Genomic DNA, 274,771 nt, shown 5'->3' with positions numbered 1-274,771 from the left:
AGCTGCAGGGGGACCGCAAGGGGTCCCTGGACGGGAGTAAGTGGGGAAGGGGAGGACGCGGGACTGGAAAGTCTGGGGGAAGAAGGAGCAGCCTGGCCAGAGGCTGAAACCTGGGGAGCCCAGGACACATCCGGGAATCCAGGCGAGCACTTGGGCGGGAAGCGTGTCCCCGAGACCGGGGACGGGCACACGAGCCCCGACGCCTGAGCCCTGCAGGCCGCGGCTGGCTCGGCCTCCCTCAGGTGGCACCGACCACTGACCCTCCCCCCTCGCTTGCTGGAAACCTCCCGGGACACACAAGGACTGAAGGATGAGGCAGGGGTGAGGTACCCAAGGGGGCTGCCTGGACCAGCAGGGGTGAGGGGTGCAGAGGAGCAGGAGAGAGACACCGAAAGGCACAAGCAAGCGGGACGTGCCTGCCAGCCTCCTGGACGGGTGACGGTGGCAGGAGGTGACCTAAACATGGGGGACAGAGCCCGGAACCCTCACCCAGGGGGACCTGAGCTCCGGGAGTCCCCTCCCCTCTGACAGGATGCACTCACCGTGGGCACAGACTTCCCCAAGGTCCCGGGTGGCAGTTTTCCGGTCCCCCGGGTTGCTGACCACACAGGTGATGCTGGGGCTGGGCTGGCTCAGGGGCAGCTTCAGAGCCAGGGTCCAGGGGTTGGGGGCCGGTCCTGGGACCCCTCTCTGCTCCAGCTCCCTGGGGAGGACCTTGCTCTCCCAGGACACATTCACGTCCTCTCTGGTTCCCGGGGCATGGCACTCCAGGGTGACATTGCACCAGTCTGGTGTGATGGATGGAGTCTCGGCCAGGATCTGGGGGCGGGGCATGGGCTCTGGGGAGGAGGGACAAGAGGACACAGGGTCACGTGAGTGGGGAGCATCGCGCCTCATGCTCTCTTGGGCGGAATCTCACTGTCGCCCTGGCATCCTCCCCCAAGGATGGTGAATCCACTTTACAGATAAGACAGACTTGACCCAAATACACAGCGAGTGGCTGTGAGGACGGGAGCCATTGGGTGAAGCCTCAGGCGTGATCTCGGCTCTGCCTCGACTTGTGGTGAACACACTGCGTCCAGTTTCAAGGGAGAAGCCAGAGCCTCAGGTCTGGGGTCTGGAAGGGGTCCTGCGAGGGGGGCCAGGGACACTCCCAGGGACAAAAGAAGTGGGTAAGTATGTATTGGGGGAGGAGCCACCACCTACCGTAGACAGTGAGGTGGAAATACCGGTTCGTTTCTCTTCCTCCAGTTAAGGAGACTCGAGCCCAGTACTGCCCACTGTCCTCAAGGGTCAGGTTGTCAATCCTCAGGGTCGTGGTGTTGACCACATGGACCCTCTTCTCGAGCTTGTCCTGGAAGTTGACCCATTTTGGAACATCTTCCCCAGAAGACACTTGCAGGAGAAGTAGGTAGTCGGACTTGTTTTTAATGGCCCAAGAAATCGTCTCCAGCTTGAGTCCTGGAAGTGATTCTGGACTTCGGGTCACATGAAACGACACAGAACTTCCTTGAGTTCCCTTCACAGAAACCACGTTTCCAGAATCGTCCACTTGAGATCCATGGGTTCCAGAACCGTTGACCACAGTGCTGAAGGCGCCTAGGGCATTGGAAACAGACACGGTGAGTGTTTTGTCATTGAGAATAAGGAGAAAACCCTAGAACCCATGGCGCTCATGAAATCCGCCCAGTAGACTCCCTTGACTCCGGGAGGTGGGACAGAGCAAGAATTTGGAGTCATGCTGGAATCGGGTCCTGGTCCTAGTGGGACGTCCCCTTGAACCCGGTCCTGATCTGCTGTCTCCCAGTGTCCTCGCCGCCTAACTCTGAGAGTCTGGACGTGACGACATCACGGATCAAGAGCCCCGAGCACATCTGGGCCGATGCCAAGTGCCCAGCCTAGGAGGCAGCTTCCACCGTGGCTGCCCACACGCTGTGGGAGCCCTGGCCCTGGACTGGGGGCCGCGCCCTGTGACTTGCTCTGGAGCGGAGTGGCCCGAGGTCAGGCTCAGGGAGGCTGTGCTACGGGAACCCGCACTCCAGTCGCTCAGGGGCCGAGACAAGGGGAGATTCTGAGACTAAGAGGGGTCCTGTCACACAAGGTAGAGGCATCACACCCTGGTGGCTGCACCCCTCGGGGCCACAGCAGGGAAGGCACACAGGGTTATCGCCCGTGGGGGTTTCTCTCCCTCCAGAAGCGGCATGATCTCTGCTCATGGGTTTGGCCACCTAGTCGCAGGGCCCTGCCTACCTACCCAGAACTAAAAAATGTGGGAGAAGATAATGGTAGGTGAGCTCTGCTGTGCCTGCCATGAAGACCACGCTTCCCCAGCCGGTCCCCGACACACCCTCAATGTCCTTCCTCAGTCACCTCTTGCAGAGCCGTGACCAGAAGGCAAGGGCCTCCGGGCCGCCCCTCCAGACCCCAAAATGCCCCATGCGGCACAGCCCAGGGGACCTGATACCCTGGGTCCTTCTGGAGACCGGGATAGGAAAGAAGGGGACGGGCAAAGAGCGACCTTGTCCTGAAAGGAAGACCCATGTGTCCCCTGCAGCAGGGCAGGACCGCCTGGGGGACCGCTGCCTGCCAGGGCCCCAGACCCCTCTCCAGGTCCGTGAGCTGTCCTCACGCGGGGCCTGCCTCCTGGCTGTGCTCACATGGTTCCTGGCTCTCCCAGGAAGCAGAGAACCCAGAGAAGGGCTCAGGCCAGTAGTGCTTGTAGAAGATTCCAGATCCTTCTACGCAATGATGTCCTCACTAACTCCCTCATTCCGACAGCAGGCGGCTGCATCCCGCCTGAGGCTGCCCGGCCCGGACGGCCGGTCCCTGTCCCCACGTGCCAGCTGCTGCGTCCCATTGCGGTTTGGATCTGTTTGTGCCCTTGGCTTGTTGTGTCCCATTAGTTTGTAGGAGCCGCCGCACCTGTCATAAGAGAATCAGCCTGTTTTCTAACACACATAACGTAACTCTTCTCCAACGTGCACATCACCTCTGTCTGTGGACTCTGGCCCTGCTCTCAGCCTCAAGAAGCTGGATGTACCTGTTACTTGTAAGGCTTATTGGTTTTACGTCTTGCAGAAAAACATCGGCCCCCCCCAGCAAAAGTGTGCTTTGAACTCGGTCTGGATGCCTCCTAGAACTTTTGCGATTGCAGTGTTGGTGTGTGAATGTGACCGGAAGGGACTGTGCTTGGGTCTCAGACCAGGAGGTCCCTTGCAGCAGGGTGGTGGGGACCGGGGGAGGGTCCGGGAGGCGGGAGTCCTCCGCTCTCTGCAGCCTGTGGCCTCGGGCAGTCATGTAAGCTCCCTGCCTTCTCCTTGAGTCTCTGACTCAGAGACAATGACCGCGCTCCCCTCAGGGAACCGATGCCAGGGTGTCAGAAGGCGAGAGCTTTCCCTTAGGCGTGAGCTGTTCCCATCACCACGATGCTTACTCCTGGCAAGCACAACTGGGGTCCGCCCCGTCCCAGATGGAGCCCTGTGCTCCCCACCAGCTGCCCTCTCGGGGTCTCCTCCCGGGATCAGGGACGGGCTCCCGGGAGACAGACACCCATGGTGCCGCCCACAGGCGGCCACGGGAGCCAAAGTCCCCTCGGGCCTTCCGCTCAGAGCCATGAAGCTCCCGGCTGTGTCCACGGCAGCTGGTTTCCATGGTCCCTGTCAAGTCCACGCAGCAGGAAACTGAGCACACCTGTGCAGGGGGGGCAGCGTCCTAGAGACGAGGGAGGGCCGGATACTGTGGCTCCACATGGTGTGGGCATCTCCCCATTTCTCTCCACTGGGCTGCTGCCCATGGAGCCGGCTTCCCTCTCCCCCAGCCCAGGGCTTCCCCTGCAGGGAGCTGCCTGCACCTCTCCCCCTGCCCTCCCCTGCCCGGCGCAGGGGCTCACTCTCAGCGGCTCCCAGCAGTCCTGGGCTCTCACGCCCCAGCTATTCTCCCGGCAAAGGGCACCCAGGTGCCTGTCCGCCTGTGGCAGGGCAAGACCTCGGGCACCTGCTGGGAAGGAGGGAACCAGGGAGGGAGGAGGCTTAGCCCTCAGGCTGCAGGGGAGGGCCTGCCCCCCAGGCTGGATGGTGAGCCTGGGCTTCAGGAGGCCGGAAGCCGACTCAAGCTGGGAGGAAGGCAGTGAGACCTCTCAGATCAGCAGAAGGTGCTAATCCCAGAGAGGAAGGACAGAAGGACAGAAAGACAGACGGCCAGGGACACAGGTGGCTGTGATCCAGAGAGCCAGGTATTATTTAAGAAGATAACATTTATTTTATTTTTTTGTTTTTTGGTTTTTTTACATTGATTTAGTTTCAAGAGACAGAGACAGAGTGAGAGCGGGGGAGGGGCAGACAGAGAGGGAGGCACAGAATCCCAAGGAGGCTCCAGGCTCCCAGCTGTCAGCACAGAGACCCAATGGGGCTCAAGCCCACCAACCGTGACATCATGACTGAGCTGAAGTCCCAAGCTTAACCGACTGAGCCACCCAGGAGGCCCTGAAGAAGATAAAATTTAATATTCAGCAATGAACATAAATTTTTACTTTCCCCCCCTTCCTTTCGTTCTCCTTCTTTCTTCCATTTTTCTTTCCTTCTTTCCCTCATAATCTTCCAACCCAGATGTTGACGGAGAAAACTCTACGTAATCTCACATATTTTTCCAGTTAATTAAAATTAAAAGAAAGGGAAAGCCTACATTTTGTTGTGGCCAAAATACTGAGATCAGAGAGATGTCAACGCCTTACAAAGCTCATTTTCTTTTCTTTTTTTAAATAAATTTTAAATGTATTGATTTATTTTGAGAGAGAGAGACAGCATGAGTGCAGTGGGGACAGAGACGGGAGGAGAGACAAGTCCAGGCTGACAAAGCACAGAGCCCGACAGGGGGCTCTAACCCGTGAACCTTGAGATCATGACCTGAGCCGAAATCAAGAGTCGGACGCTCAACTCAGCCCCCAGGTCCCCACAAACCTCATGTCTGATGAGAGACGCCCTGCTTACAGATGCCCCAGGTTCGAGAATTTCCTAGAACCCCTGCATCCCCCTCCCCCAGAGAGGCCAGGACACTCAAGCAAAACATGGCAGGAAATGAAATTCCCAGGAATCCACGGCTCTCGAGACCTCCGTCTTGTCCTTTGTTTTAATTTCGTCTGTTTCTCGAAGGCGGATGGTCTCCGGGGAAGTGCTAACGGGAGTATCTGGGTTTCCTCAAGACAGTCTTTCTTTCAGTTCCCTTTTGGGACCTGCTACTTCCCTTCCCGTCACGCCGTTCACCCTGAGCCGGGGCCCTGATTATCAGCGCCCTCTGTTCCATCCACACCCTTCCAGCAAGTGGGCACAGACACCCTCAAATTCCGGAGGCCGCCCTCCCTTCCTGGTTCCTTGTGTCCGTGCCCTCCTCTCGTCCCAGAAGTGGGACCAGCTCCGACGGGGACCCTGGGTCGGCCCCCTGCTCCCCTCATAGCTGCAGAGGCAGCCTCTCCCCTGTGCCAGGCGGGTCCCGGCTCAGAGCCAGATGCCCCCCTCGTGCTCCCTGACAGAGTTGGTATTTCGGGCTGTTCCCCACAGACATCAGACACACGGGACCCCCGCCTCCCTGCCCCGCACACCGGCCTCCCACCCGGGGAGTCCGGGCCACTCACTGAGGACGAGGCTGCTGAACCCCAGGAGCCGGGAGGCCCAGCACAGGTGGGGGTCTTCTGAGTGGGCTCCCATCACAGGCTGCCTCCTTCAGGCTTGGTCTGGGCCCAGTTGGCTGTGGAGGAAACATCCAGGAGGCAGAGGCAAGAGAAGAGGCGAGCTTCTGCTCAGAACACTCTTAGGCACTTCCCACCCCAAGGGCGGAGCTAACTGTCTAGGACAAGCTGGCTGGTTAGATAAGCCATTCAGATGCTTCCTCTTCTCTCTGGCACTGCAGTGACCCTCGGGGAACGATGGTGGAATAAACATAGGAACCCCCCCTGGGTGAGACGCTGTGTGGGAGACGCCCCGTCCTGTGGGCACGACCAGCCTGGTGATCTCAGCTCCCCAGCCGGCACTGCTGGGACCCCTTACCTGTTTCCCTGGGTTCACACTCCACCCAGGCAGCCCTGCTCCCCAGGGCCAGCCGATAGCCAGGCCCAAAATCGCACAAACCACTGTACCAGGGACACAGTGACCCCCCTGCTTTGGGCCTGTCCTCTGTCTTAACACCATTGAACGAGTCAAATCTCCTTTCTGATTTTCTCTGCACTTAACTGTCAGGTGTCTAAGGAAGACGCTCTGAGCACAAGAACAAAGCGCTTTGTGGGAAGGGCCCACCCCACACCCCAGTGCAAACACGGGCATTTCCCTTTTGCAGGCACCCCAGGCCCTCCGGGTACCCAGACCCGCCCTGCCCCCACACACAGGGCAAACCCCCCCAACAGAGCAGCACCCCACCAGTGCGTCCCCCTAAGGCTCTGCCAGCCCTGGGCCCGCTCTCACACACAGGCAGGGGGCAGGGACGGGCTCCTCCGTCCACAGACTCGGCTGCCTCAGACTCACGGCCACTTGCTGAGGGTCAGGCCTCTTCTCCCCAGACGGGGCCCCACGACCTCTGAGAACCTTGTCTCCCGTGGACCCTGGGGGAGCAGCCCCATAACTCCCCCCCGGCCGTGCCCTTTCCCCGCCCACGGAGGCTCCCCCCAGCTGCTCAGAGCCTCGGATCCTAAGGCTGGACCCCAGGATGGCCGGGGACACGAACTGAAGGTAGTCAGCCTATGGGCTGGGAAGTCCCTTCTGGGGATGTGGAAGCCCATCCTAAGGCTTTGGACGACCATCGCTGGTCACTCAGCAGGGCGGAGCAGGGACTGGACTCCTAACCGTGATCTCTGAGACCCAACATCCCAGCCCCCGTCCCTTCCCACCGTTGTGGCCTCCAAGAGTCACCCCGTCCACTCTGGGCTCCCCGACCTGCTCTGCGCTCCTCGGACAAGAGAGCATCAACACCGCCTTCTTCCCCCGCTCCTGTCCCGTAACGGGGACGGTCCTTCAGAAGGCTCAGTCCCTGGCCTCGCGGTTAGAAACTCCTCGGACGGAGGCCCCACCCGGGCAGCTCACCACTGGTCACTTCGGCGTGATGGGGAGCAAGTCGGCAATGCCCCTGTCCCTGTCCCTGCACCCCCGGGGAGCGCCTCGGGGGAAGAATGTCTGCTCACCAAAACCACTGTGTGGGGGACAGGGCCCAGGGCCCCGGAGGGAACCCCCAGCAGCTGCAGGTCAGGGACACGGGAGGGGCCGCCAACACACGTGCCACGCCGGCACCCCACCAGGGACATTTCGACCCCACATACTGATCTCTGTCACTCGCCGCCATCCTGGGCAGCAAGAGCTAACGTCACCCGTGCACAGCGTGTCTGGTTTCTGCGGTTCCCAGGCTCGGTCCCTGCGAGAGGCGGCAGATATCAAGATTAGCGTCCATTTTACAGATGAGTAACATCGGGGCCCATTTAGGTTATTTGATGAGCCCACGGTCTGGAAGCCGGGACATGGCGGGGCCAGGCCCACATCTCAGGCTCATAGGCCACTGGTCTGTCCAGACCTCAGTCCCTCCTGACCTTGAGAAGCCCCACTGGAGGGGAAGGGGGAGGGCGGCCAGGCCTGCCCCCGGACAGCCTCTCTCCTTTTTCACACCCCCAGACAGAGGAAACAGGCCCTGTGGTTGCCACTCTGCAGGCTCTGAGGTTCACAGAGGCCCCTGCTGACCACAGCCTCCCCCCACCATGCCTCAGTCACACACCTGCCAGCCCCTCCAGCCCTGCTCACCGTGGGGCTTGCTTCTCCCACGTTCGGCCACGTCCCGAAACTTTGGAAGCAGACTGGGAGCAGGTAACATACATCATGACCCTCAGCCCAAGGACTCAGAACCCTGCCCGCATTCCTCTCTACAGGGGAGGGGAGGGGACACGCTTTCCAGAAACAGAGCACAGAGGGAGCCAAGGTGCAGGGTGGGTGTAGGGACAGGTGCTCGGGCTCACGAAGGAAGTCTTCCCTGAGCCTGGACACGTGCCTGCTGCTGGGGACGGGGTCTGGGGGCCGTGATGGAAGCGGTCGGGGCCTCGACAGGGACCAGAGCACCTGCCCCTCCAGACACGGGTGACAACCAGAAACAGTGTGCCAGCAGCAACCGCCCGATGGAGAACGAGCACACAACCGCCTGTCTTCCCAGAGGGGCTTGGGGCTCAGCAGTCGCACCAACGGAGCTCCAGACAACTCGCCAACGTTCTTCAGACAAGCCACCCACGTGTTTCAGTGGGGCGATCACGTGTCCTCCAGAAAGCCTGCGGCTTCTCATGTAGCAACCTACGTGTTGGCTTGACTCTGGGACCTGGTCTTTCCTGGAGCTGCTCTGCCTCCCATAAGTATAGAAAACAGACTTGGGTTCCTTTACTTTAGACTAGTTTGTTCTAAATTGCCCTCGGCAGCTTGGAAGGTATGCATGCTATTGTGTTGGTACAAGGGTTTGGTCTTACTCTGTGTCCCAATAAGCAGGAAGACGGGGTCCACCCGGGCAGATGAGTGTTAACAGCCTAGCTGCTATCAGTCCACAAAATTCCTTTTTTCTTTTTTTTTTTTTAATTTTTTTTTCAACGTTTATTTTTATTTATTTTTGGGACAGAGAGAGACAGAGCATGAATGGGGGAGGGGCAGAGAGAGAGGGAGACACAGAATCGGAAACAGGCTACAGGCTCTGAGCCATCAGCCCAGAGCCCGACGCAGGGCTCGAACTCCCGGACCGCGAGATCGTGACCTGAGCTGAAGTCGGACGCTTAACCGACTGCACCACCCAGGCGCCCCAAAATTACTTTTTTCTATTGACTTCTGATTCCAAAAGAAACTGAGCCCAACACCCACTCATGATGATAAACTCACAGGAAACTAGGAACAGAGGAGAATTTCTTCAACTTGATAAAGATCATCTCCACAAAAACCACAGCTACCATCATACCTAGTGCCTACAGGCGGGAAATGCTTCCTCTAAGGCCAGGAACCAGGAAGGATGGCTCCTATCCACACCCTCTCTCAGGGTTGTACATGAAGTCCTAGCTGACACAATAAGACAACAAAATGCAATAAAAGGTACACTGACTGTGGAGAATGAAATAAAACCATCATTGCACACATGTGACGTGGGTTTCCATGTACAACGTCCAAAAGAATCGACACAACAAGAAGTACTCTGCATCTGATGACGGATGATAGCACGGTTACAGGAAACACAAGGTTTCTACTCGACGTTCAAAGACTCACTTACACACCAGGAACGAAGAAATGGAATTTTAAACGGAATGCACGGTACCGTTTACACTGACAACGCAAAAGTGAACTGTTGAGGCATAAATATCACAAAATATGCAAGGAACTTTATGAGGAAAACTACAAGACTCTCATCAACAAAATCAGAGAACAAGTAAGTACATGGGGAGACAGACCATGTTCATGGATAAGAAGGCTCAATATTGTCTAGATATCCAAATTCCCAACTTGATCTATACATTCAGTCAACCACAATCTGCAGCCCAGCACGTTATGTTGTAGACATCGGTCACGTGATTCCGCAGTTTGCATGGAGAGAAAATGACCCAGAGGAGGCCACACTATGTTGCAGAAGAGCCAGTTGGAAGACTGACACCCCCTCCTTCAAGACCTCCTACACACTTACAGCCATCAAGACACCACGGATTTGGTGAGAAGAACCAAACAGATCGTGCAACAGGATAGAGAGCTCAGAAATAGACCCACGTATAGACGGTGAACTGATCTTTGACACGGAGCAAAGGCAATACCATGGACGAAAGACAGTCTCTTCAACAAATGGTGCTGGAACTACCAGACGTCCACGTGCTAAAAAAAAAGAACTGAGACACACGGCTCACACCCTTCCCAAAAACTAACTCAGCGGATCAGGACCTCTATATGAACGAAGAATTGGGAAGCTCCGACAGGACAACATAGGAAAATCTAGATGTTCTTGGGACCGGTGAACACGTTTCAGAAAGACACAAAAGGCACGATTCGTGAAAGAAAGATGACGTAAACAGGAATTCAGTGAAATGAAACAGTTCTGCTCTGCAAAGGCAATCCCGGGAAGGAAAAGACAAGCCACAGACAGGGAGAAAATATCTGCAGAAGACACAGCTGATAAAGAAGTATTAGCCAACATATATAAAGAACTCTCCAGACTCAACATTAACAAAACAAACAACCCAATGAAAAGAGGCCCAAGGCACTAACAGACACCTCACCAGAGAAGACACGCTGATGGCAAAAAGCACAGGAGAGATGCCCCACATCATATGTCATCAGCGAAATGGAATCAAAGCAGTGAGATACCACTGCACCTGTGGGAATGACCGCAGTCTGCACACCGTCTACACCCGGTGCCGCAGGGAGGTGCAGCACCAGGAGCCCTCGCTCGCTGCTGCTGGGAAAGCGAAATGGTGCAGCCGCCTTGGAACACGGCTTGGTGCTTTCTTACAAACCCAGAATGTTCCTACCATACGACCCAGCCGCCTCACCCTGGGTAATTGCCCACAGGAGGTAAAAACTTAGTTCAGACTGAAACCTCCATCTAGATGCTTTTAGCAACTTGGTCATCATTGCCAAGATCTGGAAGCACCAAGAGGTCTGGCGCTAGATGAATAAATAAATAAATCCAGACAGCTAAATCCAGACAATGGGACGTCACCCAGCACTAAAAAGAACAAGACTTGTGGGGAACGTAAATGCCTGTTACCACATGCAAGACGCCAATCTGAAGAGATTACACACTGTATGATTCCAGCTACATGAGGTTCTGGAAAAGGCAAGTCAATTTTTCAAGTCTATTTAAATATTTTCAGAGACAGAGAGCACCCAGCAGAGAGACAGAGGGAGATGGAGAGAGAGACAGAGACACAGAGACACAGAGAGAGAGAAGCCCAAGCAGCCTCCAGGCTCTCATCACAGAGTCCAATGCGGGGCTCCGACCCCTGATCTGTGAGATCATGGCCTGAGCGGAAATCAAGTGTCGGAAACGTAACCAACTGAAACACCCAGGGGCCCCAAAGGCGAACTTATGGAAAGAGTAGGATTTTTAATCATATGTGTAAAACGTGATCTTTGTCATCGGGAGCCACCTTCCGGAGACAACACAGAACAATTGATTTCCTGTGTCATTCATTTTGTTTAATTGAACCTAACAAACCTTAGACTACTTTTTTTTGTAGGCTCTGCTCCCAACGTGGGGCTCGATCTCACCACCCTCAGATGAAGAGTCTCGCCCTCCACACACTGTGCCAGACAGGCACCCCTAGACTTTCCCTTTGAATTATTTAAATGTATATTTAGTTTTTTGAGACAGAGAGTGGGCCAGCAGGGGAAAGAAGAGAGAGAGAGGGAGACACAGAATCCGAGGCAGGCTCCAGGCTCTGAGCTCTCAGCGACTCCTCTTCCAGGGAGCAAACCTTCTCTCAGGACCAGGTATCACCCCCATGACCTGCGACCTCAGGGATCCCCTGCGTCCCATCTCCCTCCCCCGGGATCGGCCCTCACCTCTCAGGGTCTGTCTCAGGGGATGGGGCAGGCACCCCACTCTGCCCTCCAGCCTGTTTCACCCCAGAAACCTAGATCAGGACCTCGGACCTCAGACCCAGGATACTCCAGGGATCCCCCTTTCCCAGCGGTCACCCACCCCCTCCTAGCCCCAGATACCCCTCCCACCTCCCCTCCGCAATCAGTCACCGCCCTCAGATCCTCGCCCTCCCCCTTACCCTCCCCCCCCCCCACGCAGCCCTCCTACCTCGCGACCTTGCCCCCCACCGCTCACCTGGGCTCCTACCTTCCAGCTTTGGCTCCTGATCCCTGACTCCTGGCTGCACATTTATGTCTACACTGCCCCCCTGCCACCTGCCCCCCCTCCCAGTATGTCTGGCGCTCATCTCCCCCTTCTGCCCTGTGCTGGGTCTGGGCTCCAAGGGACAAGTTCCGCCGCCCCGCCCCCCTCAGCACCACCTGCCCTGCCCCCCCCCCCCCCCCCCCCCCCCCCCCCCCCCCCCCCCCCCGGTCGCTCTGAGCAGCCTCCCTCCAGGCCCTGAGCGCCGGCCACCACCGCCACCTGGCGGCCGAGGACCGAACTGCCTCTGGAGACTTCCTGCCAAGAAGCCTTCACCATGGGTTGGCCTGCACACACAGGTCATGAGCGCCTACTGTGTGCAGCACAGGGGCAGGGAGAGACAGGGAGCTGAGTCCTCGTCCCAGAGGAGCTCCCAGGCTGGTGGAAGCAGTTCAGGCCTCGGGAAGCAGGTCAGTCCCGCGGACGGAGCAGACAGAGTGGGGGCATCTCGTCTCACCGGAGAGCCCGGCCATCGTCATGGAGGGTGGGGGATGCGGGGCACAGGCCTCGAGCGTCCCCCACGTGCAGGGCCCTGTGCAGGGGGCTCCGCGCCTTCTCCGGGACCCCCTGTGGCTCCGCGATTCTCTCCTCCCCACCTGCTCTACAGAGGTGCCGGCACCCGCACCAGGACTCGCGGGAAGAAGGTCGGGATCGAGTGGGAGGGGCCGCAGATGACAGACCACAGGCTCTGTGACCGGCCTTGTGTGCACCCCCAGAACAGGCCAACTCGGCCATCCCGTTCCTGCTGCCTAGGGAGGTGGTCCAACTGGAGAGAGGCGGGCAAGGGCTCACGTCTGGGGACGGGGACATTGGAGTTTATAAGGACATAGGGAGACTCCTGGGGGCCGGATGCAGGGTGCGCAGTCAGCTTGTCCCCCGCGCTCCCTGGGGCTGGCCCTTGTCTGTCCCTCTTGTGTTTGCCGCTGCGGGTCCCCGGGGGCTCATTGGGAGCCAGGGAACAGGGGGTGGGTGCTGGGGGTGAGGGCAGAGTAGAGAGCAGGGAAGAGTGGGGTGACAGGCGGCCCTTAACCTGCCAGAACCGCTGGGAAAGGTGCCATGGCCCCACCCCCACTCACAAGTTGTCCCTCTCCAAGGGCCATAGCCCAGGAAGGGGAAACTGAGGCACCAGAGGACAGGGCCGGCTGCAGGTGCGCTCCTCTCCTGCCCCTCATTCCTGGGTGTCCTGGATGAGAGTCGCGTGGAGGACGCCCCCCTCCGGCCCTGCTCCGTGGACACACTGGGTTTCCGGGGCGGGGGGGGGGGGGTGGTTGCTGCTGCCACACCCCCCTGATCAAGGCTGTTGGTCCGGGCCACACCCGCCTGCACACACCTGCTGGGAGAGCAGAGGCGGCCCACACCTCGTCCACCTCACTGCTGGACAGCTGACGACAGGGACGGGCAGGACAGGGCGATGCAGGTGGAGGTCGGCACCGAGTCTCTCCCACCCGTGAGCCCAGCGCCTCCTCTCTCTCCTGCCCCCACCCGGCCTGGCTCTCTGGGCCTTGAGGCCTCCCCTGCAGATCTGAAGTTTGGTGTGTCTTCCTAGCTGGCCCGAGGCGAAGAATAAAGCATCTCTCAGGCTGACTGTGCCCTGTGTGCAGAACAACCAGTGTCCCTGGGCCCGAGGTCCCAGAGCTGGGGGTGGGGTGCCCTCAGGGTCCTCAGTCTTTCCTCTTCAGATTCTTCCTTCCTCTGCCTGGATTCTGCTGCTAGGTCAGCCCCCAGGCCCCCCGATGCTGGGAAGGGGGCGCCCACGGGCCGGCCCCACAGGTAGGTCCCGGGGACGAGGCGGTACCGGGTTCTGGTCCGCGTTCTGGACCTGCAGGAAACTGGGGCCGAGCGCCAGAGTAGGACGCGGGCACTCAGCGAGGACCTCGTGCAGAGACCAGGGCACATACGGGGACACACGGGCTGCCGGTGGTGCGAACGAGGGAGCAGAGGGGACCTCCAGGTGTTGCTGAAGCCAGTGGGCGGACGGTGGACCCGAGGGAGCTGGAAAGGTCACCAGAGCCCATGGAGGAGCCGGGGAGGGGGAGGGTCCCCGTGAGACAGGAATCGGGTTTCCCACAGGTGACTGTGCCTCCGAGAGCCCTTGTTCATCAGGCGGCCGCGTGAGGGTGTCGGCTCAGGACTGGAGACGCGGGCTCAGCACAGCCAGGCTCCGGCGTCAGACTTAGCCGGAGTCACCGGGGGAGAGGTGGTGGCAGGGGAGAGACGAGGGCTCCGGGGGGACCAGCAGAGGATGGGGGGGTGGGGGCAGTAAGAGAAGGAGAGGGAGGGGCCGGGGGTCCTGCTGTGAGCGGAGTCACAAGGGTCAGAGTGAAAACAAACTTTTTCAAATTAAACCTGAAATTACAAAGCTATAATAGGTCTGAGACAAATTTCATCTGTTTTTTTTTTTTAAAGTGGTTATTTGCACATATATTTGGGGAGAGAGACAGAAGGAAAATGCACATAGTGACAATTGGCTGGTGGTGAACCGGTCGAGGCTGGAAGTTGAGACTTCATGTCGATGGGTCCCAGAGGCCGAGGGTCCGGACAGGACGACGGACGGGGCACACACGTGGGGAGAGTGGGCTCCGTTTACAGTTGCCAAAGGGGCTGAGGCTGAGCGGAACCGGACCATAGCTTTGGACTCGTTTAACGACGAAGGTCCCCTCGATCAGCCGCGATGTGTGTCTTCTGCTCAACTTGTGCACGACGGGTCCGCATAGAGATTCACGGAGGTTGGATGAATCCGGTCCCTGCTGAGAGCAGTCAGAGGGGGAGGGGGCAGGACCAGGGCCTCAGGCATCACGCGCACTACAGAGGTGTCGGGGGGAGGCTGGATTCCCTGCTTCTTCCAGTTAAATCACCCTCAAGCCCTGGCCTGGGTGGCGGACCTCACTGTTGACTCGTGAGCGGTGTCTCCTGTTCGAGATGTGGTTCCCCCGAACCCTGGAACGCAGACAGAGGGTTCCTGCCACAGCTGAGGGACACAGAGGCCCCAGAGGGACCCACACAGATGCGATGCCGCTCACGTGACCTCCCCCCGAAGCGCCCAGCACTGGATGGACCCCGTGTTAACTCCACACTGTCTGGAGAGGGATACAGAGGCAACGAGGCCAGAACCTGCTGATTCCTGGGTTTGACAAACTCACACCCAGGCACAGGGACGCGGGAGAACCCAAGCCTCACCTGCTTCCTGTGGTCTTGGGACATCTTCCCCGCACGGTGGACGCGAACAAAACGGTCCCTGTGCTCTTCCTGCAACCCTGCACCAGAGTCCCACGCATGGAGCTTGAATCTGAGCCTTGGAAACCTGTACCCTCCCCCACCATGCCCCCCTCGGTCACACCCACACCCACCAGCCTTCTGCAGGGACATCCCTGAGCAGCAAGACGCAGGGGGAAGGGAGCTGAGGGTCAGTGGGAGGCGGGGGGAGGTACGCGGGCACGGGAAGGACAAGTGCACCTGCCTCTCCCAGGCTCCAAGCTCTGCTTCCTCCCCCGTGAGCACCGAAGGTACAGTCCGGCTCCAAGGATCAGGAACGTGATGCCAAGAGCCCCCAGGATGTCTCTCAAGAAACCAACACCGGCCTGTCCATGTGGACCTGTTTGCCTCCCACACAGACAGTGAAGAAGGATGAGACAAGAGACAACGTCACATGCCCGTTGCCAGGCACGTGGAGACGCGTGAACGGACCCGGTCTCGGCTGGAGAGGGGGGAACACGGCAGGTCCTGTCGCTCAACCAGCACCGGGCCCCTGCTTGGGGCCGGGGTGCTGAGAGGGACAGGACAGGGTCCAGGCACTTCAGCGGCTCAGCCGTGGGGGGAGGGCTGGGAAAAGGCCTAAGGCAGCCAGCCAGGGCCATGGCGGTGCACTAGAGGTTCACAGCCGGGACACGGGTCTCCAGGGAGGGCTTCCCGGAGGGGAGGGCCGAACTGAGTTGAGGGAGGAGCCGGAGGGAGGAGGGTGAGCGGGAGGCAGGAGGCTCCTCCAGAGGGTTAGGGGTCACTGAGGGACGAGCTTCCCTGGGGACTCAGGGATGCTGAGGCAGCAGGGGACGATGGGGTGGAGGGACGAGGCGGCACACAGGGAAGCCGGTCGCTGCTCACTCGGGGACACGGTGACGGTGAGCAAGTCAGGTGGGGAGGCCGAGGTGGGACAGGAAGGCAAACAGAAGCAGCCGCGGCTCCCCCCTCCGGTGCCCTTGGCCACAGCATCAGCTCTCGGGGGGGGGGGGGGGGGGGGGGGGGGGGGGGGGGGGGGGCCGTGTGCTCCCGAGAGGAGGCGAGGGGTGAGGGCGGCTCAGGGGGGGCTCCTGCAGGGCCCTGAGCAAACGAAGTGAGGAGCCCCGCTCGAGGTCAGTGCCTGCTGGACGGGACACCAGCGTGGGCTCCTGTGGGCCGGCAGGGGTCACACACGGTGGGGCAGCTGTAGGCAAGGGGGTCCCTGGAAAGGAGTAAGTGGGGAAGGGGAGGACGCGGGACTGGAAGGTCCGGGGAAGAAGGAGCAGCCTGGCCAGAGGCTGAAACCTGGGGAGCCCAGGACACATCCGGGAATCCAGACGAGCACGTGGGCGGGAAGCGTGTCCCCGAGACCGGAGACGGGCACACGAGCCCCGACGCCTGAGCCCTGCAGGCCGCGGCTGGCTCGGCCTCCCTCAGGTGGCACCGACCACTGACCCTCCCCCCTCGCTTGCTGGAAACCTCCCGGGACACACAAGGACTGAAGGATGAGGCAGGGGTGAGGTACCCGAGGGGGCTGCCTGGACCAGCAGGGGTGAGGGGTGCAGAGGAGCAGGAGAGAGACACTGAAAGGCACAAGCAAGCGGGATGTGCCTGCCAGCCTCCTGGACGGGTGACGGTGGCAGGAGGTGACCTAAACATAGGGGACAGAGACCAGAACCCTCACCCAGGGGGACCTGAGCCCCGGGAGTCCCCTCCCCTCTGACAGGATGCACTCACCGTGGACACACACTTCCCCAAGGTCCCGGGTGGCAGTTTTCCGGTCCCCCGGGTTGCTGACCACACAGGTGATGCTGGGGCTGGGCTGGCTCAGGGGCAGCTTCAGAGCCAGGGTCCAGGGGTTGGGGGCCGGTCCTGGGACCCCTCTCTGCTCCAGCTCCCTGAGGAGGACCTTGCTCTCCCAGGACACATTCACGTCCTCTCTGGTTCCCGGGGCATGGCACTCCAGGGTGACATTGCACCAGTCTGGTGTGACGGATGGAGTCTCGCCCAGGATCTGGGGGCGGGGCACGGGCTCTGGGGCCCGAGGGACAAGAGGACACGGGGTCAGGTGAGTGGGAAGCACCACGCCCCATGCTCTCTTGGGTGGAATCTCACTCTCGCCCTGGCATCCTCCCCCAAGGATGGTGAATCCACTTTACAGATAAGACAGACTTGACCCAAATACACAGCGAGTGGCTATGAGGACGGGAGCCACTGGCTGAAGCCTCAGGCGTGATCTCGGCTCTGCCTCGACTTGTGGTGAACACACTGCGTCCAGTTTCAAGGGAGAAGCCAGAGCCTCAGGTCTGGGGTCTGGAAGGGGTCCTGCGAGGGGGGCCAGGGACACTCCCAGGGACAAAAGAAAGGGGTAAGTATGTATTGGGGGAGGAGCCACCACCTACCGTAGACAGTGAGGTGGAAATACCGGTTCGTTTCTCTTCCTTCAGTTAAGTAGACTCGAGCCCAGTACTGCCCACTGTCCTCAAGGGTCAGGTTGTCAATCCTCAGGGTCGTGGTGTTGACCACATGGACCCTCTTCTCGAGCTTGTCCTGGAAGTTGACCCATTTTGGAACATCTTCCCCAGGAGACACGTGCAGGATGACCTTGTCGTGTGGCTGAGATTTAATGCCCCAAGAAATCTTCTCCAGCTTGACTCCTGGAAGTGATTCTGGACTTCGGGTCACATGAAACGACACAGAACTTCCTTGAGTTCCCTTCACAGAAACCACGTTTCCAGAATCCTCCAATTGAGATCCATGGGTTCCAGAACCGTTGACCTCAGTGCTGAAGGCGCCTAGGGCATTGGAAACAGACACGGTGAGTGTTTTGTCATTGAGAATAAGGAGAAAACCCTAGAACCCATGGCGCTCATGAAATCCGCCCAGTAGACTCCCTTGACTCAGGGAGGCGGGACAGAGCAAGAATTTGGTGCCATGCTGGAATCAGGTCTTGGTCCTAGTGGGGTGTCCCCTTGAACCCGGTCCTGACCTGCTGTCCCCCAGTGTCCTCGCCGCCTAACTCTGAGAGTCTGGACGTGACGACATCACTGATCGAGAGCCCCGAGCACATCTGGGCCGATGCCAAGTGCCCGGCTTAGGAGGCAGCTTCCACCTGGCTGCCCACACGCTGTGGGAGCCCCGGCCCTGGACTGGGGGCCGTGCCCTGTGACTTGCTCTGGAGTGGAGTGGCCCAAGGTCAGGCTCAGGGAGGCTGTGCTACGGGAACCCGCACTCCAGTCGCTCAGGGGCTGAGACAAGGGGAGATTCTGAGACTGAGAGGGGTCCTGTCACACAATGTAGAGGCATCACGCCCTGGTGGCTGCACCCCTCGGGGCCACAGCAGGGAAGGCACACAGGGGAATCGCCCGTGGGGGTTTCTCTCCCCTCCAGATGCGGCGTGATCTCTGCTCATGGGTTTGGCCACCTAGTCGCAGGGCCCTGGCTACCTACCCAGAACTAAAAAATGTGGGAGAAGATATGATGGGTAGGTGAGCTCTGCTGTGCCTGCCACGAAGACCACGCTTCCCCAGCCGGTCCCCGACACACCCTCAATGTCCTTCCTCAGTCACCTCTTGCAGAGCCGTGACCAGAAGGCAAGGGCCTCCGGGCCGCCCCTCCAGACCCCAAAATGCCCCATGCGGCACAGCCCAGGGGACCTGATACCCTGGGTCCTTCTGGAGACCGGGATAGGAAAGAAGGGGACGGGCAAAGAACGACCTTGTCCTGAAAGGAAGACCCATGTGTCCCCTGCAGCAGGGCAGGGCCGCCTGGGGGACCGCTGCCTGCCAGGGCCCCAGACCCCTCTCCAGGTCCGTGAGCTGTCCTCACGCGGGGCCTGCCTCCTGGCTGTGCTCACATCGTTCCTGGCTCTCCCAGGAAGCAGAGAACCCAGAGAAGGGCTCAGGCCAGTAGTGCTTGTAGAAGATTCCACATCCTTCTACGCAATGATGTCCTCACTAACTCCCTCATTCCGACAGCAGGCGGCTGCATCCCGCCTGACGCTGCCCGGCCCGGACGGCCGGTCCCTGTCCCCACGTGCCAGCTGCTGCGTCCCATTGCGGTTTGGATCTGCTTGTGTCCTTGGCTTGTTGTGTCCCATTACTTCAGAGGAGCTGCCGCACCTGTCGTAAGAGAATCAGCCTGTTTTCTAACACACATAACGTAACTCTTCTCCAACGTGCACCTCTGTGGACTCTGGTCCTGCTCTCAGCCTCAAGAAACTGGATGTATCCGTTACTTGTAAGGCTTATTGGTTTTACGTCTTGCAGAAAAACATCGGCCCCCCAGCAAATGGCAAATGTGTGCTTTGAACTCGGTCTGGATGCCTCCTAGAACTTTTGCGATTGCAGTGTTGGTGTGTGAATGTGACCGGAAGGGACTGTGCTTGGGTCTCAGACCAGGAGGTCCCTTGCAGCAGGGCGGTGGGGACCGGGGCAGGGTCCGGGAGGCGGGAGTCCTCCGCTCTCTGCAGCCTGTGGCCTCGGGCAGTCATGTAAGCTCCCTGCCTTCTCCTTGAGTCTCTGACTCAGAGACAATGACCGCGCTCCCCTCAGGGAACCGATGCCAGGGTGTCAGAAGGCGAGAGCTTTCCCTTAGGTGTGAGCTGTTCCCATCACCACGATGCTTGCTCCTGGCAAGCACAGCTGGGGTCCGCCCCGAACTTCCCACGTCCCGGATGGAGCCCTGTGCTCCCCACCAGCTGCCCTCTCGGGGTCTCCTCCCGGGATCAGGGACGGGCTCCCGGGAGACAGACACCCATGGTGCCGCCCACAGGCGGCCACGGGAGACAAAGTCCCCCTCGGGCCTTCCGCTCAGAGCCATGAAGCTCCCGGCTGTGTCCACGGCAGCTGGTTTCCATGGTCCCTGTCAAGTCCACGCAGCAGGAAACTGAGCACACCTGTGCAGGGGGGGCAGCGTCCTAGAGTCGAGGGAGGGCCGGATACTGTGGCTCCACATGGTGTGGGCATCTCCCCATTTCTCTCCACTGGCCTCTGCCCATGGAGCCGGCTTCCCTCTCCCCCAGCCCAGGGCTTCCCCTGCAGGGAGCTGCCTGCACCTCTCCCCCTGCCCTCCCCTGCCCTGCGAAGGGGCTCACTCTCAGCGGCTCCCAGCAGTCCTGGGCTCTCACGCCCCAGCTATTCTCCTGGCAAAGGGCACCCAGGTGCCTGTCCGCCTGTGGCAGGGCAAGACCTCGGGCACCTGCTGGGAAGGAGGGAACCAGGGAGGGAGGAGGCTTAGCCCTCAGGCTGCAGGGGAGGGCCTGCCCCCCAGGCTGGATGGTGAGCCTGGGCTTCAGGAGGCCGGAAGCCGACTCAAGCTGGGAGGAAGGCAGTGAGACCTCTCAGATCAGCAGAAGGTGCTAATCCCAGAGAGGAAGGACAGAAGGACAGAAAGACAGACGGCCAGGGACACAGGTGGCTGTGATCCAGAGAGCAGGATTTATTTAAGAAGATAACATTTATTTTTTTTTTTGTTTTTTGGTTTTTTTACATTGATTTAGTCTCAAGAGACAGAGACAGAGTGAGAGCGGGGGAGGGGCAGACAGAGAGGGAGGCACAGAATCCCAAGGAGGCTCCAGGCTCCCAGCTGTCAGCACAGAGACCCACTGGGGGCTCAAGCCCACCAACCGTGACATCATGACTGAGCTGAAGTCCCAAGCTTAACCGACTGAGCCACCCAGGAGGCCCTGAAGAAGATAAAATTTAATATTCAGCAATGAACATAAATTTTTACTTCCCCCCTTCCTTCCTTTCTCCTTCTTTCTTCCATTTTTCTTTCCTTCTTTCCCTCATAATCTTCCAACCCAGTGTTGACGGAGAAAACTCTTCGTAATCTCACATATTTTTCCAGTTAATTAAAATTAAAACAAAGGGAAAGCCTACATTTTGTTGTGGCCAAAATACTGAGATCAGAGAGATGTCAACGCCTTACAAAGCTCATTTTCTTTTCTTTTTTTAAATAAATGTTTAAATGTATTGATTTATTTTGAGAGAGAGAGACAGCATGAGTGCAGTGGGGACAGAGACGGGAGGAGAGACAATTCCAGGCTGACAAAGCACAGAGCCCGACAGGGGGCTCTAACCCGTGAACCGTGAGATCATGACCTGAGCCGAAATCAAGAGTCGAACGCTCAACTCAGCCCCCAGGTCCCCACAAACCTCATGTCTGATGAGAGACGCCCTGCTTACAGATGCCCCAGGTTCGAGAATTTCCTAGAACCCCTGCATCCCCCTCCCCCAGAGAGGCCAGGGCACTCAAGCAAAACATGGCAGGAAATGAAATTCCCAGGAATCCACAGCTCTCGAGACCTCCGTCTTGTCCTTTGTTCTTATTTCGTCTGTTTCTCGAAGGCGGATGGTCTCGGGGGAATTGCTAACGGGAGTATCTGGGTTTCCTCAGGACAGTCTTTCTTTCAGTTCCCTTTTGGGGACCTGCTACTTCCCTTCCCGTCACCCCATTCACCCTGAGCCGGGGCCCTGATGATCAGGGCCCTGATTATCAGCACCCTCTGTCATCCACACCCTTCCAGCAAGTGGGCGCAGACACCCTCAAATTCCGGAGGCCGCCCTCCCTTCCTGGTTCCTTGTGTCCGTGCCCTCCTCTCGCCCCAGAAGCGGGACCAGCTCCGATGAGGACCCTGGGTCGGCCCCCTGCTCCCCTCACAGCTGCAGAGGCAGCCTCTCCCCTGTGCCAGGCGGGTCCAGGCTCAGAGCCAGATGCCCCCCTCGTGCTCCCTGACAGAGTTGGTATTTCGGGCTGTTCCCCACAGACATCAGACACACGGGACCCCCGCCTCCCTGCCCCGCACACCGGCCTCCCACCCGGGGAGTCCGGGCCACTCACTGAGGACGAGGCTGCTGAACCCCAGGAGCCGGGAGGCCCAGCACAGGTGGGGGTCTTCTGAGTGGGCTCCCATCACAGGCTGCCTCCTTCAGGCTTGGTCTGGGCCCAGATGGCCGTGGAGGAAACATCCAGGAGGCAGAGGCAAGAGAAGAGGCGAGCTTCTGCTCAGAACACTCTTAGGCACTTCCCACCCCAAGGGCGGAGCCAACTGTCTAGAATAAGCTGGCTGGTCTAGATAAGCCATTCAGATGCTTCCTCTTCTCTCTGGGACCTGCAGTGACCCTCGGGGAAGGATGGTGGAATAAACATAGGAACCCCCCCTGGGTGAGGCGCTGTGTGGGAGATGCCCTGTCCTGTGGGCACGACCAGCCTGGTGATCTCATCTCCCCAGCCGGCACTGCTGGGACCCCTTACCTGTTTCCCTGGGTTCACTCTCCACCCAGGCAGCCCTGCTCCCCAGGGCCAGCCGATGGCCAGGCCCAAAGTCGCACAAACCACTGTACCAGGGACACAGTGACCCCCCTGCTTTGGGCCTGTCCTCTGTCTTAACACCATTGAACGAGTCAAATCTCCTTTCTGATTTTCTCTGCACTTAACTGTCGGGTGTCTAAGGAAGACGCTCTGAGCACAAGAACAAAGCGCTTTGTGGGAAGGGCCCACCCCCACACCCCAGTGCAAACACGGGCATTTCCCTTTTGCCAGCAGCCCAGGCTCTCCGGGCACCCAGACCCACCCTGCCCCCACACACAGGGCAAACCCCCCCAACAGGGCAGCACCCCACCAGCGCGTCCCCCTAAGGCTCTGCCAGCCCTGGGCCCCCTCTCACACACAGGCAGGGGGCAGGGACGGGCTCCTCCGTCCACAGACTCGGCTGCCTCAGACTCACGGCCACTTGCTGAGGGTCAGGCCTCTTCTCCCCAGACGGGGCCCCACGACCTCTGAGAACCTTGTCTCCCATGGACCCTGGGGGAGCAGCCTCATAACTCCCCGCCGGCCGTGCCCTTTCCCCGCCCACGGAGGCTCCCCCCAGCTGCTCAGAGCCTCGGATCCTAAGGCTGGACCCCAGGATGGCCGGGGACACAAAAAGGGCGGGCCTACGCCGCCTGCTCCATCTTGTTCTGTGTCCTTCACCTAGACCACGCCTCCTCCCTTTGAGTGACCTCCCACTCACCCATTCAAGCTAGACCACGCCTCCTCCCTTTGAGTGACCTCCCGCTCACCCATTCAAGCTTCCTGATCAAAACACGCCCAGCGACCTGCGTGGCAGGACTCTGACCCTTCCCCAGCCAATCGGCGAGGCCACGCCCCTTCCCCAGCCAATCGGCTGCCCCTAGACCCCTGTAAAACCTTTGTTTTTGAAAGGTGCTTTTGAAACTCTCTCTCTCTCCCTGGTATCTCACCCCTGCGTCAGTGCAGGTAGGGGACTGAGCTCGAGCTAGCTCAAATAATGGCTCTTTTGCTTTTGCATCGGACTCGGCTCCCTGGTGGTCTTTGGGGATCACGAATTCTGGGCATAACATTTGGGGGCTCGTCCGGGATCCCCAAGACCCCCGAGGGACCCCCGACCCAGAGAGCCTGACTGGCCACGGTTAGTGTCTGTCCGTTTGTTCTGTCTTTTCTGTGTGAGCTCATTTCTGGAGATCTGGTAGTGCCCGACGCGGTCTAAGTGGACGCACTGGAGGACCACGGGCCGGGAGTTTCGGAAGACGTTCCGATTCTCCCTTCTGGAGGGACGTGGAATCCCCTCAAAGGTCTGAGACGAGGCGGGTTGCTCCCTCTGGTCGGCGTGAGGCCGTCGTCTCTGGAGGGACGTGGAATCCCCTCATCGGTTTCGGAGGGACGTGGAATCCCCTCAAAGGTATAAGCTAGCTTGCAGTTTTGCTTCCATGGAATTGGAAGACTTTCTAGGGGCCCTCTGGTTGTCTGTTTTTGTGTTTCTCTGTTTTGTTCTGTGGACTTACTGGACGGACGTCATGGGACAGACTCAGACTACTCCTCTAAGTATTATGATTGATCACTTTAAGGATGCGAGGGGAAGAGCTAACAACCGCAGTGTGGAAGTCCGAAAGGGTCGGTTGCAGTTTTTTTGTTCTAGCGAGTGGCCAACTTTCAATGTTGGATGGCCACCAGAGGGGACCTTCGACCTCCCTGCCATCCACCGAGTCAGGAGTATCATCTCTCGGCCTACTACGGGTCATCTTGATCAACTCCCTTACATTATCACTTGGCAGGACCTTGTAGAAGACCCACCCTCTTGGCTTAAGCCCTTCCTAGCCCCGCTCCCTCCAGAGCCAAAACCCATTCTTGCTTTGCAGGGGACAAAGAAGAAGAAAAGTCTTATCCAGCCTTCAGCACCCCTCTACCCTGTCTTACAGGGGGGTACTGAAGAATTAATTTTTCCTCCCCCGTATAACCCCTCTAGGATGCCGGAAGAACACCATCCTCCCCCTCCGAGGGAGGCAGACGCTGTTCTGAGAGCGGGAGGCGGAAACGCTCCAGTGGGAAGCCCGCCCTTTACCAGACAAAGGGCTCAGAGGGAGCAATCCGCCTCCACCGCCGACTCCACTCTTCTGGCCCTGCGAGCCACCGGACCCCCAGACGCGGAGGGGAATCAGCCCCATCACTATTGGCCTTTCGCCACTAGTGACCTCTACAATTGGAAAGCTCAGAATCCTAAGTTTTCCAAGAAACTGGCAGGGCTTATTGATTTATTAGACTCTGTTCTTTTTACCCATCAGCCCACGTGGGATGATTGCCAGCAGCTTTTGCAGGTCCTGTTCACGACTGAAGAAAGAGAAAGAATCCTCAATGAGGCCCGAAAACTAGTTCCGGGCGCAGACGGGAATCCAACCATCAACCAGGCTCAGATAGATGCCTTCTTCCCCTTAACTCGGCCCCAGTGGGATTTCAACACGGCAGAAGGTAAGGAGAGGCTCCGGGTCTACCGCCAGACTCTAATGGGGGTTCTCCGAATGGCTGCTAGAAAGCCAACCAATTTGGCCAAGGTAGGAAATGTACAACAGGGAAAAGATGAATCTCCGGCTGCCTTTTCAGAACGGATCATGGAGGCATTCGGTACCTATACCCCCATGGATCCAGAGGCTCCAGAAAGCAAGGCAGCTGTTATCATGGCCTTTGTAAACCAATCGGCCATAGACATTAGGAGAAAATTACAGAAAATAGATAGACTAGGAGAAAAAAGTCTGCAGGACTTACTGGTGGTAGCCGAAAAGGTATATAATAACCGGGAGCCTCCTGAGGACAAGCAGGCTCGCGCCACGGCGGCTGCCAGCAGTAAGCAGACTCGAGACCTGGCCAGAATACTACTAGCTGCCACTGCTGACTTCCCCGAGGAACGAGACCGCCGTCTCCGGCAGCTGGCAGACGACACAAGAAAAGGTAAAGGAACTACCAAGGGGGGGAAGCAGAGGCTGCAGAAGGATCAGTGTGCATACTGCAAGGAGATAGGGCATTGGGCCCAAGATTGTCCAAAAAGGGCCGGCGGGAAGGGAAGCAAGACTGATCGAGTAAAAGTCCTAGAGCTAGATGAACTAAGTGATTAGGGGAGTCGGGGTTCGGACCCTCTCCCCGAACCCAGGGTAACTCTTAAAGTGGAGGGGACCCCTATTGGCTTCCTTGTCGACACCGGAGCACAACATTCGGTCCTCTGCACCCCCCAAGGAAAACTAGCCAGCAAGAAGTCCTGGGTACAAGGGGCAACTGGTATGAGCCAGTATTCATGGACTACCCGAAGAACAGTAGATTTGGGAACGAGCCGGGTATCCCACTCCTTTATGGTAATACCAGAATGCCCCTACCCGCTGTTAGGATGGGACTTACTGACCAAGATTGGAGCTCAGATAACTTTCAGACAAGGGGGGCCTCAGGTCACCGATGGCAAGGGCCACCCCATCCGGGTACTGACCGTGAAACTGGAGGATGAATACCTCCTCCACCAGGAGGCGCTCCCGAGAGAGGATAATATAGACAGATGGCTACAAGAATTCCCCTCGGTTTGGGCAGAGACGGGGGGATGGGACTAGCCACTCACAGGACCCCAGTCCTGGTAGAGCTCAAGCCAGGAGAGAGTCCGGTAAGGATCAAACAATACCCCATGTCTCAGGAGGCCCGGAAGGGGATCCAGCCACACATCCGGAGACTACGAAGCCTAGGGGTACTAGTTCCTTGCCAGTCTGCCTGGAACACCCCCCTACTGCCGGTCAAAAAGCCTCACACAAACGACTATCGACCGGTACAAGACCTCCGGGAAGTAAATAAGAGGGTCGCGGACATACACCCAACTGTCCCCAACCCATATACTCTCTTGAGCTCCTTGGCGCCCTCCAGGGTCTGGTATACTGTACTAGATTTAAAGGATGCCTTCTTCAGTCTGCCGCTGGCACCCCAGAGCCAACCCTTGTTCGCCTTCGAGTGGCATGATCCGGAGGAGGGCTACAGTGGGCAACTCACCTGGACACGGCTACCTCAGGGATTCAAAAATTCACCCACCATCTTCGACGAGACACTACACGAGGACCTGGGTGAGTACAGAAGGGAGCACCGTGGCCTCACCCTCCTGCAGTATGTAGATGACATCCTGATTGCTGCCGACACAGCCAAAGACTGTGAGCGAGGACCTGCTGGCTACCCTGGGGGCCTTGGGGTACCGGGCATCCGCGAAGAAGGCTCAGATATGCAGGGAGAGGGTGAGTTACCTGGGATATATCCTGGAGGGCGGACAGCGGCGGTTATCAGATGCCAGAAAAGAAACTGTCCTAAAGATCCCTACTTCCACCTCCCGAAGAGAAGTGAGGGAATTCCTAGGATCAGCAGGCTACTGCCGCCTCTGGGTTCCAGGGTTTGCTGAGATCACCAGGCCCCTATATGAAGCTACCAAAGAGGGGAAAACATTTAAATGGGCTGAAAAAGAAGAAACTGCCTTTAATCGGTTAAAAAAGGCCCTCTTAAGTGCCCCAGCCCTGGGCCTACCAGACACTATGAAGCCCTTCCACCTCTTTGCAGACGAACATAAGGGAATAGCAAAAGGGTTTCTAACTCAAGGCTTAGGCCCCTGGAACCGCCCAGTGGCTTACCTGTCTAAGAAACTAGACCCAGTGGCTGCCGGCTGGCCGCCATGCCTAAGAATTATTGCGGCGACAGCACTCCTAGTCAAGGATGCAGACAAACTGACCCTAGGACAGGAGATCTGGATCACGACCCCACACGCCATTGAAGGGGTCCTGAAACAGCCTCCGGATAGATGGATGAGCAACACACGTGTGACTCATTACCAGAGCCTCCTACTCAACCCTCCACGGGTGCGGTTCCACCCCAGTGTGGCCCTCAATCCTGCAACCCTGCTGCCTGACCCTGACCTAGGTGTTCCACTACATGACTGTGCGGGAATCCTGGAACAAGTACATGGATTCCGGACGGACCTGACCGACCGGCCCCTCCCCGATGCCGAGGCTACTTGGTTCACTGATGGCAGCAGCTTTGTGCGGGACGGACACAGGTATGCGGGTGCAGCGGTGGTCACTGAAATGGACACTGTATGGGCGGAGGCTCTACCCTCCGGAACGTCAGCCCAGCGAGCAGAGCTCATAGCCCTCACCAAGGCGCTGATGCTGGGAGCTGGAAAACGGCTTAACATCTACACAGACAGCCGTTATGCATTTGCCACAGCTCATATTCATGGGGCAATTTATCAGGAGAGGGGGTTACTGACAGCAGAAGGACGGACTATAAAAAATAAGCAGGAGATGGGGCGCCTGGGTGGCGCAGTCGGTTAAGTGTCCGACTTCAGCCAGGTCACGATCTCGCGGTCCGTGAGTTCGAGCCCCGCGTCGGGCTCTGGGCTGATGGCTCGGAGCCTGGAGCCTGTTTCCGATTCTGTGTCTCCCTCTCTCTCTGCCCCTCCCCCGTTCATGCTCTGTCTCTCTCTGTCCCAAAAATAAATAAACGTTGAAAAAATAAATTAATTAAAAAAATTAAAAAAAATTAAAAAAAAATAAGCAGGAGATACTTAACCTGCTTACAGCCTTATGGCTTCCTGCCAAGCTAGCCATTATCCACTGCCAAGGGCACTAGAAAACTGATAACCCGGTAGCTAGAGGTAATCAAAAGGCTGACCAGGCAGCCAAGGCAGTAGCCCTTACTCCAGTCCCCACCATGACCATACAACTACCAGACCCGGGAGACCCAGTTTTACCAGACCAGCCCAAGTACTCCCAGGAGGAGTTACAGCGGATCAAGAAACTCCCCATGGCCCAGGAGATAAAGGGATGGTGGTATACACCTAACAAGGAGCTCGTGCTGCCAGACCGGCTCGGAGTCTCAGTATTAGAGCATATGCATTGGTCTACTCCCATGGGGGCCCGAAAATTAAAAGACTTAATCCGACATGCCAGAATCAAGATTCACCAACAGGACACCAAAATAGAGCAAGTTGTATCTTCCTGCAAGACCTGCCAACTCACCAATGCGAGAGCCACATCAAATGAAAAAGGAACCAGGCTCAGAGGCACCAGACTGGGAGCCCAATGGGAAGTCGACTTCACTGAAGTCAAACCAGGAAAGTATGGTTTTAAATATCTTTTAGTATTTACAGACACCTTCTCTGGCTGGGTGGAGGCATACCCAACCAAGCATGAAACGGCTCAGACGGTGGCTAAGAAGCTACTAGAAGACATCTTACCCAGGTATGGTTTTCCTGCCATGGTAGGATCAGACAATGGACCAGCTTTTATCTCCCAAGTAACACAGGCAGTAGCCAAGGCGGTGGGGGCGAACTGGAAATTACCTTGTGCTTATAGGCCCCAGAGCTCAGGACAGGTAGAAAGAATGAATAGAACCCTAAAAGAGACCCTTACCAAATTAACCATGGAGACTGGTGGGGACCGGGTGACTCTCCTACCGTACGCCCTTTACCGGGTTAGAAACACTCCTTACACTCTGGGTTTTACTCCCTACGAGATCATGTTTGGCAGGCCACCCCCTGTTATTCCCAGCCTTCGAGCTGAACTTACTGCTGAGTTTAAAGATCAAGAACTTTTTCTTTCCTTGAGAGGGCTCCAGAGGGCGCATGAGGACATTTGGCCGCGCCTCCGTGCCATCTACGAGGCTGGCCCGACCCCGACACCTCATCAGTACAGGCCGGGAGACTGGGTCTACGTCAAGAGGCACCACCGAGAGACCCTCGAGCCGCGCTGGAAGGGACCCTACATCGTGGTGCTGACAACCCCCACTGCTCTCAAAGTAGACGGCATCGCGACCTGGGTCCATCACACCCACGTTCGGCCAGCGGACCCCTCCTCGATCCGGAAGGACTTCGTCACGCGATGGGCCATCAGTCGGGACCAACACAAGCCGCTCCAGCTCAAGCTACAGCGCATTCGACCCACATAATATTGGTAACTCTGTCAACTCTGCTTGTCATTGCTCATGCTGCCGGGAGTCCCCACGCCCCCCAGAACATCGCCTGGCAGATCATAGACACCAGCTCGGGGACAATACTTAATCAGACCTCCCAGAGCCACCCCAGGGACACATGCTTCCCAGAACGTAGCATAAGACCTCCAAACTCTGTTCCCCTTGTCACCATAAATGCAGCCGGTCCCATGATTGGGTCCCTAAGCTACGTGACAAGGGGGGAATGAAAGGGCGGGCCTACGCCAGCGGCTCCATCTTGTTCTGTGTCCTTCACCTAGACCACGCCTCCTCCCTTTGAGTGACCTCCCGCTCACCCATTCAAGCTTCCTGATCAAAACACGCCCAGCGACCTGCGTGGCGGGACTCTGACCCTTCCCCAGCCAATCGGCCGAGGCCACGCCCCTTCCCCAGCCAATCGGCTGCCCCTAGACCCCTATAAAACCTTTGTGCTTTTGAAACTCTCTCTCTATCCCTGGTATCTCACCGCTGCCTCGGTGCAGGTAGGGGACTGAGCTCGAGCTAGCTCAAATAAAGGCTCTTTTGCTTTTGCATCCGACTCGGCTCCCTGGTGGTCTTTGGGGATCACGAATTCTGGGCATAACAAAGGTAGTCAGCCTATGGCTGGGAAGTCCTTTCTGGGGATGGGGAAGCCCATCCTAAGGCTTTGGACGACCATCGCAGGTCACTCAGCAGGGAGGAGCAGGGACTGGACTCCTAACCGTGATCTCTGAGACCCAACATCCCAGCCCCCGTCCCTTCCCACCGTTGTGGCCTCCAAGAGTCACCCCGTCCACTCTGGGCTCCCCGACCTGCTCTGCGCTCCTCGGACAAGAGAGCATCAACACCGTCTTCTTCCCCCGCTCCTGTCCCGTAACGGGGACGGTCCTTCAGAAGGCTCAGTCCCCGGCCTCGCGGTTAGAAACTCCTCGGACAGAGGCCCCACCCGGGCAGCTCACCACTGGTCACTTTGGCGTGATGGGGAGCAAGTCGGCAATGCCCCTGTCCCTGTCCCTGCACCCCCGGGGAGCGCCTCGGGGGAAGAATGTCTGCTCACCAAAACCACTGTGTGGGGGACAGGGCCCAGGGCCCCGGAGGGAACCCCCAGCAGCTGCAGGTCAGGGACACGGGAGGGGCCGCCAACACACGTGCCACGCCGGCACCCCACCACGGACATTTCGACCCCACATACTGATCTCTGTCACTCGCCGCCGTCCTGGGCAGCAAGAGCTAACGTCACCCGTGCACAGCGTGTCTGGTTTCTGCGGTTCCCAGGCTCGGTCCCTGCGAGAGGCGGCGGATATCGAGATTAGCATCCATTTTACAGATGAGTAACGTCGGGGCCCATTTAGGGTATTTGATGAGCCCACGGTCTGGAAGCCGGGACATGGCGGGGCCAGGCCCACATCTCAGGCTCATAGGCCACTGGTCTGTCCAGACCTCAGTCCCTCCTGACCTTGAGAAGCCCCACTGGAGGGGAAGGGGGAGGGAGGCCAGGCCTGCCCCCGGACAGCCTCTCTCCTTTTTCACACCCCCAGGCAGAGGAAACAGGCCCTGTGGTTGCCACTCTGCAGGCTCTGAGGTTCACAGAGGCCCCTGCTGACCACAGCCACCCCCCTACACTGCCTGTGTCACACGTGGGCCAGCGCCTCCAGCCCTGCTCACCGTGGGGCTTGCTTCTCCCACGTTCGGCCACGTCCCGAAATTTTGGAAGCAGACTGGGAGCAGCTAACATACATCATGTGCCTCAGCCCAAGGACTCAGAACCCTGCCCGCATTCCTCTCTACGGGGGAGGGGAGGGAACACGCTTTCCAGAAACAGGGCACAGAGGGAGCCAAGGTGCAGGGTGGGTGTAGGGACAGGTGCTCGGGCTCACGAAGGAAGTCTTCCCTGAGCCTGGACACGTGCCTGCTGCTGGGGACGGGGTCTGGGGGCCGTGATGGAAGCGGTCGGGGCCTCGACAGGGACCAGAGCACCTGCCCCTCCAGACACGGGTGACAACCAGAAACAGTGTGCCAGCAGCAACCGCCTGATGGAGAACGAGCACACAACCGCCTGTCTTCCCAGAGGGGCTTGGGGCTCAGCAGTCGCACCAACGGAGCTCCAGACAACTCGCCAACGTTCTTCAGACAAGCCACCCACGTGTTTCAGTGGGGCGATCGTGTGTCCTCCAGAAACCCTGCGGCTTCTCATGTAGCAACCTACGTGTTGGCTTGACTCTGGGACCTGGTCTTTCCTGGAGCTGCTCTGCCTCCCATAAGTATAGAAAACAGACTTGGGTTCCTTTACTTTAGACTACTTTGTTCTAAATTGCCCTCAGCAGCTTGGAAGGTATGCATGCTATTGTGTCGGTACAAGGGTTTGGTCTTTACTCTGTGTCCCAGTAAGCAGGAAGACGGGGTCCACCTGGGCAGATGAGTGTTAACGGCCTAGCTGCTATCAGTCCACAAAATTCCTTTTTTCCATTGACTTCTGATTCCAAAAGAAACTGAGCCCAACACCCACTCATGATGATAAACTCACAGGAAACTAGGAACAGAGGAGAATTTCTTCAACTTGATAAAGATCATCTCCACAAATACCACAGCTACCATCATACCTAGTGCCTACAGGCAGGAAATGCTTCCTCTAAGGCCAGGAACCAGGAAGGATGGCTCCTATCCACACCCTCTCTCAGGGTTGTACATGAAGTCCTAGCTGACACAATAAGACAACAAAATGCAATAAAAGGTACACTGACTGGAGAATGAAATAAAACCATCATTGCACACATGTGACGTGGGTTTCCATGTACAACGTCCAAAAGAATCGACACAACAAGAAGTACTCTGCATCTGATGACGGATGATAGCACGGTTACAGGAAACACAAGGTTTCTACTCGACGTTCAAAGACTCACTTACACACCAGGAACGAAGAAATGGAATTTTAAACTGAATGCACGGTACCGTTTACACTGACAACGCAAAAGTGAACTGTTGAGGCATAAATATTACAAAATATGCAAGGAACTTTATGAGGAAAACTACAAGTCTCTCATAAACAAAATCAGAGAACAACTAGGTACATGGGGAGATAGACCATGTTCATGGATAAGAAGGCTCAATATTGTCTAGATATCCAAATTCCCAACTTGATCTATACATTCAGTCAACCACAATCTGCAGCCCAGCACGTTATGTTGTAGACATCGGTCACGTGATTCCGCAGTTTGCATGGAGAGAAAATGACCCAGAGGAGGCCACACTATGTTGCAGAAGAGCCAGTTGGAAGACTGACACCCCCTCCTTCAAGACCTCCTACACACTTACAGCCATCAAGACACCACGGATTTGGTGAGAAGAACCAAACAGATCGTGCAACAGGATAGAGAGCTCAGAAATAGACCCACGTATAGACGGTGAACTGATCTTTGACACGGAGCAAAGGCAATACCATGGACGAAAGACAGTCTCTTCAACAAATGGTGCTGGAACTACCAGACGTCCACGTGCTAAAAAAAAAGAACTGAGACACACGGCTCACACCCTTCCCAAAAACTAACTCAGCGGATCAGGACCTCTATATGAACGAAGAATTGGGAAGCTCCGACAGGACAACATAGGAAAATCTAGATGTTCTTGGGACCGGTGAACACGTTTCAGAAAGACACAAAAGGCACGATTCGTGAAAGAAAGATGACGTAAACAGGAATTCAGTGAAATGAAACAGTTCTGCTCTGCAAAGGCAATCCCGGGAAGGAAAAGACAAGCCACAGACAGGGAGAAAATATCTGCAGAAGACACAGCTGATAAAGAAGTATTAGCCAACATATATAAAGAACTCTCCAGACTCAACATTAACAAAACAAACAACCCAATGAAAAGAGGCCCAAGGCACTAACAGACACCTCACCAGAGAAGACACGCTGATGGCAAAAAGCACAGGAGAGATGCCCCTCATCATATGTCATCAGGGAATAAACAGCTAAATCCCAGACAATGGGTCGTCACCCAGCACTAAAAAGAAATGAGCTATCAAACCACAACAAGACTTGCGGGGAACGTAAATGCCTGTTACCACATGCAAGACGCCAATCTGAAGAGATTACACACTGTATGATTCCAGCTACATGAGGTTCTGGAAAAGGCAAGTCAATTTTTCAAGTCTATTTAAATATTTTCAGAGACAGAGAGCACCCAGCAGAGAGACAGAGGGAGATGGAGAGAGAGACAGAGACACAGAGACACAGAGAGAGAGAAGCCCAAGCAGCCTCCAGGCTCTCATCACAGAGTCCAATGCGGGGCTCCGACCCCTGATCTGTGAGATCATGGCCTGAGCGGAAATCAAGTGTCGGAAACGTAACCAACTGAAACACCCAGGGGCCCCAAAGGCGAACTTATGGAAAGAGTAGGATTTTTAATCATATGTGTAAAACGTGATCTTTGTCATCGGGAGCCACCTTCCGGAGAGAACACAGAACAATTGATTTCCCGTGTCATTCATTTTGTTTAATTGAACCTAACAAACCTTAGACTACTTTTTTTTGTAGGCTCTGCTCCCAACGTGGGGCTCGATCTCACCACCCTCAGATGAAGAGTCTCGCCCTCCACACACTGTGCCAGACAGGCACCCCTAGACTTTCCCTTTGAATTATTTAAATGTATATTTAGTTTTTTGAGACAGAGAGTGGGCCAGCAGGGGAAAGAAGAGAGAGAGAGGGAGACACAGAATCCGAGGCAGGCTCCAGGCTCTGAGCTCTCAGCGACTCCTCTTCCAGGGAGCAAACCTTCTCTCAGGACCAGGTATCACCCCCATGACCTGCGACCTCAGGGATCCCCTGCGTCCCATCTCCCTCCCCCGGGATCGGCCCTCACCTCTCAGGGTCTGTCTCAGGGGATGGGGCAGGCACCCCACTCTGCCCTCCAGCCTGTTTCACCCCAGAAACCTGGATCAGGACCTCGGACCTCAGACCCAGGATACTCCAGGGATCCCCCTTTCCCAGCGGTCACCCACCCCCTCCTAGCCCCAGATACCCCTCCCACCTCCCCTTCGCAATCAGTCAACAGCCTCAGATCCTCGCCCTCCCCCCTTACCCTCCCCCCCCCACGCACCCCTCCTACCTCGCGACCTCGCCCCCCACCGCTCACCTGGGCTCCTACCTTCCAGCTTTGGCTCCTGATCCCTGACTCCTGGCTGCACATTTATGTCTACACTGCCCCCCTGCCACCTGCCCCCCCTCCCAGTGTGTCTGGCGCTCATCTCCCCCTTCTGCCCTGTGCTGGGTCTGGGCTCCAAGGGACAAGTTCCGCCGCCCCGCCCCCCTCAGCACCACCTGCCCTGCCCCCACCCCCCCAGTCGCTCTGAGCAGCCTCCCTCCAGGCCCTGAGCGCCGGCCACCACCGCCACCTGGCGGCCGAGGACCGAACTGCCTCTGGAGAGTTCCTGCCAAGAAGCCTTCACCATGGGTTGGCCTGCACACACAGGTCATGAGCGCCTACTGTGTGCAGCACAGGGGCAGGGAGAGACAGGGAGCTGAGTCCTCGTCTCAGAGGAGCTCCCAGGCTGGCGGAAGCAGTTCAGGCCTCGGGAAGCAGGTCAGTCCCGCGGACGGAGCAGAGTGGGGACATCTCGCCTCACCGGGGAGCCCGGCCATCGTCATGGAGGGTGGGGGGTGCGGGGCACAGGCCTCGAGCGTCCCCCGCGTGCAGGGCCCTGTGCAGGGGGCTCCGCGCCTTCTCCGGGACCCCCTGTGGCTCCGCGGTTCTCTCCTCCCCACCTGCTCTACAGAGGTGCCGGCACCCGCACCAGGACTCGCGGGAAGAAGGTCGGGATCGAGTGGGAGGGGCCGCAGATGACAGACCACAGGCTCTGTGACCGGCCTTGTGTGCACCCCCAGAACAGGCCAACTCGGCCATCCCGTTCCTGCTGCCTAGGGAGGTGGTCCAACTGGAGAGAGGCGGGCAAGGGCTCACGTCTGGGGACGGGGACATTGGAGTTTATAAGGACATAGGGAGACTCCTGGGGGCCGGATGCAGGGTGCGCAGTCAGCTTGTCCCCCGCGCTCCCTGGGGCTGGCCCTTGTCTGTCCCTCTTGTGTTTGCCGCTGCGGGTCCCCGGGGGCTCATTGGGAGCCAGGGAACAGGGGGTGGGTGCTGGGGGTGAGGGCAGAGAGCAGGGAAGAGTGGGGTGACAGGCGGCCCTTAACCTGCCAGAACCGCTGGGAAAGGTGCCATGGCCCCACCCCCACTCACAAGTTGTCCCTCTCCAAGGGCCATAGCCCAGGAAGGGGAAACTGAGGCACCAGAGAACAGGGCCGGCTGCCAGGTGCCCCCCTCTCCTGCCCCTCATTCCTGGGTGTCCTGGATGAGAGTCGCGTGGAGGACGCCCCCCTCCGGCCCTGCTCCGTGGACACACTGGGTTTCCGGGGCGGAGAGGGGGGGTTGCTGCTGCCACACCCCCTGATCAAGGCTGTAGGTCCGGGCCACACCCGCCTGCACACACCTGCTGGGAGAGCAGAGGCGGCCCACACCTCGTCCACCTCAATGCCGGACAGCTGACAACAGGGACGGGCAGGACAGGGCGATGCAGGTGGAGGTCGGCACCGAGTCTCTCCCACCCGTGAGCCCAGCGCCTCCTCTCTCTCCTGCCCCCACCCGGCCTGGCTCTCTGGGCCTTGACCCTCCCCTGCAGATCTGAAGTTTGGTGTGTCTTACTAGCTGGCCCGAGGCGAAGAATAAAGCATCTCTCAGGCTGACTGTGCCCTGTGTGCAGAACAACCAGTGTCCCTGGGCCTGAGATCCCAGAGCTGGGGGTGGGGTGCCCTCAGGGTCCTCAGTCTTTCCTCTTTAGATTCTTCCTTCCTCTGCCTGGATTCTGCTGCTAGGTCAGCCCCCCAGGCCCCCCGATGCTGGGAAGGGGGCGCCCACGGGCCGGCCCCACAGGTAGGTCCCGGGGACGAGGCGGTACCGGGTTCTGGTCCGCGTTCTGGACCTGCAGGAAACTGGGGCCGAGCGCCAGAGTAGGAGCGAGGACCTCGTGCAGAGACCAGGGCACATACGGGGACACACGGGCTGCCGGTGGTGTGGACGCCAGGGGGGAGTGAAGAGGGAGCAGAGGGGACCTCCAGGGGTTGCTGAAGCCAGTGGGCGGACGGTGGACCCGAGGGAGCTGGAAAGGTCACCAGAGCCCATGGAGGAGCCGGGGAGGGGGAGGGTCCCCGTGTGGCAGGAATCGGGTTTCCCACAGGTGACTGTGCCTCCGAGAGCCCGTGTTCATCAGGCGGCCGCGTGAGGGTGTCGGCTCAGGACTGGAGACGCGGGCTCAGCACAGCCAGGCTCCGGCCTCAGACTTAGCCGGAGTCACCGGGGGGAGAGGTGGTGGCAGGGGAGAGACGAGGGCTCCGGGGGGACCAGCAGAGGATGGGGGGGTGGGGGCAGTAAGAGAAGGAGAGGGAGGGGCCGGGGGTCCTGCTGTGAGCGGAGTCACAAGGGTCAGAGTGAAAACAAACTTTTTCAAATTAAACCTGAAATTACAAAGCCATAATAGGTCTGAGACAAATTTCATCTGTTTTTTTTTTTTTTAAAGTGGTTATTTGCACATATATTGGGGGAGAGAGACAGAAGGAAAATGCACATAGTGACAATTGGCTGGTGGTGAACCGGTCGAGGCTGGAAGTGGAGACTTCATGTCGATGGGTCCCAGAGGCCGAGGGTCCGGACAGGACGACGGACGGGGCACACACGTGGGGAGAGTGGGCTCCGTTTACAGTTGCCAAAGGGGCTGAGGCTGAGCGGAACCGGACCACAGCTTTGGACTCGATTAACGACGAAGGTCCCCCTCGATCTGCCGCGATGTGTGTCTTCTGCTCAACTTGTGCACGACGTGTCCGCATAGAGATTCACGGAGGTTGGATGAATCCGGTCCCTGCTGAGAGCAGTCAGAGGGGGAGGGGGCAGGACCAGGGCCTCAGGCATCACGCGCACTACAGAGGTGTCGGGGGGAGGCTGGATTCCCTGCTTCTTCCAGTTAAATCACCCTCAAGACCTGGCCTGGGTGGCGGACCTCACTGTAGACTCGTGAGCGGTGTCTCCTGTTCGAGATGTGGTTCCCCCGAACCCTGGAACGCAGACAGAGGGTTCCTGCCACAGCTGAGGGACACAGAGGCCCCAGAGGGACCCACACAGATGCGATGCCGCTCACGTGACCTCCCCCCGAAGCGCCCAGCACTGCACGGAACCCGTGTTAACTCCGCACTGTCTGGAGAGGGATACAGAGGCAATGAGGCCAGAGACTGCTGATCCCTGGGTTTGACAAATTCACACCCAGGCACCGGGATGCAGGAGAACCCAGGCTGACCTCCTCTCCTGGACTCACCTCATCTCTGCCGTCTCCTGTCTCGTGTTCTCTTTCATTGACGCTAACAACAGAGTCTAAACCTTTCTGTTCTGATCCTGCCCCTGAGACACACACAGGTCGAACTTGCATCTGAACGTCAGAAACGTGTACCCTCCCCACCACCATGACCCCCAAGATCATGCCCACACCCACCCGCCTTCTGCAGTGATGTTCCCTGAGTAGGAAAATGCAGGAGAAAGGGAGACGAGGGTCCCAGGGGAAGGGAGGTATGTGTGCACAGGAAGGCAAAATGCACCTGCCTCTCCCAGGCCTACCTGTCACACATCAGCCATATGCGCGCCGTAACCCCGATGACCAGAAGCAAGACCACTAAAGCTCCCACGATCAATCCCACGTTGACACCAACAGTCGCCAAGATGTCTGGCAGCCGGGCAGACCCGTCCAGCCCAGGTGGACCTGTTTGCCTCCCACACAGACAGTGAAGAAGGATGAGACAAGAGACAACGTCACATGCCCGTTGCCAGGTCGTGGAGACGTGTGAAGGGACCCGGTCTCGGCTGGAGAGGGGGGAACACGGCAGGTCCCGTTGCTCAACCAGCACCGGGCCCCTGCTTGGGGCCGGGGTGCTGAGAGGGACAGGACAGGGTCCAGGCGCTTCAGCGGCTCAGCCGTGGGGGGAGGGCTGGGAAAAGGCCGAAGGCAGCCAGCCAGGGCCATGACGGTGCACTAGAGGTTCACAGCCGGGACACGGGTCTCCAGGGAGGGCTTCCCGGAGGGGAGGGCCGAACTGAGTTGAGGGAGGAGCCGGAGGGAGGAGGGTGAGCGGGAGGCAGGAGGCTCCTCCAGAGGGTTAGGGGTCACTGAGGGACGAGCTTCCCCGGGGACTCAGGGATGCTGAGGCAGCAGGGGGACGATGCGGTGGAGGGACGAGGCGGCACACAGGGAAGCCGGTCGCTGCTCACTCGGGGACACGCTGACGGTGAGCAAGTCAGGTGGGGAGGCCGAGGTGGGACAGGAAGGCAAACAGAAGCAGCCACGGCCCCCCCCTCCGGTGCCCTTGGCCACAGCATCAGCTCTCGGTGGGGGGGGGGGGGGGGGCCCTGTGCTCCCGAGTGGAGGCGAGGGGTGAGGGCGGCTCAGGGGGGGCTCCTGCAGGGCCCTGAGCAAACGAGGTGAGGAGCCCCGCTCGAGGTCAGTGCCTGCTGGACGGGTCCCCAGTGTGGGCTCCTGTGGGCCGGCAGGGGTCACACATGGTGGGGCAGCTGCAGGGAGACCGCAAGGGGTCCCTGGACGGGAGTAAGTGGGGAAGGGGAGGACTCCGGCCTGGAAGGTCCGGGGAAGAAGGAGCAGCCTGGCCAGAGGCTGAAACCTGGGGAGCCCAGGACACATCCGGGAATCCAGGCGAGCACGTGGGCGGGAAGCGTGTCCCCGAGACCGGAGACGGGCACACGAGCCCCGACGCCTGAGCCCTGCAGGCCGCGGCTGGCTCGGCCTCCCTCAGGTGGCACCGACCACTGACCCTCCCCCCTCGCTTGCTGGAAACCTCCCGGGACACACAAGGACTGAAGGATGAGGCAGGGGTGAGGTACCCGAGGGGGCTGCCTGGACCAGCAGGGGTGAGGGGTGCAGAGGAGCAGGAGAGAGACACCGAAAGGCACAAGCAAGCGGGATGTGCCTGCCAGCCTCCTGGACGGGTGACGGTGGCAGGAGGTGGCCTAAACATGGGGGACAGAGCCCGGAACCCTCACCCAGGGGGACCTGAGCTCCGGGAGTCCCCTCCCCTCTGACAGGATGCACTCACCGTGGGCACAGACTTCCCCAAGGTCCCGGGTGGCAGTTTTCCGGTCCCCCGGGTTGCTGACCACACAGGTGATGCTGGGGCTGGGCTGGCTCAGGGGCAGCTTCAGAGCCAGGGTCCAGGGGTTGGGGGCTGGTCGTGGGACCCCTCTCTGCTCCAGCTCCCTGAGGAGGACCTTGCTCTCCCAGGACACATTCACGTCCTCTCTGGTTCCCGGGGCATGGCACTCCAGGGTGACATTGCACCAGTCTGGTGTGACGGATGGAGTCTCGCCCAGGATCTGGGGGCGGGGCACGGGCTCTGGGGCCCGAGGGACAAGAGGACACGGGGTCAGGTGAGTGGGAACCATCATGCTTCATGCTTTCTCGGGCGGAATCTCACTGTCGCCCTGGCATCCTCCCCCAAGGATGGTGAATCCACTTTACAGATAAGACAGACTTGACCCAAATACACAGCGAGTGGCTATGAGGACAGGAGCCATTGCGTGAAGCCTCAGGCGTGATCTCGGCTCTGCCTCGACTTGTGGTGAACACACTGCGTCCAGTTTCAAGGGAGAAGCCAGAGCCTCAAGTCTGGGGTCTGGAAGGGGTCCTGCGAGGGGGGCCAGGGACACTCCCAGGGACAAAAGAAAGGGGGTAAGTATGTATTGGGGGAGGAGCCACCACCTACCGTAGACAGTGAGGTGGAAATACCGGTTCGTTTCTCTTCCTCCAGTTAAGGAGACTCGAGCCCAGTACTGCCCACTGTCCTGAAGGGTCAGGTTGTCAATCCTCAGGGTCGTGGTGTTGACCACATGGACCCTCTTCTCGAGCTTGTCCTGGAAGTTGACCCATGTTGGAACATCTTCCCCAGGAGACACGTGCAGCATGATCGTGTAGTTTCTTCCAGATTTAATGGCCCAAGAAATCTTCTCCAGCTTGACTCCTGGAGCTAATTCTGGACGTCTGGTCACATGAAATGGCACAGAACCACCTTGAGTTCCCTTCAGAGAAACTATGTTTCCAGAATCCTCCACTTGAGATCCAAGTGTTCCAGAACCGTTGACCACAGTGCTGAAGGCGCCTAGGGCATTGGAAACAGACACGGTGAGTGTTTTGTCATTGAGAATAAGGAGAAAACCCTAGAACCCATGGCGCTCATGAGTAGACTCCCAGTAGACTCCCTTGACTCTGGGAGGCGGGACAGAGCAAGAATTTGGTGCCATGCTGGAATCAGGTCTTGGTCCTAGTGGGGCGTCCCCTTGAACCCGGTCCTGACCTGCCGTCCCACAGTGTCCTCGCCGCCTAACTCTGAGAGTCTGGACGTGACGACATCACGGATCGAGAGCCCCGAGCACATCTGGGCCGATGCCAAGTGCCCAGCGTAGGAGGCACCTTCCACCGTGGCTGCCCACACGCTGTGGGAGCCCGGGCCCTGGAGTGGGTGCCGCGCCCTGTGACTTGCTCTGGAGCGGAGCTCAGCTAAAGTGATGGCCGTCCCTCAGTGACAGCAGGTCTCACAGGAGTGAGACGTCCGTCTGGCTCACACCCTGTCTCTCGCTGCTGTGACGACCCCAGTGCCGTGTTGGGGGCTGCGCTGTGGAGACGGCCATTGGCAGGGACTGAGGGCCGCCTCGGGCCAGCCGTGTGAAAAGTCCATACACACGGAAGGATCTCATTTAACGTTGCACACGTCCCCTTGTGGACTGGAGCTCTCTCCACGTGTGATGGGCAGTTCGTTTTTCTTGTCTCTACAAACGCTGTCGCGTTGAGTGGCCTTGGATTGGAGACTGTGCACAAGTGGAGGCACATACCCCATCCTCTATGCACACCCACCTGTGCACACCCACCGTACACGGGGGTATATACATCACGCACACACATACACCACACATAGGCGTGCATGCGCTGGGAGAACCCAGTGGGTAAGTCCAGTGCACGAAAGGCAGGTTCGTGTCCTGGGGACAGGCCTGCCTCAGTGCCGTCCTGAGAGCGACCGACACGTAACAACCAAACTTTTTGCCTTCTGCGGAATAGATGAGGGAAAATCCGCTCACGTGATATTTTAACGAGCGTCTCTCCTGCAAAAGACCCTGGTCACAATGTCACATGACTGTTTGATCTGCTTTTCTGTCAGCTGTCAGCCATCCGCTTACAGCCTTTCCCCGTGTTGGCGTTTCCTGTTAGTTTACAGGAGCGAGACCCGTAGGCTCAGAGCCAGATGCCCCCCTCGTGCTCCCTGACAGTTGGTATTTCGGGCTGTTCCCCACAGACATCAGACACACCGGACCCCCGCCTCCCTGCCCCGCACACCGGCCTCCCACCCGGGGAGCCCGGGCCACTCACTGAGGACGAGGCTGCTGAACCCCAGGAGCCGGGAGGCCCAGCACAGGTGGGGGTCTTCTGAGTGGGCTCCCATCACAGGCTGCCTCCTTCAGGCTTGGTCTGGGCCCAGTTGGCCGTGGAGGAAACATCCAGGAGGCAGAGGCAAGAGAAGAGGCGAGCTTCTGCTCAGAACACTCTTAGGCACTTCCCACCCCAAGGGCGGAGCTAACTGTCTAGGACAAGCTGGCTGGTCTAGATAAGCCATTCAGATGCTTCCTCTTCTCTCTGGCACCTGCAGTGACCCTCGGGGAACGATGGTGGAATAAACATAGGAACCCCCCCTGGGTGAGGCACTGTGTGGGAGACGCCCCGTCCTGTGGGCACGACCAGCCTGGTGATCTCAGCTCCCCAGCCGGCACTGCTGGGACCCCTTACCTGTTTCCCTGGGTTCACACTCCACCCAGGCAGCCCTGCTCCCCAGGGCCAGCCGATGGCCAGGCCCAAAATCGCTCAAACCACTGTACCAGGGACACAGTGACCCCCCTGCTTTGGGCCTGTCCTCTGTCTTAACACCATTGAACGAGTCAAATCTCCTTTCTGATTTTCTCTGCACTTAACTGTCGGGTGTCTAAGGAAGACGCTCTGAGCACAAGAACAAAGCGCTTTGTGGGAAGGGCCCACCCCACACCCCAGTGCAAACACGGGCATTTCCCTTTTGCCGGCACCCCAGGCCCTCCGGGTACCCAGACCCGCCCTGCCCCCACACACAAGGCAAACCCCCCTAACAGGACAGCACCCCACCAGCGCGTCCCCCTAAGGCTCTGCCAGCCCTGGGCCCGCTCTCACACACAGGCAGGGGGCAGGGACGGGCTCCTCCGTCCACAGACTCGGCTGCCTCAGACTCACGGCCACCTGCTGAGGGTCAGGCCTCTTCTCCCCAGACGGGGCCCCACGACCTCTGAGAACCTTGTCTCCCGTGGACCCTGGGGGAGCAGCCCCATAACTCCCCGCCGGCCGTGCCCTTTCCCCGCCCACGGAGGCTCCCCCCAGCTGCTCAGAGCCTCGGATCCTAAGGCTGGACCCCAGGATGGCCGGGGACACGAACTGAAGGTAGTCAGCCTATGGGCTGGGAAGTCCCTTCTGGGGATGTGGAAGCCCATCCTAAGGCTTTGGACGACCATCGCTGGTCACTCAGCAGGGCGGAGCAGGGACTGGACTCCTAACCGTGATCTCTGAGACCCAACATCCCAGCCCCCGTCCCTTCCCACCGTGTGGCCTCCAAGAGTCACCCCGTCCACTCTGGGCTCCCCGACCTGCTCTGCGCTCCTCGGACAAGAGAGCATCAACACTACCTTCTTCCCCCGCTCCCGTCCCGTAACGGGGACAGCCTGCCAAAAGGCTGTCCCCAGTATGGTACTGGCACAAAAACACACACATAGATCAATGGAACAGAATGGAAAACCCAGAAATGGACCCACAAATATATGGTTAACTCATCCTCAATAGACCAGGAAAGAATATCCAATGAAAAAATGACAGTCTCTTCAACTAATGGTGCTGGGAAAACTAGACAGCGACATGCAGAAGAATGAACCTGAACCACTTTCTTCGATCACTCACAAAAGTAAATTCAAAATGGATGAAAAACTTAAACTGAAACAGGAGACCATCAAAATCCTAGAGGAAAACATAGGCAGCAACCTCTTTGACCTCGGCCAGAGCAACTTCTTACTAGACACGTTGCCGAAGGCAAGGGAAACAAAAGCAAAAATGAACTATTGGGACCCCATCAACGTAAAAACCTTCTGCACAGCAAAGAAAATCAACAAATCAAAAAGGCAGCCTATTGGGACATCTGGGTAGCTCAGTCGGTTAAGCATCCACCTCCTGATATGAGCTCCGTCATGATTTCAGGGTTCATGAGATCGAGCCCTGAATCGGGTTCTGTGCTAACAGCAGGGAGCCTCCTTGGGATTCTCTCTCCCTCTCTCCCTCCCCCTCTCCCCCTCCCTGCTGCCAGGCTTGTGCTCGCTCTCTCGCTCTCTCTCTCTCTAAATAAATAAATAAACTTTAAAAAATTAAAATGAATAAACTAGTTTGTTCTAAATTATTTTTGGTGGCTTGGAAGGTATATATGCTATTTGTCCTAGTGGAATAGAGTCTCCGCTTTACTCTGTGTCTCAGTAAGCAGGGAAGACAGGGTCTACCTGGGCAGATAAGTATTAGTATTAACTCCCTAGGTGGTGTTCCTCTACAAAATTAAGTTTCTTTATTGTTTTCTTTGACTCCAAATGTGACTGAGCCCAACACTCACTCATGATAATACACTTACAGTAAACTAGGAATTGGAGGGAACTTCTTTAACTTGATAAAGATCATCTCCAAAAACACCACAGCTGGGCGCCTGGGTGGCTCAGTTGGTTAAGTGTCCGACTTCAGCTCAGGTCACAATCTCACAGTCTATGAGTTCGAGCCCCGCGTCGGGCTCTGTGCTGACGGCTCAGAGCCTGGAGCCTGCTTCAGATTCTGTGTCTCCCTGTCTCTCTGCCCCTTCCCCGCTCATGCTCTGTCTCTCTCTGTCTCAAAAATAAATAAAAACATTAAAAAAATTAAATCAAAAACACCACAGCTAACATCATAGGTAACCACGAGAGACTGGAAGTGCTCCTTCTAAGACCAGAAACGAGGCAAGGATGGCCTTATCACCGCCCTTTTTTAGGGTTGTACCTGAAGTCTAGGCTCATACAATAAGACAAAAGCATTCAATAAGAGGTATACTGACAGGGTAGGAAGAAATAAAACTAACTTGATGAACAAGTGATATGGATTTCTATGTATGAAATCCAAAAAAATCTACACAACACGAGAATAAGAAGCACTCTTAGATCTGACAAGGGATGATAGCACGGTTGCAGGAAACACAAGCTTCCTACATGACACTCAATTACTCACTTACACACCAGCAACAAAGAAATGGAATTTGATTCTGAAAACACAGTACCGTTTACACTGACAATGCAAAAGTGAACTATTTAGGTACAAATCTAATAAAATATGCACAAGATCTTTGTGAGGAAAACTACAAGACCTGATAAACAAAATCAGAGAAGACTAAATACATGCAGAGATAGACCATGTTCATGGATAAGAATGCTCAATATTGTCTAGATGTCCATTCTTCCTAACTTGATCTATACATTTGGTCAACTGCAATCTACATCCTAGCAAGTTATGTTGTAGATATTGATCACGTTATTGTACAGTTTGCGTAGAGAGAAAATGACCCAGAGGAGCCCACACCAGGTTACAGAAGAGCAAAGGTGGACAACCGACACCCCCTCCTTCAAGACCTCCTATAAAGTTACAGTCATCGCTGGAGGGGCCAACATGGCAGAGAAGTAGGGGGATCCATACTTCCCACATCTCTCAAACAAAGAAGGGCTGAAGCCAAAGGACTTTGAACCCCAAGAGTCTGGGAGGAAAAGAGACTGAGTCTACCAGGGAGAAACTGGGACAACCCGATGGACAACAGGTGGGTGATTGCGAACTAGGGGAGGTAAAACGGGCCGTGTAGGTACAGAGGGGAGGGATGCCCTTTTGTGGAGAGACAAAGGGAAGAGAAAGAGTGGCTGGGGAAGCGTAGAACTGTATCTGGAAAAGGGAATAAAATCTCAGACGAGGACGGAGAGGGATCCCACCTCTAACTGCAGATTAGAAGATCTCTAATTGCAGATCCCATCTTCAGACTGGGGCCGGCTGCCCTGTTCACACACCTGGGGAGGAGGCGAGCCACCTCTGGGTTCGGTGATAGATCAGGGGCGCAGTCCACAGCAGGAGAAACTGGTCCCCTCCCCTGAAGTGCCGCGGCACAGGACAAAACCAGCCAAGACCTCACCCCGGGAGGCACTTCCCCAGTACCAGGGCACACAGAGCAGGAGTTTAATTCCCAGCCAAGCACCAGGGCAAAAGAGGTGTGGGAGTGAGACAGACAGCCTTGTCTGCACCCGCAGCACAGTGACGATGGCTCCTAAGGAGTGATTTGGGACACCGGGTCATGGAGAAAAGGCGGGGGGGGGGGGGGGGTTGGGGGGTGGGAATCACCATTTTTCTCCCCACCACTACCAAGGCGGGGCCTCAGGGATTAGTTCTCAGGGCCCACAGTGGAGGCGGGACCACAACCCTCCGTGCTGGATAACTGCGTATCTACCGGACCAGGATAGATGGTGTGGAACCAGATGGCCCCCTCCTCCAGGCCAGGGCTACAGCGGTGCCTGGATTAATTCTAGGACAATTCTTGTTACATAGATATATTCTCCCCCCCCCCCCCCCCCATTTCTCCTCTTTATCTCTTCCTTCCTCTAGGCTAGTTACTCTGGTTATTGGTTTGTCTAAACAGACCTATTTAATCCATTCTCTAGGTACATGTTGTACACCTCCTTCTTTACGCTCCTTTCTCTCTCTCTGGAGAGACCCCCCCCCCTCCCCGGCTCCTTCCTTATTCTCCTTTATCTCTCTCTGAATCAAGCTTTTTAGTCTCTCTGCCTGGCCAATGTTTATCTCCTCCTTTTTCCTCTGCCCCCGTCATTTCTCTCGTTGCATGTGCTCTTCCATCAGCACCGCCCCCGCCCTCTTCTTTACTTGTAGCTGGTGTTTCTGTTTTTTTGCTTTTGGATTGTTTTTAGTTTTCTGGTTTTGTTGGTTTGTTTGTTTTATTTGTTTGTGAATTTGCTTGTTTTTGTTTCCTGTTTGTCTGTCTGTTTGTGTTCCTTTCCAGGGCTACTTCAAGGAAAAAAATCAAAGCACACCTGCTAGAAGGTCCAAAACATCACTACGAGCAGGGAAATAAAATAGCCAAAGTCACGACAAGAGAGAGCAAGTCACCCTCTCCGAAAAACACCTCCGGAAGGGTCAGGCCCTGGACAGTGTATGACCCACCCCTTTAATATAGCACATAACAAACTTTTAAATCTCATAAGGGACAGAAAACTAGCCAAAATGATGAAGCACAAGAATTCTCTTCAAGAGAAATTCCGGGAAGTGACAGGCCAACTCAACCATCCCGTTCGTGCTCCTATGGAGGTGGTCCAACTGGAGAGAGGCGGGCAAGGGCTTATGTCTGGGGACGGGGACTTTGGGATTCTTGAGGACACAGGGAGACTCCTGGGTGGCCGGGGCATCCCTGTCCTGTTACCAAGATTTTTGTCTTCCTCCTTTTGCGATTTACTCATAGATGTGAGTGACGAGGAACATGCTGGGAACAATTCACACTTCTCCCTACTGATTTTCTCATCCTTGAGAAACTCATCCTTGAACATGATCCACTGGAAAATCCCGTCATATTTGGGTGGCGAGACCACTACATTTTGCGGAGAGAGGGTCCCTGAGGGAGAAACTACTAAGGACTCAGGGGGGCCTGGGGGAACCGGAGGGGCCACGGCCCCCTTCTTCCAGAGCCTGTGAGGACCTGCTGTCCCTGCGGACGAGGAGCCGTGCACGTCCTTCCGTTTGGGGCCACTCGTCCTGCTCCACAGCAGCAGCTCCTGTGCCACCGGGACCCGGAGCCAGGCCCTCCCTACCCCCCCACCCCGGGGCAGGAGCAGGTGCACGGGGTGGGGGTGGGGGGCAACGGAGCAAAGACGCACCTCACGCAGGGGGAGTAAGCAGAGGGACGGGGGAGACAGCACACAGGCAGGGGTGCAGAAAGGGGGTGAGAGCTGAGTTTGGCTCCAGGGGTGGGAGGGATGGAAAGGTCCAGGGACTCACAGAGAATCCCCGGGAAGGAGAAGCATCGCCATGGGGGGGGGGGGGGGGGGGGGGGCTAGATTGGAGAGACGGGAAGGGACCCCGAAGGCCTGGTGTCCGGCTCAGCGCGGAGCTTTGTCCTGAAAGTGGCGTCTCCCAGGCAGGCGACGAGCGGACGCTGGCGTAGCAGGAGCCCATAGCACCTCTGCTCCAAAAGACAGGAGTGAGAATTCCGCGCCCCTCGTGCCGGGAAACCCGGAGGAGAGCATCGCCGCCGTTCCCGCTGGAGTCGGACCCCGAACAGGTCAGCAGGGACCCGTCTGCTGCGTCTCCCCCATTTCTCTGACCTCGTGCCCCGCCCCCACTCTGAGGAGCCTCCCGCAGAACTCACCCTCCCCGCTCGCACCCGGAGTCCCCGATGCAGGTAAACCGGGTGCCGGCGTGTGGACACGCGGAGCGACAGCGGCCTGGCCGGGCCGGGCCGGGCTCTCCCTCCAGCCCCTTCTCTCTGTCCCCACAGGGGAGCTCCTGGACGCACCCCCCCCCCCCCCCCGCTCCTGTCTGGTGACCCCTGTTTGGTCTCAGCGGCAGGACCACGTGCAGGCACCGACCGCGAGCTGTTCAGGGTGCACCGTCTGCCCCCAACCGGACCCTCCCACGGTGGACTCGTTCCTTCCACGCCTGCGCCTGCGCCTGCTCCTGAGCTCCTACTGGGTGCACAGACCCCTGCAGGAAGCACCCAGCCCGGGCTCCGCCCCCCTCACTGTACTGGGAGGAGAAAGGCAGTGGGCGGTGCCCACAACACAGAGGGGGAGGGGCTCTGGAGAAAAGAGCAGGTGGGGGGAGGCTCAGGGCCTGGGAGTGTGGTTTCGAGGTCACACCAGGAGGTCGGAGCGGCCTCCCCACGACGCCTCTGAGAGGAGACCAGAGGAGGTGAGGAGTGACCGTGGACATCTGGGGAGCTGCTCTCCGGGCAGAGGTGACAGCCCGTGTCATGGCCTCAGGCGGGACCTGGGCTGTTGTGTTCCAGGAGCCAGAGGTCAGGTGCCCAGAGCATACGTGAGCCCAGACAGGACAGTTGGGAGATTGGGATCAGACAGGTATCAGGGAGCCAGATCGGGTCCATCCTGACCTAGAATCCTGGGATCCCAGGGCCAGAAGGGCCTCGGAGCTGCCCCATAACCCACCACCCGCTGGACGGCTGAGGAAGCGGGGAACAGGAGGGACGCACGCCCCGAGGCACCCGGAGAGAACTTGTCCCCTGAACGCCTTTCTCAGACCCGGGTCTGGCCGGAGCTCACCTGGCCTGGCCCGGTGCAGGGCTGTGCCGTCCACCTTCAGGGTCCAGGAGAGACCTGCTCCCTGGGCCCTGCAGGCGGGGCTGGGAGACCCGGCCGCGGGCGGCCGCCGCTGCAGCTCCTTCCGCCAGGGGGCGCTGCCGGCACAGCTTTGCCCGCAGGCCCTGCACCTGCTGAGGCTGAGACTCAGGGGCGCCCCTGGCCCGCGCCCTGACCCTGACCCTGACCGCAGCCCAGCCCGTGCGCAGGGCCCTTCCCAGCCTCGCTGCCCGGGTCTCCTTGTCTGCCTCCGGTTGGGCCCCGGGAAGAGGCCTGAGGGCAGCCAGCCTGGTTTGCAGGGCGGAGGGGGGGCAGGGGGATGAGGAAGGGCGGCCCCAGGGAGGCCTGGGCAGGTGCAGGGTGCACAGTCAGCTTGTCCCCCGCGCTCCCTGGGGCTGGCCCTTGTCGGTTCCTCTTGTGTTTGCCGCTGCGGGTTCCCCGGGGGCTCATTGGGAGCCAGGGAACAGGGCAGGGGGTAGGAGCGAGGGCAGCAGAGTAGAGAGCAGGGAAGAGTGGGGTGACAGGCGGCCCTTAACCTGCCAGAACCACTGGGAAAGGTGCCATGGCCCCACCCCCACTCACAGGGCTTGTCCCTCTCAAAGACAACAGCCCAGGAAGGGGAAACTGAGGCACCAGAGGACAGGGCCGGCTGCCAGATGCCCTCCTCTCCTGCCCCTCATTCCTGGGTGTCCTGGATGAGAGTCGTGTGGAGGACGCCCCCCTCCGGCCCTGCTCCGTGGACACACTGGGTTTCCGGGGCGGAGAGGGGGGGTTGCTGCTGCCACACCCCCCTGATCAAGGCTGTAGGTCCGGGCCACACCCGCCTGCACACACCTGCTGGGAGAGCAGAGGCGGCCCACACCTCGTCCACCTCACTGCCGGACAGCTGACGACAGGGACGGGCAGGACAGGGCGATGCAGGCAGAGGTCAGCACGGAGTCTCTCCCACCCATGAGCCCAGCGCCTCCTCTCTCTCCTGCCCCCACCCTATCTTGCCCTCTGAGCCTTGAGGCCTCACCTCCAGACCTAAAGAGGAGGGGTCAGTGGGAGTTCCCTGCTGAGCAGGGAAACAGGCTCTTGGCCTGAACTTTGGTCTGGCTTCGTAGTTGGCCTGAGGCCAAGAGTAAGGTTTCCCTTTCCATGCAGACTTCCTGCTGGCCCAGGCTGGGGAAATCCCAGAAGCTGAACTGCCCTTATCCCCCAGGGACTCACAGCTGGCCTAGGCCAGGGGCAGGGAGCTGCTGTGTGTCCCTGACAGCACAGTCACGGGTTTGGGGCAGAGGGTGGTGCTGAGGCCAAGTTGGGGGTGGGGGGGGAGTGGCAGGAGGGCGAAGGGCCTGGGAGATACCCAGGTACGGACCAGGGCCAGCAGCCCAAGAGGGACAGAGAGGTGGCCTCTTCCAGGCCTTTACTTCATGGACATGGGGCTGATATGGCTCTCAGCGAACCAGGGAGAGAGTCAGAGCTGGGGAGGGGGAGACGGTGGGACGCCCATCTTGGCAGCCACGGAGGAGGGGATCGGAGGAAGGGACCGTGATGGGCTGAGGTGAGGGCACAAACAGCTGGTAAGGCCAGCCATCCCGCACACTGGGAGCCAGGTGGAGAGGTGGGGAGTAGAGAGAAGTGGGGGGGGAGGCAGAGGGAGTGCGGGTGTCCTCCAGTCTGAAAGCAAAGCCCCCACAGGGAGCGAAGGCAGCCAAGCTGAGCTGGAACGGTGCATTACAATGGTTATTCTTGTCCCTGTTGCCCTAGAGATCTCCTTGGGGCCCCCTCACGACAGCTGTGATGGGCTCCTCCTCCAGCAATGCCCCCCCCCCCAGGATGGATGGGCCTGGGGACCATGCCCAGAGTCCCAGCCACAGGCAGGAAGCTCCATCCTCCCTCCAAAAGCATCTCCCCCTGATTCTCTCCTCCTTCGCAGTTGCCTCCAGGCCAAAACTGAGCCCTGCCTTCCTCCCCCTCCTCTTCCGCCTGTCCCTCCTCCTCCGGGAAGTTCTTCTAGACCAGCCCTTCCCCACCCCCTATGCACAGCTCCTCGTCCTCTCCTCGGAGTGACCAACTCCCTTTCCTTTCCTGGGCGCTGGCAGGAGGCTGTGCAAGTGTTCTAGACTCTGTGGTTTCCTGGATGCGTCTCAGGCTCTCCTGTAGGCACGGACCTTGAGGCCAGGTCACACGCCGGTCCTCAGGGAGGGGGTGGGCAGCTGCCAGTGGACTTTCATAGCCCAGAATCCTAAGCGAATGGCCCTGGTCTCTCCATCACCACCTGTCTCAACCTGACCTTTGTGTCTCCCTTTCCTCACTTTCCTCTCTGACCCAAGCCATCAGCTTCTCCCAACTTCTGGTTCTGTGCCAACAGCTCCGCCCTTGTCCTCCCGACCTGGACTCGGTCCCTGGGAGTCGCCTTTGACTCTTTCCTCTGACACCCCAGATACACATGAGGCCCTTTCCGCTCCGGGGCTCCAACCCCGGGCACCTCCTTTCTTTTCAAGTCAACGGCACCTTCGGGGGGCCGGCTGACATCAGGTGCCGGTTCACAAAGGATGAGCAAGACACAGGCAGTCACCCTGGAGGGAGTCACCGCGTTGCGGGTCAGACTGTACTGAGCATCACCTGGGCAGCACGGATCGCTGCTTCCATCTGGGGCAGGAGGAAGGCAGTGTGGACCGTTTCTGTCTTCTCGTCCTAGAAGGGATGAAGCTGCCTGGGTCCCCTTGGACAAGCACTTAACCTCCGAACCTTCGTTTCCTCCTCGACAACTGGAGCCTCGCCGTGCGGCTGGGATGAACCATCACGAGAGCTGACATTTCTTGGTCACCAGGAACCAGGCGCCCTCCTAAGTGTTTCTTTGTGACGTAGAGTTCTACACTTACTCCCCCAACAAGACGGGCACGCTCTCAACTCTGGCTTTAGATGAAGAAACAGGCTCAGAGGTTAAGTAGATTATGCACATGAGCCCAGCTGACGGGGATCGGAGCAAGGATTTGATGCAGGGCACCGTTCCATAACCTGACCCTACTCACTGTGTCTTCAAAATAATTGTCATCGCAGCCAACCTGTTGGGTTTTTTTTTTCCCCAGCTCTGTGCCAGGCTCTATGTTGATTGTCCAATCCTTAGAACACCCTTGAACAGCAGATATTACCATCTTAGGAGAAAGTCAAGGCTCGCAGAGGTGCCATGATGCTGAAGCCATGCACCTGGTTCCCAGAAGTCTGTGCCTCCTGGGAGCTTTCTCTTTTGCCTGGTACCCTCCCCGCCTGTCTGGTCACCTGCAGGGCTCACGCGGCTGTCCCTTCCCGAGCTGTGAATGCTCCCGCACGCTTCCCACGCCAGCTCTGAGCGGCCCCGGCCACTTTTTGGAGTCCTTCCGGGCCACACTGCTCAGGAAGCCCTCTCGCCGATTCGTCAGAGCCACCTGGCTTGTCCTCTACAGACGAGCTCAGCAAGTAACCCTGGTGGCCCGTACTCTGGGGCTTTGTCGTATTTAACTGACGGCGTAATTACATGTTATTTGGCATCGTCTTCTAATCATTTAATGTTTAGAACCCTTATATCCACGATCAGAGAGCAAACATCCTTTGAGGCCAGGAACGCTGACTGTCCCTTCCCTTGGGTCTCTGCCTCCTGGCCTCCTTACTGAGCGCAGGGCTAGACGCACCGCAAGGGCCCCTTAAATGGAGAGGGGCTCACAGAAGTGCCCAGATGCTCTCCCGCGTTCGTGTCCCGGGCACGCACGCACCCACACACAGCGTGAGACTCCTGCTGGGTGCACCGCCAGCCTCACCGGGGGGCAGCCCCCCCCCCGCCGCGTTTCCAGGAGCTACAGGTCCTCTGAGGACGGCCTGCCAGACGACGGCCTTGCCCTCGGCTCCCATCTGGTAGCACCCGTTCCCTGCCCGCCGCCCGCCCTCCCTGAAGGAGGGCGCTGAGCGATCTCCCAAGCACAGCGTTGAGTAACCGCTAACCCAGGTCTGGCCCTCCTTCGTCTCCACAGCGACCCTCCGCTGCGTTCCAGGGCCGCAATCCAGACGGTGGCGCTGGGTCCCTCACTCAGGAGGACCGGGACTCGCCGTCTCCATCCTGAAGTGATGTTTGAGCCCCGGGCCCCACGAATGAGGCAGCCCGCCCTAGGCAGGCCATCCCTCGCATGCCAAAGGGGCCACGGCAGCCTGGGCCCCTTCCCCGCCCTGCCCCTGCCACCGTGAACAAGGAGGGCTCCGCATGGCAGGGTGCCAAGCCTGTGTCACCCTATCTCCCAGCGCTGTCGTGCTCCGGCCTCCTGCGGACCAAGCGCAGACTCCCCTCGGTCACAGGAGAAGTGCGCACGGGGCTTCAGGCAGGGCCCGGCTCTGGGCTCTCGGCAAATGCTTCGGGATTAGCGGGATTAGCGGGAGGCCTAAAGCCGCAGAGGGAAGTCGGGGGCGTGGATGGAGGTTTGGCCTTGGGACCAGATGCCTCATACCTGGGGCCCCCAGATCAGAGGACGGGCTCCTCAGAGTCCAGACCTCCCGCCGTGTCTCTGCTTCCTCAGCCTGTGCTCTGTCTCGGGCGATTTTCTTATCAGGCCTCGCACATGAGCGTGCTTGTCTCTGCTTCTGCAACTTTGCACAAAACGTTTGCTCCTAGATACCCGCTGTCACTCCTCCTTCCCGATCCGTGCCTGTCACCTCCTCCGAGAGGCCTCCTGCGACCAGCACGTCTGCCCTCCTTCCCTGCCCGGTTCCAGGAGCGACACTACACTCTAATTGCTTAGACCTGCTTACTCACGGCTCCCTGCCTCCCCCCACCCACTCGGAGGAAGCAGATGCCATATCCCAGGACTGGACTGACCCCTTCGAAATTCTCCCCACGGCACCCAGCCGCCTCTTGCTGAGCTCTGAGCTCCGTGCAAGCCCACTGCCTGTCAAAGACGGCGAACCAAGGACCAACGCCCGCCCCACCTACCTCCTCAGAGTGACGGAAGGTAACGCTTAGAAAAGAGGGCTGACCCTCTGGGAATCAGGGTTCTAGAAAATTGCCGGATGATTATTACTGAAGTGTGCTCCTGTGCTCACCAACGGGAGTGAAGGAAGCATCACGGTGCCTAGAAAATCCCCCTGGAAGAGAGCCCAGGAGAGCCAGGACCCCACGTCCAGCTCTCCCACCGACGTGCTGGGTGACCCGAGCACAGAACTTCTCCGTGACTCAGCCGTCCGCGATTTGGGGTTCTGAGTGCGGGGACGGAGTGGTCTCCACCAATCCCAGGCTGTGCCTACGGCTGGCCCTCCGAGGGCTGAGTTTGTATTTGTCCACTTAGGACTGAAGGAAAACAGAGCTGGCGAGTTCTGGAAACTGAGTCCGGTCCTTTTTGCCCAGATGCCTTCCACCCTCTTCCCATATTCAGTGGGAGGCGAGGGGCAGGTCTCCTCTCCCAAATATGCCCTGATTCTCTCCCAAATTCTGCCGTCTACACATGAGATCATTTGAGTAGCAGGCATGAGACGAATCCATCATCGGCTTTCTCTGGTCAGTGAGCTTCAGTCCATGATTAGCAACAATGATGGGGTTGACAGCCTGCCATATGCTAATCGTTATCCCTGGGAATACTTTGATGGAGACACCATGAGGAGTCCTTCTGATCCCTGAAACTCCTTGTTCCCGTTCAAAATATTGCAAATAAGCCTTATTTTCGTTGGTTCTGTTTTCTCTTGCTGCGTAGGAAACCACCCCAAAATTTAGCCGCCTAAGACAAGAGCTGTTTTACCATATTGGATGATTTTGCGGGTCAGGAGTTTGGACAGGACCCGGCGGGGCAATTCTTGTGCTTCCTGTTGCTCAGACTGGAGTTACCCGGTGGTTTCAGCCGGTGGCTCAGCTAGGCTGGGGGGTCCAAGATGACTTCCCTCATGTGTGTGGTGTCTTGCCTGAGATGGGGGAAAGGCTGGTGCCTGTCCCTGTCCGTGCAGTCTGGGGTCTCTGTGTGTGCTTTCTCTGGCGGGCGGTGGCTCCGGGCCACGAGAGAAAAAGGTAGAAGCTGCAAAGCCTCTTGAAGGCTCAGCCAGGACTCACTCCGAGTCGCTACGGCTGTCCTTTGTCGGTCAGAGCAGCCGAAGACCAGCCGGGATTCAGGAGCGGCGGAAATAGCTCCCACCTCTGCAGAGAGGAGCGTGGGAGAAGGCTTGGCCGTCTGCAATCGGGCACACAGGGCAACCTGATGGGGACCAGGCAGAAAAGATGGGGGGGAGGACACCCAGGATGCAAAAGGCCACAGAGAGCTCCTTGATACAAAGCGAAACCTTCAGACTTGGCCATGGTCCCCAAACACCTCAGCCTCCCGGATGTTTCTTCTCTGCACCCTGAACCCAACCTGCCCAGATCCCAGGCATTACCTCACTGGATGATTCGAAATCCAGACTGTGGTCTCGAGCCCGCCCGACACAGACACCGAGCCCTCTTCTCTGAACACCCCTCCCTGTGTCCTAACAGCTCCCGTGCTCCCCTTCTGTCCTAAGGAGCTCAGACTCTGTGCCCCTCAGCCTCACTGTCTCCCAGGACTAGTTTCTCAGACCAGCATCACCCCCTTCTGTTTCGTGGGCAGACTTCACACCAGGGTCTGTGCCTTGGGCTTTAGAAGCTTCATGACGGTGGCTCCTTGCAACGAGGCGTTGGCTGTGCACTCCAGGTAAGAAAACTGAGACTCAGATGATGCAAACACACCTAAGCCACGTGCACCAGGCGTTGAACACTCTCCATACACCGACTCACTGAATTCTCTATTTCAACAGACCACCCACGTCCCGTGCCTGGGCCTTACGTCCCAAGTTCCCTGTCAGTGGGAGAGGCTGCAAGCCCCTCAACGTGCTGATCAAGGACCCCTTAGACGGCAAAGGCGGAAAGGAGGGAACTCGGGGACCCTAAATCCTTCAAGAAGGAAATCCAAGGAGCAGCTGCAGCCATGGTTTGGGACCAGTTCCGCGTCAGGGCGGTCCCAGCACCCCGGAGGCCCGGCCCCAGCGAGCTCGGTTCTGCGGAACGCAGCAGCCAATCCAGACGTGGACAAGGCCTTGAGGCCCCCAAAATAGCTGACACAAAGCTCTTGAACCCAAGCCAGGTGCTCAGGCCTCCACACAGAGCCTTACTTACTGAGCCACGCCGGACAAAGTATTCAGAGGCTGGCCTCTGATTTCCCAGCCCGTGGTCCGGGGAGGTCAAGGTGGGGCGTGGGCAAAAGGCCTTCTAGCGAGGCGAGGGTCTGGTCGGGCAAGAGAAAGCCAACAACCCAACAGCAAAAGACAGTGGGAGTCGAGGGCGGACGCAGCGTTGTGTCATAGGCCGCTTGGCTCCAGAGAAAGGGTCACAATGCCTCCGAAGACGGTGTCTGGTGGCTGGCCCAGCCCTTCCACATGGATTCTCTGAGTCTATGCCCACAGCAAGCCTGTGAAGTAGGTGGCCAAGGAGAAGAGAAGTCGAGAGGCGAAGTGACCTTTTCACTGACCACACGGGTTAGCGAGCGTGGGGCTGGGAGTAAAGGCAGATCTTACAATGGCTAGCACACCCTTCTCCTGTGCCGTGACGCCTCTCTTCCCTAGTGACGGCCATGAGTCAGCAAGAAAAGGCTACTTGAAATCTAGCCAACTCTGTTGAAAAAAGACAGGGAAGTACGTGGTCCTTTTTTAGATTTTTCATAAAAAGTGACACAAAGGGACAACGTTTGGCATTTGGGATACAGTTCAACTTCCTGCTGTCAGTTTTCCCTCCCCCTCTCTATTCCACCTGAATTCTGCTCCCTCCTCTCTCCTGAGCTCTCCTGAAACTCCTGATTGGGATCCCTGCCTCTGCCTTTGGCATTCTGGCCAAGGCCACAGAAGGAACAGCAAACTCTCCCGGAAGGAACAGTCAGGCTCTCCCAGAGGGAAGGCACACCCTTCATAGGGGGTCAAGGCCTCACTCCTCAACCCAAGCCCTGCCCACCCCCTCCTACGACACCAAAGACTCATAGCTACCTCATGTCTCTCACAAAGCTGGTGGCTTCTGCTCTTGGGGTGACCCTGCGTTTCTGAAACGCCCTTTGTCCAGCCTCTCACTTGATGACTTTCTGCGTATCTTTACTTTTTTGGTTTTTGTAATCAAGCTTATTTATTTTGGGAGAGACAGAGCCAGCATGAGTGGGGGAAGGGCAGAGAGAGGGAGGGAGGGAGAGAATCCCAGGCGGGTTCCATCCATGCTGCCAGTGCAGAGCCCGACGTGAGGCTCGAACCCGCGAAGCCGTGAGATCATGACTCGAGCCGAAACCAAGAGTCAGGTGCTTAACTGACTGAGCCACCCAGGCACCCGCTACGTATCTTTAAAAACCCAGGCTGGGGCGCCTGGGTGGCACAGTCGGTTAAGCGTCCGACTTCAGCCAGGTCACGATCTCGCGGTCCGTGAGTTCAAGCCCCGCGTCGGGCTCTGGGCTGATGGCTCAGAGCCTGGAGCCTGTTTCCGATTCTGTGTCTCCCTCTCTCTCTGCCCCCCCCCCCCCGGTTCATGCTCTGTCTCTCTCTGTCCCAAAAAAATAAATAAACGTTGAAAAAAAAAATTTTTTTTTTAATTTTAAAAACCCAGGCTGAGTTGCCACTGGACACTTCTTCGGGGTGTCCCTGCCATACCCACCTCCATATGACACGGCCTCCGTCCTTGCATCATCAGTCAGGATGCTCGTGGTTCAGGACTCCCACATCTAACGCAGCTTAGACACCAGGGGCTTTGCTGTCTCTTCACGACAAACGCGACAGTGGATGGTTCCAGAGTTGATCCAGTGATGCCAAGGTTCTGAGTTAGCGTGTCTGCAAGTCTCTTGGCCCTAAAGGCCTCATTGTAATTTACTTCCCTCTGTAGACACCCTATCTCCAACTACAGTCATGGTCACGTTCTGAGGTTCTGGGAGTTATGACTTCCACATAAGGAGGGGGGGAGAGGGGGGACAATTCAGTCCTAACAGTGGGAGATGCAGGGTCGGAAATCCCTCTCTGGGAATCTCTCTCTTCAAGGGAAAATCTTTGCCAGAATCCTTCCAGTAAATTTACAGGGCAGGATTTGGTAACATGCCCTTTACCTAGTTACAAGGGAAGCTAGGAAAGCATTTGCACTTTGTAACGGGAAGAGAGCTCTGCCAGCCGGAAGGAAAGTGTCGGGAAGCACCGTGTGGGGCAGGCCGCCGGGCTCTGGCACCTTGTGCCATACCGCTTCGAGCCGCCTGCTTACGCGTCCACCTCTCCCGTTGGGTTCTCAGCCCTTTGACACAGAAACTGGGGTTACGATCATCTGTGCGCCCTTAATGCCTAGCACAGTGCCTGGTTCACAACAGGTGCCCAGCCAATATCTATTGAAGCAATGAACACGTAGAATTTAATGAACCAGATGAGCCTGTTTATGTGACGCTCGATTAGGATATTAAACTCTGTCCCTACGCTTGCCTTACATAGCCTGTGGTTCACACCTTTGAAAAACTGTAGGGAGGGAGTATTGCTAACGGAACTGTTTCTGCAGTCAGAGGAAACCAAGCTCGGTGAGCCGCGTCCCTCCCGAGTCTGGCAGAGTGTGTGTGCTGGCACCTGAAGCAGGACTTGTTGTGGAACGAATAATGGATACATGAAAATTAAAGTACAAAAGCCGGGGCACCCAGCTGGCTCAATTGGTAGAGCGTGAGACGCTCAGTCTCGGGGTCGTGAGTTCAAGACCCACATTGTGCGTAGAGATTACCAAAAAAAAAAAAAAAATGCTTTGGAAAGGGGCATCCGGGTGACTCAGTCGGTTAAGCGACCAACTCTTGATTTCGGCTCACGGTTTGTGGGTTCAAGCCCCCACGTCGTGCTCTGTGCCGACGACACAGAGGCTGCTTGGGATTCTCTCTCTCCCTCTCTCTCTTGCCCTCCCCCGCGCACGCTCTGTCTCTCTTAAAATAAATACATTTTAAAAACTCTTTGGAAAAATATTGTCATACAAATTTAAAGAGTTACCATATTTTCTGGACAAAACCAGGCATGCATTCTGCTCTGTCAGCACTTGTAAAGGGGCTATCGCGTCAGACATTTATAGCACCTATTTTTTTTAATGTTTATTTATTTTTGAGAGAGAGAGAGAGAGACAGACTGTATACAGGGGAGGGGCAGAGAGAGGGAGACACAGAATCCGAAGCAGGCTCCGGGCTCCGAGCTGTCAGCACAGAGCCCGACGCGGGGCTCGAACCCGTGAACGGTGAGATCACGACCTGAGCCGAAGTCGGAGGCTTAATGGACTGAGCCACCCAGGCGTCCCTATATCACCTATTTTTATTCCACTGGTAAAGAACAGTCCTCGCGATCTCGGCCAACAGGCCCACGATGTCAGAGCTATTTCATCCGAGAGGCGAGGCTACGCCAGCAACCTGAGCAGCTGAGCTGTTGTGAGTGGCTCGGACTCTGGCTCGGCGCGGTCCCGGGAGGCATACCACCGGGCTGCACAAAGCGTGCTGGCCGCCGGGATGCCAGTTCTGTTCCACAGAACAGACTGCTCCACTGTTCCACGTGTCTGACCTTTCGTGTTCCGCAGAATAGGGAAGAACCGAGCACCTAACTAATGAACGGCATCATCAGCTGTGGGGGTACGTGGCTGATCGGGTGGAGGTTCCCCAAATTCTGGCCTCCCCAACAGTAGAGAGCCTCTCGTGACTCCCATGTAATTGCTACTTCCCTCCCTGCATCCAGGTGAAGGCCTCCGTTGGCCAAGGCGTGAAGTACGTGAAATAAATGAGGACCAGGGACGCAGAAAGTTGCCACAAGCAACCGGGCTCCCAGAGGCGGGGCGTGTCGCGCCCAGAGGCCACCGAGTCGCCCAGAGCTGTCCCCTCCCACCCTTTGCAGACCCGGGGGACCCACACCTCCTTCACGGGGCTCAAGTAATGAGGTTCAATTAAAACGTTCGGGCTCAATTAGCGTCTCAGGGCAAAATATTTTCCACGAGGAACTTGAGAGAAAGTAACCCGGTTCGGGACCAGCTCGGCATGTAGGGGCAGGAGAGGGCTCGGTCTGCACAGCGTCGAAGCCGGACAAGACGGCACTTGCGCGTGTGTGTTTGCGCGTCTCCAGCGCCCTTCTCTGCGCCCGGGGTGTTTTCCCAACAGCCAGGAGGAGGACGTGCCCGCCAGGGTGTTTTCCCTCCGCGTTTCGAGTTTTTCTTCTCTCCTTCAAATATTAGCAGCCCAGACTTCTGCTGCTAAATCAAGACTTGTTTTTATAATGATGGTGCTTCGTTTTGGTTTGTTTAATTGTGCCAGGGAACGTGGTCTTGAGGCATTCTTGCAAGCGCATTAACCCAGCCCATTGCAAGAATCTATTGTTCAGACAAAAATGTCCTGGCGGCACATGCATCGAGAAGTTCCGCCTTCTTAATTGATGCCAAAATATGATAGATTTCCAGTTCCTTACGGTGTCCAACTACTTGACACGAACCCCCACTCCCCTCTCCCTGCGGCCAGCATAACGAGTACTTTTCCTTTGATGTTCTTCCTTTCCACAGCGGCTTTAACTCTCTACCAGAGTCCCCCGCACTAGGCACTCTGCTATTTGGAATCCCATCACCTCCAACCCCACTAACTGGCATCCTGCCGATCAAAGGTACGATAATTGAGGACACACTACGGGATCCTGCAGTGACTTCTGAACCCGTCAGAAAATATTTGATTGTGTTTGGAGTAGGTTCACGTCGACGTTTTAATGTATTCTGCAGAAGTCTGTTTCATGCTTGCTCTAAGTAGAGTCTCTCTACCAGGACATCATACAATAACATATTCCAATAAATCCAGATGATATAGACAGGAGGCTGGAATGAATAACAGATCAAAACCAACCATATAAAGTTGACAAGAAGTAATGTAATTAATGTAAACTCTGGCATTTAGACTTCGAGACGACTTAACAGAAGACTTGGACAGTTCTCGTAAGAAAGCCATAGAGATTTTGACTATCTACTCAGCAGTACGCTATGGCCTCTGAAACAGTCCATCTTATCCAAGGCCATTTTAAGGTGGGGGGTGGAGGGAGAGGGAGAGAGGGAGAGAGGAGGGAGAGAGAGAAAGGGAGAAAGGAGAGGGAATGAGAGTGTCCAAACAAAGAGAGAACAGCCCCACTCCATACTTTGCTAATCAGAGGAGGGCTGTGTTTAGTTACTGAAGCCACATTTGAAGAGGAAAGGAAATAAGGATGTTTCTTCCAGTTAATTCCTTACAAAAGGCATAATACTTGCCTTCAAAGAGCTGGTGGGTTGTCACATGGAAGAAACATTCCACTTAATCTGCACAGCCCCGGTGCCCAGAGCTAGGAGTCATGGGTAGTCACGTCAGGGCAACACATTTCAGCTCCATATAAGGAAGAGCCTTCCACAGTTAGGGTGATCTAAACGCTGAACGTGGATGAAAACGGGAGAAGCAAAGAAAATCCCAGGGTGTGGTAGCTTCTTTCCCTGCGTGGTAGGTACTTAAGCACCTTTGTTTTATTATGGTTTTTCAACGGACACGTAGATCTCCATATACTCTTCTGCAGGTCTGATGTGTTTTACAATAAGAAAACTACGTTGACCAGGTGCTAGGCAAAGTGGTGAGCTGCAAAGTAGTAAGGGTCCAGGCAGAGGCTGGTAGTGAGGGGACAGGGTAATGACCTCGACATTCAGTCCATCGCTAAGATTCTACACATCCGAAAATACGTGGGCAATTATTAAAGGGAAGCTTTTCAGAAGTATTTTTAAGATGATTGCCTTTTAATTAACGTTGAGTCGAGGCCTCGTTCCATTGTTTGCCGCAATTGGTACGGGCGTCTGCTAGACTACGATCCCAAGTCTCTGTTACAGCGATTATCATGTTTATTGCCATTGTGTAATGAGAATTAGATAGACACAGTGTCTGCCCTCTTAGGACAACAAATGATGTAAAGAGTATACAGTAAGAGCCGGACACGAACAGTGAACAAATACAAAAGATAGCGAAAAGGTTCACGTAGCAAACAGGGCGAGGTTTCAGGCTTACAGGAGAGGGGACTAGGTACGCAAGGACCTTGGGAAGTGTGCCCTGGGTGGGTCAAGATCAGGAGCGAGCCCTCTGCTCCAGTTAACTTCAGTGGGCTTCCTGGGTGAAGCGAACTTTCAGAACGATCTAGATTCTGGCAATCATACGTTTGGTTAGGGGAACCTTTGTCCCGGGCTGCCAGGAAAAAGAAAAAGAAAAAAGTCAAGATAGCCTGAGTGGCTGGTTCCTCACGTCAGTCCTGTTCTCCTGTTCTGTTCCTTCGTGATCTCTCACTACCGTCTCCCCCGTGCTGATCTGAGATGGGGGAACCAAGACCTGAAAAGGGGAAATGAGAGGAAGGGGTATTTGTGGACTGTGAAAGATGTGGAGTCGGGGAGAGTCCTTGAGTCCCCGAGTCACTGCTAAACAAACACACAGCCTTTGCCCCTCCTGGCTGAGCTGTGACTCTGGGCCAAGTTACTTCTCCTTTGGGCTCACTTAACCTTTAATCTGGGGATCCCCACTCATGTTACTGACATTAACTCCTCTATCTTTACAACGACCCTAGGTTGATGGGAAAAATAAACCAAAACACGAAAATCTTATGATCTGCTTGAGTCCAATGTGGTAAAATACAAATAATCCATGGCCGAAGTTTATTCTTTCATAATCACTTGTCTTCACTTTACTGAAAGGGAACCCGAGTCACAAAGAGAGGAAGTAAGTTTATTCCACGTACACAATAGAGCTTTGGGCTCTATTGATATAAATAACGTTCTAACAGTACAGTATTTTCCTTTCTGAAACTTCTTGTCGTGGTCATTTTACGGGTGGGGATACTGATACTGAGGCTCAGAGTGACTGAAATGGACTGTCCCAAGGCAAGCTTAACAAAAAATATCGTGCCTGGATGAGAAACTCAAGAACCCAAATTCTCAAAGCAAAATTCTTTTCCGTTAGATTGCCACCCAGGTCTGAAGCATTAAGTTCACTTGAGGTTTGTGAAACGAGGTGATTATGGCTGTCTAGTTCAAGTTCTGGATACCAAGAACAGTGCGGGGTCTGGGGCTGGTAGCAAGAGGCATCACGGTCCATGACCTTCGTAAAGAGTTTAGAGTGTACGGGGGCGCCTGGGGGGCTCAGTCGGTTGAGCGTCCGACTTCAGCTCAGGTCGTGATCTCGCGATTCGTGAGTTCGAGCCCCGCGTCGGGCTCTGTGGCGACAGCTCGGAGCCTGGAGCCTGCTTCGGATTGTGCGTCTCCTTCTCTCTCTGCCCCGCCCCGACTTGTGCTCTCTGTCTCTCAAAAAATAAATAAATGTAAAAACGAGTTTACAGCGTGCGAATGTGCAGCTGCCATCACACTCTGTCCTCATCAAGGACATCAACGTCCCTTTTACAGACGAGGAGGCCAGGACTCGTTTAGCGGCTTGTCAGAGGACCCGGTTAGCAAAGGGCAGAACTGGGACTGAAACTCAGGCCTTCTGTATCCAAGTTCAGCGAGAACACCCTTTGGGGGGAAAGAGGCCTTCTAGTTTTTACTGGGAGACCTAGAGGAGATTAAGGGAAGGTGGGAAGAAGCTAGTCCCGGCGGCACCCCAGCCCGTGTGTTGGCAAAGATTACCGTCACCAGGCATTTCAAGTGATGACACAGAACTGCTCTGGGCACCGTGACGTCTACCGCAGCTCTGGCTTCGGAAGGCCTGCAATCTAACACCAACACACCGAGAAGAACAAACATGCTCACGACACATAGATGGCATCTACTGCAGTGACAGATCTGCCGTGTTAATCCCCTACAAGAGTAGAGAGGAAAGCATCTGTAGCATACACACGGCCAGATCAGTTTGGGATGTAGAGAATTTAAGGGCACAAATAAAAACGGGAACGATAAAAGAGAGCAAGCCGGGCAAAGAAGAAACACACGTACACAAGCAAATGCACACACCAATCTGGGAAGGGTTTCTCGGAAGGAAAAATAAACCTGAGGAGTTCCTTTTCTCTTCTTTGAAAGGGAAGAAACAACGGTGTGGCGGTGTCATGGCAAGAGCAGAGGGGAGAGCGCGGGATTTAGAACAGAACTTGTCCCAGGCCTATGGAACAGCTACAGAGACGGGGAAGCAGGGAGGCGGGGCAGTGGACAAAGAGGGCCTTGAGCAAGCGGAAATTCAAGAGAGGTCACAACCTGCCTTGACTCCTCAGACTATGCCCAAGTGTCTCCACCCCCACGCTTTCAGAAAGCTCGTGCTCTGTGTGTCTCAGAAACAAGGACCCCCACCTTGTGGAAGCCTGTCTGGAGAAGAAGGCCGGGTGCCACGGTGAAGGCGTAGAGGACGGGGACCTTGAGGGTGCTGGGCAAGGGGTCTCAAACCGTCCCCATCTCCCCAGCTTCTACCACCCAAGGAGGTTGCCAATGCAAAACTTATTCATCTGGACCCAGTAATTGTTAGAGACTTCCCAGTTTGTTTTTTATCAAACCCAAATCTTCCTGTTTGAGTTTGAGGCCAGTGAGGAGATTCTTCACGTCAAGACTGTTGAGGTCTGCTGGGACATAAACATTAGTCAATGGATCAGTTCAAACTGCAGCCAGGTAGAGACACCTGTTCCTCTCCGTTAACTGTGTTTACTGACTCGTCATCCTTTGTAACCCTAAGTAGTCAGAGAAGCAGTGGGCAGAGAACCACTAGGAGACCAGGGTGAATAATATGCAAAAAGAGCGCCTATCCTCTAGTTGCCGGCCCCTTGCAGAAAGGGTCCTGGGAGATAAGGTGCTGGCTCAAACCGTGACAATTTGAGAGCTGAGCCAAAAGTTAACAATTTCAGACTTTCAGAGGAAGCTGCTCATTCCCAATCATGCTGGTTTCTGAGCTGACACAACCAATAAAATTTGCAAGGGTGGTGTGAGAATTTGAGGATTTTTATGATAATGATTCTTATGATTATTTTTGCCAATATTTGTTCACCTGCCGTGTTTACAATGTGCTCTTTTTAACCCCCCCCCCACATGTCTTCACGCATTTAATACAACCACATGAGCCGATACTATAGGAACTGACACAGAGAAGTTAAATAACTTAATGGGGGGGGGTCACACAGCTAGTACATGAAGGCACTAGGGTCCAACTACAATTTACATCATTCCGCTAAAATGATTTTAAATTTTTTTTTTCAACGTTTATTTATTTTGGGGACAGAGAGAGACAGAGCATGAACGGGGGAGGGGCAGAGAGAGAGGGAGACACAGAATCAGAAACAGGCTCCAGGCTCTGAGCCATCAGCCCAGAGCCCGACGCGGGGCTCGAACTCACGGACCGCGAGATCGTGACCTGGCTGAAGTCGGACGCTTAACCGACTGCGCCACCCAGGCGCCCCCCCGCTAAAATGATTTTAAAAAGAACGTTCAACCAAACATCTGATACTTACATGTAAGACATTGTTCTAGGTACTACGTAGAAGATACAAAAGATTGTAGACAGTTCCTTACAACGAGCTCAGGGTATAGCTGCAGGTATTGGTAATCTTGGTAATCGTCTCTAGGGCACTAAAATTGTGCTCATTTTATTCACCTACATCGTAGCCTTTTCTAACTAGAAAAGACCTTACATCCTCAATGCTATTGTCCTTTTGTGGTTTTTGTTTTTGGGGGGGGGGGGGGGTGTTTGTTTTTGAGAGAGAGAGAGACAGACAGAATGGGGGAACAGGGTAGAGGGAGAGAAAGACTCTTCAGCAGCCTCCACGCCGCGCACGGAGCGGGACCCGGGGCTGACCTGAGCTGAAATCAAGAGTCAGAAGCTCAACCCACTGAGCCACCCAGGTGCCCCATCCTTTCTTTTTTAAACAAAAAAGGCAACCTGAGGTCCAGTCAATCGATCAACAGCTAGAGAATGGCTAGTGGCAAATTCACAAGTGGAAGCCACCTTTTCCAACACCGGATGCTGACGTCCCCACGTGTCTGTGGCCTGGGTATGTCAAGGCACCAGGGGAACACCAGGACAACACGAAGTGCCCTCTTCTGACCCCACACGCCGGTCAACTCCCCTTCAGTCCCGGGTCCCTCCTCCCGGGCTGCCGCTCTTATCCGCCCACTCCCCTCCCCTCCCTCCCCCCCCCCCCCGCCCGGTGACACAGGCCCGCACCCGCGCGCGGCTGGGGGAGGCGGGGTCCACCTGCCCGAAGCCCCGCACGGCGAACTATCCCTGCGACAAGAACGACCTAGGGAGGAGGCGAGCCAGCGGGCTCCGGACAGCAGGACCGGACGCGGCCCGCCCCTAAGGTCCCCGCGGCGACCCTCCCCCGGGCTCGGAGAGGCCCCTCGGCGGGCAGGGCGCCCCGACTCTCGCGGGGGATCTGCCGCACGACCCCCCACCCCCGACGGCCCAGCCCGGCCCGCCCCCTCGCACTGCTCCCCCGGCCCGCCCGCGCCACCCCGCCCCCCCGCCAGCGTGCGTGACGTGTCCCCGCGGCGTGACGCGGCGCGGCGCCCGAGACGGGGAGCGCGCGGGGGCGGGGCGACGGCCGCGGCGGAAGTCGGCGTCTGCGGAGACGAGAAGGACGGGGGCGCGGCCCAGGCGGGGAGCCCGGCCGGACGGCACCGCCCCGTTTCCCGCCCCCTGCCCTGAGCGGAAGTGACGACAGCGGCCGCCGAGGTCACTTCCTGCTGGGGTGGATGAGGAGGAGCCGGAGACGCCGCGGAGGAGACCGGAGCGAAGACGGGCCGCGCCGGGGAGAGGTGAGCCCCGGCCTCGTCGCCGGGCCTTGGCGGGACGACCCGGAGCCTCGCGGGCGGCATCCCCGGGGTCGGGCCGCCCAGCGGGCCACGCACAGGCCCGGCCGGGCCGCCGGCAGCGCGGGGGCGGCAGGGCCCCGGGGTGTGAGGGGAGCCGGAGCGCGTTCGTGTGGTGGCTCCGCGGGGCCCCGGGGCGAGGCCGGCTTGGCCGGAGGCAGGAGGGAGACAGGCTCCGGGGGCCGGGACCCCGCAGCCGTGGAGCCGCAGCGCCGGCCTCGGCGCGCCTCGCCCTCCCGGGCGGGCCGCGAGCTGTGGAAGGGCGAGGGCCCGGGGAGGTTGCAGACGTGCGACGAGCGGCCTCGCGGGGACTCTGTGGGCGGCAGGGAGAGGCGTCTCCGGGCTCCTGCGAGGGGGCGATCGGGGAGCCGGGGGGTCGGGAGGAAGGTTCCTGGTCAGGTCCTTGCCGCGGCGGGGTTTGCACCCCCGAGTCTTGCGGTTGGAGGGCATTCCTGCGGCAGAATGGGGGCCCCGCGTTCCGACGGAGCGATCCGGGGCTCGGAGTCCGGGGCAGCTTCCTGGAGCGGCGGCGAGCAGTGTTTTTCCTCTGTCGCGGTCGCTGAGATGGGAGCAGCCCGGAGAGGAAGCGCTGGCCTCTGAGCTCTGAGGCCTTGTTATTGTGTATCTTGTGTGTGGGACTGCGTGTCTGTGTTTGTGTCTGTTTTCTCCTTCCTTTGGGGTGTTTCTGTCGCCCTCGTTCCCTGGTCGTTTTATAGACTGAAACTTACTGATTATCCTAACGTATATGGTGAGAAAAAGAGCTCAAAGGATCTAGAGGAATTCTGGTTAGATGAAATTTCCAAGATCAGGAACTCGCCCCCACCCCACCCCACCCTGAGGCCATTGAGGCACCTACATTCCGGCCTTGAGCTCTCTTGTTGATGTGGGTGCTGCGGCCCTGTCATCCACCCTGGGGAACCGAGAGTGTGGCCCTGCCCCCTCCTGCCCGCATCTCCCTGAGGCAGCTTCACCCCTCCCTCCTTTTTGCTAAAGGGTTGACCGACACAAAGCTGCTTGCTGCCAGGAACAGGAAACTTATCGAGGAGCTGTAAGTCTGGGTGGAATGAGTTCAGATCAGCCAGACTCCTCCACCTCCCCAACAGAAGCTTCTCAGAAATGCCCGCCTTCTCCCCTCCCGGTTGAAGGGAGAAGATGTAAAAATACTTCTCCAAGTAACGTAACTGTACATGTGGTGTGTTTACTTCCTGTATCCCACGGTGTTTTTCAAGAAGGAGGGGGCAGTCTCCGACTGGGAGGAGTTTCCTTCTCCCGTCTCATATAATTCGAAATAAATCAAAATCAGATGTTTTCTTGAGTGGCACAGGGACTTGGAGTTTTTCACCCTTTTAAACTGGTACATCTGAGTGAACTCAGGCATGTGTGTCTTGGCATCTGGGCCTGTCTGGTAATCGAAGAGAACGGTTTGGCTTGTTTTGGCTGCCTCTCTGGACCCATTTCACGGCACTCTTCCTTTTTTTTTTTTTTTTTTTTTTTATATCTGAAGGGCCGGTCTGGGGGAAGAAAGCAAATACTAAAGACGGTGTTTGCACTTTGTGGTTTGAAGTCAGGTGAGAGGTAATTATGGCCTTTGAAGCCGATGACCCGAGGACCATCATTCGATGACTTGGGGATTAGCAGTTTGGAGGTGACCTATTCGAAAGAAAGCGGGTTACATAAGGAGGGAAGCCAGGGAAGGAAGGTGGGGAAAAGGCTGTGCCGGAAAACGTTGGGAGGATAATAAACAAATAGCACCTTAAAGTAATTGATGTGGCTTGTGTCTCTCAGCAGGAGGGTGAAAATGAAAGCAGGCTGTAGCATCGTGGAAAAGCCAGAAGGAGGTGGAGGTGAGCCGAAGTTAATCATCTCTGATGTACCTGGAATGTTCCTCCCGGGGTTCCTTTTCTCTCCACTGGGGCTCTGTTCACAGATGTCAGGCTGTGACCAGACCGTCTGACTGGGTGGATGCCGCCAGCACAGTTGTGGGCTTGTTTCTTAGGAAAGTATATTTAACGTGTCTGGTCACCACACCTTTATCCCGGGCTTGAGTCTCCTGCCTGTTGGAGACACAGCTCCACCCTGGGGGAGGGGGCAGGGTAAGGGGTCTTTCAGCTCTATTTTCCTAAAACGTTCGTTTGTCTTTCCCGTTTGTTTCTGTTGGAACTCTCATGCCCTCGTGGAAAGTAGGTGTGAGATTTAGTAGCGTAGGAAAGGGCGACAGGTTGGGACACCTTGGTGCTGCCGTCCGGCTCTAGCAGATCAGATGATTGCCCCAGGGAAGGTGACGCGCCTTTGCTCTCCCCTCCCCTGTTGTGTCAGCCCCAGCTGACCGAGGGGGTGTTTATGGCATGTTTGCACAGCACTCCTGAGATTCTGAGCGTCGGGGTGCGAGGTCGGGGATGCTGATAGGTGTGTGCCCAACTCCTGACTACCTTGATCTTGCCCTTTTCACATTAAAGGGTATCAGTTTCCCGACTGGGCCTACAAAACCGAGTCGTCCCAGGCTCCCGGCAGATCCAGCTGTGGCACTTCATCCTGGAGCTGCTGCAGAAGGAAGAGTTCCGCCACGTCATCGCCTGGCAGCAGGGGGAGTACGGCGAGTTTGTCATCAAGGACCCGGACGAGGTGGCCCGCCTCTGGGGCCGCAGGAAGTGCAAACCACAGATGAATTACGACAAGCTGAGCCGGGCCCTCAGGTGAGGGAAAGGATTCCCAGGTCCGCGGTTGTAAGAGATTGGAAGGAGACGAAGCAGTTGGGTGGATGTTGGATAGAAAGGGTATCAGGTGGTGAGAGACCGCTCTGTCGAAGCGAACAGCAACGTGTGGCTTTCAAGTGGGAGCATAAGAGCTTCCGGATCTGAGTAGCACAGGCACAGGAGGGAAAGGCGTATCTTTGGTCATATGTAGGAGGGATTCCAGCGTGGTTGGCATCGGATCCTGACAGACAACCGAGTCCGCTCTGCAGTGGGCGAGGGTGTGTGGTGAAGCATGGATTGGAGCTCGCTTGGAATGCAAAGGATGAGTTTAGACTTCCCTGTTAGAGGTTGGTTAGACTTTCTCTCTTGAGGCTTTCCTAGAAGAAACAGAAAAGTGAGGCAAGCACACGGGAGGAGGGTTCGCTGAATGGCAGTGACCTCACCTTTCAGCAGCCATATCTGGGAGCTCCCTTGTCAGTCCAGAGGTCGCTCCAGCGGGTCTAAAGATTGACCACTTCAAGGTTTCTCGGGTTCTTTTTTTCTCCCCTTGTCAGTTTTTACACTTCATAACCCGTTAGCCCTCAAGGGGCCAGAAGGTAGGTTATAACCCGTGCTGCTGAATAGATGCGATGCCAGAGGCTCCGGGTCCGTTGAAGCCCCTGCCTCTCTTCCTTCTTAGCGACCTTGAGCGTCAAATCTGCGGCAGCTGTGCTGGAGCCGCTCTCATCCTCGTGAAAGTGAGGCAGGCCAGGCCCACAGCTGTTTCCCAGATCAGGGTACACGACTGTTTGACCTGCCACCATCAAACGGTTCTGCGTTTCTGTGTCTGCGCTTTGCGCTCAGGTCTCCAGACTAGCCTTATCAGGTCTCCCAAGAGACTAGTCTGCCCCCACCTGGGCAAGGCAGCGACATGCAGTGGGATAGGAAGGAAACAGAGAATGGAACTGAAAGTGTAGAGCGATGGACGACAAAAAGGTGGCTGGGGCTGGGATAGGTGTTCAGGATCTGAGAGTGCGATTGTCTTTGTAAAGCCCTAGCCAGGCACTAGAACCTAGTTTGAAAATGGCATGGGAAATGGAAGCTCTTAGGTCTCCCGGCCCTAACCTGAAGGCCAGGCTGCGGAAGGATAGCGATGTTTTCATGTAATTCAGAGCAAGAACCGTTTGTCTCGGTGGTTACCTAAGTGTATCGAGAACTGTGGTAGCTAGAAGGTAAATTGACACATATTCCTATTTTTACAGATACTATTATAACAAGAGGATCCTTCATAAAACAAAAGGGAAAAGATTTACTTATAAATTTAACTTCAACAAGCTGGTGATGCCTAACTACCCATTCATCAACATCCGGTCAAGTGGTAAGAAGCAGACTGTTCGGGGGGGGGGGGGGGGGGGGAGATGAATTTTGAATTGAGAAAGGATTTTAAAAGCCCAAGTCTAAGACCTGGCATGTTGAAGGATTTTTAGAAATGCTGAAGTCAGGTGGATTGCCTCCAGGGTCTTGTTCAGGTTTCCCTATTTGTCCCGTACAGGGAGTGACAGCCTCTGCAGCCTCAGAAGAGGTGTGTTTAGCTGTGTCTTTGGTTCCCTTTTCTACATGTTATTTGTATCTCCCAGATACCCTTGCTCTGTCTTCTTTAGGAACTATGTTCCACGGGTCTGTGTTCATCTTTCAGGTCAGAACTCAGAGTGTTAACACCCTGCCCAGCGGCTCTTTCATAGACGAGGGCCTGTTTCTACAAACACTTCCGATTTTCTATGAAACTACCAAGCTCTCCCTTATCGAGTGAATATCATCAAAACCACAGCATGCTTAATCACAGAAGGGGAGGTTCATATGTTTGCAGTGAAAAGCAGGGTCTTTGATCTGCACTAGCAACTCCTCAGAGACTAAGATCTGGGGTTGTTTGACCTTCTTTTTTTTTTTTTTTTTTTTTTTTTTTTCAACGTTTATTTATTTTTTTTGGGACAGAGAGAGACAGAGCATGAACGGGGGAGGGGCAGAGAGAGAGGGAGACACAGAATCGGAAACAGGCTTCAGGCTCTGAGCCATCAGCCCAGAGCCTGACGCGGGACTCCAACTCACGGACCGCGAGATCGTGACCTGGCTGAAGTCGGACGCTTAACCGACTGCGCCACCCAGGCGCCCCATGACCTTCTTTCCTCTTACGTGCAGCAAGGCTCCCTCTGGACTCTCCTCTAACCACTTTCCATCACCACTCCTCACGAAGAGTTGAGGTCTGCCTCTGCCCGTTCAGAAGGCACCCTCTTAGAACGGGTTTGCTTTTGTTTTGTTTCAGATGGAAGTCTTATCCCTGTCCAAGAAAACAGATTGTATTTAGTTTCTGACCAGCCCATCAATACTGTGTTTTTGTGGCGTTGTGTGTTAAGGCAAAGAAATCTGATCGTAATTCTGCAGATTCTGAGTTCTCAGAGAAAAGTTGGAAGAAACTTGAAAAATCAGAGCGGGGTGTGGCCGGGAGAATATACTGCTGAGATCCATTGTAGATAGGTAATTACTACACACAACAAGTTAGGGCAGTTTTAGCCTGACTCTCCTATCGGTAAAGTCCTGTCTCTCCTGTAGCCACTCCCTCCTATCCCTGGGGCATGCACTTTAAAAAAAAAAAAAAGTGGTATTGGAATGCATCTCTCTAATTACAACCTGTTTTCTTTCCTTGTGCCTGAGGGAGAGGTGTTAGGAAATCAGACCTATTCTAGTCACTGGAATCTTGTTTCCTCTGTTTTCGCTCCTGTCCCCTTCTGCATACCTAAGGGAATTGAGACTATGGATGGGTAGTACACCAACAATTTTGAAGAAAATGTCGGTGTTCCATACCTCCTGCGTGAAAAAAGGTTCGCTGCTTTTGTTTGGAGCCATTTTTTCCTATTGAAAACCCTGAAGTCCAGCCAGCCACTTGAAGAGCCTGGAATGGGACACATCCATTAGCCCTTGGGAGTTCTATGCTTTTCCGGGGCAGGAAAATCGGGCCCCTCACTCTGTGAAGTCTCTGGTGTGCTAGCCCAACGGTACTGGCCTAGCACAGCCTATTCTCCCTGATGAAAGCAATCGGACCAACCTTGATCCTTAACTAAGCTCAGGACCCTGATCGAATGAAAAGTCACAGGGAAAGGAAAAGAGTATACATTTTGTTTGTGTACACCACTTGGTTGCATACGTCCAAAGAACTGGAGTCATCAGTTCATAAAGGACTTTTACCCAGACCAAATGTTGTTTCAGGTTTAACTTTTATGATGATGGGGAAATGTAACATTTATCGAACAACTGCTTAATGGAGGTACTTCTGCTGGGTGTGTTTATGAATTCTGTCATTTAACTCTCCCAGCCTACTAAACTATACATCTCCAGATTCACATCTTACAGATGATAAAATGACGGATGACGGCAAAGTCAGAGATTGATGAGGGCAGGTTGAGTAGAGTTATTGTACAGAGTTGTTGAATAGTTTGTCAGGAAACAATTCCTGAGAGACTGAGCTATTGACACTCACTCTTGTTTATTAATAGGTCATACTTTCCTCCCCCAAATTGGGATTCATTCGTTTGCTCAACAGATAATGTGTTAAGTCCTGAAGACAAAAAGAAAAGATTACGGAGGAGTTCTTTCCCTCAAGGAACTTAAAATTTAGCGGGAGAGATCAGATATATGAGGTCTAGCACAATTCGGAGTAGCAGTGTGAAATGTGATAAGCACTCTACGTAGCAGAGCCCTGTGGATTTTGATTCTGGAGGTCAGACGGGTCATGTCCAGATGGTGGCGATATGTGTGTGCTTTTAGGAAACAGTAGATGCTGATGGTAACAGACCCAAATAATACAGAAACTTAGAGTGAAAAGCAAAGTGAGTGCTCTTTTCCCTTCCTGGCAATCCTCGCTGTTGACAGTTTAGGGTAGGGTGCTTAACATGTGGGTGGTATCAGAGGTACTTCTGCGTACAGCATTTCATGTTTATCTTGAAAGTGTGCTATGAAATACGTTATTGTATATGTGTTTTTTAACGTTGACTGTCTTTGCATAAGAAACATTGGGAAGATGCAGAAGGTACTAGTAAAAATGGTTACCTGTCAGGGTGGGGGGTGGGCAGGACAGGCCATTCCAAGGAGGGATTTGAGAGCTCTCACTCTGTGCCTCCCCACCCCCAGTCTGGGTTTTTACAGTTCTCTTTATTTTGGAAAACTTTAAACCTATGAAAAAAAAATTGCAAAAAACCGAACAGTGATTCCTCCATCTAGATTCACTAATGGTCGACATTGTTGCCACGTTTGCTTTTTCTCTCTCTTTTTTTTTTTAAGTTTATTTTTGAAAGAGAGATTGAGAGAGAGAAGGCTCTGTCAGTGCAGAGTCTGCTGTGGGGCTCAAACTCACCGAGTCTTTTTGAGGTTAAGTTGCAGACAACACGACATTTCTCCCACGTTCCCCCCGTAGGTCCAAGGACCTTCTCTTCCACAACCACAATAACATTAACACACCCAGGAACTAAGACATTGTTCTAATACTCTTGTCTAACATATGGTACGTAATCAAACTCCATGTCTTTCACAGTTTTTATTTTTAAACGATGATTACTGTGTAGTAAAAAATTACTCGTTGTAACAAATAGTTAACGTAGTTAGCTGTGTGCCAGTACTATCCTAAGGACTTTATAAAATTATTAAACCTTTTACTTTTTATTATTTTTTTAAAGTTTTTTATTTTTATTTATTTTGAGAGATAGAGAGCAAATAAGGGAATGACAGAGAGAGAGACAGAATCCCAGGCAGGCTCTGTGCTGTCCACACAGAGCCCGACTCGGAGCTCGATCTCACGAACCGTGAGATTATGACCTGAGCTGAAATCAAGAGTCAGACACTTAGCTGACTGAGCCACCCAGGTGCTGCAACCCCTTTAGTTTTTATAACATGAGGATTAGTCCTTTTACTATCCATTTTACAGGTAAGGAAACTGAGGCACAGAAAGATGAGTAAATTATCCAGAGTCACACAGCTAATAAGTGGTAGGGCGAGGGTTTGAAAGTAGGCAACGGTCTTGTTATTTCCATTTTGCAAAAGGGGGTTAAAAGCCAGTTGGTTACAGGTCACAAGGTAGAAGGTGCCAGAACTGAGATTCAATGTCTTGTTTTTATTTTTTTTAACGTGTATTTATTTTTGAGAGAGAGAGAGGGAGACAGAGTTTCCAGAATGGGCTGTGCACCAGCAGCACAGAGCCCGATGGGAGCTTGAACTCATGAGCTGCGAGATCAGGCCCCGAGTCGAAGTCGGACGTTCAACTGACTGAGCCACCCAGGTGCCCCCAGAACTGAGATTCAAACCCAGATTTTCCAGCCTTGCCACCCAGATTTCATAGTGGCTCCTCGAAGGCGGTCTTGTTCTAAAGCAGTGTTATTCAAAGTGTTTTAAGCAGCAAGCTCAGTTTTTCAGACAAAATCTTAGATTTGTTCTCTCAGCGCATCTACCCCATAGAAAAGTGTTGCTGCTACTCAGCGTGGGAGGCGAGGGCCCATAGTGCTGCCCCAGCACGTGTGTTCTCTGTTCTTATTGCAAATCAGCATACCTTAGCCTGTGTGAAGAAGGAAGTAGAAGTTTGAAAAAAAAAAAAAAAACAGACTGTCTAGGAGACAGGACCTGCCTCCCTCCCTGCCGCTCCCCAGAACACACCTTCCGAACACATAGAAGCAGCTTTTTTGCTTTTTGGGACATGTGCTCTTAATACAAAATTAAGACGCAAATGAGTCCAAAAGAGAATTTTAGCCACTAATAGGCTGGTAGAAGAGATCCTTTTGGCCTGAGACGACCTTGATGCTACTCGGATTGGATATACAAGGTCATCTACCAGTTTTTCCAGTTGTAAGATTGAGTTACTGGCTTTAGGGGAAAAAGGCCCTACGGAGCCGTTTCCGCGGAACTTCGGTTTGGGAAATGCTACTCTGGCACAGTTCCTCCGTCGCGTGTGCCTAGAAAGCCACAGTGCACAGCCCGGCCACCTGTAGAGTCCTGGCTGAGGATGGCCCATTGTGTCAGCAACGGAAGGGGGCAACTGATGGGGGCGCTTTCCGACCACACCAGGCCTTACATCCTCTTGTTTCTTCTCCTTGGTCTGGTACTTTCATTTACTTGGCTTTTCTTATTTTTTCCTTCTCCCGTATCTCTGCCTCAAGAGTGTAGAAAGCCCTCCTGACATCATCACTGATAGAAGCCACTGGTACCTCCCAGGGGCCCAAAGGGTCTCTGAGGCCTCAGATGGCATCCCTTTCCTCTGACTTGTTTATAGAAGGACCTTGGGGGGAGTTGAGAACTCGCAGGCCTCTGAGGCTGATGTTCAGTGTGGTGTTGGTTTTTGCATCCGTTAAAGTTTCGGTACCAGCAGGCAGACGTGGGAGAGGGGGTGGTAGGTCCTCCGTTTTCTCCCAGCCTCTTCAGTGCTTGAAAGCAGGATGGGAATGGAGAGCATTATATGGAATTTGTTAGAGGAAAATAGATTGAATCTCTCTGTAGTGATTGTGTATCAGAAATGACAAAGGATCTACCACAGCAGCTCACCTTAGTAAACACGTGGCCTTTTCTTTTTTAAGCTGTTTTTGCTCTTAAATATGGTCTCGTTCGTGACCTTGTATGTGAGGTGCAGAGTCTTTGGGCTTTTAATGCATTGCTTTACATACATGTCCTTTCCAGTTTTGTTTGTGTTTGATTTGCTCGCTTGTTTTATTGATAACAGCCCAAACTAAGAAAGTAAAAAAGAGGGGCACCTGAAGGGCTCAGTACATTTTTTTATAAAAATAAAAAGAGACTCTTCGCAAAGCTGAGAATTGCAACAGGTGATACACGCACAGTAGTTTGAGTCGCCGAGGAGAAGGCTCGTGTGCCCATCTGTTCGTCCCGCTGACCCAGACTGGGCCCCGACGAACCCGTTGACCCCGGCTGCTTTATTACATCTAGTTGCAAACAACGGGGAGTCCCCACCGTGGTGGACGTGATGTTGGAGGACAGACAAATAAGAAATGTGATTTCGGACGCCCGGCGGGCAGGAGGCTAGGGGAGCCCACAGCAGCCGCCTCCTGGGGAGGGAGCTGAGCTGCAGCTGCTGGGGGGAGGGGAGGGGGAGGGGCAGAGCGCGTGCTTCCTGCTGTGACGAGCTGTAGACCCCCCCCCCCCCCCCCCCCCCCGTGCTGCTTATAAGGGTGCTGCTTATCAGGCTGAGCGTGCCGGCGGTGGGTGACCAGTCCTCTAAAGTGGCCTTTGTCTCCTCCGCCCCCACAGGTGTGGTCCCCCAGAGTGCGCCACCAGTGCCGACGGCCTCTTCCCGGTTCCATTTCCCCCCTCTGGACACCCATTCTCCGACGGGCGACGTGCAGCCCGGGCGGTTCTCCGCCGGCTCCCTCGCCGCTTCTGGCCAGGAGTCCGGTAACGGCGCCGAGAGAAAGGCGGAGCTGCCGGAGCTGGACGACGGCTCGGCCGCCGACTGGCGCCGGGGCGTGGACCTCCTGTCCTCGCGGAGTGCCATCGGTGCGGGAGGGATCGGCCATCAGAAACGCAAGCCGGACATCATGCTTCCTCTGTTCACCAGGCCCGGGATGTACCCTGACCCCCACAGCCCCTTCGCCGTCTCTCCGCTCCCTGGCCGTGGAGGCGTTCTCAACGTCCCCATCTCCCCAGCCCTGTCCCTGACGCCCACCATCTTCTCCTACAGCCCGTCCCCGGGCCTGAGCCCCTTCGCCGGCAGCGGCTGCTTCTCCTTCAACCCTGAGGAAATGAAACACTACCTTCATTCTCAAGCCTGCTCCGTGTTCAACTACCACCTGAGTCCGCGGACATTCCCCCGTTACCCGGGCCTCGTGGTCCCGCCTCTGCAGTGCCAGATGCATCCTGAGGAGTCGGCCCAGTTTTCCATCAAGCTGCAGCCCCCGCCAGCTGGGCGGAAGAACCGGGAGAGGGTGGAGAGCAGCGAGGAGTCCGCCCCCGTCACTGCTCCCCCCGTGGCTCCTGTCCCCCCGAGAATTAAGGTGGAGCCGGCCTCCGACAAGGATCCGGAGAGCCTCGGGCAGTTGGCGCGGGAGGAGGAGCGCCCCCGGGAAGAGGGCCCTGTGCCGGGCAGGACCACGGAGGAGGAGAAGGGCACCCTCTTTGCCCGCCCGGCTGTGCCGGTCTGGCCCTCCGCACCCGTCGGCACCCCGGGTGAAGAGCCCCTAGAGGTGGCTGAAGACAGTGAGGACAGGCCTGGCAGAGAGCCCAACGCGCCTGAGAAGAAAGAAGACGCCCTGATGCCCCCCAAGCTCCGGTTGAAGCGGCGTTGGAACGATGGCCCTGGAGCCCGCCAGCCGAGTAAGAACGGCGCGGCCCTCTGGAGGGGGCCGGGACCCCGGGGCTTGGCCGCGGCCGCCGACGCCTAGAACTGGCGGGGGGTCGGGGACCGTTTGTACTCTAGTCACACGCGTCCGTGTATTTATGTAGCGAGATTGGGGGTGGGGGGTGGGGGGAGGGAGTTAGACTGGTTTGATCATTCTAGGGGCATAGACTTGTATTTTTATGTTTGGGGACGGGATGGGCATCTTCTGTTGTAAATTAGGTGGGGTATGAACACTTTCCCTGGTGAGTAGCACGCGGGGAGGTCGATGAACTGAGAGGAGGAGGGGCCTCCGCTTCTTGGGGAGGCTCACACTTCCCGACAAACTCTCTCGGGGGCCTCGCTACGCCTGGCCCCGTCTAGTTCAGGTTCCAGACTTCTTTTCTATTGTATTTATATATGGAAAGCCATTAATGAATTTCTTTTGCTCTGAGAGATACACGTAAAAGGGAATAGGGCGTGATCAGGAGGGTGAGTGGGGAGAGCCCATTCATACTATGGGTGTCGCCTGAGATGTTTCTGTATAATTATTTCAGGGGAGGAATGAGATAACCTGTCTTACTGGGACGGGGGGGCGTGTTCAGATGTTGCTTTTTTCCTCTTTTCCTTTGTTGTTGTTTGGCGTTTTTTTCCTTTGCTTTTAAAAAAAAAAAAAAACCGTTTGCAGGAAACATGAGACGTTTGCGCCGGTCACAGGCAGGGGTTGGGGGTTCCACAGGGGTGGGGCCGGGGGCCCCACTGCAGGTTTCTCAGACTTACCCCTGCTTCCCGTAGTGAGGAGCCGTGAGGAGCTGTAAACTCTGGTTCAGGGAAGCAAGAAGAGGGCGGGAGGACATAACCCAATGCCTTTAAAAACAAAACACATACAAAAATGATCTTCATCTTTCCTTCTCCATCGTGGGTTTGGAGAGCCAGGCTGCAGTGTGGCCGTGGGCGCGCTCAGCAGCACGACGTGGGAGATGTCTTTGTGTTGCGTCTGGTTCTCTGGCTGTTTCTTAAGTCGAGCCTTAACAATGAGCATACATTCACCTGATACGGGTCTGTCAGCAGAAGCCCAGAGAAGGGCACGGACAACTTTGCAGACAAGCCAGGAGCGTCGAAACAGGGTTAAGTTTCGAGTTGGCGTTTAGTTGTTCCCCTGAGCGTCACCGGGACGGGAAGCAGGACGGCAGGATTGTGGGCGACAGGGGCAGGTGATACCTGGAAATTCAGAAGGTAGCCGGGGTGCGAGTGGATGTCGGCAGAGACTGAAGGGCGAGGCAGGCGGAGACACAGAAGGCGGCCAGATGCCAAGAGCCTGGGGGGAGCGCGGGAGTTGGTGTCCGTCCTGTCGTGGTGGTGCCGTTCCTGGTGGGCCCATTTCCCTAGATTGTTCTAATCCTCCTGATCAGCTGGCCGTCCCCCCCGCCCCCCCCCCCGAGACTCCCGTTTACAGACGGCGAGGAGCAGTTTCTCCATGGGGAATCCCCTTCCCTCGGCACGAAGGAATGGGAAAGAGACCTGACTGGGGGCAGAGAGAAGCTACAGCCACCCGCGTGTGCACACGCGGAACTGCGAGGTGTGCCGAGATGCCAGACCGGCTCACGTCTGCCCGGCGTCCGGGAGGCAGGGGGAGAGGAGATGACTCCCTGTCCGATGGAGGCAGGGAGCGGGCACAGGGACGCTGTCTAGGAAGTGGCGAAATCCCTGACTGCACCTTAGCCTGAGGAAACTGTATACTAAGAAGCATTCAAAGGTTGTCTTTTAATGGGGGGGGAGGGGGGAGGGTCTTTTTTAAAAGAGTGCATGCGGGAGGGGCAGGGGAAGGTCAGAGCAGGTGAGTGGGTTGGTAGGTGGCTTGGGACGTCTTGAGTCCGTCGTGCTATTATTCTCTGGCAGGTGTCCTCGTTCAGATTTCCAAATAGTGACTTGTCTTTCCCTAGGAAGGGCTCAGGAGAGTGGTCTATCAACTCAGGCTTTGGTCAGGCTGCAGAGGGCTCCCCGTTCAGCCTCCTTGGGGTTGGTTATGTTTTTGTCCGTTTCTTTCTCTGCACCTCTTACCTCGGATCAGAAAGCAAGCCCAGGCAGGTGGAGGAAGGATCTCTGCGTGGCATTGCCCAATCTAACCAGGGTGGCTGGCCGGCCCCCCTCCCTGTCCACGAGAGGGGGGGGCCAGCACGTGTCGGTATGAACTCAGGAATAGAAACTCGAGGCCTTTAAAATAAGAGGGAGGAAAATCCGTGATGCATACCTGGAAACCCCTGGAACCCAAGTGCCAGAATTAATTCCTAGATGCTGCTTCTGTGTGAACAAAAAGTCACCGCTTTTACACTTGAAAAAACACACTCGAAAAACATTCAACTCCATGAGAAATGTTTTTTGGCTTTAAGAAATTGTTTGGTGTTTACTGTTTTCTTTGGCTGCCATTCCTCTGGTAAATCGTTGGTTGATCTGCACGGTGCGCGGGCTGGCGTCGGGAAGGGCCCTCCTACAGAGCCAGACTTGCTCAGGAAGGGGACCGGGAATGGGGAAGTCATCGACATTTCCCTGGGCAGTGGGGTGGGAGGTGCCTCCTCACCCCGGGGGACCCATTCCGGCAGGCACCTGTCTCCCTGGCCCGGCACAAAGCCAGTCCTAGCTCTTTGCGCCGCATTTCATCCCTGTCCCGCAGCAGGCGGGGAAAGGGGGACGAGACCGGGCCTGTTCCTCCCGTTCCCCCCCACGTTTTGCTGCGCCAAACCTTTCAGACTTTGCAGGTCTACATCTTGGAATTTCATCAGTCAAGAACTTGTTCGTGCAAACAGTTTGCTTTTCTGACTCTAGAGGGAACAGTAGTGGTCTCCCAAGGGCATCCGGCGCTGCTGAGCTCCTTCTTTTAAAGGATGGCTAGGTGTGTAGCAGGCGACCCACCAGGTCCCTTCACCCCAGTTTTCAAGCTGCACTGCGTTAAACCCAGCTCGCCAGCCGACAGGGAGACGCCGCGCCCTAGTCCTCTGTGGGCCAAGAGACCCTGCGAAGCATTAAAAAGTAGTTGAAGTACATCACTTCTCACCAAGCGGGTAGTCAGTTGGCTGTTTGTCCCTTGTTTTTTGGTTTTTTTTTTTTTAATTTATTCCATAATTATGTTTATACTTTTTATTTTGTAAAGGGTAATGGAACATATGTTTTAAATTTGCTTAGAAGAAAATTTTTGACCCGTTCTTTCGTGAGCAGTTCTCTTTCTCGTTTTGGTGGGGTGGGTGGGGGGAGTCACGGCTCATTCGTTCCGACATAGCTAAGCATTCTTTGAGTTGCAGAATTGCGAGGCAGGGATCTGGGAGTGAGGCGCTCACGCGTGGGGGAGGACTTCTAGGCGTGGCTGCAGCAGAACCAGCGTGCATGTGTGCGTACGTGTAAGTAACCGCCTCCATCGTGCAGTGCCTTTTAGACGTTCCTCTTTCTATAAAGTCTTCAAATTTTTGCATATATATTATATATATATATATGATGTAATGTTATAGAAATATATGTATAATATACATATTTTTTCCAGGGGTATCTGATAGCTCTGTATTTTGTTATGGAAGTTGAAAGAGAAAAAGTATTTTACCTCAGAAATTAAAGTTAAATAAAAAAATACTTTTAAGTAACGCCTGCGGGGTGTCGGTGGTGTTGACGCGCCGGGGCGGTCGTGGCAGAGAACTCGCCGAGCCGCGCCCGCTCACCCTCCCTGCCCCACGCGTCCTCACGGGGCACCAGCGCGGTGACAGGCAGGTCTTTTAACCGCCTCGGGGGCTGTCGAAACCCGGCGGCGGCAGCGGCTGCAGCCAAAGGACAGCTGACGCCGGGGACACGAGTTCGAGGGGGAATTTTGACCTCGGGATTGTTTGGAGGGTCCGGTGAGAGTCTGTGGCAGGGGCGCCGGCCGGCTCAGCCGGTGGAGCCTCCGGTTCTGGATCTCGGTCGGGGTCGCGAGTTCAGGCCCCACGTCGGGCCTAAAGCTTACTTTAAAACAAGGGGAGGGGCGCCTGGGTGGCGCAGTCGGTTAAGCGTCCGACTTCAGCCAGGTCACGATCTCGCGGTCCGTGAGTTCGAGCCCCGCGTCGGGCTCTGGGCTGATGGCTCAGAGCCTGGAGCCTGTTTCCGATTCTGTGTCTCCCTCTCTCTCTGCCCCTCCCCCGTTCATGCTCTGTCTCTCTCTGTCCCAAAAATAAATACACGTTAAAACAAGGGGAGAAGTGCACGGCGAAGCCGGCCCCGTAGGCCGCGGGCTGCGCTGTGCGATTCCGTTTCTACGAAGCGTCCGGGAGAGGCGAGCCCGGAGACGCAGCCTGGCTGAGCGGCTGCGAGGAGGGCAGCGTGACTGTGACCCCTCGCGCGTTCCCAGAGGGACAGGAGCACTCTGCAGTTGGCGGCGGGACTCGCACGACGATCTGATAAAGCCCGCAGGATGGCGGTCGCTGCGAAGGGGTGAACCCCGTGGCTTGCGGTTGTACCTCCGTGAAGGCGGTTTTTTTTTTTTTTTTTTTTTTTTAATTTTTTTTTTTTCAACGTTTATTTATTTTTGGGACAGAGAGAGACAGAGCATGAACGGGGGAGGGGCAGAGAGAGAGGGAGACACAGAATCAGAAACAGGCTCCAGGCTCCGAGCCATCAGCCCAGAGCCCGACGCGGGGCTCGAACTCACGGACCGCGAGATCGTGACCTGGCTGAAGTCGGACGCTTAACCGACTGCGCCACCCAGGCGCCCCGTAGGCGGTTTTGTTAGGTTGTGGTTCCGCGGCAAGCTGGCTCGGGTTCCGGGGAAACCAGCGAAAGATGACCATCCGGAGGCAGGAGGGGAGCCCATGGGATGTCAAATGTCCTGCCACACCGCCTGAGGAAAATGGTGCCACGCCCTGTAGTCTCGTCGCCCCCCCCAGAGCTCCCCACGTTCCCAGAAGCCCAGCCAGGTGTTGGGCCCGAATGGAGGAGGTGCCGAGGCTGGCCCGCAGAGCCAGGGCGGATTGCAGGAGGTCTCAGGAGGGGCCTGGAGGGCTCACGTTCTCCCGGGCCGGCCGCGGCCACACCCCGTGTCTAACAGGAGTCGGGGCCGGCCGCCGAGCGTGGCAGTCCTGGCCTCGAGAGCCTCCCCCCCCCCCCCCCGAGCCTGCTGGCACCCATGCCCATGGAGAGCAGGGGAAGGGACAGTGACGAAGGTGGCTGCTCGAGGCCCGGAAGCAACCCGGTCAGGCTGGGAATGAGCGTGCGTGCAGACCCCGGAGCTGGGAGCCAGGCAGCCAGTCAGAACACGGTCGATCCGTCCTGTGTCGCCGCCTCCATGCACAGAACTGTGGGATTGCTAGATGCCGAGCAGAGAGAGAGGTGAGAGAGGTGAGCGGGGCAAGGCGGCGGGAGGGGGAAGGGAGGGCTCAGCCCCTCAGGTGGGCGGGCTCCCGGTCACCTCCCTGTCCCACGCACAGCCCCGCACAAAGCCTGCGTTGTAACCGGAGCAGTCGCCCGAGCCAGGCCTCCTGGCGTCGGCTCCTTTAAACACCCTGTGAGGCAGGTGCCGCTTGCTCCCATCGTGCCGAGGGGACACCGAGTCGCGCTGTTAACTGGTGCGAGCCCCACCCATGTGCTCAGCCTCTCGGCCCTGCTGACCGAGGACACCCTCTTTTCCTCCCCCTCCCCCTGGCCGGTGACATCTCATCCCTCAGAATTCCACTCGCACGCCGTCGCCCTTCCCTGGCTCCCCTGAGGCGTCCCGTTGCCCCCATGCCAGCCTCTGAACCACGGCCTCACGCTGCCACCGGTGCCATTGGTCTGGCCGCTGACAGGATGGTGGAGAAGCCGGGGGCCGGCACGTTGCCAAACCCTGAGGATGCTTGACAAGCGTTTGTTGGACAGACGGGAGGCAAGAGACGCACGAGGGGTGTTCGCCTGGGGTAGGGGACACAGGCCTGGGATACAAGGACAGGCTAAGGGACGAGGGGACAGTGGCACTCGGCGGCATACGGTGTCTCTGTGACGAGCTTCCGAGCCCGGAGGAGTCCCTGTGCGGAAGGCGCTGTGCCCTGCGGCTCCCTCTCCCCCTGCCTCTTCACACTCTGTCTCCTCTCCCTGCAGCTGAGCCCCCCTCCCTGCAAACCTGCCTCTCCCCGGGGCACCGACACGTGTGTGCTGCAAACTCACGCCCACGTGGAACGTGAGCCGGAGGGAAATGAACCGAGACCCCTCCCACTAAGGCTGCTCCCTAAATAGCCCAGCGGGGTCTTTCCCTTCCCGCCTCTTTGGCCAGGATTGACTCACACATTCCAGCTTCACTCACTTGCCCCCGACCCTACAGAAAGAAATTTTTAAGGGTGTGCGAGAAGGCAGCTAAAAATCCCCAGAAGGCCTGCTGTGTAGACAGCCCCCCCTCCGGCATCCCCGCCCAGTCGTGGTCCTGTGGCCAGCTGTGCTGAGCCCCAGAGGAGGGGAGGTGAGCTGGCGCTGACCTTGCCCCCACAGCCGCCCCCCCCCCCCCCCTGCTGTTTTCCTGGCTAGGACATGGGCAGGTTACAGAACCTGCCTGTGCCTCAGTTTCCCTATTTTGTGGAGACCAAATGATGCACACAAAGCACTTAGTACTCAACATCATTTGTTGTTTAAGATTTTATTTTCAAGTCCTCTCCACGCCCAACGTGGGGCTCGAACTCACAACCCCGAGGTCAAGAGTGGCACCCACTGAGCCAGCCAGGCACCCCTCAAAATCACTCTTTTAATGAGACCGGATGTCTCCTCATTGAGGTGCGGCTCTGTCTTCACGCTCCTCTCCTCTGCAGGGCTGAGTGCCTTCTCGTCCCCCTTTGGCCCCTTGAGAGGATCCCTGGTTTGCAGATGAGAGAAAGGAGACCCGGCACGGGTGACCTGTCCCAGCCATTTAAACAGGTTTCCGAGGGCGCCTGGGTGGCGCAGTCGGTTAAGCGTCCGACTTCAGCCAGGTCACGATCTCGCGGTCCGTGAGTTCGAGCCCCGCGTCGGGCTCTGGGCTGATGGCTCAGAGCCTGGAGCCTGTTTCCGATTCTGTGTCTCCCTCTCTCTCTGCCCCTCCCCCGTTCATGCTCTGTCTCTCTCTGTCCCAAAAATAAATAAACGTTGAAAAAAAAAAAAAAATTCTTAAACAGGTTTCCGGACTCCGAATCCCCAACTTTCCCCGGCCCTTGCCTCAGATCTCTGAGGCAAGAATGAACACACGGAAGGAAGTTGTGGGGGGACCCCGGCCTTGGTGTTTCTCCACTGTCGGGCCAGTCTGGAGCCCAGGAGGCTCTGGTCAGACAGGCTCCAGGGGCCGGGCTGCCTGCCGACCAGGGAGGGAGAAAGATCGAAGATGGAACCCTTCGCCAGCGCAGATAAGCCGACCCGGAGGAGCAGTCCCCGGGGTCTCCGACCGCAGGCCCCAGGATGTGGGCACGCGTCCGGGCAGACGACGGGGTGGGATGCAGCCCGGACACTGGACTGAGCCCAGACAAGAAGCCCAGGCCTCGGCCCGCGTCGCTGCCCCTCGCCTCGGCTGGCAGGTGCCCGTCCCAGCCAACTTCTATCCAAAGGCTGGTCTGCAACCAACCTTGGTCCCAGAGAGCTAACCAGCAGGGAGGCACAGGGCCTCGCCCCTGGAGCCCTGCAGGGACCTCACCAGAGAGGGGTAGGGAGGAGGCAGGAGGGTGGAGGGACCCCTCCCTCCAGGAGGCAGAGAACAGTGTTGAACCAGGGGTCCAGCGGTGGCCGGGCAGGACCCAAAGTTCCGTGTGTCGTTACGAATTGCTTCCCCTCCCCCATCCCTCCAAGTGACATAAACAGGTGAGAGGGTGGGCAGCCGGCCTCACCTGGTGTTTTGAGATGTGTCGTCTTTGTGTGACGTTTGTCCTCTTGGCAACTGGCGGAAGGAAAGGGGAGGGGAAACGGGCCGGTGGTGTTGCTCTCCATTCGTGCCACCACAGGTAACGAGGTCTGTTCACTGTCCTGCTCCCGGCCCGGCTGGAAAGCGTCTGCATCCGTGCTTGTTCAAGCTCTGGCCTTCTGCCCGGCTCCGCCCGACCCCCGTGTCGAAAATAACCACCACCGTCTTGTCCAAATCCACAGACTTGCCCCCTGCAGAAAGTACTTCTGATTGTCCCCATTTTGCAGACGAAGGAAGCAGAGGTCAAGGAAGTCAAGTGAGTTGCCCAAGGTCGACTCTGCCGTCGAGGAGCCAAACCAGGACTCAGCCTGAACTTCCGACCCCGAAGTCCGTGCACCGCTCCCCCCACCCCCGCCTCTCAGCCGTGACACACAGAGCCTAGAAGCTGGAAGGAGGGCAACGGGGTGGCTTCAAAGAGGTCCCTGATGTCCCTAAGGGGACTTGTGGAATCAGGAATCAAGAATGCAGGGGGCTCTTCTGGAACAAGCTCCAGGCCACACGGCGCAGTCAGTTGTTCACCCACAAAACACGTGGCGGCCCATGCGTGCCGACAGCAGGTCCCCGCTCTCTGGGGACTCCTGGTTTGGCCCGGGAAACAAGCTGACATGATGAACTGACGGTGGCCTGGTGACAGTAGCCATGCATGTATTCAACTAGCCTTTCCTGAGTGCCTGCCGCATGCCAGGCTCTGTCCTGGGATTTCAAAGTCAAATAGAGATGCTCCTTACCCACCAGGAGCTTCCCCCTGGGTGGGGTCCCCGCAGACGCAGGCCACCCCCCACGGTGCCACCGCCTTCCCCAGCAAGCCGCAACTTTCCTGGCCCGGGGAATTTTCAGTACTGACCGGGCAGGCAGGAACTCAGGTGTTCCCACAATACTCGGGGAGTTCCCACTCTCCCCACGCCCCTTCTGGAAAGAACCAGAGCCTCGAGTGCCCCTTCTGACCCCGGGCAGTCCCCGGATGGACTGGTGCCCTTCCCTGCCAGCACCTTCACAGCCACCTTTGGAGCAGCACGCACAGCAGCAGCAGCGGCAGCGGCGGCAGCGGGGGCCTCCTCCCGGCTCCTCCGGGCCCGGCCCTGACTTCCGAGTGGGGCTCAGCCTGGGCCTGGCGCACCGGGAGTGCTGGGTGGTGCTCAGCACTGGAGAGGTCAGGTCAGGTCCAAAGACAGAGGCCCAGCTCCCTCCAGTTCCGTCTGGCCGGTGGGGAAGCCTCGGTCCCTGTAAACCTGGGTCTTGTCCTCAGAGAGTCCTAAGTGATGCCCCCAGGACACAGATGCGGGCAGCTGGCTCCCCAGCTGGCCTGGGGCGTGGCCCCCAGTAGGGGGAGTTGGCGAAAGAGAGGGAGGCATCCCGGGCAGCAGCCTAGAAGGACTGATGATAAGGGGGTCAGCTTGGGAGGGGAGGAGAGGGCAGTAGGGGAGGGGAACGAGGGGAAGGGAGGATCCAGGGTGCAGCCTAAGCACAGGTGGGGGCCGGCCGGAGGGGCAGGGGGTGATCCTCTGGGGGGCCAGATGCAGAGGTAGACTCGGGAATTTTCAAGGAGTGGGCAGGGGCTGCAGCAGGGAAGGGCAGGGGACCCCCCCGCCCAGCCTCCTGCCCACAGTATTGATCTGCTAGATTACTCAATTTCACCCGTATTGATCAGGTAATTGCTTTATCTCGGGTCTCATTTGAGCTCTGCATTCTCCTGGCTTCCCCTTCTCTCTCCCTCTTGTTTTTCCTATCAGCCTGACACAGGGCTCCTTAACACAGAAAATATATATATATATATATATATAAAGATATAAAGTTTGGTTAGCTTGTTGGGGGGTGGATGGAGCTCCCTCTAGCCCCTGAATCGTCTGCTCTCCAGAAGCCCCTACTGGCTCCAGATAGTGGGCAGGTTGGCTGTCCCGAGCTCCAAGGTCCAGAAAGGAGCTGGGGAAATAGAATCCATGGGCTTCGACCTCTGTTTCCTCTTCCCGTCACCCCACCCGCTGCCCTCCGACTGCGACCCGGAACCCCCTACTCCTTAGCCAGGCTTTTGGGCATCACCACGTCTTGGGAGCCCCGCCTCTGCCCCCTCGCTGCCTCCTCGGGGGCCTCTTCAACGGCGGTAGCGCCCCGTCGGCCTTGCCCTCTCTGCAGCCCTATGTGGGGCCCCTCTTCCTAACTCCTGCTCCCCTCAGCCTCACCCCAGCCCAGTGCCCCGCCCCCAGGGCCCAGGCAGCCTGGGGAAGGGGAGCGTGGGAAGGGTGCTCACAGCCCTCCCCCAGGGAGCCCCCCATCTGAGAAGCAACAGTTCCTGGCTTCTGCAGAAGAGACAGACCCATCTGAGGACGAGACAGAAAGACCCACACAAAAGACAAAAAGACAAGGCCCAGAGGGGAGCAGGCAGTGAAGGGTCCTGGACAAGTGTCATTTTGAGCACCATCTTCCAGAGCTCAGGTCACAGACCAGCCTGGCAATGGATACAGATACAGAAATTGTAACTTGCAAGCAGGACCACCGGAGCCTGGGTCTGGAGTCTGTGGCCAAGGGGACGTGTCCACCCGCAGCCATGTCCTCCGTCCAGCCCACCCTCTGGGCTCCTGGCACGCGGGGACCCCTGTCCACATGATGGAGTGGTGAGCAGTCTGTGCCCCAGACGTGCCCCCCTGAGCAGGGGTGCGGGGGGCGGTCGCCTGTTCGTTCTCTTGCACAAGCACCTGCAAACGTCAGGAGTGGACCAGGCTGCAAAGACTTAACATTGGAGCTCCGTCTTCAAAACTTCCACTGAGAGCTTGGTTTATAAGACAGATGAAAGCCTGCGTGACCTCCGAAGACAATGAAGTGTTCGTGGTTATTGGCACAACCCTCCAAACACCTCGAGGTGCCAAAGGGCCAATGTCAGGGCGATTTGAAAAGCACTGCGTTGAGATCAAACAGCAGGGGACATCTCTCCCCTGGGCTGGAGCCCGGTCCTGTGTGAGCAGAGACTGGTGCAGGAATGACATTTGCTGGTGGCCGTGCTCCCCTGTGCAGCCCGGACAGCAGTGGGAGGGACAGGAGGGACAGGGGCTGGGGACAGGAGCAGCCAGGGGACTAAAGGGCCCCCAGAGGAGGGCAGCTAGCACCCTCTGAAGAAGGTGCAAAGCTAGAGTTAGTCAACAGGATCTTCAGAGAGACCGTGTGCCAGGCATGGAGGGAGGGACCCGGAAGTTCCACGGTGAAAACCATGACTGGGACCCTCCCCGGGGGAGCTCAGAGACCCTAAGACACTATAAACCAGCTCAGCCTCGCGGCCCCCACTCCACCCATGCCCACCCCCCCGGGGCCACCGGGCCTGTTCCGGCCCATCTCTGAGTCGCTGCGGGGCGGGGGGGGGGGGGGGGGGGGGGGGAGGTGAGCTTTTTTTTCTTTTCTAATTTTTCTAATGCTTCTAACGTTCAAGTGCCAAGCGCCTCGACCTTCCCAGCTTCCCCTTCAAGCCCCCACATCCCACGGTTCTCCCTCCCTGGCACCTGCCCCGCCCTTCGCTCCAGCCTCCTGGTGTCCAGGCCTGGACGAAGCAGGAACCCCTGGCCTGGTTTTCGTGGGGCTGGGTCAGCTTCAGTGCTGAAACTCCCGTGTCTGGGGAGACCACTCAGGCCCCGCTGGGCCTCAGGTCCAGCCCAAGGGCCAAAGCTGGGGGACAGGGTTAGAGAGTGGCGGCACCCGCCCACTCGTACAAGGAGACGAAGAGGGGGGCGCACGTGCGCACGCACACACACACACACACACGGGTACACGCGCACAGAGACGCTCGGAAACAAAGCGTGACCCGCACGTCCAGAGCAGACACCCACAGAATCGCGGACACACTCGCGAACCCGGGCTCACACACCCACGTTCCCAGAGACAGGCGTGCGAGGACACACCGGCGACACAAAACCTGGCAAACACCCACGCGTGAAACCGCACGGCCGTGCAGACGCCTACGGAGACACGGCCACTTCCCGGGTCCTCGGAGACGCACAGACACAGGCCGGCCGAGACAGACAGCCACACACGCAGACGCCCACGCGCGGGCACGGGCGGGCCAGGAGCACAGAGACGCCTTCACCTGTGCCCACGGGGTGAGCGGCTCAAAAAACTCCAGAGCTTCCCCAGTTCCGCCTTGGAAACATGCGCAGGGCTGAGGAGCACAGGCCTGAGGGGCACAGGGTGGGCCTGAGCCTCACAGAACCGGACATCACCACCACCGCCCCCCCCCCCCCCCCCCCCCCCCGCCCAGGCCCACCTCACCACGCTGGGGGCCCCCAGCCCCGGGGACGGTTCCGGGAGAAGGCTCTCCGGGGAGGGGGTCCGGGGCGGCCGGCGGGGGTGGGGAGCGTGAGTGAAATGGGTTCATTACTGGGAGTCTGTTGCCTCGATTGGTATCGATCCCACATGTCACCTTCCATTGCTGCTAATGGGACCTGAAGAGTCTGCACCGACACCACAGCCACGGGCTCCACCCCCGCGCGCCGCCTCCCCTCCCCCTGCCCAGCCGCCGCCTCCTCTCCCGCTCCTGAGGTTCCCCAGTCCTCCTCTGTCGCACCAGGGACCTTATCCCTCTATTCAGGGGTGTCCTTCCCCCGCTTCCCCCGCCGAGTCCGGTCTCAGTCACATCTGTCACAACCGGACGGCCAATGGACCCTCCTGAACTCGCCCGTCCCCTGCTGCCCTCCACTGCCTGCCAGGCCCCCAGGGCCAGATCCCTTTTCTCTCCTCCTTCCTACTCCTCACTTCTGAGCCCCGACCTGCACCCTGTGCGGCCCCTCGATCAGGCCTCCGGGGGCTGAGCCCACCCTGTGTCTCCTGTCCGCCCGTCATAAGTTAGAGGGTCACAGGGGCCCACATGAGGCCTAAGAGGACCCACGTGGGGTGACGAGGGCTTGATCCAAAGTGTCACACAGTGTCCATAGGCTCACGCTGGCTACTCGTGTATGAAAAAGTCACTAGGACGGGAACCTTCGACCCCAAGCTCACGTGAACGCCCTCTGGTTGGCCCCCAACCTGTGCCACTAAGCTCTAGGGGGAGGCTGGGGAGCCAAGGCCCACCCTCCTCCCCCTGGGGAGACTCCTCTCTCTGGGCGGACCCCCGGGGGACCCCCAGAGCCGGCTCCAGCCCCAGAGTGGGAAGGGCCGCCCTCTGCGGTCTCCGCCTCACCCCGCTTGGTGCCCATGATTGTGTCACTGTGTTGAGAAAATGTAGGTGGCCTGGAGCGGGCCACTAAAATCAGTGGCAATGAAGTTGGGGGCCCTGAGGCGGTGTAAAATGTGTCGAGGCTGATGTGAGCTGGGGCCGCGGGATCGGCTTCAGCGGGGGGAGCCGGTTGGGTCCTTTTGGGGTGAGTTGCTCAGCAGTCATTGGTGAGGCAGCCCCGCGGCCAGGCCCTGGGACACATCAGAGATGCTCGCGAGAGCGAAGGGCTGCGTTTGGTTAGGGGACGCATCCCCAAGGGCGCTGGGCCCTTTGCCTGTGTCTTGGGGAAGAAACAGGAGGCCCAGTGTGCCACCCGGGAGCCAGGGTCGGTGCCAAGCGCCTGGCCTCCTGTCCCCTGGTGAATGGGAGTGGGGGCTCTGCTCTGATCGGGCTTACGGGAACATGGAAGGAAATGGGCAGGGAAGTGTGTAAGGCTCTAGAGGGAAGGCGAAAACCCTAAGTGTCACAGAAGCAGCTGCTCTGGTTCCCAAAGGGACTGTAGTTAGCGACTTGGGGGACTTTCCTGGGAGCTGGGGTCATGGCAGGCAAGCGTGGGAGCCAGGAGCCGCCCTCCCCGGAGGCCCCCCGGATGCTGCCTCCCGGGGGAACTCTCGGAGGCAGCAGGTGCTCTGAGCGGCCGTGGGGTCCAGGCCTTGGACTCGGCTCCTTCGAGTGGGCGGGGCCTTCGTGGAGAGGAAGCTCTTCCTGCCCGCGTCCGCCTGGCCTTGGCATCTTTCGGGTCCTCACTCAGGTGCCAAGTCCTTAGATGAAGGAGATGGAGAAGGTGACATGTGTAAGGGCAGGACCACCTGCCCAGGGGAGGAAAGGCCAAGGGCACCTGAGGGAAACGCCGGGATCGCGTCTCAGTGCCCACCTCGGCCCCCTCGCTGAGGCTCCGTCTCCCGTGGGCACCAGGCCTGCCTGCTCCTTGCTAGGCCTGCATCCAACAACCTGGACACGCATCCTGTCCCCCCAGGACCCTCTGCCAGCGGTCCCCAGCGACCTGTCTCTCCATCAATCATCCTCTCCCCCCTCACCTCTCTGTCGTGTTAGCTTCGGTTGATTTAACCAGAAAACAACCCCCAGGATTGAATTCCATGGCTCTCCCTCCCCACGTCCTTCAGCTCGAGGCCGGGAGGGGCTGCGTAATGAGGTGGGGAGGGACACTTGGCCTCCCAGAGCCAGGGAGGAATAAAAGAAAATCATATTGATTCCCCAGCGACAGCCGTCAACCTTTTCATCCCCGCCGGAGACTGGAGATGTGGGCTCCAGGCCCCACAGGCTCCAGGGGGGCTCATTCCCCGGGACTTCAAAGGCAGAGGCCCTCATTTCCCCTTGAGAAGCGTCTCCCGAGGTCAGGCGCCTAACGCAACCCCTCCCGGTGTATTCTGGAACCCTACCCCTTTCCTGCTCCTGCTCCTTCCCTGCAGGGTATCTGATGCCCCCCCCAGTCACTTCCTCCTGTCCAGTCTGTGCCTGGCCTGGAAGTTCTTCTCGCTGTCTGGCTTTCAGTCATATTGATAGAGGAAAGAAAACATCATTTTCCAGAACTCCGAAACTCCCAGACGACAGAGACATAATAAGTGCTTTAAAATCCTCAGAGAAAATACATCGGGTAAACCATTTGTATCATTTAGTACTCGAGACTCGAGGAAAACGCCAGATTTCGGGGACTGTAACCTCCATGAGCGCGAGCAGAGCCGCGGGGGGACTTGGGGACCAGGTGGAGGTAACAGCCCCAGGTTGGGAGGGGCTTCTCTTCCAGGCCTGGGCTCTATCTGCACAGAAAGTTCCCTGAGACGGGGACTGACTTATCTAGGGAAGGGGAGACAGCTGGAAGGACTTCCCCACAGTTCAGGGTCCCTTTGCCTAGAACGGAGGACAGGTGGCCTCCTCACGAGTCTCCTACAGTGTTGGCCTGACACTGTGGGAGCCACCAGCCCCAGAGGCAGCTCTGGATACAGAGGACTGAAGGAGAGACACCCCTCCTACCACAGCCCTCACGGAGGCGGAGGGGGCGCGGGCCGCGGTGCCACTGGCCCCCGAAGGGTTAATGCTATTGTCTGAAAACCACATCGGCTCCCCTGGGAGCTTGGAGATCCCGCTCTCATTTTAAGTAACCCTAACTCGCGTGTGATGAGCGAGGGCCGCTGGGCGAGGCGTGCGCCAGAAGAAGCAGGGGACGTAGCAGGGGACGGCCGGCCACCGCTCCAAGGTAAGGGACTCTGGTGGCAGGTGTGCGGCTGGGCTGGCCTGAGGGACGGCCCTTCTCGCCCCCACCCCACCCCAGCTGTGGGTCCAGCTGTGGAGCAGCCGGGAAGGGGGTTCGTAAGGAGGAGCGGGCAGTGGTGGGGGCGAGAGCCCAGGGGCCTCGCAGAAGCCTCCCGGGAGGCGGCCGGTGCGGGACAGCCGCAGGGCCGGGTGCTGGGGGGCCAGGGCGGAAAGAAGCGGGGACCTCATCAAGACGGCTGGTCTCCTCTCCCCAGGTGGGGCACTTCTGGGGTCAGATGTCCGCGTGCCGGGGCAGAGGAGACTCCTGGCACGGATGGGGTCAGGTCAGGCTGGGGCCGGCGGAACGACAGGCTCGGGCCTCCCTGCACCCTGCCGTCCACACAAACAGCAGCCCGTACAGAGCTGACCGCACCATCGGAGGGGCTGAGGGTGGGGCCGGACGCTGGGGGTGCGGGCATCACAGCCCGGGGGTATGGAGGAGGTAAGGCTGTGCTCCCACCTGAGCCGGGCTGGGGTCGACCGGACCGAAGCCTCTGGCAGGGTTAGGGGATTCTGCCCCGTGTGCCTGCCGGGCTCCCTTCCTCATGCTCCTGGCATCCTTCCCAAAAACGAGGTCCAAGAAGCCTGAAGTCGGACAGCCCCTGTGCTGGAGGGCAGGTGCGGGCTCTTGGAGGCTGGAGAGGCGCAGGGAGGGGTGATTCTCTCCTCCAGCCCTCCGGGAGGACGGAGAAGGAGGAGGAGGAGGAAGAGGAAGAGGAGAAGGAGGGCTGGGGAGGGCGGGGGCAGGGAGAGGGGCTTCGTTCAGGCAGGGGGCTTAGTGAAGTTCAAGTCAGGGTTCACTAGGACTGGGGTGAGCACCACGAGGCTGGAGGTGGAGGCTGCGACTGGACTGGGATGGGGGGGGGTAGTCTGGGGGTGGCGACACCCCCCAGCCGGCGAAGTCCTGACACTCTGGTCCCTGTTTGCTCCGTCTGGCTGCCACTTGTCCCAGATCAGCGTTTGACTGAGAACTTTCACTTCCCCTGGCTGGCCTGGCTCCTGCTGGAGGGGATTTCTTGTTGGGGGGGGAGAGCAAAGGGAAGGATCGGGGATGTCCAGGCAGGGGGATCCCCAGGGCACAGCTGACAGGAATGAGATGGCAGGAAGGAGGCTGGGGTTGCCCAGGGAGGGATTTGGGAGGGAGCAGGGGTGGGAGGGGGCTGCAGGGACCTAGGCCGGGGAGCTGGGGGCCTGGGCTCAGCTTCCAGGTCTGAAGCCTGGGTGAGAGAAAGAGCACGGGAACAGGACAGAGAGAGAAGCAAGAAAACGCAAGACACAGGGCCTGAGCCTGGAGGCAGTGCCCAGAGCAGGAGACGGGGTGAGGCAGCCGGCCTGGTCCCCGTAAGTAAAGACGGAAAGGGACCGGCCTCCTCCTCAACACCGAGACGAGACGGAAAAGGATGGGCCGCAGAGGTGGCGGGGCAGGGAGACTCAGAAGCCTGGTGGCCTGGGGACTGGAAAGAAGGGAGAAGAAACAGTCGGGAAGCAGGAAATGAGCTCAGATGAAAAGGTCAAACCAAGTGAAACAGAGGCCGGGGAGGGGCCAGACGGGAGAGGGGAGCATGCGGGGCTGGGAGCCTGTCTCCTGGCCCCCGTTGCCCATCCCCCAACCCCTGGGCCAGGGGGCTGTGACTTGCCCCACCGCCCTTCTACTGCGTCTGGGGTGGGGTCTGGGGGCGTCTGGGATTTCTACTCCAAGAGTTGCACAAACCTTTTAAAGCCCACGGTCCCCAGGGACACAGAGGTCAGAGTCAGAGGGTCTGCCAGGGGCTGGGGGGCAGGGACCTGAGACCCGAGGGCCCCTGGAGAGAGAAGTGACGGAGAAGCAGGGCCGCCTGGGGACCCCCCTAGGGAGAGGCAAGGAGGGGTGCCTTTCCCGCTTGGGGTTACAGGGGAGAGGCGGGGCTCAGCTGGTCCATTCCCAACATGGAGCATCGAGAAGGGGCCCCTCGGCCCCATGCGGGTCCCCTGAGTTTGGGGGCCTGCAGGAGGGACAAGATGCCCTGGGGTCTCTGGGAAGAAAGAACTTCTGTCTCTGCCCCTCCCCCAAATCCCCCAGGGAAGAAGGTGGTTGGCTTTTCTCCTGGGCCCCAGCCCCTCACAGTCCTACCTAACTAAGCAGCTTTAGCTAATAGCATTAAGGGAGGTCTCAGGACTAACCACTCTCCACTGGGGGAGAGATCAAGGGGACAGACCAGAGGCTTCTAATCAGATTGGGGATTCTGCAGAAGTGGGGGGGGGGGCAGTGTGCAGTTTGCTCAGTGTCCCCTGGAGGCCGTCACCTCTGTGTTCCCACTGTCCCCCTCTGGGCTGGTCTCCCCACTGTGACCCTTCAGCCCTCGCCTGTGTCCACACACACACACCGCAGAGCTGCCTCTCTGTCATTCCCCTGGCACTCTTTCTCTCGGACTCTGTCCCCCTGAATCAGTCGGGGACTCACCCACCAGGAAGGCTCGGTGGAGGGCAGTCAACCCGACCGTGCGGTCAGCCCAGGCCAGCCTCCTGGAAGGCCCAGCAGCAAAGTGACTCTCGATGCAAGTTTTGCTTTTCAGATGGGTAGGCAGCACGGGCCTTTACCGCTCAGCTTTTTTTTTTATTCGGAGTGTGTTCGCGTCTTTCTCATCCCCTTCCCGTCTGACTGTCGGTCCTCAGGCTTCCGGACAAGGAGCCCAGCACAGCTTAGGTTAGACCCGAGAGGCTCCTCCAGGGCCCCGGCCGCCACCACCCTCTCAGCTCCGAAGTTTCAGTCTCGGCCTCTCTGCCCTGATTGACTGATTACAGCTCGGAGCCCGGAGTCAGGTAGACGTGTTCCCGAGTCCGGCTCAACCACCCGCACGGGAATCTGATGCAAGGCTCCCACTCTGTGGAGCGTCGATCTCCTCGGCTTGCAAAATGGGGGAGATAATGTCCACGTCGAGGGGCTTGTGTGCGGATTCGGGGCAGGACCTGTGGAAAGAGAGGGCTGGCCCGGTGCTGCGACACGACAAGGGCCCGTTTCTAGTAACTAAACTCTCAGAAAGATAAGATCTGCTCTGGACTCTTCCTCTGGCTCCAAGCCCAGAGAAGTAAAGTGTCGGAGAAGCAGGGCCGCCTGGGGACCCCCCTAGGGGAGTGGCAAGGGGGGGCGGCTCTCCTGCTTGGGGTTACAGGGGAGAGGTGGGGCTTAAGGCCCGCTCTCCGTTGTTACCAGGCTCCTCTATATCGCGTTGTTAAAGAATGACCTAAAACCTACCTGTGTGGTAACGAGCGCTCGCATTAGCCAAGGAGACCGACCATGTTATCAGTAACCAGAATGACGGGGGCGGTGACAATAATAATCGCTCACGGCTACGAGCCTTCAAACAACACAAAGCGCCTAACGGCAGCCCCTCTGATCATTCCAGATTGGGTTATGGTCCTCTTTGATTTATAGCTCTCCACGCTGACCCTCTGAGACCCCGCTGTCGCCGGGGCTGTAGGGGCTGTGAGAGCCGCCGGGGTCGGGGGGTGGGGGCCCAAGCCCTGCGAGCTCAGCTCACCACACGGGAGGGAGGGAGCTGGGGGCCCGGGGTGGGGGCTCGGGGGACAGAGCGGGTCACCTCCCCCGGCCTTGGGGTCGCCACCACCAGAGCCGCAGGGTAAAATTGGAGCGCAAGGAACCGAGATGAAGCACAAAGGCCGCGACCGTCTGAGGGCGGGTCAGCTCCTCGGGGCCCAGGGAAAAAGGGGGGGCTGGAGGGGGGCCATCAGGAAGGATTTGCCAGCAGCGAGGACTTCCACATCCCTGCCGCAAGCTCCGGGGGTCTTGGCGGGACCCCCACACGCATGGGGGAGACCAGGAAATGGGGAACGGCGGGGACGGGTGGGGCTTGACCTCACCCACTGATGCCACTTGTGGTTTTTGTATTTGGGGTTTTCTCCCTTTGGGGGCCAGAGGCGGGGTGTCGGTAGGTCGGTCGCCTCTCTGGGTGGCGGAATAGCACACATCTTGAATCAAGGTGTTGCTGTCGCTTCCGCTTAAGAGCTGTGTGACCTCGGAGAAGTTCCTCGACCCCTCTGAGCTCCATCTTGTGAGATACTCCCGCGAGCTTTCGGGGCGTGTGGGCTCCCCGGCTGGGGGCGGGGCGCACTGAGGACCCCCTCCGCGGTGGGTTCATCATTCTCCTCGCGCCAGATCCTAAAGCTATCCTAAGGTCTCCAATCCTCCAGACCAGGAGACACCGTGGGGGCCCGGGAGCACTGGGGGGGGGGGGGGGGAGGCAGCTGGAGGAGGCCACCGCTCCCTCCACGGAACAGTCTTCCCTTGGGACCTCTCACCCCGGCACCCCCCCCCCCCATTTCCCAACCCATTTTCCTAAGATGAGGTGGAAGGGATCCCAACCCGCTTGAGTTTAGACAGGAGGAACTTGTCAACGGACAAGGCGGGGGAGGAGGGTGGGAGACGGGTGGGGGCCTTCTGTTTCGGGGGAGGACGGGAAAGGGCGAAGTTCCAGAATGTCAGCCGTCAGTTTAGAGGCGGAAGGCTGGCCGGGAAGACCCCAAGCGGCGTGCACCCCTCACCACCATCCACCGGCATTTCCGGAGGTGCCCTCTGCTCCAGCCAGACCGGGCACCCCCAGGAGCACCTGCCCCCAAGGGGCCATTGGTTTGTCGGTTGACCCCCTGGAGCCGTGTCCCCTGGGAAAGGAAAAGCAGGAGACCAGATGACCTCTGGGGCGGCGGTAGGGGTGGAGAGGGCAGGGAGGGTCTCAGCAGCTGAGGTGTCTGACGTCCTGACCCCCAGCAACTTCCGGGGTACCCCGCGGGCTCTCGCTACTCAAAGCAGGGTCCGCAGGCCGGCAACATCAGCATCACCGAGGAGCTTGTTAGAAATGCAGAGTCTTGGGTACCGCCAAGTGCCTCCGAATCAGAATCTGCGTCCTGAAGAGATTCTCGGGATTCTTCCGCCTTGGTGTTTGAGAAGCACTTCTATAGACAGCGGGTTCTAAGTCTCAAGACGACACGGCGTAGGAGCGGGGGCCGTGTGCGAGGGGTGGAGGTGTGGCCGCTGAGCCCGTGTGTCGGGTGGCTTTCCCTCTGTGAGCCTCGTCTGGAAAGTGAGGAGGCCACTCCAGGCAAGCCCTCACATGCCCTCCAGACCTGCCGGCCTAGTAAGTTCTGGCTGACAGCAGGGCTCACCCCATCCCGACTTCCCCCCTCCCCCCAAGACGAAGCCCGGAGCCAGGTCCTGTAAGCCTCGCCACAGGGTCCTGACCTCACACGTGACGCCTAGCCTGGAGCGGGGCCCACACCCTGCATCTCCCCCAGGCCCTGTGGGCGCTCCGCCTCTGGGGTCATCTTCCCTCGGGGACGGGAAGCCAGCCCTCGGCCCGGCCTCAGCTCCATCTGGAAGGTCTGGGACAGGGACGGGTGCTCTCCTCCCGTGGCCCGCATCAGGGAGCTCACCCCCGAGTCCTCTCCCCATCTGGGCCACGCTGGGAACCAGCAAGACCCCTCCTTCCGGGGCCGGGGCCGGGGTTCAGTAACTCCACGGATATTTACACAGTAGCTGGAGCCCAGGGCCCGTGCTGGGCTGGCCTGTGAACAAGACAGCCGGGGCCCCTGACGGCGGGGAGCCACCACTCGGAGGCGAAGACAGACACAAGCACACAGACCCCGTCGACAGCCTCATTCCCACGCGCGGACTCCACCGCCAGGCACCTGCGTCGCGCCAGGCGTCTGCTGGGCCAGAGGCTCGCTGGGGACAGAGCAGGGAGCGCGCGCCCCCTGCTCGCCCGACGCCTGCAGCGGGTCCGGCTCCGTAAAGGTGTGGGTGCGCGTATCTTCCGCCTGCCCCCGCTCGAGGTTCACGAGGAGCCCACGATTAATTACATTTTCTCTGGTCTTCTCTTGGGGAAAGCTCCAATCCTATTAAAGCCCTAAGAGGAGAGCGCGTCCTGTCTAAATCCCCCAGCGGGGGCAGGATATAGGACCCTCTGCCCTCCTCTGCATCCATATAAGTGGTCCCAGCCCCGGGTCTGCCCCTGGCCGGGGAGGACGTCCCCAGAGGAGGCCGGGCCCTGCCTTCCGTGCCTGCCACCTGGTCCCCTGCCTCAGGGCCCCTCGTCCTTGTCACCCTCCTCTCTGTCCTCTTTTCTTTCCCTCATTCTTCGCCTCCCTCCTAAGCAGTGACCGGCTCCCCCAGGCCCAGACGCGGCCCTCGCGGCCCCAGAGGCGACCATGCACTGCGGCTGCGGGGCCCAGGGCGTCCCTGTGGCGGGCAGCTCCTGGATCTCAGGTGAGCCTCTGCCAGGCCGCCCGCCCTTCGAGGCCCAGCCGCGGAGGGGCGGCCCCGGGGGGCGGAGTTGCCCCCCTCCCCCCGCAGCGCTGTGGCACTCACGCCCCTCCCCCCAGGCTTGGCCTTCCCGGACTGGGCCTACAAAGCCGAGTCGTCCCCAGGCTCCCGGCAGATCCAGCTGTGGCACTTCATCCTGGAGCTGCTGCAGAAGGAAGAGTTCCGCCACGTCATCGCCTGGCAGCAGGGGGAGTACGGCGAGTTTGTCATCAAGGACCCGGACGAGGTGGCCCGCCTCTGGGGCCGCAGGAAGTGCAAACCACAGATGAATTACGACAAGCTGAGCCGGGCCCTCAGGTGGGAAGGGGCGGCCAGGCGGCCAGAGAGGTCAGGGCTCAAAGACGGGGCTGTGGGTGCTGGCAGCCCCGCCCCCCCCCCAGGCTGGTGGGGTGCCCCGGGGCTCCCCAGGCTTGCCGGCCGGGGGAGGGGCGTGGCCGGCCCAACTGTGCGTTCTCAACCTCGGAATCCGCAGGTATTACTACAACAAGAGGATCCTGCACAAGACCAAAGGCAAAAGGTTCACGTACAAGTTCAACTTCAGCAAGCTGATTGTCGTCAACTACCCTCTGTGGGAGGTGCGGGCACCACCTTGCCCCCTGCTGCTGGGGGCCCCTGCCCTGTTTCGGCCAGCGCTGGTGCCCATGGGCACGCACGGCGAGGTAGGCACGGAGGCGGCCCCCCCTCCCCTCCGCCCAGGAGGACCCCAGCCCTCCTCTCTGCCTCGGGGGCCCCGGCAGTGGCCAGTGGTCTTCTCCCACTGCTTTCTGGTCCCCCAGAGCCCCGGCGGGGGGGGGGGGGGGCATCACCGTGAAACACCTTCAGGGGGCGCAGCCTGCGCCTGGGGGCGAGGGTGGTTCCTGCAGGACCCCTCCAGCGGGAGGACCCCAGGGAAGGGGGCGGGGTCTCAGGGAGGAGCCTGGGCATGAACCGGGGAACACAGGCCGCCGGCCAGCCCACGCCACCCTCACTCCTGCTTCTCCCTCCCCAGCTCCTGCACAGCGCGCTGCTCGCCCGTTGGGCCACAGTGGAGCAGCTGGCCGGGCAGCGGACCCCCCGAGGGCCGCCAGAGGCCTCTGAGGATAAGAAGGGGAGCGGCAGCAGTGCCCCCCGTGAGTGCTCGGGCCCGGGGAGGGCCCAGGGGATTGCAAGTGGGACCCTCCTGGCTGAGCCCATGGGCCAGAGGCTTGAGACGGGGACAATAAAGTCATTCATTCATTCAACAAACTGAGCCCCAGCTATTCCCTAGGTGTGGGGGCTCAGAGGGGCTGGACGGCCCTCAAGATGCTCAGAGAATGGAGGGAGTAGAGGAGGGACAGTCAGCGAGTGGTGTGGAGAGACTCAGGGAAGCGCCAGGCGCTACGGGAATGCAGAGATGAGCGGGCATCCCGGAGGAGGAGGCCCCTGCCCCCGGTGAGGCAGGTGCAGAAAGTGCCCAGGCAGAGGGAATGGTGTGTGCAAGGCAGGGAGTTGTCAGCAAGAGTAGCTGCACTGAGGGACCCAGTGAGTGGCCGTGGTCAGAGAGTGAGGGGTGGAGCTGGGTTGGAGGGGGCGTGTGGCGGGTACCGGCAGGCTTGGGAGGACCATCTAGGCAGAGGATGACGGGACCAGAACGAAGCACGGGCGGCAGGTGGAGAAGGAGGCTCTGCACAAGGAGGAGGGAGAAGAGCACGGCAAGCAGAGACAAACAGTGTGTGCAAAGGCCCTGGGGCAGGAAAGAGGGACTAGGAAAGGCCAGCGTGGCAGCACTGGCGATCCCAGGGGGAGTCGGTGGAAATGTAGGCAGAGGTCAGCTCTCCCAGGGCTGTAAACAGCGAAGTGACAAAACCAGACTGTCCGTGAGGAAGATCACGGACGCGCCTGAGCAGCCTGAGGCTTCACACAGACAGCTCAGACCTGCCCCTCCTCTCCGGGCGACTTCACGGGAGAGAGACCCCGGGCCTTAGCCTTGTCCCCAGAGCCAGGCACCTCTGGGCCCCAGGGTGCAGCCGAGGCTGTGGGCGAGGGTGGCCCAGGGCCTGCTGGGACCCGCTCGGCCACCGGTCTGGCCCCTGGAGAGAGACAGCGCCTGCACGGCACCCCTGTGCTCCTACCCCCACCCCCCTCCTGGCTCCAGAAGTGCCCCGCACGGAGCTTTCTCTTTGGGGAACCGCGAGGGGGAAACAGCGTGTCCCCGGCGAGCCCCAGCTTGGAGTGGGCCGTCTGCACCTCCCTGCCCTCTGTGGGGACACACACACACACACACACACACACACACACACGAGCTGCCTGGCTGAAGTCATCTGAAGGCTGTGCAGGCCCCTCACCCCACCTCCCCTCCGGGCACTGGTGCCAAGAGAGGATGCTTCTGGGTGGAAAAGTAGCCAGGCCTGCGAACCGGAGGCAGAGGCTGTAGGCCCGGTGCTGGGGGGCGGGGGGGGGGGGGGCGGACACTCAGACCATCTCCTTCACCTGCTCCTCAGCCCCCATCTGATGTCCGAGGGCGGACGCAGCCCCAGACCCAGGGAGAAGGGCAGTGACCCCGGGGGACGGCTCGGGGTCACCTTTGCCTCATGCAGGACCCTGTTCACTGGTTTCCCTTCGTGGGTCCGACTTCAGAAACATCGTTCCTTCTGAATACGGTGGGCGTGTTAAATAATAACTAATTCGCCTTTCCGGTTTTCATTCACTACAGCCCCACCGATGTGATGACATTACTCTTGTAGTTCGATGATGTGGCCTTGCTAAGAGAGGACTCGAGGGGTCGGAGTTGGGCTTTTGGAAATAAGGACAGTGCCGGGAGGTTGCGCTAGTCGCCCCGAGCCCCGGCCCCCGCCCGGGGTTTTGGGCGCCGGGTTGCAGGATGTCCGCAGGGCCGGAGGATCTGGAAGGAGGGGCGGAGGGAAGGATCCTGGGGGAGCAGACCAGGGCCCAGCCGGCCGAGAAGGCGAGGCCGGGCCCCCCACGCGCTGGCCTCCCACTTGACCTTCGCCAGCAGAGGGGCCTGTACAGATGAGGAGACCGGGGCCTGGATTTCAGGGACAAGCTTGGGGCCACAGGCTAGAGCCAGAGCCCTGCGCTACAGAGAGTGCGGACAGGACTCACTGAGTTGCAGCAGTGTCCTCACCCAGTCACCCCACACGCTCGTCCTGAGCTCTTAGGAGGCACCAGGCGAGTCCAGGGGACGGCGATACAGGCGCGGTGCCGGTGCGCACAGAGCCGGGGGTGCAGACATTCTGGGGGTAACCACGCTCATCGGGCCAAGGGCCCAGGAGGAGAGGGGCGGGAGCCACAAGGGGGACCCCCAGGCTGACCTGTCTCGCCCCCAGGGAATAGACCCGAAGCAAAGGAAACAGGATGGGGCACAGCAGGGAAAGGAAGTTTCCAGCAAGAGGAAAAGGAAATAGGAAGTAGGTGGAGAAGGGAGATCCCTCCTGACCCTCCCTCCCTCTCTCTCTCTGTCTCTCTGTCTCTCTCTCTCCCCAGGCCTTGGCTCTCTCCCAGCCCCCTGCCAGCTTGGCCCTTGCTGCCTTCTGGGGAGCCCCCGAGAGGAGCTGCTGGGTCTGGCCTCCTTGGCCCCTCCTCTCCTGCCTTCCCTCCCTTCCGACTGGACCCGCCTCTCAGGGCCCTTCCTGCCCCCTGTCCCCCCAGAGCGGCTGATCCCGGGGACCTCCAAGCCAGACACCCTGCTGCCGGGGCCCGGCTGCCCCCCAGCGACCCACCACTTTCCGGGGCTCCCCCTGTTGGCTGGGCTGGGACAGGGGGCCGGCGAGAGGATCCGGCTTTTGCCCCTGAGGCCCCCGGGGCTGGAGGTAAAGCCCTATCCCATGATGGGGGCAAAGGGACGCCTGGACCCCAGGGAGGGCTTCTCCTCAGAGATACACAGACCCAAAGTCGGGGACGAAAGCCCCGTGTCCCCCCATCTGGAGAACTTCGAGGCAGTGTGGCCCTTGGATCCTCCTTAACTGGGGAGAAGAGGGGAAGCGGGGGGTCCCCCAAAGTCCATGCCTCCTCCCGTGTATTTCCTTTCTGGCTTTGCACCTTCCCTGGCCTGGAAACAGGTTTCAATTGCAAGAGGCTTTGAAGGGGAGGAGTTGGACAAAAGGGGGTGGGGGGCCTGCCGGGGGGTGGGGGGACTGAGGCAGGGTGACCCTCCCCTCCCCTCCCACCAAATTATGAATCAGATTAAGGAGGCATCCTTAACCTCAGCTGTCCTCAAAGGAGAGGAGCGTACGGATTCTGTCGCTTGAGCGCCCCCAGCCCCACCTGCCCACATGACGGAGAAAGCGAGCATCTGGGGAGCCCCTGCCCCCTCATCCGGGCTGAGGCCCCCGTCTCTCTCCTGCTCCTCCCTGCGCTTCGTCCTCGGCCCTCTGGTCTCTGTGACCCTGGGAGCTCCTGTCCTGCGCGGGCACTTCCTACAAGCCACCGTTTCCCCAAGACACCAGGCAGTGGGGCAGGGAGGACCCGGCCTCCTCAGCTCTGTAATTCTCCCCGCGAATAAAACACCCTTGGCCAACCACACTCGGCTGACCGTCCCACTGCGTCCCCGCCGCCCTCAGCTGCTGTGGGGCTACACGTCACCCCAGGCTCTCGCGGGAGGGGGGGCAGGGGACAGGGTGCTGCCATCATCCCCCAGAGAGAGAGGCTGGCAGACGACGTGGTCTGGAGCCACCTGTGCCGCGTGGGGACCAGCCTCAAGGACAGAACCCGAGCAGAGCGGGGCCTGCCGTGGACCCGTGAGCAGAGCCGAGGGGGCAGCGGGTGAAGGGGGCCCTTCGTCTGTCCCCAGCCCTCAGAATGACCAGAGGAGCTGAGGAAGCATGGGGCAGCCAGGGGAGGGGGCCGTGTGAGGGAGGGGCTTTTGCTCAATGAAGGAAAAGCCAACAGGGCAGAATGTTCCAGGAGCCAAGACGAGTGAACCGCATCGCTCTCCTGTCTCTGGGCCACCGATTACAGGTTTAGGACTCGTCTCCACTTCCTGTCTAGGATATGAGGAGGCACAGGGGTCCCCGTGTGTGTGTGTGTGTGTGTGTGTGTGCGCGCGTGTGTGTCTGCCCTGGGCTTGGGGGTGTGCGCATTTTGCTTTCTGCCACCCGCTGTCCTTCCTTGCGGCAGATGCCTGGTGGCCTCCAACGAATGGGGGAGGAGAGGCCCAGAGCAGGGCGGGGCCGGGCCCTCACCCCGGGGAACCCTGGATACAGGCCCGGGGGTCTCCCTCCCAGGAGCTATCGGGGGGTCCGTGAAAACCCGCTTCTCACTTGCTCCCAAGGCGCAGGCCGATCCCCAGCCCAGCGGGAAGGAGGAACCACCAGCCCCGGGCCTGCCCCTCACCCTGCCCGGTTTGGGAGACAAACCAGGTCTCCTCTGGCACAAGGAACCGGCTGGCACTGTCATGGGGCCTGGGCCCTGTTCAGAGAGGCCAACCCCCGCCCCCCACGCCCCGCCTCGACAGGGTCCCGTACCGAGGACCCCATGTACCCTCTGCAGGGCACATGGTGGGTGAACCCGGGACACGGCCACAGCGGGTCCAGGGACATAAACTCCCAGGGCGCGTGTCCTGCTCTGCTCTGCAATAACCATTTTCTCAACCTTGGCAGTGCGGACATTTGGGGCTGCCTCGTCTTCCCTTCTGGGAGCTGTCCTGTGCGTTCCAGGATGCTTAGGACATCCCCGGCCTCCAGCGGCACCCGCCCCCAGCAGACGCAGTGAACTGTCCCCAGGGGGAGGAAACCGTCCCTGGTTGAGGGTGGCTTCAGTAAGTCCAGATGTTCTGGCAAAGCTGGGCCCTGCGCGGGGCCAGCACAGGAAGTACGAGGGTTCCATGGTGCGAGAGCGCCCTCTGGTGGCCAGGGCCTCCACCGACGCCCGGCGTGGGGGGAGGACTCGGTGTGAGGTGACGGGCACCTTGGGGTCTTCTCAGATTAGGGATTCGCAATTTCACATTGTGAAACCCTCCCACTTCAGACCCCCTTGGCTGATCACGGAGGAGCCCCCAAAGGCTCCACAGGCCTCATGTGACAGCCGACAGCAGGTGAGCAGCTCCTTTGGGACAGTCGAGTGCAGCCATCAACCCTGGACCTCACGCTCCCTGGCCGCCTGTGGCCGCAAGGGCAGAGAGTGGATACTCGGCCCTCCTCCAGCAGCAGCGGGAACCAGGACGAGACGCGCAAAGTCAGTGCACCAACCATCCTTCCTCCTGGACGCTCCGTCGCACCAAAAACAGGGACACTCGTGGGTTCGGGCAGGCTGAGGAATCACATACCCGAGCTTCACGAAGGCTTGACTGTCGGGAGCCGGAAGGGACCTTTGCGATCACGGCCCACAGAGAGAGGAAGACACCTGCCCCGAGTCACACGTGTGGAGGGGCCACGTGTAAAACCGAAGTCCCCCAGGTATCAGGGACTGTTCATCCCACCTCACCACAATCAGGTGGACTGAGAGCTTAAGACGCCCCCGAATCCCTTAGAAACGAGAGTGTATTACCTACGGAGAAGGAAATTTTACGTCGTTCCTGCGTGATTTTTACTATGGCCACGGTGGGATTCGACAACAAAAGCGAGTCATTTGCTGCCCTGAGTTGTCAGTGGCGGTGAGGTCCTTCCCTCCCCTCCCCTCTTCGTCCCTACTGAGGACCCTGCCCAAGAGCGGGGGTCAACGTTCAAGCACCGCGGGTGTTACGTGCACACACACGTGTGCGCGCTCACACATACGCACACGTACGTACGTAACTCAACAAACGCTTCTTAAACACCTGCTACGCGCCAAGCACCGTGCTGCCTGGGGCTCGGGTTACCGCCCTTGAGATACTTTCCTCTGTGAGGTCGGAGCCCCGGACGCCAGGGGGGAGCCGAGAAAGGAGGAGGGTCTTCGGGTGAACCGGGGAGGGGACGGGGCCTTGGCAGTCACTGCGGGAGCTCCGAGTGTGGCGTGCCTGAGGGGCAAGCTTCTTCCTAATGTTCAACACCTAATTTAAAGATCAACTTTGTGGGGCGCCCGGGGCACTCAGTCGGTTAAGCGTCCGACTTCGGCTCAGGTCATGATCTCGCGGTCGGTGAGTTCGAGCCCTGCGTCGGGCTCTGTGCTGACAGCTCGGAGCCTGGAGCCTGTTTTGGATTCTGTGCCTCCCTCTCTCTCTGACCCTCCCCCGTTCATGCTCTGTCTCTCTCTGTCTCAAAAATAAATGAACGTTAAAAAAATTTTTTTTAAATACCTAAAAGTAAATCTTAAAGCATTTCTCTTTTTTTTTTAATGACTTTTTTTTTAGTTATTTACTTATTTCGAGGAAGGGAACGAGCAGGGGAGGGGCAGAGAGAGAATCCCAAGCAGGTGCCACAATGCCAGCGCACAGCCCAATGCGGGGGCTCGAACCCACAAACGGTGAGCTCGCGACCTGAGCCAAGATCAAGGGCTGGCGGCTTAACCCGCTGAGCCACCCGGGCGCCCCAGGAGGCGTTTCTAATCCCCGCACACAGTCAGGCAACATGTGCCAACGGCTTGTAAAGTCATCAAAACACATCCCAAGTCCGTGATCGCTTTTCTGCATGTTACTTCATAAACAGCTCACCAGGCACTCGAAGCCCACGTTGGCCCGCTCGCCACGGCCGACCGTTGGGTCACGCGGCCACAGCGTGTATTTAAGCATTAGCCTTTCCGTGGCCTTCTAGGTTGTTCCTCTTTCTTTGCTTTGTAAATACAATGGTTTCAAAACCTTTGTCCCAAGTTGCCTTGTTTTTTTTCTTTTTTGACTTAATTCCTCGAGATACCTCCTCAGGAATGAAATTACTGACTCAAAAACCATGACGTTTGAATGGCTTTAGATGCACATTGCCCAACCGTCCTCAGGAAGGGTTGTAATAGTTTTGAAAGCCACGTCTCCGCACCACTCGCTAGGAACCGTGCCGTGTCTGGCGCGAGGCCTACGGCAGCTGGCGGGGGGCGGGGGGATGGTCATCACGCTTCCCGGATGAGAACATCAGGTGTAGACGGGCCAGCCAGCTCAGGGCCGAGCCGGGGTGCACTTGGCAGCGGGCTCCACGGCCCGTAGCCCCCCCCCCCCCCACCCAGGCCAGAGAGTGTCAACTCAACTGCAAAGGACGAGCTCGCCCCGACGGGGCCCACCCGTCTCAGTGAGAGAAGTCTGTTCCATCTCGTCTTCGGTCAGTCTTCAGTCAACGGTGAGGGCAATCGAACATTTGACCGCTGTCTTGCTGTTTTTAATCTGTACGAATACAATATCTAAAAGACGCTTTAGGGGCGCCCGGCTGGCTCTGTCGGTGGAGCGTTGGACTCTTGATCTCCGGGTTGTGTGAGCCCCACACTGGGTGTGGAGATGACTTAAGAATAAAATCTTTTGGGGGGCGCTTGGTGTGGCTCAGTCGGTTAAGTGTCCTACTTCGGCCTAGGTCATGATCTCGCCATTCCTGAGTTTGAGCCCCGAGTCAGGCTCTGTGGGGACAGCTCGGCTGTGTTCTGCTCCTCCCCCGCTCATGCTCTCTCCCTCTCCGTCTCAAAAATGAATGAAACATTAAAAATTAAAAAAAAAAAAACTCAAATAAAATAAAATCTTCTAAGGGATGCCTGGGTGGCTCAGTCGGTTAAGGGTCTGACTTCGGCTCAGGTCACCATCTCCCAGTTCGTGAGTTCGAGCCCCGCGTGCGGCTCTGTGCTGCCGGCTCAGAGCTTGGAGCTGCTCCCTCTCTCTCTGCCCCTCCCCCAATTGTGCTCTCTCACTCGGGCTCTCTCTTTCTGGCTCAAAAATGAATAAACATTAAAAAATTAAAACAATAAAAAATTAAATAAAAAATTAAAATATAAAAAGAAGCCCTCCCTTTGTGGGGGCCGAGAGCTGTCGTTTCCATTTGAAATGTTAACACAATAGCAACTGGGTACTCTTTGTTTTTCTTTCAGGGCCCTGTGCTTCTGGCCTCGGCCCCTGGGTCCTGCGGTTGGGCCAGAGGTTTTGCCTCCCAGCAGGTGAGCCCCAAACAGCCCACCGCCGGGAACCTCGAAAGGAAGCCGGCAGGGGGTGGGGGGCGGGGGTGGGTAGCAGCCCAGCCATCCCAGGTCCCCAGGCATCGGGCGTGCTGAGTCACCAGAACAGCAAAGCCGGCGTATCAAGGCCTGTGCGGTCCATCCCGTCCCATTCACCCCTACTCCCCTGCTGAGGGCTGATGGAGAGACCCCTGCGCCTGCAGGGACCCCGGCCCACCTCACCTCTCCGGGAGTTCCCAGGCCTGCGGCAGTGGCTCCCTAAATCCTCCCTCTCTCCCATCCCACCCAGTCGTCCTCCGTCCTTCCTGCCAGACCCTCCCTTCCCTTCCCTTCCCGCGGACTCTTTCCCCCAGTCTCCCCAGCGACGCGGCTCCCCCCACCTCCCCGCCACCTTCACGGCCAGGCAGTACCGTCCCTTTTGGCAAATCTACTCAGGGACGGGGCCACGCCTGAGAAGCACGCAGCTGAGGAGTCCACGGCTGTGTCCAGAAAGGGGTGGGGCTGTGTTTTTTCCGTGACTTCCATATTCCATTGCAACCAGTGATCACACTTTGGTCCTTATCTTGTTCAGCCTCTCCCTGCATCCACCACCCTTGACGACTTTTATTCCATTAGTTGCCAAGATCGACCCCTCCCCAGGTCTCCCTCCCATCCCTAAGATGTTCCTTTTCTTTTAAAAAAATTGTTTTTAATGTTTATTTTTAAGAGACAGAGAAACAGAGCAGGAGCAGGGGAGGGACAGAGAGAGAAGGAGACACAGAATCCGAAGCAGGATCCAGGCTCTGAGCCGTCGGCACAGAGCCTGATGCGGGGCTCGAACTCGCGGACCGCGAGATCGTGACCTGAGCCGAAGTCGGACGCTTAACCAACTGAGCCACCCAGGCGCCCCAGTAAGATGTTCCTTTTCAAACTCCATTCTGGGGTCCCCTATACACGCCCACCTCCAGGGCTCTCCACGGACCCCGCCACAGTCCTGCTAAACCTGCCCTTGATTCCTGGGTGGTTTCAGTTCTGTCCCGTCTCCCCGCCTTGGCTGCCACCTAAATGCTGACCATGCCCACGTCTGCACAGCCAGCCATACCTCTGACCCGAGCTCCAGGCTCATCGGTCCGCCTGCCCACTGCCTGGATGTCCCACAGGCACCTCGAATGTGTCATGTCCCAAGTGGAGCTCTCTGTCCCAATATCCAGGGCTGCCTCTCACGCCCCTTGCCTTTCTGTTTCTTGCTTTAGTTAACAGCACCACAAAATATCCACTTACACCCAGGGAGGAGCTCGGGGGTCAGGCTGTCCTGCCTTTCCCCTCACCTCCTACACCCTTTCAGTCATCAGATCCTACCAGTTTACCAGTTTTCCCTCCTAAACATGTCTCGAATCTATCCTTTTCTGGATGATCCTACGCTGACCTGGTTAGGCTCTGAGCAGCCCATAGAAAGGCCACCCTGCACATCCCATACATTTCTGTTCAAAATGCCGATCTGACCACATGACTTAAAACCCTTCTGTGGCTCTCCTGAAAGGAAAAAAAAAAAGTCCTCTGTGCCCCCAGTGATGGTAATTTATCTGTACAATAATGTCACTTAAAGAGACAGAGACATGGGAATGCAAACTGGTGCAGCCAGTTTGGAAAACAGGATCGAGGTTCCTCAAAAAACTAAAACTAGAACTACCCCACGACCCAGCAATTGCACTGCTAGGCATTTCTCCACGGGATACAGGTGGGCTGTTTCGAAGGGACACACGCACCCCCACGTTTACAGCAGCGCTGTCGACAACAGCCAAAGGACGGGAAGAGCCCAAATGTCCATCGATGGATGAGTGGATAAAGAAGATGTGATACACACACACACACACACACACACACACACACACACACACACTGGAGTATTACTCGGCAATCAAAAAGAATGAAATCTTGCCGTTTGCAGCTACGTGGATGGAACTGGAGGCTATGAGGCTAAGTGAAATTAGTCAGAGAAAGACAAAAATCCTAGGACTTCACTCATAGGAGGACTTTAAGAGACAAAACAGATGAACATAAGGGAAGGGAAAAAAATAATATAAAAACAGGGAGGGGGACAAAACAGAAGAGACTCATAAATATGGAGAACAAACTGAGGGTTACTGGAGGGGGTGTCGGGGGGGATGGGCTAAATGGGGGAGGGGCACTAAGGAATCTACTCCTGAAATCACTGTTGCACTATATGCTAATTTGGATGTAAATTAAAAAAAATAAAAAATAAAACAAGCTTTAAAAAAGAGAGACATACAGCTAGTTATAAATATATATTTATGGCACATCCAACTATAAAAGATCTGGCAATTTACCAATCAAGCAGAAACAAAATTAGCAAGCCAATACGTATTTTACTAATAACATTTTTTTAAGTTTAGTTTATTTTGAGAGAGGAAGAGAGTGCAAACAGGGGAGGGGGAAAGAGAGGAAGAGAGAGAGAGCGAGAATCTCAAACAGGCTCGGCACTATAAGCGTGGAGACTGACGCGGGGCTCAAACCCACCAACTGCGAGATCGTGACCTGAGCCGAAATCAAGAATCAGATGCCTAACTGCCTGAACTGCCCAGGCACTCCTTTATTTTACTAGTAACATTAATTTATTGCAACAGATGGTATTTACTGAAACCGATGACTGCACAAAGCGTGACCCTCCAGCGCAAGTTCCCCGGTGTTTGGCAGGCGTGTGACAACTCACCTCTGCCGCCACTCTCCGTTAGAACTTCTGCTAACCCCCTCTTCACGCCACCTGGAGGGAAGAACCAAGTCCTCTATTCTCTGTTCGGTGGCTGACACCATTAAAGCGGCGCTCCTCAGCACCAACTCATCATAAACACAAAGGCAAATGCAAACACTGAAACCAATTGGCAACTTAAGTCATAGAGCGCCTCCCGGATAATCCAAAACATGATTAGCTCATTTGTTTGTTATCTTATCACTAAAAGTAAGACCCAAAAGTTAACCTTCCCGCAGAAGTTTCATGGACTTTGGCTTGAAACCTACAGAACCGAGTCAGAGTTCCAGAAAGAGCCAAGAGCTCCCCACTGCACCCGACACAAACACTCAGAGCCACATCTGTAGCCATTCCCCGCCATCCACTTGACATCCCAGTGGAAACAAATTGCTTACGCCTCTGGGCTTTGCATGCCTCCTCATCCCCCTGACTGAAAGGCCCTGTTTTGCCCACTTCTGAAGCTAACTCCTCCTCATCTTTTAGAATTTCACTCAGAAGCTCATCCTGAACCCTCAGGCGGGATCCAACACGATTTGTCCGAGCTTGCCCCCGGACCAGGCAGCATGGAAACACGGCCACCAGACTGAACCCCAGGCTCCCTGCAGCAGTGGAGGGAAGCCCTCACCGTGGCTGAGCCGTACAGCTTGCCGCGATGATTGTTTGTGACCTTGGACGTGCCATTTCACCACCTAGGACCTCAGCTGCCCCATCTGCGACGCAGGAACAATACAGATAAACTGGCACGGGTGAAAAGTATAGGCAAACTCGATGCGGCCTGGGCTCGAAGCAAAATATTAGAAGCAACCCAATGTCCACAAATTACACAGATTAGGGCACATCCATAGAACAGAATCTCATGCACAGACAGAAAGAAAGAGGAAGCTCTCTGTGTACGGATGTGGAAACACCTCTGAGATTTGTATTGGGAGGGAGTAGGGACATAGCAGTGTCCGTGGGATGTTATCATTTGCCTGTGAAAGGGGGGAGGGAGTGCATATTCACATTTTCTTGCTTCCGCACTAAAATGTCCGGAAAGGTAGACAAGAACTAATCACAGAGGTTACCGTTGGCAAGAAGGAAGTGGGTGGGTGGAGGGCACAGGTGACAGATTTTTCACCGCACAGACTTTATGTTCATGATTTTAAAGTTTATTTCTTCATTTTGAGAGAGAGAGCACGTGGGGGATGGGCAGAGAGAGAGGGAGACAGAGTCCCAAGCAGGCTTCATGCGGTCAGCACAGAGCCCACATCGGGGCTCGATCCCACCAACCGCGAGATCGTGACCTGAGCCAAAACCTAGAGTCAGACGCCCCACCAACCGAGCCACCCAGGCGCCCCATGTTTATGATTTTTAAACTACAAGATTGTTATTTGTTATATAAAAAGTAAGGGAATTTAAGAGCAAATGGTAACATCGCTGCCATGGCCACATCTCGGGATCAAGTGGGGAAACCAAACAAAATCTGCAAAGCACGTGCCGTGGTCATAAAGCGTGGAGCGACGGCAGCATTTTTGTGGTGAAGTTACTACCCTCCGGGGTCACATGCCTGCCCTTCTCTATCCCTGCACCCCTCCCGCCACACTTACCGGGAGGACCAAGCTACCATGTGACAGAGGGACGTGGGGAGGCTGCAATTCAGGAAAGGACAGCTGGGCACATGATCTCGTGCCCGCTTGTATTATGGCGGGTCCCACGTGCAAACCCAACCCCCCAAGAGCCTTCCTCCCACCCTCCCTTCCCACAGCTCAGTCCCAGCCAGACCTTCTCGTGGGCCCCCGCACAATCGTGACCTTCCTGACTCAGTTGGACGTTCTCCCAGGAGCCTCAAGGCCGCCAAACAGCAGGTCCCCACAGAGATACTGGGTGCTGAGTCCTCAGATCCTGGGTGAGCTAGCTCAGGGTGAGTCACTTCGGATGGGCTTCCCGCCTCTTCTCCCTCTTGCTTCAAAGAAACTGGAAGGGTGAGGGCGCCTGGCTGGCTCAGAGCACATGACTCTTGATCTCAGGGTCATGAGTTTGAGCTCCATGTTGGGTGTAGAGATTACTTAAAACTTAAAAACAAAAAAAAAACAAAAAAAAAAACCAGAACTGGAAGGGAAGAATGCCAACATTGGCTTTTGGAGAGCAGGCAGGTGCCATGCAAATAACACCCCAGCAATGCCCACACGAAGGGTCTTCTGTGAAATTCTACACTGAGTCCTACTTGGTTCAAGGAATGGCCGGAAAGACCCTAATCATGAAATGATTACACACATGGATTTTGGTCATGTGTCTATTCATTCAACAAATATTTACTGAGTGCCTACTAAGTGCCAGGTGCTGGGCTAGATAATGGCATGCTGGTAAACAGGCTGTCCAAAAACAAAAATTAAAAGGCCCTGATTTTTTTTTTTGAGTAGGTTCCACACCCAATGGGGGGCTCGAAGTCATGACCTCAAGATCAAGAGTCACATGTTCCACCAAATGAGCCTGCCAGACACCCCAAAAAAAGCCCTGATTTAAAGCATCTGTCAACTACCATGGTGTGAATACTCCCACTATGGTCCATTATCAGCTGTAGGACGTCACTGAATGTGGAACTGGGAGGAGAGAGGCACAACTGGTTCTCGTCGGCACAGGCTGGCTGCAGCACGCCACCAGACGATGAACAAAACACACAGACTCTACCTTCATGAGCACGTGGCATAATTACTAACGTTTCCTGAGTGTTCTCGGTGCGCCAGATAATATTCTAGTAACTTCATCATTATAAACCGTTAAGTTGTCACGACAAACCCTATATGGCGAGTTTTATCATCGGATAACAGGAAACTGCACACATAATCTCGAAGTGGGAAGCCAACAGACAGGGTACTGGAATAAACTATCGACAACGGGGCAGGGGCAGGACATGATGACCAGGGCAGAATCTCTCCCCCCCTGGGTACCTTAATGAATAAGCCCAGGAGGGCCGCATGCTACCCTGTTCACCCATCCCGCTGGTTAAACCACTGAAATTTGGGGATTGTTATGCTAGCTAGAATCATCCTGGGACAAATATTTTCAGTTGGTGGCAAGTATTTGTTGTATTTGTCACACGGAGGACATCATTCCACGGCTTTCTGATTTCCATGGTTGAACGTTGAGAAGTCGGCTATCAGTATAAATGTTGTCACTTTTACAGACAGCGGGGTTTTTCTCTAATCCCTTAAAAACATCTTCCTGTGCAATGATTTTAATAGGCATCTCTAACATACAAAGAATAGGGGCGCCTAGGTGGTCCAGTCGGGTAAGCCTCTGGCTCTTGGTTTCAGCTCAGGTCCTGATCTCATGGTTCGTGGCATCGGGTTCTGGGTTGACAGCTTGGAGTCTGCTTAGGAGTCTCTCTCTCTCTCTCTCTCTCTCTCTCTCTCCCCCACTCTCTCTGCCCCTCCCCCACTCAGTGCTCTCTGTCTCTCTCAAAATAAGTAAATAAAAACATTAAAAATAAATAAATAAAATAAAACACAAGAGATAACTATTTTTAACATAACCACAATACCATTATCGTATCAATAGTATTAGCAACAGTATTACTAGTATATCACTCATCAATAATTCCTAATATCCAGTGATCTAATGTCTAAATTGACTCACAAACGCCATATGCTTTTTTAAACGTTTTAGCAATTTGTTTGAATCAGTATCCATAAGGCCCACATATTACGATTGCTTGGTATGATTTTTAAAAATCTCGTAATCTATAGGTTCCCCATACACACACACATAGAAACACACACACAAAATCTATATATAAGATATAGATTATATATATATATATATATATCTACACATATATATGTGTAGATATATATACTTTGATATATTTCATCAGTTTCTGTGGTTTTCCTCAAATAGATTTGGTATATACTTTGTTAGATTCACAACACTGACGGAACCAGCCAGCTGTCCCTATTTTGTTAGATTTATACTTAAGTATCTCCTTTTGGGGAGTGCTACTTGAAATGGTAATGTGTTTTTAATTTCAGATTTCACTAGTTCATCGCCAATATATAGAAAAGCAATTGACTTTTGCATATCAGCCTCATTTTCTGCAACTTTTCTCTAATCTCTTATTAAGTTACAGGAATTTTTTGTTGACTCTGATTTTCTACATAGATGATCATGTCATCTACAAAGTTTTATTTACCTCTTCCCAACCTGTATCCTTTTTACTTCTTTTTCTCATGTTATTACATTAGCTAGAATTTCCAGTATAATATTGAAAAGGAGTGGTGAGAGGAGACATCCTTGTCATGTTATTGATCTTAGTGGGAAAATTCCGAGTTTCTCACCAAAAGTATGATGTTAGCTATAGGATTTTTTTTTTTTTAATTTTTTTTTTCAACATTTATTTATTTTTGGGACAGAGAGAGACAGAGTATGAACGGGGGAGGGGCAGAGAGAGAGGGAGACACAGAATCGGAAACAGGCTCCAGGCTCTGAGCCATCAGCCCAGAGCCCGACGCGGGGCTCGAACTCCCGGACCGCGAGATCGTGACCTGGCTGAAGTCGGACGCTTAACCGACTGCGCCACCCAGGCGCCCCAGCTATAGGATTTTTGTAGATGTTCTTTTATGGAGTTGAGGAAGTTCTCTATTCCTAGATTGTTAAGAGGTTTTTTTTTTTTGTTTTTTTTTTTTATCATGAATGGTTGTTACATTCATGTCAAATGTTTTTTTCTACACCTATTGATATGATCATATAATTTTTCCTCTTTAGGCTGCTGATATGATGGATCACATTAATTGATTTTTGAATGTTGAATCAGACTACCATGCCTGATATAAATCCCACCTGGCTGCAGTGTATAATTCTTTCTATACATTGTTGAATTTGATTTGCTAACATTTTGTTGAGGATTTTTGTATTTATGTTTATGAAAGACATTGGTCTGTAGTTTCCTAATAATGTGTGTGGTCTTGTTATTAGGATAAGATTGGCCTCATAGAATGAGTTACAAAGTATTTCCTCTCCTTCTGTCTTCTGGAAAAGATTGAAGAGAATTGGTAATAAATTTTTTCATAAATGTTTGGTAAAATACCCGTCAGCAAATCTGTGCCCGGTGCTTCCTGTTCTTAAGGGTTATTAATTATTAGTTCAAAAACATTTTTTAAGATACAGGCCTATTCAGATTGCTTCTTTCTTCTTGTATGAGTTTTGGCAGACTGTGCTTTTGAAGGAGTTTGTCCATTTTATCTAAGTTGTCAAGTATGTGGGCATACAGCTGTTCATAATATTCCTTCGTTATCCTTTTAATGTCCATGGGTTCTGTAGTGATGCCCTTTTTTTATTTCTGATATTAGTAACTTGTGTTTTTCTTAGTTAGCCTGGCGAAGGGCTCATCAATTCTACTGAGCATCTCAAAGAACCAGATTTTGTTTTGTTTATTTTCTCTACTGATTTCCTATTTTCAATTTCATTGATTTCTGCTCTAATTTTTAGTATTTTTTATCTTTTGCTCACTTTTGGTTTAATTTGCTCTACTTTTCCTACTTTCCTAAGGAGGAAACTTAGATCATTGATTTTAGATCTTTCTTCTTTTCCAAAAAATGTATTCAATGCTATAAATTTCTCTTTAAGCACTGTTTTTACTGGATTCCACAAATGTTGATACACTGGGTTTTGTTTTTTTTTTTAATTTAATCAGAATATTTTAAAATTTAGCTTGAGATTTCTTCTTTGATCTGTTGTTTGGAAGTATACCATTACATTTCCAAGTATTTGGGGATTTCTAGCTATCTGTCAATTATTGATTTCTAATTTAATTTCATTGGGGTCTAAGAGCAAACACTGTATGATTTCTACCCTTTAAAAACTTGTTAAAGGGTGTCTTATGGCCCCGAATGGGGTCTACCTTGGTGAATGTCTCATGTGAGCTTGAGAAGAATGTGGTACCTGCTGTTGCTGGATGAAGGGGTCTGTAGATGTCCATTATATCCAGCTGATTGATGGTGCTGCTGAGTTCAAGTCTGTCCTTACTGATTTTATGCCTGCCGGATCTGTCCATTTGTGACAGAGGAAGGTTAAAGTCTCCAACTATAATACTGAATGAATATATTTCTCTTCACAGTTGCATCAGTTTTTGCCTTACATATTTTGATATTCTGTTTCAGATGCACACACATAGGATTGTCATGGCTTCTTGGAATATGGACTCCTTTATCATTACATAATGCCCCTCTTTATCTCTGATAACTTTCCTTGATCTGACGTCTGCTTTGTCTGAAATTAAGGTAGCCACTTCTACTTTTTTTTGAGTAGCATACCTCTTCCTGTCTTTTTTTTTTAACACAAAGATTGAGTTTGTAGTTAAAAACTTTCCCACAAAGAAAATTCCGGGTCCAAATGGCTTCACCGGGGTATTCTATAAAACATTTAAATTTTTTTTTTTCAACGTTTATTTATTTATTTTTGGGACAGAGACAGACAGAGCATGAACGGGGGAGGGGCAGAGAGAGAGGGAGACACAGAATCGGAAACAGGCTCCAGGCTCCGAGCCATCAGCCCAGAGCCCGACGCGGGGCTCGAACTCACGGACCGCGAGATCGTGACCTGGCTGAAGTCGGACGCTTAACCGACTGCGCCACCCAGGCGCCCCTATAAAACATTTAAAGAAGAAATAATGCCAATTCCACACAAACCCTTTCAGAAAATTGAAGAGGGAGAAATTCTTTCCAACTAATTCTACAAAGCCAGCATGACTCAAAACCAGATGGGGCGTCACAAGAAAAGAAAGTGACAGACTAATATCTTTCGTGAACACAGATGTAACAATTCTTAACGAAATGTTAGCAAATCAAATCAAATCATAAAGAAAAGGTTAACATCACAACCAGGTGGGGTGTATCCCAGAAATTCCAGGCTGGTTCAATGTTGAAAATCTACAATATCAAACAGCTAAAAAAGAAAAACCATATGATCATCTCAGTCAATCCAGAAAAAAAAAAAATTGATAAAATAACGAACATCTATCTATTCTTGATTTTAAAACAAAACAAAACAGAAACAAAAAACAAACAAAAGCAACTCTCAGCACACTAGGAATAAATGGGGGCGTCCACAGTCTGATACAAGAGCACCTAGGAAAAACCTACAAGATAACATCATATTTAATGGTGTAAAATCAATTGCTTTCCTCCAAAGATCAGAAACAAGACAGGAATGCATGCTCTCACTAGTTCTATCAACTTTGTTCTGGAGGTTCTAGCTAGTGCAGTAAGACAAGAAAAAGGAAATGAAAGGAATGCATACTGGAAAGGAAGGAGGAAAATTGTCTTTATTCTCAGACAACATGCTCATCCATACAGAAAATCTTATGGAATCTACAAAACACCTACTAGAACGAATGAGTGGTTTTAGCAAGATTGTAAGATATAAGATCAATACGTACAAAAATTACTATAGATCCATGTACTAGCAGTAAGCAATTTGAAATTGAAATTTTAGGGACACCTGGCTGGCTCAGTCGGAGAAGCATGTGACTCTTGATCTTGGGGTCATGAGTTCAAGCCCTACGTCGGGTGCAGAGATTACTTAAATAAAACTTAAAAGAAAAGAAAGAAACCTAAGAGAAAAAAGAAAAGTCCCATTCAGCAATAAACTGATGTACTCAACAATATAGATGAGCCTGAAAATATGCTGAGTAAAAGAAGTCATGCAGAAAAGAATACATACTGTATGATTTCATTTATATAAATTCTAAAAGATGCAAACTAATCTACTGGGGCAAAAAGCAGATCCCAGATTGCCCAGGAACTAGGAGGGGTGGGGGTCTAGTGGGAAGGAGCGGAAGGCAAGAATCAGAAACGAACAAAAAGTAACCTTAGAGGTAATCAACATACTCATTACCCTGATTGTGGTGATTGTTTCATGGGTGTGTGTCAAAACCCCTCAAGTCGCACATTTTAAATGTGAAAAATTGATTATATGTCAACAATTTCTTTTTTAAATTTAAGAACATTTTCAGTTTTTAAAGCAAGCTTCGGGCGGTTTTTAAAAAATTATCTTCCCCTTGGCCTCTCACCTTTTTTTGTAGCTCACTTTTGATCCTGGGAACTTTTCCTTATTCAGAGGGAAAAAATAACACACGTACACAGCCAGCTTCCCGAAATATTAGCCTTCAATCTAAAACTGGTTTTCTTTCACACATTTTCCTTTACAATGTATCTTGGCACCTTCCCTGCTATTCAGTTCGTCTCAGCTACCAGAGAGGTGTTGGTGGGAGAGAGTTGGTTTCTAAGGTAACCACAGACAGTAAGGTACCAAGTTTGGGAGGCTGGAGTGCACACCCAGAGGTGACCCCCCCCCCCCCCAGGCAGCACAGACCTCCCCTCAGTGGGAGTTAAGGTGAGAAGCCCCTTCTCCACTAAATGCCTTGAGATCTTCAGAAACCATGAAGGGCCGAACTTCTGGGGGTGGCGTCTCAAGGCATCAAGGGACAGTAGAAAGGGAGACACAGAACTGAGAGCAGGAAGGTGAGATCTGCTGGTCACCGCCCCGTGGGAAAGAGGACCATGCAGACGGACCCACTTCCAGCAACACCCTCGCCAGTGTCCCCGCAGTAAGCCTGCACCCTTCTAATCTTCTGAGAACCTCCTGCCTCTGCACCGTTCTTTGGTTTCATCTTTTCCTCCAGTGCTGGCACCGTGCCTACAACATTGAGGGGGTGTGGTTGACAGTTAAACACAGACTCCGGAGACAGACAGCCTGGGTTCCCAGCTCTGTGACCCTAAGCAAGTCATTCAACCTCTCTGGGCCTCAGATTCCCATCTGAAAAGAAGGGGTAACGGTAAGCACCTCAAAAGGTTGCTTGAGAGGATCTAATGGTTAATATTGACAGTCTGTTCAGAATGGTATTCACACAGTAAGCACTGTATATGTGTGGGGTATGGTTATCACTTCATATTAAAATGTGATCGGGAACTCAACAGGTTGAACGAACAGAATACTGAGTGGCATTCAAAGGGGGTGTATAACACAGGTTGACTACTGGTTATCCTGTCTACCCAAAAGCATTCTAGAGAAATCTAAATCAGCCAGAAAATAAGTCTCCGCCTTAGGGCTAAACAACACCTTAACTAAGCCAGCCTTTCCACATCCCCTTCCCAGTGGAGAAGGGCTACAAGAAGGATAAAAGATCTCCAATAAACAGTGGCACTGGGGCCTTCAGTGGTGATGTTATCTTCAGAAGGAGAATGGCTGCAACCTGGAGTGACCTGGCTGTCACTTTCTAGGACACACCTGCTTTGGTCTGGGGATGTCTGCCTGTGAATAAGAAGTTGTTTCTCTAGAACTCACTCCGAACCATTCGGGGCTCTGTATCACTACTCTCCCTCCGCTACTCAGTCAAGCGTTAAGTTTCTAGAATCCCTCCCCGCAAATAGGAGCCGCCCATACCTGTGTTTTCCTCTGCTTCTCACGCCTAAAGATGAGGAAGTATGAATTCTAGCTTCAATTTATCAAATTAATGAAACTTCTTGCTAACCACCTACAACCTGTCTGTGCCCTTCCTAGTTTCCTTAAGTATAAACGAACGAAAGCAGCATAACAACGAATGCCCTCCCCACCCACAGGATGTTGGACAGAGGAAAGGATTCATTTATTAATAGAGTTCTGGGGCTGCAAACAGCGGTCCCAGAGCTGAAAAGGGACACAGTCCCCCAAAAAACTCAGTTCTTTGGACTCCTAGTCTAGTGCTCTTTCCATTAACCAGCCGCTGCTTCCAGATCCCCTACAACGCAGTCTGTCTTGGGTCTAATCTAGGTCTTGTTTCTTTAAATTTTTTTTTTTCAACGTTTATTTATTTTTGGGACAGAGAGAGACAGAGCATGAACGGGGGAGGGGCAGAGAGAGAGGGAGACACAGAATCGGAAACAGGCTCCAGGCTCTGAGCCATCAGCCCAGAGCCCGACGCGGGGCTCGAACTCACGGACCGCGAGATCGTGACCTGGCTGAAGTCGGACGCTTAACCGACTGCGCCACCCAGGCGCCCCTAGGTCTTGTTTCTAAACCAAGAGTTGCAATTCACTTAAGTGGCCAGCCAACTTGAAGGAACTCTCTTCTGCTGAAGCCCCCCCCACCCTCTTCCCCATAGACTTCAAAGCGGAGTGTACCAAGAGATGCTCAGGTGTGCAAGAGGAAAACGTCTAAGAGTGCGTGCACAGTAGCATTTAACTGTAGCAAACACAGTTGTCTAAGCTTTACTAAAACCTGTCTTTAACACAGGGATCGACCTAGAGCTCTCTCTGGGCAGCGTGTCGGATGTTTCCAGGAACGAACAGTAATGCCACCCACAGCTTAGACCTCCATTTTCTCCATCGTGTAACGCCATCCGCCAGACAAAAACAGGCCTGTTAATTGCTACAAACTTGACAATTCTCAGGAAAGACACGGAGAATGACCATGAAAATCCTTGTCCTGCAGAGATTCACTGGTTATCTCCAGAGAAAGGCCCCACAAGAGATACTGAACACAGAAGAGATACCCGTTTTTATGTGACAGCGTCCTATGCTGAGGACGGGCCGGCAGGAGTGGACTAACACTTGTGTTCCAAACCAAACAACGACAACAAAAAATCCACTTCATCTGTTCCTTCAAAGTGAACGGGGCAGTCTCTTAATGAGTGAGAAAGGCATTGCTCTGCTAAAGAAAGTCATCATATGGGGAAAGCATTTTGAAAATGCATGACTACATATGGGTCCAACATTGTGATTTTTAAAATTTACTTATCGGGGAGCTTGAGTGGCACAGTCAGTCAAGTGTCTGACTCTTTATTTTGGCTCAGGTCATGATCTCAGAGTCCTGTGAAAGAGGCCGCGCCAGGCTCTATGCTGAGCGCAGAACCTGCTTGGGATTGTCTCTCTCCCTCTCTCTGCCCCTCCCCCACGAACATGCACTCACATTCTCTCTCTCTCTGCCTCTCAAAATAAATAAATAAACATAAAACAATAAAATTTATTTATCAAAAACAATGTGTTACCTGTAAAACATATATATATATACATATATATATGCACACATATATATATATTTTTTTTAAATCAAGTAAACCCTATGCCCAATGTGGGGCTCAAACTCATGACCCCGATGTCAAGATCTGCATGGTCTACCTAGGGAGCCAGCCAGGCACCCTGTCACCTGTAAAACTTTTGTCTGCACGCTTGAAAAACTAAGAAACAGAATTTTAAAATCTGTTTTAAAAACCTAAATGAACTTTCTTAGTAGATTTGGACCCATTTGTTTAAATTTTTTTTTTCAACGTTTTTATTTTTATTTTTGGGACAGAGAGAGACAGAGCATGAACGGGGGAGGGGCAGAGAGAGAGGGAGACACAGAATCGGAAACAGGCTCCAGGCTCTGAGCCATCAGCCCAGAGCCCGACGCGGGGCTCGAACTCACGGACCGCGAGATCGTGACCTGGCTGAAGTCGGACGCTTAACCGACTGCGCCACCCAGGCGCCCCTGGACCCATTTGTTAAAAATACAAAACGCAGTATCTTTCAATCAAATACCAAACAACTAATTGACTTAAAATGTAAATTTGCTGACTGGATTTCAATGAAAACCTTTGTATCGTGGTGAACGGACTGGAAAATGAGTCCTAATTTAATAAATGCAACCAAGGATGCTCTTCCTCTGCTTTAATCTACCTCTTTGACAAGTATGTCTTCCAGTTATGACAGCCAACACCTTTCACTAAAAAAGTATGATTTTAAAAATGTACTTCATCTTTATTTCGATCTTCGCGTATTCCTACTCTAGGGCATGTTTTATAGGGTATGTAATAAAATTGCACGTACACAATTGTTTTTAAAATATCGCAGGTAATCAGAAAAGCACGATAGGACTTGTCTGGCGACCACTGGTTGGTCTATCAGCACAGAGGAAGTGTCCACATTCGGGAGCATCATCCTCGCAGGTAGAACGGGAAAGGAATAAACAATAGGACAGCAGCAATTTGGACCGTGGCGCTTCAGATGCCGGCAGACCACCCGTCTTGGGGAGTTCTGACCTGGGAGGTGGTGAAGACGGTGAAGGCAGCAGGTCTTTCTTTTAATTGTCAACTTGTACTTGGTATCATCTAGGGGAAGCTCCTGGGTTATGCTAATCGTCAGCCAATGCTTACTCGTCTTTCCTCGTGCTAACTGGTAACGCTGCTGGGGGTCAGTCCACACGGCTCCCTCCACACTGCTCATGGATGTGTGGGTAAGCACACGTGCACCGTGCGTGTATTCCCCGCCCCCCCCCCTCGCCCCCCAACGATCGAGGTGGTGTGGGAGGGAGGGAACACACTGCCCGCGGGGTGTTCTACAGTAGCACTTACCTAGGCCGGAAGACAAGAGAGCATTCCCCAGTCCCGATGGAAAAGTTTCCTTTTTATCTTATTTTTAACGGTAATGCCAGGGACCCTCTGACCAATGTCATGTTACTTGGAAAGATTGAGGAACCGTGATTCTGTGAGAGGGGTTGTAAAGATAGAATTGTCCTTGAAAGGCTCTTCCACCGAGTTCAAAAACGCCCAGGGCTGGCACCAAGGTGCCCAAACGCAGGGGAGCGGGAAGAGCGAAAGGTCTCTGCCTCCCAGGTGGGGGGGGGGGGGGGCGTCGGGGGTAGGGAGGTCACGGACACCGGGAACAGGCTAAAGAGCTCCCGGCACCCAGGAAGAAGGGCCGCACAGATTTTTGGAAAATAAGATGAGGTCAGAGGTGGAGAGAGGGTGAGCAGCGGCGGTGGGAGCGCCCCGGGCGGGAGAAGGGGGAGGGGGCGGCGCGCGCCGACTCGGCGAGCCAGGGCCGGCGAGCCAGGGCCGGGGCCGGGCAGCCGGCGGGCCGGGCCGGGAAAAGCCGGGGATCCCGACGCGCCCGAGGCCGGCTAGGCCGCGCGGAGAGAGGGCGGCGCGCGAGGGGCGGTGGGGCGCGGGGGGAGGGGGAGGGGCCGGAGGGGGGGGTGGAGCGCGGGGAGGGCCGGGAGGAGGGGAGCGGGGAGGACGGCCCGGAGTGGGGGAGGACGAGCCAGAGTGGGGGAGGGCCCGGAGGAGGGGAGAGTGGAGAGCGGGGGAGGGGAGCGGAGAGGCGGACCCGGAGGAGGGAGGGGGAGGGGCTGGGGGAGGGCCCGGGGGAGGGGAGGGAGGACGAGCGGGGGGGGGGGGGCGGGGAAGGCCCAGAGGGGGGAGGGGAGCGGGGAGGAGAACCCGGAGCGGGGAGGGGCCGGGGGAGGGGCCTGCGGGCCGCGCCGCCGGAGCGGGGCCGAAGGGGGCGGCGCGGGCACGGACGGGCGGCCGGCCGGGCCTGCGCCCGAGGAGCGGCGCGCCGAGGGGGAAGGGCCCGGAAGGAGCCGCCGAGCCGCCTTCCGCGCGCGCCGGGCCGGGAGGCGAGGCCGCGGCGGGCGGCGCAGGGGCCGAGACGAGCCGGGGCCGGGCGGCCGCGGGCCGGCGCGGAGGAGGCCGCAGGCGGGCGGCCGCGGTTGATGGCGGCCGGCGGCTGGCGGCGGGCGCGGGCCGGCGGCGCGGAGAGGCCGGGGGTCCGGCGGGCGTGAGGCGGGGGCGCCGCGCTGCCGGGGAGGCGCTCGCTCGCGCGCTCGCCGTGCGCCAGCGGCCCATTGAGGAATTTCCAGACCTTTCACGGAAAGGCTGCTTTTTTTCCCTTTTTCCAAGGACGTTGGTAAGCGCGGTCCCGGCGGCGGGCCGGACCTGAGCGGCCGCCGCGGCGCGCACGCCGCTGCACGGTGGCGGCGGCGGCGGCGGGGCCCGGCCCGGCTGGGGTCCCTGTGGCCGCGGCCCGCGGCGCTGGCCGGCGGGGGGCCCGGGGGGCCCGCGCCCGCTCTCCGCGGTGAGCGCCGACATGCCGGGGGCGCGTTCTTCCTGCGGTCCGCGCCGGAGCCCGCAGCGCCAGCCGTGAAGAGATTTGCGGTCGGGTGTTTGTTTTCTGAGAAGGTCACAGTTTTTCCTCTTTTTCTTTCGGTTTTTTTCTTCTTCTTTTTCTTTTCCCTACGGCGGGGGAGGGGACCGGGGGCCAAGAAAGGACAGCATGCTGGCTGGTGCGAGTAGAGTGGAGCCTCCGTTCCCGGGGTCCTGAGAGCCCAGCGCACGGCACCCGACCATCCGGCCGCGAGCGGGGAGGCCCTCCTCCCGCCTCTCTTAACCATCGCAGCCGATTCGGCCCCGATCCCGACGTCCACACTGCAGGACCCTGGCGGCGCGGACGCGCTGAGGAACCATGAGTGTAAGGTTGCCCCAGAGCATAGACAGGTAGGTTTACGGATGATGTGCTTTTTAACACTTTCTTAAGGAAAGGCTGGGAGGGTGGGTGTTGCATTTGGATAAAAGGTTGCGAAGCCCGGGTCGGGGTGGGAGCGACCGTCTCTGGGGACCCTCCGGACCTGTCTGTGTGTTTATGTTCTCTGTGTGTGTGTGTGTGTGTGTGTGTGTCCGCGTCCTGATTCCGTGTTTTTTTAATCTGCCAGCAATAGACAGCAGAGCTGGGAGAGCAGAAAGAGGGGCCGTGCTCCCATCAGCCTTTGACTTTTGCCTTGCTACAGGCTGATTTTGAGCCCCTAACACGCCAGTTTAGGGGGCGGGAGGCGACACGAGCCTGGTCACGTGAGTCCCCAGGGTGGATTGGGACTGGCTTTAGGTGTTGAGCTGCTGGGGGAAGGGCCCTGCAGGGGCGTGGGCCTCCGCCTGCTGGTTGCTACGGAATGGTGGGGCTTGGTGATGGGGTGGATTCCATTTCTAGAACGAGGAGGATGTTGCAGGCCTGACTGATGGGACAGAAACACCCTTTGCACCCATACAGGTCTGGATTTTTGCCAGTGGCTGATAATGGCCTGGCAAACGCACAGGGCACATTAGAATCTCTTGCTCTGCAGGCTTAGGGTTTAATTGGAGTCCTGCTTACGGGCGCACGTTCTAGGCTTGATCTTCTAAGCCGTTTTTAAAAAGCCTGGTTCTGCAGGATGGGCCTTTCCTCTGCCTAGGAGTTGTGGGCTCTCAGGCCTGACCTGCAGAGGCGCTGGGCCTTGGAGTCTGAGCCCAGGACCCACCCCCCACCAGCCTCTGCTTCACTGGTTACCACCGCAGTTTACAACTTTGTGAGGCGTTTGCCCGCCGCCGCCCCCCCCCCCAACGCTTTCTCCTTAAGAATCTTGACAGAGGGCTGCATTGTGGGTGCTGCACACATCCTAACTGGATGGAGATGGGTGGTTGCAGGACTGAGCACTGGCCTGGAGGCCGTGTGAGCGGAGCGGCAGGGAAGGGCAGGGAGCGGTGGTGTTTTCAGGCCAGTTAACCTTTGATTATCCATGCTAATAGTAATTTCTTTTTGGCTGTGGAACGCGGCCTGAGTATAATCTGTCCCTCCCAGACACTCCTCTGTGTGTCGTCCCCGAGTCCTGTTTAGATCAGTTCAGCATCAGATCAGCTCAGCAGTCCCCCAGCCCGGGACCTGACTTGGCAGCGGTGGGGGGAGAAGGCGGCCAGCCGCAAAGGACATAAGGCGTGTGCCCCTTCCCCTTGTTGGTGGCCTCTTGTAAAGGGAGGCCCGAGGTGCGTCGGGGCAGGGAGGTGACATGGTTGCCGCCTTCTCTGTTCCTCCTGCTGGAGTTTGGAAATCCGTGCACCTGCCTTTTGTGAGATTTGAATGGTGAGTGATTTCTTAGAAATCGGGGATGTGAGCAGGTGGAAACCCAGGCTTAGGGGGGCAAAGAAAGAGGCCATGACGGTTCCCGGGCTAACGCGAGATGCCCCTCTGGGAGCCTGTGTATCCTCGTAGTCTTGTTGGGATTCATACAGCGCAGGACATCTTCCTAAGAGCTTTTGTAGGACATATCTCATCTGGGCCCACAGTGTTTCTGAGGGGCAGACAAGTTGGATATGATTCCGTTTTACAGAGGGGGTCACTGAGGCTCGGGAAGGATACCTGGCTTGCCCAGTGCCATCTTGCTGGACCAGTGGCAGAGCCTGAGCTCCGATGCAGGTTGTCAGGCCCAGGCTCTTCTGCTTGCCACACGCTAACAGGATTTATGACTTGGTCCTGTGGAATGTGGTGTTAGTCTCTCCTTTTGACGGTAGGTGAAGGTGCCTTTCAGTGTTCCCTTTGCACTTTTTTTTAAGGGTCATTTATTTGTTTTTAATTTATTTTTGAGAGTGGGGGACAGGCAGACAGTCGAGAGCGAGAGAGAGAGAGAAAGAATCCCAAGCAGAGCCCAACATGGGGCTCGATCCCACGAACTGTGAGATCAGGACCTGAGCCGAAATTAACAGTCGGATGCTTAACCGACTGAGCCACCCAGGCGCCCCTCCCTTTGCACTTTTTAACAGTCTTGGGGCCAACACTAGCTTCTGTAGTAACGCACTGTTTTCTCCTGGGGGATAATGTACCTTTGCAGGCTGAGAGCATTCCTCGCCTCTGCCCCCACCTCAGCTCTCTTCCCCGTTAGGTATCTCCCGTTGTATCCGATCTCACCCCCGAGGCTGCGGGCTCATTCTGCTGGGCCTTTGACATCTCAGGTTCAAGACTCTGGGTTTTAAATAATTCATGATTTTGCTCCGCACTGGAGGGATTGAGCAGAAGGAATGCTCCAGATTGTGGCGTCAGGGTTTCTCTTATAGTTTGTCCACGTGCCGTGTAGGGTCTAGCATGAGACGCCACACGGGTGTTTCAGAAAATTGAAGGACGCGGCTCCTGCCCACAAAGAGTGTGCAGTCCATGTGGGGAGCGAGGGAAGGGTCCCGAAGACCAGGGAACGGGAACGGCAACACTAGGCTGTAAGCCGCGCACAGGCAGGGACTGTGTCTGCTTTGCTCAGCGGTAAGCTGTGCGCACTGAGCCTTCGATAACCGTGTGACAGGTGATTGTGGGAAGGAGTGAGCGTGGCAGCAAGCAGAAAGTCTTCCGTTTCAGATTGTCTCAGCGCTCCGGTGTTGGTTTCCCAGGTAGTCAAAGCGGGGTCAGAGAAGGCCTCCTAGGTGGCGTGTATTTCCCAGGGGATAAACCACGTGACACAGGACCACGTTTGTGGGAAAGAACCCCCTCTAGGGGACTGACGCCCGCGTCCGCTGGAACGAGGGGTATTTGTGACTGATCTTTGTCTCTCCGTATTAATCGGTTGTGACTGACACATGGGCCCCAGCGGCTGCTGGAGCCCCTGTCGGTTTTGCCCATCGACCCCTCATCTTCTCCAGAGATCCTGAAGGTGTGTTTGGTGCTGCAGGCGGAGGTGAGGACGCTGAATTCGTCTTATGGGAACGGTAATGAGTTCTGCTGAACGATCTAGATCCTTCTGCCTCGTCTCCAGTGACACACGTTTCCACGCCGGCCGGGTGGGTTAGGCGGCTGCGCCCGCACGGCAGCTTTCCTCCGTGCGGAGGAAGATAGCCCCTGTGAGGCCAGGACAGACGGCGAAGTAGGAGAGTTAAGCCAAGAGGCCCTGGCTTGAGCCCTGGCATGCCCCTTGACTCCGTGACCTTGGGCAGGTCACAGACCTTCTCTGATTTCCTCGTAGGCGAAACGAGCGTTCGCTTATGTGCAAGGCCTTCTGGTTCACAAACATTTTCACGCTGTGTGTCATTTGAGGATTATAACATTTATTGCGTCTCTCTCGTGGGGCTGTTGAAAAGAGCAAATAAGATAATATATTTCGGATTGCTTTCTAAGCTGTAAAGCTGTAAAGGAGTTCTAGGCGGTGAACTCCTGAATTTGATTTAGCGTCATGCGGTACTTTCTGAACTAGCCCAAAACAGATTTTGAGTAACTGAAGGATCCTTGCGTCGTTTCGAAGCATTTGACCAGAGTGAACAGGCTTTTTGTGCAGAAGTACGTGGTCGGAAGGGAGAGGTACTTCTCCTGTGGTCTGTGCTGGGTGATAGACCTGAAGAATATGAGAAGAGGAAGCTTCTCAGGAGTTTTGATGAGTGGGAGGGACCGTAGCTACCTTGGCTCCCTTAGATTTGGGGTGGAAAGAATTTGTTTCGTGATCTCCGGCCATTCCCAATTCAGAGTAAATCCAGACCCAGCAACCACCCTTATCAGAGATCTGAGGCTGAATGTAACCTTTCCCTGTCGGTAGCCTTTTTTCTAGAAGAGACTCAATCTTGGGGGGGGGGGGGGCGGACACAGGAAGGAAGGACGGTAGAGAGCCTTGCGCTTTGGGGAAGGTCTGCAGAGAAGAGACGCTGGGTGCCCAGACAGGGCTTATGTGGAAAGGAAGGGGGTGGTTCTGGGAACTCTTCCCACCTTGGCTGCAGGTTCTTACCGAGCCCCAGGTCCTAGAAATCCCCATTCAGCTGAGTTTAGATGGTTGGCCTCCCTCCCATTCAGAGCTACAAGTAATAAGCCCCCTGAAATGCTGAGTCTCCTCCAGGACATACTCTTGCCCCGTCTGGGGTGAGATGAGAGGTAGCAGCGGATTTGGAGATGAAACGTTTGCTGGTTAATCACCACTATGGCCGGAGCACGCTGAGCTCAACTCCAGATTCATTCACTTCAAAAGCGTTTTTGAAAGAGCGCCTTTTTTTTTTTTAATCTGTATTTATTTTTGAGACAGAGAGAGACAGAGCATGAATGGGGGAGGGTCACAGAGAGGGAGACACAGAATCCGAAGCAGGCTCCAGGCTCCGAGCTGTCAGCACAGAGCCCGATGTGGGGCTCGAACTCACAGACCGTGAGATCATGACCTGAGCCGAAGTCAGATGCTTAACCGACTGAGCCACCCAGGCGCCCAGAAAGAGCGCCTTTTGATTAACAAATTTATTTAGGGTTTTGTTTTGTTTTGTTTTGTTTGTTGTTGTTGTTGTTGTTGTTGTTTTTGGTCGGGCTTCTGTCAGAGTCCTTGCCACCCATTTAAGAGAATAAATAAAAAATATGAAAAGTTAAGTGACGGTATGATTTCATTAAAAATAAAAAGATCTTATGAAGGGTAATGGCTCATTCCCAAATTAGTATAGAGACAGAGTCCTGGAAACTCATAACCCTCACGGAGTAGAGTTTGGGAGCCCGGGCCAGCACCCCGCACCGCCGCTCTGAAGGTCTGGGTGGGATCCCACGGGAGGGAAGGGCTTCCGTGCATGTGTCATCCCGGGAAATGCCACAGGAGTTGTTTTAATCTATGTTGACGGAGTCCGCTTCGTGTCTTCATAGTGGCACTTACCGCCTTTCCGTCTCCACTTTAGTGGCATGTTAATCTTGGTTTGTTATTTTATTTTATTTATTAAAAAAAACTGTTTTTGTTTTATTTTACATTTGGGAGAGATAGAGCGAGCAGGGGAGGGGCAGAGAGATGGAGACAGAATCCGAAGCAGGCTCCAGACTCCACGCTGTCAGCACAGAGCCCGATGCAGGGCTCGAACTCATGAACCACGAGATCACGACCTGAGCCGAAGTCAGGCGCTCAACTGACTGAGCCACCCAGGCGGCCCATCGGCATGTTATTTTAACGTTTATTTATTTTTGGGACAGAGAGAGACAGAGCATGAACGGGGGAGGGGCAGAGAGAGAGGGAGACACAGAATCGGAAACAGGCTCCAGGCTCTGAGCCATCAGCCCAGAGCCCGACGCGGGGCTCGAACTCATGGACCGCGAGATCGTGACCTGGCTGAAGTCGGACGCCTGACCGACTGCGCCACCCAGGCGCCCCATCGGCATGTTATTTTAAAGTGGTTTATCACGTGGCCCTGAAGAGCCTCTTCGGGGACCCCCCCCGGGGTCCGTGCATGCTTTCCCTTCTCAGCCCCTGAGTGGCCCATGGCAGGACCCACACACAGCCCGGCTCTGGCCTCCAGGGTCACTCCTGCGCCCCATGGGGGTCAGCAGCGCTCACGAAGCTACAGGTCCTGTCTCAGAAGAAAAAAGGAATCGTTCCTTCACTCAGTCACGCTGGGTCCCTCCCGAATGGATCTTTAGGGCTCTGAGTGACAGGGGAGCACATCAGCCCGCAGCCTCTTGGGCTCGGTCCCTCTGAGAGCATCATGCATGTGTCCTTTCCAGAACCAGGACTTTCCCCCTGGGGATCTTGGTCTGGCCTTCCGGGAAACGGTGAAAGCGAAAGTTTGCAAAGACCAGGGAGCAGAGCTGGTGCTGCAGGGATGGAGGAGAGTGGAAGTGCGCCGAGGGGCCCGGAGCAGGGGCTGCAAGGTGCTCTCACACCTGGAAGGACACCTGGAGCTGTGGCAGGAACGTCACACGCGTCCTAAGGCTTAAGGGGTCACCTTGCCCTTTCTGTTGGCTCCAGAATGGACACCTCTGGGGCTAGTTTGCAGCAGGTGGAGTGTCTCTCCCATACTGGCTGGTCCCTCGAGGAAGGTGGCTCCACATGGCTAGCACATTTAGGGTCTCAGACTTGCCTCTGCTCCAGTTTAAGCCCATTTCATTGTCTTTTCATCCTGACTTCAGCGTAGGCCCTAAAATCACGAGTATTCTTTTATCTCTTTGTTTGATTTCAGGGTTTACATCCTCATTCTAAAGAACAGCAAACTAAGATATGAATGCACAAGGAAGGAGCTTTGAAAAGTCAGGGGAAGTGATTTCAGAGTCTTGATTTCCAGCACTTTCTCCGCCAGTATTTGAAGCTACCATAAGATGGTCTGTCGGGGTCTGTCGTCACCGGTCGTGGCCTGGCCTCAGGTGCTAGAGGGGACCGGGTGACTCCAGCAGCCTCCCAGTGATGCCTTGTGATCTGTAGTCCGCTTGCTGGACGGCAAATATCAATCAAACAGCCGCACACCTAGCTCAGTCCTTGGTGTCCTGGCAGATAACGTCGGAAGGGAACGTTAGCGAAACAGCACGTAACCACAAAAGGATAGTAGTAATTGCTCAAGTCCGTGTGTGTCGAGAGGTGCGTTCGGAGGAGAGGAGAGAGCGGGTGCTAAGAAAGGCAGCCGGGAGAGGGCAGGTGGAAATTAGGGAGAGGGGAGGGGCCGCAGCAGACACACAAACAGCACCGGCAGAGGTTCTAGGTGGGACCAGCATGGGGCGCGTCGCGGTGGTAAGATGGTGTGTGTTTGCAGAGCAGGGAGAAAGTAGGTTGTCGAGGTGGGCAGGATGGGGGGATAAAGGCATTCGGACTCGATGCGGGAGGGAGAAGGAAGCCAGTGAGGTTTGTGTGTTACGTGGCAGAGAGAATGTGGACTGCGGACGTCCATAGGCAGATCGGAAGAGAGCCTGGGGCCCGCAGGCCGGCAGGGAGGTTGTGCGGCCGTCTTGGCAAAAGATAACGTGGAACAGAGAAGAGAGGCAGGACCCGAATGACACCGTGGAGGGGAAATCTGCAGGGTCTGTTACGGCTGAATCCCATTTGATTTCCAAGGTGTCGAGACAGGTTGGCTGGGAGGAGGGTCAGGCTGTCGCTGGACAGAATGGGACCGTCCATGAGTCTGTCTCCTATTGGCTCCCAGTAGTTCGCTGACTGTGGCCGCAGCCAGCAATCACTTCCCTTGCCGACACGGCCCTTGGGTTGGGCCTCCTGACCGCATAGTTGTAGTTCTTCGTGGCAGCCTCTTGAAGGGAGCGGGAAGGGAGTCGGGTCTGGGAGATCCCTCGGGAAACTGGTCCTGGTCTGAGGAGGCGGGCACGTGTGTGACGGGGATGAACTCACACTGCACCCCCACGTGGCAGACCGGGCCCCAGGGCCGGGGGGGCGGGCATCTCTGCAGGAGAGGTGCTGGGACCAGAGTTACAGAGTCCAGGATTTGGGGCGAGAAGGTCTTTGTGGGAGCCCCCACCCAACCACCACCCGGCCGTGCGAATTCTGTGTTGTCGAGGTGGCTGGTGGGACCAGGACCAGACCGGCCTGGGCTCTACTCAGCTGTCACGGAACACCCGGGTCTGGGGGCTCCGGCCTGTGCTCGCCCTAAACTGGGGACTGGCAGACATTGCTCCGGGGACACCGAACAAACACGGAACGGTACTTGTGAACCCAGTGCGCAGGATCTCGTCCTAAAGGCATCCTTTGCCAGACAGCCACAGCGCCTTTCCTTCCCTGCCCAGATCCCCGAGCTGGGGCTCCGTGGCTCCTTCCTTCAGCTCGGCCCACCTCTTCTTACTGTGCCCCCCACCCGCTTCCTGGGCCCACACGCCCCTCTGCACCTGTCCTCGGGTCTGCTCTTCCCCCCACGACTTCAGGGAGGCCATTTCTGGTGAATGCCACCGTGCTTGTACGTCTCTGTCATTCGGTGTCCCTTCTGCACACACGTACAGCAGTTGGACTCTTACCCTTTGTGTAAAATCATTCACGCAGGTGTCCTAGCAGAACGGCGCACCCCTGGCGCCCTGTGGTCGGCAGGTGCCGGTGTGCTTCTGTCCTTCCCATGCTCTGTCGGTGACAGTGTCTCTTCCTGTCTCTTCGTTCCTGTGGGTTGATGTCTCGTGCCCAGCTGGCTCTCTCCATACGGCATGCACACCTGCCTGCTGTTAACTGACTTCACCTGCAGCTCCTTCTGGACATTTCCCATCCCCACCGGGCCTGGCCACGGAGTTTTCGAGGAAGCAGCTCTCTACACGGTGCTGCCGGGAACGGAGACCAAGAATTCAGTGCTCGGTCTTGGGCACTTGGCGTTTCTTCTAGGGACAGAGCAGCCTTGTCGGGGCTGCTTCTCAGAGGCCGGGGGATTTCCCCACTGGCGGCCTGGCTTCCGGGCTGCCTCTCCCCGAGGGGGTCTGACGGCACCGGGCCCACCCTGCTATTGTCCTGCCCGCCCCAGGCCCCAGGCCGGCCCCATTCAGTTCCCAGAGCAGACCCACGGAGAAAGGCCGCTGTTGTCTGGGGGAGACGGTGGAGAGAGTGCAATCAGCAGCCCTGTCAATGGACCTTGTGTGGGGCCAGAGACGCACGCCCTTCCTGCTCAGGGCCCTGGGGACGGGGGCAGAAACCACTGCGTGCCAGTGTCTTCGCAGGGACAGGGCTGAGGTTCGGGAGGGTCTGTGCTGGCCCTCAGGTTAAGAGGTCTGGTCCACTTCTCGAACCTTCAGGGCTTCAGCGGGAGTGAGCTACACACACCACTCTCCGCTGGGCGGGGAGACAGAAGGTAGGGGGCGGTGTGTGATCCCACCGCGAGCCCTCTTCGGTGACTGACGCACGTGGGAGGGACACCGAGGAAGGTTTCCTGGAGGGAGGGACCTTGAGGCCTAAAACAGAGCCAGGCTAGCAGGGGCAGGAAGGGCGAGGTGTGGTGGGGGGGGGGGGGGGGGTGGCCACGGGACAACGAATAGGTGAGCCTGGACGACGGCAAGGAGCCGGGGCCCGTGTCTGGGTTCGGGGGGTGACGTGAATGGGATGCGCCGTGAGGAAAACTGGGGTCCCTGTGGCGTCGGTGGAGCAGTGACAGAGCCGAGAGGCGATCAGGCAGGGAGCTGTCGCCGGGGGTGGAGAAGGACGGTGGGACACTGAGCAGCTGGCCGCGTGGGGGAGGACGGTGCCCCATCCTCGGTGCGGGTGGGGGTCCCCCTCGAACGGGAGCGCCGGAGGGGACAGCGTGCTGCAGGGAAGGAGGAGCAGGGCGCACCCCTCTCAGGTGGTTGGAGGTGCTGAGCAGTAAGAGGCTGGGGCGGCGGGCTGCCCGCACCCAGGGGAAGCGAGAGCGGGTCCCACAGAAGAGGCTGGGAGGGAGCAGCGGAGAGGCAGCGGCGGAGTGTCGAACGCTCCCACGGGCTGAAGGCGGAAGGGATAGAGAAACGTCTGGACGTAGAGCATTTTCTTGGCCTCTGGGCCTGGAGGGCAGGCGGGAGCCAGTGTGCAGTGGGTTGAAGAGAGAAGAGAGGGTGAGGAGACGGTGACAGTCTGGTCCATTCTCGTACGAGGTCTGCTCAGGAGGAAGGGGAGGTCCTTGACGGAGGGACTTTGAGTTCAGTTTCTCAAGGCAGGACTAGGCTGCCTGCAGCGGAGGTTGCAGTTGTAGGCATCTGTCAGAATCATGTAGAGCCTCTAGAGATGTGTGTTAGCATACCCACGGCAGGGCCTCCCCCCTGGGAGTCACCTCTCCTCCCTCACCCAGGGAGGCGGTTTCTGACTCCCTGAGCTCGGATTGGGATCTGGCCTGAGCATTTGCATCTTCACCAACTTCCCGGGTGAGGCCCCTGCAGGTGACTCCTGTGCGGGTCGGGGCGGGTGGCCCACGCCTAGAGAACCACCGAGGACACCTGTGGCCCTGCTTAGGTCTTCTGGTGCACGCGCAACAGAGCTTTGTATGCGTGCTTCCCTCTGCTGGGAGTTTTCTCAGTAGCTCGGGAACATCCGGGGGGGGGCAAGGGCTGGTCACTCTGTAACCTTGGTGCCTAACCTAGTGCCCCTTAGATGCCCAACACGGGATTTCTGGTCCCTCTGTGAAACCTCGTTTAGCCTTTTTCTGCCTACCTCTGGTGTAGGTGCCAATAAACCTGGTCTACAAAAGATCTCCAGGGGTTTATCTAATTTCATAGTGAACTAAAGCCGAAAAGAAGGTCAGAAAAGAATTGTATAGAAATTTCAAGATTTATAGTAAATGCCAAAATTGAATATCCATAATTTCAGCCATTCAGTTTTATATTGGAAGAATACATTTTCTAACGTGGTTGGCAGACTGATCCCCGGCTCTAAATTTTCCAGTGGGCAAGATCCTTGACATGCCATTGATTCCCCTTAGAATGTTGGCAGAGCTGTTAAAACGTGGGTCCTGCCCCCAGAGAGCTTCTGCCTCTGGAGCCCACTTCCGTGCAGTGGCGGTTCTGCCCTGTCAGCCCTCACTGCCCTCCACTGGCGGTGTCTTTGCAGGGTGGGGGCACCGTGCTGTCCCGGAGCCCCTGTCGCTTCCCTTGAAATTGGGCTGAGGGACTGCACAGCTGGGGTTTCCAAGAGTCCCCTGACCCTTAGTCTCTCCTTGGTCCCATTTTCCTTTTTTCCCTCTGAATCAGTGGGTTGTTTCTTTCAACTTCTAGAAAACCCCCTAGGTTCTCCAGACCAGTGGCCACAGAAGTCTGAGGTGTAGGTATGGGTCGTGGACCATGATCAGTGCGGGCCAAAGCCAGGCAGCTCCTGCGGGATTCCTAACCCCACTACCGGCCCTGGGATCATCTGATTATGCAGCAGGATCCCAGAGGAAATCCGGGTTCTCCTAGCAGGGCCCGGCGTGGGCCTGATGGCTTTGCTTCTGCTTGAGCGTTGGTCTTTCACTAGTTCTGAACTTGAGGCCCGACAGGTGGAGAAAGGACTGGGTGCAACATGGGGGCAGAGACCGCTCCCCTGTCAAGATCCTGCTGCACATCTGTTGGTCTGGGATGTGGGAATTTTGTATGGATTCAACACACGTATCAAATACATATTCAACGTTAGGCAGTGTTTTAGGCACAGGGGATACACTGGGACTTAGATTGCACCGGGGAAAACAGACAAGTGAGTATATAACTTGCTTTCGTTGTCGTCTGTGATCCAAACATAAGTGAGTTTAGTAAAAGCTGGGTTCGTAACTGCCACAGGAGAGGCAGGACGGGGATGTGTCAGGGTGAAAAGAAAGATCCGAGTCGAGAGGCCGGTCGGTGTTTGAAGCAGGGGAGGACATGGTTGGTGGGGAGAGAAGGAGGGCAGGTATAGGAGCCGGGAGAGAGCACTGATGGCCTCCTTTGTACTTTGCAGTATAACGTATTGTTGGTGGAGCGGTTTTGTCTCTTGTCCTGTTGAGGTGGTTGGGCCAGTATTTGCGTTCACGTGTCGCAGACGTGGAAATGGGCCCAGAGAGGCTGTGGTGACTTACCTGGGTGTGGACACTGGCGCGTGACAGAGCCGGGACTAGAGCCTGGCATGGCACGGTTCCACTCTCCTTGGCCCGGCGGGGCCTGGTGGGCATGCGCGTCCTGGGAGGGAGCCAGGCCTCAGGCGTGCCCGGCAGGAAGAGATTGGGGACCAGGAATCAAGCCTCCTCCAGGAAGACCTCCTTGCCCCTGGCCCACTCGGGATCTGAGGGCTTGCATTCACTGGCTGGTTGATGACCCGGAGAGGGTGGCACTTGAGTAGGGGCTGGGTGGGTTGGGGGTGCCGGGAAGAACCAAGCGTCCCCAGCAGTCACTCCGAGCCCTTCCACCACGTGGCGTGTGGCACCTTGGAGCTTCTCAGGGGCTCGTCTGTGTTCTCTGTGGTGGCCGGGACCGTGTCGCAGGTGGGTGCTCAGTGAAGTTTTACTGAAGGAATGGATACAATTTTTTGAAGATTTTAAGTTACCTCTACACCTGACACGGGGCTCACACAACCCCAAGATCAAGACGCACGTGTTCTAGCAACTGAGCCGACCGGGGGCCCCTACCATTTTCTCGTTGACGGCTTTATAGAGGGTAATTCACATACCTAAAATTCACCACTTTAGAGCATACAAGTCAGTGCGTACAAGTTAGTGTATTCAGGGTTGTGCAACCATCCCCACTTGCTAATTTCGGAAAATTTTCATCACCCCAAAAAGAACCCTTGTGCCCATAGCGGCTGCTCCCCGTTGCCCCTCCCCCCAGGCCCAGGCAACCATTAATCTACTTTCTGTTTCTGTAGATTCGTTTATTCTGGACATTTCCTGTAAAGAGAATCCTACAATACGTGGCCTTTTATGCCCGGCTTCTTTCACTTTGCACGGTATTCTCAAGGCTCGTCCTTGTCGTGGCATGTCAGTGCCTCGTTCCTTTCTGTGGTCGAACGCCGTCCCTTCGCACGGGGAGACCACCAAGGTCATCCGCTCCTCGGTGCGCGGGCACCGGTGTGTTTCCACTTCCTGCTAACTGGCCGCCGCGGACATTGACGCGTCGTGTCTGTGGGGGCGCGTGTTCTCGTTTGTCTCGGGCCGTACCTGGCGGGGGGCGTGGGGGGATTGCCAAATCCTGTGGCAACTGTATGCTTAGCGTTTTTAAGGAACCGCCAAACCGTTTTCCAAAATGGCTGCACCACTTTACATTCCCGCCAGCAAACCGTGAGTCTGGTTTCTCTTCACCTTCACCGACACTTGCTACTGTCTGTCTTACAGCCATCCTCGTGGGTGGGAAGTGGTTTCTCGTGATTGTCGTTTGTTCCCTTAATGAAAACTCACGGTGACCATCTTTCACGTGCTTATTGGCCATTTACATATCTTTAGAGAAACGTCCGTTCAGATCCCTGGCCCATTTTTTGTTTGGATTATTTGTCTTTTTATTGATGAGAACCGGATACAGTTTCGAACTAAATGACCTAACCTCGGGGGCCTTAGTTTCATCAGTGATCCGGTGGGAGAGTCTCATGTGGTGTCTGAGACCCAGGTCCCCACCTTCTCCGTAACAGTCACCTTGCCGGGCCGGGACTCTGAGCTCCGTTTTCCTCCTGCGGTCTCGCCTCTGTCGCTTTGGTTATTTACCCCAGAGACTGAGTTGCTTGGGAGCGCTGTGAGCTGAATTCCTTTGGAGAAATGTGTGTGTGTGTGTGTGTGTGTGTGTGTGTGTGTGTGTGTGTGTGTGTATGTGTGTGTTTTCTAGGACAACGGTTTGAGGAATGGTGCTGGATGGGTAGGGAGCACAGAGGAGCAGAGGGCAAGAAGACAGCTAGAGCAGGTAGGGAAAAGAATCTCCCAAAGTGGCAACTGTGACGTTCTCTTTCCTTGGACTGACAAGAGTGGTGGCGGGCGCACAGCTGACCTCTGTCTGCCAGGAGCCCACTGGTGGCCCGCGCTGCCCCCGTGTCATCAGGGCCGCTCGCCGAGAGTCTGCTTCGCGTCACTTCCTGTCTCAGTGAGCTGTGTGACGGTGCCGTTGCGAGCACCAAGATGCAAAGCGGACAGAGGCTGAGCGCCCACTTAATAACCAGCCCCACGGCCCCGAGTTTTTGCAGTGCTGTCCCCGTGCGCCTGCCGTGCACTTCAACCTCACCGTGGGCGTGTGAGGAGGGCCTGGGGCGGATGAGGGAGGGTGACCTGCTTTCCCTTCCCTCCTCCCCCTCCTCGGACCTGGCGGCCCTAGGACGCACTGTTGTGACAGCTTTTTCCCACGTTGGAATCGTCCCCCTTCTGGTACAGCTCAGCTCCTCCATCTTTCCATGAATGGGGGACCTTCCGTCCCTGGTGCTATTTAACAGGGGCCCCGCTCGCTCATCTTGTGTGGCTGCCCAGTCTGTCACCGTCATCGCGTGCGGAGCCTTTTATACGAAAGCTACAGGACCGGAGAAGGAATGGGCTCGGGCAAGAAGATGACCGGCTCATAGGCCCGGAATCCACGCTTCAGGAAGGCGAGCAGGAAAGGGGGTGAGGAGAGAAGGAGGAGGTGGCCACCAGCAGCCTGAATTCGACTGGAATCCGGATTCTTTTCCCTCCGCCAGACTTACGCCGCGTCTCGTTTTGGCTAGCAGCCTCTCCGTCAGCTTCCACTCCTGCGCTGTGCTGCGTGCTCGCGTCTCCGCCAGATGCCTTGAAGAAGCTCATGGGGACGGGTGGTCGCCGACCTCGCCTTTCCTTAACGGCTGATGATGTTGGGCATCTCCTCCTGCGCCTGGTGGTCGTTTGCATACCTTCTTTGGAGAAGTGTCTGCTGTTGAAGCAGCCTCGCCTTCCTCGGACAAATCCCACTTGGTCGTGACGTATCCTCGTCTTCCCATGTTGGTGGATTTGACTCACTAGTAGTCTGATGAATTTTCGTGCATGTAGTTTTATTTAATCATTACAACGACGCTCTGAGAATTAGGGTCCTCGTGAAGAAGCCAAGCCAAGTAGGCAGCTTGCCTGTGACCGAATGGCGTCAGAACTGGACCAGGAACACTCGACTTCCGAATTTAGTATGATTTTCTTTCCAGTGCTCCACTTTGCCCCTCTTGACAAAAAAAAGTTTTGTAATGTTTATTTTTGAGAGAGAGAGACACAAAGTGCAAGCAGGGGAGGGGCAGAGAGAGAGGGAGACACAGAATCCAAAGCAAGCTCCAGGCTCTGAGCTGTCAGCACAGAGCCCGACGCGGGCCTTGAACCCATGAACCGTGAGATCATGACCTGAGCCAAAGTCAGACGCTTAACTGACTGAGCCACCCGGTGCCCCTTTCCCTCTTTCTAGTGTAGGTAACCAACAGTAGATTTCATTTATGTGGGCTGTTGTCCTTTTTTAAAGCCTCATCACTGTTGCTTAGAGTGTAAATTCCCAGAGGGTGGTCTCACTAATGCTCTTGTCACATGGCCACACAGGACTTAACATCGGATGCATTTGGGATGATAATGCAATTTATATCCTTGATGGTTACCGATTTGATTGGAAATGTGTCCTTGTCTCTTTGTGGAATCTGGAACATTTCCGAATAAGGACATACGTGTGATTCTTCTTTCTTTTTTCAGGACCCAGAGTTTGCTGTGCCCAAATACATACTTACTAAAGACTGTGGGACGGGAGGGGTGCGTCTCTGTCGTGCCCACCTGAAAGTTACCCCTTAGACGTCCCTTACGTACCCTGCTGGCCGCGTGTTCGTTGGGTGTCGTCTTCTGCCTGAACCGTGTGCCCCATCACACCTGCCTCTCTACCTCCTTTCCGCATGGTGACTGGTTCATCAAAGACTGGAATCACTGAGAACTTGCTGATGGAATCTCCTCATTACGTCTTTTGCTTTTCCTACCTTTCTGATGTGAGCATAGGCAGACTGCAATCCATTTCACATTGGGGTACGCACATTTAGAGACCCAGGAAAGCTCTGGGGCAGCTCAGGAGAGTGAGTAGGGGGTGCGTGGGCAGACATTTACCTGTGAGCGTGTGACCCTGGCAGGCACGTCTGAACGCTCTTGAACTGTCATTGTCTGCAGGTAACCCAGCGGCCTTGTGTGTGTACCAGCATCGCTCTCTGTGACACCTTAGCTCCTGCTCTGGTGTCAAATGGGAGAGGGGTGGTGACAGTTCATTTCAATATTAGTCAAAGCCTGACATCCCTGAGAATATATCTTCTGCGAAACAAAACCATGTATTAAGTTACAGAGGCAGATGAAATTGTTTTTTGGATGATCTGTTTTTGCTGATTATTTGTGCTGCCTCTCCGATAACGTGGGTATTTGGGACTTACTTGCCTGTGCATTAATTGATTAAGTAATCATTGTACGTACAAATAGATAGGATGCAAGAGTATGCCCCTGTTGTGATTTTCCCTGTTTTAAATCCAGAGGCCATCGCCTCGTTTTGTGATGTAGCGACACTGTGGCCTGGATGATGAGCAGGGTGTCTTGGGGCAGGCTTGTGTTACCAGGAAAAGGCGCCTGCCTGCGTCTCTATAATTGAGAAGCACCATGTTGCGTTTCTGTGTGGGCCCAGAATACTTTTTTCCCTTAATGCTGGGGTTTTTTTTTTTTTTTTCCTTTTAGTAGCTTTATTAAGGTATATTTGATGTACCATCAAAACGCACACACTTAAATAGAGTATACACCTTGATGCTTTTTGACGTATGCGAGTACCTCTGACACTGTCACCCCAATCAGAATAACGAACATACTCGTCACCCCCAAATGCCCTTTTCATCTCTCTCTCCTCCCCATCCCCGGGGAACTTTCCTTGGGGATTTCCTTCTTTCATGGTAGATTAGTTCCCGTCTTCTGTAATTCTGTCCAAATGGAATCCTACACTGTGGCCACTTTTCTTGTCTGACCTCTTTCCCTCGGCACAGTCATCTGAGGCTAACCCGTGTTCTACAGGTCGGCGGTGTGTTCCTTTTTATTGCTGAGTAGTATTTCAGTTTATGGGTCACTTGTGTGTCCGCTCCCCTGTTGACGAACAGTTACAAATAAAGCTGCCGGGAACATTTGTGTGTAAGACTTTGTGCAGACCTCGTCTCCCGTTTTTCTCGCACTGACCCTGGTGTCGTGTGCTAGGTGTGTGTTTGACATCACGAGATGTGGCCATACCACTTTCCAGAGCGCTTTTCCGGTGTTGTATTCCCACCAGCGGTGTGTGACAGTTCCAGCTCCCGTGCCCTCCAGCCAGCACGTGGTGCGGTCATTCTTTTCCACCGTAACCGTGTGGGTGTGTGCACAGCGATATCTTACTGTGCTTTTAATCAGCGCATCCCTGATGCCCAACGGTGCCGAGCATTGTCGATGTGCCTGTGTGCCACACATGAGTCTTCCTGGATGAAGGGCTTGTTCAGGTGTTTTGTCCCTTTCTTAATTAGATATAATTGCTTACGATTAGTTATTGAATTGGAGGTGTTCTTTGTGTATTCTAGAGTTTCTCTGTCACATATGTTTTTGTAACTGTTTTCTTCCAGTCTGCGACTAGCTTTTCCATTCTTATAACTCTTTCTTTTAAAGCTTGTTTTAAATTTGCATACAGTGTGGTGCGCCTGGGTGGCTCAGTTGATTGAGTGTCCAATTCTTGATTTTGGCTCAGGTCATGATCCCAGGGTCGTGGGATCAAGCCCTACGTTGGGCTCCACACTGAGCGGGAAGCCTGCTTGGGATTCTCTCTCTCTCTCTCTCTCTCTCTCCCTCTGCCCCTTCCCCCCTGCTTACTTGCTCACTCTTTCTCTCTCTCTCTCTCTCTCTAAAATAAACTTTAAAAAATAAAATAAAAACTAAATTTGCATACGGTAGAATACAGTATATTTAGAAGGGCAAAGTTCTTAATTTTTGTTGGCGTTTTATTTTTTGAGAGAGCACAAGTGGGGGAGGGGCAGGAGAGAGAGGGGAAGACAGAGGATCCGAAGGGAGTTCCGTGCTGACAACAGAGAACCCCATGTGGGGACTGAACTCATGAACCACAAGATCATGACTGGAGCTGAAGTCCGATGCTCAGGATGCTCAACCGGCTGGGCCACCCAGGCACCCCTAAAAGTTCTTGATTTTGATGAAACACAACCTATCAGTTTTTCCTTGTGTAGCTTGTGCACTTTTTATCTAGAAAATACTTGAGGGGTGCCTGGGTGGCTCAGTCAGTTGAACCACCTCATTTTGGCTCAGCTCATGCATGACCCCACGGTTCATGAGTTCAAGCCCTGCATCGGGCTCTCTGCTGTCAGGACAGTGCCTGCTTTGGATCCTCTGGCCTTCTCTCTCTCTCTGCCCCTCCCCTACTCGTGCACACACTCTCTCTCACTCTCTCAAAAATAAATAGGTAAAAACTTAAAAAAAAGAAGTTGGTTCTAGCTCTTATGTTTAGAGCTATGATTTATTTGTAGTGACTTTTTGTGTGAGATTGGGGCAAGGTTATTTATTTACGTATTTGGCACATGGGTGCCCAGTTCTAGCACCATCTGCCAGAACACGTATCCTCTCCCTGCTGAGTTTCACTGGCATCTTTGCTGCGGATCAGTTGATCGTACGTGTGTGGTCTGGACTCTCCTTTGTTCCGCGCTCTCTCTCTCTCAGTAACACGGCTTTGGTTGTTGTCACCTTATGGGAAGTCTTGAAATCAGGAAATGCAAGTTTTTCCAATGCTGTTCTTTTGTTTTCAGTATTAAATTTTTGCTTATTCTGGGTCCTTTTTGTTTCCATACAGATTTTAAAATCAGTTTGTCGTTTTCTACAAAAATGCCTCCTGGGATTACGACTGAGAGCTTGCTGGCTCACGGTTCGGTTGGAGGCAAAGGTGCCCTGACAATACCCGGTCCTCTGGCCAGCAAGGTTGGCGTCTTTCTGTTTATGGAGGTCTTGACTTTCTGTCACCCTGTGTTACAGCTTTCAGTGTACGGGTCTTTAACAGTCTTTTGTCAGATTTCTCCCTCCATGCTTCATGGTTCTGATGCGGTTTTAAATGGTAGTTTTTACAGACCAGTTTCAGTTGTTTTTTTTTTAATGTTTGTTTATTTTTGAGAAAGCGTGAACAGGGAGGGGCAGAGAGAGAGGGAGACGCCGAATCCGAAGCAGGCTCCAGGCTCCGAACTGTGCTCACAGAGCCCGACACGGGGCTCGAACTCACAGACCGTGAGATCGTGACCTGAGCTGAAGTCGGACGCTTAACCTGCTGAGCCACGCAGGCGTCCCAGGTTTCAGTTATTTTTGTATATGGTTTATTTTTGTACATTGATCTTGTATCCTGCAACCTTGCTAAATTCACTTAGTAGTTCTTGTAGTTTATTTTGTTAATTCTCCAAGATTTTAGAATCAGCTGTCTGGTTCTAAATCATGTCGTAGGCAGATGATAACAGTTTTTACCTCTCCGTTTCCAATCTGTGTATTTTTGAGTTTTGGGGGAAAATCGGGATTTTACAGCTTTTTGCTAGACCCCTCCCTCATTAGGGTATCTTTAAAAACAAAAAGAAAGAAGATCATTAAATCCTTCTCTCCAGGAGTGTCAGACATTTGTGTGTCAGACGCTGTCTAGTGGCCGGTGGAGGAGACAGACGTGTAAACAAGTAATTATAATTTAACAAGTAAGTGGAGTGAGCGCCCGGTGCTTGGGATCCATGTGTGTCGGGCGCTCAGTGGCAGGGCCGTTCAGACGCGGGGCGGAGCGTGAAGCACTCCCTGCCGCCCTGCTGCCCTGGACGTGGGTGACAGAGGAGTCCTTGGAGATTTGTCCGGTTACCCTCCCTGTCCTAAGACATTCTAAGTCTTCTCCTGATGGGTTCTATTTATTACGACTGAGAGTCTGAAAGGAATGTGTCTTTATCTATAGTTCTTTTTAGAGAGAGGGAGAGAGAGAATCCCAAGGAGGCTCTGCGCTCTCAGCACGGAGCCTGACGCAGGGCTCGAACTCCCGAACCACGAGATCATGACCTGAGCCGAAGTTGGACGCTCAACCAACTGAGCCACCCAGGCGCCCCTGTTTTCTTTTTTATTTTTTCAATGTTTGTTTATTTTTGAGAGAGAGCGAGAGAGACAAGGCAGGAGTGGGGAGAGTCAGACAGAGTGGGAGACACCGAAGCCGAAACAGGCTCCAGGCTCTGAGCTGTCAGCACAGAGCGTGACACGGGGCTGGAACCCACGGACCGTGAGATCATGACCTGAGCCGAAGTTGGACACTCAAGCGACTGAGCCAGCCAGGCACCCCTGTTTTCTTTCTTTAAAAAAAAAAAAAAAAAATCTTGCGTGTTCCTGTGGCGGCCTGTGCTTCTGGCTCGAAACCTCCTCGAGCCGAGGCCAGGGGCAGTGCAAGCAGGATACTCGACGCTGTGTTAGTCTCAGTACCGAATCGTGCTGCTGTGCTCAGAGAGCCTTGGGAGGGGGTCCTCCCACCCCATTTCGGCAAGGCTCTGTTCTCTGTAAAAGCATGCTAGTGTGTCCCCATCTTTGTTATTCTCATAGTAACCTAGACCTTTACGTGTCTCCTGCCACGTGCATTTTGGGGGGAGCATGCTTTTGACCTCGTCGCCCCTGCCTACATCCCAGGGTCTGGTGGGGGTTGGGGTGTGCGCATTGGTATAGCTTCTCTTTAGCCTACTTGTCATGCTGTGGGCTCCTGTAAATGATACAAGATCGCTCCCATTTCACGGACAAGGAGATGTCTGCGGGCCACCAGGGGGTGAATGATAGGAGGCACTCCCGTCAGTAGAGAATTCCGTATTTTCTGGGTCACTTAGGAGACGCTGAGACCAGCGCTCTTCATTCTGGAGGTGAGGACTCTTGCTCACAGAGGACGATGGCTGAAAACCAGTAACACTGGCCGTAGCTCTTGCTTTCCTTGTGCCCGGCCTGTCGTGGGTGCCGAGCCTGTGGGGTGCAGGCCTGGCTTGGGGGTGGCCGGGTGGGCCGTGGCTCCTGCAAACGCATTTACTGCCGACCCGGAGCCAGGAACCTGATCCACGTTCTTCCCTTGACACTTCTTGTGTCTCACGCCTTGTGACCTCCCTCTTCTGTCTTCCTGTTCGAGAAGAGTCTCTTCCCTTCTTGAATTAAGCACTCCCGTAGAGCGAAGCGGCCGCCGCGGGGTGGGAACCGAGCCCGTGTTCTTGACCGAGCGAGCGAGTGTGTCCCGCTCAGCCCAGGAAGCACACCTGTCGGGCCCGCATCGTAGTCTGGTGGTGGGTTTTCCGTTACTACCTCGTTCTCCTTTGGTGGTGAGGAGACCTCACCTGCACCTACCTGTGCCCAGTGTGGGAAGGCCCTCCGTGACCTTAAGACCCCTCACAGCACGCTTCCTGAGGGCCCGGGGGCAGGTATGGCACTAGGCCTTCAGGCTGCAGAAACGAAGGAGACAGTCCTTGCCTCGGCTCACAGACCATCGCATAGATAAGTGCAGTTGACCCTTGAACGAACGGCACAGGAGTTAGGGGCGCCGCCACCCGCCCCCATGCAGTGAAATGTCCACGTGTAACTTTGAGTCCTCACAAACTTAACTACCCAGTAACCTGCTGTTCACCAGAAGCTTTACCGGCACCATAAAGTCGATAAACACGTGCTTTGCAACGTTACACGTATTATAGAATATTATTCTTACAATGAAGTAAGCCAGAGCAAAGCCAGTGTTACGAAAATCATGAGGGAGATTTGCGGTCCGTTTACAGTACTGCCCTGTGTGGTTCAACAGCCGTCCTGTGAAGTAGACTCTGTTTTCCAGATTCAACATGGGTGACTTGACAAAAATCCTGAACAAAAATCTTAGACTACTCATTTTGAACATTCCACTAGGAAAGACCTTTTCTTCCACTTAGTAAAACCAGAAAAGCGGTTTGATTTTTACAACTTTATTGAGGTATATTTCACATACCATAAAATTCATTTGTCTCAACTATACCGTTAAGTGGGTTTTTATGCATTCACAGAGTTGCAAGGCCATCACCACTAGTTTGATCTAGAATGAATTTTCCAGTGCCGTGAGAAGCAGCCCCGTGATCGTTAGCAGTCATTACCTTGTCCTGCCCCCTACCCCTGACCCCAGCCCCAAAAGCCCCGAGTCTCCTCTCTCTCCGGAACATGCCTCTTCTGAACATTCCACGTAAACGGTGCCCCACAACTTGAGGACTTGTGCCTGGCATCTGTCACTGAGCATCACGTGTTCAGGGTTTATCCGTGTTGTAGCGTGTGCCTGTGCTTCGTGCCTTTATTTCAGTTTATTTTCTTTAAGATCTGTTTTTAAGTAATCCCTACACCCAGCATGGGGCTCGAACTCACGACCCCGAAATCAAGAATCACATGCTGTTCTGACTGAGCCAGCCAGGTGCCCGCATTCCTTTTTTAAAAGTTGCAGGTTGGGGCGCCTGGGTGGCGCAGTCGGTTAAGCGTCCGACTTCAGCCAGGTCACGATCTCGCGGTCCGTGAGTTCGAGCCCCGCGTCGGGCTCTGGGCTGACGGCTCAGAGCCTGGAGCCTGTTTCCGATTCTGTGTCTCCCTCTCTCTCTGCCCCTCCCCCGTTCATGCTCTGTCTCTCTCTGTCCCAAAAATAAATAAACGTTGAAAAAAAAATTAAAAAAAAAAAAATTGCGGGTTAAAAGTATGGAAAGAGCCCAATATATACACACATACAATGGGGTATTACTCAGCGATCAAAAAGAATGAAATCTTGCCATTTGCAACGATGTGGATGGAACTGGAGGGTATTATGCTGAGTGAAATTAGTCAGAGAAAGACAAAAATCATATGACTTCATTCACATGAGGACTTTAAGATACAAAACAGATGAACATAAGGGAAGGGCAGCAAAAATAATATAAAAACAGGGAGGAGAATAAAACAAAAGAGACTCTTAAATACAGAGACCAAACTGAGGGTTGCTGGAGGGGTGGTGGGTGGGGGGATGGGCTAAATGGACAAGGGATATGAAGACACTTGTTGGATGAGCCCTGGGTGTCCTATGTAAGCGATGAGTCACTAAATTCTGTTCCCAAAATCGTTATTACACTATATGCTAACTACTTGGATGTAAATTAAAAAAAAAATTTTATTAAAAAAATAAAACTGTTCACCCTGCCGAAAAACAATTGCTGGTTAACGTGTCATTGTACAGACAGACCACCTTTGTTACCTGTTTGTCACTTGATGGACTTTTGGGTTGTTTCTGCTTCGGAGCTGTGATGATTAATGTGATTATGAATGTTCACGTACAGGTTTCTGCCTGGATGTGTGTTTTCAGTCCTCTTGGGTTGTACCCGGGAGTGGAATCGATGCATCTGTGATCCTCTGCGTTTAGGATCTGGAACAATTGCCAAAAAGCCGTTTTCCACGGCAGCTGTGTGCCTGCACGTCCCCACCGGCAACGTATGGGGGTTCCGTTCTCTCCACATCCTCGCCAGCTCTTGTCACGTACCCTTGTTTTGGTTTTAGCCATCCTCGTGGGTGCGAGGTGGTATCTCATTGTGGTTTTGATTTGAATTTCCTTGATGACTAATGATGTTGAACATGTTTTCACGTGGTTGTTGGCCATTTACAGGTCTTATTTAGAGAACTGTCTGTTCAGGTCTTTTATCCATTTAAAAAAACCTTTTTTTGTTGTTTTGTATACTCTGGCTACAGGTCCTTATCAGATAACATGATTTGCAAATTCTTTCTCCCACTGTGTGGGCTGCCTCTTCCCTTTCTGGATGTTGTCCTTGGAAGCACAGAAGTTCTTAATTTGAGTACGATAACTTGATGCTGTGGGTTTTACTTTTTATTTGTTTGGGGGGAAGCGTGAGATGAATTGGATAGGTGCTCCGGGCAGCAAGGTCATGTTGAGAGAAAGCAGGAGAGCTTGAGCCAAGGCATATTGAACCTGGGGGTGGGGTGGGTACTTTTATGGCCAACAAAATGGTTCAGAGCTAAGATAACAGCTCCTGGCCTCCTTAGTGTGTTTTGAACTTTGCAGCCAGTTAGACTGGCTGCATCTTCCGCAGAATTTCCCACCAGCCAGCTTGGACTAGCCAATGAATTTGCATTGGTAAGGAGTCCCCTTGTTTGGGTCAGTTCGCGGCTCAAGACTCATTGAGAAGCTACAGGAAGTAAGAGAAGGGCGTTTATGCTTTCTCCGTCCCTTTAAGAGCTCCGTGTAATCCTCTGACCTCGGCATCGCTCTCCTTGGAGAGCCCTGATTTCTGATCTCGGTGCCTATAACTCAGTGCTTTCTGTATCCGGTTGACTCTGCAGATTTGCACTTGACTCCTCTTGTACGCTGTACCCCGTGTCCCTGACTCCTCAAGATTGTGAATTTCCCAAGGACGAGAATCGTGCCTGCACCAGTATACGCGCCCAAATATCTAAGTCACATCTGTGTACTGATATCGATTACCTCTTGATAAAGGGGAGTGTGATCACAAATGCAAAGACTTCTGAGCCATTGGGGAAGTATATTAAGCGTAAATCCATTTTATACTTGATAAGCAGATTTTTGACAGAGATGAAGGTCACCTGAAAGTCCTAATTTGTAAGTTTAATACAGACACATTTGGGTTTTTAAGGATGTGCAGGAGGGTTCGAAAGCGCCCTAGAACGTCCTGAGTTCATCTGGTTACCTGCAGGTGAGACGCCAGGCAATCCTACTCCTCACGTGCCCAGGCCTTGGTGTAGTGGAAAGTCCCCGGCCTGGGCCCGGAGCCCTGGGCTCTGGTTCTTGCCCTGCTACCAGGAGACCCTGAAAACCGCGCCAAAAGGCCTTCTTACTCAGCTCAGGCTGCCGTAGGATACCGGAGACTGGGGTGGCCTTCTCATAGTTCTGGAGGCTGGAAGTCCGAGACCAGGCTGGCAGCCTGTTGGGGTTGTGGCGCGTTCTCTCCTGGCTTGCGGACGGCCGCCTTCTCACCACGCGCTCCCGTGGCCCGGCCTCGGTGTGTGCGCGCCTCATGGGGGCCCCCGTGGCCTCACTCAGCCCTCTTTCCCTCCCGAAGGCCGCTCTCCAAGTTCCGCTACGCTGGGGGGTTAGGGCTTTAGCAAGGTGATTTGCGGGGCCACACGCATTGGGCCCGTGACAAAGGCTCCGATCCTCAGACTGTCCGCAAAACGCAAGCGCAGGGCCTTGAGATTCTCTCTGGCTCCTACCGTTAAGACTCCGCGGGCAGCGCGTTTGCACTACTTTCTATTTCGACTTCTCTGGAAGGCTCCTCCTTGCGTTCTCTCTGGCGGCGGAGAATTGACTAGGTTTGGAGTTCAATGGGGCTAGGTGTATTCCTTCGCTTAGTAAGTGCGTTTGCTTCGGAGCATCTCTCCGTGCTGGTGTAAGCACTGAGGCTGCAGCAGTGAACAAAACAGGCCGTTGTCCCTGCCTTCCTGGAGCTTCCATTCCAGGTGAATTAAAGACACAACATTACAGCGTGCCGGGTAATTGTTGCCAAGGAGACAAAACGTCAGGAATGTGAGTGGAGAGAGGAGAGGGCGTGTGTTTAATCCTGCGTGGCCCAGGCGGGGAAGCTGAGACCCTGCTAAGGAAAGCTCCTTAATCCAGAAATCCTCCTCTCCCTCCAGTGGCCCTCCTCCCCACTGCCCCCTCATCCACTTCTGTGCCAGACGCTCTGTGCTAATTAATGATTTCACAGCCCTTTTTAAATCTCCACCCAAGGGCGGTAATGAGGAGTTGCATTTCACACTCCCGCTGCCTGAGTCTGGGAGGATGTAAAGCGGCCCCCGAGATAGGCAGGTGTCCACTCCCTTCTCCTCTAAGCCGGCCTTTCCTCTGTCACCCTGGCTCGTGCTCCCCTGTCTCCGCATCTTTCTGACAAGCCCTCCGCCCCGACCTTTTTCTTGCTGTACTCCCCCCTTTCTCTTGGACCTGCCCTGCTTCTCCTCCTCCACCTGTCTTACCTCCCGTGTCCTTGCAGGGGACAGGGCTGACGCAAGGGGAGCGGCCCTCCTGTCCCCCAGTTCCCTGCACCGGGTCACCCCCACCCCCCTCGCCGTGCCACCCGTAAGTCAGTTTGGCCCCACCGGACCCCTGGCCTCCCTAGGCCTTGGCATGGGGCTCACGATGCAGATCTGGGGCTGCCTCTGCGGCTCAGGTCAGGCCCTTGGCACACTTAGCGGGTCTTGGGTCACTGTCGGTGTCACTCATCGGTCCAGTCGTTTAGGGCTCAGTGTGCTCTGGGGAAGGGGGTTGCTGGCAGTTGGTAGAACCTTCTGTCAGTCATCACCATCTCTGACCTGACCCCTGTCCGGGTGTCCAGAAGGTCAGAGCCACCCAACTTCCCTGATGTCACCAAGAACCGGAGCCTTGAAGCCCACTCCTGAGCAGTTCGGCCCCCGGGGGGCAAATAGGATCAGGGAGGGGGCCCCCTTGTCCTTAGGACCCTTCTCCTCTAAGAACAGGAAAGAGTGATGGAGAAACTGGATTGTGCCACTTGATCTTGTGAGTCCAGTGTCTTTGACGGGTGCATCCTTGCTTCCCGCCTCCTGCCCTCAGCCCCGCTGTGTCACGATCAGGGTCAGCCTCGGGGCCAGAGGGAATCCTGGCCGTCGCCTCGTGGTTCTCAGTCCGTGGTTCTCAGCCTGTGTGGTTGCGTGGCCCCATCTTTCATAGCTCATTTCTGGTTGGCTGTGCGGTCGCTCTGACTTGTGTCGTGGCCATTTGTCAGCTGTGCATAGAGTCTGTATTTTGTATGCTGTGTGTGTGTGTGTGTGTGTGTGTGTGTGTGTCCATCCGTGCCTGTGAAGAAACACCCCTTTTATCCCGCTGGCCCCTGGGGGAGGGGAGAGGGCAAAGACACTCCAAAGAGGGAGGGCACATCCTTTCCTGTCAAGGTGTATACACTTGGCCGGGAAACCAGACGTGTGGAGGCACATTGATTGAAGAGTACCAGGAGAAGAGTGTCAACCCCAGTGTCCTTTACTACACAAATCAGATCTTTGTGGAATGAATCCCAGGGAAGTGTCCGTGCCTCCGGTCACGCTGGGTATGGCACGTATAACTCGCAGTGAGTGGTTGGAATGCTGGTCTGTTTTTCGCCGGTTTTGTTCACAGTAGCACAGAGTGAACTCGTGAGAGCTGAGGTTACTCCTGCCAAGGGGGAGAGGTCGGCCGGGAGAGACTAAATCAAGGAAAGCTTCTTGGGATTCACGTTTTCAGTCAGATTTTGATGGGTGGAATGGGGTCAGTGCCAGTGTGTCTGGGGGCTTTTCTCGATCTGCTCTGCTAGCTGCGATTCTGGGAGCTCTGGACTGGCCTCGAGAAACCCAACCCTCCATTCCAGCCATAGCTGCTCAGAAGCCCTTTGGGATTTTGAGGCCCCTTCCGTCCCTGTCCTCTGCACTACCCAGCACTCAGCATACCTCCTGAGGGTCCCTGTGGATGAGCCCGGGCACTCAGACCCCCTGAAAGCCCCAGCATGAGGGGGACAGGAGCAGGGGCAGCCTGAGGCCTCTGGGAGTACCAGGGGACAGCATGCTGTTTCTTGCGGTGTGTCCGCAGCCGTCATGGGAGGAAAACCGAGCGGACCTGCCACCCACACGATGGGCAGTACACACAGCACAGGCACGAGGACCCCAGTCGTACGTGTGAGGGTAGAGAGCAGCGTGTTTAGAAGAAAAGGCAGAGGGGCGCCTGGGTGGCTCAGTCGGTTAAGCAGCCAACTCGTGATTTCGGCTCAGTTTGTGATCTCATGGTTCGTGAGATCGAGCCCCGTGTTGGGCTTTGCGCTAGCAGTGTGGAGCCTGCTTGGGATTCTCTCTCTCTTTCTCTCTCGCCGTCTCCTGCTCACATTCCCTTCGTCTCTCAAAATAAATAAATTTTAAAAAAGAGAAGGCATGGCCTGTGTTCCTACAAGCCTGGATGAGGAGGAGCTTTGGGAGGGGGATTTACTCAGGATGGGGGCACACACACACACACACACACGCACACGCACACACCCGATGTTCATAGAAGAGTCAGAGGCCCAGACTCCCGGCCTTCTGGATGCCATCCTTCCCACCCCATCTGCAGCCAAGAGCGCTCTGTGTGGGGAGACTGAAGGTGCCCTTCCCCTTCCTCCCGTTCCTTTCCCCCTCACGTTGGGGGTCTCACCCAGGGAGGGAGTTCCCAGTGTCATCTCTGTGGAAAGAAGGGGGAGGAGCGAGGGAGGAACGAGGAGGACCTCGGAAGGCTTCAGCACGTGGAAGTCCCTTCCAGTCCTCATCAGTTACCCCTGGGAGACGGCTTCTTTCCTCCCCCACCTACCCTTCTGCAGCCTCCTGGAAATGAGGGGGGCTGGAGGAGGGGTGGAAATCCCCACTGCGTCTCTGTCCGCGTGCGGGGGCCGCGACGGGGTTTGGCTGAGGGGGTGGGAGAGGCCAGAGACTGCCGAGCCGATGGTAAGGGCCTAATTGCTGCTCGGCCTTGAGCTTGCCTGTAATTGTGGTTTCTGGGAGCCAGCGTGTCCTGGAAATCTGCTGGAACAGCAGAGATTTGGGGTTTCCGCCTGGGATGGACTTGGATTTTCCACTTGGAGCAGCTCGCCCAGCACCCACTTTTGGTCGGGGCGGGGGAGGGCGAGTCCCGGAAGCTCTGGCAGTTAGGACAGGCTTCGGGCTACAAGGCCTGCCTTGGGGGTGAGAGGCTGTGTACCCTGAAATCTGGGACCTTTTTAAAGAGCCCAGAGAGGTAGCCGGGTGTGGAAGTGCCACGGTGCTGCAGGCCGGGAGAGCCGGTCGGCCCCACCCCTGGGTGGGGACCTTGCGTCTCTAGCCTTAGTTTCCCCGCCTGTCACTGACTTGGATATCCTTCTGCCTTACAGGATCTTCCATAATAACAGGCGGGGAAATGCTGGACTAGTATAGGGGAGCGACTCAACTCCTTTCCCACGGTGGCAATAACAATAATAATAACAATACGGTACATATCTTGAGTGTTCATGGCGTGCCCTGTGCAAAATGCTCTCGTGAACGGCGCCTTCAAGTCCAATAACAATCCCGTGCAGTAGTCCTAACCTCTGCTACAGGTGAGGATACCTGAGGTTGAGAGGTGAGCTGTCTTGCCTGAGGTCACAGGGCCAGTGTCCGCATCAGGATCTGCAACCCAGGGAGCAGATCCCGAAGCCTGTGCACTTGGCCGGCAGATGTGTAGACGGTAGCCCACATTGTGTTTTATGCGTGGGCCGGGAAACACCCAGAGCCCGCCTGGCCCGGGGCTGCCGTTGAGCTTGGGTCACGGGGTCCGCGTGCCGGCCCTGGCACGGGCCGTCGTCACCCAGGGTCGTCCCCGCCTGCAGCGTCCCCATCTGTAAGATACGTGCGTGCAGAGTTACTCCGCGGGCCAGGCGAGGTGCTACCCAGCTCTGCACCCGCCACCGAGCGGGTGCCTAGTAAATGCTAGCAGAGCCTAAATCCGCGGAAGGAGAAGCCAGCAGCCAGTGCTGCCATCCGGGACGTGGGATCTGCGGTGTCAGGGCACTGAGTAGAACGGTCTGCGGCAGAGCGGCACGGGCACCGAGGGTGCCCTCCCGCGGGGGGACACGACATTGGCCGCCCGGGGTCGTGTCCCAGCTGCGCCTCGCTCCCCGGTGCGCGAAGCTAAGCCTGGTGCTTGCGTTCCCGCGGCACGGCTTCCTCGTCTGCGAACTTACAGCATGAGGTAGTGCTGTCCCAGGGGGTTGTCGTGCCGGGTGAGTGACCCAGGCAAGAAAGGCTAGTGTTGGAGGAGCTCATTGTGTGCCAGGCCCTGGCCTGAGCATTTCATTTTTGCATGTTTAACTAGTCCGGTCCTAACAGCAGCCCCAGGAGAGGGACAGTCTTATCGCCCCCATTGTGACGGTGAGCCAGCAGGGGCGCAGAGCGCTGGGGCGACGATGGCCACGTCGCTGGCACGCGGCAGGGCCGGCATCCACACCCGGGAGGGCGCCAGGAGCCCGCAGCCTCTTCACGCGCACCATCTCCGTGAGTGTGCCCCACGCGTGCTTGTCTCGTCCTCGCTGGAACCCGTCCGTCAGCCAGTCGCAGGCATGCACGAGGGGTGTGGGCCCAGCCATGCGTCGCCAGTGCGTGCTCTGTCAACAAAGAGCGTGAGACGTGGCCTGTTTGGAGGGAGGCATGATCGGCACGGGGGAGGTGACCGAAGACGGTGAAGCGCTGGCTGATACACGGGGCCGTCAGTGGCGCCTAGGGACTCAGATGTGGCCGGTGTGCGCTCTGGAGCCACACAGGTCGCGAGACGCTGACGGGGCGGGCTAGGGGCGGACTGGAGCTCAGCGTAGCAGACGGGCGGGGGCGGGGGTGAGCTCTCCGGATGCTGGAGTTTGGGAGGGGCTGGAATTTCAAGGCGGCCGTTCGTCACTCAGCGCTTCGTTGAGCCCGTACACGCACCTGGCGCCTGGCCCGATGGAGAAGAATCAGTGTCGAGTCCTACTTGCCACTGATTATCTCCTGGTCAGTCCTGGTTTGTTTCTTAAAGGTGGTGTTTAGCAGACTGGCTCCTTCCAAGTTGAAATGCTGTTATTGCCCTGCTGGGGTGGGGGGGTCCCCTGTTGATCCGACAAATCTCCTGGTGGTGAGATTTGTGCCTCGGTGGAAGGTATGTGTGTTTCTAGGCCCCCAGGAGGGAACAGCAGGGACCATCCAGTTCGTGCACCCCTCTCCCCGTCACCGGCCCCCGCACCCCCCCCCACGCCCCCGTGCCTATGCACATGCCCCACACTCTGCTTGGGAGGAAACCAAAACCCACAACCAAGGTTATAGCCGGGGCTCTAGGATGCCCTGTTGAAACTGCTGCCTGATCACAAACTGAGTCGGAGTCAGTGCTCTGCAATGTAGCTGTGCAGGACATGTGCTTAGCACTTCCGTTCACCTACGGGAAGGGGGGGTTGTGTCCAGTCTCCCGGCTCCAGTAATCTTAACACCCCTTTCACCGTTGTGCAGCCCCCTCAACACGAAAGATTTAACCCAGTAGGAGAGTGTAGGAAGCAGCCCTCGCTGGAAGACGGAGGGGCCGCTGCTCTGAAGGCCCTTGTCTTCCCACCAAACGGCCTCCAAGGGTGTCTGCCCCACCTGCAGACCCAGAAGAGTCCAGGCGGGCAGGGCCCGTGCAGCCCTCTTCCGGTCTCTGTCCTCGAGGGCAGGCCCCGGCCCGTCCGCACCAGGGGCCCGGTGGGGTGCGGTGACTCAGAGAGGCCCAGAGGAGTCGCTGCTGATGGGCCTGTCGTGAGGGCCTCAGGGTCTGGCTGGCCTTCCATCGGCTTCCTAACCGGCTGTGTCTGGGAGGGGTCCCGGGTAGAACCCGGGCTCTTGGCTGGGGACCCAGGTCAGGTGCCTAGAGAGGCAAGTGCTAAAGAAATTCAGAGTCCCTCCTTCGGAGCAGGTATGTTAATGTGTGGGGGGGGGGGAGGGTGTGCGCTTACAGCAGGAGTGGAAATCCTAAGGTCTGGACAGCACAAAGAACAGGAGTGGTCATCACTGGTGAGCACATTGAGGAAAGTTTCCAGAAGGCAGGGAGCCCGTTGCCAGCCAGAGAGGAACCTCCCCCACCTGTCCCTCTCTGTCCCTCTCCCTTGGCGGGGCCTCCCCCAGTACAACCGGTGGCTCCCCAGCTGTGAACATCTTCCTCAGCCGAGGGCAGGTCCGGGGGAAGGGTGGTAGGGAAGGGCAGCGGCTTGCCTCCCCATGACTCAGTGCATGGCTTCAGCTCGGCAGCTTTAAAATCCAAGGCGAACTTTCGCCTGCCACCCAGTACTTCCCCATCAATTCTGATCTGAACTCAGGGAAAGAAAACAAGTTTAAAATCCACCTTAACTAAAAGTAAATTAGAAAGGTGAATCTTCTGAGCCGATGCCAGGCTCTTTGAAAGCAAAATGGAGACTTCTTGGATTGGCTGTCGCTCTGGGTTGTTTTATGCTCTGTCCTTTAATTGTGCCAGTAATCAAAAATTGACTCAAGTAACAATTCTGTTCACATAAAGTATGCAGCCAGATGTGCCTTGTGTATTTAAAATATTATCATCATGGGGCGCCTGGGTGGGTCAGTCGGTTAAGTGTCCGACCTCGGTTCAGGTCACGAGTTTGAGCCCCCCGTCGGGCTCTGTGCTGACAGCTCAGAGCCTGGAGCCTGCTTCGGATTCTGTCTCCCTCTCTCTGCCCCTCCCCTGCTCATGCTCGGTCTCTATCAAAAATGAATAAAGGTTACAAAAAAATTTTCTAAGTATTATCATCACTTCAGGAGGATTTACACATTTAGTTTCCTTTTCCGGAAAACTTTAGGTGGGACAGGATGCGCCGAAAGCGGTTCTGGGTTTACGAGTAACGTGGTCATCGCAGGGCCCCCGTGAGAGGGGCAGGCTCCGTCTTCCCGCTGTGTCGCCACGAAAGCTGGCTCCTGGCCGCGGTGTGTGGCTTGTCCACTGCCACACGCTGGGCACCACGGAGGCGAGGAAGACATCTCGTGCCCCAGATTGAGGCCCTTCCCCACCAAGTCCAAGCCTCGGGCCCTGTCTTGTGAATTCTGACCTCTCTTGAATTCCTTCCTCTCATTAAAACCAGGAAACTGAAGTAAAAACACCCTAGGCCATCGCACGAACATCCGCGGTGCGGACTCCGCGGGGCTTCTAGATCGCTGCCCGTCAAGGCGCCTGTTGTTTTCTGCGTGTGCCGTTGAGCACATCTAGCTCCGCATCAGCCCTCCCTGGGTACGCAGACACGATGCGCCCAAGACCCCCTGTGAGGGCAGAGACCGGAGCCCGATGAGAGCCGGAGGGAGGGAGATCGGGCCCAGGCTCTGCAGCGTAGGGCCGAGGAAGCCGTGGCGTCCAGAGGGGAAGACCCGACTCCAGCGTCTGCAAGCTAGAGTTCATGTCTCGGCTCTACCGTTTGCTGGCTGCGTGCCCTTGAGTGACTCGCTGAACTTCTCTGAATCTCGCTTTCCTCACCTGTTAAAGAAAATAACCACGTCTGCCTCGCCAGGTTGTTGTGAGGATTACGCGGACGCCTGCGACGCATTAGACGCTTATTCCGTGTAATTTTCTCCTTTCTCGAGGGCATCCGGAAAGACGGGGGCAGAGTTGGTCTAGAACCCAGATGTCTAGACTGTCCGTCCCGCCCCCTCCCCGCAGCGGCCTCCACGACTGCCCTCCCGCGGGCCGCACGCCCCGGCCGGGCCTCCGGAGACGCCGCGCTTACGGTGTCCGTGCTCCCGCACTAGTGGACGGCGGCTCCGGCCTCCCCGCCTCCCCCGGCCGTCCGCACACGGTGTCCATCTCGTCGGAGGTGACCGCGGCGGAGGTGACACGTGGACAGAAGCACAGGAGCGTGGACCAGACCTCACAGTGCGCAGCAGGGCGTCCGCCCCAAGGAGGCCCAGAGGCGGCTGCGCCCACACCGGATAACTCCGAGTTCACTTCTGTGCTGCGAGCCAGGCCGCGATCGCCTGGAGCAGCCGCCTCGTTCTGGCGGACTTAGGGGCTCGTGGCAGGAGTGGCAGCCGGTTTCCGAGCATGGCTGTGTGCCAGGCGTTATGCCAGACGCTTTGCTTACGTCCCGGTTCTTACAGCAGCCGGGGCGGTGGGCGGGGGGGGGAGGGGTGGCTGGTTTTCCGGTTCCGAAGATGAGGAAACTGAGGTTCATGGAAAGGAAAGAATTTCCTCTGAGCGCCGCCATTGGTCGGAGCCGGGATGGAGATGTACTCCATCCGCCCCCCTGCTGGACCACCCTGCCCGCCCCCCATACTGGTTTGACTTCCTGGCCCGGCCCAGACGTCCGGCTTTTCCTGAGGCGTGTGTGACAGACAGATAGGTGAATCGGATGTGAGTCTGCCCCTGCGCTGAGCAGGGGGGCGGCGGGGGGCGGGGTGGGGAGTGGGTGTCGGTGCCGGGTCCCGAGTGAAGAGAAGGTACACCGCCAGTCGACTTGTTCTCTGCTAAGCGCTGGAGATGGCCGCCCCCCTGAGCCCCCGCTTCTTCCTCTCCGGGGACACTGAGAGGAGCCCTTCTGACAGTCACAGTCCAGTGAGCAACACGGGAGAGGGGTCCGTGCCCACGGGGCCGTGCTTGGCAGCAGTCTGGTCAGTGGGTGGTGGCTCTGAGCAGGCTTCTGGTTGCTTCTCCCGGTCCGAGAGGCTGGAGGCCCCGCCACGGGAGAGAAGGCCGCGTCCGGGACAGCTGTGGCCCAGGGAGGCCAGGGCAGCCTCGTCTAGCAAAGCAGAACACAAGACACGTGTGCCGTTGGAAGTTGTCTAGCAGTCACGTTAGAAGTACGAAGGAGGGGGCACCCGGCTGGTGTGGTTGATAGAGTGTGGGACTTGACCTAGAGTGAGTTCGAGCCCCGTGTTGGGCCTAGAGATGATTTAAAAGTAGGATCTTTTAAAAATGAGAAAAAGGGCGCCTGGGTGGCTCAGTGAGTTGAGAATCCAGCTTCAGCTTGGGTCATGGTCTCACGGTTCATGAGTTTGAGCCCTGCATCAGGCTCCCTGCCCTCGGCACAGAGCCCACTTCAGATCCTCTGTCCCCCTCCCCTCTGCCCCTCCCTCGCTTGTGTGTGTTTGCTCTCAAAAATTAAATAAAACATTTAAAAATGAAAAAAAAAAAAAAAAGGTAAGGAGGGGCACCTGGCCTGGGTGGCTCAGTTGGTTGAGCATCCCACCTTGGCCCAGGTCATGGTCGCGAGTGAGCCCCGCGTCGGGCTCGCTGCTGTCAGTGCAGAGCCCACGTCAGATCTTCTGTCCCCCTCTCTCTCTGTCTCTCCCCCACTCACACTCTCACACTCAAAAATAAATAAGACATTAAAAAAAGAAAAAAGGTGGGGGGGCATCTGGGTGGCTCAGTCGGTTAGGCCTCCCAACTTCGGCTCAGGTCATGATCTCGCGGTTCGTGGGTTCAAGCCCTGTAATCAGGCTCTGTGCTGACAGCTCGGAGCCCGGAGCCTGCTTCGGATTCTGTGTCTCCCTCTCTCTGCCCCTCCCCCCTCATGCTCTGTTTCTCTCTCAAAATAAGTAAACATTTTTTTTTAAGGGGAGAAACCGGTAAAAGGAATTCAGTGATATATTTCATTTAACTGAATCTGCTCAAAATACTGGTATTTCTGCCTGTGATCAGTGTTGAAAGTGTTGGTATTTTGCATTCCTCTTTTGTCTTGTACTGAGTCTTTGAACCCGTGTGTGTGTTTTACACTGACCCTCTCACTTCGAGCTAGCACATTTCTGGTGCCTGTGGCCCGGTCGGCTCCCCTGTGGACGACACAAGACGGTCCTGCGGCCTGTCTCCCGGCTGCTCTGGTTCATTCCATGCAGCGCTGGCACTCAGGTGCATGTGACCCCTGCCCTACCTGCTCTCTGCGCCTCCAGCCTCTCCCCTTCCAGTCCACTCTGGCCACCACCGTCAGACCTATCCTTTTCGTGCCCTGATCTGCTCCCGTGACTCCCAGGGAGCTTTCAGCCTCTACAAGGAGTGAAATTCACAGCCCGCCCCAAGCTCTCCTCCTGCTCTGATGTTGCTTCCGCGTCTCCAAGCCTCTGACGCACCTTGCCACGTAACTCCGAGCCGCCCCGTGAGGCAGGGAGAGCCGGCAGGTCAACTGTCCGCGTTGTCGCGGTGGAGAACCCGAGGGTTTCCTAGATCCACCTGCTGGGGTGCGGCAGAGCCCGGGTGGAGACCCGTCTTCTCGGCTCAGTCCTGTCTGACCCTCCGTCCCCCCGCGCGTTGCACTGACGGCCTCAGAGCTGCCGTGTCCCCCTGCCGCCTGTGCCCGCTCCTCCCTCCTGTCTTTCCACAGCAGAGCTTTCTGCCCTCGCTCCCGGGCCCTGGTGAAGTTGGCCTCCTCTCCGGTTCCTTCCTCCTTCTTTGGCCCCCTCTCTCCCCAGCCCAGTTTGTAGTCACAACACGCTTTAACGTTCATTTTCTTGTTTAGTGCTTTGTGTGCAGAATGGAATTCTGGAAGTCCAGGAGACTGAAGACTGTAAGAGCTTACATGGTTCTGCAGGTCGATGGCACTCGCCGTGTAAGTCCACGCAGAGGCTAACACCTTCCTGCCTTTGTTAAAACCACGAAGCCGTGAATGTAATCCTAACTTACGTGCGCTGTGGCGGTCCTTCAGGCTCTCTCGATCGACGCTAAGTGTGTGCTTACAATATTTTGATGTCTGCAAAGTTCTCTGGCACATATGGTCTGATGTTATCTTTCAGCTCATACTTTTTTTTTAACGTTTATTTCTTTCGAGAGAGAGGAGCACACACGCGAGTGGGGGAGGGGCAGAGAGAGAGAATCCAAAGCAGGCTCGGTGCCGTCAGCACAGAACCCAAAGCGGGACTCGACCTCACAAACTGCGAGATCGTGCTCTGAGCCGAAATCCAAGAGTCGAACTGACAAGAGCCACCCGGCACCCCTCAAGTCATAATTATTGTATATCGACTGCGTGCTCCGGCCAACAGGACACGATGAAGCTTTATCAGCAAAGGGGGAGAGTAGACGTGAAGCAGTCCGAGAAAGCACAAAGTGACCAGTCGGCACTGAGCGCCACAGGGAAGATTTCGGGGGAGGCCCGCGTCGTGGGGTGTCCAGGAAGGCCTCCTGGAGGAAGAGGTGTTTGTGCTGAACCCTGGAGCGTGTGTTGGCCTTCATGGATGGGGAGGCTCCTGGGGTTGAGGCCAGTGGGGGCACGAGGACCCCCCCCCACCCAGAGTACCTGCTGGGCTGGGGGAGGATTTGAACCTTTATACGAGGATGAAGACGGTAGGAAGCTGCTACAGGGTGACGTCCACTTTGTCTTTTTAAGAGATTGCTGGAAAGTTCTCAAGTAGAGAATGGATGGGATCTAGGGAGGGGAATGGCCGACGGTGCTAGGAGAGGGGCAAGGAGGGACAGAGCAGGTGGGTCCAGAAACAGTGGTGGGTGATGGCAGTAAGGTGTGGCGATGATTAGATTTGCAGGGGTGTCAGAGGTAACTCGGGCTCCCACGTGAGTGACCGCACGGCACGGTTACCTCAGGAGGAGACCTCTGCTTAGGAGCAGGGCCCACGCTGGGAGGCTGATTTCCGTTTGGACATGTTGGCTTTGAGGTTTCTGGGAGGGTGATGTGCTCCCAGCCACCCTTGGAGGAAATGGTATTTTCCACATTCATTGCTGAGAAACCGGGGCTCGGAGAGGTGGGGTGCCAGCCAGGAGAAGGCTGAGCCCAAGCCCGAGCCTGTATTTCACCCCAAAACAGTGCTTTCCAGACCATAGCATGGGCTGTGTGATAAACATGGGGTGTTGAGCCCCGCGCGCCGGTTCTCGCCACCCCCCGACCCCCTCCATGCACCTGTCCGCCCCGATGCCCGCCGCCCTCAAAGCCCTGCCTGGAGGCGACCGGGACAGCCGGGGGCATCTTCACTTCTCCGTTTCTTAGTCACCCACTCTTTCTCATCGGTGTGCCTCACCTCTGGCACGTTGAGCGTCGGTCACCTAGTGTGGACCTTGAAAAGATTTGCACGGGACTCCATGCCGTGGGGAACCTAACAGAGTGCCTCTCTGAGCCTCACGGCAGCTCTGAAGGGAGAGCCGTGCACGTTCCTTCAGCAGACGTGTCGGAGCGGCCTTGTCCCCGGGGCTCCGGTCCACCCCGGGAAATCGGTGTTGGCGCAGAGGGAAGGGGCTGCTCGAGAAAGGAAGCGTGTTCCCCGCCACCGAGCTGCCACGTTGGGTCCCCGGGTGGGAGCGTGAGGGGTTCCCACGCCGCTCTGCAGCCAGTGTGTGACCTCGGGGGTGGGAGCCTCTCTGTCCGCTCTGCCAGGGGCTTCCACTCCCCACCCCCCACCCCCCGCTGCCCCCCGCTTGAATTGAGAAGAGACCCACGTGCAGAAGTGGGTGGTGGCCGAGGGCCCCGTGGATTCCAACAGAACTGGAATTGGCTCCTGAATTTCCAAGCCCAGTCCTTCTCGGCAGCACCCTTTGAAGTGTTGACTGCACTCTGGTTCTTTCTGACGGAGACTGCTTTCGTTTGATCTGTGCCTCTTTTTTTCTAAGTGTTCTCAAGTGTATGAGCTCTTAGGGGCAACAGTGTCTCTTCCCTTCACTGCAGGGATGTGCGGGCTGGAGTGTTTGCCTCAGACCGTGGGGAGACTTCCGCCCAGATGCAGAATCCTTGGAAAGGGTGCCAGGAGGCTACTTAGAGCTCCTCCACCCTGGTAGATAAGGGAAACCAGACCAGTAAGACCAGGTCAGGGTTCAGTGAATGTGCACTTTATCTAGAACGAAGGTCCTGGCAAGGTAGCTCTTTCCTGGTTCACTGCCGCTCCTGGCTTTGGGGAGGGGCTCAGGAGTATGACTTTGCCCAGACACCAGAGACCTACGTCAGCTTACGTAGGGTGTGCTTTTTAATCTCTGTTGATCGTATTTGTTATCTCTCTAGATATACATAGCATATGCCTTCTGCGTACCTTGTGAGTCTAGAGTACATCACGTGTATTGTGTGTGTGTGTGCACATGCGAGGTACGTGTATTGTGTGTATGCAAAAAAGAAAATACCGGGGAAGGCCCAATAGAGACCAGTTAGTTAGATCCTCATACGTGGCCACAGGTCAGATAAGTTCATTTAGGGGCCCAGACCTTGAAGCCACATCGTATCTCAACTCCGCTTAACCCTGCTGCTCACTCTGAAAATGGGGGTGTGCTGCCTACCTCGCCTGGCTCCGGGGAAGGTTAAATAGACAGCATACGGCAGGTGTTCCGCACACCGCGCGGAAGGTAGGAGGGACTTCGTAACTAGCGTCGCGGGGACATCCTAGGCTGCTCCCTAGCTGCAGGCTGCCGGCGGGACAGAACGAGGATGACAAGAGCAGGCCCTGTCGGCAGCCGGTTGTCCCCTTGTGGGGCTTAGAAGCACGGTGGTGCCAGAAACCGGAAACCTGTGGTTTCTTAGCGTGAAAGGGTCTGATTTTCAAATTTTAACTAATTTTTAAAAATATACACACCCATAGGCCAACAGGAGGGGTAAGTGGGCAGTTTCGGATTTTGTTGTCGGGACAGTCTCCACGCGTGTCCGCGCTTCATTGCGCACGGGGGGCGGGGGGACGGTTTCGGCGTCGATTTGCAGAGCGCCTCTTCTGCGCCTGGTGCTGCTGCGGGTGGAGGGGGGCAGACCGCCGGGGTAGGGGGGAGCGTTCCGGAAAGCCCGGCCAGGACTGACACCCGATGACGGGAGTAGTGTCGGAGGGAAGGCCGAGGGCGCCTCGGCATCAGGGTGTGGCCGGCAGGGCAGAGAGAAGGGGAGGGACGTGGAAGGTCTCTGCAGACCGGGACGGAGCAGTGTGCATTTCCTTAGCTTCCCAAGACGAGGCCAGAGAGGAAGCCAGAGACCGGTGGGAAAGCTTCCCTGCAGGGTCAGGACGCGGCAGGGGCGGCTCTGGAGGGACCTTTTGTAAGGTGGCATCTTGCGTTCTCGACCATGTAAGTGCTGAACAGGTTCAAAACGTAAAGTTAGATAAATACTGAGGAAAGGAAACCCCCCAAGTTAAGTACAAGTATGAAAAGAGGCCTGGATGCATTTCAGGCCGATAACATCAGAAAGCAGCTTCCGCGCACGGTCCTGACTGTGCGCCTCTGATGCAACGCGATGTGGGGACAGAGCTGCAGGGACACCCTGGGCTGACTGAATAGACATGTTGGTGCGTTCACCCCAGCAACCCTCTCACGTGGGAACCGGTTCTCACTCCGGGAGAGGAAGGACCCGCTAGTGTCGGAGTCAAACTGGAGATGTCAGTGTGGACTCACACTTTCTGCATAAATACTTGCTGCCCTGGCCCCCCCCCCCGATCCTGTCTCTAAGTGTGACTCCCACTGAAAGGAACCAGGGGTCCTTACAGGAGTGTTTGATCCTAGGCCTGGCTCAGGGAAGGTAGGCAGTGAGCCGGGAAGGTCTTGTGCCAGAAGGCAAGGATGTGCTCGAAGACAGACGGTGACACTGTAAAGGAACAAGGTCTCCCCCCAGCCAGATGGGGACAGCTCCGAGAGTTTCTAAAAAGTGATGATGAGGGGTGCCTGGGTGGCGCAGTCGGTAAAGCGTCCGACTTCAGCCAGGTCACGATCTCGCGGTCCGTGAGTTCGAGCCCCGCGTCGGGCTCTGGGCTGATGGCTCAGAGCCTGGAGCCTGTTTCCGATTCTGTGTCTCCCTCTCTCTCTGCCCCTCCCCCGTTCATGCTCTGTCTCTCTCTGTCCCAAAAATAAATAAACGTTGAAAAAAAAAAATTAAAAAAAAAGTGATGATGAAAGGGGTGCCTGGCTGGCTCAGTCAGTGAGCACGTGACTCTTGATCTTGGGGTCATGAGTTCGAGCCCCACGTTGGGCATAGAGATTCCCAGAAAAAAAAATAAACTTAAAAAAAAAGAACATTAAAAAAAAGTGATGATAATGGACTATAATGCATTGCATTAGGGAAGAAATTCATGAATTCGTGGCGCCGCTCCAGGAAAGGGAAAGACTGCCTCCTTTACAGGAGACTGCCCGCTAGTGGATGTGGAAGGAGAGGCGGAATCAGTGGATGGCCTTTCTACGGCTACAGTGCAGCATGCGGTCCAAGCAAGGAGCCCCCGTGGAGGGTGAGGCCGCTGGGGAGGGGCTGCTGGGAGAAAAGGGTGGTCCTCTGGCTCAGGTATCACCCCAGCTTGCCCGCCGATTCAAGTGGGAAACATGTTTTTACCACTGCCGACTCCCCGGAGCGCACCTGACCCAAGTAACCAAACCTGGCGTAACCACTTACATGATACTCTTTTAAGAGGCTTAATCTGAATCTAATCATGAGGAGACAGCCGAGTCCTCTGCAGGCCGATCGATAAGACGACTGGCCTGAGCTCTTACACCTCAGGGTTCGGAGGGACCGGGGTGGGTGGGCGTTCTGGATCAGACGAATCCCGAGGAGACTGAGTAAATGCGATCTGCGATCTGCGGCTGGACCCCGGTCGCAGGCCGTGGGAAAGCAGCCATGTGGAAGAGCCATACGACAGTTGGGTTTGAGCGCGGAGTACATGTGAGGTAATCCTGTTGTATCTACGGTGAGCTCCTTGGGTGCTGAGGTCACTGTGGTTGTCCAGGAGAAGTCGAAGGTCTTGGGGGGTTATGCTGACGTACTTCGGGATCAAGTGTCACGCTGTCTGCTACTTTGAAATAGGGAAAAAGTGTGTAACCTTGGGAAAATAAAGCAAGCGTGACGAATGTTGACTGGGGAGTCTAGATGGAGGCCTACAGGCACTCATCGTGCTGCTCCCCTCAACCTCAACACACGTTTGAAATGTTTCAGAATACAATCTTGGCGTAAAAGATACGCAGGCTGCCATGGCCAGGGAGAGCACCGTGGGGTCCATGCCCCTTGACCAGAGCCTCGAGGAGCAGGGGCAGAGGGCGGTGCCGTCACGGGGCCACGGTGTTTGGGTCCCCTCGGTGGAAGGCCCTTCAGCTCCAGGCGGCCTCACACGTGTCTGGTTGTCAGGTGTGAGGAGGGAATCTCAGGTCCCGATCCGGGGCCCAGGGCGGGCCGTGCCGGGGAAGGCTGGTCCACACGGTGAATCTGGGCTTTTCCAGCCACCCAGACCCAAGGCCAGAAGCCACACGGTCAGTGGGGGCGGGAAGCAGGGAGCGGGTCTGGAAACACCGTCGGCTGCACTGGGCAGGGGGCTCAGTGGTGGGGCCCTACTGGGAAGCTGGGCCAGACCTCCTGTCTCGCGGCTGCCGTTTAGCGAGCCACGTGTTCGGAGGGGGGGGGTCTGCACTCTCCCAGGCCTTCTCCCTTCAGGTTTAGGCCGATTCACATCTGATCTCTGCTGCCAGACTTGGCGGGAACGGCATGAATGAGAGGGGAGCCCTGCCGTTAAAATCCCTTCTCCTTTTCTGACGGCTGAGTACGCTCTTTACTTCTCCCTCTTCCCTTGTCTCTCGGATTTTAACCTTCCCAAGGGCTCCCTCCAAACTCTGCTCGGGCTCAAGCCCCCGCCGACCAAGCAGCCCGCGCATTGTTTCCGCCCACCTGATCTGCCGATGTGTCTTCCTGTCCAGTTCCGGGGTAGTTTTTCCTCCTCGAAGCTCTCAAAGAGAAAGGGCCGTTCGCATCTGTTGCTGAAGTGATTCTCGTCCACGCCCCTGACGTCCTCCGCAGCCAGGTCCACGGGCCACCGCTCCGCATGCCTTTCGTGACGCACGACAGCGCACGGCCCGGCTCGAGTGCAAAGCAAACCAGGTTCCGAGTTCCCGTCCCTGCCAGGCTTCCATACAGGCGTGGGCCAGACTGCACGAGGCCAGGAGGAGGCCCCGGCCGTCCCAGCAGAAAACGGGCTTTCTCCCGAGGTGGCGAGGAGGAGGGGTTCAGGCCCGTCCTTGGTAGCCCAGGGGTGGGGTGTGCGGATCCGACTGCAGACAGCAGATGAGCGGCTGGAATAAAAGACCTTTAAATTAAGGTCTGTCCTGAGGACCCCTCTCTGAGGGGGCCAGCACGGAGCTGTCACCCCCGCGTGTGTGCTCCTCCTCCGTCTGTACCCAGCGCCTCGCACGGTGCCCGGAGCAGCGCCGTGCCATCCAGGAGAGCTTTCCGCAGCGATGGAAATGCCTCGTGCTGTCAGGCCCAGTGAGTGTGGTAACCACGAGCCACTGTAGCTAGCTAGGAAGCAATGGAAATGTGGCTGGGCCAGCTGAGAAACTTACATTCTATTTCAGATGTGAATTCAAATAGACGCTTGTAGCTGTTACGTCGGGTAGTACGGGTCTGGGCTCTAGGGCCCGAGATCTCATTGCCACACGGCACTGTGCACGTTCCGGGGGGGGGGGGGGGGGGCAGCGTGACATACATAACGTTGCAGAATGATGACCGCAGCAAGTGTGGTCATCATCCGTGGATTCTAGACCACTTACTGAGTGCTGAGCTAAGCTGGGTGCCCGGCGTGGGTGGAGGGGTGGGGGTGGGCAGAGATTGGAGGCGGGTGATTTGAAGACAGCCAGAAGCCGGAGCTGCCGGCAGCGCACGCTCTCGTCTGGCTCGCAGATGCGGTCACGAGCTGTGCGGCGGGAGGGACATCTGGGGAGCAGGCGCGGTACGGGCAAAGGCAGGGGCCAGAAACCAGAGCAGGTGAAGGGCCGGTGGCAAAGAGCAGAGGTGGAGAATAAGGTGGCGCGCCTGCCGAGTCCCGCCTGGGTGGTGGGCCCCGGGGGCCGTGGGGGGCCCCGGGGGCCGTGGGGGGATCCGGCAGTACGTCCCACTCGGCCGCGGCCCAGCTCAGGCAGCACAGCCTTCCCCCCGCCCCACGCACCATACGGAAGCTCTGGGAGGTTCCCGGCAGCAAAATGACATGGGCGGATTTGCATTTCAGCAAGATGACTAGTGCACTGTGGGCAGTTTCCACTCCGCGGCCCTTCTCAGCGCGATTGCGGCTTTTCTTGAACCGACCGTCTCCCGTGTCTTGTCTCGTTTATGTCTTGTTCTTCCTTGTCTCTCGTCCTCCATTCCCGCATCACGCGCTCCTGGGCCCCACGCTCTCCTCTCCCTTGGCGTCCTCCTCTCTCTGATCCAAAGATCAGCCAGTAAAAAGCAGTCTCACCTGTCCAGGGAGGAGGGGCGCCAGGATGAGGGGAGAAGAAGACTCCCGTCTTTTAACTTTGAAAGTTATTTTGTCGTGTCATATATATCACTTGAAGAGCTGGCTCCTTCGCGGGATCCAGAACCTAAAGGCTGCAATCGAGAATATGAGTTTCTAGCACCAGCCCCGTGCCCCAGACACGCAGTCTCCTTCCTCAGAGGCAGCCAGTGTGTGTTTCTTTTGTACCCTCCCAAAGGTGTCTTAGATCCTTTGTGCGTACGTGAACGAGCATGTAAACGCACACAAAGAAATACTCCTCCCCCCCCCCCCTGTTCTTTTGCCCACTTTTCCCTGGGCTCGTAATCCTGCACCTTGCTGTTTTCACTCAACACATCCTGGAGGCCATTCCTTTCCGTCAAGGGCCTTCCCGTCACACGCAGCTGAGCACCCTGCCAGCATACTTTCACCGTCACACTGTGGTTTACTCAACCAGCCACCATGTAAACATTTACACCAAGGGCATGTTCTGCCACTGCGCACAGCGCCTCCATTAATGACCTTCTGCCTGGTCACTTGCCGTAGACACACGGGAGACCCCCTCAGAGGGGCAGCAGGTACGCTCTCCTGAGCGGGAGAGGCTTGGCAGCCATTGAACTTGTCCTGCTGTTGAAGAGAAGATCGGGTTTGGTGATCTCGGTACCTTGAGGTGTTAGGGTCTCACTTAACCTTTGCCGAGCGGGGCGCCTCGGGCTGGCTGCAGGCAGGGGCTCGGTGTGGGCCGGATTTCTACCACCGGACCGGCCAGACTCCAGGAAAAGGGGCGTTTTCAGAGGCTTGGCCATTGCTCTCCCTCTCCCTTCCAGAGAAGCGTATGCCCAGGTTAGTCCCAGTTCCCCGCCTGGAGGTGCCCGTCTAGAGGGGACGAGACAAAGCCCGAGGTGGGGAGGCTCTCTGCTGCACCGGCCGCCGTCCTCTGCCGGCTGGTTCTGATGCCCCGCCGTCTCGCCCTCCGGTCTCCCTGTCCTTTGCCAGTTGCCGCCTGACACTAACCAGCTTTTGTTTTCTCCTGTCTTTTTCTTGCATCCATCTCCCTGCTGCTTCGTTCTGTTCCGTCAGCCCCATTGCCGCCTGGTAAGAGCCACCAAGCGTGTGTGTCTGTGCGCAGTCTGCTCCCGCCACTCTTTCTTTGTCTCCCGACTCCAGGAAGGGCTCTTGCCCTTCGCGCCTTGCTGGGTATCAGGGAGACCGTGCTTGCCCCGCGGCCCAGGATCTCACATAGGTGGTGTTGCCGGTGGTGTAGACCCGGCTGATCTCCCACCAGATTGAGCCGGTTACAGGCTGAGAGGGGTGGCCTCTCTTCACCCAAGACTCGGGCCCCTTCTAACAGAGCTGCAGGCTGGTCCCTCCCCGCCCGGCTCACCGCTGCTCTCCTTGCCCTGCAGGTTAAGTAGCCTGTCTTTGGGAGACCCGGCGCCCGGACGCAGGCCTTCTTCCCACCTCCGCCAGCCCTCTGACGCCTCTGACGCCTCTGACACAGCAGGTAACCTTGGGGCGCTAACACGCAGACACAGAAGGGGTGCCTTCCCCGGGGGGCAAAGCAGCCTTCCCGTCGGGCTCGGCAGTTTGCCGTTTATACGACTTGTCTCCTCTGTCCGTACACCAGCCATGGAAGGGGGGATGTTGTCCCTGCTCACAGGGCAGGGGGCCGAGGCACAGAGGGCTTCAGACACTTGCCAAGTGCATAGGCTCGGAGGGGCCAGAGGCAGGCCCGAAACCAGCTGGGTTTAACTCCAGGGTTCCTGCGCTGGCCGTTGTGGGACGGGGCCCGGGTCGGCACGCGAGCTCGGTGCTCGGTGCGTGGCATCCAGTGCGGTGTGCAGTCCACGGATCCGGGGCGCGATGTCTGGGGTGCAGCGTGCAGGGTGTGGGGTCCAGTGCGCACCTGCAGGGACGGGGGCACTCGGCAGTCGTGGCTGCCTTTCTTTTCCTCCACATTCTGGGGGCAGGCGTGTGTGTGAGAAGAACGGGCTTTCTCTTTCCCTGCACCCTTCCCCGGGTCTGGCAAGGGGCCCGCCCCGGGTCGCCCCCCGTGAGCCGCCACCCGCCGCCCTCGCCAGGCGGGATTTCCCAGCAGACACCTCACTCGGGCCTCAGTCACAGGGCTGCCTCCCTGTCCTGACCCTCTCTGGCCAGCCTCACCCGACAGACCTAAAGAGACCGATGCCTCAGTGACTGGAGAAGGGCGACTTACACGGGGCGCAGGAGGCCGTCGTGTCATCGCCCTAGTTTTGCTCAGGAAAAGTCTGGGGAGTCGGTTAGTCTGGAAAGGCTTTCTGCGGGAGGACGACCTGGGGCTTTCCTGGTCGGTGGTGGCTCCTGATGATCCTTCTCTGTCTGTCACCCTCATCAGGTCTTGTTCAGCGCTGTGTCATCATCCAAAAGGACCAGCATGGCTTCGGCTTCACCGTCAGCGGGGATCGTATCGTCCTGGTGCAGTCCGTGCGGCCCGGTGAGTGCTGCGTCCCGCTGCCCGCGGTGCGTGACCTGCCGCGTGATTAGAGGACGGGCGTGGGCGCTCCCTGGAGGTGTGGGGAGTGCTGGGCGTGCGTGAATTACTACGACCTGGTCCCCGGGGCCGTCCGGGGCCGTCTCGGCAGTGCCGTGCGCCAGACAGAACTCGTAGGGGTCACGTTGCGTGCCCGCTTCCCCTTTGGGAAGGGTAAGAACGGCAGGGTGGCCCTCGGGCTGTCGGGCAGATGCCAGGTTGCCACCCGAGGGAGGCCCTCTTACCGGGTCAGAAGGTGCCGTGTGGGGTCGGAGACCCCCGTCTCTGTGCCACCTGCAGCACCCTACAGTTTGGGACAGCGTGCCGGCCCGGGCGGGTGCGGGTGCCGGGGCGGCCGACGTTAAGTAGTAAAGGGCCAGAGAAATGGGAGGGCACGTAGGCAGGTCGGTCGAGCCGCCAGTTGCGACTGGAAGAGCCGCCAGCACCTGGAAGCCGTGTCGCCTGCCAGGTAGAGCCGTGCTGGTAAGCGACCCGGGCCGGAGCTGACAAGCGGGAAGGACGTGGGAGCGGGGACGTGTGTAAACCAGTGTCCCTGGGGGGTGAACTTCAGTGTGGCCGCGGGGGTGGCGCAGGTGACGTGGAGAGTCTAAGGCTTGACAGGTACGGGCTCGGCCCCTGACCGCCACCGAAGCAGGCGTCGCAGTAAAGCGGCTCAGAGCGACGATTTGGTGTCTCCGCGCGCGTGAAAGTCGCGCTCTCACCGTACCGTGGTCTCAGAGTGCGGTGGCGTCACGTCTGAGAAAACAACACGCGCGCCTTCGTTCAAAACACCTCGTTGTGGGGTGTTCCTGCTAATGAGCGAGCCACAGTCTCTGCCGGGGGGTCTGCCTCGATGTTGGTGGCTGCTAGCTGGCCGGGGTGGTGGCCCCCGAAGCCTGGGGGGGCTGTGGCGATTTCCTGAGATAAGACGATGACGCTTGCCACATCAAGCGACTCTTCCTTCTAGGAGTGTCTCTCTGTCACGGGCGCTGCTGTTTGGGAGCATTTTGCTCACAGCACAACTTTCAAAATTGGAGTCCATCCTCTCCACCCCTGCTGCTCCTTTAGCAACCACACTGATGGGATATTCTCAGTCCTTTATCGTCATTTCAACAGTCTTCACGGCATTCTCACCAGGAGTGGGTTCCGTCTCAGGAAACCACTTGCCCCGCTCCTCCCCAGCAAGCACCTCCTCGTCCGCTCGGGTTTTATCCTGAGGCTGCAGCCATTCAGCCCCGTCCTCAGGCCACACTGCCCTTCTGCCTGCGCGGAAGTCTTGAACCCTCCGAGTCAGTCCGTGAAGGCTGCCTCTTCCGGTTCCTGTGAATGTTGATGTTTTGACCTCTTCCCACGAACCGTGAATGGGCCAAGTGGCATCTAGAATGATGAATCCTTCCAGAAGGTTTTCAATTTGCTTTGTCCAGATCCATCAGCAGAATCATTATCTATGGCAGCCACAGCCCTACAAAATGCATTTGTCAGATAATAAGACTCGAAAGTCGAAATGATTCCTTGACACGTGAGCTGCAGAACGGGTGTTGTATCCGCAGGCATGACAACACCACTCGTCTCGTTGTCCATCAGAGCTCTTGGGTGCCCGGGTCATGGTCAAGGAGCAGTAATATTTTGTTTGTTTTTTAAATTCTTTAATGTTCATTTTTGGGAGAGAGAGAGAGAGAGAGAGAGAACGCGCGCGCACATGCATACACGGGAGGGGCAGAGAGAGAGGGAAACCCAGAATCCAAAGCAGGCTCCAGGCTCTGAGCTGTCAGCCACAGGGCCTGATGTGGGGCTCCAACTCACGGACCGCGAGATCATGACCTGAGCCGAAGTCAGACGCTTAACCAACCAAGCCACCCAGGCACCCCTGTTTGTTTGTTTTTTTAACATTTATTCATTTTTGAGAAACAGAGACAGAGCATGAGTGGAGGAGGGGCGACAGAGGGAGACAGAATCCGAAGCAGGCTCTAGGCTCTGAGCTGTTAGCACAGAGCCCAACGTAGGGCTCAAACCCACGGACTGCGAGATCATGACCTGAGCTGAAGTTGGATGGTTAACTGACTGAGCCACCCAGGCTCCCTGGAGCAGTAATATTTTGAAAGAAATCTTTTTTTTTTTTTTTTTCTGCACAGCAGGTCTCAACGGGGGACATAAGATATTCAGTAACCCATGTTGTAAACAGATGTACTGTCTTCCAGGCTTTGTTGTTCCATTTCTAGAGCACAGACAGAGTAGGTTTAGCGTGATTCTTACGGGCCCTAGGAATTTGGGAAAGGTCAAGGAGCTTCAGCTTACAGTCACCAGCCGCGTTAGCCCCTGACAAGAGTCGGCCTGTCCTCCGAAGCTTGGGAACCGGGCCCTGACTTGTCCCGTCTGGCCACGAGAGTCCTGGACGGCGTCCCCTTCCAACATGAGACTGTCTGGTCCACACTGAGGATCTGTTGGTGAGCGTGGCCACCCGGGTGAATTCTCTCAGCTGGATCCTCCGGAGAACTTGCCGCGGCTTCTGCATCGGCCCCGGATGCTTCTCCCTGCGCTTCTGTGTCGCGCAGGCGGCTTCTTTCCCGAGACCTCACGGACCGGCCTCAGCCAGCATCTCGCCGCGCCCGTGCGGCCTCCTGCCCTCGCTCGGCCTCTGCAGAACGAAGACGGTGCGGGCCTTGCTCTGGACCGGGCTCTGGACCGGGGACGTGGTGCGTGTGATGCTCCGTCCGGACCACTCAGACTTTCTCCGCATCGGCAGTAAGGCCGTTTAGCTTTCTCGTCATCCGCGTGTTCCCTGGAACAGCACTTCTCATTTCCTTCAGGAACCTTCCCTTGCGTTCACAACTTGGCCAAGCGTCAGGTGCGGGAGGCCTAAGCGTTCAGTGTATCTGGGCTTTGGACGCGCCTTCCCCCCTGAGCCGAATCGCCGCCAGCTTCCGATTTCAAGCGACGGGCGCGAGACTCTGCCCTTCACTGCACACTTAGCGCCGTTGTAGGGTCCGTGATCGGCCTAATGTCACTGCTGCCGTGTCTCAGGGAACAGGGCAGCTGAGGAAGGGAGAGAGACGGGGCACGGCCGTCGGCGGAGCATCTGTCAAGTTCACCGTCTTACAGGACACCGCTCGTGGTGCCCCCACACCATCACAGCAGTAACACCAAACGTCACTCGTCGCCGGCGCACCTGGGTGGCTCATTCGGTTGAGCGTCTGACTCCTGATTTCGGCTCAGGTCATGATCCCATGGTTGTGGGATCAAGCCCCGCATCGGGCTCTGCACTGAGCATGGATCCTGGATCCTGCTTAGGATTCTCTCTCTCCCTCTACCTCTGCCTCTCTCCCCTGGGTGCGGACACACACGCTCTCTCGCACGCGCACACGCTCTCTCTTTCCCTCAAGAATAAAAATATAGATTAATGTAAATAAGTTTTTTTAACCTAAAAAAGATCACTCGTCACAGATCACCATAAAAATATAATAACAGAAAAGTTTTAGATATTGTGAGAATCACCAAAATGTGGCACTGAGACAGGAGGTGAGCAAACGCTGCTGGAAAAATGGCACTGACAGACTTGCTCGACGCTGGTTCCCGCAAACCTTTCATTTGTTTAAGTTTTTTTTTAATGTTTTTATTTATTTTTGAGACAGAGAGAGACAGAACATGAGTGGGGGAGGGGCAGAGAGAGAGGGAGACACAGAATCCGAAGCGGGCTCCAGGCTCCGAGCTGTCAGCACAGAGCCCGACGCGGGGCTCGAACTCACGGACCGCGAGATCGTGACCTGAGCCGAGGTCGGACGCTTAACCGACTGAGCCACCCAGGCGCCGCTCCCGCTCATTTGTAAAACCCACTGCCTGCAAAGTACAGTAAGACAAGGTGTGCCCATGAGCAGGCTAGCATTTCACACTAAGTACATTGCAAAGTGGGAAGAAAAATAGACTTTAAGTAATTTTGAGGAAATAGTTGGGATTTGTTTATGGGAAAAGTGAAAAGAGAATTTCAAATTCATGACCAAAATGAGGTCTGTAGATCACACAAGGATATAAATAATTGCAGCTCAGATGTTTGGGAGTTAACTTGTGTCTGTGGGGCTTGTTTTCCTGTCCGAGGACAGAGCTCTGAAGAGATACTTCTGTTCTCTGCTTCCGTGTTGTCCCTGCTACTGGACAGGGGAGACGGAGCTGGTGGGGACAAAAGGCTCGTCCTTCACTTGTGCAGCCTGCCCCACGCAAATAGCACGGGGGTCCCTCGGGGGCAGCTCAGCCCTCTTCCATGTCCCTGCCCTGAGGCCCAAGCAGAGTCGGACCCAGAGAGACAAGGGCGGAGGGGTGGCTTGCCAGGGAGCCCTGAGTTAAGGGGTGTGTCTGTCCGTGTGTGTGCGCACGGGTGTCTCTGCACACGTGTGTGTGCGCTTGGGGCAGGAGACAAGGAGAGCCTACATTGGCATCAGCGTTGACCTCTCGGGAGTAACAAAGTGGTTGTTACGGTCTCTCCCTGACCTTAGGCTTCTCTAGTTCAGTTTCTCCGAGTGTGGTTGGTGCCCTGGCGACATCAGAGTCACCCGGACCCCAGGATGGCTGCCATCCTCATCCTGAGCCCACGGCCACAGGGGGCCAGGGGTCATGCCCTTGAACACATCCCCCAGTGACTCATGCTCACTGAGTCTCGAGAGCTTCCCCAGTTCCTTTACTCTGGAGACGGGTTTTTTTCCGAATCGCTAAGTTACTAGAAATCACCACGTGTGTTTCATACTTTCTTTCCCACCTTTGGTTTCCAGACACAGGGTAGAGCATTTCACGCTCCTTTCGAGTCCTCTTCCGTAAATAGCACGCTGGAGACGAGGGCGTAGTCTTGAGTCCCGTATTGAAGAGCCAAACTGGGACGTAGTCAGCGCTGTAGAATCTCTTTTTAGACCAGAAACATCTATGTGTGCTTTGTGGGAGTTTTGTTTTGATCAGATGAGTGCAGCTCACAGATTGAATGATCATCTGGGGCAGATTCACGAAAACAGTCTTTATGCCGCTCGTTAGCTAGCCTCAGCTTTCGTGTTTCTTATGCTTCCTGGATGTAAATCGGACCAGGACTGAGTCATGGAAAACCATACGGCAGTCACAGCCAGTGCAGCCTCTGGCCAAGGGGCAGCGTCTCAGTAAGTCTCAATCAGAAGCTCTTAATGTGGCCCATTTTAAAGGGAGGAACTAAATAGCCCGAAACAAATTTTGACAGTGAGTGACCATGACCATCTTTATTGATACGAACCCCAGGATACCCCTGAACCCTTCACGGCTTCAGAAGGACGCTTTGAAACCTCGTTTTTATTCTTTTGTCCATATTCCTGTTAATAACTATCATTATGCTAACAGTACAGTTGATACGGTAAACCCATCCTTCCCACTGGATCATAGGAAGTAGCTCTTACTGGTCTAGGACATCCAGACACATTCGAATAAAGCGCACGCCCACTCCCCGGAGCCCGGCCTGCCTCTCCAGCCCCGTGGTCTGGCCGCTGGAAGTCTGGTCACTGGAGCAGGACAAGAGGCACCCCCGGCATTTGAGGTCCTGACACAAGGGGCTGAGAAGACAAGTCGGAGGGACCGCAGGGCAGGGTCAGTGACCTCTGGGGAGGGTGGCCGGGCTCTGCTGACCAGGTCGTCTCCCTACAGGAGGGGCAGCCATGAGAGCTGGTGTCAAAGAAGGCGACCGGATCATCAAAGTGAGTGCCCCTCCCCTTCTGTCTGGCACCTGCACCCCCCAGCCTCGCTGCCACCGGGGGCCCCCGGGTTGGGGGTGGTGCCACGAGAGGAGCCGGGGTGCGCCTGGCAGCAGGGGCAGCCTCTAGGAGCCCCATCCTCGGCCCTTCTTGACTCTAAGCAACCGAGCTTCTGGGATGGGTTTTATCTTTCCATTCATTTAACAAACAACAAAAATACAGTTAAGACGGAGAGGCTGAGGCCAGCGAGGGGCCCAGTGCCTTAGGATTCCGTCCCCACGCTGCACTGACCTGAGGTCCTGGCCAGCTGCCACCTGCTGTCACCTGCCCGCCCTGTCCACCCAGCACAGAGTCCTAGACGTGCTCAGGAGATCCTAGACGAGGAGATCCCTCGGTCCTCTCGTGAGGAGGACACAGGCTGGGGCAGGTGACAGGAGTGCGGGCAGGTAGCTGGTATGGAACCTACCAGAAATAACAGATGAAGCTGCAGGTCTCATCCCTGGATCCTCACAGACTGGCTGGGAGGACAGAACGTACGGCAGATGAGAACAGAGCAAACAAGTGACCGGAGGTGTCTGGAGAGCACTGGAAAATGGCTTTGAAGGAGTGACATTGCGAACTTGAGAAGGATTCTGTGCATCCATCTGGTTACTTAATAGCATCTGTCCCCCAACAGGTGAACGGCACCATGGTGACCAACAGCTCCCACCTGGAGGTGGTAAAGCTTATCAAATGTGAGTTGGAGAGAGCCGAGCACAGCAAGTAGGGGAGCAGGTGGGCTGTGGGGGCAGGCCCCTTGACCCGGAGCCTCCTTTGTATGTGACAGAGGCAGCCGGGGTCACGTCTTTTTTTTTTTTTTTTTTTTTTTCAACGTTTATTTATTTTTGGGATAGAGAGAGACAGAGCATGAACGGGGGAGGGGCAGAGAGAGAGGGAGACACAGAATCGGAAACAGGCTCCAGGCTCTGAGCCATCAGCCCAGAGCCCGACGCGGGGCTCGAACTCATGGACCGCGAGATCGTGACCTGGCTGAAGTCGGACGCTTAACCGACTGCGCCACCCAGGCGCCCCCGGGGTCACGTCTTTAATCCTGATCCGCTGGGCCTGCCCCCGTTCCCTGTGGTCACCGCACGTGCAGACAGTGGCCTCTTGTCTCCCTACACGCCCATGTGGATCATATCCATATCGGGCCCCTCCAGTACCATTCACTGCCTGTCCCCCCACAGACAGACAGCCTTTCTCATTGGTTTCCTATCTGGGGGGGAGGGAAGCAGAAACATCCTGTTTGTAGCCAGGAAGACACAACAGCCAGGCCTGCCCAGGTAATGAAACAGAAGCAACAGATTTCAGGAAAGAGTTGGTGGGTGGGCCAAGGGGGTAGGAGGCTAGCTTCCACGTGCCTCCTGTGTGCCAGGGGCTTGACTGAATGTCACGAGAGCTGGACAGGTGGCCGCTGGGACTGTGGTTGAGCGTTCCACGTGAAGGAAGGGAAGGAACGCAGGGCCAGTGAGCTGGGATTAGGGATGACAGGGCGTTAAAGTGCAGAGAATTTTATCTGCAGAATTTTAAGCTCCACGCAAGGAGAAGGAGGACCCCTCTGTAGCTTGAGCGTCTGCCATCCAGAGCAATGTGCCGCGAGCAAGCCTCTCCTTGTCTGTCTTCCTCCAGCTGGTGCCTACGTTGCACTGACCCTCCTGGGCTCTTCCCCCTCATCCGTCAGCGTCTCTGGGCTGCAGCAGGACCCAGCCCCAGCCGGAGCCCCCCGAGTCGCCCCCACGGTCCCACCGCCTCCTCCGCCTCCGCCTCCGCCCCCTCCACAGCACATCACGGGGCCCAAACCACTGCAGGTGAGCTCCCCTCCTCAGCTGCCATCCGTGGGGAGGAAAGCAGGTTGTAGCTCAGTGTTCTGGTGAGAAGACAAGCCAGAGATCCGTGAAGCGTGTCAGAAAGCAGAGCAGAGAGAGGCTGGCTGCAAGAAAGCGGCCACTACATCCTTAGTGTCCCCCTTCCACGCAAACACATGGTCTTTCCAGACAGCAGTGGGCTCGTGCCTCCTAAATGGGGGAGACCCCGAGGAGGCCCTCAAGGGCCCTGCTCCACAGCTCCACAGCTCCCCCGCACCCCCAGCCGTTGCTGCAAGACTGTGGAACACACTGGGAAGGAGGGGGGACATGGAGCCCTGCTGTAGGCAGAGAATTGGGAAAGGACAGACACCAGGAGGGGGCGGACCCGGGACAGGAGCTAAGAGGACGGAGAGGGCGTAGTTGGGAGACGGGACGGGACCTCCAGTGGGGAGGAAGGCAGAGCAGAAGTCCCAGGAGACTTGGGAGCCGTTGGACAGCAGAGGTGGTTACGGCCAAGGCTTCTAGGAAACTCCGCAGTAGAAGCCCTGAGGGAAGTGAGGGGCTGAGTGTCACTCCCATGCCCGCGCAGCCCAGGCTGCTGTGGTGGCTTTTCTCGCCTGAGAAATCAGCAGGTAGAGGAGAATTAAGCCGCGGGGCTGTTCCCAGCCCTCACCTGTCCTATGCTCCGTTCCCAGGATCCCGAATTCCAAAAACATGCCACCCAGATCCTTCGGAATATGCTGAAGCAGGAGGAAAAGGAGTTACAGGTAAGGCCCCTGCTCAGGGCGACTGGCCGCGGCCGTAGTGAAACCCGCAGCCAAGTGCACGACCTCACTCCGGGCGCGCAGCCCGTCACGGCCAAACCCTACCTACCAGCTGGACCTCGTGGGCCGTGGGATTCGTGACTGCGCAGCCCGGCCGAGAAGGGGAAGAGGGACCAGAGCACCTGGTCAGGTCGGAATAGTAGATCCGCAGGCCCCGCGCCAGCAGGTGACAGGCGAGGAGAGCACGGCCAGGGAGCACCAGAACTGAGCAAGGCCTCGGGCTCTCTGGGGAGGGAGGCGGGGCGGGTGGGGGCCCCGTCGGTGGGAGGGGTGCAGAGTGAGGTTCAGGCGGGGGCGGGGGTGATGCGCTCTCACTGTGGCGGGCAGCCAGGTCCTGGCCCGGCCCCTCCGTTTCGGTTCGCGTTGCCGTGAGCGTTCGCTGCACGGAAAGCCTTGTTGTTGGGCAGCGTTCAGAGACCAAAAGATGAGGTGCTTCTTGCCGTCGACGTGACTGTGCTAACAGAGGAGATTCGTAGCACGATGGGCCAGTTGGTAGGGGACACGGTAGAGAGCAGTTGGTGAATGACAGGAGATGCAGGGACACCAGAGAGAGGCCTCCAAGAGGGACTTCTGTGGGCGGAACCCGTGCGGAGGGACCGCGGTGAACGGACCGCGTCAGCCAGAGGCACGCACACGTGAAGACGCACTCCTGGGTTCAGCGGGCATGGAATCTGCGTGGCGGGGTGGAGCACAGCGATGTCGGCACAGAGACAAATGAGAGATGCTCTTTCCTCGTGGCGCTTGTACTCTGGCAGGGGGTCGGCGGATGAAGGGAGGTACAGCTTCCCCCACGTTGTAATACGTAGAGGTACTTCAGTGTGTTCGTGTCACGCAGTGATCAGGACGGGCCTACACGTCAGGAGAAGAGAAGTCACAGTCCAGAAATTAAACCGTACGAATACAGTCAGTTGGTTTTTGACAGATGCCAAGACCATTTAGTGGACAGAGTCCACAACCAGTGCTGGGCCACCTGGCCGTCCGCACGCAGAGAACGGACATGGACCCGTACCTCACACGATTCCCAGAATTCATTCCAAACCGCTCAAAGACTCACATGTAAGAACTAAAACTATTTTTTGAAACTGCAAAACTCTCGGGGCGCCTGGGCGGCCCAGTCAGTTAAGCATCTGACTTCAGCTCAGGTCGTGATCTCAGGGTTCATGGGATTGAACCCCACACTGGGCTCTGTGCCGACAGCATGGAGACTGCTTGGGATTCTCTCTCTCTCTCTCTCTCTCTCTCTCTCTCTCTCTCTCTCTCTCTGTCTCTCTCTCTCTCTCTCCCCTCTCTCTCTGCCCCTCCTCCATCTCGCACATATGCTCACTACCCCACTCCTCTCAAAATAAATAAAACTTAAAAAGAAAACATAGGTACGAGTCTTCGTGACCTTGGATTAGGCGACGTTTTCTTAGGTAAGACACCAGAAGTAGAAACAGCGAAAAATATAAAATAAAATAAATTGAACTTCATCCAAATTCAGAACCTTCGTGCATCAAAGAACACTGTCAGGAAAGTAAAAAGACAGCCCGCAGAATGGAGAAAATACTCGCAACTCATATATACCAGACTGTGTAAAGGACTCTCAAAACTTAATAGGAAAAAAGACAACGTGAGCGCCTTTAAAAGTTGGCCAAAGATTTGAATAGACAGTCAGTAAAGAAAACGTAGAGATGGCCAATAAGCTCGTGAAAAGATGCTCCACGTCATCAGTCGTTAGGCTGATGCGATCAAAGCCCTACAGCACTGCTCCGCACCCTTTAGGGTGGTTAGAGCCAGAATGACAGAAAGTAACAGTTGTTGGTGGCAGTAGCCCGTGTATTTTGTCTGCGTGCTCGTTATCCTCATCTGTTCCCACCATTGCGGGGGGGGATGTGCAGGTGCACAGCCGCCGTGGAAAACGGCTTGGCAATTCTTCCAGATCCTAAGCGCAGAGGATCACAGATGCATCGATTCCCCTCCCGGGTACAACCCGAGAGGACTGAAAACACACATCCAGGCAGAAACCTGTACGTGAACGTTCTTCATACCATTGGTCATAACGGCCCCAAAGCGGAAGCAAGCCAAAAGTTGTTGGTAAACGGAGGTGGTCTGTCCGTACAGTGGGATGGCTCTCGGCCATAACAAGGTCGGACACACGCTGCACAGCACGGGGACCCCGAACACGTGTTGCTCGTGAGAGAGCCAGGCACAGAAGGCCACAGGCTGTAGGATGACATTTACGTGCAAGTCCCAAATAGGGAAGTCTGTAAAGAGAGAAAGTAAATTAGTGGTTTCGGGGGTGGAGGAGGGGAGAAGTTGAGAGTGACCGCCGTCCTGTTGGGTGGTAGCCGCGTTCGGGAATTACACGGCGGCTTGTATGCTCTGCGAAGGCGCTCCAGGCCACTGAATTGGGCACTTTAAAACGGTGAGGGTTACCTTACGTGAATCACGTGTCAACAGTTTTTACAATGGTTTTTGAGGGCACAGAAGCCCAAAAGAAGGAATAATCATGCCGTAATCAGAGCAGGCTTCCTGAGGTGGCCCTTGAGTTTGGGTTCGGTCTGTTTCACTCTGGAACGTACTTTGGGCCTAGAATCCCGTCTGAGCTTGGGGTTTATTCTGAAGACCGTGGGATTGGTCAGGGTTTTGAACAGGGGAATGATCACACCTCCAGACCGGCAGTCTCCACGGAGATGCGTGTTCCGTGCGTGGACACACCAGAAGGCCACGGGAGCCACGGGGACATCTCAGAGGCAGAGGAGTGGGGCGGGTCCAGGGGCAGGAAATGAAGGTCAGCTTCGGTTGACCGTGCAACGTTCAGATAAAAAGGCTGTGGACCCGGCCGGTGGACGTGACAGGGTTGAGCCTCAAGGGAGAGGGCAGGGTTGGGACAGAGGTTCAGGCGTCCTCAGCCCGAGCTGGTAGTTGAAAGTGGGGACCGGGTGGTGTCACCCAGGGTGCCGGGGCCAGAGGAGGAGAGCGCGCAGGGATAGAACGTGATGCTCCGGTGCTCTTACCGCACACCCACCCGCCCGTAACATCGCTGCTATGGTTGCTGTTACATTCAGATTTCAATTAGCTGTCCTCCTCCCTGCGGGACTAAGTTCCTTAAAGGCCAGGGCCACGCCACGTGTCCCTGCACATGCGTGTCCTGCACTGGCATGGCTGGCACGCAAGGCGGGGCGGAGACCAGGCGAGGCTGCGGGCAGCTGTGAGGGAGGGTGGGGGGCACCGGGGCGGCTGTCCGAGGAGGGGGCGCTGGAGAGGTGACGGCTGGGGCCAGGCCTCTGGCTTTGGCCTTGGGTCATCGGGCTCCTTGGAGGAGTAGCAGTCAGATCATTTGCGGGCAGCAGGGTCTGGCCCCGAGGGTGGACCCGTGTCTGGAGATGTGTCCATGGATGGAGGACGAAAGGGCTGAGGGTAGTCATAACTGACGGAAGGGCTCGTGTGCTCGCAGGATGGGGGGAAGGAGCGACTGGCGGGGAGCCCGAGGGCATGAGCAGCGTCTCAGCAGAGTCCGGGGAGCTGGAAGCAGGGCTTCTCCAAGGGCCGGGCCCGGGATGTGATGTCGTGTGCTGGGCGGCTCGGACGGGATGGAACGAGAAGTGGGGGGTTGTAAAATGCGGTTGGCAGGTGGCAGGGGGGCCTCAGATGAGCTTCGAGAACGTGTGCACCCACCGTCTTGTTTAATTGCGAGCCAACACTTCCTTCCGGAGTGAAATTACAGTAGCTGCTCCCGCTGAGTCCTCATGGACGCGATGGCGTTCAGGTCTCCCACCTGTCCCCGTTTTATCCGCGAGGACCCGGTCCAGCTTGCGGGTCTATGCAGCTAGTGAGCACGGGTGGCAGAGTTCAAGTCCAGCCTCCCCGAGCGCACAGCCCAGGCTGTAAGCGCACCGGGTGAGCGTCCAGCCGGGCACGCACATCCGGCTGCTCCACGGGGACGCTGTGCATCCGCCCCTGGAGCAGGAGAGGGAGAGACTGCCCGGGCCTTCCTGCCGTCCCTCTCCAGCATCGCCTGTGCCCTCACCGCCTCCACACCTCTCCCTCCTCCTAACGTGCGTCTCCCGAAGGCAGAGAGCTCCCATCTCTTCTCTTTGTTGTGGGGTGACTCCCCGTTCCCTGCCCCCGTGAGTTGTCTGTCCTCCACTAACCACCTTCTGCCTTCCCCCGTCACCCTCGCCCGTCCCCAGCGGATCTGCGAGGTGTACAGCCGGAACCCCGCCAGCCCGCTGGAAGAACAGATGGAGGGTGCCCGGAGGCGCGTCACTCAGTTACAGCGGAAGATCCAGCAGGAGACGGGTGGCTCGGCGGTGAGTGACGCAGGCTGGGCTCCAGGCGGGTGCTGCACAGGCGGCCGGGGGCAGAGCGCGGAGAGCCCGGATGGGCTTCTGGAGCTGTGCAGGACCCGGGGCTGACCAGTAAGCGTCCAGGACTTTACAGGGAACGGAGGGCAGCAATTCTTTCTTTAGCGCCAAAGGGCCCCTTCCTGCCCCCGATGAGCCTGCGGCAGAAGGAAACACGCACGAACTAAGTCGGGCCCTTGGCTTCAGTCTCCCTGTCACCTGCTCCCCAGTGCTGTCCTTGGAGCTGACGGCTGTCCCTGAGCGATCTCACACGGCGCACATCTGGAGGCTCCTTTCAGCCCCTGTCCCAGCACTTTGCACGTCAGCCCAAGTGAGGGACCCACAGCGCTGACCGTTTTGTGTAAACGGAGTTTCCAGAGAGGAGTGTCCTTACCTGTCCTAGTCAAGGGCTTTGTTATTAGCATCCGTCTGAATCTCCATCAGGCCTTAACTCTTTGGGTAAATAAGAAGGAACCCGCCAGAAACTTTAAGATCTCCAAGGATAGTTTTGCCAAAGCTGGTAGAACTCGTTGGAGGATGACCTTCTTTCTTCTTTAGAGCATCCAGATCAAAATGTCTGGGAACCGCAGGCTAGTCAAATTTGAACCGTTGTGTCTTCTGAAGGACAGTCAGTGTCGCATGGCTGGTAGGAGCTCAGGTTCTGTGCTCGCCTTCTGTAAGACTTGGGCAGGCTCCGTACTTCCCAGGAGGCTCGGTGTCTTTGTCTGTGGAACGGAGGTCACAGCAGGGCCTGCTGGAGCGGGGCAGTATTGTGGGAGAGAAGCGTGCCCCTGCCGCTGTCCACACCCGTGTGCTCTGCGGGGTGGTGGGTCGGGTCGCCAGCCCCGGCGTCCCGTTTTCCTGCTGCATAGCTTGGGCACGTCACGTGAGGTCTCTGGGCTCCTCAGTTATGGTAGAGAGCTGTCCCTGCCTCGGGCTTCCCGAAAGCCTAGACGAGATCTAGAAGGGCGGGCTTCCCGAGCAGCCGAGCTCTATCACCATAGTCCCACCCCCCAGCCCCGTCCTGTCTGTCGGTCAGCGGCAGTTAGAGGCCAGCCCTCCTCCGCTGCCCTCAGTCACCAGCTTTCCTGGCGGGAAGCTCCTTCTGCGTCCAGCCCAACCGAGGCAGTAGGTGCTTTGAGGTCCGGGGTGGCAGATCCGTGGGTTTGAAGAATTTCTCCCTTTCCACCATCCTCCCTACTACCCACAATGCAATGGCTCCCCAGTCTGGGCATTTTTAAGGCAACAAATCAGAAGCAGCCGCTCACTGCAGCAGATACTGTCTGCGGAGATGAGGGAAGGGGTGGCTGGAGGAGGGAACAAGTAGGAGAGAGGCTTGCAGAACTTGCCACCCTCGGCACCTCTGTTTTTTAGGACCTGCTGTCCCTGTACGGTGACACCGGCCAGAGGTCGTCAGAAGGTAAGTCGGCCCAGCTCTCCATACTCTGGTCCGGGTTCCTTACTCACTGTCCCCTCCCCCGGGGCAGGTTCAGGAAAGACTGACTGGAGGCCCTGCTCCGGGCACAAGCATAGGGAGAGAAAGCGACATCCACGCACGGGGCAGCGGGGGCTGCTCAGTCGGTAGACGGGAGTGTGTGACCGCAGCACCGACGGCTGCGGACCAGAGAGGAACTGTGACGACAGCAGTCAGGCCCTTGGGAGGCCACACTGGGGTTGGGGGCAAGACGCTCGGTGATCTGGCACAGCAGAGTCTCATTCCGGGACTGACGTGGCCCGGGCACAGGCACACTGGTGGGTGAGAGCCGGGCGTAGAGCATCTGACCTGAGGGAAACCCGGAAAGGAGGGAAGGTGGCACTTCGCCCCCCTACCCTGCCCACGGGCCCCCCAGGCCACGGTGCCACCTTCCGTGTCATCTGTCTCCTTCCCAGGCCGGCTCTCTCTGGATTCCCAGGAGGGGGACGGCGGCTTGGACTCTGGGGCAGAGCGCTTCCCCTCCCTCGGCGAGGTGAGTGCCCACAGGGGGCCAGCCGCGTCTGAAACCACCGTCGGCGTCCGCTCTCCGGGCACCCACAGGTCCTGCCGTCTGTGTGCGCTCCCGGCTCCAAGGGTTCTCGTCGCTGTGCTCTGGGCACGGAAGGGGCTGCGCGTGCGCCCTGCGTGCGGGGCTGTCGGAGCCGCCTTCCGTTCTGTAAAGAATCGGCGGAGGAAGGCGGACGACGTGTGGGGAGCCTCTGGGCGTGAGGGAGCTGAGCCCATCCGTGAAAACCGCGGCCTGACCGCACACGCGGGTCTCCCTCTCAGGTGGACACCCCGAGCCGGCCGAGGCAGAGCGGCGGCCCCTCTCTCTCTCACAGACCTCACTGTCCTTGAACAACTCATCTTTTCTGCAGCAGTCAGAAGACTTTCGGGTTCTGGCCTAGCGTTACCTCCCAGCTGTTCTCTATTTGCATATGTAAATTGCAGATATAAACTTGCAAGCTGAAAGTGCAAGTGAACGGAAGAAGTAATCATGATGTCTGTAAGATACCTGCTTAGCCAGGTTAATTAACACACTTACACCGTAATTCTAAGTAATAGTTGGAATTGTATTAGCATGTCCTTACAGGACCCAGGATGCGTTCCAGGTATCCTGAGGGCCGGGTGTCAGAGAGGCGACCTGGCTTAGAGAGGAAGGCTGTGGGCTGGGTTGACTCCAGGGAATACCCGTGGCTGGGTCCCGACCTTCGGCAAATCTCATGACCTTCCCGAGTCTTGATTTCCTTACGTGAGAAGCGGGAGGAGTGGTAGTATCTGCCTCAAAGGACGGTTGTGAGCATCGAGCCCGGTGCGCCTAACGCGGGCCCAGAGTCGTGGCGGGCGCAGAGGAAGCACTGGGGAGTGCGCGTGCGCCACCGGGCATGGGCCTCACCACACGAGCGGAGCGTGAGTTTCTGGATGGGCTCTCTGTTCCTCTAGGTGCTGAAGAATCGGAACTCGGCACTGTCAGACCCTGGGCTGGATAGTCCCCGAACCTCCCCTGTGATCGTGGCCAGGGTGGCCCAGCACCATCGGCGGCAGGGCTCGGACGCACCAGTGCCCGGCGCCAGCGACCAGGTGAGGGGTCCAGAGCCCCCTGCGGCTCTCCCTCCCCACCTCCCCTCCTTCAGAACCACATTCCAGTGCGTGGCCTGGACCCCTCTGGCCACACCTGCTTCCTGATAGACTTTTGCCTAGAGAACAAGACGGAAGGATGAACGTGGCTTGAGTGGATGTTTGAACGCTGTCTTGGGCTGTGTGAAGACAGTGAATACGTGTGCAGGGAAGGGAAGGGACGCCCGAGGGACAGACAGCTGTCTGTGTACAGCAACAGATAGATTTGTGCAGTCTTTCTCCAGAACACTACTCCTCAGTTTTCTCTTTCTGCAGCAAAATCCCTTTTCTTACACAAAATCTTATTCTTATTTGGCACCCTGGTACCACAAACAGGTAAAAGCTCAGCTCCCCCGGGACCTGCGCCCGTCAGTGTCCCCCCTACCCCGGGACAAGTCCTGTGGCCCCAGGGTCCTGAAAACCTGATTTGGAAGCGCTGCCCCCAAGAATAGAACCAGGAGGGGAAACCCGGGAAGAGGGCTCTGGGCTCAGCGCAGAAAGCTTGCCGAGGGTCTGGGCTGTCGAGGGCCCAGAAGTGGCCATCCACCATCCCTGGGGATCCTGGACCCCGAGGGATGCAGAGACCCGGGTGTTACAGGAGAGGAGGCAGCCCAGGATGTGTCTGAGAAATACAGAGGCAGCTGCCCCCGCGTTCAGTCTGTCCGGGCCTCACGTTTTCATTTGTCAGTGAGCGCCACGCTGATCTCTGACGTACCTTCTGGGTCTCACGTTCTTTGACTCTGTCATTCTGAGCGAAGAGTCTGCAAATAGCAGGAGAGCAGGGTGAGTGAGTTTTCGGAAGGCGCTGTCAGGAAAAACCCCTTGAGCGAGTCGGGTGGGAGGGTATGTTAGGCCTGGAAGAAAGTGGGCAGAGTGGGCGTAAGTGGTCCAGACGGGCTCCAGAGCAGGGCCTGTGTTGGGGAATGCCTGGAAATGAGGCAGATTGAATTCAGTGGAAAACATTGGTAGAAAAGCTTTGGAAGTTCATGGAACATTCAGGAGAAAGCTTGTCCAGTGAAGCGTCTGACACGTCTGTGCAGAATGAACTCTCGTTGTACCTGACATGGACCACACACCAGTTAGGGGTTGGGCTTCTAGTAAAACAGGCGTGAGGAGGAAGGGGAGAACGCCATGCTCAGAAGTCTGGAATTTAGGCAGGTGGCGGAGGCCTGCCGTAGACCCTTGAGCCGGCTGGGGGAGCGGTCAGCTCCGTCCCATCCTGCTCAAGGAGGCAGAGATGGCTCCAAGCTGTCCTGTGACGGAGACCGGGCCACCGTGGGCGCCGTGCTGGACGTGGACATGGCCGTCGAAGGGACCAACAGAGCCCCAGGCCGCGGCCGCAGGAGCTGGCACTGCGTCCCAGGGTCTTTCGCAAACAGGAAGAGCGCCTTCTCTCACTTCCTGTCTCCGCATGCACATGCCCAGGCCTCCCCACCCAGAGGAACTTGACTCCGGTCGCTGGAGACTGTGGTCTGCCCTCTGAGACCAGGGGAGGTGGGGAGATGCCAGCGCTCTCGCCAGACACACACGGTCCTCCTCACCGGTGCCATGCCGTCACCACACAGATGTGGTGTGGGGCCTGGATCCGTGTCCCCTGACCTCCCTGCATCTGCACTCTCTCCGCAGGGCACAGACCAAAGCCCAAAGCCTTTAATTATTGGCCCAGAGGAAGACTGTGACCCGGGTTATTTCAACAACGAGGTAACGGTTCCCTGACTCCCTGCTTTCGTCATTGTCGCACTGGCTGCTGTTGACTAGAAGCCGTTAGACCCACCCCGGCCGTGAGGGGCACAGGGTGGGCGCCGAAGCTTGCAGACCCAGGCGGCGGGGGACGTGGGGCGAGGCCTCAGGCCATGCTGCTGTATCCTGCCTCTGCGCACCGCAGCCACGCCCGTGCGTCTGCCTTCCAGAGTGACGTCATATTCCAGGACCTCGAGAAGCTGAAGGCCCGGCCAGCCCACCTGGGGGTTTTCCTGCGGTACATCTTCTCTCAGGCGGACCCCAGCCCGCTGGTAAGTCCAATCCGTGGGCGCCGGCAGGCAGCTCGAGGACAGAGGCAAATAGGGAAGAAGGTGCGGGTCAGGCGGGAGGGACTGTGCCCCGCCAAGCACGTCCGGAGCGTAGGGAGGCGCGGGGAGAGGGAGGCCAGGGGAGCCACCATCGTTCTTGGTCCGCTTGGAAGAGATGGTCATCCTGGAGTCGTGAACCCTGAGGACGTGAGAGCCTGGCCTTGCAGACACGAGACCTTACCACAGGGAGGCTTAGTGGAGGAGCAAGGTGACAAAGATGACAGCGGGCTGTATGGGGAAGGGGCGCCCTGGGACAGGGCTCGGGGCCAGCGGCCTCAGCAGCTTCTCTCCTGCTGCTCAGCCGCTCGGAAGGGGATGGGCACGAGGGGACGGTGTCGTGTCCCTCAGGAGGCACAGAGCACTGTTTGCCTTCGGGGCCAGGAGCACCGGTGTGTGGGGCCTACATGCTGTGTCCCAGAGACTCCGGCCCGTAGAACACAAGATACAGACCAGCACAAGGCAAAATGCCGAGTGTGGAGGATGCACAGATAGGGTGCCTGTGTTGCAAGCGGGTGGGCAGAACTCAGAGGGTTCTGAGACTCCAAGCCAGGGTTTCTCCGCCCCAGCGTGGTGACGTTGAGCTGTAGGAGTTTTTGCTGGGGGGCCGTCCTGTGCATCTTCCCATCTCAGCTGCGCCACTAGGCTCTGCCCACCAGGTGCCCCAGCACCTCTCCAGGGAAGGGTCACAGGTGTCTCCAGGCACTGCCCGCTTATTGTCCCTTGGAGGCAAAATCACTCCTCCACGGAGGGGGGCCACTGAGAACCACCACTCCAGCCCCCTTCTCTCTCCTCCTAGCTTTTTTACTTGTGTGCCGAAGTTTATCAGCAGACAAACCCCAAGGATTCCCGAAGCTTGGGAAAAGACATTTGGAATATTTTCCTAGAGAAAAACGCGGTAAGGCAGTCGTGGATTGAATTACAATTTTACTGTACTCCTGGGGGCCACTCGGAGCAGAGGAAAAATGAAGCCATACATTCGGGCTGGATGGAAACCGTTCTTCAGGAGAAGTTGGGGCTGACGGACAGCTCCTGGGTCCTGTTCCCGGCCCTGCTCTCAACCCTGAGCTCCTCTCCTGGCCCCTTTGTTCTGCGTGTGGCCAGGTAGAATGCACGTGGCCTCTCCAAACATTTGGAGAGAGAAGGAGCTGGTGCCAAACCCTGACTCCTGTCCCCTAGATCGGTGCTGGTTCCGTGTCTGGGCTCACTGATCTAGGGGCTCTCATGCCCAGCCCAGAGCAGGGTTCCCGGGGAGGAGGCCGAGAGCGCGCGCCCGTGTGGACAGGGCCGGGCTGCGGCGGCACCCGCCTGCACAGGGCAACGCCTGACGGACTCTCCAGTGTGAGCGGCTACGCTGATGCCCAAACGACTTCAGTCTCTCAGTTCCAAAACATAAGCTCACAGGATTCCTGAGACTGGGAGTAAAGTGTCCTTCTCAAGACTTCCACACCTGTTCCCTCTAGCGGGTCTGGAGGGGGGTTGCAGAACCGGCCTGTCCCTGCGGTCAGTCCCTCTGCTCTCCGCTCACTGGGACGCTCGGTAACCTGAGGGAGCAGAGACGGCCCAGTAAAGCTTGCTCCCTCGCTGCTGAGTCAGCACCCGTGCATCCCATGCACCCCGTGTCCTTGAAGCAAAGTGGGAAGCCTACATGTGCCCCAGAAGGTGGTCCAGCTCGCCTTGTAGCTTCATGCTCGAGTGCAGGCTTACGAGGGGGCGGAGGAGAGGACGGTGGGCCGGGTGTCCGGGAAGGAGAGAAGGGGTGTTCCAGTCCTCCCTGCCACCATGCGGCGTCTCCCACGTACCCTGGGCTGTGGGCCTCACTGCCCCCACCCCCACTCTTCTCTTTTCTAGCCACTGAGAGTGAAGGTCCCAGAGGTGTTGCAGACTGAAATTGGTAAGTCAGTTTACTAGCCAGCTGCTCTTGTCCTGGGCCGTGGGAGGCTGCAGAGCACAGAGGTCACATGGGCCCCATCCCTGGGAAGCCCTCCTCTAGGAGGGAAAGCAGGGCCGGTTCCCCCCCGAGCGCCTCACGATGGCTGACGGGCTGCACAACGGGACAGGCCCTGCCTGGGGAGCCCATCCCGGGAGTACGTGCCCCCGTCAGACCTGAGCTCGTTTCCGCCAGCCTTCCCCGGGACCTTCCTGGGCCCAGCGGGGCCATCTGTACGAAAGGGCAGTTGGCCTTGAGGGATTCCTAAGCCTGGTCGATCACCAGAATCCCTGGGGGAATTCTCGAAACTCCAGAAACCGGGGCCTCACTCCATCCCACCTCGGGTCGGGATCTCTGGAGTATTTTTGTTTCTGTGAATTCCTCTCTGATGCTGCCGGCGTTTGGCCTGGTGAGGACCCTGCCGGCCAGTGATTGCTCTGTCCCCATCTCGTTCTCTAGTCGTGATAGGAGAGCTGAGGGAAGGCGGCATAAGAGGGTGTCAGCCTGAGAAGCGGGTCCCAGGCAGCTTTCTAGAGAACAGGCGTCCCACACTGCCTTCGGAAAGCGTGCCTTGTGGCCTGAGGCCAGAGGGTAGAGTCCCTCGATCGCGTGAAGCTGCTGGGGGAGCGGGACCGACACCGTCCAGGTTCCGCCGGGGAGTCGGGGCTTCATGTGAAGTGCTTGCCTTTCTCGGCCTCGCGCCCTGGCCCAGTGGCCACGAAGAATAAGGGGTTTGCACTGTGGCATCAGAGGGCAGCCCCTGGGCCCATCTGATCGTAGACGGGGTTTCTGTCCACGTAACAGACCTAGAACATCCAGAAAATGTTTTTGTGCTTGCCTTGGGACCTGGACAATAGGAGTCCAGTCCTGGATTCGGGAGTGACCTGGTGGGTCCAGGACTCAGGGGGCTCAGCAGGCATGGCCCCCTCTCCCGACACCCCATTTCTCCTTCCCTGGGTTCCCACCAGACTCACGTCTGCGCAGCAGCGAGGACGTCCGCGCTGCCCTCCGGGAAGCCCAGGAGGCGGCCATGCCCGAGATCCAGGAGCAGATCCAGGACTACAGGTTGTGGGTCCCCCCCCGCTCCCTCTGCGTCCTCACCCATCTGTCCCCTGTGACGAGCGTCTCTCGTGAGCGCATTTGCCTCGCTGTTTCCGGGCGTCTGTGAGCACGCGTGTGCGCCTGCTTTGTCTGTCTTAGAACGAAGCGCACCCTGGGGCTGGGCAGTCTGTACGGTGAGAATGACCTGCTGGACCTGGACGGCGACCCTCTCCGAGAACGCCAAGTGGCCGAGAAGCAGCTGGCTGCCCTGGGAGACATCCTGTGAGTGCACCACCACCCCACCTCCACCCCCCCCGCAACGCCACCCGGAAGTGCCGAACAGACGCGAGCGTCCTGTGCGTCTGCTCGCCGGCCTCTCCCCCCACGACGTCTGCCGGATCCTCCCCCCGGAAGGTGCGGAGGGCCCGGCTCGCCTGCTGCCTTGCTCGGGCAAGACAGTCGGCATTTCACGGGGCCGCGGGAGTCCGCGGCTCCCCACGGAGCTTTCTGCTCCCCTTCCAAGCCCTCTTGCTGACCGTGCTACCTCCTGTCTGTAGGGTCACAGGGACCCTGGCACGAGGGCCACACGTGGGCCCTCAGGAGGCAGACCGGCTGGCGGGCGGGAGGGTGAACGATTCTCAACTAATCATCTCAGCTGGGCGTCAGAAGACCGGCCTGACTAACCTGGTCAGGAACTTCGGCTCAGCTGCGGTGGCTGTGCCTCTCCTGTCCCGTCTTCCCAGCGCCACCCGCGTGACTTTGTGGGGACACATCAGACTTAGGGGCTTCTCCACTCAGTGCTCTGGGACCCTGGTCTCAGCTATAAAATGACAAAAGGTGGACGAGACTGTGTCCGGAGTCTCTGTTCACACTGCCATTCAATGCAGCAACACGTGTGGAGTTCGTTCTGGGCTCTCGGGAACGTGTTAGTGAACAAAACAGCAGTTTCTGTGGTGCTCACATCATAGGGGGAAGAGAGAGCAATGTGCAAGAAATAACGAAGGCCTGTAACGCGTTGGAGACAACGAGGGGGACAGAGCAGGCTGGCGGAAGGGGTCGGGTGCACCAGAGCCAGCGGGTGACAGTTTTAAATAGGGCGGCCAGGGCGAGCCTCCCCCCCCCCCGCCCAGTAACATTTAAGCAACTGAAGAAAGTGGGACCGTCATCGTTGAAGACCGCTGGGGGGAAGAGGCAGGGCAAAGTAGGCACGTGCTTGGCATGTGGGGAGCAGCGGAGACCAGAGCAGATAGAGAAGGTGGGTGCTGAAGTCAGAGAGGTGACGGGAGGGCAGCTGCAGAGCCTGAGGACGGTTGTGCGGCCTCTGGTTTTCCCCGTCCGTGGCGGGGAGGGGCCGCACGGGAACCCACGCGGTGGGGCTTGGACCGGGCAGGGCTGGGGCACGCGGTGAGATGCAGTCGGTGTCCCACGTGTATCCTAACAGTAGAGCAAACGGGCATCTCCTAAAAACTGAGTGTGGGTCGGGGAAGACCCCACGGTTTGTGCCTACACGGCAGAAAGGACGAGGTGCCATCAGCCGGGATCAGGGCGGCTGTGTGGGGGGCAGTCCGAGGTGGGCACATTGAGTCTGAGGTCCGTATTAGACGTCACCCTGGAGGTGCGGCCGCAGGCTAAGTCTGGCAGAGGAGAGACAGGACTGCAGACATCACACAGGGGCATATTCCTGGGAATAACCCCCTGACCTTCAGCCAAGCCCTGGATCTTTGTGGGCCTCAGTTTCCCTGGCCTGTTACAGTGGGCACCCCGCTCGGGGTGGTCTCTACGGGAAGCTTCAGCCTCACTGATGGAGATCTAACACCTCCTCACCGGGCGCTTTGAGATCTCGATCAGCTTGTGAATAGCTTAGAATAGTGCCTGGATGGGGCGCCTGGGTGGCGCAGTCGGTTAAGCGTCCGACTTCAGTCAGGTCACGATCTCGCGGTCCGTGAGTTTGAGCCCCGCGTCGGGCTCTGGGCTGATGGCTCAGAGCCTGGAGCCTGTTTCCGATTCTGTGTCTCCCTCTCTCTCTGCCCCTCCCCCGTTCATGCTCTGTCTCTCTCTGTCCCAAAAATAAATAAACGTTGAAAAAAAAAATTAAAAAAAAAAAAAAAAAAAAGAATAGTGCCTGGCCCATCGTGCCCCCTCAGCTGGTCGTTGCTGCCTCCACCGCCGTGTGGGAAGGTCTCTCTGGGTTGGCTCTCGAGGGGCCACCCGCCCTCCTCCAGCTCTACGTCAGCCCAGCCCTTCAGTCGAGTTTGGCTGGGCGAGGACGGGCCCCTTCCTCCGTGATCACGTCACAGTGCTGGCCACGTCCCCCTTCAGCGGGAAGGACCTCTCAGTCCCTGTGCCGAGGCCCCCAAGGGGGTGAGCGCTCTCGCCTCCCGAGCCCCACGTGGGCTCAGAGCTGAGACCGGAGTCGAGGTCTGGCCTCCCCACCCCCACCGCCCCCGTCCTCCGTGTCTGCGCAGCCAACACGCCTGTGCCGTACGTGCGCGTCATGGCTCCTTCCTTTTGTTCCAGGTCCAAGTACGAGGAGGACAGGAGGTGAGTGAGTGTGCGGTGCGTTTGCCATCCTTCTGGACACAGGGCGCCCTGAGCATCGAGGTCACAGTGTGTCCAGCCATGGCCCCAGGTGTCGCGTAACCGTAACAGCGGCTTGTGAGGTCCAGGCCCCTGCCGCTTGGGGCCGCCGCCTGGGGCAAGGGTCTGCCCTCACCCCACCGTGCACATAGCCGGCCTCCCCACCTCCGCCTTAGCTCTGCGTCTCCCTCAGGCTTTCACCTCTGAGCCACCGTGAAGTGCTGGTGAAAGGACCGGCCTGCGTCAGCAGCCCTTGTCGGGGAGCCGGGGCGCGACGCCGCTCCTCTCTGGCACAGGTTATGGGGTTTCCGCAGCCGGTATGCGTGTCCGCTCCTCACGCAGCCAGCGTCGAAGAGTGTGCGCACGCTTGAGCCGGAGGAAGGCAGGCCAGGGCGGTTGTGGAGGAGGGGCCGGAGCCCCTGCTGCACTGAGTGCCCAGAGTGCCCGACCTGCCTCCTGAATCCAGGGCCAGATCTGCTTCCAGACACAGCTCTGGACGGTTCCACGTGTGGCCCGTGGCGGCTCCGTTGCATCTCTCTCTTGGTGCCAGGGCCGGGAAGGTGGTGAAGGCAGAGGCAGGCCGGCATTTCTCCCCTTTTCCCTGCCACCCCACCGCACGTGGATGCCCGAGGACCGTGGCCGTGGGCCTCAGTCGGTTCCAGGCCTGCCGGCTTATTGGCTTACGTTGTAGGGACCGGCCACATCCTTCTGCTGGCCGTTCTCCCCCCTTCAGGAAGAGTTCCGCTTAGGGAGAGAATTAGGTCTCTCCCAGGACTCCTGCTAGCCAAGAGTCCTTCTGTGCCCCCCCCTTGAGAATTCCAGGGCTCCTTCCAAACACCCTGACCCAGAACTCTCCCTTTGTCACCCTCCCGGGTGGTGGTTTGGAGATTGTTCGGAGCGGGGTTCCGGCCCTTCCGCCTGTTGGCGGGCACAGCTCGAGCTTTCTGACTGACCACTCTGCTTCCCGTCTCACAGCGCCCCCATGGACTTCGCCCTCAATACCTACATGAGCCACGCCGGGCTCCGTCTTCGAGAGGCACGGCCTTCCGGCGCAGCCGAAAAGGCTCAGGCAGCTCCTGACAAGGACAAGTGGCTGCCCTTCTTCCCAAAGACCAAGAAGGTGACAGAACTACCTGGACAAGAGTCCTCTGGTGCGGGTCTCTGCATGAGGCCAACCCGGGAAAGCCACTCACGACTGCGCCTGACCCTCGCTGCCTTTGCGTGGGGAGTCCGTGAGAACCCACAGACGAGCTCAAACCCGGCCCAGGCGCACGTGTGCTCGTTCGGGAGCAAGCAGGAGTCTGCTTTGCAGTTAGCCGTTCAGGGCGGGTCTGGGGGGCAGTGGCAGGGATGAGTGGCTAAGTCTGGGGATTGGGACCTTCTCCAAAGCTGGTGTCTCCTGTCCCAGCAGAGCAGCAATTCCAAGAAAGACAAGGAAGCCTTGGAGGACAAGAGGCGAAACCCTATCCTCAAGTACATCGGGAAGCCCAAAGGCTCTTCTCAGAGCAGTGAGTACACGGGGTTGGGGGGGGGGGGGGGGGCGGTGGCCTCCGGCAGGGGCGGCAGCCCCATCACCGACTGGGCCGCCGGCAGAGGGTGTTCCCTGTCCCGGCAGCCGCACGCCCGCCCGCCCGCCCTCTGAGACCGCAGCTCCCGCTCAGTGCTGCTCATTGTCCCCTTGCCACACCGCGTGCAGGCTCCTCGAGGTGCAGATGACGCTTCCGAGCCAAGGAGGCCATGCCGGTCCCCAGGCCTTAGTCTAGGAGCTCAGGGCAGTTATAGCTACCGAGCAGCCACGCGGAGGAATATTCCCGCCTGGCAAGGCCGCCCTGTTGACAGTAAATGCCCCCTTCACCTTCACCAGTGGGCTCCGTCTGTGCCCCTGAGGTGTGTTGGGAGCAATTGTGGGCCCTCGATGGGAAGTCTGACTTACTGCTAAGCAGAACTAGATGTGGAGTGGGAGGTGAGGGCCCAGCGACACCCCCGATGCTGCCACTCACCTGAAACTCGGTTAAGCCTGTCGCCGGTCTGGAACTTCCTGCTGGCCTCCCGGTCGGCGTCTTCAGACCCCAGTGTTAGTCTTGGGAGTCTGGGAAGGGCTGTGGGGTGGGTGGGCCAGTGGCCTTTTCTGATACTGCTGCCTGGGGGCTGCGGAAGGGGGGACTCTTCTAGATCAGACCTGATTTTTGCCATTCGTTTTTCATTTTCCAGCTTGATGTAAGTTTTGTTTTGACTCTGGAGACGTTAATTTGACTTTTCATGGTTTACTTTTGTTTTTGTTTGTTTTCTTTTAGCATTTCATATTCCCTTGTCCCCTGTGGAAGGTAAAAGGACCATTTTCTGTGGGTTTTTCTTTGCATTAGCTTTGAGTTTCCATCTCTCCAGTCTGTCTGTCTGTCCTTTTTCCCCGTCCCCCGTCCCGTCACTCCGTCGCTGTCTTCCCTGTGCCTCCCTCCTGCTCCAGCTGCCTCCGCAGGGGGCTGCTCCTGGCGGTGTCACGGAGGCCAGCCTCCCCGCCCTCGGCCCCGCCCTGTCCCTGTCTCATCTCAGGGAACGGGCTCCGAAGGTCCAGGGCTCCGTGTACACGGGGGAGGCCTTCACACATTAAAACGTCCTGCACGAGCTTCTCAGGTTTTCGTCTCGACTGAAATAACAAAAATCCTCATTTTTGAGTTATGCGGGGTTTCTTTCATAAACAGTGGGTCTCTAGCAGTTCTTCTTGGGGGCCTTTCACCGTCCGTCATCTGCTCTGCTTCAGCCCTTGAGCGTGGCACGTCCACCGCTCCTGACTTAACATGGACGGCGTGGCGTCACCGCGGCAGTTGAAGAGAGTGACCCCTGCCGTGTGTTAGAGGGCCTGGTGCCGTCGGGGGTCTGTGCGCTGAAAACGAACACGTCGTATACATTAACCCAGAGAGGCTGAGAACCTGCAGTTGGGCCAACTCATTTCTCATCAGTGAGGCTCCCACAAGTACAGTCACGTGACTAATGTGGTCAAGGCTCTACTGTGAATCTGTGCAGAGAGAGAGCAGTGCAATGAAATCAGGCAATTGTTCAGTGGCTAGAATTCATTTTATGTGAAATGACAATTAAAAATAACGATTTTCAAAATTATTTCAAAGTTACTAAATTCCTAGACTCATGCTACTTTATTGATTTTTTTTTTTTTTTTTAATGTTTATTTTCGAGAGAGAGGCAGAGACAGAGCGTGAGCAGGGGTGGGGCAGAGAGAGAGGGAGACAGAATCCGAAGCAGGCTCCAGACTTCGACGCAGGGGGCTCGAACCCACGAACCGTGAAATTATGACCTGAGCTGAAGTCGGACACCCAACCGACTGAGCCACCCAGGCACCCCTCCTTATGCTACTTAAAAAAAAAAAAAAAAAAAAAAAGGTTTTAAGTTTTGAGAAAAGGCATATAAAACAATGGAAAAATAAAAGAATGGCCTTGGGACCCAGGCCCTTAGATCTTAACACACACTTCCTCCTGTCCACGCTGCCCCAGTGGAGGCAGGAGGAAGCAGCAGCTTCGAGGGGCCGGGAGCCCAAGGACAGGGTAAGGGGCCTGGGTGTTCACCAGGGCTGAGTTCGGTCTTTCCGTTGTAATCTAATGATTTGGTGTGGCCTTGGTTCTCAAGTTCCCAGGACATCAGCAAAGCCTGTGTCCGTGTCTAAAGACCAAGCAGCCCCCAGAGGTGGAGGAAGGGTCAGCACTGAGTGACCGTTAGAGTCATCAGCTGTTGCCCCCGTTTAACAGCGACCATAACTGACCGTTAATAATATGGAATGTACTTACCCTTCCATTTCATTGTCGTCCAGAGAACGGAGGAAGGAGAACAGGGGACACCAGTGAAAACTGTGCTCATTTAAAAAATTGCGTTCCTTTCTGCCTTTCTCCCCCCATTACGCTGACTTTCCTCAGTTGTGCCGCCTCTCAGAGCAATCCCCGTTTGTCGTCACAGGGTGAACTATACCCCGAGCACAGGCGACACACAGGGGAGGGAGCAGTGGGCTCAGCCCGGCGGCCTCCTGTTACAGGGTATTCCCAGGCCCCCGTGCCATCACCCAGCAGGGCCGCTCAGGCTGTGACTGCAGAGCTGACCCTGTGGCAGGCAGCTCAGGCCCCAGTCCCCAGAGTGGGCGTGATGCTAACAGCCCCTGCTCCTGACACAGCCTCCTGTTACGCATCTCTGGAAGACTGTTACCCCGGCCACCCGCCTAAATGATACGAAGTTTAAAGAGACCAGCTGGATGTTCTGTTGGCTCTGGCCTGGAAACTTTCTCATGAAACCTGCGTTTAGAGACTTAGGGAGATTTGTGGGTTGGCACGGGTGGGACTCTGGCTAGTGTGGGTAGGATCAGGGCCTCGCCTGCCTCCCTGCCCACCCCCAGCCTTCCTGTTGGTCTCTGGCAGATCGGCCTCTGAAGCCCAGCTCTGGGCCGATGTCACTGCATCTCTGAGGAGGAACCTTCTGCGGGTATCCCATGAGCCTCGTGACTTTCATACCTGCTCTCTCTGTTTCTTTGAACAAGAACAGCCTTCTTTTGTCTTAGCTTTGAAGAGGGGCTGGAATTTGAATGCCAGAGAGTGACCCCTTTCGTCTGTTCTGCCTAAGACCACCCCCACTCACTGATAATAAAGGGTCTGATTCACAGTGATGGCAGCAACTAGAGGCAGGGGCCGGGACTGGAAGGACAGGAAGGAAAGTCAAAAAAAGAACCAATAATGAGCTCTAAAAGTAGTATAAACTTGGGAAATGATTGATGTAACCTGGCAACCTGGGCAAATTACAGATAGATGCGTTTTGGGTGCTCCTGGCTGGTATTCTATTCTGTATTCGGTTCTTGGAAAAAATCTCATCGTTAATTAAGCCTGAGAGTCATTGTAATAACGTGAGAGCCGAAAGGAGTAGCCACAGGAAATATACCTCCAAGTGGTCTCATTTTGCATGTGAGAGAGCAAGGGACTGCCCCTGTCACTCTCCGGGTTATTGGGAGAGGACCAGGAAGTGGTCTAGAGGACCAGCCCCCGCGTCTCCCAGTCCCCAGCCCGGTGCTGCTGTCATCCGTGCTCTTGCTCACTGCTCTGTCTTCTGGGCTAAGGGGAGCGAGGGTCCCGAACAGAAAGCAGAGTACCCTTCATTGTCTTTCTGCTTCCAGTCAAACCAGGCAACGTGAGGAACATCATTCAGCACTTTGAGAACAACCAGCCGTATGATGCCCCAGAGCCCGGGACGCAGCGGCTCTCCACAGGAAGCTTTCCCGAGGACCTGCTGGAAAGCGACAGGTAGCAAGGGCCACATGGGAACTGCCGGCTTCCCACGGAGGGGAGCCTGGGCGGGGTGTGCTGCAGGGTTATTTCCAGGTGCTTCCCCCCACTCCGTTAGACCGTAAGATCCCCGCCGCAGAACTCGCAGCTGCTCTGAAGACACGCCAGTGTCGGCCGTCAGGCCACCCGAAGACCGAGCAGGGCCCCCGACCTCCCAGCCCGGGGACTGCGTGTCTCGAACGTTCCCTTTGGACTCACCGCCTGACTACTCAGCAGCTAGAGGATATTACACAGCAGCTAATCCCGACACCCTACCTGACAAGGCTGGAGAAGACTGGGGCAGGGGTGGCAAGGGACAGTCCCGGGGATGCAGGGGTCAGGCAAGGTTGGCCACCGAAGCCCGTGAGGAAGAGCACTGGAGTTTGGCTCTGCTGGTTCCAAAGCACTTTCGAGAAGAAAAGAGGGTTTGCAGCTCTGGCATCTCGTATATTCTCCATCTTTGGCCACGTTCCAGTGAGAACCCTTCTCTGGCATCGAGGCGTGCTCCCGGACTTGTTCCGGACCGCGGCACGACAGCAGCCACGTCATGTCTGAAATTCTCCAGCCAACACTTAGTGAGAACCACCTGTGGTCAGAAAGCTCCGTGCACCTTCCCTGAGTCACCCTTGAGTCATAGTAGATGGGGTCTCGCGTGCACAGAAATCGTGCACGTGTGCACCTACTGAGCAGGCGCAAGCCAGGTCACTGGGTCACTGGGTAGTGGCCAAGGGAATCAAACCATTTTACCTGGGAAACTGACCAAACTACAAGTCCGCCGTTCCTGCTCCCACACAAGGTTACTCCTGCTTGTAGCAAACCTTCGTAAGCTCAGTGCATGTGGAGATTCTGCCGTCGTGAGAACAGACAAAGCTGTAAGGGAAGGTGAAGGTTAGATCTGTCCTGAGCCAAGAGGCCGAGCTCTGTGTAATCTCATTGAGTGAATTAAATGTATAAATTACGGGATGTGTGGGCCCGATGTTACAGATGCATCAGGCGTGTAGAGACAAGATACCAATGTTGTGAGACAAAAGTTGAGACCGTATGTAAATAGTGCTCTTGAAGGTGCCAGCTATACATGCCCCGAGACCCTAGGATCCCGAATCCACTGGCCACGGGAGCCGTTGGCTTTGCTGACTGTAAGCTCACCAGCAATCTTAGCAGAAACGGTGGGTCAGAGGTCGGCAGGTATGAGAGCCCCCGGGTCTAGAAGGCAGTATTCTAGGGATCGGGGACCAGAGGTAGGTCGCCCCACTTGTTGTGAGGAAGGTTACTCGCTTGTGGGGGCTTGTCCTGGTGCTCAGGTGGCCTGTTGTGGGTTACTGGTGCAAGTGCTGGGTGAGTGGTCTTGGCTGGAGGCGTTCTAGCAGCCCCCAGGGGGTGGTCTGAGGCGGTCGGCTGGCAGTGTGGCTTCAGGGATAGCTCCGTTTGAGTCCTTGGCAGTTGAGAGACACGAGATAAATGGAGCCCAGGGTGCTGGCCTCCTTTGCTACAGCAGCCTGCTGTCTCCTCGGGAGCTGCCCAGACTCCGTAGGCCGTCCCTGGTCCTGGAGGCAGGGGGCCAGGATGCAGATCAGTGAGCAGGTCAGTAAGAACCAAGCCAGCAGGGCCGTGGAGGGAGGAGGCACCATCCTGGGGCAGCAGGGGTCAGAGACACCAGCTGTCTCCCGGCTCATGCTCTGCAGGATGCGGAAAAGAACACCCAGCCATCAGCGTCTCTTCACACTGAGGGGTCTCTGGGACTGGAGATGCTGAGTCTTGTCTTGCCTGTGGGTCTTTTGGCCAAACCTGGCAGGTGAGGGGCAGGTTCCTGCCGGTCAGTAGATGGGCCCTCCCCAGCCAGCCTGCCCCCAGGAGGGGACGTGGAAGCTCCGGGAAGGATGCTACAAGATGAGAACAGAAGAATCCACACCACAGCTGGGAGGGGCAGGAGCCCATCCGTGGATAGAATCTCTGATAGGCCTGCGAGGAGGCCAGGACAAGTGTGAAGGAAGTGCCTGTACTTCTGGGTAGAAGAAAGTCCTGTGAAAGGAAGAGATCTGCCTCAAGCAGGGTCCGCGGTGGGAGCTGACCTGCTCTGGAGTCGAGGGAAAGATGGTCTGGCCACCAGACAGTCCAGGACAGGAGCGAGGACCTCATGGTCCCCGATAAGGGCCTGCGGCATTCACAGCTTTCCTGGAGGGTTTGGGGTCTGTGGCGTACCACAAGTCTGATCTCTTGGTCCCCGCTCTCATTTCCTGGTGGGCCACGGGGACGATGACGGGGACGATGAGAGCCTCTGTCCATCGAGCCGGACTGGGGAGGGGCAGGGGAGGCACCTGGCGTCTTGGTGGCAGAGGAGAGCTTGTCCGGGACATGGGACCCCAAGGTTGCCGGTCCTCCTTCCCCAGTTCACGCTCAGAGATTCGCCTGGGCCGCTCGGAGAGCCTGAAGGGCCGGGAGGAGATGAAGCGGTCTCGGAAGGCGGACAACGTGCCCCGCTCTCGCAGCGACGTAGACATGGACGCGGCCGCGGAGGCCGCCCGCCTCCACCAGTCAGCTTCGTCCTCTGCCTCCAGCCTCTCCACCAGGTGGGCAGGGCTCAGGCAGCTCAGCTGGGGCGTCTCGGGGCAGGGGCAGCGGGGGCTGAGGGCTGACTTCTCTCCACAGGTCTCTGGAGAACCCAACCCCTCCCTTCACCCCCAAGATGGGCCGCAGGTGAGTGGGGTGTCCGCGGCCGCCGTTTCCCGTGGGCGCGGGGCAGGAGAGACAGGGGCGGACCCCGAGCTGAGTCCTTCCTCCTCTTCCCCAGGAGCATCGAGTCCCCCAATCTGGGGTTCGGTGCAGACGCCCTCCTCCCCCACCTCCTAGAGGACGATCTGGGCCAGCTGTCTGACCTGGAGCTGGAGCCGGATGCCCAGAACTGGCAGCACATGGTGGGCAAGGACGTGGTGGCTGGGCTAAGCCAGAGAGAGATCGACCGGCAGGAGGTCATCAACGGTGAGCATGTGCCCCTCCGACTGGGGCGAGTAGGGGGCAGAGGGTGATAGTAGGCCAGATGGCTCCCCGGGGGCGGGACCAGGTCCGTGTCGCCATTCCTGCATGGCCCTCGGGGTGGGATGTCGCCCTGCGATCTGACACCAGCACTCGGCTTCCTCAGAAGTGGTTTGGGGTGGCAGTCGTGACGTTGCATACTCGCTTGACCCCCTGTGCTTTGTGTCCCTCCCATCCCGCGACCACCCCGCTCAGAGCTGTTTGTGACGGAAGCCTCCCATCTGCGCACACTCCGGGTCCTGGACCTGATCTTCTACCAGCGAATGAAGAAGGAGAACCTGATGCCCCGGGAGGAGCTGGCCCGGCTCTTCCCCAACCTGCCTGAGCTCATAGAGATCCACAGTGAGGGGCCGTCCTCCCCGCCCGCTGTCTTTCCCCCACACCCCTTCTCCGGCCAGCCTTCAGGTGTCTGTCCCCATCTGACCGTGTGCCAGGGCCTACCTGAGCAGACAGCCCTCACCAGCTCTCTCTGGCGGACAGCTTGATCCGCGGCCTGAAGCCAGCCAGCCTTCCGGGTCCCCCAGGAGCAGAACGGCTGCCGGACCCTTCCCCCCGGCACTGCCACCCAAAGCCCTTCTCCCCGGGTCCCGGAGGGTCCGGCGGTGCAACTCTACCCCGGGCCTCTCTGATTCTTCTCTCCTTGCCCCAGATTCCTGGTGTGAGGCCATGAGGAAGCTCCGGGAGGAGGGCCCCATTATCAAAGACATCGGTGACCTCATGCTGGCTCGGGTATGCTTGGAGGGGACGGGTCCCCCTTTCCCGTGGCCACGGGAGCGGCGGCGGAGGGTGTGGGAGGGCCGGGGTGCGATGCCCGGGTGGCGTCCCTTGTGCTGCAGTTTGACGGCCCCGCCCGGGAGGAGCTCCAGCAGGTGGCCGCGCGGTTCTGCTCCCACCAGTCCATAGCGCTGGCGCTCATCAAGACCAAGCAGCGCAAGGAGAGCCGGTTCCAGCTCTTCATGCAGGTGTGGCCTCCCCCCCGCGGCCTGGCCGCCAGTAGAAGTCAGTGCGGGCGTAGCTCCGCAAAGCCGACCCGGTCGCCAGGGATCTCCCGGGCTGCTTTCCTGGAGCCCCGGGGCAGGCCCGCCGGCCTCTCCTCTCCACCCGGGACGGCAGCCCAGCTACCCCCACGCCCATCCACACCCCCCTCGTCCCACGCCACCGCCTCAGAAACACTGGCACGTGCCGGCCCTCAGGACGGACGTGGCTTAGCGGCCGGAAGGCCGTGTTCGCCTCCTGCTTCCTGTGTGCACGTAGCTGGGCCTCGGTTTCCCTGTCTGTAAAGTGGGCATAGCACCTGCTCTGTGGCGCTCGTTCGACCACATCCCCTCCGCGGGTTATCTCCCGGCCCCCACCAGTCTTCCCTAAACCTTTTTGAGTGACCCTCTGGGGCCAGGACCCCCTGGCCTTTTCACACCCATCCGGGTCTCGAGCCCGTGAGCCAGGCCCTGACCGCGGGTTGTCCTCTTTCTCCGTCTGTGCCCCCTTCTGTCCAGGAGGCCGAGAGCCACCCTCAGTGCCGGCGGCTGCAGCTCAGAGACCTCATCATCTCGGAGATGCAGCGGCTCACCAAGTACCCGCTGCTGCTGGAGAGCGTCCTCAAGCACACGGAGGGTAGGGAGCGCGAGGCGGTGGCCGCACTCAGACCTAGTTCTAGCGCTGACCTGCTCTGTGGCCTTCACGGGTCACTTGTTCCGCTCAGTCTCGAGGGAGGTCGCGATCATGAGCGTGCTTTGGGGAGAAGAAGCTCAGCAGCGGGAGGGGGTGTGAGGCTCGCCCCCAGCCTGTGGGGGGCTTGGTGCAAATCTGAGGAAAGCGTCCGAGTGGAAAGAGGTTGGCACGCAGACTCCCCTGTGCCTGTGGTCCCACACCGGGGCCACGGCTGCCGTCACCTCACCGCCCCCCCCCCCGCCCCCCGCATCTGTTCGTCCCCCTGCCGGACGCCTCCGTGCAGCGCACAGACGTACAGCCGCGTGTGCTGACTGTAGAGGTTCAGTGGCCGTGCTGAGAGGAGCTAGCCCCAGGGACACTCTCTGGGGTCCCGAGCATTCCTCCGCTGCCCTCGAATTTGGGGTGCTGGAGTCAGGGTATGGAGTGTGAGGACCCTCTCCCGACCTGGGCGGGCATCCTGGAGGCACCCTTGCCGTCAGCCAGGCCCTGCCCTCCCCCGCATCTGTGGAGCTGGTTGTGGTCCAGCTGGCAATTCCTAAGAGCTGTGTGTGTCTCCGGGACGGTGCTCTGGTCCCGAGGACCCTCAGCGCCAGGGCCCCTTAAGTTTGAGGCCCTCGAGTGAGGCCAAGACAACACACCTGTGCCCGTACCGTCGGCTTGCAGCCACCGGCGGCCAGGTGTGCTGGACTCTGACACGCTCCTCAGGCAGGCACCCCCAGCACCGCCTCTGCCCCGATCGGTAGGTGGCACGTCTGAGCACGAGAAGCTGTGCCGGGCCCGGGACCAGTGCCGGGAGATTCTCAAGTACGTGAACGAGGCCGTGAAGCAGACGGAGAACCGGCACCGTCTGGAGGGTTACCAGAAACGCCTGGACACCACCTCCCTGGAGAGGGCCAGCAACCCTCTGGCGGCGGAGTTCAAGGTGGGAAGCGGGGACCGCCGCACACCTGGGAGCACCCCTGGGAGCGGAACCGGCCGGGGCCCGGAGGGACGGGGTGCCGCAGCGGGGCCCCGCGAACACCCAGCAGACGGCCCTGCCGACAGGGACGGGATGCTGGAGTTCTCCTGGCCGAGCGGGGGCTGGGAGCCGGGGTCCAGGTGAAGGTGGCCGGGGAGGAAACAAAAAGAGGTCGGGTTGGGGAGAGGCCCGGGCAGAGCCGCTGGCGAACCCCCCGGTGGGACGCACAGCCTCACGGTCGCTTCTGTCCTGCCCGTGGCCTCTATTTGAGCGTCAGAGCAGAGGCCGCCTCTTGCTTGCCGCTGACCCCCAGCTCCTCAGCAGTGTGGCGTGCACTGGGTCGCACGAAGGTACGAATGAACGAACGACGTTTCCTTAACAGAGCCTGGATCTGACGGCCAGAAAGATGATCCACGAGGGGCCCCTGACCTGGAGGACCAGCAAGGATAAGACCTTGGGTGGGTGCCCCAGCCCTGCCCCCTGGACCGCACGCCTGGGGCCCGGCAGGGCTCCTGCGGCCCCGCCTAGGGAGGGGGCACAGGACCCTGTCCCTGTGCTGGGGGGGGGGGGGGGGGGGCGGCGGGGGCACTCCTCATGGCGCTTGCCCCCCAGACCTGCACGTGCTGCTGCTGGACGACCTCCTGGTGCTGCTGCAGAAGCAGGACGAGAAGCTGCTGCTCAAGTGCCACAGCAAGACGGCCGCCGGCTCCTCGGACAGCAAGCAGACCTTCAGCCCCGTGCTCAAGCTCAACGCCGTGCTCGTCCGCTCCGTGGCCACAGGTGCCGCGCGGGCCTGGCCTCGGGCCTCCCTGCTGGCCCCTGAGCGGGAGGACATGGCCCGGGGCGGGGTGGGGGGACGGGGCCCGGCGGACAGAGGCGGTTCGGTGAGAAGCCCCGTGTGTGCGGGAAGGGGCCCTGGGCCTGCTCTCTCCACCCGTGGTTTGGGGCGATGCCCCCCTGCCTCCGGGAGTCGCGGGCGGCGGCGAGCGTGACGGAGAGCAGAGGGAGCGGGGGCCGCCGCGAGGAGGGCCCGAGGGTCCAGGACTGCCTCTGGCCTTCCTGTACGCGACCCCGCGTGGTTCCGGTGGCCAGCTGCGTGTTCTGCTCTGGTCCCCGTCCCGTGTCGAGGGCCGGGGCTTCCAGCACCTTGTGGCCCTGGCGGGGGCCGCCGTCACGGCTCTGCCACCTCCACGCGGCCCTTCCCCCTTCCTTCGCACAGACAAACGGGCCTTCTTCATCATCTGCACTTCCGAGCTGGGCCCCCCCCAGATCTATGAGCTGGTGGCTCTGACGTCGTCAGACAAGAACACGTAAGAATCGAGGGGCCAGGGTGGCGTGTGTGAGTGGTGGGCAGTGAGGCCAGGCTGAGGGGCGGAGGATGGGGTGTGGGCACGGGACAGGGAGACGGGGCAGGCGCGGCGGGCTCACGGGACCGCCGTCCTTGCCCCCGAGGGGTCTTCCGCGTGGTCAGTGGTCCCTTCCTCCTCCCTGCGCTGGGGTTCTTCCTCCCTCCCACCAAGCGCATCCGCCTCCGGGGTCGTCACCCACCCCTCGTTCCCTCGCTGCCGCCACACGAGGCAGCTCGACTGAGTCAGCGTCTCAGCGTCAGGCTTGTCACCTGTGGGTCTTACTGCCTGTCTGGGGGCCGTTTAAAGACAAGGACAGACGGGGACCGCTCGGCCCAGAGCACGGCACAGGGCCGCCGTGGGTGGCTGCACACGCCTGTGGGGAGGGCTGCCTGTGGGGGGCGTGCCCGACCCTGTGTTTACCACCGGCTCTCTCTTCCCCTGCTGAGCCACAGGTGGATGGAGCTCTTGGAGGAGGCCGTGCGGAACGCCACCGGGCGCCCCGGAGCCGCCCCGGCACCCACCCATCCCCCACCCGCCGGCGCCCAGGAGCCGGCCCACCGGAGCCTCACACCGAGCAGGTGCTCACCCCCCAGGCCCCCAGTCGTCCCCACGCCTCCGCCTTCAGTCCCTGTCTGCTCCCCCCCAACCTGGCCGTCAGGGAGCCCATGCCTGCGCGGGGGTGGGGGGGGTATAGAATCGGGACCAGGAGACGCCGGCCAGCACCCACCCTGCTCTCCAGGTGGCCGACCAGTGGCAGGTGCTGAAGCCTACCACCTCCCTTTGTCGGACCATCCTTCACTGCCCGTTGTGACGCGGGAGGCCAGGGCGGCGTCTGAGCTCACCCCTCCTGGCTGGCGTCAGCAGTGCGGCGGGTGACCTCTGGGGGTTTGTCCCCGCAGGGTGGGACTGGATAGCTCGGAAGTGTTCCACGGCGAACCAGGACCTGAGGAGCTGTCTGGAGGTGTGTCCCCGGAACCGTCCTTGTGGGAGCCCACCGGGCCATTGTTGGTGGGACAGGTCAGGGGGTGGTCGGGTGCGGGTGCGGGGTGATGGGAGAGGATGTCGGGGCCAGAGCGTGAGGTTTGGATAAGAACAGAGAAAGGACTGAGAAGGGGGTCCAGAAGGGGAAGGAGAGCAGACCTGAGCCAGTGCGGACGAGCTCACTTGAACAGAGGCCCCCACCCCGGCTCTCCGGGTGACAGGCGTTCCACAGTGGAGGGGGGGGCCCGCCTCCTCCAGCTGGGCGTTTCCATGGAGAAGGCCACACCCGTGGGATACCGTGGGTAAATCTCCTGGTGGACTCCTCACCTCCTTCGGGTCCCTGCAGACGTTGCCTCTGCGGCAACGCGCCTTCTGTGGCCTTGCGGCTGCAGGTAAACGGCGCCCCTGCCCGCCCCCGCCCCCTGGCCTTCGCGCTGCCGTCATCTTTCCCACAGTGCTGTCTCCTTCTAATTTGCCTGGAGAGCTCGCTGTACTGTGTTACTCCTCTGTGTCTGTCCACTAGAGCTTAAGCTCCACACCGGCAGGGAGCTAGGTGTCATCCCCGACATCTGCCAAGGGTTCGGGACGGTGTCTGGTTGTAGTCATAGTAGGGGTTCACTAAACATTCGTGGAATGAGTCCACGTTCTCAGCCACTTGAACGCAGAGCTGGGTGTGGATGGGCTCCGCCCACAGGTGCCTTCCTTCCCCCTCCTTATGCTGTCTTCCCGCCCAAAGCAGGCCCTGGGCCACAGCAGAGGGTCAAGGGGAAGCACCCGGTCCCGCTAGAGGATCCCGAGCAGGAGGGCAGCATAGAGGAGGAGCTGGGTGCCTTGTCCCACCCTCCCGCAGCCCTGGATGCAGAGAACAGGGGCCGCAGGACCAGGGATCCCATCCTCCTGTCCCTCCCAGGACCTCTGGTTATGGAAGGGCTCGCGGATGCAGCCCTCCAAGATGGTGAGTGCCTTCCGGGCCCCACAGACCCCTCTACCCTCCACCTGCTGGAACGCTCTCTCCGGCCGTGCTGGAGGAGAAGGGACGCAGAGTCCACTCTGGGTTCTGCCCTGTGGGGGAGGGGAGCAGCGGCCCTGGGCGTGGTTGTGCGGGGGGAAGCCAGCACCTTCTCTCCCTCCAGTGGAGAGCCTGCGGCACCTGATCCTGTGGGGCCTGCTGCCCGGTCACCCCGCGGAAGCACAGGCGTCCGGAGAGCCCGAGGCCGACCGGACACCCACGCCTTCCCTCATGAGCAGCGCCTCTCAGCCCTGCGACCCCGGCTCCCCCGGGCCGGAGAGGGATCAGCCAGAGCAGGAGGACACGGCTCTCTCTTCCCTGGAGCATCTGCCCCCACGGGCCAGGAATTCCGGGATCTGGGAGTCCCCCGAGCTGGACAGGAATCCAGAGGAAGAGACTTCAAACACAGAGGCCGCAGGAAGCTACAAAGTTGTGAGAAAAGGTAAATCAATTGGGACGTCCACTGGGGAGACGCACGCCCGGTTCACTGAGGCCGAGGCAAGCCTCCCAAACGGCGCTTTATCTGGGAAAGCGTGTGCACAGAGGCTCCCAGATCCCGGGAGGAGACGCCGACACACGAAGGCTTCAGGGTCGGGCAGCCGAGGTTCAAAGCCTGTCACCTAACATCCATGTGGCCTTAGACAAAATCGTGAACCCTCTCTGAACATCAGTGTGTAACGTGAGGGTGTCACCTGGTGCCCGGCACAAACCAGCTGCCCACAAAAGCCCCCGCTAGCATTCTTCACGGATGACCCAGGCCTGAGGAAAAGATGAGGCTCTCTTTGGGGGCCTCAGACCCGGGACAGGTGCTTACAGCCACCCCTTGCAGCTGGTGGTTAGTGGCTGTGGTGAGGGCACTGGCAGCATGGGGGGGGGGGGGGGGGGGGGGAAGGGCACACGCCACAGGACGAAGCTGGGGGTGTGTGGCGAGCCATCGTGACAGTGGGAGAGCGCCCCAAGTTGCGGCCCTGTGGGCGGGGTCGAGCAAGAAAGCCCAGACTGGCCAGGACAGGGCCTGGGGATGGGTTCGGGCAGAGCTGCAGGCCCGAGGGAGGAGGGAGGGGACGGGACGTGGTCTGAGGAGGGCAGCAGGAACAATGTTCACAGGGCTGCGGGGTCCTGTCCTCCCGGCGCTCAGCTCCGCCTCCCGTCTGCCCGAGGCCCGCCCTCTCTCCTGGGTTTCCGGGGGCTGCCCTTCCTGCTCTGTGCTTCGGTGAACTGGTGGATGGTTTCTCCGCGGACCTCGGGCGTCTGCGTTCACGGTGTCCCCCCTTTTCTTCTCCTCTCCCGCTGTCTTCCGCCGCCTCCTCTTTCCTTCTCTCCTGGTGTCGGCTCTCCCCGGTGGTGGTGCTGGTCCAGCCGAGGTGGTGGGTGCCACAGCTGTCCCCACGCTACCCGAGAGTGGCCAGTCGGGGCCTGAGCCAGCCGAAGCAGAAGGCGGAGCCGAGGCTGCGGGTAATGAACTTCGTGGAGCCGGAGCCAGGCTGGGGCTGGAGCGTGGGGCCTGCGGGGCCAGAGCCGGGCTCTGGGAGCGGACCCCCTGCCGCAGGGCACCCCTGCCACTGCGTCCTCCCTCCCCCATCAGGCCTGGGCCTCTGGGACTGGGCTCGGCGAGCCGGTGCCGAATATGGTGGGGAGCGCACGCAGCCTGGTGCCCGGAGCCCCGCGTCCTTGGCCTGACATCCTGAGCCACACTGCAGTGTCGCTGTGGAAAGAGGCTCACGTGGCCTCCCAGGCCCCTTGGTGTCTCCCCTCCTCCCCGCTCCAGTGGTGTCTGAGTCCCTCCTGGAGCTGAGGGGTCTCTAGGACCCTGCAGATGGGCGCAGGGGCTGTGTCAGAGTTCATCTAGAGCTTGCCATGGGGAGAGGTGACGGGAGACGTGATGGAGCCTCCCTCCGCTCCTTTTCCCAAGTGCCTGCGGCCGGCCCTGCCTTCTCACCCCCCTTCAGGGACAGGGAGGCCTTCCCTAACCTCCGCTGCTGGGCACCCTCCCTCAGCGTGGGCCAAGCTTGGCCAAAGTGCCACCTAGAAGGCTTTCTGTAGGAGGGGGCCTTTACAGGGCTGGTGGGCAGCATGAGGCCGCCTACGCCACGCTCACCCACGGGACAGCAGCCCTGGCCCCTGGCCGCGCCAGTCCACGTGGGGAGCGAGCACCCAGGGCGACGGGGTTGGTCTCTGCATCCTCTGGACCAGCATCCTAACCTCCCCGTCTCGCCGTGGGGACAGGGAACTGTTTTTATGTCAGCATGCCAGCGGGACCCCCAGACTCAAGCACCGACCCCTCGGGGGCACCCACGAGCCCCGCCCAGCTCGACAGCCTCCCTGACTGGCAGACGGAGCCTCGGCCCCGGTGCCAGGGCGGCCGCAGGCGCCCCAGCCGCTCCCCGCCCGGCCTGGCCCTCAGGGACACGAGCAGCATCTTCCACACCATCGAGCAGCTCACCATCAAGCTCCACAGGCTCAAGGTGAGGGCAGGTCCCCAGACCCATCACCCCCAGGGCCCTGACGCAAGGGACCCGGGTCACACATCGCCCTGCTGTCTTCCAGGACATGGAGCGCGCCCACAGAGAGCTGCTCAGGTCCCTCGGGGGAGACTCGTCTGGTGGCACCACACCCGTGGGCAGTTTCCACGCAGAGGCGGCCAGATGGACAGACAGCTCCCTGTCCCCTCCGGCCAAGGAGCCCCTGGCCTCAGACTCCAGGGACAGGCACCAGCCAGGGCCGTGCTCTGAGGACGGTGAGTGTGGCACTGCCCTCTGGGTACCCACGCAGGGGAGGGGGAGGAGGGCTCTGTGAAGGGGTCTCGTCACCCCCACCCGAGCACGAGTAATTCACACCCTCAGCTTCAGAAAGGGATCTTTCCAGGGAACCCTCACAGAAGCTCCCCTAAAAGTGGAAAACTTAGTATCGAACTCCATTTCCTTGGATCAGAGAGAGGATGGGTCGCCCCCTCGAACCAGACAGGGGGTGGGGGTGGGGCCAGCGCGTAGCCACCCACAGGCTCGGGAGCAGCAGCTGCCACTCCCAGGCTCCGGGAGAAACTCCGCTTTCGTCGCAAAAGGCTCCAGAGGATGCACTCTCTTGAGCTCGGGTGCCGTGCAGGTGACCCCTAACAGGGAGGGTCACCCCAGAGGCTGGCCGCTCACTGCCCTCCCCGTCACCGCCCCCCACAGGCTCCGATGCACCCCCGGAAGAGTGCACGGCCCACGCAGCCTCGTGCCCAGGACTCTAACTGTCCAAACACCACATCCTCCGCGTCCCCACTCCCCCCGGGGACTGGCCCGAGGCAGGGGCACAGGGCAGCGGGACCCCAGACCTCAGCCCCGCAGTAGAGGCCGTCTAGCTGAGACCCCACAGGAGACCCGCATGTCCCTTGGTCCGCTCAGGTCCGGGTCAAATTTCAGTGTGTTCCCGCCTCCCCAGCCCCGTCCACGGCCTGGCGCCCTGAGCATGCCGGCTGCACCCAAACGGCCCCCCAGACACGCAGGTGGCAGGAGGAGGCTCTGTGTACGTGCACTTTCTTCCTCCCCTCCCCTCTTCGCGGGACCCCGGGGCTGGGGTGGGGTGCCCGCACCCCTGCCCTCCTTGTCACTTTGGTTTCCTATAAATATGTATGTACCATACGTGCATCTTGCTTTGTAAATAACTGAGCGGTTTCTGTCGTCGGGGTGCCGGAGGCACAGAGGGCAGCTTGTGTCCTAACAGCCCAGCCCCGGGAGGGTCAGAGCTGAGCACGCCGGTCCCCCGCGGGCAGGAAGGTGTCCCAGCCCACCTGGCCTGAGAGCCCCGCCTCTGCGGCCCAGGCCAGAGCTGCTCCCTCCTGCGGTTCTCTTCAGGGGGATTCTGGACCCCCGCCTCTGTCTGCCCGTCCCCACCCTGTCCCTGTAGAAAACCAGTGTATCAGGTACGGCCCTGAAAACTGGGCCCCAGGAGGTGGGGTGGGGGTTTGAATGCTGGAGTCCCTGAACCTAACCCAGGACCGTCCCCAGGGGCCCCACAGCATTGGCCCCTGTTGCCGGGCCAACCCCCCCCACCCTAATAAAATATACACACTGTGCTAGGTGTATATATACATATATATATAAATATATATATAATATATAAAATATAGAGATGGAAATGACTGTTTTCCTGTTAAAATAATGTATACTCTTTCTTTCTTTCATGGTTAAGATTTTTTTTTTTTAAGAAAAGTTAAATATTCTTCAACCGTGGTGGTGTGCGTGTGATTTCTGAAACTGCCCTGGTAAAGACAAGGGGGTGGTTCTCGGGCTCGGGTGGAGGGAACAAAAGGCAGCCCCGGCCCCTGGCGTGGAGCCCCTGGGCGCAGCTCTGGCCAGGGTCTCCCCCAGCCTCTGTTGGGGGTACCGCCCTCATGGCCAAGGAAGCCATGGAATGTACCACACACACAGGCGGGGGGCCCAGAGCCAGGGGACCTCGGGCAGGCCTGGCTGGTCCTCGCTGCCCTCAGCCCCCGCTCCCTCCCACGGGCCCTGGCAGCCCCGGAGGCCGCATCCCCCAAACCTCCTGCCTTTCGGACTTCACGGGCGAACCAAGGGACGGCTCCTCTTGCTACTCGGTCTCCTGGTCTCCCTCCCAGACCCAGCACGCCCTCCGTGCCGGCCTCATGGGCTTATGGTGCAGCCGACACTGGACTTCCTAGGACACGGTGCCTGGGAGCCGTGAGGAGGACTGGAGAGGCCAGCCAGGTCCCCTCCGAGCACCGGCAGCGTCCCACAGGTTACCTGTTCCATAGGTGCTCTCACCTGAGGCAGCACTGAAGGTAGAGATATGGGGGGGGGGGGGGGGCAGCTCTGAGGCTCCTCTGCACCCCCACTTCCTGCCATGCGGGCATCCCTGGTTTCACACCACCCACCTCCACAAACCATGGCTTTGGGGTTTGGGTGGAGGGCTTGGCCTTTACTATGTAGATACAGAGCCCTCTTCAGATCAGCCGCCAACTCCGCATCCTCTATGGAGTCCTTGCCTCCTGTGGACGACTGCCAGCTGCAGAAGGAGTGGGGGCCTGGAGCCCTCCCCTTCCCCTGGGCCTGGGCGAAGAGGTTACAATCCCAGGGGTCCTGCAGGCAGCACGGAGAGAGCAAGCCGGGAGCAGGCCCTGGCCCGCCCAGGCTGGAGGGGCCAAGCTCAGCCCGGGGAAGAACTGGAAAGCCCTTCAGCCACTTCTGGCCGCGAGACATGAACAGACTCTGAGTCCAAATGTTCCAAGTAGTTCTGGAACGGTTTTCAGACAATCTCGAGGGGCAACATACAGCAGTGGAGTTTGCTAGCGATCGAGATCGCCCCCAGGGAGGCCAGCCCACCACGCAGGGACCAGAGATGCTGCAAACAGCCCTGCGGCTCCGGGAGGCAGGTGGGAGGGGCTAGGTGGTCTCCTCCTCCCTGGGCTTGGCCTTGGTGATGGGGGCCCGTGGCAGCATCAGCTCCTGGATCGTCGTGTATGCAGGACATTGTGGGGAGAAGCAGTTTTTCTGGAAGAGTGAAAGGAAGGGGACGGTAAACAGAAGGGATGCCAGTCAGTCCTCCGGCAGGACAAAGCTTCCCGGGACAAGGCGGGTTAGGGGCCAGGGGACTCACCGCCAGGGACAGCCGCAGCAGCCCCACTGGGCCCTTGGACGGGCTCTTGGACTTGGAGAACTGGGCCTGGTGCTGCACGGTGGCCAGGAAGCCCTCCAGCCCCACCTCCGTGATGCGGTTTCCTGGGAGAGGGAGCGACCCAGGTGGCCCCACTGCACCTGTGCCCCTCCCACCCAGCCCCTGCCCCTCACTTCTCCTCCTCCTGCTCCTCCCCTCCCACACCCACCCTCCCTTTCTCCCTCTTCCCCGCCCGCCCCCGGCCTTCCTGCCTCGTTCTCCCGCCTGCCCACCTGGTTTCCTGCCTGCACTCCCAACTGCCAGGCCCGTGGCCCGACCTACTCTCGCCCCAGACCCTGTGCAGGAGGGCCTCCACCCTCATGACGGCCAACCATGGGAGGACCGTGTTCTGCCCCATAGGGTTGGGGGGGGGGGCACCCCCAGGGCAGCATGGGGCCCCGGTGGCCTCACGGCAGGAGGACAGGGGTGCTCGGCAGACATACGGAGGAGGTTAAGGTGCAAAAGGACCTTGTTCCCAGGCACGAAAACCTTCCCGTTGCGGTGCTCCACCGGCTCCAGGAGCGGGTTGACCGTCTCTGTGGCTTCAGCAACCAGCTGCTAAAGCATAATCCCAATTGCAGCAGAGTAGAGGGAGCGAGCCCCCAGGCCACCAGTCAGTCAACATACATGCTTTGGAGACCAGCTATAGGCCAGGCTCTGTCCTAGGTGCTGGGGATACAAAGACACAATAAGCCCACGCCCTCCAGAAGCAACACTGTGAGGGGGAGCCAGAAGGGGAAGGGGGAAGGGATGGGCAAGCCCTGTGGAGAGAAGCTGGCGTGTGTGGAGCACAGAGGAGGCCCCTCGGCCCCCTCTCCGGGAGCAGGTGGCCCCTGTGCTGAAGCTTGCGGGGCGTGTGACGGTTACCAGGCAAAGAGGGGGCGGAAGGTGTTCCAGGCAGAGAAAATGGCCATAGCGGAGGCCTGAGGCGTTGGGGCTTTCCTAACAACCAGCCAGCGCGAGGAGGGCCCAGCGCCGGAGACAGAGGACGACCCACGGACCGGACCGGACCGGACCGGACCCGGGGCAGAAAGGCAGCCCCCTGGGGTGCCCGGCTGACTCCGTGGGGAGGAGGAGGAGCCTGCGTGCGACTCTTGATCTCAGGGTCCTGAGCTTGAGCCGCACGTTGGGCACAGAGACTACTTAATAAAACAAAACGATGTTTGAAGGCAGCCCAGCCCCTCTCTACCTGACCTTCCTCCTTGGTAGGATCTTGTGTCGGTGCCAGGGAAAACTCCCAAAAGAGGGGAGGCCCCTCCCTGCCTAGGGCAGGAGGTCTGATGATAGAGACCAACCCTTGGACAGCTGGAGGGCTGGGGCTGCCGGGCGCTGTGGAGTCAGCCCAGAAGGTTCCGAAGTAACGTGGGAGCCTCCCCAAGTTGAAAGAGAAAAGGGAGGCTCGGGCGGCAAAAGAAAAAGGGGCTCAAGGAACCGAGCACAGGGTGGGGCGGCACCACGAGAGCCCTGCCTTCCCGGGGAGCTGAGAGGGGCACAGGGCCAGCGGGACAGTGTGGCCGTGGCCGTCCGGCTGGGAGGGAGCGGCCTCCTCCAGCCAGACAGAGGGAGCACTGAGCTCTCCCCCACCCCGCAAGGATGGGACGGCGGGGGGGGGGGGGGGGGGGGACCAGAGACCTTTGGGGGGGGCCGGGCAAGCACTCCAGGGGGCCAGGCTGCCACCACACCCCCACCACCTCTCCCCTACCTCCGACTCCAGCAGGAAGCTTCGCTTCTCTTTGTTCCCGGTCTTGGGCCCTTTCCCCTTGCTTGTTTTCTGCTCAGGGATGGTGACCTCTGCAGGGGGCAGGGGGTGGGGGAGCCAGAATGCACAGGGCCCACTCTAGAGACCACCCAGGGGCCCCGGAGAGAATGGGGCGGGGGGGGGGGGGGAGGGCATCTCCTCACACCAAGGGTTGGGAGCAGCCGAACAGCTGGAGGAACCACCCTGGCCAGGACGACGGTCCTCGTCTCAGACCAGTGCCTTGGGGGTCCCCTCTCTTGGTAAACAACACGGGGAGGGCAGTGGGCCAGGACGGGGCCACATGGGGCCGGAAGGACATCACCAGAAAATGCACGTGGAGGCGGAGGACAGGCCTCCCGTCCAGCCCCCCACCGGCCCTCCCCCTGCACCGCAGAGGTGCCTCGAACGGGTACCAGCACGTACTCCCCTTGCCTGACTTCGTGGGGTCTTCCTTCTTGGGGGTCCCTTGCGTGGGCGACTGCCCTGACCCTGACTTCTCCTCCTTCCTCACCGATTCCTGGGCAGCCAGTAAGGACACAGATGGAACCCGCCTCCCTGGGCAGGACGGAGCCCGGCTGGGAAGGGGCCCACCCACGCGGGACCTTCCGCGGCCTTCCTCCCTCCAGCCCGGTTCCCCCAGCGCTGGCAGCACACCCACCCCCCCTGACTTCTCCTTCTTCTTGCTCAGGCCTTTCGGGGTCTTGGTTGTCTGCGTCTTGTCTGTCTTTTCCACCAGTGCAGCACTGTTGACCTGTAGCAGCAGGTTCTTCTCACGGTCCGTTTTGGAGTCCCCAGGTCGGGAGGAGGAAGGCTGCGCTCACAGAAGGGAGGGGAGGGGAAGGGAGGGGAAGGGAGGGGAAGGGAGGGGAAGGGAGGGGAAGGGAGGGGAAGGGAGGGGAAGGGATGGGAGAAGCAGCCAGCACCCCTTCCTCAAGGAGGGGTGAAGGGAAGCCCGGTGCCGGGCTGGCCGCACCCCCACGCCATCTCCCCGCCTAAAAGCCAAAACTGCGCGTTTGGGAGTCCTGGGGGTGCGGGGGAGGGGGGTGGCGGTGGGAGAGGCTGGGGCGGGGCCGGGGGCTCAGACTCTCGCGTCGGGAGGGAAAACAGTAGACTTTCACTGAACTAAGGCAGGTGCACCGCGCGCACTGTCCCGTGCGACCCCGCGACAGAGCTGCGGAGCAGCCGCAGGCGAGGACGGAGGCCGTGGTTAGGGAACGCGCCCCAGGTCCCGGGCTGTGGCCGGCTGCTCGGGGCGGTATCTAGTCCTTTCTCTCGCCCCGCAGGAGAGGCTCCGCAGGGAGCGCAGACCCGCTAGGCCTGGGCGGGGGGCGCTTCGTGCGGGGCCGCTGGCGCCAGGGGCTCACCGATCGCGAGCGCTCCTGCGTCCCTTTCTCCAGCAGGAGGCGGCGGCGCTCCACCACCTCGGTGTGCGTCAGCTCGAAGGGACGCAGGACCTGGGGCGAGCAGCCCGCGGTCAGACACCGGCGGGGGGGGGGGGGGGGACCCCAGCCTCTGCCCCGCCGCCGCACCCACCTCGGCCAGCTTCAGGGCGCCCTGGTCCTGGATGCGGTTGTGCGCCAACGACAGCCAGAGCAGGGCGCGGTTCAGCCGGAGGCCCTGGGGCGGGGGCGCGTGTGAGCCTGTGGCCCGGCCGTCCCGCCTCCGCCTCCAGTCCCCGCTCCCTGTCCCCGCCGGTCACGTACGTCCGCGATGTAGCCGGCACCCGCGTCCCCGATGTGGTTGAAGGCCAGGTTGAGCGAGACCAGGGTCCGGTTGCAGCTGCGCAGCGTGGACAGAGCCTGGCCCAGCAGCTGCGCGCCGTGGTCGTCGATGTTGTTGTTCCGCAGAGACAAGTGAGCGATCCTGCGCGCGGAGGGAGAGCAGGATGGCTGGGGACGTGGGGCCGCGCCCCCGGGGAGCCCAGCGGAGAACTCGGCGCGTAAGGAGGGCGCAACGGTCCGAGGGCAGAGGGGCAGGAGCGGAAGGTGCCTGGGGGTTTGTTAGGGGGCAGGACAGGGTGGACCAGGGCTGACCTGGTCCGGGGGACGGGCCCTAAGAAAGGGGGGGAGGAAAAGCAGTCTCACGGGCTGTCCGCGGCCATGAGCTTGTGATAGGACTGTTCCGGCAGCGGGTTGCCCTCCAGAGACACCTTCCTGAGGACGGGGGAGATCTGAGGACCTGGCGGCACCACTGGGGCCAGAGGAGGGAGGGGGTCCGACAGGACGTGTGGGTCTCTGGGGAGCAGCTTGGAAACAGCCCAAGGGTGGCCCTCCCTCCCGTGTAGGAAATTACACGGACAGTTCTTTCGACTAAAAACCCACAAGTTCTGGGGTCTTCGGTGAAGCGACAGACCCTTGATCTCGGCTCAGGTCTCGATCTCTCGGTTGGGGAGACAGAGCCCCACATCAGGCCCTGCGTTGATGGGGTGCGGCCTGCTTGGGACTCCGTCTCTCCTCTCTGCCCCTCCCCCACTTGTGCACGGGCACACGCTCTCAAAATAAGTATTAAAATATTTTTTTAAACGTGAAAATCCGTAAGTGTAGCCATGTGAATGGGGTCACTCGCCAGCGCTAGTGACCGGTGGTGAGGTGGCCTCTGAAAGGATTTCAGGATCCCACCTTCCTGGTACCCATGCCGGGTGTAGTCCCCCCACTCCCCGCCTCCCCCCCTCCCCCAGTGTGACCCCCTTCCTACTGAATGGAATATGGCACAAGTAATGAGGTGTCGCTTCTAGGTCACAAAAGGACCGTGGCCCCTGCGTCGGGAGCTCTCTGGCCCTCTCTGGGATCCCCTGCGGGGCAGGGGGGGCATCCAGACGGCCAGACTGGCCCGGAGAGCCCTCCCTCCTACTGCAGCCCCACGGAGGCGCCCACCAGGTCAGCTGGGCGGCAGGTGCTCCGGCCCCAGCCGCCAGCTTCCTGTGGGCCCACCGGGTCACCCCCACCACCGCGACGGACCACACCCCCCCACCACCACGACCATCCCCCCACCACACACACACACATCCACACCCTGGGCAGGGGGCACCCAGCTTGTCCACACCCGCACCCAGGTCTATCTCACAGAAACCGGAAACCAATAAACTGGTGTGGCTGGAAGCCCCCACGGGACACGTAGTGTGTACCTGATTCGAGACCCCCACAAGCCTGGCTTCTCCCGCAGCAGCAGCAGCAGCAGACGCTGGGAGAACGCAGGCCCTTTTCCAAGTCACCACGAACACTGAACTAGATGTTTCTCTACTTAAAAGTTCTCTCCCAGGGTTTATTATCACGGGAGAGTCATTACCTTTCCGGTTGGCTCCTCCTTCACCTAAAGGTCATCACGTTCATTTTCAATTATTCGCCCTCGGCGATCTGACTTACTTTGGTATCTTAAGAGGAATCCCTAGGTTTGCTTCCGGTTCCCATGATGGAAACAAATTACGTTTCCTCCGCTGAGGGAGACCCAACCCCGCCCTGCAGGAGCGTCCCACCGGCCACCAGGGGAAGACTCGTAGCCCCGGAACGCGGAGGGTGTGTTCTATGAAGCAGGATAAACCAAGGGTGCTGGGGAAGCCTCGAGAAGGAGTGCGAGGCCCCACACCTGTAGCGACACCGCCTCCCACCTGGCCCCTGCCCCCTCCATTCCTCCTCCACAACTCGGCACCACCTCCTCCAGGCAGCCCTCCTGTCTCCCGCCCAGCAGCCATGAAATGGGGTGGCACTCTTTCTCTGCCCCCACTCCCTGCCCCACGAACCGCCACAGCGCCCACGCGGCCCTGCAGTGTCTGCCCTAACCTCTCCCTCCCCCACTGATGCCGGAGGAGAAGAGCCAGCCCTTAGTCCCGCGTTAACCCCCAGGCAGGAAACCCCCAGGGAGAGCATGGGTGGTGGTGGTGGGGAGGAGAGGGGTCGGGGCCCAAAGGCCTGTCTCTTTAGGCACTAGTGTGGCATAAAAGGGACGCCCTCCTTGTCACACTGGAGCTTCCAAACCTCCCTCCCGCCCCAGGGACGCCACCGCCAGTCTCCTCCCCAAACTGCTCCCGGCCCCCCGCGCCAGGTCCGTCCTGGGGCCCTCCCCACCTGCCCTCCCGCCTCTGACCTGAGCGTGGGCGCGCAGAGAGGCAGGAGAGCGATGAAGGTGCTCAGGGTCTTATCCGTCAGCCCCACCTTCCACAAGCTGGACTTGGGAGGTGCGGAAGCCAGCTGGAGCCTCACCCCCTTCCCCTCCAGCCACACGGTCTCCCGGGCGCCCCTTCCACCGTCCCGGGCCTCCCGCGCCCCTGCCCGCGGCTCTTTATCCCCCGCCCCGGCCCACCCACCCCGTGCCCTCACTTTATGGCCTGCAGCTGGCTGAGGGGGGGCAGACATTTGGAGAAGATGCCCAAGATCCGCTCCTCGACCCTCCAACCTGTGGCAGCAAGAGGAGGGAGGGGCCTCAGGCCCGGGCCAGGGGGGGTCCGCGGTGTGGGGGGGACTGCGGAGCGGGGGGTGGGGGGGGTTGGGTGCACCGCCGGGAGGTGGGAGGCGGACTGAGGGCGGAGGGGCACCGCGGGGCCGGGGGTCGTCGGGACTCAGGTCCAGGGGGCGGGGCAGCGCGGGGTGGGGGGCGGACCCGGGCCGGAGGGGCACCGCGGGGTGGGGGAGCGTTGGGACTCAGGACGAGGGGAGGTCCGCGGGGTGGGGGGCGGACTCAGGGCGGAAGGGCACCGCGGGGCGGGACTCAGGCCGGAGGAAGGTCCGCGGGCCGGGGGGCGGGGGGGGGGCACCGAGGGGGGGCGGGCCCGGGGCGGGGCTCACCGCGGATGTAGATTTCCTTCACCCACTTGTCCTCGGGCTCCAGCTCCACCTGGATCGTGGGCCGGAAAAACACGTATTTGCTCTCCAGGCTGTTGAGGCTGCAAGACGCCGACAGGCGCTGATCGTCTGCAAGGCAGGGGTGCAAGGAGCGGGGTGAAGAGGGAGGAAACAGAAGCGCCGGCCCAGGGCGGCCAGAGGGCAGTAGCCCCCAGGTGTGGCCGGGCCAGGGTCGCCGAGGGTTTGGCGCCTTGGGGAGGAAGGCGGGAGACTCGCCCGCCTCCACACCCGCCACTTGGAAGCCTCCTCTCGGCGCGCCGCACCCCTGCCCTGCGCCCCGTTCCCCGCCCCCCCCCCCCGGCCTTTGACCCGCCCAGCGAAGGGGGGCCACCCGGCAGGCCCCCTAGGGGCTCCCCTGGCACTCGCTCACCCTGGGCGGGCTTTTCCGACATCGAGGCGGAGGGGATGAAGGCCTGGTGCGGGCGAGGCCGGGTGACGACCTTGGGGAAGTCCGTGTAGCCCGAGCGCGTGCAGAGCTCGGCGAAATCCGTCTCGAGGACCCCGGTGCACTGGTATTCCTCTGCGGGGCGGCGGGAGGTGAGGGCGGCCGGGCTCGCCGCCGTAGCCGGGGGGGGGCGGGGGGGGGAAGCAGATAGCAGCGGGCGCCCGCGGGGACCCACGGGGACCGCGCCGGCGACGCGTCCCCAGGCTCAGCCGCCCGGGGCTTCGGGCCCCGCGGCGGCTGGGCGCCCCCCTCCCGGAACGGCATCCTTACAGCCAGTTTTTAATCTAAGATGCGTGGTAAAGACCCACGCTGGGGACACTTGAGGGCAAACCGCGGGAAACCCAGACCCGGGAGAAAGGGGGCTGCCGGGCGCCTCCCCTCTGCGCTGGGGGCTCCACCCACCCACGGGTCAAGGCCGCTTGCGCTGCGCTCCCCGCCCCGGGGCAGGGGGGCGCTCCACCTCCCACAGTGTCCCCAGCCCGGCCTCCTCCCGTGCCCCTTGTTTGCTGGGACGGCCCAGCGTCACCCGGGGAAAGAAGCCCAGGCCCGACGACGTGAGCCTGGGAAGGAAGCCAGGAGCACCTGTCACCCCGCCCCCACCCCACACGGACACCGAGCTGCCGCAGAGCCTCGGGCTTTTATTTACGCAGCAACGTGTTTATAGCACTTGTTTGTTCTGAGTGCTTTAGAAATATCACTTCACTCAAGACTCCCATTCATTCAGACCGACGCTCCCCACATCCCATCCTGAGGGCTATGCAACCTGGAGTCCTCAGGGACCCGAGGTCTTTCCCGCTTCCCCATGGGCATCCCAGAAAGAAGTGGTTCCTGAAGACGGGAAGGGCTGTCCCTGGCGCAGGGGAGAGTCTGGAGGCCGAAGGGTTGGCCCGGTACCAGCCTGCTCTTCCAAGTGCTGGCAGCCTGGAGCCGGAGCCCCCGAGGCACCACCACCGGCCTGTGCTGAGCCGAGCCAGAGGAGAACCGGTGCAGCTGACCACCCGGGAGCCTGCCCGGAGGCCCAGATGGTCTGGAAGCAGGTGCTCAGAACAAGTGGGGACGAGACAGGTTCTCGTGGCAAAGGAGCGAGACCGGGGTGGGGGGGGGGGAAGGGGCACAAGACACATCAGCTCCAGGGACAAGGCGGTTGAGAGGAGGCTCAGGGCCCCAGGGAACCCCCTTGCACAGCCGCCTCCTGCACACCGCCTGCCTTCCGGGCTGTTCCCCCTGCTGGGGGAGCCCCTCGCCCCTTCCTCCCTTTGCTCCCACCACCCTTCTCTGTAACAGAGATTCTCAACCCTGAACAAGCCAGGAGAGCCGGTCAAAACAGTTTCCTGGGCCCCCTCCCCAGAGACCCTGATTCCGAGGGCCAGGTGGAGTCTGAATTTGCATTTCTAACAAGCTAACAACAAACCGGTGATGCCAAAGCTACTGGCCCAAGGCCGGCGGCTGAGAGCCTCTGCTCTGGAGCCGGGCTGCCCAGCAGAACTTCGCGGGCACGTGGAAATGCTCTCTGCGCTTCAGGCAGCCTTTACCTGGTGGCCAGTGAAGCTCTAAAGGGGGCTTGTCCCCGCTCCGTCCCTCCCACACTCCTTTCTCACGCTCTCTGCTGACCTTGCCTTGCACTTCTTGAGAAACAGAAGCCACCAGATGGGGTTTCCACTAAATCTCTAAACCGTCCTGCGGCCGCCATCACTCTCTACCCGGCTGGAACCCTGAGCCCCGCATCTGCCCCACCACTGCGCTCAGTGCCACTCCGTGTTGCCCTGGGCGGTCGCCACCCCCGCTCTCTCCCACCTGTCGGCCCAGGCTGGTCCTGCTTCTCTGCCAGCTGCTCCCCCCCCCCAATACCTCCAAGTGTTCCACTCTTCTCTGCACATGCTCCCCGCTGCCCCCAGGGGAACCTCTTTCCTCCCCAGGCCTTAAATACACCCGGACATCAGCAGCTCCCAAAGTGCCAGCTCCAGCCTTCCCTCTCTTGGGTGCTCCGGACCCAGGTGTCCAGCTGACGGCACCCCTTGGGGGACTTCTCCCACGTGCCCTTGCTTCAGGCTTTCCTGTCTGCGCGGATGGCACCTCAACCCACCTACTGCCGAGCCCAGAAACCTGGGAATCGTTTCTCCCTTCACTTCCCACGCAAGCCGAGACTCCACTGGTTCTTACGGCTTCTACTTGGGAACTATTTTTCCAAGAAGTCTAACTCATTCTCCCTCGCTGCCCTACCCCAACTACCACTGTCCCCCGTGCGGACTGGCGAAATGCCTGGATTCACCTCCCCGCCTCCACACTCTTCCCTTCCTCTCCACTGTTTATGCAGAACGGTGGGGGGGGGGGGGATGCAGCTGGGTTCCTACCTGTAAAACATTCTACATCGTCTTGTCTCTCCTTCTGGAAAATGCTCTTTCTCCAGCTCTCACAGCTCCCCACCCCCCAGCCACCCTGACGAGGAGGTAGCCCCTGACCAAGTTCTGACTATCAGAGCCTCCTCCCAAGTCGTTTTCCCGCGAGTCCAGGGACAGCAAGCCCCGTCCCTCTCAAAGTGGATGGATTTGAATCAAGGAGCCTTCCAACAGGGGTGCCGGCTGGCTCAGTTGGTAGAGGGCACATCTCTTGATCTTGGGGGTCATGAGTTTGAGCCCCACGTTGGGTGTGGAGCCTACTTTAAAAAAAAAAAAAAAGACTTCCAGTAAATTCCCCTTTGTGGATCATTTATGTGGGCTGGGGTTCTGTCCCTTGCAACACACAGAGCCACACGCTGACTCCTCTGGTTTTCTTTCCCCAGAGAGTGTGAATGGACCCTGTGCATCTCCGCATCCAGAAAGGAATTGGTGAATGAATGAGTAAATAAAAATCAACTCAAAGTCACCTCCTGGTAGGTTCCCCTCCCCGCACCTGGTGTCCCTCCCCGGGGGGCCTTCTTCTCATACATCTTATCACACCTTATCCTGTTTGTCAGCGTCCCAAACCACAGGGTGGGTTCTTTAGGATCGAGTTCGATTCAAAGCTGTGCCAAGTTGACTTTCAAGAGCTGGGCTGCGAGAACCGTGATCTGTAGGCCAAGATGGAGCAGAGAGCTGGGCACAGGGGTGCACAATGTACGCTCGTGGGACCAACAAAGGAATTTGCAGCTTACAAAACACCTTCCCACCGCCAGCTCCCTTGTTCCTCACATGTCCCATGTCCGCACTACACAGAAGGGCGCCCGGGGCCACACGCCTAATAAGGGTCACCACGCAGGAGCTGGTTACACGCACCAGCTGAACACAGCGAGCCTCAGCACCGGAGCTCCCACGGCGACCCCCGGCTCGCCCGCCGCGCGCTCCAGGCCGGCGCTGCGCCCCGCACAGCGACCATGCCCACCCGCCCGCCTACCGGGGTTCTTGGGCTCCTCCTCGCCCACCGGCGGCAGGACGAGGACCGGCTTCTCCTTGGCCCCGCGATCCCCCTTCTTGGTCACCGTGCCGGACGACTTCTGGGTCCCGGGACGCGGGGCCCTGGGGGAGGCCCCGGGCGTACTCGCCTCGCCGGACATGCCGGCGCCGTCCGCAGCGGCCCTGGGACGGCCCACGCGGCGCGGAGGCGAGACGGGACTCTGTGGGGCTCGCCCTGGGGGAGGACTCAACCCGGGGTCTCTATTCCGCTGCCACCGCCCCGCCGCGCCCGCCGCGGCGTGGTCTCCGCGTCCCTCTCCAAGACAACGCGCGCGGCGGGAGGGCGCAACAGTTACAGCGGCGGGCGGGGGAGCCCGGGGGCGGAGCCAAGGAGAGAGCGAGGGGGGCGGGGCGGGGCCCGAGCCGGCAAGAGGACCACTCACAGCCGCGGGCTGGGGAGCTCGGGGGCGGGGCCGGTGGGAGGAACAGTTACAACTGCGGGCGGGAGAACTCGGGGGCGGAGCCAAAGACTGAGCGCGGGAGGCGGGGTGGGAAGAGGCGGGGCCGGGACGGAGGTGGGCGGGGCATCCAAAGTCACTCGGGAAGTTGCGTCCCGGAGAGCCGGGATGCGGCAGTCAGCGGAATCTAGGAAGGGAGGGTCGGGTGGGGGCAGACCCACTTTCTGGGGTGCGCCCTCCTATCCTGTAAGGAGAGGGCTCCTGATGGAAAAGGCGTGGCGCTGGGTTTTATTCCCGACCCCCCGCGTGGTTAGCCTCTGGGAAGTGTGGGCAGCTAGTGGGTCCGCTAATGAGGTCACGAGGCGGATCTCGCTTCTCAGATACCTTGGATTCAAAGTCCTCAGGTCGTCTAGCCCCCGCGGTTCCACAGCCCTTGTGAGCCTCCCCTCTCCCCGCTGCTTTCCCGCCTCCAGCCTCCGCAGCCCACCCAGCTCTGCTCCCCCCGGCCACTGCCAGCACCTCCCCCGCCTGGGAGCCTTGGCGCCGACCTCCTGTGCCGCCCTGTGCACGTGCCACTCTTCCGGGAAGCGGCCCACAGTTCACTTCGCAGGCTGCCTACTTAATGGCACTTACCACTGGTGCTTTCAGCTCACTTAGCCGCTCGCCCTTTGGGGGACATTTATTGAGTGCCTACTGTGTGCCAAGGGGAACTGATATTGAGCATATTACGTGATCCCTGCCTCCAGGGAGCCTACAGTCGGGGGGGGGGGGGGGAGGGGGGAGGCAGAGATTAATCAAATGATCCCACAAACACCACATTACAGGGAGGACTGGTACCCTGAGGACCTTCTGCAGGTATCCGGTGGATGAACACAGCTGGAATCAGTGCTACACAACAGAGGGGAGCAAGAGAGGCGCTTCCCTGAGGACTGGATGTGAGGGACAAGTAGCAGCTAACAGGTGAGCGGAAGACAAGAGCACCGGATGTGCAAAGTCCCCGGGGTAGGAAGAAGTGTGGCTGGTAGGTGGATCTAGAGCCCAGGGTGACTAGAACGGAGTGACAGTGAATACAGTTCAAGGTGAGGCTGAAGACAGGCCAGGCCAGCAGAGCCCCTCAGGCCTGTGACAGTTCTGAGTCTGGTCCAAGAGCCATGGGGCACCCACGAAGACGTCCACACACAGGTAACTAACCACTGTCTATTTTGAGCAGCCGGTTGGAACAGGTGCCAGTGTGCAAGGAGGCCAGTTAGGCTGTTGCTGGAGTTCGCGGAGTTTGGGCTGCCTCTCGATTGCACAGTGTGTGCTCCAGACAGGGTGTGTGCCTGGAGGCCCTCTGCACACACACACACACACACACACACGCACGCACACAGCCTTGGAGTGCGCAGAAAAGGAGCCCAATATACATTTTTGACATTAATCTGAAATCAGAGTTTTCCAGCAACATTCAACCCACCAGTTTATGTACAAAGGCCTTGGGGCCCTGGGGAGCAGCAGGTTGTGAAATGTACAAAAGGGAAGGCAGGCCTCCTGCTGACCGGTGTCTCCCACGATGGAACCCGGGATCCAGGCCCCGGTGTCCCGGACATTCGCTTCCTCTGTCAGGCGTGTTCGCGCTCACGGCCTGCCGGTCCTCTCCCCGCTCCTGGCAGGGTACAGCAGGCTCTGCCCCCAGCCCTGGGCCGCGAAGGACAGGTACTGGCCTCTGCGCACCACCCCGACCCCTCAGCGGTCCTGGCGCCGAACTGGGGGTGACGGGGGATGCCGTACTGGAGGCAAGTCATAGTGTCCAGGGATGTGGCTGTTCTTTGGGGAGTCGTAGTGGCCAGGGGGCAGGCCTGGAGGCAGTGGGGGCTGGGAGCCCACAGAGTCTCCATCTGGGGACAGAGAAGGGACAGGGTGGGAGGTGGCTCCTCCCTCCTCACCCCTCGCCTCCCCTCCCCAGCCCCTCCTGCCCAGAGACAGATGACGGACGGTGCCGGTTTGTGTATCTCCTCAGCTGCCGTCGGGGGGAGGCCACCTTGACCTGCCCACCTCATAGGTCATGAGGACACTTTGTCCCCAACCTTGTTCCCCTCTTTTCTGGGTACCAACGCCACAAGTCAGGTGCCGTCGGACCATTTCAAATCCTCAGCCCTGGGAGGCAGGCCACCACTCACAGGCCCTCGGAGGCAACGTGACTTCCCAGACGCGATGCCTGTGCGAGCCCAGTCTGACCCCAAAGTCCACGCTCTTGGTGCTGCACCGGGCCGGCTCTGTGCTCTCTCCCCCCGACCCTTCTTTCTCCCCCCCTTGTCCTGCTTCCCTGTAGCCCCTGCCCCAGTGGAGAAGGGGGACTCACCATAGGTCAGAGGGCTGGGCCGTTCATAGGTGCCACTGTCTCTCTGTGGCTGGGGGTGTCGCCGCCTCTGGCTGTCCCGGAGTGGAGGGGGCTGCCTGGGGGGAGACCCTGAGGGGGGGCCTTTCATCTCCACATAGCTGCTCTCCCGGAGGCCCCCGAGGAGGCTGGGCAGGTCCCGGATGGTGGCGTAGGGGTTTTCGCTGCTCAGGGAAGCCACGCTGGCCCCCAGCCCCTCTTCGGAGATGGGCCCCAAGGAGAGGGGAAAGGAGTCAGGCTCTGTGGGCACACTGGCGCCCAAACCCCAGCTCGGCCTCCTGCCTCACCCCTGCGCCCGTACCTTTACCAGAGAACGGGCCTGGGCCGTCGCTGCTACGGTAGCTGTGGCTGTAGCTCAGGCGGCCGCTACCTGCGCAGGGGGAGCAGTGCGCAGGCAATGAGCAGTCAGACCCCGCTCTCCTCCCCAGGCTCCCACCTGCCCCGGAACCAGAGCCCAGGACCCTTCTGCGGACACACAGGCTCCGAGGGAGCAGGGTGCTGGGCCGCACAAGCCCCCCTCTCCAGACGCCTAGGCCTCCAGGCTCCTACCCCTGTCCAGAGGCCCTGCAGGGGGCTCCCGGCGGTGCTTCCAGTCCGCAGGCAGGGTGCTGTGGTTATCCTGCCCGTGAGCCCCTCCTGGCCGCTCAGGGACCTGCAGGCTGCCGAAGAGCTGACTGCCCGGAAGCTGATAGGGGACGGGCGGAAGGGGGAGAGAACACACAAGGATGTAGTTTTCCAGAGAAGTAGGTGTGCGCCGCCACCCCCCCAACCGCCTTCCCTCCCCCAGCACTGACCTTGTTCGGGGGTGGGGGTTTCGGTGAGCACTGTGACAGGGTGTGGTAGCTGGGGTTGGAGTAGTAGTGGCTGTAGCTGGGAGGGACATCTGCACGAACAGACGGGGCGCGTCGTGACCTGGCCGGTCAGCGAGAGGCCCGGGCCCGAGACAGTTGTTCTGTCCCGGCAGATCTGACCTCTCTTCTCCCCTCCAGCTCCCCGCTTCGCCTCTTCCGGGTCCAGGGAGGGACACGGGAGCCCCGCACCCCATCCGCCCGGAGCCCACGCGCCAGCCCCGCATCGTGTCCCCCGCCCCCGGGCCAGCTCACCTGGCATGACGTACTCAGAGCCATCCAGCCGCCCGCTGCTGTAGGCCACGGCCAGGTGTTGGTGTGCCTTGCCTTTTTGCCAATGGCGGTAGCCGACGAACAGTGCCAGCAGGGCCACCACCAGGGACCCCAGCACCGCGATGCCAATCACTGCCCCCAGCGAGTTATAGGCCACCGGAGAGGTAGGCATCATGGTGAAGGGCTCCTGGCTTCCTAGGGGGATGGGGTGGCCGCTCAGCGCGGTCTTGGCTCTGCCCGTGAGCTTGGGGTGCCCGCATAGGACAGGCCCCGGGAGGGGGGCAGGGCCCATAAGGGGACCGGGTCCCGGTGCCCTGGGGACCATCGGGGGCCAACAGGAGAACTCACCAATCCTGCAGGGGGCGCCGCTGTGCCCCGGGGGACACACACAGGCTCCCGTCTCCGGGTGGCACCTCTCTCCAGGACCACACTGGCAGGACTGGGAGCAGTTGGCACCGAACATCCCCGGAGAGCAGCCTGCGGGACAGGCAAGGAGGCAGTGGGGTTGAGGGACCCAGATCTGCAGTGTCTACCTTGGGCTTGGGGGCGGGGCGGGAGTTTCCCTTCTCTGGGTACCTTCTAAGCAGAGGTATCCAGTCCAGCCTGGGGGGCAGAAACAGCTCCCATCCTGGGGGTGGCAGGCCCCCCCCTGGCGGCACTGGCAGGGCTGGGCGCAGTTGGCTCCCCAGTGTCCTAGAGGGCACGCTGTAGGAGACAAGGTGGCTGTCCGGTGGGGCAGGGCCACCCCCGTCTGGATGAACCCTCAGCCCCAGCTCCCTGAAATCTTCTCAGCCTTGGTCTCCCGGGGACACCAAGTTTTTGAACCGCAGCCGCACACCGATGAGTCACACATGCTTATCACGTGCCCAACTGCCTACTGGAACCTGCACTTGGCTATCTAGCAGCCATTTCAGACTCGCGGGGCCAGGACCAGACAACCAAAGGCTTTCAAACTACCCTGCATTGCTTAGCTTTGGTTTCTTTTTTACGTCTTTATCATAAGAGAGAAGTAAACCCTTTGAGGCATAACTTCTGTGTGTGTGACACTAGCAGATAATCCAATGGTAGCCGGGACCGCATCCTATGGGAAACTCTTCCCCTAGATATGCCCCTCGCCCACCGCCACGCCTGCACCCAGCCTTTCTTGTGGCCACAGCTCCTCATTTCCCGTTTCCAACACGTGCTGTCTGTGGTTTGGGGGACTAACCTTTTCCGTGATGTTCTTTATATATTTATGGGGGGAGGAAGCCACATACAAATAAATATAAATTGAAAAGCGCAGAGGGGATAAAAGCACGTGCCCAAAACCAAGCTTGGGGATCCCCCCCCCCCCGCGCCTGGTCGAGTAATGCCCTTCCCAGGCGTCCTGTGCAGAAGGGTGGGTGTTCCCTGAGCACGTGGAACAGGACCCTGCGTGTAGGGGACACCCGCTATGGATCTGTTTGCGTTGTTTACGTAAGTTACTGAATCCAAGTGGGTGCAGAGGCTTTTACGCCCCGCAGCAGGGGAACAGGAGCCTCTGGCCCTCAGCCCGCCTCTCAGCACACACACGCACTCCCCCACACAGGCCAGCACGTACGCTGGGAGCAGTCGGGGCCCGTCCAGCCAGCCAGGCAGTAGCAGGTCCCATTCGAGGGATGGCAGGAGGAGTGGTTACCACACTTGCAGGGCACACAGCGTTTGCCATAGCGGCCAGGCTGGCAGGCTGCGGGAGAGAGACTGGCGGTGACTGGGGGGCAGGGGAGATCCCTCAGCCAGCCCTTGACCCACTATCTCCCTCCCTCCCTCCCACTGGAGCGGGGTAGTGGGGGCGGGGCTTCCAGCAACTGATGTTGCACCGCCCCCTACTGCTGTAAGCACCGCCCAAGTGCTTACAGGCCCCAGGTGGGGGAAGTAAGGGAGGGGGCCTCACATCTCTGGCAGGAGGGGCCTCGGAACCCAGGCGCACACACGCAATTGCCGTTCTCGGGGATGCAGGTGCCCCCATTCTTGCAAGAGCAGGTGTTACTGCAGTTTGCCCCCCAGAAGCCTTCGGGGCAGGGCAGGTGGCAGCGGGTGCCTGTGGGAGAGAAGGGTAGGGTGAGCCCAGCCTGGGCCCCCCCCCGTGTCCACAGGGGCTCTTCTGGACACACTTACTTAGGATGCATCCCCCAACTCCGCTGTGGGCCTGGGGCCTGGACACCTAGAATGCTCACCCGTCCAGCCAGCCTGGCAACGGCAGCGTCCGTGAACAGGGTCACAGCCGTCAGCATGGTCACAGTCACAGCGACTGGCACAGCCTTCACCAAACTGTCCCTTCTTGGAGAGGGGGTGGGGTGGGGGCAGGCCAGTCAGCTGGCAGGGAGGAGGCTGCGACCCGCCATTCCCTGGGCAGACAGGCTGTTGAGTGCTTACCGGGCACGGGAGCTGGCAGTGGGCCCCCTGCCACCCGGGGGTGCAGGTACAGGCCCCGGTCTGGGGGCTGCAGGCTGCCTCATGGGCGCACTGGCAGCTGGCGTTGCAACCGAAGCCCCAGGTTCCAGGTAAGCAGGGCACAGAGCAGTTACCAGGCTGCCAACCTGGAAGAAGGGCCCTGCAGGTAGGCCTAGGGCTCCAGCCCTCCCGGGGTAGCACACACCAGGCCTCAGCCGTGCCAGGCTCTGGGCTCCGAGCCGGGGGTGGGCTGGGGGCCCTTCGGGCCCACACGGGGGACCGGCATATACACTGGTAGAAGCCGGACAGAGGCAGAGCGGCCGCCGGCGGCGAGCCACCCCCTTCTGGGGCCTGCCTCTCCTGCAGAATGAGGGGAGCTGGCAGCGACCCAAGTGCTTACAGGCCCCACCAGGTAACTAAATGAGTTACACAGATCACGCGGCAGACTACGGGGAGGGCAGGTGACTGCAGACCGGAGGTTGGTTAAACATAACAGAGAACCGCCCAAATAAAACACATCCGTGTTAGAATCCAGCCTAGAGGTGGCCAACGGGCCAGCCGGGTAGGTCTCAGAAGTCCCTCCTGGCCCTGCCATCGCGTGGTTCTAGATGACAGAGGGTGAGGAATGCTCGCCGAGAGGGGCCTTCTGGCCTGGGCCTTTAAGCGCAAGCAGGATTTTTGTGGTTGAAGAAAAGCAAAGTGGATATTCCAGGAAGGAAGTAGGCTGGCTACTTTCCCACCGTCCAGCTGCTGCTACCCAGGGGCGCCGCCCTCACCCTGCAGCCTCGCGCCTTCCCCGGGCCCGCCCCTGCCCCGGGCCCGCCCCCGCCCCGGGCCCGCCCCCACGCCGCCCCTCCCCGGACACCCCACGCCCTCACCCTCCTTGCAGACGCAGGCGCCGTCGATGGGCGAGCAGGCCAGGGCGTTGTGGCAGGAGCAGCGTGCGGAGCAGTTGACTCCGTAAGTGTCAGGCGGGCAGAGGCTGGCGCAGTGCGGGCCCTGAAAGCGGGGCCGGACTGTGAGCGGGCGGCCCGGCTCCGCCGCCCCGCGCCCCCGGGGCCCCGCCGGGCCGCGCCTCACCGTGTAGCCGGGCGCACAGCGGCACCGGCCGCTGTCGGGCTGGCACACGCCGCCGTGCAGGCAGAGGCAATGCTCCTGGCAGCCGGGCCCGTGCGTGTCCTGCGGGCAGCTCTCGTTGCAGTGCAGGCCGGCCCAGCCCGGCAGGCACGCGCACTCCCCGCTCATCGGGTGGCAGCTGCGGCGGGAGGGGCGGGAGGGGAGGCGCCGTCAGAGCTGCGGGGTCCGCGCCCGGCCCTCCCCCCCCACGACTGCACCCCCCCCCCCCGGCCCCTCCGCGCAGCGCGCGCGCGCGCGCGCGCGCGGGGCTTCGCGGAACCTGAGGCGGGGGGCGTTCCGAGTGCGCCCCCGCCCCCCTCGCCGAGGCCCCTCCCTCTGCTTTCTGCGACATCGGTCCCGCCCTGGGGCATGGCCTGCTCCAGCCTCGGCACCCGTGAGCGCGGGCCCCGCGGCGCACCTGAGGCTGTGCTCCGGGTCGCAGGTGCACGGCTCCTGGCAGCTGAGGCCGTAGCGGCCGTCGGGGCAGAGGCGCTCGGTGCAGCGGTCCCCGGTGAAGCCGTGTTCGCACAGACACGCGCCGTTGGCCGGGAAGCAGCGGGCGCCGGGCGCGCAGTCGCACGTCTCCGCACAGTCCTGCCCGAAGCGGCCCACGGGGCACTCCTCACGGCACCTGGGCGCCGGCCGAGTGAGCCCTGGCGGCGCCCACCCCCGCCCAGCCCCCGCCCTCGCCGAAGCCACTCACCGATCCCCCGTGTAGCCCGGAGCGCAGCGACACTGCCCAGTGAAGCGGTCGCAGAGGCCACCATTGTGACAGCGACACTCTTGGGAGCAGTTGGGTCCGTGGAAGCCCTCGAGGCAGGGCAGGGAGCAGATGATGCCCTGGAGAGGCAGAAGGTGGACAGAGCCCTGGGTGCCCGCCACTCCCCCTGGGCACAGGGCCCCTTCATAGCCCCCCCCCCCACACTTCAAACCTCCGCAGGGTCCCCAGAGCCCACCCCCTTCCCAGGCATCCTCCTCCCCGTCCTGCCCAGAACCACCCCATTCCCCGCCCCAGCCTACCATCCACCCATGAGGGCAGCTGCAGGAGCCCTGGGAGGCCTGGAAGACGCCCCCGTTGTGGCAAGGATAGGTGCTGGGGCAGAAGAAGCCGACGGTGCCCCGGACACAGGGTATCTCACAGCTGCTGGGTAAAGCGGTCGAGGTCAGTGTGCACACAAGCAGCCCGCGCCCCGGCTGGGCCTCCCAGGGCTGGCCGCCTGCACGCCTCTCCCGGGGCAAGTCCTGAACTCCCGGCTCTGGTCCCTGCTGGGGACTGCAGGAGTCAGAAAGCAGAGGTTTCCAGGAGGAGAGAAGTGGTGGGGACAGCCAGCACCGCCAGATGGGAAGGGGAACAGCCTGTGCACTCCCCCCACCCCCCAGAAGCTCTGCTCCGGCCCGGACGGCTCCCCTCCCCGGCTCCTCTGTGAGGCCGGACCCTTCTTGACCTCCCCCTGGTGCACAACCCCCCACTCTGCCTCCACCTCCTTGCGACGGGCCAACAGGCCGCCTGGGACCCTGTGTCAGCCCCACCTCACAACATGTTCGCACACACACAGGCTCGGGCTGTCTTCACAGCAAGCCTCCCGGGTGGAGGACACTGTTCCCGCTTCACAGACAGGCACAAGCCCATGAGGGGTCGATCTGCTCAAGGTCGCTCAGCTAGCAGGCGGCAGAGCTGGGCCGAGGACCCTGGCCTCTGCATCCCGTCCCAGTTGGGAGTCTGAGTCCCCTCGGATCCCTGTGTATGCTCGTGGGGCCCTGTGGCTGCGACCCCATTACGCACCTGGCCCCAGTCCTCTCTGGGGGGCAGAAGCAGGCTCCGGTCTGGGGGTCACAGGGTGCTCCGTGGCACAGGCAGTGGAACTGGCAGGCAGGACCATAGTGGCCCGGGGAGCAGGGCTCCAGGCAGCGTGGGGGCTGCAGGCCGGGGGGGCAGGAGCACGCTCCACTCTTGGGGTCACAGGAGCTGCCGTTGCCACAGTGACAGGGCTTGTCACACTGCAGCCCCCACACTCCTGGGGCACACCCTGGGGGCGGGGAGGGTAGAAGGGAGTCATCAGGGGTCTCACCCCTCCCTAGCCTCCACTCAGCCCTGGGCTCTGTCCCCCAGCCCCCCACACCCGTGCCCCGTAGCACCCCCCCTCCCGAAAGGGCCGTGGTGGCTATGGGGCTCCTGTGGGTGACTGTCCCGGGGCGTGAGCACCCATGGGCGGTAAGGAGGGCGCCGCCCGGGGTCCTGGGACCTGCGGTCACCGGCTACTCACCACTGGAACAGTCGTCACCCCTCCAGTTCTGCACACACTGGCACTGATTGGGTGCCACACAGCGGCCATGGACGCACTCCTGGTCACAGAGCGCTGGGGCAGAGATGAAGGGAGGGGGTTGTGCTTCCCCTGCCCCCACCGGCCCATCCTCCTCTTGGGGGGCGTTGCTGACTCCTCCCTCCCATCCTTTTCTGCCCGGGGGCGGTGGGGGGGGGGCAGGCTGACTCTCCCCAGAAGCACTAGCATTTTTCTGCCTCTGAGACGCAGAAGACAGGGGGCCAGGACTCCACGGAGGCTCAGAACTCAAGGCTCCCCAGCCCCTCTCTGTGACATTCTCCAAGCACCTTGTTGGGAAAAGGGACAGGGGCTCCTCAGGTAGGGACCAGACATGGATGCTGTGCAGAGGGGGTGGGCTGGGTGGGGGTTAGGCAGGACGGAGGGGGGGGACGGGAGTTTGGGGGTGCAGGAGAGGCTGGGCAGTGACAAGTCAGAGACAGACGGCAACAGACAGACAGGGATGAGAAGAGATAGCGATGGACCCAGACCCACAGTGACAGAGAGAGACAGAGAGAGGCCGCCCCGGGGCTCAGAGAGAAGGGGCGGGAGACACACGGGGTCAGCTGGAGACACAGGCAGCAAGTGGCGGCTGCCGTCCCGGGGACACACCCCGGGCGGCAGGGGGGGACGAGGCCCCCCACGGCCCCCCAGGACTCACGGACACAGATCCCGCTGCTCTCATAGAAGCCCCGGCAGCACTGGAGTCGCTTCCGGTGGTCTGTCTTCACCACCTGGCGGTAGACCGTCCTGTAGACAACCCTAGCGGAGACCGCAAGGCGGCCCTCAGCCCCCCTGCTGCGGCCGGGCTGTCCCCCGCCCCGCCCCGCCCACCACGTGGCACGGGGCGGCAGGGGCACCGCTCGCCTCTCTGGGCCGGGGGAGCACAGAAGGAGCGTTCCCCCCAGGCCCCCCACCCGACCCCGCGGCGCACCCCACGCCAGCCTCCCCAAGCCACGCCTTGAGTGCCTCTGCCTCCGAGTCTCCGAGGAGAGAATGAGGGTGTGCGGGGCGGGGTGGGCACTCACGTGGGCCGGGGGCAGGTGTGGGGGCTCTCCCAGGGCCGGTCGCAGGGCTCCGAGGGGAGCAGACTGAAGGGGCGGGAGTGAGACTCCTTGGTGGTGGTGGTGAAGCTGCAGGACAGGGGGAGGAGGGGCGGGGGGGGGTGGTTAAGGACAGGACGGGGTCGGAGCCGGAGTCAGGGGGGCCTGGAGGAGCAGAGAGCAGAACCAGGAGGGAGGGGAGGGCTGCAGAGGGGCAGGGAGGCTGGGAAGGAGAGGAGGAGGAGACCCGGGGAGCAGGCACCCCTCACCTTTCCCAGAAGCTGCAGGTGTTGGGGTCACTGGGGTTGAGGGCTCCAGCCAGCCGCAGGCCCAGGCCCAGGAGAAGGAGGGCACGCAGAGCTGGTGGCATCGCAGAGGCCGGGTGCAGAGCCACCGCCTGGAGGACCAAGTGTCTGCAGAGGCGGCTGCCTCTTGTCCCCCTGCCTTCTCTTCTCTTCTCGTCACCCCTCCTTCCCTACAGACCGTGCCCCCCCCCCGCCCCGCCCTCCCAGCACCCTTCACTCGCACACCACCAGCCAGCGCCTCTTCCCGGGATGGGGATCCTGCCTGGTATCTCTGAGCCCCAGCCCAGGGCGCTTTGACCTTGGTACCAAGGTGTGAGGCCGGGGCCAGCGGGGAAGTCAGGGGGGAGGCCCACCTGGGCTCAGCTGGAGGAAGGACTTTCCAACAGCCAAGGTTCCGGAAGGGAGTCAGCCGCGTCAAGTGGGGGGCTTCCCGGCCCGCATGTGTGCAGGTGGAGAGCGGCCGCAGGAGGCGCAGGGCTGGGGCGGGACCGGGTGGCCCTGAAGGAGGCCCCTCCTGACCACGGGCGCGTGGGCACCTGCCGGCCTGGGCTCGCGGGAGCCAACTGTGCGCGTCTCTGCCCAGCTCCCCGCTCACAGACGACACATCAGGAGCTAGAAATCAGGCTCGGGGAATTACTTCCATGGGGGACATGGGCCAACACCACAGACCAGGGGCAGCCTCATCCGCACCCGCCAGAGGCACCTGTTAAACCCTGGCCAGGGCACCTCCGTACCCAGCTCCGGGGACTACTGCCCAAGGACGTCCCCAACCTGGCCTCGGACAGAAGAAGCCCCCACCTCCCTCTGGCCACCCCATCGGCCATCTGGAAACAGCTCCTCTCCGCCCCCTCCAACCCAGCCTCGCCCTGTGGGTGGGAAGCAGGTCAGGACCTCAGCAGGGTCTGTTCTGGCTCCTGAGCTCAGGAGGGGCTGAGCTCCTGAGCGGCCGCCCCCGCAGCCGGTTTCAGATTCTGGGTTCAGTGTTCCTACAACTTGTCCTGGCTCCTTGCTCTCTGCCTCCCCGAGGCGCCCACATCTGCTTATAATTTTCCCGAGAAGAGAGAAAGGCCATGGTTGCTGGCCCCTGGCCCCCCGGAGTATCTCTGGAATGCCTGCTGCCTGGCCCCACCCCATGCCCCCCACCCACACGCTCCCAGGGTCCCCGGGGCTGCAGCGCTCCAGCCCTCCAGGTCTGAGAGAGGTGCTCCCTGACTTAACCCCATGTTGCCCTCTGCTTCGGCCCCAAAATGCCTCCTGCTGTCTCTTGCCCCCCCCCCCCGCCCCATACCGCCTGCTGGCCCACGGCTTTTCCTCCCTTTGGTCCTCTGGCTGGTGGCCCTGTCACCGCTCCCCTGGGGCATGTGTCCACCCCTAGCCTTCTCTGTGCTCCCCCAACCATCCTCGGTCCTCCAGTAACTCACCAGGCCTCTATGGCCTCCTGCAGCCTGAGAAGCTCAGCTGAGCCAAGGGGCAGGGCGGCTAGGCCCTGGGCCCAGGGAGCTGGGGGGGGGCCAGGGAGCGTCCTGGGGGATCCCAGCGCTCAGGATATGGAGCCTGAAAACAGGAAATAGAGCCTGTCTAGAATGTGTGATGTGGGGGAGGAGAGCAGGGTCATGGGCTCCCTCTTCCCGACACCCTGAATTCAGAAGGTGGGGTGCAGGGGGCAGGGCCAGAAGCCTCTTTCTGTTAGGTTGTCTCTGAGCTGAGCACCGTGGTCCCCCTCTGAAGGGCTTCAGAGGAAACAGCCTGTCCTCAGAGAGCCTGGCCAGTCGGAAGTGTCCTTCAGACAGGGTCACCGGTCTGTCCCAGGGCACCCCCCACATCGTCCCTTCTCCCGCCACCCCCAACTATCCCCTCCACCCTGCCCTGCACCGGCCACCTTCCCAGGGTGGTCCCACCTCCAGGGCCATCCCCGTCAGCACTCAGCTGACCCCTCCCCGCCTGGCCCTCCCTTGGCAGGGCCCGGAGCCCTCACACATCCCCCCTCTCCAGCCCAAGGTCTTCTCCACGCTGACCTCTCCGTGGACCCTCACTGTCCTCACTGGGGCTCAGTCTGAATGGATTCAGGTCGTCACCCTGGCCCCTGGGTGAGCCTCACATCCAGCCCCACAGGGACCCCCTCTCCTGGATCTGTCGCCACAGCTCCAGGCTGCAGTGGGACCTACCCCGTGGAGACAGGTCAGAGCCCTGTGGACAGTCACTGCCTCCCAGACCAACTTCTAGAGGAAATGGTTCACCTGAGGGCTTCAGGAGGTGGGCAGGGGGGCATGAGGAGGGCTGGGCCCTGACAACCAGAGATTAGCTGGCTGCAGGGGTGGGGGAGATGGTTTTCCCAGAGGGCCTTGATTCCCGGAATGCAGAGGAGGCCCCAGCTGGTCAGCAGTGGGACTGGAGCCCGGGTGGGGTCCACCACCAGTGGGTGGTCCGCAGGGAGGGAGGGTGGGGGATCCCGGCAGGGAGGAGAAACGGTTGGCCTGAGGGACCTCAGCCCCTGAGGAGGGAAGAACACAGGCCTGACCAGGAGCCCAGAGCCCCAGCCTGGTCCCCCAGCTTGTTTCCATCTGAGACTTTGTCCCCAAGGGGCTGGGGAAATTGAGGCCCTGGCCTGTCCTTCCCTAACACCCCCGGGCCCACCAGCATCAGGGCCCATGTGCCTGCACACACTCCCCTCCGGGGGGTTTGAACCAGACAGCTCTGACTCCCGTCCGCCCCGTCCTGCCCCGGGGCCCACACTGCGGTCCCTGAGGGCGCCCCATTCCCCCTCCCTGTAGGCCCCCACCTGCCCTCACAAGAAGGCATCATCTACTGCGTGGAGAAAGGCAGGGAGCTGCGTATGAAATCCACGGTGGTGGGTGCAGTGCCCCCTCTACAGGTGAGGACACAGGGCGGGTAAGTCCCCCACCCAGGGCCACACAGCCAGCGGGAGCAAAGACCTAGAGTGCGGCAGCCTCCCCACCCCAACCACGCTTCCCATCAATCCGGCCCACCCCGGAATCCCAGGGGCTTTGCATCTCTGTGTAACAGCCTCAGTTATGCAGAGGGGGAGCCGGGAGGGGGCGGGGGGGGGGAGGCAGAGGGGGGAGCTGCCACAAGGACAGACCAGAGGCGTGGGAACCGGGATGCGTTTGCAGTCAGTCTTCTCTCCTCCACCTCGAGATGCAAGGCAGCTGGGCCCCCCCCACCCCCCCCCCGGCCCCCAGCCCCCAGCCGCAGCCGGGTTCCCTCTGGTGGGGAGCCCTGCCCTCCTGGTGCCCCGGCCCCCTTAGCAGGAGGGAAATGACTCTGGGTCCGAGCTCCCGGTGGGCAGGAGGTGATCCGTTTCTGTAGGAGGCAGAGAGCAAGAGGGCTTCCTCAGGGCTCTTCTCCAGGAGGTGGGGCAGCGAAGGACGCCCTCTGAGCTGGGCGATGAACGCCAGCTCTCAGTTCCCTGGTCTGTAACATGGGGATGATAGCACTTCCCTTTGTAGGGCTGTCCCCAGGATTAATACAGGAGTTACGCTCGCCGTCACCAGGATGGCGGCCGGGGTCCTGGGTCTCCTGAGCCCATCCCCGTCCCCACTGCCCTTGGCGCCCTTGGCCCTTTGAGCATTAATTCCAAGAAAAGCTGTTTCTTGTTTTTCGTTTTTTTTTTTTTTTTTTTTTTTTTCTGAAGAACCCCCAGGATGATCCGGGAATGGGGCCTTAGCTGCTGGCACAGAGAAGGGAAGTGGGGGTGGGGAGGGGCCAGACCCCCCACAAAACCTGATCCCTCAGAACCACGGGCTGCCCGCCAGGTATGTCTTGAAGCCAAAGACGGCTGATGAGTTGGACCGCCTGGGTTCTGCTTCCCCCCAGCCCCCAGCCTGAGCACCACCTCCAGCGCCTTGCTGGGTCCCAGTGGCCCCTCCTCTCCTCTCCGTCTCTCTGTCCTCCCTCTCATCTTGGAATCCAAAGGTTCTAGGGCTTACAAGTTGTCACTTTCGAGCACATCGCTCGAGCCCCGTGGGCCTCCAGCCTCCATTTCCCCATCTGTAAAATGGGAGAATAACCCCCACGTCTCACAGGGTGCAGTGAGGGCTGGGACTGCTAGTTCCCGTGACCGCCCCGGAACAGAGCCTCAGACCAGAAGCAGCTCAGAGGACCTGCGCTGGTGCAGAAACAGAATCCCCCACGTTCTAGGCTCTCTGCCTCTTTTTGTTTCTGTCTTGTTCCTCATCAAAAACTCTTTGCTTTCTGCCTTTTTTTTTTTTTCTTCCTCCATCAGTTTCTTGGTCTGTGTCTTTCTGTCTCTCTCCTTCCTTTTCTGTATCAAGGCCGTCGGGTACAGCACAGTCGTGCGGTGTGTTCACTGCACTAGGGAATGCATCCTCAGGTGTGGCGCGGGAGGGGAACTCCGGCCGCACTCGGCTCACGAGGCTGAGTGTCTTAGCTTGTGCCCGGGGCTGCCTTGCCCTGTGTCTCCCTTGTCTGTCTGTCTCTTTCCCCGTCCCCCTCTCTGTGCCGTTTCCAAATCTGTCTTTGCCATGGAGACAGGGTCACTTAGTCCTCCCCACTCGGCAGCTAGACCCCAGTCGGAAGACTCCTCCCTCCCTCTCCACGCAGGGACGCACCCTGACCCAGCTCCAGCAGCCTGGGCCGCTCTCTCCACGTCCGCGCACGTGCACACGCCTGCACACGCGAGCGCCCAGCCCCTCCCGCACCCAGCCAGGCCTTTTGCAGCCAGGAATGTCTGCCGGATGGAGGGACAGGAAGCCTGTGTGTGAGCCAGAGGCTGGGCGGGAAGGGGGCAGGGGTGAGGGGCCGGCCTGGTGTTCTCTGTGGCTCAGGAAACAGAAGCTAGAGGGTCCTCAGCCCGACCTGTTTACTCATCAGGAAATAGGGAAACTGCAGGGATTCTGAATCACCAAGCACGCATCGCGTGCCTGCCGGAGGCCGGCGCCAGTGCGGTCCGGGCCCCTGCCACCACCCGTGGGTGCCGGCGGCCACGCTCTGCAGCCACAGGCGGACGTGGGGGTCTCGGGCATCAGAGGCAACAAGGGAATTAGGATCTGCTTCAAAGAACCAAGCACCGGCCCACCCGCTCACTGCCACCGCCAGACACCCTCAGAAAGCACAGCCCTGCTCCGGCCACTGCCCCTCTCCAGAGCCCTCTGTGGCTCCCCACACCACAGGAAGGGGCACCAGGAGCCAGGCCCGCCAGGGGCCCATCCTCACAGCCTCTCTCCCAGGATGCCCCCTCAGTGGCTGCACGCTTCATACACTCCTCCCGCCCTCGGGCCCTCCTGCAGGCCCTCAGCCCAGCCACCACCGACCCTCCTGGCCCAGAGGAGCCCTGGGCTGCTCTCGCCAGAGGCCAGCTCCACACGGACACGGACCAGCACTCCCCAGACCCCAGCCAAGGGCTCAGCACCGTGTCCCTCCTCTGGGGGCATGTGGGACTAAGCCAGGCCATCCCAGGAGTCCGCAGCCCCTGGAAACCTTCAGGTCTGACGGACCCATCAGGGATCAGCGTTGGGGCTGCGGGTCTGTGCTCTGGCTGCCCCCCCAGGCTGGGGCACCCTCAGTCTTATTCCTCCGGGGCTGTTAGTGGTCAGGCTGCCCCGATGTACCCTCACAGCCCCCAGGCCCCACTCCTTCTGTTCTTATGAAGGTCGGTCTTCCCCGTTGGAATGGAGCTCCGTGGGGTCAGGGCGCTTTTCCGCACCTGACGGAGGGGATGGCCGGATAAAGCCCGAGCCCCTTTCTGACTCCAGCAAGCCCTGACCTGACTCTGTGGGGCCCGGGGGCTGAGGGAGAGGTGTTCAGAGGCTGCGGCTTCAACCCGGCTCACCGGCCAGAAGAACTGGTCCCCCCCTTCCAGGGCCCTCGAAACCCAGGATTGGCAGGATGCCGGAAAGTGGGGTCCAGAAGGAGCCTCCACCCTTACAGAGTGCCCTCCTGACCGCCGGCCTCTGAGTTCCTAAGGGACGAGTGCACAGTCGTGCGGGGCACTGAGTCGCCTGGAGAGCAGGGGATGTGCCCACACGGCTGGACCCTAACCTTGTACCACGGGCCTCGGGACCCCGGGACAATGCCCCTCACTGTCCATCCGCACACCCCCTCTGAAACAGAGGGACTGGGCGCCCCCCATGCCTTATGTGGGGGTGGGGCAGAGGTGGGGGAGGGGACCCAGGAGGCCCCATGTCTCAGAGCTCCCTACACGCCATTTCTCTCTGGAGACCTCCACCTGCACAGAGCAATCGCCAGCCCAGATTAAATGTGCGCTCTGGGCTAGATGACCTCTCTCCATTCTCTCGGCAGTCCCAAAACGTAGGTGCTTTTATGCTTCCCATTTTACAGATAAAGAAACATCCCAGAGAAGCTAAGTAACTTGCCCCCGGTCACACAGCCAAGCGACGGCAGAGCAGGGGCCCGGACCAGGTCAATCAAACCCTGAAGCCTGTGCTGCCCCTTTACCGCCTCCCCCATGATCTCTCTTTGGTCTTCTGACCCTGCTTCTCCTGTCTCTACCCGCTTTCTGCTCCTTCTCTAGGTGCTTCTCCGTTTCCCTAAGTCTGCCCTTTCTCCCCTCTGGCTCTCGTTTGCAGAAGCCTCTGCCTTTGCCTCTGTTTCCGTATTTTTGTCTCCTCCTAGCTCTGTTCTTGTCTTTGTCTCTCCTTCCCTGTCTCCCCTTCCTCCTGCTGGCTTCTCCCTGCCCGATTATGAGCCAGGAGTGGTGCGGACACCCTCCCCGAGCCGATGGCCAGCCCCTCCTGCCTCCAGGGAGACGCTTACTCAATGCTTCTGAGGCCACTCAGAGGAGAGGCTGGGGAGCACAGTGGTGGAGGAGCAGCCCGGCCCCAGCACCCCTCCCCAGCACCCTCCCCAGCACCCCTCCCTAGCACCCTCCCCAGCACCCTCCCCAGCACCCTCCCAGCACCCCTCCCCAGCACCCTCCCAGCACCCCTCCCCAGCACCCTCCCAGCACCCTCCCCAGCACCCTCCCAGCACCCCTCCCCAGCACCCCTCCCCAGCACCCTCCCCAGCACCCTCCCTAGCACCCCTCCCCAGCACCCTCCCCAGCACCCTCCCCAGCACCCCTCCCCAGTACCCTCCCCAGCACCCCTCCCCAGCACCCTCCCAGCACCCCTCCCCAGCACCCTCCCAGCACCCCTCCCCAGCACCCTCCCTAGCACCCCTCCCCAGCACCCTCCCAGCACCCCTCCCCAGCACCCCTCCCCAGCACCCTCCCAGCACCCCTCCCCAGCACCCCTCCCCAGCACCCTCCCAGCACCCTCCCCAGCACCCCTCCCCAGTACCCCTCCCCAGCAGCTGCTGTGGTGGCAGCAGTAGGGAGGCAGACAGCAGCCCAGTGACCTCTATCTCTATCCAGGTTTCCGACCCATTCGATTCGTGGGCTGCCTGGAGAGTCAGTTTCCTCTTCTGGGAAAGTCTGATAGGGAGCGGGGTCAGGCAGGAGTGAAGGCACCGATGCCAGTGCTGGGTTTCACCTCCCGGTGAAGAGCGTGAAGAGCGGGGGACAGAGAGGCCGGCCTGGCCTCCCACCCAGCTCCCAGGTGGCCAGCCCTCGCTGCACTGGTGCGTGCGCCATAGACTTCAGGAGGCCTCAGGACTGGGAGAGGAGCAGCAGGGGACAGATGACAGGAGACAGGACGGCGGCCCCCACCCTTGGTTCACACGTGCACACGCGCAGGCACTCCGTCACGCATTGGGCTGGTGTGGTGTTCAGAAAACAGCTCCCTGTGCACACCGCTCCCCTGCCCAGCCCCCGCTGAGGCCAGGGGTGACAGCTGACCCCTTGCCCAATCCCGCCTGGGGAGGAGGTCTGGCTGAGCCTGGGAACCTCCGGGCCAGTACAGGCTGTTCCCATCCCTGGGGACTAGGGTCACAGCACAGCAGCCCCGGGAGAGGCCACTCATAAAAGGTCAGGACAGGAGAGTGAGAATCCGGTGGGAGGCAGGAGACCGGGTGGGGCCGCCGGCTGGCCTCGCCGGGGGTCCCCCTGTCTGGGCCCGACCACCCCCGCCCCCTCCCCAGCCTGCCACCCCAAATCATCTGCCAGCCCAGGCTTTTCTGACCATCTAGACGCCGGAGACCTTTGGCCAACCTTCTGTGCTCAAAACCGGCAAAGCTGTGAGCCGCACACCTGGCCCTCCCCTCACCCCCCAACCTCCCGGGGAGGCGCCAGCACCAACAATGGCCCAGACCAGGCGCCAGCGGCGCAGGAGACATGTTTTTGTTCCTCTGAGCCTCGCAACAACCGTGGTAGGCGCCGTGTCTTATGATTCCCCGCTTAGACACGAGAAACGGAGGCACAGAGGGCCCACAGCCGGGAAGGGGCAGAGTGAACTAGAACCCCTGCAGCCTGGACTCCCAGATCTGGGGGCTCCCCTCGGCCAAGAAGAGGAGCCGGCACCCCATTCTCCGTCCAGCCCCGAGGGGGCCGCGGGTTGGGGGGAGCGCCCGGCCCCACACGTCGCTGCAGGTCACTTACGTGCAGTCCCCCGGGGAGGGCGACCCCAGTGCCCTCGCCCCCTCCGCCGCCCCCACCCTCGCGCAGGGGCACCCGCAGTCCTTCCCCGGGGTAGGGGAGGTCGCGGAGCGGGTGGGGGCGCGCAGTCACTCACCTGCGTCGGACCCGGGCTGTCGCCGGCCTGGGGTGGGGACCGCCGGGCGGCCAGAAGGGGCCGGCGGGCCGGCGGGGAGGCGGGGCGTGCGGCCCGCGGGGCGGGGCGGGGCAGGAAGGGGGCGGGCCCCCGGGCCCCCGCGGGGCAGGAAGTGTTGAGGGGGCGCGGGGGAGGCGGGGGGAGCGGGCTAGGGAGGCGGCGGGCGCCAGGAGAGGGAGGTGCCGGGGACGAGGACGCTGCGGGGGCTGGGGGGCTGGGGGGCGCTGGCGGGGGGGGGGGGGGGGCGAGCCGGGGGAGGGGGCTGGGAACTCCAGGAGAGGGGCGGGCGGGCGGAGGGAGCCGGAGGGAGCGGGGTCGGGGTGGCAGCTTGGCCTGGAGCGGGCAGGGTGGGGAGGCGGGGTCCCCGGACCCGGGACCCCCGCCCTCCCCAGCTGCCGCAGGGCCCCCCGGCTTGCTCCGCCTCCCGCGCCCCAGCCTTCCAGTCTGCAAAGTGGGGCTGTGCAGGGGGCCAAAGAGCCCGTCTGCGGCGGGCAGCTTCCCTGGGCGGCCCGGCGACCGCGGGACCCGAGCCCGGCCGCAGCCCACTGTCCCCTCCTCCGCTTCCGCCCGAGCCCCCCGGGCCGCGGCGACCCCCGGCCCAGCCGCCGCCCCAGCGCGGAGCCCGCCCAGTGCCGGGCGCCACCTGGCGGCCGCAGCGCGCACCCGCACCCCACCCTTCTTAGGGCCCCGGACCGCGGGCGTCTCTGAACCCACACAGACCATTTTTGTGACAACTACGGTTTGCTTTCCTCCTCGCTAGCCTTTTGGGTGTACTGCGCCCTCGAATCCCTAGCTCGAGGTCGGTTTCACTTACAGGATGAGACAGCTGCCCGCGCCTTAGGCTGCAGTCGTGGCGGCAGCAGGATTTGAACCGCGTTCTGGGCCCCGCCGGCTGCGCGGCATCCGGGCTAAACCACCGCCCGCCACAGAAAGAGCCCAGATAGCTCAGGGCGAGCGAGGCAGGAACACCCCTCCTCGGAGAGTTTTAAAAATCAGCTCTATTGGGGTATAGCTGACGTACAATAAAAATATGGACCCACTCAAAAGCGTACTGTTCGATGATGCTTAAGATTTTTTTTAAATTATGGAGAAATCTACATAACAAAACTGACCATTTTAACCATTTCAAAGCGTACATTTCAGTGGCATAAGCTCATGCATATCGTGCAGCCACCATCCGTCTCCATAAGGTTCTCATCACTCCGAACTCAGACTCTGTCCCCAACGCCCCCCGCCCCCCGCCCCTGGTTACCGCTCTTCCACTTTCCGTGGCTGTCGATGTGACCACTCGGGGCCGTCATGTAAGCGGACCCGCACACACTGTCCTTTGGTGTCAGGCTTATTCACTGGTGTGAGGTCGTGGTCCGATGAATTTTGACAAATGTGGTTAACCTGTGTGACCACCACTCCAATCAAAGTATTTTGTAAGTTTTATTTATTTTTAATGTTTTAATGTTTATTTTTGAGGGGGGAGGAGCAGAGAGAGAAGGAGACCCAGAATCCCAAGCGGGCTCCAGGCTCTGAGCTGTCAGCACAGAGCTGGATGCGGGGCTCGAACCCATGAACCGTGAGATCATGACCTGGGCTGAAGTGGATGCTTAACCAACTGAGTCCCCCAGGCGCCCCTCAAAATAATTTTTTTTTTTTTAAGTAATCTCTACACGCAAGGTGGGGCTTGAACTCACCACCCGGAGATGGAGAGTTGCATGTTCCACCCGGCCAGGCGCCCCAATCAGAATAGTTTTTTAAAACATTTTGTCTCCCCCAAAACTTCCCGTGGACTCTTGCAGACAATGCCCCACCCCCGACCCCAGCTCTATGCCATCTCCCGTCTGATTTCTGTTACTGTGCAATTGTTGGTTCTCGAAGGTCGTGTACACGGACTCACGCCACACTGAGGCGCTTATGTCTGGCTTCCTCCACTCACCAGGAGGCTTTTCAATAGTTCGTTGCCCCCTACCACCAAGTGGCATCGCACCGTGTGGACGTACCACGATTATCTTTATCTTCACATCCCAGTTGATGGGACCGGCTCGTTTGGTTTTCCAGTTTTGAGCTACTGCGAGTAAAGGTGCTCTGAACGCATGTGTACAAGTCTTGTGCGAACACGTTCTCATCTATCCTTGTAGCCAGGCGCCCCGTGCCAAGCTTGCACCACCCCCGCCACTTTGGGTGGGATTGTGGGGTTTCAAGTGATGAATCCTTTATGTATTCTGGTTTCAAGTCCTCTGTCAAAAATATGTCTTGAGAATATTTTCTACCCGAGAGACTCGCATCTGAGGGAGCCTAGCAAGCGCTCAATGTGACGCTCCCGGAGGTTTGCAGTGGGGAGGGGTGGGCAGGTGCTGCCCGAGGAGCGGAAGGAAGGGCCGAACGCGTTCGCGGGTGGGAGACCAAAAGTCTCCAGCAGGGGGCAGCAGAAACCAGCGCACGGCCCCAGGGTCCGGAGGCCCAGGACCTTCGAGTTGCAGCATGTCCGAGGCCAGAGGGGCCTCGAAAGTCTTCCGATGCAGCGCCCTCTAGGGACCAGTGGGGGGACCTGCGCCCCCCCTCCCTCACCTGTGCACGTGCTCGGCTCCCTCCACGGTCAGGTTCAGCACGACGCTGGCCCTTTCTCTGGGACCCTGTCCAACCTCTGTCTCTCCCTCCCCCCTCCTGCATAAGAAAGTTAAACTTGCCTCGCCTAGACTGAGTGCTTTCAGGACTGGGGATTGACTGAAATTGCCTTAGTGACTCAGAGCCTGGCAGGAAGTAAGTGCCCCTTAAACGTCCCAGCGGTGGTAAGCCACCCTGCGGAAGGCTCCTCCAGCCCCCTGGACCCCAGTTCGGCCTCCTGGGCCAGCCCTGTGGCTGGAAGGATGCCCCCAAGAGGGAACAGGAGGTCCAAGGTCCTTATTCGTTTTTGTTTTTCCTTTTTTTTTAAAATGATTATTTATTTATTTTGAGAGAGAGTGAGCAGAGGATGGGCAGAGAGAGAGAGAGAAAGGGAGAAAGAATCCCAAGCCGGTTCCATGTTGTCGGTGCAGAGCCTGACAGGGTTCAATGAGCGGCTTGATCTCATAAACCCCGAGATCATGACTTGAGCAGAAATCAAGAATTGGATGCTTAACCAACTGAGCCAACCCAGGTACCCCAAACACTGACTTTTTTAAAAAGCTTACTTATTTATTTATTTATTTATCTATTTATTTATTTATTTAGGGACCGAGAGCCAGCGGGGGAGAGGCAGAAAGAGAGGGAAAGAGAGAATCCCAAGCCGACTCCATGCTGTCAGCGCTGAGCCAGACTGAGGGCTCGATTCCGCACACCATGAGATCATGACCTGAGCCGAAACCAAGAGTCAGATGCTTAACCAGCTGAGCCACCCAGGGACCCTGATTTTTTTTTAACGGAGGCTCTCCACCAAACATGGGGCTCAAACTTGGAGACCAAGGGTCGTATGCTCCACCCAGGGAGCCAGCCAGGCGCCCCAGCTCATTCATTCTTTTGTTCCGCAATCACGTGTTTTGTGCCCAGGATACAGAGGAAGCGACCATGACTATGATGATGGCGGCAGCTACTTTTGTTGAAAAAAACCTACCGATAACCAGGTTCTCCCCGAAGACCTTTGTATTTGATCACTTATTTGGGTAAGAAATAAAAGTTCCTTGATCTCAAAACCTCACATGCTAGTTGAGGAAATAGTTACTCGTTCGTTCGTTGGTGCAATAAAGATCCGTTGAGCACGTGTGTGTGCAGGCACTGGGGCTATTCTGTGAACAGAATAGGGAAAGATCTAAACATGGAGGTTGAGAGGGAAGCTCGCACCCGGTAGCGGTGCTGGAGGGGAGACGATGAACACGAAATCAAAGAAATCCGGACACTTGCCATGATAGGTGCCGTCAGACACCAATAGAGGGAAATAATGCAGGAGGGGAAGGGGAGTGCTGGGGGGGGGGGGTTGCTGGTTTGGGAAAGGCCAGGGAAGGCCTCACTGGAAAGGTGACTTCCAGATGAAGTCCTGAAGGAGGGAACAGGCCCAGGAAGAGCGAGTACGAGACCCCGAGGCCAGAGCACGGGCCACTTTCAGAGACCAGCCCACAGCCTGCAACGAGCGGGTGTTGGCCGTGGATGAGCCAGACCCTGCGGGGGCCTTGTGAGCTGTGGGGGGTTGTTCTGCGAGAGGGGGGGCCGCAGGGGATTCTGAGCAGAGGAGGGTCACGATCCAGTTAGGCTTTAACGGGACAGTTGTGGGCTGACGTGGCTGTAGGGAGCACGGTGAAGCAGGAGCAGTGGGACGAGGCCACTGCACTGACCCCAGGGGACGGCGGTGGTGGCTCAGAACCCGGGGAGCCCAGCCGGGGGCAGCGTGTGGGTGCCTCTTCCCTCCAGGATGGGAAGGCTGCGGGGGGGGGGGGGGGGCGGTTCCCAGAGGGGGCCGCCTTGGAGGAATCGGGGAGGGCAGAGAGAGCCGCCACCAGCTGAGCCTCGGGCTGGCGTCCTGAGCACACAGCGCCCCCCTCAGGCCTGACGCCCGCACGCCCCCGCATGCCAGGCCCTACAGACGAGGGAGGGCCTCCGCCCCCCTGCAGCCCACTGCGGGGAGGGGGCGGGGAGGCGCGCAGCCTGGGTAGGGCAGGGGAGCCGGCAGGGGGAGCCTCAAGGGACAGAGCCTCCTTGCTGCTCACCGAGCCTGTCCAGGTGCCTGGCAGTGATTCCGAGACCCTGGCCAGGATGGTCCCAGTCAGGGGGCCCACCTGCCCCCTCCCTCGCCCTCCGGGGTCTCCGGGTGTGGATGGGGGGGCCTGGAAAAGGAACCATAGCCCCAACTGCCTGCCTTCCAGCCGGGCGTCCCCTCCCTGCCCCCGGTGATCCTGGCCTGAATCTGCCCACAGGCCCCCCCCCCGGCCCCCCCAGCCCTGCCCTCTGCTTCCCATCCCTCAGCCCTCCACTGTAATCACAGCTCAGCCCAGACCCCCTCCTGTGAATAATTGGGGCTGATTTAGGGGCTATCAGGGGAGAGAGGGGGGGCTAATGGAGTCTGTGGGGGGGCCTGGTGATGAGAGGAGTATGGGAGGCAATTAGCAGGGCCGGCAGCCTCGGGAATCACCTAATGCACCGGCCTGCAGTCAGGGCCCGCGAGGGCTTGGGGAGGGATCGGGGCCATCCTTCAGCCTGGCAGCAGGAGGTTGGAGGACAGACAGCAGGAGGGACTTCCAGCAAAACAAGGGTAAGGGGGGAGAGGGGGCAGGCTGACGGGATGAGTCGGGAGCCCCTGGTCCCCCACAGCCCCTCACTCCCCAGTACGAATGCATGTGTGTGCAAAAACACACACACACACACACACACACACACACACACACTGCCCCGTATGAATCCTATCCCTCACTGGGGACCAGCTCCTGATTAATACCAACATTAGCCCTGAATGCTCTCCCCTCCTGGCCTCCCCGTCATTAATTACCTCCTCTCCCAGCCCAGCAGAGGGGAAGCCAGCTCCTCTGGGGCAAAAGGAATGAGTCTGACCCCCTGCCCAAGAAGCCACCCCTACCCCTCCTCTGTGCTTCTGAAGGCAGAGAGCAGAGAGGAAGGAGGGAACCCTGAGCAAGGAGGGAGGGAGAGTATGTCATACCACCCCCAGCACCCCCACAGCCCGCGCCCCTCGCGGAGGCCCTCGCCCCTCGGATGCAACCCGAGCGCCAGCCCCACCCCTGCAGGTGGAAGAGGGGCCCCCCGGGACAAGGTGGACAGCCACACCCCCGATCCCCTTCCCCTTTCTGATTTCACCTTGGGAACAGGAATCTGCACAGAGAGCCAGGCTCACACAGACCTCCTCACAGAGACTGTCACGTGCAAACACAAAAGCAGACACACTGGGGAGAAGTGACAACGCGAGGATGGCATCGCCTGTGTGGCATCACCCAGCACCCAGCACCCACAGAGCCCACCGGGAACGTGCGCTTCCCAGGTCAAGGGAGGCTGCCGACAGGGGCAGGTGACGTGTCTCAGAACGTCCGTGTTGGTGAAAGAGGCTCTGCCTTCGTGATGGGACCGTGAGTGGCCTGGACTTGAACTTGAGACTCAGGAGGAGGGAGCCCTGCCTTCTCGCCTTTGGGCTGCCATCTTGAATCTCTCCATTTCAGCTGGGCCCTCTCTTCCCCTCTCTCCTTTTCTTCCTCTCTCCCTCTCTCCCTCCTTCTCTCTCTCTCTCTCTCCCTCGCTCCGTGTCACAGCCGCACACACACTTTAAAGCAAAGTGCGGTGAACTGAAACCCAGCCCGCACCCCCCCCAGTCGGCCCCTCGCCAGGCTGGAAGCTCAAACCCCCCTGGGCCCTCTCCTCCTCGCAGCCTTTGGGTCCCACACTGTGTCTCTCCACGTCTCCCTCTGAGAAGGCGCCGCCCAGCTTCCCCTCAAGGATAAGGGGTGGAGGCTCCGTGAGCCCCTCCCAACACCCCCGTGAGCCCCCTCATAACCAAATGAGCCTGGAGACCCGACAATCGATACCCCTCAAAGACGAAGATGATGAAGACGCTAATAACTTTACCCCCTCTCATCCTCCGACTCTTGCCTACATTAGCTCTGACCACAGGCCCAGGCAGCTGGGATCCGCCGTGGGCAGGCCTGGAGCTGAGTAACCCCTTCAGATCCAGGTGGGAAGCGGGAGGGCAGACAGCAAGAAGGACTTCCCGACGCCCGCGAATGGGAGGCCACGGGGATAGGGATAGAGGCCGCCAGAGCATGTTTCTAACACCTAAATGGATACACGGGAGACCTGACTCGAGTCTGTGAGGACTTGTGACCTCAGAAGCACCCTACAGGGGTGCCAAGGTCCATGTCTAATCCCTGAGGGCTGCCTGGAGGAGGTGAGCAGGGAAGGGAGGTCCCACTGGGGAAAATCAGGGGACTGGAGTTGCCGGGGGGGGGGGGGGGGGAGGTCAGCCAGTGGGGGTTGCTCTGGCCCTTCCCTCCCCGCAGGGGAGGCTCTTCCCCCACGAGGCTGTTGGGCAGCTCAGGGACCTGCAGTCTGCGGGGCTTCAGAGGGAGGAAGAAGCCCCTTCCCCACCTCACACGTCTCACCTCCGGGGAAGTGCCCTCCCAGAGCAGCTGCAGCTGGGGGGCTGGTGGCGATCAGCCAAGAGCTTCCCTTCTGTGATCACTGTTCCCACAAAACGCGGCCCTGCCGGCCTGTGCTGCCCCGTCCCCACAGACCAGGGATGGAGAGGAGGAGGAGGGGGAGAAGGGGGAGGAGGATGACGCTGACAAAGACAGAGGAGAGAAAAAGGGTAATAAAGCCAGCAACCTTGTGCCCAGGCATCCACAGGCCAGTCCCCGCTGGGAGAGACTCACACAGAAGACTTGCTTTAACCTGCAAACAACCTCGTGAGGTTAGTGCTATTATTATCCCCATTCTGCAGCGGAGGACCCTGAGGCACAGAAAGGTTGAGTAACTTGCTCAACATCACACAGCCGATGGATGCAGAAGCTGGTCTGCGAGCTTAACCTCCAGGGAGCCTCGGCCTGGAAGAGGAGGAAGGGACCCAGTTAAGCAGGGGGGTGGGCTGCAGAGCTTCTTGGTCCAAGCGCTTGCTGGGAGATGGGGCTCAGAGGACAGCACGCAGCCCGCGGGCTGTGTCCTGCATCTCGGGCTCTGTGCCCTTGTCTCCGCGCAGCGCACGTGCGTGTCTGCCCTGCTCGGCCTGTCCAAGGCCACTTTAGGAATTTGGCAAGACGGGCTCTCTCCAGCTGGCACCTAGAGAGCCCAGGGCCTATGGAGTCTGGGGTTCTCCCTAGGGTCTCTCTTAACTTGGGGGTTCACAGGGGCATGGGTCAGGACATCTTCCACCCAGGCTGCCCCGGCCCTCTGCCCACACAGTCCCTGGAAACCCGAACAGATGCCCGTTCCCCTGTCTCCTGTCAGGAATCCGGCCCCCCGAGGGGCAGTGCAGGAAGGAGGCCGAGGCTGCCTCGGGAGGCAGAGGGGGTCGGACGGCTTGGATCCCTGAGCTCTTTGGAGAGCCCGTCCCCGCACTGGGGTGGCCCCGGGGGACCCCCACTGGCTTCTGTATCACTGACTCCCTCTCTCCAGAGCCGAGAGCAGAGGCTGCCAGAAGCTTCCTTTAGAGGAAAGTTCTGGGTGCTTTTCTCAATGTTCTCACAGAGCAAGCCCACCACCATTTCTGAGCCTCTGTCTTCCAGCGGACACAGCCTTTTTCTGAGAGGGAGGGGTGGTGGGAGGGGCTCACAGTAGGTCTAGGGGCCCCAGATATCTGACCCCCACAGCCCCAGGTTGCTGTCCCTGTCCCAGCTCCCCGCGGGGTCCTCGGGGTCCCATTCCATTGATCCCCCTGCTGGCATCCGCCTCAGCTGGTGCTCAGCCCCTGGTGTGTAGGGCGGGGGGGGGGGGGGCAGCTAATGGACTTGGCACCCGCAGGAGGTAATTAACAGGGCGGGGCGTGGGCCTCACTGGGGTGGAGGGGGCACCATTACTGACAATGGAATCCAACAGCTAGAGAGAGGGGGCGGGGCCGTGTGTGTGTGTGTGTGTGTGTGTGTGCTCATCTGCGTGGGAGCAAAGAGGAGCCAGTGGGGGGGGGGGGGCTCTTAGGCCGTGAAACTGGCAATGTGGGTACAAGCCCCCTCCTCACCAACCAGGGCCAGGTCACCTGGAGGGGTCCCAATGACTGGCTTCAGCTCCCCTTCCAGATCAATGAAAAGCTATCCAGTCCTCTGTCCCACACTCTCCCGGAATATTCCCCTCCAGGTCCTAACCTGTTCCCAGAACCCCTCACCTTACCTTACCTGCCCAGCTTTTCCAGCTGTGGTTTTAAGAGCTTCTGATGTCCTGATGCCCTTGACCTTGGAAATGCCCCCACACACGCCCTGGCAGGTCCCTTCTACTGCCTGACCTCCATCCCCTCTGCTTCAGCGATGGCCCAAATCCTGCTCAGTGTGGGAGGCCCCCTATGGCCCTACCTCTGGGGTCTCCCAGGCTGGCACTGCCCCACCCCCTCCTCAGCCCTGAACTGGGGCTCCAGGGGCAGGGGAGGTGGGGAGGATGGGGCGCAGGTGAGACAGAAAGCGTCCCAAGACCCCATGCTGTTCTCCAGGACATTCTCTGATTCAGTTGCCTGTCTCACCTGTGTCTATTTCCAGCATGCACCTGCACCCTGTCTCTCCATCAGTGTCCCTCTGTCCCTCTGGGTGTCTGTCTCTCCCCTCTGTTCTCATACGTCCCTCTGCAGTCTTTGCGTGTCTCCGAGTCTGTAGATCCTGTCCCGGTCTCTCTCCAGGCACCTGTCCCTGGCCTACCTGTTGGATGTGATCCCCGACCCCGTCTCTCCCGCCACATTGCCACCCGCGCCCTTACCGCACCTGCTGTCAGGAGAGCAGGGCCTGTGAACTTGGTCCTCAGGGACCAACTCCCGCCCCCCCCCCCCCGCCCCCATCAATCAGCCTGCAGCCCTGGGTCAGACCTCCATTAGCACTAACCAGCCTGGACAAGAGGCAGACACCATCGGGCTAGGCCTAGGGGTGATAAGGCCCAGATTGAATCACTGTGTGGGGGGAGCTGGGCACCCAAGGACATGAGACAGCCACGACATTAGCCCTGAGGAGCCTTGGGGAGTGTGGGTTATTGTGGGAGCGGAGCAGGTGATTGGAAGTGATGGGGCGGGAAGCAGGAGGTTCGGGGGGAGGCGGGGCAGGGGCTGGGCACTGCTCCTCCAGGGCTCCATGTGATGAAGCTGGGGGCAGGGCCCAGGTCCTGAGGGGATCCTCAGCCAGCCTCGAAGCCTCCAGAAGCCTGGGGCCACTCAGTAAAGCCAAGTGCAGTTCCGAGGGGCAGAGGGGAAAGGAGACCCTACCTCCTCCTTGGGCAGAATGGCACAGGGAGACGTCTCTATCCTTCCGAAACAGACACCTTGCCCAGTCCCTGGCCTCCAGACGCTGACCTCCAAGCACTTAGAGCCCGGAAGAGCGACAGAGAGGAACGAACATGGCGTCCTGCCTCCCCCACCACCCTCCTTCCCCGGCCTCGCCACGTGCGCACGCGCGCGCACATGCACGCGCACGCACGCACGCACGCTCAAGCTCACTCTCTCATCCACTGGTCCTATCATGTGCCCGCCCTGTTCTGCCCACACCGGTACCAGGCAGACCCACCCCACGGATACTCCCGCCCGGTCCGCCGTGACATCTAACTTCCGCCTCGCGCTGCAGCCTCAGCCTTCGCGAACACGAAGCGCGGGGACGGACGATTCGGGTCTGAAGCTCTGGAAAGCCTGCCCTGAGGCTGCCTCTCCACCAGGTGAACACAACGGTCACAAGACTAGGAGGCTGCCACAGCTGGAGGTGACAGCCGCATGGACTAGGGCCACCGCGGAGGGCAAACTAGAGAGGGGAGGCTCATCCCCTGCCTGAGTCTCGATACCCCTCTCCCGGAGTGACGTCATCCCAAGAACTGGCGAGAGACACGCGGCCAAGGGGTAATAAATATAATTGCCATGACGGAACCTGCCCAGAGAAGCAGGGACATCCTGTGCTCCCAGGCCCCACTTGTCCCCTCCGGCATGCTGAGGGTGAGTTAGATGCTGAGATCACCCCGGGGGCTGCTGGGAACTGCAGGGGTGACTGATGGCAGGCCCCGGATTCCGGCTGCCCGGCCCCTAGGTGGCCCCCTAGCCCAGGACGTCCAAGTAGACAGGAGGCGCCTGGGCCAGGGCCTGCAGCCGGGCGTGCACCTCCTTGATGCTGTGGCGTTGCTGTGGCTCCCGCTGCCAGCAGCCCCGCATGATGGCATAGACCTCCGGTGGGCAGGCCCGGGGCCGCTCCAGCTCGCGCCCCTGTGTGATGCACTCGATCGCCTGGGGACACCGGGGCGGGGGGGGGAGAGAGAAGAGGGCACGCGGTGCTGGAGCGCCACCCCCGGAGGCTCTCCCGACAGGCCACACACAGGCCTGGGCCTCTGGGCTACTAATCTTCTAAAAGGATGTGGCGAACCCCCGGGACGCTGAGCAGTGGGAAGGATTCAGGCTAGGTAGACTCTGGGGGTAGGAGCTTCCAGAAGGGCTGGAATCAGACCCTCAGAAGACCTGCCAGGTGACGTGAGGAAAGGGTTGCCAAATCCACCGGCCCAGTGCTGAGGGCTGAATGGGGGGGGGGGGGAAGGGCCCCCCACCTCTCAGCTCCAGGGGGCCAAAAGAAAAGAGAGCAGGATTGCAGGTAACGGCCTCGAAAAGGGTTTGCGATTTAAGGCACGGGGCGACCCACTCCCTTTTCTCTTCTGTAGGCGCCATTCTGTGGGGACCTAGCTCCTCCGAAAGTTTGAAACGGCAGCAGGAGAGATCAAAGTTAGACTCCAGGAAGGACTGTCAGAGCAGCGAAGGGATCCAGGGACGGAGAGATGGTGGGAGGGAGGGGGGCGAAGGGGCCTGGAGCCTCTCCCCCCCTTCTCCCCTCCCTCCCCATTAGAGGACTTGGGTTATGGGCAGCACTAATTCCATTCCTTCTCTCAGTGCTTGAGAAAATTAAAATCTATAACCCTCTCCCCCACCCCACCGGCCTCCAGGGAGCAGACTGCATTAGCAGGAGAAATGGAAACTGACAGCTGCGAGCCAAGGAGGGGGAGGGGGGGCTGCTCTGGGAGACAGAACACCTGGGGCCCCGCGGTGGCCGCGTCCGGCCGCGCGGGCAGACGGAGCGCCAGGCCGGTCCTTCCTGCAGTCTGACCTCCGGCCTTCCTGCTGTGGCCTCAGGCCCTCCGGTGCTGTGCTCCTCCTCCCGGGCCTCTCCCTTCCACCCTGACAATGCCTGCGAGGTCTGTAAAGTGCAGCTAGGGATGGGGGTCTGGGCTCCGTCTGTAAAGTGCTTTGGGGCTCCCCCAGGAGCCAGCTGGGCCTGGGCTAGGACGGTGAGTGGGAAGAATGCTGGGGGGGAGGGGCTGGGGGGAGGAGGCCCAGAGCTGCAGGGACGCTGGATGGGGGCAGAAGGGGACAGGAGGGGCAGGGCTGGGGGGGGGGGGGTGGCGGGCGGGGCTGACCTCCGTGTTGGAGAGCTGGTACCAGGGCTGTTTGCCGTAGGTGAAGATCTCCCAGAGTACCACGCCGAAGCTCCACACGTCGCTCTCGGTGGTGAACTTGCGGTAGAGGATGCTCTCGGGGGGCATCCAGCGGATGGGGAGCATGGTGCGGCCCCCCACCTGCGGGCGGCACCTTGTCACTGCCGGGGGCGGGGGGGGACCCACCGCTCCCGCACATCCCGCTCCCGCCCGTGGAAGCGGCTCTGGGCCCGCGCTAAGAGCGAGGAACCCACAGTATCTCTTCCGTCTGTCCAGGAGAGCAGAGAGCCGAGGAGGGGGGGTTCAAGTCCCGAGCCGGCAGCCTGGGCCCCCACACCACCCTCCTGGGGTCGAGGGGCCCCCCAGGGGGGTCTGCAGTGCCGGTGCAGCCTGGCTGGGACCAAAGATCCTTACTCGGTAATAGTCGGTGCTGTAGATGTCCCTGCTCATGCCGAAGTCGCCGATCTTGACCACTAGTCCCTGACCCACCAGACAGTTGCGCGTGGCCAGGTCCCGATGCACGAAGTGCAGACCCGCCAGGTACACCATCCCGGCAGCGACCTGGCTGGCCACGGCCAGCAGCTGGGACAGGCCCAGGGGGCCCGGAGCCACGTCCTCCCTGCCAGCCAGCAACTTGGCGTCGGGCCCGTGGGACCTGCCAGAGAGTGAGGGAGAGGGGCGGGCTGGGGGGGAGAGGGCCCCCAGGAGGTGGAGGCTGGGGAGCCTGGGGAGCTGGGGTGGAAGCGGGGAGGGGACTCAGGAGAACGGAGGGAGGGAAGAACAGGGAGGCGGGTGTCTGGAGGGGCTGGGATGGGCCCGCCAGGTGTGCCCACCTCCAGAGCCCTCACCACTGCCCACACTTCCCACATTCGTGCCCCGCCCCCAGGCAGCCCCCTTGAACTCTGAGCCCAGCATCCACCTGCCCGCTGGCCCCTGCATCTCTCGCTCACGGGCACCTCCCACTCAGTCCTGTAGATGCTTAGCATCTTCGGCCAAGTCTGCGCCTTCCTCCGTGAAGGGAACCTCCCTCCCCGGCCTCCGAGCCTGAAACCTGGGGGACCTCCTGCCTCTCTCACCTTCGCCCTCAACATCCAGCCTCCTGTGGGGTCCTCCTTCCTTCCCGAGGTTTCCAGGACGCCCTCCACCTCCCACACGGCCACCACCAGGCCAGACCAGTCCAGACCACTCAGCCCCATCCCCCAGATACGCCTTGTGTGACCCCTGCCTGAGCCCAGGGCTTTGTCAGCACTGCCCCTTCCTACTGGCCAACTTTCTCCTGGTCCACTTATTTCTTCGTTTCTTCCAAAGCCTGTTAAACACCTCCAGTGTGCCAAGCACCAGAGCTCAGGTGGAGAGTAGGGTACAGATAAAGGGGTCACCGCAGTGCAGTATGGGGGGCACCTGATGGGCACTCGGGCCGGAGATGGAAGAAGTCAGGGAAGACTTCCTGGAGGAAGAGACATTTAAAGTGAGACTCGAACCCTGAGGAACAGAGGTGACTAAGCCATTCAAAAGGGTCAGAGACAGAGGTGAAGTGGCTGGGAGGGAGACCCGAAGTGCCAGGCAGAGGGAGCTGTAAGTGCAAAGGCCCTGAGGTGAGAAGGAACAGATGGCCCTCCTAGGGAATGTCTTCCAAACTTATCAGAAGCTTTCATGGTCCCCTCCTTTGGTTCTCTGTGTTCCATGCAGCCATGAGAGCCGCTTCTCCCACAGCCTGGGCCCCAGATAGCAGCATCACCAGCACTCAGCACTGAGCCCACACCGGGGCGGTGGGCAAGGGGAAGGCCTGCTGTGGACTCCAGTTCTGCTGAGCCCATCCACCCCACACTCAACATCGGGCCCTCCCTCCTGCTCCCCAGCCTCCACTGCGTCCTCCTCCTGAAGGGAATTAAGCTTAGACCCTGAGGTCTCTCAACTGAATTCTGTACACCTCACTCCCAAGGGGGCGTCTGGAGACCAAATCACGACCTTTAACTGGACAGCCACAAAATGCTTTCTTATCCACAACCACAGTCCCTCCCCCTCCCCCCCGCTCTTGTCCCGCTTAGTGGCAGGGAAACTGAGGTCAGAGAAGAAAGCTACCAGGTCACAGCTGATCCTGTGACCTCCCCCTTCCTCTCTCACACCTGACAGTGTCCTGTCCTGCGAAAGGGGGAATCTCATGCAAGAAGGACTCAGCAGAGGGAACATGTGACCATCACAGTCAGGGCTTGAGACACGGCTCTACCTAGGGTCACACTCTCCCCTGGGCCGCTGGCCACCTTCGTGCCCTGGGGCAAGTCACTTAAGCCTCATCTGTGAAATGGGCACCTTTCCTGAAGTTATTAAAATTGTCGGCACACGTCAGTAAACGCATCGGAGTTGTTCTGCCCAAAGCAAAAGAAGGGAATTTCTAGTCACTTCCTCCAAGTGTAAATTGCCACATGCTCTCGGAGAGCATGAAGAATAAAAGTCTACTTCTGTTATTACACAGATGTGTACAAACACACGCAGCCCTAGTGAAAGTGACTTAGTCACTTAGTGAAAGTGACTCGCTTAGAAAGTGAGCATAGATCATGGAGCCTGGAGCTCAGCAAGCGCCCGACAAGCGTTCGTTACTGTTGCTGTAACTCTCGAAACCCCACCTCCTGGGGGCCCGGCTTCTGTGCGCCACTGCGCCACGGGCCACTGCGCCACGGGCCACTCCACCACGGGCCACTCCACCACGGGCCACTCCGCCTCGGGCCACTCCGCCACGGGCCACTCCGCCACGGGCCACTCCGCCTCGGGCCACTCCGCCACGGGCCACTCCACCACGGGCCACTCCGCCTCGGGCCACTCCACCACGGGCCACTCCGCCTCGGGCCACTCCGCCTCGGGCCACTCCGCCACGGGCCACTCCGCCTCGGGCCACTCCCCCATCGGCCACTCCGCCTCGGGCCACTCTGCCGCTCACGAATGCATACCACTCTCTGCAAAGCCACCTCCCCTGAGGTACAGCTCCCGACTCCTGCTAGGGCCACCTTCCCAACTGCCACCACCCTGTCCTCTGCGCACGCTGCCTCCGGCGATCACACATCTGCCCTAGAGCTCCCCGGGGACGACAGCCGCGCCTTCCCGCTACTTCTTGGCGCCGCCTCTCGACTCAGGGGTGCACGCGCGGTAGGGAAGGGATGAGGGGCTCAGGGCCAGGGGCCAGCGCGGGGGGCGGGGGGGCAGGGGGCGGGCACTCGTACCGGAGGAAGCGGTTGAGGTCGCCGTGGCGCATGTACTCAAAGACCATGAGCAGCGGGCGGCCCTCGGTGCAGACCCCAAAGAAGCGCACGATGTGCTGGTGCTGGAGCACGGTGAGCAGCTGGGCCTCCCGCTGGAAGTCCTGCCTGGCGCTCTCGGACACCTCCTTCAGCGCCTGGACGGCGGGGCGGCACTGAGTGCAGCACCGCCCCCCCCCCCCCAGCCCCAGCTCACGTCAGGGAACGCTGGTGCTCCGGGAGGTGGCCCGGCCAGCGGTGCGTCACCCACGGGGTCTCACCTTGACGGCCACCAGCATCTTGTCCTGCTCCGGCAGCAGGTTGTAGCATTCGGCCAGGAAGACCTTCCCGAAGGCGCCCTCGCCCAGCTCCCACTTGAGCACGATGTCCCTGCGCTTGATGTGGTGAACACCTGCGGAGAAGCTCGAGGGATCACGCACAGGAGCCCCAGCCTCTGAGAGCAGGGGCGAAGTGCCAGCCAAGGGGGTGGCTGGGGGCTGCCATGAGTCTCCACGTGCCGTGGTGTGGACGGGGGTGGGGCAGATGGGGGGGGAAGGCCCGTTCGGGCCTGGGGTGGGCAAAGGAGACACTACCGGGGCTTACACACACACACACACACACACACACACACACACACACACACGTGCACACACACCCAGGTCCCCCCCACCCTTGACCCAGGATAGCCGCTCACAGGCATCACTGAAGTATTGTGGGTTCTCAATGATGTGGCCTTGGAGCCCAGAGCCTTTGCCCTCAGTGGGGGACAAGGAGCTGCCACCTAATGTCATGAAATGCAGGGACATGGCCAGTCCGTCCTCTGGAGCCAGCACAGCTGTGCCTGGGGAAGAGACATAGCCATGTGGAGGGGTCACAGCCCAGGTGCCCGCCCTGGCCCCTGGCAGGTGCAGGACACCAGGCAACCCCACCTCCCCACTTGCAGGGGAGGACTGGAGGAGCGGAGGAGCAAGTCGGCCGGCAGGGGAAGGTGGGGGGGTGGGGGAGCACCGCAGCCTCTCTCCGTCTGGCTCCTGTCCAACCCCAGGCCCTGTGGGCCACCAGAGAACTCCCCCGCCACCCCCCTACACAGCTCAGACCTCCCAGACCCACTTAGTGTTTGACTACAGTCCAGCCACCAATTAGCAGCTGCTGCCTCTGACACTGCCCCAGCCCCGGCCCCGACACGCTCACTCACACTCACTCACACCCACGAGCCCTGCAGCCAGGCGCCCAAACACCCCGACACACCCCCGAGCACTCCACCTGCCCGCGGGCCCCCCACACAGAGGACAGAGCCCGCAGGACAGACTGATGGACAGACTGACGGACAGCCCCGCTATGGCACCCCCACTCACGGTTGATCCCAAACTTGTTCCTCCGTCCACATTTGTTGAGCACAAGGAAGAAGGCAGAGAGGAGGAGGCAGGCAAAGACAGCCAGGCCCACGGCCACTGAGACCTGGGGGGCGGGGGGGGGGCAGACCCAGAATTCCTCCTATGGCCTCGGAGCTCCCCCAAAGCTCCCCCAAAGCACATGGCTTCTCCGGCCTGCGCAGGGGCCCAGAGTCAGGCCCCCAGACCTGCCCCCTACTCCCTGGCGCCCCAGGCCGTGGCTGTGAGGGTGGCTGAGGGAGCTCAGGCCACACGGTAGCGGTCCCCACGCTGTGACCAGAAAGGACACACAGACAAGCCGCTAGCCCAGACTCCGGACCCCAAGTCCTCGGCAAGCTTCCCGCCCCACACTCACCCCAAAAGGGGTTTCGTCCTTTTTCTCCACTGGGTCTCCGGATGTGCTGTTCGAGTCTGTGGGGACACAGGGAAGAGTGGGCCTTGGCACACTCAGTGCCTCCTGCAGCAATGCCCCCACCCCCGCCGACCCCTGGGGGGGGTCAGGTCAGCCGTGCCCCCCCACCCCAGCCTCGCCTTCAGACCAGATGGAACCCGCTCTCCGGCCTGAGCTACTCACCCACCGGGGAGAAGGAGACTGCCGTGGGAGGAGGAGAGAAAGCCGTCAGATGCCGGGGCGGAGAGTGGAGAGTCACCCCCCCCACCCCTTACCCCAGACTCATCCCTTCCCAGGGCGGGGTGGGACTGGGAGGTGACGCTGCTGGACCTTGCTGAGAACAGGCACGTGGCCCCTTCCAGCCGAGCCACGGATGCCCTGGGGCAGGGCCCTCTCTCCTGCCAGCCCAAGCGAGTGGACTAGCCCGGGGGGGTGCGGGGCTCCTGGGCTGGGAGGGGGGCGGGGCAAGGAGGCCAGCACCGAGCCTGTCACCACAACCTCAGGCCCCTTTCTGTCCAGGCCCCGGCACCCCAACTTCTGGGGTCGGGATCACAGCAGCGCGTGCGCGGGGCCTCCCCCCGCCCCCTCGACACCCGCACCCGCACCCAGGGGGAGCCCGCGGGGGTAGAGGGGGGGCGGGGCTCAGGGTGGCCCTCGCACCGGGGATGGGGTCCTCGGGGTTGAACTCGAACGGGTTGTCCATGAAGGCCGCCAGCACGGAGGCGGCGGCCCTGCCAGAGGGGTTGGCGGCCAGCAGCGTGTAGTTGCCGTTGTTGACGTGCGTGGGCTGGTTGAGGCGCAGGCAGCCGTGCCGCACGGTCTCGTTGGCCGCCGGCTCCAGGAACTCCGTGAAGATGAAGCTCGTCTCGTTGAGCACCGAGCCGTTGAAGAGCCAGCGCAGGGAGGGCGCCGGCTGCCCGTCCACCGAGAAGGGGATGCACCAGTGGTGCAGCTCTACGGCGGCATGCAGCTGCACACTGGCCGGGACTGCGGGCCACAGACAGGGGCGCGGCGAGGTCAGCCGCCGGGGAGCCCAGCGTGGCCCCGCCAGGTCAGGAGGGGGAGGGGGGAGAGCGGGCAGAGCCAGAAATCAGGTGGCGGGCCTCAGGGAAACGGGTGAGCAGCCCCTAACGAATTCCCCGGGAGGGACATTGTGGAGAAGGGCGACCGTAAATCGTCAACCAACCAGGCAGCAGGTGCACAAAATGCAGAGGCTTAAAGCACTTAAGTGGTGGCCGTGAGTAAGCGACGGCCCCGGAGAAGCGGGGTGCCCGGCTGCGGAAACTAAGCAGGCCGTGCCTCTCGGACAAGAGATCCGGAAAAATTAAGTGCAGTCAAGCTTAAGAAGACCGGGAGAGGGCCTAGACATCAAACAAGCAAAACGTATCTAGTTAAAAAGCTTTCTGAAAACAGATACGGGTTTGAAAGAGACCCGACCTAAAAAAAGCAGACACATACATGTCAGGCAGCGGGATCCCCCTCGGCAGGGAGTGAAGCAGCCAAAGCCACTCCCACCGACACGGACGAGCCCGAAAACGTGCCGCTGAGCAAAAGAACGCACAGTAATACTGGCGGTGTGATTCCACGCGTGCGACGCACAGGGACAGGTAAGACGAAGCCACCTTGACGGGGCTGCGGGACGGGTGTCAAATTGTTTTTAAAAGCAAGGAAAAGAGGGTCACGAAAGTCCAGATGGGGCGGAGAAAAAGGATGGCGAGAGGAAGGGAGTGTCTTCGGAAGAGCTGAAGAGTAATCAGTGTTTAAAGTGTCTGAGTTTGGGGCGCCCGGGGGGGCTCAGTCGGTTAAGCATCCGACTCTTGGTTCCGGCTCAGGTCACGATCTCACGGTTTGGGGGCGCGAGACCCAGCCTCGGGCTCTGCGCTGACAGTGGGGAGCCTGCTTGGGATTCTCTCTCTCCCCCTCTCTCTGCCCCTCCCCTGCTCCCTCTCTCTCTCTCTCTCTCAAGAATAAATAAATAAAAACTTAGATGGAAACCAATTTGACAGTAAATTTCAAATATTGAAAAAAATAGTGTTAAGAGCTAACAAAATAAATAAATAAAAACTCAGAAACAATTTTAAATAAAAAGAAAATAAAGTGTCTAGGTTGTATGTACAAACCTAGATCATAGATCACAACTAAAGAACTGTGTAACACACCGGGTTTAAAGTGATTTGTTGGCAGACCTAGGGGAATTAGGCAGCGAGCCTACAGAAGAAGCCGGGAGGGGAATTTCTTGTCTTAAGACTAGGATGTACGACAAGAGTACTACGAAGGCTACGAAGGGTCAGGCGGTGAAGCGATCCAGCAGGGAGCAGTGAGAACAGCCGGGCGGCGGGCACCAAGGGCCTCAGGTAGCAAGACTTGGGCAGGGGGCCAAAGAGAAATCCATCACCATCCCTCCGGCCTTGACAAGCCCCCAGGACTTCCCCCACAGGATCAGGTTTTCATGGGAATCTGGAAACAGCTGGGCAGGAGCAGCTGTGGAGACACATATCCCGGCCCATCCTCCAGCCCCCCACCCCCACAGCCTCTTTTCAGGGAAGGAGGGGACATGGGGGTGGGGGGCCGTCATTGGGACTCACAGGACACGTTGACCTGCATGGAGACTTCAGCCCGGCCCACGTCATTCTCCGCCCAGCATGTCACATTCTTCCTGTTGAGGTCACTGGTGACATTGGCCAGGGTCAGCCCCAGGGATGGCAGAGCCCCAGATTGCTGGGTCAGGGAAGAGAGGGGGAAATCAGGAAAAGTGTCAGCAGGCTTGGGTCTGGAGGCAGGGGGCCGGAGCTGAGGTCTTTGGGGGAGCCCCTGGGGCTCCAGATGGAAAAGGAAGAAGGCGTAGGGGGAGGAAAGAGGTGCAGGAGAGAATATAGCAGAGAATGGCCCCCCTCCTTTAGAGCTCGTTGGCAGACTATGTCCTGGATCGTGTATTTAATGGTCCGAAACATCTAGAACATGACCAGTAACCTCAAAATAGGCACAGGATACCCTGAACCAAAACCACCGTCCGAGCAGCTGAATAGATGTCAAGAATCCCAAGCGCCAAACAGACACAACTCACTGGACGAGCCAGCTGGGGTCTCGCCACCCTGCTGGTTCTTGTTTTACACACAGTTCTAATGGTCTCAGCCCAAGGAAGGCCAGAAACGCAGAGGCGGCTTGGATGGCAGGGCGGCAGGTGGGAGGGACAGCGGCAGCATGACCCCACCCACTTTGGCAGATAAACACAGAGAGTGAAGTTACAGGCAAAGCGACTTGATTCTGAATCATCATCGAAAGATGGAATCAGCTTCAGATTCTCTTCCTAAGAAACTGCGGCTACGTGCCAGTTCCCCGACCTTAGGACAATTCTTAATCTTGCTGAACCGTGGTTTTCTTGTTTTGTAAGCTAGGGAGGTAGACAAAATGATCTTCTGACGTTCTAGAAAGCTATTTTCATAAAATGATGAAAATACACGAAACAGCGGATGACCCTCACTTATCTGGAAATTTCCTAAATGTGGGATCCTTTGAATAAGTGTGGGAGGAGGTGAGCCTTCCCCGGGTTTCCACTGGAGTATTAGCTCCAAGACTCCAGAAGAGCCCTCCAGTCTCTTGTGCAAGCTCTGGGTTCCAGGCTCCTCCAGGGGAAGCCCTGCCCTGCCCTGCCCTGCCCCCAGCTTCTCTTTGCTGTCCCATCTCCCCCAGATCACTCTGGGCATAGGGCATCCCACTAACGCAGAGCTGCTCTGCCATCCCCCAGTGTCCTGAGGGTGACCAGCATCCCCCTGCCCTCTATTTAACCCAGTTGGGTGTGGCTTTTCTATAGGAAGTTTCTAGAAAACAGAAGCGGTCGCAAACATGTAAGTCTCCCAAAGAGAAAAAGCAAAACCCTGGAATTTCCCAAAGCAGTTGACCAGAGGTCTCTCCACAGATGGTCACGGCCAACCTCCTGCCTCTACCTGGTTCCCTTCCACCGCTCACTCTCGGGGGCTGTGCTCTCTGGGAGGGAAGGAGCCACACACTGGCTACTGGTCCCCCCACCGTGCCTGGATCCCCTGCTCTGGTGGTTCCGCCTTCAGTATTGTTCCAGGGGCCTCCAGAAATTCTGGGGGATGGCTTCCTCCCAAAGCGAGGGCGTCCGCACTAAACACGCTGGTCTGGCTCCTCCAAGGGCCTGGACCCTGCGTGTCTCCTTGTGGGGCCAAAGTTTTGGGTGGGCGCAGCCTATTGTCCACCCCTGCTGATCTTGTCAACAAGGCCTGAGTCTGCTGCGGCTACACTGCCATCATCAGCCTGACGACAAAGGGCAAGGCGTGGGAAGATGCCCAAAGACACATCTGCAGGACAGAGATAGCAGCCAGAGTGTCCAGAGGCAGGCGGGACATCAAAGGTCATCGTGTCCACCTCCGCAGTAGACAGATACGGAGACCAAAGTGCAGGCAGATTTAGGCATTTTTCCAAAAGTCAGTCCAAAAACTCATTAGTGACAAAGCTGGACCCAGACCTGGGCCTTCTTCCCTAATACGGTCGTCACACGCCCAAGAAGATGCTGCTTCCAGAATCTCCAGAAAAAGACGGGAAGGATCCTGAGGACTCCCCTGGGTGCCAGGACCACAAATACTGTGGCTCTCTCCCTCGTCTCGTTTCCTTCTCCAGAAAGCAGGTGGACGGCAGGGATAGTCTGTGGGTTCAGGGACCTTCTCTTTTGCGGCCAGAGAGGGGCCTAAGTCCTGGCGGCCCCAGCAGAGCCTGGGGTCCCTGCTGGGCCAGTGCCCACCCTGAGGGTACGTGTGCACCTGCCCCGCAGAACGAGCCTCAGCCCCGTGGAGTTAAGCCATATCTGTCCATCCCTCACGCTCTACTCTGTTCTTCCTCACTGTCTCTCCTTTCCTGTCTTTGGCCCCGTGTCCTGTCCAAGCCTCTCCTGGGACGAGGGGAAGAGGAGGACCAGGGACGGGGGGTGGGGGTGGGATACAGCGCTCCTCACCGTCACCGTGGCCGACTCCTCCAGCTCCGTGAGGATCCAGCCAGCTTGCTCCAGGCCCCGCCCCTCCACCTGGCATTGTAGCAACACATCGTCGCCCACGTTCACGGAGGCATTGGGCGTCTGGACCTTCAGCACGGGCACGCCTGGCAGCCCGGGACGGCCAAGGGATGTCAGAGCAGGGAGTGGCCTTGGGGCCCTCCCTGGCGCCATGCCTCCTCCCCCACCCTCCTCGGCGACCCTGAGCCCTTATTGGCAATGCCTCCCAACTTCCAGTCCCCCCGGCTTTTGCCAGTGCCCGCTCCCCAGTCCCCTCTCAGTGCCCGCTCCCCGGGCATGCGGCTCCTTCCCAGCCCCTGACACCACCTCCAGCACCTACCGCAGCTGGCATTGGACAAGAGGGCCAGGGGCCCCTGCCCGGGACACTGCAGCCTCTGTGCACGAACTCCGCCCAGGCCCTCCTCCTCCCAGCGCAGCAGCCAGTGCAGGGCACAAGAACAGCGCAGAGGGTTCCCTGACAGGACCCTGTAGGTACAGGGACACCAAGAGAGAGTCAGGGCAGGGCAGGTGTCAGCCGGGGGAGCCACAGAGAAGGAGGTGTCACAGTAAGAGGGAGTGCAGTCAGAGCGCAGGGGCGGGAACGTCCACAGGGAAAGGAGTGGGGACAGAGGAGAGGCTCCTCCTCCTGGGGACCCAGGAACAAGACATCGTCACAAGAAATCGAATCCGGAAAGTCAAGGAGCCGGCTGTGGGCTCCACGCAATTGCCCTGGCCCAGCGGGCTCCCTGGGATGACAGGCCGGGTGAGGCCTGGGCGCTGGGGTGACCCACAGGCCCCAGGTGCCGACCACACACAGACCTCTGCTGCCCAGCCAGCCCGCGTGCACAGGATGCCGGCAGCGTGGGCAGATGCACGCGCGGCCCCCAGCCTCCAGTGGGCCCGCGGCCTCTTGGATGGGGGTCACGGTCACGTGCCGAGTCCCTGTCTCGAGTCTCAGCTGGCTGCCGAACACGCAGTCCCCAAAGAGCGTGCCCCACAGCTCCACACACACCCAGTGACACACCTCCACACAGGGATACGAGTGCCCACGCACACGCGCACACACATGCACACATACCGATCCGGCCCCCTGGAAGCCCCACACTCACAGCTCCTGCAGCGACAGGCCCTGGACGGTTTTCCAGGAGAGAGACTCCAAAGCGTTAAAGGAGAGATTCCTGTGGGAGGTGAGATACAGACAGTGGCCTTGAGCCCCAACTGGCCTGCTCTGGCCTGGGCGGGGGGAGGGCGGGGGGGGGGGGGAGCCCCGGGAGCCACAGGAAGCTGCTGTCCGGCCACCCCTCCTGGGGCAACAACTACAATCATCCAAGGGGCACCGGGTCGGGACAGGTTAGGCTCTTTGAGTCCTCCTCTCCTCCCTGGGACAGCAAGGGTTAACCCCACTTAACCCCCTCCCTAGACCCCAGGGAGGGGGTCCCAGGGAACAGCCGCTCCCCTCTCCCCCACCCTGGCCCCAGCTGGCCAAGTGCCGAGGCCCCAGCTGGGGGAAGGGGCTCCATCTGTGCTCCCCTACCCACGAGCCCGGGACAGGCCACAGGAGGAGGGGGATGGGGACCAGGGTCTCAGACTCCTTCCTCAGCTCCCCCCACCCCTCCCTTCCTCTCCTCAGGGCCCCTGGCCCCGGGCCCCTAGCTGGAGACAGAGAGAAGCGAGCCCTGAGGGGTACCAGCTCCTGGCCACACCGTGAGCCAGGTTAGGAGCCCCGGCCGGTGCCTTACACCAGGCTTCGTCCACAGGGCCTGCCCTGGGGCCCCCGGGTAGCTGTTTGTTGAGCGGCCGACCCTTGGTTTCAGCTCAGGTCACGGTCCCACAGTTCACGGGATGGAGCCCTGTGTCGGCTCTGCACTGACTGCACGGGGCCTGCTTAGGATCCTCTCTCTCTCTCTCTCTCTCTCTGCCCTTCCCCCCCTCGTGCTTTCTCTCTCTCTCAAAAGAAATAAATTGGGGACAACACGACCTCTCACCACTGACATCACATATTGTGAGGTGTCACTGGGCACTCATCTTTAACTGAAGCCCCCAGTGTGTAGTCCGGGATGGAACATCACTTTTGCGTGTGTGACAGAGAGGGGTGGGGGAGGGGCAGAGGGAGAGGGAGACCAAGGATCCAAAGCAGGCTCCGCGCCCACAGCAGAGACCCTGATTCGGGGCTCGGATTCACGAACCGTGAGATCATGGCCTGAGCCAAAGCCAGACACCCCCCCCCCCGCCCCCCGCTTCCAGGCTACCCCAGGGGCTCCCGCCGCCCGCTTGCTCCCTCGCACTGGTGTGGATCTGAACTCCGGGAAGAAAAACGGGGCAGGCACCTATGAGACGGACGCATCCTGTGGCAGGCAGCGCGGGGGAGAGACCGCGAGGACCTTGGAGCCCACGGGGTGGGAGCTGGGGGCTCCCGCCTCCCTGGAGCAGGTGAGGACGAGCCCCAGGAGAACGGGGGAGACACTGGCCCGACCAGCTAGGGGCTTTGTTCAGAATGGGGGGTGGGGGGCACGAGCCCAGCAGCCGCCCAAGTCTGGGGGCCCTCTGCCCCGCCCGGGCCACTCACAGGCGACTGAGCCGAGGAGTAAAATGGAAGACATCTGGTGCCACGGAACGGAGCCCGCTCTTCACGATGGTGCTGGGGGCGGGGACAGCAGGATCAGCCCCCCGGGCCTCAGCTACCCACACCAGACCCCAGTGCCCAGCACCGCACCCCCCAAACCCTCACAGCCTCCCCGGCTACCCTGGCCCCACTGACCCTTGGGCTTTCTGATCTCCTCCTGGAGTCTCCGAATCCCCGGCCTTTGCTGAGCCCCGTGCCCACACCCGCCCCCGCGCCCACACCCGCAGCCCCTCACAGGCCTCTCAGCTCCCCCAGGCCCCTCAGGTCACTGGGCTCCAGACGCCGCAGCCGCTCTTGGTTCTCGATGTAGCTGTGGGGAGAGGGGGCAGGAGTCACAGGGGTTCGGCTCTCCAAGTCCCGTATGCAGCCACCGCCTCCCCCACAGTCACACGTGCAGGTGCACACACACTCTTATGAACACTTGCACACATATGCACTCGGGCACACGCAGACCTGCTGCACGCACATACGCGCACAGGTACATGCATACACGTGTACGCAGAGACACCTCACACTCACTCACACACGTGCGTGCATTCTCTCACCTCTCATGCGTGCACACACAACCATGCACACACACGCAGGCATACACATGCCCACAGAGACACGCCTCCTCAACGCACGTCACGCACGCGCCTGTGACGTCAGCACGCCTACGCCCTCACAAGTGGACACGTGTGTGCACATATCTCTCACGTGCACAGATGTACTCACATTCCTAAACACGCAGAAGCCCAGTCTCAGCTTGGTGTTCTGCTTTTATGCACAGGGCCTGTCCCACACATGTCAGAAACGGGGGGTCCCGCACATGCTTAGAAATGGGGGGGTCCCACACATGCTCAAAAATGGGGGTCCCGTATGTGTCAGAAGTGGGGGGGTCCCACACATGCTCAGAAATGGGGGGTCCCGCACAGGCTCAGAAATGGGGGGTCCCGTATGTGTCAGAAATGGGGGTCCTGCACATGCTCAGAAATGGGGGTCCCACAATGCTCAAAAATGGGGGGTCCCACAAATGCTCAGATATGGGGGGGTCCCGCACGTGTCAGAAATGGGGATCCCGCACATGTCAGAAATGGGGGGTCGTGCACGTGTCAGAAGTGGGGGGTCCCACACATGGTCAGAAATGGGGGGTCCCACAAATGTTCAGATATGGGGGGTCCCGCAGTGTCAGAAATGGGGAGTCGTGCACGTGTCAGAAGTGGGGATCCTGCACATGTCAGAAATGGGGGGTCTCGCACATGCTCAGAAATGGGGGGGTCCCACACATGCTCAGAAATGGGGGGTCTCGCACATGCTCAGAAATGGGGGGGTCCCACACATGCTCAGAAATGGGGGGTCCTGCACAGGCTCAAAAATGGGGGGTCCCGTATGTGTCAGAAATGGGGGTCCTGCACATGCTCAGAAATGGGGGTCCCACAATGCTCAAAAATGGGGGGTCCCACAAATGCTCAGATATGGGGGGGTCCCGCACGTGTCAGAAATGGGGATCCCACACATGTCAGAAATGGGGGGTCCCACAAATGTTCAGATATGGGGGGTCCCACAGTGTCAGAAATGGGGGGTCGTGCACGTGTCAGAAGTGGGGATCCTGCACATGTCAGAAATGGGGGGTCTCGCACATGCTCAGAAATGGGGTGTCCCGCACATGCTCAAAAATGGGGGGTCCCGTATGTGTCAGAAATGGGGGGTCTCGCACATGCTTAGAAATGGGGGATCCCACAATTGCTCAGATATGGGGGGTCCCGCACGTGTCAGAAATGGGGATCCTGCACATGTCAGAAATGGGGGGTCGTGCACGTGTCAGAAGTGGGGGGTCCCTGCAGAAACACTTGCCTCTTGCTTCCACCAAGGGCCTGGGCTCACCACAGCCACTGCCCCCCCAGCACAGAGGAAGCCCTGTGGTCATGCACATATGTGTTCCCAAACACACATTCACCATCTGCGCTGACCCACATTGCAGCACACGCACGCTCACACACACACACACACACACACACACACACACACGCCCCACCCTCTCCTCCTCAAAGCCACAGCCCCTCCCTACTCAAGCAGCAATTCCTAACCACCCCCCCCCACACACACACACCTTTCAGCAGAGCAAGTGAGAGGCACAAGGCTGTTGGCCAGGGACCCCCTGAGCTCCTGCCTGCCCCAGCAGGGACCCAAAAAGGGGGAGAGGAGCAACGGGAGGATGGAGACGGGTGACAGGGGAAGAGGCACAGACTGGCTGGCTTACCTGGCAAGATAGTGGTGGGAAGGCTCAAGGAGGGGGGCAGAAAAACAAAGAGGGGAACAGAGACACCGAAAAGGAGAAAACAAACAGGAAGAGACTGGCAGAGAGAGACACAGGCAAGGAGAAAGACAGATAAGGACAGGCAGACAGACAGATAGATAAGGACAGAGCGCCAGAGAAAGCGAGATAGGGAGCCGGGACAGAAGGCCCTGCATGTGGGGTTGGGGGTTGCTGACGCCCTGGGCCCTGCCCAGCTTCTGGATCCTTCTGGACTCGGCATGCCAGGGAGTTCCTGAGAACTCAGCTGCCCTGGAGTGGCATGTCAGTGTGCTCCCCCCCCCGCCCCTCCCACATGCCAGGGGCCCCTGACTCACTGCCTGTTCTCAGAACTCCCCTCCTCTACCCTCTCACTTTCCCTCGCTTATAGGAACCAGGCCCAGCCAGCATAACGGACCCCCTCCCTAGCCGGGGCCCCAGCAGGACAGCCAGGTATCAGGCCCTCTGGCCCCTGAGGCCTAGGGGACAATTTCCAGTGACGGAAGAAGAGTAGGTCCCTGCTCACAGGGTTTACAGAGAGCTGTGGGGACCCAGGGAGGGGGGTGGCTGTGTGCAAGCTGTCAGGCACACTCAAAGCTGCCTCATTCGTTTGGATTCATAATCAATCTGTCTTTTGGAGTCCATTATCTCCTTGTTAGCTCTGCGGGCGAGGGAAGGGGGGAGGAGGGGGCATGCAGGCCGAGGCAGGGGGTCAGGCCGCTGCCCCACCCTGAGGGACATCCCCTCTCCCCACCCTGCACCTCCTAGTCCCCGGCCCAGCCCGGCCCCTACCCCCACCCCACCCCCAGGGCTGGCCCCACTTGGGGCCTGGCAGGGAACGGGGGCGAGAGGGGACATTCAGCAGCCTGGGCCCCGATGTGAAGGCACAGGGCACCGAGTGGACTGGACCAGCGGTGGCGGTGGCGGCCTGGATCCCGCGCCCCTCCCATCACGCAGAGACCTAGGCCCAGACCAAGACAAGGCCATCATCTCGTCTCCTCCTGGTCTCCCTAGGGCCATTAAAGAGAGAGACTGAGGACCTTCCCGTTAATTACCACAAGATACCGGAGTAACTCACTGCCAATTATCACAGGCTGCTCAAGTAACTTCCAGACAGTGACGGGTCCCGCCTCGGACGCCTTCCAACCCGTCGCTGCCTGAGGCCAGGGTTCCTCACCCGCCCTCTGAGCCCCAGGCCCCAGGAGGAGGGTTTTTCTAGCAGTTCCTCCCCTCTTCTAGAAGTCTTGCCGGCCCCACCAGTCCCGTGGGATATTCAAGTCCTTTCCAGCCATCACCATGTGATGCTTGGGGACCTCTAGGTATTTCTACAGAGTACCCCCATAGGTTCACCAGCTGCTAGGGAGTACTCCAGTATCTTGTAACCAAGTGCCGCAGGACATGAGAGTACTGCAGAATGCTGGAGCTTTCTGCCAGTCTGGGGCCCTGAAAGGAGGAGAGTGTCTCAACAAGAACCCTGGCTTTCTGACCCAGGTAGGGGGAGGAGGGTGGAAAGGGAGTCAGGACAGGGACAGAGAGGCCAGGGGTCTCCTTCTCCACCTCGGAATCAAGGGGTGGTGAGGCCACGGCAAGGCGGAAATGGGGAGAAGAGAGCTGGACCACCTCACCAAGCCACGCTCCTCACCACCTCCACGAGCTCAACCCCGCGCGTTGCCTGGTCATGACCCAGAACGGGGTGGGGGCTACTTTCCCCCTGGAAAGGGGACAAGGCGGTAAGGATTTGAAACTAGGGACTCCCGCAGCTAGCCACCCTCCCCCCACCCCCACCTCCAGGAGGCAGAGCTTGGGTTCCTGTCTGATCTCCAGAAGGCCGCTTCCACACGGCTGGGCTCCCCCAGACCCCGTGCAGGGACAGCCCCCTCACCCCACCTGCACTGAGCACCGCGGTGCTCCCTCCAGACGGTCGCCGCGGCGGGAGCCGCCGCCAGGTGCAGCCTCCCGCCGCGCCCGCCCCTCCCGGCCCGGCAGGCCCGCGGGGAGTCCGCGCCCTCGGGGCTACGGCTACACCCGTCCGCTCCCCACCACCCCCACCCCCCGCCCCGCCCCGCCGGCCGGACACTCACAGCTCCGTCAGGTTCTCAGCGCCCGGCAGGCGGCGGAGGCTCTCCAGGGCCCCAGCCCGGGTGCAGCGCAGCCCCGAGGGGCCGTGGGGGCAGCAGACGTCCGCGCAGGGTGCGGCGCCCGCGGAGGCCAGCATCAGCCAGGCCAGCAGGCTGCCCGGCCCCGCGGCCCGGCCGTGCCCGCCCCGCGGCCCGCGTCCGCCTCGCAGCATCGCGCCGCCGGCAGCCGTCCGTGCGCTCGCAGCCGCGGCCGCCGGGCCTCCCCCGACACGTGCGCCTGCCGCGTTAAAGACCCAGCCGCCGGGAAAGGGCGGGGCCCGCGGCCCGCCCCGCCCCGCCCTGCCCCCTCCGGCTCCACCCCCGCCCCTCGGCTCCTCGGCTCCTCAGCCCCGAGGCTGCCCCCACCCCTTTCGGGGGACCCGGCGCCCCCTTTTTTCCCCAGACCCCCGGCTCCAGAGAGAACTCCTTAGAGGTGTCTGCTGGGGTGGGGGGTGGGGGAGGCCTGGGAAGTTGATCCGTTATTTCTCCCAGCCTAAAGCAGCTGCCTTTAGGGGGAGGGGAGATGACAGGGCGAGGGCAAGGTTACCGTCGGGGTCATCCCAGCCAGCCCCCGGCCTCAGATCTCCTCACGATGCGCGCCCCTGAGGGAGTGTACGATGTCACTTGGGATAAAGAAGGTGAAACATTCCCTAAGGCCTAGGAAGAAAGGGGAAGGGAGCCCAAAAAGACCAAACGCAGGACCTGGGGAAAGAAAACAGGAGAGGGAGGGGGTCGCCCCAAAACGGCCGGAGCGCCCCAAGGAGCCGGGAGGCCCGCTTTCAGGAGAGACCACAGGGTGGCGCTAGAGGCGCGCGCGCAGAGTGCGCTCCGCGGGGCTGGGGGCGCGGTCTGCAGCCCCCCAGAGCTGCGCCGCAGGCCCCAGCGGCGGCCCCTGACCCCGGCCGGCCAGCGCCGGGCCCCAGGCCGGGTGGGGCCCCGCCGGGCTGGGCTGGCATCGATCGCCGCCCTGACAAGAGCATCGATTTCTGCGCGGAGAAATTAATAGATCTTCTCTTAGCTCCTCGGACCCGGGAGCCGCCCGCGGGTGGAGCTGGGGACCCTTCGGTCCTAGGAGGTCGCGCACCCGGAAAGCCCCGGGATCCCCAGCCCCTCCCACCCCGGTGGCCGCCGGAACCCGCCCGTCTCAAGCCGGGGAGGAGGCAGTAGAGGGTTGAGGGAGAGGGTCCGGGAGGAGGGGTTCGTCCGGGAGGGCAGGGGAGGGCCGCAGGGAGCGCGCCAACCGAGCCCACCTAGAGGGGTCGCCACGCCCTCAGCGCAGACCGTGCCCCAGCCCCGGGACGGGGACAGACCGACCGACCGACCGACCGACCGGCGGCCCGCTTTGGGAAGGCGACCGGACAGAGGTGGGCCCCCA

General features: G+C 58.6%; 9 protein-coding genes and 4 long non-coding RNA genes across 66 annotated transcripts in view; 5 read left to right on the top strand and 8 right to left on the bottom strand.

The window, feature by feature from the left end:
• LOC123585923 (SLAM family member 9-like) overlaps window positions 1-42,157 on the bottom strand; it is a 44,170-nt gene extending 2,013 nt beyond the window's left edge. For 3 of the 7 annotated variants that reach the window (XR_006706487.1, XM_045454656.1, XM_045454657.1), the window contains exons 1-3: window positions 5,627-5,774; window positions 1,207-1,605; window positions 543-839 (exon numbers count right to left, since the gene is read on the bottom strand). Coding sequence is in view for 6 of the 7 variants with exons in the window: in XM_045454656.1 (XP_045310612.1) it covers window positions 543-839; window positions 1,207-1,605; window positions 5,627-5,699 (769 nt within the window). In the remaining variant the exon portion in view is untranslated. Of the gene's footprint in view, window positions 1-542; window positions 840-1,206; window positions 1,606-5,626; window positions 5,775-36,834; window positions 37,461-37,717; window positions 37,801-38,013; window positions 38,156-39,500; window positions 39,798-40,166; window positions 40,566-41,821 lie in introns of those variants that run through there. The other 4 variants (XM_045454659.1, XM_045454660.1, XM_045454654.1 and 1 more) reach the window with 4 other exon arrangements.
• Window positions 14,244-22,081, bottom strand: LOC123585922. 2 transcript variants are annotated; one of them, XM_045454653.1, is made up of 6 exons: window positions 21,934-22,081; window positions 17,492-17,885; window positions 16,828-17,051; window positions 15,331-15,469; window positions 15,055-15,131; window positions 14,244-14,845 (listed from the first exon to the last, which is right to left on the bottom strand). In XM_045454653.1, the coding sequence occupies exons 1-6, from the start codon at window positions 22,004-22,006 to the stop codon at window positions 14,724-14,726; spliced, it is 1,029 nt and encodes a 342-aa protein (XP_045310609.1). In that variant the 5' UTR covers window positions 22,007-22,081; the 3' UTR covers window positions 14,244-14,723. The 2 variants fall into 2 exon arrangements, with proteins under 2 accessions (XP_045310609.1, XP_045310608.1); XM_045454652.1 differs by having other exon boundaries at window positions 16,828-17,124; window positions 17,493-17,885; window positions 21,934-22,068.
• Window positions 28,586-29,494, top strand: LOC123585924. Its single transcript, XM_045454661.1, has one exon. The coding sequence runs from the start codon at window positions 28,651-28,653 to the stop codon at window positions 29,338-29,340; it is 690 nt and encodes a 229-aa protein (XP_045310617.1). The 5' UTR covers window positions 28,586-28,650; the 3' UTR covers window positions 29,341-29,494.
• An 18,412-nt stretch (window positions 42,158-60,569) lies between the features above and the next one.
• Window positions 60,570-66,200, bottom strand: LOC123585921. Its single transcript, XR_006706486.1, has 3 exons — window positions 66,006-66,200; window positions 62,124-62,207; window positions 60,570-60,694 (listed from the first exon to the last, which is right to left on the bottom strand). It is a non-coding gene; the product is annotated as an uncharacterized LOC123585921 (long non-coding RNA).
• A 279-nt stretch (window positions 66,201-66,479) lies between these two features.
• ETV3 (ETS variant transcription factor 3) lies at window positions 66,480-78,372 on the top strand. The gene is given in 6 exon segments (XM_045454651.1): window positions 66,480-66,598; window positions 68,438-68,496; window positions 69,109-69,144; window positions 69,147-69,345; window positions 70,587-70,702; window positions 76,618-78,372. Coding segments are annotated over 5 exon segments (1,527 nt in total). The 5' UTR covers window positions 66,480-66,598; window positions 68,438-68,450; the 3' UTR covers window positions 77,748-78,372.
• A 20,155-nt stretch (window positions 78,373-98,527) lies between these two features.
• LOC123585917 (ETS translocation variant 3-like protein) lies at window positions 98,528-103,400 on the top strand. The gene is made up of 5 exons (XM_045454649.1): window positions 98,528-99,298; window positions 99,415-99,652; window positions 99,828-100,014; window positions 100,344-100,464; window positions 102,818-103,400. The coding sequence occupies exons 1-5, from the start codon at window positions 99,241-99,243 to the stop codon at window positions 103,294-103,296; spliced, it is 1,083 nt and encodes a 360-aa protein (XP_045310605.1). The 5' UTR covers window positions 98,528-99,240; the 3' UTR covers window positions 103,297-103,400.
• A 19,494-nt stretch (window positions 103,401-122,894) lies between these two features.
• On the bottom strand, window positions 122,895-124,001 carry LOC123585918. The gene is made up of 2 exons (XR_006706485.1): window positions 123,415-124,001; window positions 122,895-123,102 (listed from the first exon to the last, which is right to left on the bottom strand). It is a non-coding gene; the product is annotated as an uncharacterized LOC123585918 (long non-coding RNA).
• A 709-nt stretch (window positions 124,002-124,710) lies between these two features.
• ARHGEF11 (Rho guanine nucleotide exchange factor 11) lies at window positions 124,711-212,701 on the top strand. Of its 11 annotated transcripts, none has more exons than XM_045454596.1 (42): window positions 124,711-125,337; window positions 169,375-169,389; window positions 169,701-169,798; window positions 170,669-170,767; window positions 176,447-176,496; window positions 177,170-177,227; window positions 178,162-178,340; window positions 179,033-179,104; window positions 183,334-183,453; window positions 184,861-184,906; window positions 185,377-185,453; window positions 186,404-186,541; window positions 188,204-188,278; window positions 188,488-188,589; window positions 189,443-189,541; window positions 190,495-190,537; window positions 191,542-191,638; window positions 191,774-191,896; window positions 194,132-194,155; window positions 195,167-195,311; window positions 195,603-195,699; window positions 196,486-196,515; window positions 199,350-199,476; window positions 201,885-202,064; window positions 202,144-202,191; window positions 202,286-202,473; window positions 202,723-202,869; window positions 203,177-203,256; window positions 203,364-203,489; window positions 204,021-204,138; window positions 204,939-205,117; window positions 205,536-205,611; window positions 205,766-205,933; window positions 206,373-206,463; window positions 206,955-207,080; window positions 207,402-207,463; window positions 208,223-208,438; window positions 208,617-208,934; window positions 209,852-209,947; window positions 210,719-210,957; window positions 211,040-211,229; window positions 211,666-212,701. In XM_045454596.1, the coding sequence occupies exons 1-42, from the start codon at window positions 125,306-125,308 to the stop codon at window positions 211,722-211,724; spliced, it is 4,653 nt and encodes a 1,550-aa protein (XP_045310552.1). In that variant the 5' UTR covers window positions 124,711-125,305; the 3' UTR covers window positions 211,725-212,701. The 11 variants fall into 11 exon arrangements, with proteins under 11 accessions (XP_045310552.1, XP_045310551.1, XP_045310560.1 ...); XM_045454595.1 differs by having other exon boundaries at window positions 208,220-208,438; XM_045454604.1 differs by having other exon boundaries at window positions 195,600-195,699; window positions 208,334-208,438.
• Window positions 212,702-213,715: 1,014 nt separating this feature from the next.
• On the bottom strand, window positions 213,716-224,894 carry LRRC71 (leucine rich repeat containing 71). 21 transcript variants are annotated; one of them, XM_045454647.1, is made up of 17 exons: window positions 224,535-224,651; window positions 224,102-224,211; window positions 221,091-221,240; window positions 220,664-220,789; window positions 220,199-220,274; window positions 219,966-220,043; window positions 217,970-218,038; window positions 217,589-217,748; window positions 217,419-217,502; window positions 217,250-217,339; window positions 216,544-216,696; window positions 216,309-216,402; window positions 215,850-215,938; window positions 214,775-214,816; window positions 214,591-214,705; window positions 214,091-214,212; window positions 213,716-213,984 (listed from the first exon to the last, which is right to left on the bottom strand). In XM_045454647.1, the coding sequence occupies exons 3-17, from the start codon at window positions 221,110-221,112 to the stop codon at window positions 213,877-213,879; spliced, it is 1,428 nt and encodes a 475-aa protein (XP_045310603.1). In that variant the 5' UTR covers window positions 221,113-221,240; window positions 224,102-224,211; window positions 224,535-224,651; the 3' UTR covers window positions 213,716-213,876. The 21 variants fall into 21 exon arrangements, with proteins under 21 accessions (XP_045310603.1, XP_045310582.1, XP_045310592.1 ...); XM_045454626.1 differs by lacking the exon at window positions 224,102-224,211 and having other exon boundaries at window positions 224,535-224,890; XM_045454636.1 differs by lacking the exon at window positions 224,102-224,211 and having other exon boundaries at window positions 214,616-214,705; window positions 224,535-224,890.
• Window positions 224,895-224,993: 99 nt separating this feature from the next.
• Window positions 224,994-227,911, top strand: LOC123585916. Of its 2 annotated transcripts, none has more exons than XR_006706484.1 (3): window positions 224,994-225,395; window positions 225,816-225,951; window positions 227,797-227,911. It is a non-coding gene; the product is annotated as an uncharacterized LOC123585916 (long non-coding RNA). The 2 variants fall into 2 exon arrangements; XR_006706483.1 differs by having other exon boundaries at window positions 224,994-225,426.
• PEAR1 (platelet endothelial aggregation receptor 1) lies at window positions 226,395-244,390 on the bottom strand. 16 transcript variants are annotated; one of them, XM_045454609.1, is made up of 25 exons: window positions 244,290-244,390; window positions 237,105-237,237; window positions 236,037-236,295; window positions 235,648-235,807; window positions 235,364-235,468; window positions 234,997-235,097; window positions 234,282-234,374; window positions 233,801-234,044; window positions 233,038-233,161; window positions 232,721-232,857; window positions 232,436-232,648; window positions 231,982-232,156; window positions 231,780-231,900; window positions 230,884-231,047; window positions 230,685-230,787; window positions 230,402-230,548; window positions 230,069-230,194; window positions 229,066-229,194; window positions 228,838-228,966; window positions 228,472-228,684; window positions 228,163-228,251; window positions 227,918-228,053; window positions 227,670-227,738; window positions 227,333-227,566; window positions 226,395-226,868 (listed from the first exon to the last, which is right to left on the bottom strand). In XM_045454609.1, the coding sequence occupies exons 4-25, from the start codon at window positions 235,746-235,748 to the stop codon at window positions 226,717-226,719; spliced, it is 3,105 nt and encodes a 1,034-aa protein (XP_045310565.1). In that variant the 5' UTR covers window positions 235,749-235,807; window positions 236,037-236,295; window positions 237,105-237,237; window positions 244,290-244,390; the 3' UTR covers window positions 226,395-226,716. The 16 variants fall into 16 exon arrangements, with proteins under 16 accessions (XP_045310565.1, XP_045310575.1, XP_045310566.1 ...); XM_045454619.1 differs by having other exon boundaries at window positions 233,038-233,158; XM_045454610.1 differs by having other exon boundaries at window positions 235,648-235,791.
• A 7,300-nt stretch (window positions 244,391-251,690) lies between these two features.
• LOC123585915 lies at window positions 251,691-254,317 on the bottom strand. The gene is made up of 3 exons (XR_006706482.1): window positions 254,173-254,317; window positions 253,447-253,618; window positions 251,691-251,827 (listed from the first exon to the last, which is right to left on the bottom strand). It is a non-coding gene; the product is annotated as an uncharacterized LOC123585915 (long non-coding RNA).
• Window positions 254,318-254,787: 470 nt separating this feature from the next.
• NTRK1 (neurotrophic receptor tyrosine kinase 1) lies at window positions 254,788-273,584 on the bottom strand. The gene is made up of 17 exons (XM_045454625.1): window positions 273,361-273,584; window positions 269,243-269,317; window positions 268,951-269,022; window positions 267,494-267,562; window positions 266,725-266,870; window positions 266,349-266,491; window positions 263,962-264,094; window positions 262,037-262,363; window positions 261,560-261,577; window positions 261,341-261,396; window positions 260,950-261,052; window positions 260,289-260,435; window positions 259,876-260,006; window positions 259,580-259,752; window positions 256,779-257,019; window positions 256,347-256,505; window positions 254,788-255,171 (listed from the first exon to the last, which is right to left on the bottom strand). The coding sequence occupies exons 1-17, from the start codon at window positions 273,567-273,569 to the stop codon at window positions 254,986-254,988; spliced, it is 2,388 nt and encodes a 795-aa protein (XP_045310581.1). The 5' UTR covers window positions 273,570-273,584; the 3' UTR covers window positions 254,788-254,985.
• Window positions 273,585-274,771: the final 1,187 nt, after the last annotated feature.

The sequence above is a fragment of the Leopardus geoffroyi genome, chromosome C3 (genome assembly GCF_018350155.1).
Source record: "Leopardus geoffroyi isolate Oge1 chromosome C3, O.geoffroyi_Oge1_pat1.0, whole genome shotgun sequence".
Lineage (NCBI taxonomy): Eukaryota > Metazoa > Chordata > Mammalia > Carnivora > Felidae > Leopardus > Leopardus geoffroyi.
This window is presented reverse-complemented; position numbering and strand designations above follow the sequence as displayed.

Coding starts and splice junctions, on each gene's coding strand:
- LOC123585922 (XM_045454652.1), bottom strand. CDS start 22,006: ATGGGAGCCCACTCAGAAGACCCCCACCTGTGCTGGGCCTCCCGGCTC. Junction 15,470..16,827: donor TGGGGAAGTGTGTGTCCACG/GTGAGTGCATCC, acceptor GGAGGCAAACAG/GTCCACATGGACAGGCCGGT. Junction 15,132..15,330: donor TTGGAGCCTGGGAGAGGCAG/GTGCACTTGTCC, acceptor ACTCTGGTGCAG/GGTTGCAGGAAGAGCACAGG.
- LOC123585924 (XM_045454661.1), top strand. CDS start 28,651: ATGGTAGGATCAGACAATGGACCAGCTTTTATCTCCCAAGTAACACAG.
- LOC123585917 (XM_045454649.1), top strand. CDS start 99,241: ATGCACTGCGGCTGCGGGGCCCAGGGCGTCCCTGTGGCGGGCAGCTCC. Junction 99,299..99,414: donor GGGCAGCTCCTGGATCTCAG/GTGAGCCTCTGC, acceptor CCCTCCCCCCAG/GCTTGGCCTTCCCGGACTGG. Junction 100,465..102,817: donor GAGCGGCAGCAGTGCCCCCC/GTGAGTGCTCGG, acceptor CTCTCTCCCCAG/GCCTTGGCTCTCTCCCAGCC.
- ARHGEF11 (XM_045454593.1), top strand. CDS start 125,306: ATGAGTGTAAGGTTGCCCCAGAGCATAGACAG. Junction 195,700..196,485: donor CAAAGGCTCTTCTCAGAGCA/GTGAGTACACGG, acceptor GTTTTCTTTTAG/CATTTCATATTCCCTTGTCC. Junction 196,516..199,349: donor TCCCTTGTCCCCTGTGGAAG/GTAAAAGGACCA, acceptor TTCTGCTTCCAG/TCAAACCAGGCAACGTGAGG.
- LRRC71 (XM_045454626.1), bottom strand. CDS start 224,694: ATGTCCGGCGAGGCGAGTACGCCCGGGGCCTCCCCCAGGGCCCCGCGT. Junction 218,039..219,965: donor CTCTGCGCGCCCACGCTCAG/GTCAGAGGCGGG, acceptor CCCCGTCCTCAG/GAAGGTGTCTCTGGAGGGCA. Junction 214,817..215,849: donor GCTTCCTGCTGGAGTCGGAG/GTAGGGGAGAGG, acceptor TTGTATCCCCAG/CACCTAGGACAGAGCCTGGC.
- PEAR1 (XM_045454607.1), bottom strand. CDS start 235,748: ATGCCACCAGCTCTGCGTGCCCTCCTTCTCCTGGGCCTGGGCCTGCGG. Junction 232,858..233,037: donor GCTGCCCTCATGGGTGGATG/GTAGGCTGGGGC, acceptor CTGCCTCTCCAG/GGCATCATCTGCTCCCTGCC. Junction 231,048..231,779: donor CGCCTGCGTCTGCAAGGAGG/GTGAGGGCGTGG, acceptor CCCTTCTTCCAG/GTTGGCAGCCTGGTAACTGC.
- NTRK1 (XM_045454625.1), bottom strand. CDS start 273,569: ATGCTGCGAGGCGGACGCGGGCCGCGGGGCGGGCACGGCCGGGCCGCG. Junction 261,053..261,340: donor AGGACGAAACCCCTTTTGGG/GTGAGTGTGGGG, acceptor CCCGCCCCCCAG/GTCTCAGTGGCCGTGGGCCT. Junction 260,436..260,949: donor GAACAAGTTTGGGATCAACC/GTGAGTGGGGGT, acceptor TCTCTTCCCCAG/GCACAGCTGTGCTGGCTCCA.